The sequence below is a fragment of the Tiliqua scincoides genome, chromosome 7 (genome assembly GCF_035046505.1).
Source record: "Tiliqua scincoides isolate rTilSci1 chromosome 7, rTilSci1.hap2, whole genome shotgun sequence".
Classification (NCBI taxonomy): Eukaryota; Metazoa; Chordata; class Lepidosauria; order Squamata; family Scincidae; genus Tiliqua; species Tiliqua scincoides.
Genome location: NC_089827.1, coordinates 50385458 through 50624531, shown reverse-complemented (window position 1 = coordinate 50624531; position 239074 = coordinate 50385458). Strand labels below are relative to the sequence as shown.

General features: G+C 43.5%; 1 protein-coding gene and 1 pseudogene across 2 annotated transcripts; one reads left to right on the top strand and one right to left on the bottom strand.

Moving 5' to 3' along the window:
• Positions 1–19255: 19255 nt before the first annotated feature.
• Positions 19256–238130, bottom strand: CHST11 (carbohydrate sulfotransferase 11). Of its 2 annotated transcripts, none has more exons than XM_066634106.1 (3): positions 238013–238130; positions 129309–129394; positions 19256–20110 (listed from the first exon to the last, which is right to left on the bottom strand). In XM_066634106.1, the coding sequence occupies exons 1-3, from the start codon at positions 238128–238130 to the stop codon at positions 19256–19258; spliced, it is 1059 nt and encodes a 352-aa protein (XP_066490203.1). The 2 variants fall into 2 exon arrangements, with proteins under 2 accessions (XP_066490203.1, XP_066490204.1); XM_066634107.1 differs by having other exon boundaries at positions 238028–238130.
• On the top strand, positions 80035–80151 carry LOC136657919 (5S ribosomal RNA; annotated as a pseudogene).
• Positions 238131–239074: the final 944 nt, after the last annotated feature.

The window sequence follows — 239074 nt, the reverse complement described above, 5'->3', positions numbered from 1 at the left end:
CCATTACTTTCAATAAAATATGCACAAGATTATTCCCATGATATACATCCAAGTTGCATAAATTGACCTACCTGATTTATTTCAAATGTACATTCATGAAGTTAGGCACTTAGATTTGTGCATGGGGCCAATTTTTCACATACTAACTTTAATTGAGACAGCCAAACTAACTGAAAGAAGTACTTGTAGGCTTAGTTGCTTGCTACGAATCCTTATCTTTATAGAAGTTCAAGATACAGGCAGCTCTATAACTTCCTACTAGAAACCTTATATAAGCAACTTTCCCACACATGAAATTTGCATAAATAATTACTCCTAGCCATGTTGCTGGAATTGGAAGGATTGCAGGTATAAATAAGATTGCAGAGTTGTGAAGGAAAATTGGACTGACCCTCTAGACTTCTTTTCTCCCCTTAGTTTATAGTAACATTATTATTCCAAATGGTACTATGTAATATTGTGGATAACATTCCTATTCATTTTGTTTTAAAATGCGGTTGGTGATGTCTCAGAATATTTTTATTTCGGGATAGAGATCTAGAAGTAATTAAGTTAAAACTCTGGTTTAACTACCTTCATGTAGAATTATGGTCTGATGGAAAACATTTTAATGTTTGAATAAGCTGTTGAATTTTAAAGTCTTTGGAACCAAATGACAGAGCTTCTTAAAAGCACACACAAAATAAAAAAAATTTTTAATACAGGACCTTTCATTTGGTGTATATGTACTCTTTTAATTTGTCTTTGCCTTTTTCTAAGATGTGTTCAAAATTTTCCAGACCAGACTAACATCAGTTCATGTTCTTATTCAGAGATATTAGGAGAAAAGATCTTTTATGAATACATGTCACCAGTGTGTCTCAGGCAATATGCATGAGGTAAGTTGCAAAGCAGAACTTAAATGGAAGAAGCTTAAATGGAACTTAAAAGCAGAACTTAAATAGAAGAGGCCCATGATGGGATTGTTGTTGAACCCTTTGATACCGGGGAACTTCAAAGTCATGCGGAGACCTTTGCCAGAGGGCTGGTCCAAGACTTTCCAGATACAGCTGTAGATTAACATTAGATTTGACAGACACTGGACTGGAAACTAGTGCTTTTAGGTAGACTTGTAATGACTGAACCATTGGCCTTCAGAATGACAAGGTGTCCAGTTGATAAAGTATCTCCAAGTGCCTTCTCCCAGTTTGTGCCCTACCTATCTCTGGCTTATCTAAAGCTTGAAGAATATGAGTGAAACATATGCCAGGGCAGCTGGCACCCTCCATATTCTCCAGTAAGATAGTGAAACAGTGTAAGTTGTTAAACCTGCAGCAGCAGGCAATACCAGAGAGCAGATCAGATTTGGTGGTTTGGTATTCAAATTGTACTTTAAATATTTACATGTCTAATAAATATTTAAAAGCCTTTTCAACTAAGAGGTTATTACATTACATTAATCTTTAATAACTGTGACTCCACAATGGAAACATGCACAGTCACAATTAATATGCACTTTTGGGAAATGTTAGATCTCTTGTAATGGAAATGGAGCTGTGGTTTAGATCTCAGTCCTTGTGCCACCCTTACAGGAACATTACCTCTGCAACACAGAGAGACGTGTCCAGCAGCACCCATTTGCTTCTTGTCAATTCTTCTGTAAAATGTCAGGTAATTGGACTGCTGGAGAGATCAGTGAAGTAGTCCTGCCAGTCTTCACTAATGGACAGAGGTGGCCAGAGTCCTACTGGCTAACCTCTGATGCTACCCCTGGATCATCCTGTTTCCAACACTGACCAGACAGATGCTTCTGGGAACCTCTTAACTTAACCTTCCAAGTGTATAAAATCTATATGTTTACTTGAGTGCTTAAGAACATGATAGATGCAGTAGGGAAGACAGATTCAAAAACAACATGATCAGCTCTCTGCTTCCTGCCAGGTCTGCAGCCGCAAACATTTACACGTATGTAAGTAGTGTTAATGATCCCCATAGCTTATCAATGGCCACAGAATCTTGCTTTGAATGACTTTTCCTTTATCTCTCTTAACCATATTGACACTAACAATGTGGTTGGCAGTCATTCACTGCTTCTTCTGCCAGGCTGTCCCAGCCAAGATGAGAAAAAAGGATGACTCAGGATTGCTACAGCAGCTGTAGCAATGGAGAAATACCTGAAGGCAAGAGAGAGCGGAGAGGAAGGGAGAGGAGGTTCACGTTAGGAAAAAGTAGTCCAATGGGCAACTTAGTGGTTTTCAGATACTCAGCATGTGACTATAAAAGAGAGAGAGAACAGCTGGTTACCTGAATCCTTAAATGTCTTTAAATGAAGCAGTAGACTGAGCTTGCTGCAAGGCATTTATAACTGAGGTGGCAGGAAAGTCATGTTCCAGTCTAAAGAGCAGATCCACCTTGGTCTCTGCACTCACCAACTGGTGTGTACAGCCCTTTTACAAATGCATTTCTCCATGTCTGCCATGGGGGTCTGCCAAGAGGGGGAGAGGAGAGGTAAGTATGGAACATGCACTGCACATGAAAGCAGAAGGGAAGGAGGCAGTGGGGGGGGCTAGATCAACCCCTAGTGGTGAAAATGAATAATGGAACACATTGCTGCCAAATTGGAGAATCCATCCCAGGGGAGAGTCTGGATTGGGACCCTGGCAGGGGCTTGAAGCCACCTTCCCCACACCATGATCCCAATCTGAATAAAACTACCTCCTCCCCCTCTCCAGGGCTGCTATTAAGTAAACAAAAGTTTGTCAAGACCAATGATGTATTGTTTAACCAAATATGTAGTTTGACCTTAAGTTGTCTAGGAGAATGTCTAAGAGAAACCAAATGACAAGCTGTTGGATATTTTGTGATCTGCTTTCCAAACTATAATTTCATGTGTGCGAGTTGATTCTAACGTACAGAAAGGGTACAGGCGTTTTGTTCCTAATTCATGAGTGGGTGAGTGAGAAACAAGCTGGTGGAGAATGCACACTCTCTTCCATGAATATGCTCCTGCCTGTACAGAAATTTAATCTGAAAGTTAATCCAAAACTAGCAATTGGGGATTGGAAAGGATGGGTGGACTATAGAAGATGTGGTTTCTCTTCCCATTTTACTTTTACATTGTTAGGTTTGGGTATAAAGTTCATAGATCAGAAAATTTAACAGTTCTAAATATATAGGCAGCAATCCTATGTACACTTACCTGGGCGCAAATCCCTTTGAATTAAATGGGACTTACTTCCGAGTGTATAAGCCTAGGAGTGCTTTGTATTTCTGTAATATTCCCTTTTTCTGTTCTGTTTTAATTCCCTATGTCTGAATGTAATTTCATTTCCATCTTTTAGGCTGTTGGGCTTTTATTTTTCTTTTGGGGGGGGCAACATCTGAAGTTCTTCTCTTTTCATTTTTCCAAACTGCAAAACTAAATTTTATCTTTTAAAATTGCTTTCTGTGACATAAATTGCACATAAAAGCATATTGCATTCACTACTACAACGCTTTTATATTAGAGTAAACATGTACATTTAATACAAGATGGCCAAGCTGTTGCACGGTTTCATTTGATTGAAGACAATTGTAGCAGTAACTCAAGCATGTCCGGAACACTTATAAATTGCCATTTTCACTCCTAAAGATAAATATGAACTGGCAACTGCTATCATTTAACCTCCCAGAACATCTTGCCCTTTCCTGCATAGGTTCAGGCATGAAATAAGGAGAGCGATGGACCTTACCAGGGCAATTTAAATATCAGCTAACCTAAAAACCTGTCCCAGCCAAAGGACTTGTTCTAACCAGTAAGGCACTCACCGTTTGCATGACTAGTATCTAGAAGCTACTCCAGCTGCTCTCTAACAATTCAGCCATAGCAGGAGACCAGCAAAGAGCACTCACCTGCCATTTAACACCTTGCATCACTGCAAACAGGTACACCTGGCTGATAGGCTACAGCACATGGACCTATCAGAACGAGCATTGCACAGCACAATCATTGGGCTGATGTGACACTGCAGCAGCCCTCACAGCTGGCCACACTCTCATGCACCCTTTGCTTCATCACTGGCATCAGTCAGGGTAGTTAGGTAGGGGTTCCAGTTGGATGTTGTTGGAGACTTTCTGGGGCAGCATACCTGCAATCAGGATCCTGCAAAGAGTTAAGAAAATAGCTTGCAATACATATTGTGAGGGACAAGTTGGTTGTGCAAAGTATTCCCTTCATGCACCAAGTGCCCTATCACCGAAGTTCTCTTTTGAGAGTTTTATAGCCTCATGCTGCATGTCTGATTATCTGAGCTGTAGTCCCCCTGGCAGGGGCTTTAGTACTGAGGTTGGTGTGCTGTGATTGGCTGCTAGATGTCTTCTGTATCCTATGCTCTGTCATAGGAAAGTTTGTGGGAGTGGCTGAAGGTGCAGTTTTGCCCCCTTCCTTATGGCTAGGGTTACTCCTAACTACACCAGCTCTATCATTGGTGTAGCGGTCTTCCTAGTGTTGGGGGGGGGGTGTGTGTCTGTTTTCTGAGGGGGTCAGGATATAGTGTATGTTGACTCCTCATCCCTCACATGTCCTGTCCCAACCATCTTCCTCTCCACTAGTGGTGTTGCACTGACAGCTGAGTGACATTTGAGCTACATTGGCACAGATACTGGCCTCTATCAATGGGTGGGCTTCTATACTGGTGGGCCTGTTGGTGCACCAGCAGATGTGGAGCTACACTGACATATCACAAAGAGGATTAGGCTGTTCGTGTAGTTGTAGGAGGACTTGGATTCAGTTCCCCCATTCGAGTGTGAAGCTTGCCACTTTGGGTCGTCCCAATTTCTCAGCCTAATCTACTTTCCACAGTTGGCAGGAGGAAAAGTGTTCAGGTTTGGGGAGAGGATAGGACCCTGTATCCTGTCCTGAGCTCCTAGGAGGAAGGATCAGATTAAAATGTAATCAATAAATGAATAATCTAGTCAGTGGTAAATGCATACAGATTTATTCAGCTCTTGCATCCCACTAAATTGAGGAAAATAAAACAAAGGAAAGAGCTGGATTGTTTTTGTGATGAGGAAATTGCAGAAAAGATTGGAATACAAATGGGCCTCATCTTTTTAAATTGATCATTTATCATGGAGGGGGATGATCGCACACACACACACACACACACACACACACACACACACACAAGAGAAGGAGTCTTAAAATGTTTACAGATGGCTGAAACAGTTGCACTGAAGGAAGTAGACTATGCTTTTAAACAGGATATTGTAGGTGCCTCTCTGTTCACCATGAAGTGCAGCTCCAGGACCAGTGCGGACAGGGAGGGAGACACGGACCTGACACAATGCTCAGTGTTTGCCCACTGCCCAACCACAGGTTGTAGATTGTCCCATAGAAGGTACTAAGCACAAGAACTGCTGAGCTGCTGGCCTGCTCCTGTGTAGGCATACCCTTTGTTCCTATTGGAATGTGAGAATATGAACAAACCCAGAAACTGGTGAATACTTCTCAGGAAGGATGGCATCTGCATATAGCACCTTTGGGCAAATACAGGAGCCTAATCGGTCCACCGGCATGATGCATGATGAATGACATCCCTGGAGCCTCCAATACTTGGCCCTACTTTTTGCCGGTGTACTGGAGCTGTCATGTTGATGCTCTCACAATGTCTGAAGTGATGCTTCATTGGGGACAGCGAGAGGAATTAAAATGACAACTCCAGCCTCTGAAAGAAGGCTGCCACCTGATAAACCTGCCAGGGGCCCAGCCCCCCAGAAGGCACTTAATCCAGGAGGCCCCAAACCTGCAGTTTATGAGTAGCAAAAGGTCTATCATTATAATGGGCAGATTGTTTTATGAAGATAATTCTTAGTGTGCTATCAGCTTATAATCATGAGGACATGAGTAGAGATGGGAGAAAATGGTGATAATGAAATAAAAACACATAACATCACTTTCTGCCATTCTTATTTTTGTAAAACTAACAAAAACTAAAAAATATGTGAAAAGATAAAATGGTTTTATTTGGTTTTTCTTTATTATTTAATGGAGGTGCATGGGTAATGACTGCTGACACGGTATCACCTACCAAGTGCACTTTTAAAGCGATTATAATTTATAATGTAGATTTTGAATAATAAAATGTAACATTGCTTTCTACACTTCCAATTCTGGAAATCACTGAAATCCATGAAAAAATAAATCCGATTTCGCCCACCTCTAAATATGACCGTTCATGTTTAATGGCATGTTGAGTTTTCAAAGGTATGCCAAAGACTGTGGCAACTGTAGATGTAACAGGCTCTCTCTTAGAAATCGCCTGTAGCGACTACTGTCCCACCTTTTAAATCTTTCTGAGAAAAGTGCAACAAAGATTGGCTTCCTCTATTCAGTTTTAAAAAGCCAGAGTGGAGTGGATGGTGCAACCAGAAAGCCTTTCATCATTGATAAGCTTTTACCCCAGCTGGAACAGTCTTATTAAACTCCCTATCTCATAACACTACCACTGCTCTCCTGCAGACTACAGCCCATTTTAATGGAAGTTGGCACAGATGTGCAGACTGATAACCAGCGTGGGCTGGCATTCCAAAGACGGCTGCATGGAAGATGCACATTCACGGCTCATCCTCATCCTGGCACAATTCATTGCATGGAAATTCCTTTCCAAACTGAACCTAAAGTTGGATCAAGTCTCAGTTATATGCACAACAGGGAGCTGCAACCAATCCTGGCCTCACGACTAATGTGCCTGTGTGATGTACGTATTGGAAAACATATGATGTGTGAATGGGACCAACATATTTTCTAGGAGCACGTTCAAGGTCTATATTTATGTTCTCTTCATAGGTAAAGCAATCTTTGAAGTGAGCTCAAGATAATGTCTCAGACTTTCTTCCATCCCTTTATTCCTGTAATCTCTCTTTGAAAGCTGACTTTCTGGAAAAATTCACAGCCAAGGAAAACACCAACACATTTCATTTATTTTCTTCAATTTAATTGAAGTTACTTAGAAAAATAATCAGGCTTGAATGGCTTTTGTTGTTGTAAAGGAACAATTCATGAGCAGTTAACATTTGTGTTGGCAATGTATAATTTAGTTTCTTTTCTTTTTTAATAATTAACAATATATTCAGATATGAAGAGAAACTTTTTCTACAACAAGCCTTCTACTGCATACAAATAGGTAAAAAAAAAAAGTCAAACCCCACATAGATGTTAAATTATATATACATGTTTTGTTTTGTTCATGCATGTAAGAAAATAACACTCTCTGTAACAAGAGTAATAATAAGGACATTCCCTTTTTGTACCTGAAAATAGTGCAGCTTTCTACAGTTAACCTCAAGAGACCAAAGGGTCAGTTCGCCTGCAGAAGCTCTCAAGCTGTGCATTGCCTTACATGTCTGTTGCAGTAGATAATGTTTGATTCCAATCCTTTCAACAGGTTTTGAAGGATGCCTGGCTGCATTTATCAAAATGTTGAAAATTAAAAGAATTTAAATGTGATCACTTGATGGTGGTGGGGTGGGAGAGGAGAAAGAGATAAATATATTTTGTGGGAAAATGGGGCAAGAAAGAAAGAGCAGGCAAGGTTAGTACCATGAGACACTAATGGCGAAAACTTGCTAGGCAAGGGGGATGAGTGATTATGTCATTTCCTCCCATTGTTCCAATGCTCTGCCGTCTGGGTTCCATGATGCAGTGAGGGTTCATAGGAGAGATGGAGCTCAAATCAGGAAGAAAGATGGTGAGATGCAAGGGAGGTGGACCTAGATCAGCAGTTCTATGATGAGCATATTCACCACCCTTACAGACTGCTAGAGAAGCCATTTGTTTCATGAAGCTCATTAACACTGTTTAAGAAGAGTTCAAGATCATCAATAGTATCTGTAAAAGAGCTGCTCACAGGAATTATTCTCTGAAGTCAAGATACCAAATCTTGGTATCAGGGTTCAGTCCAAATGTACCAAATGCAGTGTTCAGTCCGATGTGCAGTAAAACTTGGGAGAAAGCCCCACTGAACTCGAAAGGGCTTAGACATGCCTAGGATTGCACTATCAGTCTTTTTGAACCTCAGGCTGAACATGCACAGAAGCGTCTTGCAAGTCAGAATCTCTCCCCAGCAATCTGTTTAGTCCATGAGGCAAAGGCTCATGACTGGGAATCATTTTGTCAGCCTAACCAGTAGGCTAATCCTATAGGCGAGACACTCCAGCCCTTGAACCTGTCTCAAGACAGGGAAATGAGACAGGTTGTGTTTCAAAACTTAAAATAACCGCTTGCTTGATTGCCTAGATCAGCAGTGCCCAGACTTGCGGCTGCTGAGTTACGGAAAAGAAGTACCCATTCAAACCGCTTCTTTCTGTTCTGCCTAGGGTATCGCGCGATGTCCTCCATGATCGGGAGACAAGGATGCTCTGGGCAGATGCGTTGTCTGCCTGGCGTCCCAGAAGGCCGCGCAACAGGGCATCTGGGCAGATGCAACTGCCCAGAGTGTCCCTGTCCCCCAATCATGGAGGACATTGTGCCACACCCTAGAAGGAATGGAAAGAAGTGGTCCAAATGGTGCAGCAGCTGGGGGAACCGAAAGATTCGCTCACAGGGCAGATGGATCAGCATGAATGCTGGATCTGGCTCCTGGACTGTGGTTCAACCAGCCCTGGTCTAGACCAAGGTAGAGATGCCTACTGGTGACCAGTCAAAGAGAGATGCTTTTGTAAATGGGAAAAAGCAAGCGCTCTCTTCCCCCATAACCATGTTGTCAATGCACCCTCACTATAAGTATGTATGGACAGGTGATTCATAGCATTTTCTTGTGGATCATTAAGTCTTGTTGACCCAGGCTTAGACTTCCCTATTTCTCAAATAGGCTCTGCCTGACAGGATTAACTGGAGAGTGCCAAAAGCTTCATTATAGAGAAAAAGCTATAATAAAATTGCTTCTCTAGAATCCTGCAGCCAATTATACCCACTGTAAACCTCCCAGGAGGCGAGGAATAAACACATGGAGTCTCTGACTGGGATTAAACAAGTTTTTTTGATACTTAAAATTGACTCATGACTCCGGATCTGTATCTTCAGATACTTCACAGAGGCCTTGGTTCCACACTTCAGAGCATGGGGTTGTTGAAGATGGGAGTTACAAACACCAGTAAGTTCTGAATAACTTGCTGTCTGTTTTTTTAATTGGATATGATCCAGCAAAAGATTAAGAAGTTATAGAAGTCCCATTGATTTCAGTGCCGTATAAATCTCTCTCCTACTAAAGTCAGTGGGATTTAGGATTTTGCTTGGAGGAAGCCTCACATTTTCAGTTCAGATTAGCTGTCTGAAGGAGGCTGCAGTACAGATCTCAGGTTTTTCATGATGGCAATAAAGAAAACAGAGATGTGGAGGTTTGGGGGGATGGGGAATTCATCTCCTGACTTGAACTGTGGAAGCAGCTTCAGTACCTATAGCTGTGTTTGTCAGGCCGGGGTATTAATTTAATGGTGCAAAGGGGAAAGAGTAGTCCTGCCCCCCCATCACCATGGTCCAAATTGCATTTGCCCCCCATCCCCAGCAGCGGTCCATGAAAATGTTGTAAAAACTCATCAGGAGATGCATCATGTTGCATTTAGTTGGGTCCTCAATTTCTCCTTAGTACATAAATGGAGCGTATTGAAAAAAACTTTGGCGCTCATAGCTCCATCCCTACAGGTGTCTCATGCTCCTCAAGAAGGGGCCCATCCCACATTGTGGGAATCTAAGGCCAACATTAAAATGAACCGTCTTTTTAGGACACAAAACTCCAAAAGCTATACAAAATTGCACGTAAGTCACAAACACTGTTAGGTATAACACTTGAGTACAGATATTTTACACAAGGGGAACAGGTCCATTACTGTAGATTTAAAAAAAAGGGGGGGAAGGAGAAAAAATAAAACAGCACAATCTGCAAGAGGCACTTACTGCAGAGCTCCATTATCACACCAAAAACAAAATAATTTTCAAGTAAAACAAAAGTAGGTAATTGGCATCAATGAGTGATTCTTCTGTTCAGCAAACAGACAACTCAGTCCCTTCTGCCTCTTTTTCTTCCCAGTAGCAATGAAAGCACAATAAAATACTGTGTCGCTTTCAGCATGAATCACACATTTACAGATTATAAATAAATAAGACTTCTGTCCATAGGGGAGATCTTAAAAACCACACAGAGCATTTAAGTAACTTCACTTTCAATGGATGCAACAGGAAGTTCACTACAGTCTCTGCAAGCTGCTGATTCTACTGTGGTTCTATTCTGCTCTTAGGGTCTACTCTGCTCTTTACTAGGCCCATCAGCTCAGTGGCGTAGCTAGTGGGGGCGGGGTGGTGGTCTGCCCCAGGTACCACCCTTGGGGGGGGGAGACACCACAAATGCCCCAACATCATGGAGGTTAGGAGTAACCACATCATGCTGTATACCTTTGGATGTGGAATTTCCAGCGGAATGCAATGCAAACTACCAGATTGAAATATCTCCTTTCCATCAAAAGTTATGGCCAATAAACCGGAGTAAAATAAAAGCATGGAACCCTATGGAAAATGAAACCAAGCCATATGGCACGTTTACTCACAAGTAGTACTCACTTGCCATAGATCGTCAGAAAGGGCAGGCTGAGAGGAATCCAATGGCACCAGAATGATTCTTATTCAATGAAAGCACCCCCCCAAAAAACACCCAAAAAAGGAAGTCCCTCCCTCCAAGCAGACGAATGTATGGAAAGCGAAAGTAAGCTATATGGTCGAATTTACTCATGAGTAAGCAGTTGTGCCTTGGCTCCTGGTCAAGTCAGGCAAAGGGGAATGCAAGGCTAGCTGCATGTTCCCAATCTGATGAAAGTGGAGCTCAACAAATGCTCCAGAAGGCAAATGCTCCAGAGCTCAACAAATGCTCCCCCCCCCTAAAAAGAATAAAACAGAGGCTTCAGCTGGTCCATTTTATTTGTTTTTAGACTTGTAAAGCCAGGTGGGTCCTGATAGGGCTATGCTTGAAATATAAGAATTTACACTGAACTGGGCACTGGGGAGGGCTGAAAATCTCACTGATAGTTTTGTGTGTGTGTGTGTGGGGGGGTGTTCTTGCAGGTAGGCTACAGAGAAAATTCACTTGGTGGAACAGGGCTGGTTTCCCCTTATTTAATTATTTGTTTTTCTTTAATTTAATTATTTATAATTATTTATTTTATTGTGCTTGATGGTGTCACTCCCAGCCATGGCATCACTTCCAGTGGGTCCTGGACAGATTGTCATTCTAAAAAGTGGGTCCCGGTGTTAAAAGTTTGAGAACCACTGCCTTAACTCAAAACCGGTCAATTAGACATTCTTTGGGGAGGGGGGGGTGACACCCTAGTGACCAAAATTCTGGAAATCATTGCTTTTAGGAATAATACCATCATGTTATATGCCATTTGATGCAGCATTTCATCCATTGCTGCATCAAATGGGAAATTGGGAAATATTCACTGCATCTATTTTCTGGCCATTATTATTATTAATTTCAAATCTTGAGCTGCTTAGAGGAAGGGTGCTATAAAAATGTGAATGAATGAATAATTAATTATTAGTTAATTAATTAATAACACAGGCCTACAAAATTGAGGGTCAGAAAAGTTTTTCCCAAACTTCATGGTGGTTTGATAAGAATTTGGGGTGCTGATTCCAAAAAATGGCATCTGTTTTGCCCTATCACGTCTAGTTTTGGAGATACAGCATAGCCTCATTAGTGAACGGTTCAAGCAGCTTCCTCATGAGGAAGCCATGATGTAGGCTTCCTCATGAGGAAGCTGCTTGAACCATTCACTAAAGAGGCTATGCCGTGTCTCCAAAACTAGACAGGATAGGGCAACACGGATGCCATTTTTGGAATCGGCACCCAATATACCCAAGAATTGGTGTAACGTTTAAGGAAGCAAAATGTGTGCTGGCCTGTGTAATTAAATAATTAATTAATTATATGGGGTGACAAAAATTTATGGGCCCTGGGTGTCAAATGACCTAGCTACACCACTGCATCAGCTAGAGTAAGGTGCAATAGGCTGGCTCAGGGGATAGCACCAATCACCTACTGCACTTCTTCGTACACGGATATGACCTACACGTGTGAGCACAGCTCTCATTATCTGTTATTACAAATGGGGAATTAACAACCTAATGGGATTTGGAGGAAGAAAGGGCCTTTTTGTTGTGGGTTTTGATAAACAACCAGGAGTCAGAAACCCTTGCTGATCTCCTGCACATTATCCAGCGATCTACCAGTATATCCCAATTTAATGTCTATTCACCCCAATTTGTAAGTGGTGTGAAGATCATATTCCAAGCATCTTTCAGATCTCAACCTATGAATTCTCACATCTTAATCAGATTTCTTCAATGTGCACCGTTTTGTGGAGTATATACACAACAGACATAGAGAAAGTGGATGGCAAGATGGCTTCCATATGATAAACATATATGGACAAACTGCTTCTGGTTTTGTTTTTTTTAACTTTCACTGATCCCTAAATCAACTGTCATTCTGAAACAGAGTAGCTGTATGGAAGCAGAACAGAAGGACCATGTTCTGGGTGTCTGAAACCCCAAATACAGGTAAGCACTAACCATTACCTAGTGAAAATTCAACCCCAGGCTATCAGGTTCTAGCCTAAGCCTTTTCTGATGCGCTAAGTCTCTGCATGCTCAGAAGATAACTCAGACTTCCAATTCCCCATGTACAGGCTGAAGAGGTGCAATTCTGATGGGACATTACCATGATTTTCCTGCTGATACTTAGGAGTGTGCGCCGTGTACTTCACTTTTAAAGTACCTTTTTATCATGTTTTTGTGCATGAGTATGTGTGTGTTTTAACTTCCTTCTGTATTTTTATGCGTTTACTATAGTATAAACTGCCTTGTGGGTAGTTTCAAAACAGCAGCTAGGATAGAAATTAAGTACATAAATACAAGTTGAGAATGTATGTGAAATTATTCTCCACTTAATGTGTGAAGAGCTTGCGTCCTGAGTACACTTCTGTACTGCAGCGAGGCATGGACTCTCCGCTCACAACAGGAGAGGAAACTGAACGCTTTCCACATGCGCTGCCTCCGGCGCATTCTCGGCATCACCTGGCAGGACAAAGTTCCTAACAACACAGTCCTGAAACGTGCTGGAATCCCTAGCATGTATGCACTGCTGAAACAGACGCCTGCGTTGGCTCGGTCATGTCGTGAGAATGGATGATGGCCGGATCCCAAAGGATCTCCTCTATGGTGAACTTATGCAAGGAAAGCGCCCTACAGGTAGACCACAGCTGTGATACAAGGACATCTGCAAGAGGGATCTGAAGGCCTTAGGGATGGACCTCAACAAGTGGGAAACCCTGGCCTCTGAGCAGCCTGCTTGGAGGCAGGCTGTGCAGCATGGCCTTTCCCAGTTTGAAGAGACACTTGGTCAACAGTCTGAGGCAAAGAGGCAAGGCCCTTAGCCAGGGAGACAGACCAGGGACAGACTGCACTTGCTCCCGGTGTGGAAGGGATTGTCATTCCCGGATTGGCCTTTTCAGCCACACTAGACGCTGTGCCAGAACCACCTTTCAGAGCGCGATACCATAGTCTTTCGAGACTGAAGGTTGCCAATATTATATATATATCCTCCCTGGAGATGCTAGGGATTGAACAGGGGATCTTCTGCATGCAAAGAAGGTGCTCTCCCACTAAGCAATGGACCCTCTCCTAATTTCTGATTGCACTTCTAGCATTGGGAAGGGTCTGTGCAGTTGGTCCTGAATGCAAGTGCTTGAGTTGCACATTCCTCCAGCAGAGCAGGATCACATACAGAAGCTGTACCAATACTGCCCTGTGTGCACATTTCTTTATGAGGAAAGGCTACGGCATTTGGGCCTCTTCAGTCTAGAAAAGAGACGCCTGAGGGGTGATATGACTGAGACATACAAAATTATGCACGGGAAGGATAAAGTGGATAGAGAGATGCTCTTTACACTCTCACATAACACCAGAACCAGGGGACATCCACTAAAATTGAATGTTGGGAGAGTTAGGACAGACAAAAGAAAATATTTCTTTACTGAGGATGTGGTTGGTCTGTGGAACTCCTTTCCACAGGATGTGGTGATGGCATCAGGCCTGGATGCCTTTAAAAGGGAAATGGACACGTTTCTGGAGGAAAAATCCATTACGTGTTACAAGCCATGATGTGTATGTGGAACCTCCTGATTTTAGAAATGGGCTATGTCAGAATGCCAGATGCAAGGGAGGGCACCAGGATGCAGGTCTCTTGTTATCTGGTGTGCTCCCTGGGGCGTTTGGTGGGCCACTATGAGATACAGGAAGCTGGACTAGATGGGCCTATGGCCTGATCCAGTGGGGCTGTTCTTATGTTCTTATTCACATGGACACACGTGGGCACATTGTGTCTAGCAGCCTACAGTGAAACTCTTTTCCGGTTGTTTTATCCATAACCTTTTAGAACTTGGATGATTTGATGGCAGGATAAAGTTATAAACAAGGCTGTTTGGGAGGTGAACCCCTCCCCACATAATAAAGCTTTGTTTAAAGGATAACAAAAGTCAACCCTTTATTTGAACTATTTCTTCCACTCTAGTGACAGACGAGAGTGCTATGCTGATGTGTGAAAAGCACTTGATCAACACCCTCTTGCTGACAAATGGAATTCTATTCCCCTTTTCACTCGCAGTAAATAAGACAGATGAGAACTTTAAAGAAAAGAATTCAATTTATTCTTCCTATGCTGTACTCTCCTCCCCACCGTGGAACAGTTTTGTCGATAAAAATCACGGCACTTGGTCATAAATAGTCCTCTGGTTGCCTTCTTGGTTGTAGATCCCGTAAACAGAAAGAAAATTAAAATTAAAAACTACCTTAAATCTGCAGTGCTGTTTAGCTTGCTAACAGTGCTCTGTCAGAATACAGGAAGGGTGCATTCATATTTCTTTACTTAGCGTGTGGTTGGCCTGTGGAACTCCTTGCCACAGGATGTGGTGACGGCATCTGGCCTGGATGCCTTTAAAAGGGGATTGGACACGTTTCTGAAGGAAAAATCCATTACGGGGTACAAGCCATGATGTGTATGCACAACCTCCTGATTTTAGAAATGGGCTATGTCAGAAGGCCAGATGCAAGGGAGGGCACCAGGATGAGGTCTCTTGTTATCTGGTGTGCTCCCTGGGGCATTTGGTGTGCCACTGTGAGATACAGGAAGCTGGACTAGATGGGCCTACGGCCTGATCCAGTGGGGCCGTTCTTATGTTCTTAAGGGTTTAAGTAGAAAGCAAAATTTCCTTGGAGAACAAGAATACATTGCCTCAAGTCTTCTAAAGATCAGCTTATGACACTCTCTTCATATTTGTCGACAGTGACTGTGATTTTAAGTGCTGGACATTCCAGTGGGACATAATTTCAGATAATGCGGACATCTGCATTGAAAATGAACTAGGCTCTGGACCGGTTCAGACAATATGTCCACTGGCCTTGCTCATAAATATAACCAAGGAGCATGGCAAGTATGTCTCCCCCCCCCAACCTTGGAGCCACCTTTAAGTAGTTTTTAATCTTTGCAATTAGATGATGGTAGGATGGTGCATCGGTGGAGGGGACATGCATGTTCATACACTTCTCTGATGTGATTAGAACTGACTAGTTGGCGTCTTGTTCAAACCAGCCCTCTGTCCCACCCAAAAAATATTCTATGTGGCTGCATTCTTGAGGGATGTTCAGAGCACCTTTGGTCTCTAATCGTTGGTAACTCCTTCATGCAATATGCAAAATCACCATGTTTTAAACTCCTTATTCAACTTATTATCCTTAAACACAACGATTCCATCCAATGATTTGGTGAAGCTGCAATATCCTGGTGAGATTGAAAGAGCTACTGTAGACATTCCCAAGGATGTGAATGTGAATTTCTGAGTCATTGCATGAGACAAAAAAATGCCCCCTGCTATACCACAAGTTGCTTTGGAGAGTCCCCTCAGGTTGAAGATGATTTCAAGTATAACTTGTGATGTGGCATTGCTGCAAAGGCTCATGGCTGGCCCAATCATGAAGTGACCTGGTGAGGTTGCATCAGCGGCAGATGGGGGGGGGGTTTGGCAGGATGTGGCAGATGTGGGGTGCTCTTTGCAGATTTGGGGACTCTGAGTCTGCCACTGCCTCTCTCCACCCCTTCATGGCCATAAGATCATCACCCTGATCTGCTTCCCACTCACTTGAGCAGGAAACAGATAATCCGCTTCCTTGTCATGCTCTGTTTTGATGGCAATGATGGCTGTGGTCCACTGGGTGGTCCATAAGACCCTTCTTCCTGGAGACAACTTAGCACTGCAAAAATCCAAGGCTAATTCATGCCATATGTACTGTACGTATTTGCCACAGATGTTATGTCTACCACCAAACCATAACCGTTTCAGATGAGGGTTGTTTGCTCTGTATGTTTCTTGAACCTGATCAGTTATGATCTTGTCTATCTGAAAACACTCTTCCATTCTGATCCTGAACATAACCCAATGAAAGACCAAACTAGGAGAGATCCATACTCCAATCTCTTTAAATGTTTGTAAGAAAGTAGCCACGGGAAGACAATTTGGATTGATTGTGGCAGTAAGCCCAATTGAATTAAATGGAACTTACTCCCAGGTAAGTGTGGCTAGGACTGCAGCCCAAAGTAGTGCCCTGTGATTTTTCTCCATATCATTATTTAAAGTTAACAATGTTTGAAATATCCGCTGCCTAATTAACTGGGGGACCCCCTTTTCATAATATGAATTAAAAATCTTTTGATCAGTCTAACCAATTAATTGACCTAAATGTTACCATTCTAAATGGTTTTACTGCTAATCATACTTATAAAGGCAGTACACACACACACATCATCATCATCATCACCACTCTTCCATCGATGTCAAATAAGGGAATGCCAAGTATGAAGACAAAAATGCTATTAACAAAAAGTCCAGCAAAGTAGAGACTTGAAGATGTTTCTCTCTACATGATACATTCACATTTCTTTCAGTCACAGACTTTAAATATTATGTGTGTGTTCACACACACATATAAATACACATATAAATCAGCTTTAGCATTGCCTTCCAAGGCTGAAAGGGTAACAGGTTTGCTCCAAGTGCAATATCCTTCCCAATCAAAGTGACTGCATTGTATGCTAGAGCCAGAGATCCAACTAAACCAGGGATCCTGCTGTCATTTACATCACACCCTTTGCAGTGAGATCCTTTCAAATATGCGGCAGCTGAGCAAAAGTTTCAGTACCTATCAGGAAAGCCACATCCATATTCCCAACTGCAAAATGACTACATTAAGTATAGGAAGCTGATTCTTTCTCCCTTTCTTCCTTTGGAGGGGTCATCTCTGAAGGGCTTGGCTGTGCCACCAGGTGACTGTAGACCAGGGATTGCCAACCTTTCAACTTTAAGCTCCTGGACCTTTAACAATTGTGAAGGTGAAGGAATTTTAGCAGGTGCAGCTTGTCATACTACACAAGGTCCAGGAGCCCTAAAGTTGAAAAGGCTGTTGACAGCACTTTCTTGGCAGCACCTGCGGAAGGTGCTTTGTATCACCTTAGCACAACTGTTGCTCAGAAACACCAGGGAACAAGGGAGGACAACATGCACGAGGGCCTGAACTCAAAGAGCTGCTTGAGTACGCCCAAGGACTTGGGCATGCCCAAGAGTACCTTTGATTTCTTCATTTTGAAGACTCTACTGGGCATGCCCAAGTCACTGGAAGAGCCAGGAAATAAGACATGAGGAAACATCAGGAGACAGACAAAGGAGATGCGAGATCCCTTTAAGGTGCAGGTGTGCTCTCAACCCCCTGCAGGAAAAAAAACACCAAATCTAAGCAATGTAGTCACTCATCAGTGCTCCTCTTCCCCCCTTGCCTGGACTTCTGCATGTTCAGAGGTATGACATTTTAACATATTGACTAGAATGAAGGTCTTAGGACCAATCCTATACTCTCCCAGTGCCAGCACTGGGTGCCATAAATATGCCGTAAAGCATGTTTACAGCACAGGGAGATCAAGGAGCGCTGAGCCCAGCACCAGGAGGCCAATGCCAGGGAGCGCCCACAGTAAGGTGTACTACCGAGTAGTAGTGCGGGGCTTCTGGGTGGGAGGGGAGGCATTTCAGGGTGAGGGAAGGGCAGGGCATGGGGAGGAACCAGGACAGGAGGGGATGAAACTGGAGGAGCCCTACTCCACTGGATCCTATGCTCCTTGTTGGGCTGAAGAGCCCAACATGGAACTCCTCCAGTCTGCACCAGCAAAATAGCTGGCACACAATGGAAGAGACCCATTGTGGCCCCTTACTTAGGGGAAGAGGACGAAAGCTCCCTTTCCCCCAGGAGGTCTCCGGCAGCACCGGTGGTGCAGCCGGATGCAGTGTAGCCATCTTGGCACTGCTGCACCCGGCAGAGCCACTGGGGATAGGATTGGGCTGTTAGTCACCTTCAATTCCAGCAGCTCTGTGTTGGGCCATTCTCAGTGTGCAATTGTTGGCATAAGAGTTTGTCTTACAAATCATAACATATAAATACAGGAAGCTGCCTTATACTGAGACTCAGACCATTGGTCCCTCCAGCTCAGCATTGTCTACAATGGTGAGAAATCTCCAGAGACTTTCCTAGCCCTACCTGGAGATGCCAGGGTTTGAACCTGGGACCTTCTACAGGTGCTCTACCATTGATCTACAGCCTCAAGATGCTTCCAAATACATTTTAGCTGATAGTTTCCTTGGGCCCTTCTAATCCAGCTCCACTCCAAGGTTCCCATTATTTTCCCATATTCACCACTAGTGAAAACATTCAGTAATGCAGAGAACATGAGGAACAGAGGCAAGTTCCACCAAGGAAATATATTCTTAGTCCACACAAAGTCGCATTTCAGCTTCTAACATGGAATCTACTGTGTTCTTAAATAAGCATAAATAATATAAAGGCTAGGATTTATGAAGAATGCAAAAGAAAAGAAGATTCAACAGGACAAAAAGAACATTTGCTCCCCCCAAACAGCATCGCAGTTACTAGTTATGTCTAGAGCTACAGTTGCCGCAATTTTCTTACCCTGCAAACAGAGCTGTCCTTTCTTACAGAAAATTTAAATAATAAATTTCAACAGTGCTGCTTGCAGCATCATTCAAAAAGAAAAAAAAATTAACTTACAAAATAATCCATTCTTCATATGTAATTGTGACAAATAAAAATCTTAAATAAAACAGGTTTTATGTTTCATGGTGGCTCACTGCCTCATTCCAGTTTCAGGTAGCTTGGCAATGAGTAATTGAACATTAAAAAATCAAGTTTGTAGACTTCATAGAGCTGTGTTTGGTGCTCCGAGCTGATGTTCTGGAAGAACTCTGTGGTCATTTCATCAGTAGTTCTAGTAGACTTTGCATAGGTGGGGAACTTGAGATAGTTGCCTACTCCTGCAAGTTGAAGGACATAGTTGGAATCTTCTTCAAGTGTCTCGTATTTCCCTATGAGATCATAATGGATGTGGCAAGGATGGCAGAGCGAGTAGACCGTTTGCCAGTGTTCATTGAATGGCTCTTCTCTTTGGGTGTGTGGGTCTATGAGATAAGCCACAAATTCCTCAAATTTCACATCATCACCTTTATGCAAAGCTTCCTGGGTTGCATTTTTCCTTTGGCGTTTCACAATTTTGGTACCATATCTCTTGTGAAAAGAAGTGTTGTACTTCTGGGTGAATTTGTTTCTGTAGGCTGACACTAGTCTCTCAAACGGCTCACGGACAAACAGGAACTTCATGTAGTTTTTCAAGCGATGGTTTATTTCTGCAATGCTGTACTGGTTGAGTGTCTTCAGATTGGATGAGACGTGTGCTTCATTTGCTGGTATCTCCATGGGATCACTGTATTTGCCCCTTCCAGTCAAGACCATCATGACTCTTTTCCAATTGGTACAGGCCACTTTGGGTACATAGCAATATATCAATTCATGATCCTCATCCACTACCAAATGTTTCAGGTCATTGGGTGTCAGCACACGACGCTTTCTGCTGGACATGCTGTTGGTTCGGCATGTGTCTGTGATTTGATCTCTTCGGATCTGATGAAGGATTGCTGTGCTGGAAAATTCCAACTGTAAAGAAAGCACAGATGTGGACAACTCAGTACAGTTTGGAAACTCTGGTGGCTGTCATATTATATGCAGAGGTTCAGTGCCTGATACTTTTCATCACCCATAAGCCTCTATTGAATTACACTACATTATGATTCCCACAGCATTTTAAAATACTATACAATTCATATGTCTCTATATGAGGCATGTTAGACTGAGAACTAGAACATAAGTGTCCCAGGTTTCATAGCCTGTACTGGTTCCCATTAGTCACATGGACCAGCAGAGTATGAGCCCCTGTTGAAACATTTCACATACTAGAACATAAGAACTACCTGCCAGGGATGAGATCCATCCAGTTCAGCATTCCAAAAATGGACAACTAGTTACCAGGAAGTTTACAAATAGGGCATGATGGAGACAGCCAACTCATATCTCCCAGCACAGTCTCCTGGTCATTAGAACTATAATAACCTCAGAACCTGGTGATCCCATTCCTAGTTTATCATAATCATGGCTAACCTAATAGGCACGAACAGGTCTGCAGAAACAGTTACAATCACCAGGGTAAATCAGTGTAAGCAGAAGCATCACATAGATTTCTGTTCTGCTGAAACATTTAAAGAACTGTACATTTATACAGTATATCGAGTGCTAAATTTATTTTCAGTATACCTGGTTGAAAATGTCTTAGCTCTCCCAGTTACATATAGAAAAGGAACTCTCCTGCCCTATAGTCAAAACTCATTTCTAAAGGAAGCGCAGAACTCAGCCTGACCTTCTCTGCTGAGACTCAGCAGGAGGGCACCAGTTCCAAAAAGCCTATGAAAATAAACACAGTATGTGATCTTGCCGCTGATGTCGGTCTCACTCTAGGATTAATAGCCTTGGCTTACTCATTGGCTATGACCTTGGCCAGTGACATAAAGTCTGCTGAAATGTCTGCTATTCTCTGAGGATTCCTTGCTGAATTTTTTTTAAACAATCAGCACTGGTCTCCATGCCAGTCAAATCAATAAGAGGTCAAAGGGGCTCAGCCCTATGCAGTTTTTGTCAGAAAATATCCAACATATCCTCTGTTAGATCTGTCTTTTCTGCTTCTCAAGGATGTAGTTGTGCAAACCCCAATGGTTTCCTGCTTCCAGAGAAACAATAAAATATGGAAGGGAAGGCTGGAAGGGTCAAGGACTTCTGGTTCAAACCAGGAATCTTGGAAGTCAAGTAACCTCTCCAGAATCACTGCTCCCCCAAGAGCTGGTAAAAGAGGAGAGGCTCTTCATAGCTGGACCTGGAGGTGCTGAGCATCAGACCATAGAAACTCAGAAGGTCTTACTGCTTGTCCTAAGGCAGGAGGATATTTTACACAGAATTGTCTGTGCCCTTACAGGCCTTCTCAAGTTCAGGAAATGATTCAGAATTTTTGTAAGTGGATGCTTGCTCTATGCACTTGAGTTAGAAGCAATGATGAGTTATATGGGGGTAGGGGGTGGGGAAGAGAGCTTATTCCTAAACCAAGGATAATAGTTGTTGGGAAAATATTATCTGTGAAAGACAAGGCTAGCTCTAAACCAGATGGTGACTCAGGCAATGAGCATCTTAGCACTTCCCTCCATTTGTTCAAATGGAATACTTCATTTTTACTGTGTTTGGAGCCCCTCTCAGGACTCTGATGCATGATTTGCATACATGATTTGTTCGTGTCACATACGATGATATAGTTACACACCAGGATTTATGAATCTATATTTATTCATGCCATTTATAAGCAAATAATTTGTTTGATCTTATAGCTATAAGATTCTGCCCCCTACACCTTGCAGTATAATTCAACCTTCTGAGGGAAGGAATCTTATAGCAGAGCCATAAATACACATATATACACACACCAGAAGGTAGCCCTATTTATTCCCCCAAGATAAATATTCAACATAACAGGTGGTACACACAGGCTGCAATCCTATACATGCTTTCCTGGGAGTAAACCTCACTAAACACAATGGGACTTATTTCTGAGTTGACATGTATAGGGCTGATAGTGAGGAAGCATAGACAGGCACAGAGCCAGGCCCGATTCAAGCAATTTCCTGGTTTAAGACTGGCCCTAACTCAGTCATTCTAAAGTGGAAATTTCTGACTAGCCCTCTGGATAGACCAAATCTTCCCTCTGGGTCATTACCTCTTCTCTGGTAACATTTAACAAGTCATCTGAAGTTGAGTTTTCTATCACAGATCTAGAGAAGGAACACCAAGTATGAAATGTGGTTCATGCTGCTGGGCAGGACATTTCAATGAAATACGCAGTAGTCAAAGGCCCTGCATCAGTCACAAAGGAGTTGGCATTGTCTGCTAATCAAAGCCTTTAGAACCCAGCCTGAATTACCTAGGCTACCATGGAAGATAACTTAGTACTGAACATTACAAAATATGGTGAGAATACTTTCCTTAAGCCATTTTTGCCCAATGTTGCATAGTCGCAACAGGGATCAAATGTGTACACCTGTGGGCTGGGCAGAAATGGGTTAAAGTTGGTTCAGATGTCATAAGATAACTGATATAAAGCATCTTTCAGGTCACAACTGGGGTCACCAGTCTGCAAATCAGAGAACATTCATGTACCTTCATATCCTCTGATGCAGTGAGAAACAAAGAGCTAAAGCTTCTCAGGCCTACTCCCATTCTGGCCCTGTCATCCATCCCTCTCCCACCAGATGAGATGCACAAAAGGAATAAAACCGACACAGTGTAATACATGCAGTCCTACACCAACTTGGTTATACATCGGTCAGAGTTATTGTCCAATTCATTAGTCATCACAAGTATCCAAATACTGATGAACCATGTGTACCAAAAAGTCAAATCAGATCATACAATACTTCTGAAACAACCTCAAGAGCTGTAAAGCAGATCAAGGAATGGATTTCTGCATGCATTTTCATAGCTGTCCTAACTGGGTAAATTTGGAAGGACTCATGATCTATATTGTACACTGTCTACAGATTTAAATTAACATCGGCTCTTGTGGAACCTGGCACTTTAGCATGTTTTCATACAGCTCTCTAGCAGGGTTCTTAACACAAGCCTGCAGCAAGATTCTTCTAGGAAAAAGGAAAAAGAGAGTGAGATGACATTTTTAGAGGTTGTATAATGCTTAAGGGGTCAGTGCATATTTAAATCTCTGTGCCTAAATACATTATCCATTTTGGACATTACAGAGAGGCACAGGGATAAAACAGTCTGATGGCTATTCTATAGAGTTGCTGATTTATGATTTAACGTCTGTGTTAACATTTGGATATTCTGAAAGCTTTGTGAATGGGAAAGGTATTATTATGGAATTACGAGGATTGCCAGAGAGATTGAGGAGCCATTGTGATTTCAGACACCTCAGTGTATTTAAAATGACTAAGGTTCAAATAACAGCAAGCTCTTCCACACTGGTGTTGACACTGACTATTGAATATTGCCACTCACATGGAAAATATGCCCTGTTATCTCTACAGTCTGTGCTGGTACTCAAAGTAAACCACATTTCCGGGACCTAAGTCAATAAACTTGTTAGCCTAGAGCTCTCATGCTTGCACTGAAGGTAAGATTTCATGCAGGAAAAGTGCAGAAGCAGTAAATAAATTTAATGTAGCTATTTTTTTTTTAGTGGTTGGCTGCATGCTGAGTGGAAATCAGGTACTTGACAAAGCACCAAAACAATCTTTTTAGAAAAATCATTGAGTTATTTCAAAAGTTCTCATCAAGTCAGAAAGAAAATAGAAAATATGACATTTTTGCTTACCCCTCTCTGAATGGTCAAATTTAGGAGCTCATTAAGGTGAATTGTTTGTTTGTTTGCTTTTACAAACCAGTCTCAGTTTGGGAGTGAGAGTACTTGCTGAAGGATTCCAAAGTCCCCATGAAAGTCAATTTGCAATGACTTCAAAATTTTTTTCAATGTTCTGAAATGCATAAGGCAGCAATCCTATGCACATTTTCCTAGGGGTAAGCCCCAGTGAAGACAACCTGACATACTTCTGAGTAAATGTGCATAGGCTAGTGTTGTATGTCACCTCTTTACAATTTGAAGTGCTCAAGAAACATGCAAAAATATAATTAAAACAAGGCAAAACAAATTAAAACAAATTAGGAAGTTGTAGGTAAAACAAATTAAGTGTGTTTGTTTTAAATTAAAACAAGATTACATTCCAAAAGAAGACTATTTAAATCCAGCAGCATGTTATACAGGAATTCTACCCATGCTTACCTAGAAGTATGTCCTGGTAAGTTCAATGGGACAGGCTGCAATCCTAACCACACTTTCCTGAGAGTAAGCCCTTTTGAACAAAATAGGACTTACTTCTGAGTAGACCTGGTTAGGATTGTGCCCTTACTCTCAAATCAGAAGTTCTTTACAGGGTTTCAATGGCAATTCTAGTTTCAGCCACTTAGTTCCTGTGTACCAGAAAGCACCATGAAAGTTAAACATTTGCACACTTGTAGATGTTGACCCAATTAAGAAGAATGTCTCTTGTTCATGAAGACTAGCTTGGCAACAACTTCTCTTGTAACTCACAAGGTCGCTATGTCTGATTAATTACCCAACTCTGCCTCATTTGCTAAGGAGATTAACAGCAACCAAGACCTTTTGCCATTTATAAGGACTCACAAGATTTGAAAAGAATATACTCTACAGCTATGTCACACAATGGTATTGGAGGACATCACAGACTTTGGATACGTTATATGACACTAGTTATATGTTGCCAGAGTTTGCCCTAAACTCTAGTAGACTGTAAAAGTAGGATGGGGGGCACTTTTGGTGGTGCTCTTGGAGATGAAGAGATGTTTGGAAAGGATGGGGGGGGGATTACTGGCGGCAGTAGTATTTGTCTTCCTGGTTAATACTAACCAGGGTTTAAAACCAAGGTTAGAATAGGTTAATGAACCCTGCTTAACAGACCGGGTTGACTTTAACCATTATGGTCAGTGCCAACATGTTGAGCCAGAAGAGAAAAATCTAAAACCAGCTTCCAATCCTAGCATGGTTGGCCATGGGGCATTTACTGGCCTCATGCAATCAAAAGGAATAGAGTGTCAAGTTATGCTCAGTGTTACACAGCCAGGGCATGAAATCTCATATCCCAAAAAGCAGCTTTCTATCCAGATAAAGTCATAAGTAGGCCAGCCTGTAAATCTTTTGTATGATGAGTCTGGAATCCACTGCAGTGAATTCTAAGAACCTATATTTGGAACAGAATTAGCATATAATTTACATATTTGGGGTTATTTGATGTGCACAATCTTTTGGATGCCCACTCCCTAAAATGGGTGTTAGTAATCGTCCAAACAAGAGGCTAATCGTCCAATCAACTTCCAATCTGTTGGAATTTAAGCAAGTGTACAGGCATAGCAGCAAGTGGAACCAACATTGGAAAGCTGATAGGCTTCTAATCAAGGCCATAATAACCATGATGTTACGTTCCACGGGATGGCCAGCACTTCTACATCAGGAAGGAGCTGTTGTGATGGCACTCTTATAAGCCTTTTAAAGTCAATACATAATTTAAATAATCTTGCTAAAAAAGCAGCAGCAAGATATTCCCAGGTTAGAGTCATTTTCTGGGCAAATCGGACAACAGATGAAGCTGCTGGAGCCTAATTCCTGTTACTATCCAGCCCACCTTTGAGCATTTGTATTTTGCTCAAACAAGGTTTTACTTAACCTTGATCTTGCAGTCCCATTTGTAACTGCCACTCACTAATGTGAACAGGAGGTAATTGACCTACGATGCCCTTTATTCACAGGCTTAATGGCAGCAAATTGGGAGTCACCAGCAGCAGCATCTTGCTATCCGTGCATCTCTACTGATGCATCTAGAGAGCTTTTCACACAGATAAAAAGCTCCCATTAAATACCAGAAGCCAAGTAAAAACTTAATTACAATATGACTTGCCAACAAACTGCATTAGACTAAAATGGTTCCGCAAAACTACCAATGCATATTGTGCTATGAATGAGGAAGCTGTAGCAGGCAGCTCAGTAAACATTTTTGGAAGCTTCAGAGACCAATATTCAGAGACTCAGAGCATCTGCAACAGCTATGGCTCACTGCCACTATTCTAGTACATTTACAGGACAATATCAACAAGCCCCCCCCCCACAAGTGGCACCAATAAAGAGACCCAGGCTGCTGATTTAAATACATACAGCTTTACCACTTCGCTTTGTAAAATGACATCCATTCTATCCTCAAAGTCATCAAAGGCTGCAGCTCTGAACTGACTTGAAAGGTCCTAAATCAATCTGATTTCTGACTTAGAAACGGAGGGGTGATTCACAAGGCTAATTTTGAGAAGTGTTATGGGATAAAGCCACAATGAGATGACTTTTTTCCCCAGCTATAAAAATCAATATTCTGACTTCATATAAGCCAGTTTAACACAATGGCCATTTGTATCACTCATTGACATTAAGTATGAAACAGATCAGAAGGAAACAAATACGCATGTGATTTTTCTCTTTTGGGAAGTTAGAAGAATGTCTGGTTTTCTTTTTTTTTTGTGCTATATATTGTGACAATTGCCTAATTACGTGGAAGGTGCAGGGCATGTGGATTTATCTAGGCTTGTTAGCATAAGAAGTTGATTTATTGTTGATCATTTTGGTGGAAATATAATCCTCTATTTTTATCAGATGAAGTTATTGACATTTGAAATGGTCTTTATATTGGTCAGCACATCACTTCTAAAGTTAGAAAATGTTAGATGAAAATATTTCATGTTTTGAAACATTTCAAAACATTTCAAAATGAAAATTGACCACTGGAGGTTTTATTTAATCAAGGTTATCCACTCCAAAATTTGAGGAGGACCAGGATGAAACAAAACCAGATTCCTTGAGGTCCAGACATGATATTGCCTACAGGAATGTTCTTCAACCTTGGGATTGGGACCTCAATGGGGTGGCAAAGCCTCAGTTGTGGGGTTGCAGCAACTTACAGGAATGAAAAAGGTTGAAGACCACTGAACTACAGCACCACCAGGTAAAAGCGTACCCCTTTAGGTACCAGGAGATTGTGTCCTAGTCCTGCTCAGGTTCTTAGCAATTGTGCTAGAATAGCTTTCACTAGTGCAGGCTTCATGGCAACTTTTTCTGCTCTCTCTAATGACTATTTTACTAAGATGAACAGTGCAGGAGGGTGAAATGGGGCAGGGAGTAGGCGGCAGTGGGGTGGGGTAAACAGATAGGGTTTTAGGAGGGGTGGGATCCATGGGGGGGTCCCCATCTCATACTTTATTTATTTACATATTGGAGTTGTGGTATGAAAAAGTTGAGGACCACCAGCCTAAAACGGCTTTGACACGAAAAGGCTTTTAGCAATCTTATGATAGGCAAAGGTGGCCAGAGAAAATGGTTCTCAAGTCTTTCCATCAACCATACTCTTCTTTTGTAGCTTTAGCTACTATGTAACCAAAAAATGAACAAGGTTTCTTTTTCAATAATGCCTACATGATTCATCCTTTTCATCCTGTTCCTCACAGCTGTTTCAGAGATCGCACTGTGCTTGGTGCCACAATCATGTGCCCAGGTAATCATCAGACGTGTACTTTTTGTTCCACTTCTGTTAGATTAACTGTCACCAAAAGCGCAGCCTTGTTGCTGATGGCTCCCCAGTTATGGAACTCCCCTCCCAAGGAAGATGTGGGGATTGAACCTTTTCCTCTTTTCCTTTTTTAAAAGGGGGAAACTGTGAGGAAAAAGTGCTTATTTTTCGTTAAGACCTGTTTAATGACATCATTTCCTGCCTAATAACATCACTTCCGACCCTCAGCAGGCATCATAAATGCTATTTGGCCCTTGGTTTGAAAGGAGCTTGACACCCCTGTTCCAAATCATTCAACAAACTGAAGTAAGAAAATGCTGGAAATGTTCATATTCAGAAAAAGCATAGAAGGCATATTGCCCCACTGTAGAGCTCCCAAGAGATGACTTTGATGCAGCCTAACGTCCTGCTTCTTCTGAAGTTCAAAGTGATGGCAGACTTTCAAAATAAGAATGAGATGGCCCAACAACCCCCTTGCTTCTTGGGAAAATTCCTTGTTGTTAATAGGGGAAAAGCATATGCCTAATTGGTTGCAAGTCATGGTGGAACCTCACCTCTTTCAAGGGCTTATTTTCTTCAGAAAGCTTCTGAGTAATTTTTCTTCTTCTTTTCTTTCTGTCTATTCATTATTCTATTTCCAGTGGCAGACAGCTGTTGTCTGCCTTCCATTACAACCCTTTCAACAATTCTGAACACTTGCCAGGTCTCAATTGTTTCACTCCGTTGATCTGCTTGAAGATGCCAGATCCTTTTCTTTCTTTCTTTTTTCTTTTTTCTTTTGCTTCTGCATCCTTGTCAGATTTCCTGTCCCACCTGAGGCATGAAGACTCCCAGCAGGAATGAAAGCAAGAGACAAAAATGGCAGCTTTCTCAAGTATCTGTTACTTCTTCTCAAGATACATCTTGAACCACTAGGACAGTCTTAGGGCGCAATCTTAACTCTGTCCAAGGATGGCACAAATCCCTTGCACCGGCTGCAAACGTGCCATAAAGTACGTTTGTACGTCCTTGGACGTCAGCTAGGCTATCCATGGATGTGTGTTGGCCCTGGAGGCCAAATCCAGCCTCTGTGCCGACAGAGACAGGCGAGTCTGTGCCAGCCAAGCTCGACTGGTGAAGGGGTCTGGGGGGGAGTGGGGAGAGCAGAAAGGAGGCGTTTTAGGGCAGAGGAGGGTGGGCGGCGGGTGGGCCCACAGGTGGGTGATGGGAGAGCAGGGGGGTGGGCCAAGAACCAGCAGTTATAATACACCTCAATACTTAAGTGTTTGTACAACAGAGTTATTTATACCAAGAATGGCCCTCTGGGACACCAAGCAGATATATGTGCTAGGTGCCCTCACTGCTAAATACACAAATGAGACTTCAAGCTCAGAACAAGTTTTATAACACATGCCAATCCATACAGATTTGTAAAGATGCTGGCGGGTGTTCAAAAATTGAGTTCAGCATTTTTGGCAATTGAGAGTATTTTGACAAGTACTGAACTGGAGTCAGGAAGGAAGGAAAGGAAACATAGCCCAGAGTGGTGGGACAGAATGCTGTAGAGGGCACAGAGGAGAAACTCGGGTGATCAGAAGCCCTCCTCTAAGGCTCCTTTGATCTGCCACTCAAATCTGCAGTAGGGCTTGCTGGCACAGTGGGCATTGATGTATTGTCAGAAGACTACTCAGCCAAGATGTCATGCTCATAGCACTTTCCCGGAGCTTATCTTGCTGTAAACCTTACCACAACCCTAGAAAGTTGGTTGGTTGTACTCTTACCATACAGTTGAGAAGAGGCGTCTAGGGCAAGGAGAAAGGAGCCTGCCTAAGTCTATTCAGTGAGTTCATGGGTGGAGCACAATTTGAACCAGGACTTCCCAACTTGAAGCTCATTCTTTTACGAATGGAGGCACCTACTCTCAGTTTTTAGCGTGGACATGTTTGGCATCACCTTGTGTTTATTAAGCAATCCATCACAGGGAGGAGGCTGGCTTCTCTGTTCCCTAGCATGAAGACAAGCACCAAGAAGAAGAACACAGCACTCTTCGCAGTTTCTTCCCAGCTTCATAACTGAACTGGCAAACAAGCTCGAGAGCACACTGTATGCTGGTTCAAGCTGCCAGTTTTGCACCTACCCAGTTTTTCACCTCTTCTTCCAATGGGGAAAAGAGAACAAAGTATTCTGCAGCTGGGCAGTCAAAACCATTCTCACATCAGTCATTTAGTTGTGGAGTACTTTGTTAAGGTGCAAGAGGCAGCCAGTGATAAGAGAAAGCCGGCTTTAACCACCATTCAATTCTTTTTCTTTGTATATTTATCTTTCCTTTTACATCATATCGGCCTTAAACTATTCAAAACCTTCTGATTTCAGAGCATCTAGTTCCAGTTTGAGTTTAAGCTTTGTTGCCATAAAGAGGACAAGAATTCTACTTTTAAAACAGAGTTTTATCCGAATTGCATTTAGATACAGTGGAATTAACCATTCCTTGTCCCTGTCAGTGCTACCCAGCTTCACTCTCTTCTCTTGGGCCTAGCTAGGAGGAAGCCTGCTTCAGGCTGGTGTTAAGAGCCCTGCCTGGGAGCAGTATACATCCATGCTAATAAATAAGTTACCAACAACTTTGTGGAGCCTGGATTTTGTATGGGGAGTTCAGTGAACACCCAAACAATCTGACAAGAGTGGGGTGGAAACAGTTGTACCTTTTCTGTCCTACAACACAAAAGGTTTGTTTTACTTCCCAATGCAGAGTCTACACTATTCTGCAGCTCCCATTCATAATTCCCTCCTGGGTAGAACAGTGTTCTGCTGAGAAACAGTAGCCTCTATAGTCCTCCTTTCTGTACAGGTGAAATTAACATCCTGTGGTTGAAACCTCTGAGCTTCTTTTCAATCACGATGACCTCTGAAAGGTACTACTTACGAGATCCTTTGGCTTGCCTGCAATTATACACATCTGGAACAGGTTTCCATTTGGCATTTTTTATTCCACTCTTTTGACATTGTTTTGTTTTTCTCAAGGGAAGGTGCTCATTTTCTCCGTTCAACTAGCCATGCTGATAATATGAAACTGAAGAGTAAAATGAAAGCCACGTGTGCATAATAGGTAATGTACGAGTCTTCAGCTATCAGGAAGCCATATTTCAACTGACATGAAAGGGCAAAATGGACAGAAGTATTCTCATCAGAGACGGCTGCTCATTTTCATGTGCAGTGGTTTCATGCCGTTTGAAAACAAGGCAAAGCTCTTGTCAGGGTTGTTTCTACATAATGAAAGTGCTTTTTTTTGTTCTCTAGGTAATTCCATATGTCAAAATGGGATTTTAAAATTTCAAATCACCACTTCTGAATTGAAATAATTTTCAGCCACGCTTTATATACCGTACTCTTTAACACTTGCTACTCCTTTGAACAGTTTATGTGAAAATGTCAGCTTGACAGAACTGCTGCTTTCTGTGGATTCACTTTCGCCTGTTGAACTCTTAGAGCAGTCTTTTGAAAATCAGAGTTTCTGAAAGATTAAATATATTTAAAGGCAAAAATTCTTCTAAATAAGTGAATTTTAAAAAGGAACAAATGAGCACAGTGGCCTACGTGGGTGATAAACTGTTGTCTATGGCTGCAGTGGTAACTGAGGGGCAAATTATAGGTTACACGCCAACAAATGGTGCCCCAAAGTGTATTTTTCAACATGGCAGAGTCACCTTGGCAGGAGGGAAATTCAGAATGCAGAAGCAGTAGGAAGAATATACTTAACGCTTTCCTTGCCAGCCATTTTCCAGCTCCAAATGCTTTTCAAGCAGCACCCCCCACCACCACAAGGGTTCTAGCTGTGCATTTGCTCTTGACAGATTATAATTGTGGGTGGAAGACTTCCAAGCAGAGTCTGGTACATGCTGAAATGGTTGCCTGGTTGCTTCGCCATGTGCTCAGCTCACACCACCACCTACGTTTATCCCAATGCCATTCAACCCATTTTCAGAAGCTGGTATGATGATGTAATTAGGCCCAGGGTCCCTTTGAAAGACTATCTCTCTCCATATGAATCTGCCCAGATCTTCTTTGCGGGCTTAGCTTAGCATCCCCACTCCCCAATGTGCAGTGGATGGCAATGAGGAGTGGGCCCTTTTCTGTTGTGCTAACTCATATCTGACATGGCCTGCCAATTTATATGCTCTCCCTTATGGTATTCAGGTGGCAGGTCAAGATGTTTTCATTTTTGCTGGCTTTTAATGATCTTCCACTTTAATGTTGTGGCCCATCAGCTGTTTTATCCATTGAATTTTATTTGCTGTAAATTTTATGATATTGTTTTGACATGTGGGGTTGACTACCTTGGGAATCTTGGATTGAAAGAAGGGACAGAAACATTTTTATCAGAACACACATGAGCTGGGTTGCAAACTGACTGGACAGGGATCACACAGCCCTATAGATTTCACCTTTAATTCACACCATCTCCAGCACAACCTGGCATCGCAAATTCCACAGGCATTGCTATCATTGTTGTTGTTTTTTTAGTATACATGCTGCTCATGGAAACATGAGCAAGAAACATCTCCACAACAACCAGCACATTTCAGATTATGCAATCCACCCTTTTTGTTTAATTTTATCTTCAGCTTTAATCTGTGATTAAAGGTGAGCACAAAGCCAGTAAACATTCAAATTTCATCTGAGATGTCAAGTCAACAAATTAAAAAAAAGGGGGGGGGAACAAACATTTGTCTACAGTAGGCCAAAAACTTAGACACAAATAACAGGAACTTGCCCCAGAGCACACATCCAAGTTGGAGGATAAAGATAATGCCACTACCGTGGTCCTGCTTTAATTAAAATCGATGCAAAACATCTGCTCCTTCTTAGGTTTTAATAATTTGTATGCTTTTGCCTGAATCTGCAGTTAGGAGGCAGAGGTTGGGGGAGGACACAAATGGATATAAATGGCAGGCTAGATTGTCCCATCGCTGGAAGTGGAGAATCTCTGCCATGCTCAGCTGAACATTTAAAAAGACAGCTAGCAGACCGCAAGTGCCAGTGAGGAAAAAGGGGATGCTCTTTTCTCACTCTGTATTAACCCTTATTAACCCTGCTGCTGCTGCTGCATCTGAACAGCTGCAATTCATTCCCCAGCCAGACTCTTTCTGGCCCCCTTAGCAAGACATCCCAAAATACTCAGAGGGAAAGGGGAAGCGAACAGCAAGAAGGATGATGGAGGAGGAAAGGCAGGAGCTGTAGCAAAAAAAGAAAAAGAAAGAAAAGCTAATCATAAATAATTTTTTTGAGATACGAAACTCAAGTAATGCCTGTTACATTCTCTTGACAGGAGTATGCAACTGAGGTTTCATTTGGCCCTCAGACAACATACATCTATATTACTACTCTCCTGTCCACATTTATGGTTTAAAAACATAATACAAGGTATGATTTAGGGAGAGGGGGATATGGCACCCATCCCTTGTGGATAAGGTACTTGGTGGGGTGCAGCTGATTATTTGTTATGGTGCCTTGAATTTGAAATGCCTCCCCCCCAGCACCAAGGAAAGACTTTTTTCTAAGGCAGTCCAGCATCTCACACACCTGCACTTAATCATTCTGGCTATATTAACTGACTGATGCTGTTGCCTTTCCACTCTATTATTTTTTTTTTTGGCACTATATTGTAGAATTTTATTCTTCTCATGCTATACCAGCCTGCAAGCTTTGCTGAAGTGCAGCTAATTAATGCACAAAACAAAGCAAACAAACATATTACTTATCAGGGATGCCTACAGTGATAACTCAAGGCCCAATCCTACCCAACTACACTGGTGTAGCCTCAATGCAGCCCCGAGGTAAGGGAACAAATGTTCTCTTACCTTGAGGAAGCCTCTTTGACTGCCTTCCCATCACAGGTTGCAATGCATCCCCCATTGGCACGGCTACAAGGGCACTGGAAAATTGAATAGGATTGGGCTCTCACTTACTGGACCTGTAACAGGTATGGCTGTTGTTCTCAACAGTTACATGGATTTACATGCTAGATTTACATGACCACAATAAAATCCCCTTTGCAGACAAATCTCCCCTTCTTCTGTTGCCTCCCTTGTGTCTCTTTCTAGACTGTGAGTACCTCGGGGCAGGGACCTGTCCTCTCATTTATTGTAAAGTGCCATGTACGTTGAGGGCACAATAAATAAAAAATGCTTGCTTACTTAAAGCTTAAGGCAAAGGGTGTACTGGAAATTAAACATAATTTTATCAAATGCAGAGTTAGTACAAGACTCCTGTGTTGTTCCTCTGGAAAAATGCAGCACAGAGAGAGACAAGGTGAGTTCAGTTTCTATTTGACAGGAGGATAATAATATGCTCAAAGGGGCTAGATAAGAGAACTAGTATAAAAAGCGAAACAATGGTGTGTTGGTGGCTGGCTGAGGAATGAAGAACTACTAAGCATTCAATTACCCTGTACATTTGACCAATGCAAATACCAGCAGCTCCTTGGTACAGATCGGAGAACAGAACTGTTGTACAGAATCAGACTATTCAACATAAGCCACTCAATATTCAACCACAAGCCATTCAACAAGCCCGTCCTATTATTAGAATATTAAGGGCAGCAAAATATTTGTGACTGTATCTGTCACATAGTCAAAAGCATCTGCAGTACTGAATGCTAAAGAAGGACCAATATTAAAGTTTCATTATCAGTTCTCTTTTATTAGGACTAGATCAGAGTTGGAAAAAGTCTCAAATTATCTAAGTCGAAGCTATTACATAGGCAGGTTTCAGTAGTAGACCTAAACTGAGTAATACTGAAAAACAACTTCTCTGCATAAATTGTTCTATTGCACATTTGATGATATGAAACCAGAGTTGTCCAAACATTTTGTCAGGAGGGCCACATCATCTCTCTGACATTGTGTCGGGGGCTGGGGAAAAAAGAATTAATTTACATTTAAAATTTGAATAAATTTACATAAATGAATTTATTAGAGATGGAACTTATATTAATGAATGAAGGTCTTGCAGTAACTCAAGGCCTATAAAAGGCCTTGCACAAAGCAGGGCCGGCGTTTCCTTTGCTGCCACTGCTGCATCACAGACGTGAAACAGCAAGCAGTGGAGGGAGCCCTTGTCCCACAGCTCACGTGAAAGGTTGAACAGTTGTCCTCATGTTGAGAGTAGTTACATCGGGCCAGCATGGGCTCCAGTAAGTCTCTGGAGGGCCAGAGGATCATTGGACACTGGGGGCTCCCTGAGGGCTGGAATGGGAGCCCCCGAGGGCTGCAAGTGGCCCCCGGGCCAGGGTTTGGGCACCCCTGTATTAAACTAAGGCTGTGACCCTATACATACTTTCCTGTGAGTAAGTCTTACTGAACACAATGGGACTTACTTCTGAGTAGACATGAATAGGCTTGTGCTGTAAAATATACCCTAAAATTTCAGCTCCTACCATTCATCCTGAAAAGAACTCAAGTATCATTTTTGGGGGCCCACTGCAAGCTTGTAACATGCACCACTCCTCACTGCATGATCCCATCCCATACATACAATCTCATGAGCTGTGAAATGGTTGGTTGGCAACCTTCAGTCTCGAAAGACTATGATATAAGCCTACAGCACCCGGTATTCCCAAGCAGTCTCCCATTCAAGTAGTAACCAGGCCTGACTTTGCTTAGCTTCCGAGATCGGGCATCATTCTAATTAATCACCATAAAGTAGGTGTTTCTATTTTAACCCTGAAACAAGATTTACATTTCTGAAATGGCACCATGTCCACCTTGAAGCTTTTTTATTATGCCCTCCCTCATTTTGCTATTGTTGTTGCTGACATCCAAGCTGAAGAAGAGCCCTACAAAGTTGCTCACTATTTTGTAATGCTTTGGTTGTTCATAAAATAGGTATTATCCTGTTGATTTTATTATTAATTATTATTGCATTATTATTACAATGGATCAAGCAAACCAGTTCAATTCAAAGTTTTATTTTTCTGGCGTCTTTCATTGCAGATTCATGAATCATCTCCGCAAAATCAATTTCTCTTGCAGGTTCACATTTGGTACCCCAAAAGCTAATGGCTGTGGCACCCCATAGCACTGTGAACTAGACATTTGAGCTGCAATCCTATACATACACATACTGGCAATAAGCTCCATTAAAATCAGTGGGCCTTACTTCTGAGTAGAGATGCATAGGCTTGCACTGTAAGCCTCATATATTTTGAACAGGGTAAATTCTGCCAACAGCACTGGCTCCCACTGTCCCTGGTATCAACGTCTCTCACTAGTATGGTGCTTCATGCCTCAGACCAGTCACACCTTCCTCCTTCTGTGCACATGGAACTCTGGGGCTGGCAGTTCTTGAGAGAGAACATCACACAGGAAAGCTCAAGTCTCTTTCTCTCAAACTATAAGTCTAGTTCAACTGCTGCAAAGGCACACTCTCTGTTCTAGAAAAAGGCCTGGATCTGCAGCTCTTGCTTCGCAATGCATCTTGTTCTGTTCCAACACTGCTCCTAACTAGTTCCAGCAAATCTCACAAGAACTAAACAGCAGACATAGGGAAATATTCTCAAGCACGTTTCTCCTTTGAGAATGCAGCTTGGGCCAGCCCACCCAAAATCTCCAAATGTAATAATAATAATAACAACTTTATTTTTATCCTGCCTTTCTCCCTGAAGGGACTCAAGGCGGCTAATGTACCATCCCCCGTTTCCGTGCTTGGGCCCTGATCTTGAAATCACCACGCTTGTACTCCTTTCCAGTTTGCCTGTGGGGCATATGCAACAACATGAAACAGCACATTGGACTGGCAAGCACAGAAACACCCTTGCCTCCCTTTTATTACAGCACATTTCTGCTAATGCGGGAAAACACACACACAGAGTATTTATTTTGGATTGTCTGAAATGATAACAGTTTTGTATATGAAACAACAGAATTTCAGGTTGCCAAGAAAATTGTTCCAAACATCACTCAAGGACTACATGATGGCAACCCTAATGTTAAGACAGCCCCACATGGCCTTCAGCTTCTTTTTTTTGACCATATGCAAATAGTAACCTGCTGAAATGCCAGATTCATCTCAACGGTGCCACAGCCTTGCCAGTTCCTCCCTGAAGTGTTTAAATAGTGCTTAACCTGAGCGCGTGAGTCTCAGCCAAGAAGCCAGAGAACTGGAAACCCTGTAGAATGGAACATCTTTTACCCTTTGCACAATAAAAAAGAAAAAAGAAATGGCCAGATGAGTGGTCATAATACTCCCATACAGATAAATAACAACAGAAACAAATGGCTTGTTGGGGAATGAGTTTTAAGGCAATTTATAAAGCATAGCATTCTCCATGGCATACCTGCATTTCAACATATGTTCTGTGTGTGTGTGTTTAAAAGAACCCACTGACGCACCACAGCTTTAAAGGCTTAGCTTTTTTTTCATAATGAAGTCCCAAGAGTGGTCTCTAAAGCAGCAAGTGAATAAAAAACCTTCAAGGGAAGGTGGATGAATGAGAAAATGAAAGGAATAGATCACTAGAAGGCAGTCAGATGATATAGAGAGGAATAGTCAAATATTGCATATGCATCCCTGAGCAGAACAGATTTCTCTTGAAAGGGTACAAGCTTCCAGTGGCTCTGAGTGACATCTGGTGTGATAAGGGAGGATGGGCACAGGGCGCTGAGAAGCCTGCGAGAGGAACAAGAGCTGCTGAGTGACAGGAAGGGATATTTGGTGGAAATTAATATTTATGACATGCAAAAGAGAACAAGCCCTGGTAAAGTAAGAGATGACACAAGTGTTTGAGTGCAGGCATTGCTTGAGCGAAGGGAGACACGGAAATCTGCCGTTCAACCATGTTCTCTCAAGCAACTAGTTCTCCTCAGAGGAGTCTTTCTTCTGAAGAACAATGTCAAAATACAACCCGGAAAAGATTTTTTAAAAACAAAACTTCTTAAGACGCCTGCTGAAATCAATGTCACAACTCCCATGGAGCTCAGTAGTTTAAGAAGCCCAAAGTGAGCTCTCTTCCTTTACACCAAAAGTCAACATGGATAGTTCCTGTGAAGCCTAAACTCATGGCTTTTCCCTCAGGAGACTATAGTCTAGTTCCCCTTTACATCAGAAGGAGTGGTAAACCTGTGTCTGTGCTTTCCCACTGGAGAGACAGCTCACATAATGACATATTCCCCCACAAAAAAATAATTCCTGCACATAGAAAACTAGCATTTCAGTAAGGCTAGAATGCTTTCTCCCTGAAATCTAGTCTTCTGAGTGCAAGCAATTTTTTTGAGATGGAGGAGCGTTCAGTCATGTGAGTCCCCACTCATAACGTGAAGCAGTACTATCCAGGCATAGGTTTACCTCATCTGCTGTTTGAGAGAAATGGGCCCTTAGATCTTATAGATGACACTGTGGCTGCAAATGCCAACTCCACCTCTAGTTTGACACCATGAAACACCATGTGACATGGTATGACAGGATATGAGCATACTGTGAACTTCTCTGTTCCTTCCCTGCCTGTCAGTGTCAACCAACAGGTGTGTGTGTGTGTGGGGGGGGGGAATCCACAGTGTGGTTATGATGTCACAATGCTGGTATTTTGGATATGTATGTACTTTGGAATTATCTGCCTGTAGCATGTAAGTTAACAGACAAAGAACAAAAATGAACTCTCAGTGTCCTCACCATTCCTAAAAGACTTATACTAAAACATTAAAAGGATAAGTATCCTCCTGACATAACCGAGGACCTTTTACTATTATCACTGTTTGAATGAATGGCTTATAGAAGCCAACTGCAAATGAACATATTTGTAGATATTTAGAAGCCACACACAAACACACACACACAGTCTATGGATTAGAGCTTATAGTGTAGACTGCTATAATTTTTTTGGACAGCCCACAGGATCTTTTAGAGTCCCTGTCCCAAAAGGGCTGCTAATCTAATAAAGGGTGGGGGAAAATGTCACAAAGTGAGTTTTACAAACATGTGGGAGTAGAAAACTAGATGAGGAGATGCTATTTTCTGCCCCAATTGCCCACCTACACACAATTTTTGATGTGGTCAAATTTCATGGTCCAATACGTTCTTATGAATGTTTGCATCTAATATGTCAGGCTGCCTGTGGATTTTCAAGCTTTCCCCTTGATGTGATCAATAGCAAAGATTGTGTATGTGTTTACCTTATGTGTATGCATACGTGTGTATCTGGTCATGCCACAGTGTGGGAGGTTCCTTCTTTGCCACCAGCAACTGGCAATCAGTGGGGTGGAGGGAGGGCAAAATGAAGCAGGAACAGGAGTGGGGGCAGGGTGGATTGAGTCTGGCAGATTCCGTGGTAGTGGCAGCCCCCAAATCTTAACCCCCTTTCCAAACCTGATCCCATTATTTAACTAGTACAAATCTGAGCAGACCTCCCTCATACTGTGGAAGCTTACCCAGATTGTTCCCTTACCCAGAGGAGACTTCTGTAATTCTGCAACTGCTCCCCACCACAGGATGGCCCCCCACCAAATGGTAGCCATTTTGGTGCCACTGCCTTGGGGAGGTGAAGGATTGGGCTCTCAAGTCTCTATGGTTTCAGTACACCCATTCCATTAGATCAGCAACTCTGTATCTAAGCGAAGCGGTACATTGCCAGTGGGGGCAATGGGGGCAAATGCCCCAGGCGCCAGGCTTGGGGTGGCACCACGACCCACTCCTCCTGCCACCAGTTTCTTTCCACAGTCCAGAACTGTGCAAACAATGGCCGCGCTCCTGCAGTGTGCAGCCCCAACAGAGACTGCACTCCTTAATGATGGCTTCAACCCCAACAGTGGTTGCACTCCTCCCCTAAAGAAAGGGGAGAAGAAGAGGGCAGTCCTTAAAATGGTCAGGTAGCCAGTCGGAAGCTTCTAGCTCCGTATCGCCAGTACCGCTTCTAGCTCTGATTGAGCCTGTAGTGCTACTGCTAAGCAGCGCAAAAGGCTCCATCAGAGCTCTATGTCACTGATTCCAGCAGTGCCCAAGAGATAAGCACCGCTTCCAGGAGGTGGGTAGCACTTGCCTCCTTTTTCAAAGGGGGAAAGGGGGAGGCAGCATGGAAGTAATTGTGGAGATGACGTCATTGCAATTACTTCCAGGTTGGGAGGGCGACAAATGGGAGGGGGCCTGGCAGGAAAAGCGCCAGGACCACCACTATCTGGGTTCTCTCTTTCTCCATTCTTTTTGGCTCCCTCTCCCAATTGGCAGGGGAACAGAACTGTTTGCTAAGCACACAGGAACACCATCTTGAAGACCGTCAATGGAGCGCCCCATGCCTGTGCAATGGGGATGGAGGACAGCGAAGTAGCCTCATGCTCAGGGGAAAGCCATATTGGCCACTGAGAGTGTTGCATGAGTAGAATTCTCAGAAGAGCACCTTGTGGTTTGTGTCAGGGCAAAACGGTGTTCTATGCGCTTTGTTGGAAAGAAAAAAGTGATTCAATGCTGCTGGAAAAGCAAAATGAGGTGCTGAGAGCATGAGAGGATGAAACTGACACATTGCATTAAAAACAGCCACAATTTTTCTCTCTCCCTCAAAAATTGACTGAATAGTTTCCAAGAGAAGGAAAAATTCGTCCTGGCAGTTAATGATAAAGTTTATAATTAGTTTTCTAGAAAGCCCACAACCTGTGCTGAGCTCCTGAAGAGGGTTATTATTATTTTTTTTTTTCCAATTTGGGAGATAAATTATTCCACACCTTAAACGGCTGCAAGTTGTGCTTTGGAAGCCAACTTTTAGAGCGGTTCCAGTTCACTGCACGTATCTATTAACTGGATCCCACTCTGCAGTCAAGTGCACCTCACCTGGCACAACTGTCCAAGAACAGCTTCACTTACAGCTGGAAATTACAGAAGGAAGGAAATTATAGCAGTGCTGTACCCATCAGAGTTGCCCCGATGTAGATTGGCCAGTTTGGTATCCACTGAGAGACATCCTTCTCAAAATCTCTCAGATGCCACATGACAAAATGGTTAGTCCTAAAGTTGAAGGTTTAGTTCATCTTGAAAAATGAGGGCTCTGCAGCAGGCATAAGGTTTCCCCAAATTTCCCAGCAGCACTTTTGCTGTTTTCCATTTAGCAGTTTTGGTGGTGGTGACAGCGCTGTCCAATGTTTCAGTGACTGCTGCCACCATTCCTCCCTCCCCAGATAGGGCAGGAAACACTGCCCTCATTATGACTGGTTTCAGACTGATATCATATGATGAAGTAGCATTGTCCTGACACCAATCAGAAAAAAGGACAACGCTTCCTGCCCTACTCTATAAATCCTGGGGGGGGGGAAATGGCAGCCACCTGCTGCTGAGACATTGGGGTGTGCGTGCCATCACTGCCAACAGGATGCTTGCCACCATCTTCACTCTCCTTTACTGTTTAGCCCCTAATAGCTGAAAAGACCCAGACAACTACAGAGCTTGCAAATGCATGGGGCAGAATTAGAGGGCGGTGTTTCAGCTTAGCTCCACTGTAGACTCTTCCTGGTCTAGCACAGTGTTCTTCAACCTTGTTCATGCCATGCCATGAAGTATGAAACTGGAGATCCACTGTCAATCCCACCCGCCACCCAGGACCTTTTCTGCCCACTCCTTATCCCATTGCCACCCACTTCCCACCTCCATTATGACCTCACAGCACTGTTCATTATAATCAGAAAAAGTTACTATGAAGCCTGGAACTAGTGAAAGCTATTTTAGCACAATTGCTAAAACCCTGAGCAAGACTGACACACAGTCTCCTGGTACGTGAAGGGGTATACCAGATGCCTCCCCCTTTACCTGGTGGTGCTCTATTCCAGTGGTCTTCAACCTATTTTGTTCCTGCAAGCTGCCGTGACTCCACAAGTGAGGCTTTGTGACCCTATTGGGGTCACAACCTTAAGGTTAAAAAACACTGGTCTAGCAGGAGGCAGAAAGTATAACCCAAATTGACTGGAGGTTGTCTCTGGAAACACAACAACCCAACCTTGCAGCCTCCCGGATGAGTTCTTTCAAAGCAGCAAACACACTGCGTTAACTTCTCATTCTAGAATAAACGTAATTTGAAAAAAAAGATGAACACTGTGAAGGGATTGCTGTAAGCACTATATATTAACTCTCCTCACTTCACAGGATCTTTGGCAAAAGACTCTTGAATGAACAGTCCCAGAGCAAAGAATAAACAAAAAAACCAACATTTCCAAGTCCAAAAGACAGGTATGCCTTTGCTCAGGAATGCCATGCTCAGGAAACATGCTCAGGAATGCCATGCTCAGGAAACACATGGGTATGGGGAAGGGATTTGAAAATGGAGATGACGAAATGCAAACTCCCTGTGTTTTTAATAGATCATTACTGCATGTTCCGAGTAAGTTCTGGCCCCCTTGAAGCAGCCAATGAAGTCTACACAAGCACAATAAAATAAGTTTTAAAACAGTAATTAAGAACCTGGGGGTAAATGGAATGACTACACACCAACTATAGAAAGCAGCCTTTCTTGGGATACATATTATAAAGATATCTGCAAATATCCCAGGTCCTTGGGAAGGATCCAACACTCAACAAGCCAAATTCAGCCAGTAACATCTGGCAGGCTATGCATATTTTCTATAACAACATGTTTCACCAGCAGTTCACAAGTTGAAAGCTTGGTAGAACAGGCGGGTTCTGAAATGAAAAAGGGTGCTTCTGAAACCCACTGAGGCAAGGAGTGCAACAGCTGGGGGGGGGGAGGCTATCATGAGAGAACCCTTCCTGGCAGGAATGCCAGTTCAGTATTGCTCATTAGTATACTTCATCATGTGGAGTGACATCCGAGACAAGCCAGAGAACAAAACTTGTTCAGGACATGGTGTTCTGTGTGTGAGCAATTGGATAACAACATAAATCGAATAAGCCAAAAAGGTACAATGAAATGCACCTATCCTAACAGCTTATAATCAATATCGTTTGCATAATATTATCTGAAGATGGCAATTTCAAATTACAGCTAACATTTTTCCCCCCTGAATGAAATGAACTTCTTGTCCTCAGATGTGGAGAAACTAGGATGGCTCTTGAGAAGTCATGATATGTGGAAGCTGAAATAACTGAGTCACCTCTGCATCTTTAATTTGCTTCCCTCATTCAGAATTCAGGTCTTTTGGCCACCGTGCACTGAATGTATCCATGTGGGATAGAAATTTAGAGCCCAATGCCTACTTAGAAGTAAGTCCCATTATAGTCAATGGGAGTTACTCACAGGTAAATGTGGAAAGGTTTGTAGCTTTACACTCTTTTAGATGGAATACGTCCTCCTTAGGATTCTAAAAGATCCTGTGGGTTGTACAAATAGGGTAACCTGCAAAAGAAGTTTCCAGAATAGCTAAAGAATGAAGCATTCCATTTGGGAGTGCACAATTTTAGTGTGTCCATGCTCTATCCTTCTCATTTTGTCTTCTAAGGGCTTTGCAGACTGGTTCACAAATACAGCTGCTCCATGTATTTTTGGTGTGGTAAAAATGGCTGCATTCATGTCATTGGATCCTCTTGGATAATGCCTCCAACATCAGCAGCAGGAAAGCGTCATCCCCCCCCCCTTCTCTCTCACCAGGACAAAACTATCCTCCAGCAGCAAAGTGAGTACCACCCCTCCTCTTTTAATTAAATATGGAGAGGGCTAGTGCTGGAGAAGTCTAGCAAAAGCTGGCAGGAGAAAGGACTTCAAGTCTCCACCCAAAACTGTATCATAAATGCCTTACTACCCCATTGCTTATGTACAAGGATGTGTAAACCTATCAGACTCCCAATGGATAGATACAGCTTGAGTTTTACAGAGGCTTTTAAAAACTTGGCCATTAAGGACAGGCTTGAGGGCTATACAAAGTGTTCCAGGCTCTGAATTAACATTACAGTACCAGTGCTATAATGAACAAAGTTGTTTGCTATGGCCTTTGAGTCAGTAATAGTATCATTCATCCACCACTCAGGCAAACATAGTGAGCTGTGGTTAGAAACCATTTTGCAACCTGATTTCGGGGGGGGGACCTTTGATGAGTTCTCTTCATTTTATAAGCTCCCCTTTTCCTTATATTTTTTAGCTTTATTTACAGGTAATAGCTGTAAATTAGCTTTATTTACAGCTATGACCAGGGTGGTCCAACTATGAGGCAACTTGAAGTGGCTTGCATCAGTGGCAAATTGCGAAGGGAGTAATGAGGCACTGAATTTGGGGTCTGCCACTGCTTCCCTCCAACCCACCATGAATGTGAGCTGCATTGATCTAATTCTCAGTTGCTTGAGCGAGAAGCAGATCACCTGTCTCCTTACCACGTGGTTTCCTCTCCGTGGAAGTGCAGGACTCCTTACCATGTGGTTTCCACTCCGTGGAAGTGCAGGACTTCTGGTTTTATTTATAAAAAGTGCACGAACAAAGGTGCTCCTTCATTTGTACAGTCTCTGTAAATAAAACCAGAAGCCCTGCACTTCTGGGTTTCAGAAAACCATGCAAGGAGTATGGTAAGGGGCTTTTTTCCAGGGATGGGCACTCAAGTCTCACAGACTCAACCGGAGTTGCAAAAACACGTTTTTCACGATTCGTGGGGACTCAACTCACAGGCATCATTGACTTGGGCACTAACTTGTGACTCAGGGTTTTTACCCGAAGAGAGTCATGGCTTGAATTTGATTCAAGTTCTGACTCTCTTTAGTGTGTGTTTGCTTGCTTGTTTGTTTATTTTTCCCCCCATTCCTTCTGCATCACCCTGAAAGACCGTTTGGGAGATCTGGAAGCTGTCTTTCAGACCAATGGTAGCAGCAGATGTGGTGGGAGGAGGGTAGGTGATTCCAGGAGGCAGGGCTGGGGGGGCGGTTGATGGGAGGAAGAAGGTTTAAAGTTTTGTTGTTGTTGTTCAAGGACTTGACTCGTTTCTCGAAATGACTCAGGACTCAAGTCAAAATGACTCGAAGTTTTTCATAAGTTGAGTCATGATGGCCTGCACTATAACTCAGCTTGAGTCGTGGGGTCACTGACTCAGGACTCAACCCAAGACTTGGCATGTCCCTGGTTTTTTCTCCTTTACAGCCTGCTGCAGCAGATTGGTGCTGCAGTTGGTGGCATCAGGTGGCATCTGAGGATGTGTTACTGTTGGCTGTGATGAAAAGCCAAATGCTTGTGAGACTCCCCATGTCATGAACCTAAGACAAGGTTAGGCTAATTATATCAAAGAAACTACTCAAGCACTTGTAATATGCATCATGCCAGCTATCCTGTTCTGAGTCTCAATAAACTACATAAGCTACAGAGTTATTCCTAGCTCTAATAATAAAATCTGAAGAATAATCTACTTACTCAAGTTCACCCTTGCATGTTTCATTTTCTGTTTTACCAGAATCCCCATGGCTCACCAAATCTTAACTTTACAAAGCAAGGGAGTATGGTCAGGATGCCCAGATAGTTAAAGCATAATTCATTTGTGTTCAGTAATCCAGAACATGCACTCTTAAATAAGAACGTCAATACCACCTTGCTGGATCAGTCCAAGGTCCAAATAGACCAGCATTCTTTGCAAGAATTCTTGCAATTAGCTGATATGAGGTCCTTCATTCAAAATTGATCAGCAGTTTGTAGGAAGAGGAAGTTTCCTGCCTCAAAAGGATAAACTCTTGGGGAGAAACTCCCGCACCTTTTGGAAGGCAAGTGCTGCTGGGCTATGTGCAGGTGCAGGCTATGTGCAGCCAAAGGATCATTTTCAGTGCCAGAGGAGGGACTACTGTGGCTTTTCACACAGATAAGTCCCTGGACTGGAGTGAGGGTGTGATTGCAAATCCCACATGGATTAACACTCATGGATATGATTCATGGATCTGATTTTCCATGGTTATACTTCAAGTGTGGTGTGGGCCTGAGACTATAATGCTGTTAGGCTATGCGGACATACGATGCTGCTTTCTATTGAACCACATAACTTGTCCATCTTAATAAATATTGTCTATCCTGACTGACAGAAGCTCTTCAAGGTTTCAGGAAGAGGCCCTCCTTAGTACTGCTATCTAGGATCTTTTATCTGAGAATGCCAACTATTGGTCTTGGGTACGCATGCACACACACACATCTCTCTCTCTCTCTCTCTCTCTCTCTCACTCCCTCTCTCCCCCCCTTTTCTAAATGATAGAGTGATCTGTTGGTTCCACTGCCACTGAACCGAACAGGTCTCACAAATAAGAACGAGGCAGATCTAACACTGTCTCAGTGATGTGCACGTTGCCATAACAATAACAACAGCGAGGACAGATTCACAGTTTTCATTCAGTTCACTGCGCACCAGCACTCACGCCACTCAGTAATGAACTGAGCCCTCCATGTAGAAAAAAAGGTTTCCATGTCGTTCTGTTTTATTTGCATTTTGAAGCACTTATCATTTAGTCTCTGAATTAATCAAATATCACTGCAGCCAAGGTCTAAAGACGCTGAATGAATATTCAGCAAACAAAATGTCTTGAATAAATGCCAGCAATAATGAAGCTCCCCAGAAAAGAAAAACCAGAGGTTAGGTCACATTACACAGGAAAGGTGGTATTATCCACAGTGCTTACATTGCAAGGGGGTAATTTATCTTGACTGAAAAGCTTCCTGTTTTACTTTTGTTAAAAACAGGAAATGTCAGTGTTTCTTTTATAACCCCTGGGAGTTAAAAAGCTTCGATGACAATATCAACTGCAGAGACAATACCAGGTACTCATGCTTTGGATTTTCAGCGCTAGCCTTTGCACAACATTCACAGATAAAGCAAAGGTAATTTGGTTGTTTTACACCAAATGGTTTTGAATTTGGTCTTCTAAAATTCAGGGACTGCTATTTAAAGAACAAAGTTATTTGTGGCCATTATCACATTCCTGAACAAAGTGTGAGGTAGCTAGAGAAATCTAATCACACACTGGGTGAAACTAACCGGCTTAGTTGAAGCTGTCCAAAAAGTTGTTTTGGCCTTTCATGCCAGAAGTCAAGTGACAATTTTTCTGCCCTTTTCTGCCCAATCCAGCAATTTTTCTGCCCTTTTTGTGAGACCAAGGAAAAATGATCTAGGCGCTTATGTCTTTTGTAACTGTTGTTGCAAAGTATAGTTCCTGGTAGTTTTTGAGTTCTACTAACTAGAAGAATCATGAGATCTAGTTCCCAATGTCAGTGGCATAGCTGGCCCCTCTGGCACCCAGGGACTGTGACTTGCAACGTCACCCTCCTGGGAAGGGCCTGACCTGGAAGTAACTGCAGTGACGTGTTGACATCACCGCCAATTACTTCTGGGTTATGGTGTGCTCTGACTGGATGCATGCTGCTTTGAATGGCAGATGGATATTTTTGGCATTTTTTGCAACCGTTTTGAGTGCCCACAATGGGTGGTGCAGGAGAAGGTATTGTGGTGATGGGGAGGTGCCAGTTTTCCTGAATGGGAGTTTTACTCCTGGGGAAAAACAGCAGCTGAAGGCCCCCCATCTGAATCCAGGTCACAGCAGTTAAAGCCATGGAAGTACTAATCATGCACTTCTTCTGCTGCATCATTTGACTCTCATGCATCTGAACCAAGTCAAGCACTTGCTTTTCAGGGTGAGCAGTCCAGAAACTGGATTTGATTTGAGGGATTTTTAATTGGGTATTACAGACATACAAAACACTAAAACTATTAATAGCACTTCAAGTTTCTGGGCTTACTGTTCCAAATGTATGAATTAAGCCCTTGCAATTAAGACGCAGCCTTAGAAAGAAGAGTGTTCCTTCTCTTTAGACAAAGCTGACTTTATTGAGGATAGCATTATCTTTAGAGGCATACCTGCATATGTTTGTTAACTGATACCTGTTTTACAGTTTCTTGCATGTAAAATGGATATGTTAGATGCAAAGAGACACAGCAAACTTCAAATCTTGTTTTGCTTTTCATCAGAGTATGCTGTACAAAGTGCTGTGCATGTGAGTTTTTTTAGCAGCTTCCCACCCCTTCCATTTATTTGTATACATTTCCTCTACACATATACCTCTACATTAATGATGCACACACATGCATTGATAAAATGCAAGCAAAAAAGCAATCTTGACCCAGCCATGCATACGATCATGTCAAAGTGCTTATTATGTGGTTTACCAATGCTCAGGAGTGCATGTGTACTTCAGTGAAACACCACACAAAATGAGTCTTGGCACCTTAGAATCACACCTGATAAAACACTACAAGAGACACTTGGTATGCACACTTTGGTAACACGGGAAGATGCCATTAATGGAAAATGCCTTATGGCAAATACCATTTGCTCCCATTCTAGAGTTAATTTTATAAATTCTCCTTGATAACGTGGAATTAAGGAATACAGATGGATCCTTGGTATTCACTGAGGTCCCTGCAGATATCAAAAACTGCGCTAAATAAAAGCAGTTAAAACAAAACACGTGTCAGGCAGTCAATTAGGGGCACAATCCTAACCCGTTATGTCAGTGCTTTCCAGCACTGCCAAAAGTGCTTTCCAGCATTGACATAAGGGCAATGAAGCTCCGAGGTAAGGGAACAAAAATTCCCTTACTTTGAGGAGGCCTCCCTGAGTGACACTCAACAGCAGGATGCAGCACATGTCCCATTGGCACTGCTGTGCCAGTGCTGGAAAGCACTGACATAAGAGGTTAGGCCCTAGAACTACTTCTTTGCAGCTCACCCTGCGAACAGTAATCCGCTCCCTTCCCCCTAGCACATGGCTATAATCACGAATAATCATGGCTAATAATCACTTCCACGTTCCATTGTTCAGCAAGCCAGGCGAGGGGAGGGGGTCATTTTTCTAGCAAGCTGCAAAATAGTAGTTCTAAAAGTCTGAATCCCTAGAAAACCATTTTTTAGAACAGGGGTTGCAAAGTGACGTTTTTCCCCTTCTCCAGGGATCAGCAAGGTCCTTCTTATCTGCAGTGGCCATCAACACCGAGTCTAATCTATGGATTAAAAAATACCTGCGTAGAAGAAGGTTGGGCTTGTACATTACAGCCTGAGATTCTGTAACAATCAAGGAATGCAACAAGAGAAATACACTTATCCTTAAGGTCTTTACAAGAGAATCCAGCAGCAGTAGATAGTTTTGTGAATTAAACAGTTAGCAAATCCAGAGAATTCTCATGCAGGTTGTATTTGCCCTCTGGCACAGATGTGACATGTACTACTGGAGTACTTGGTATTGTACTTGTTCCTCAAGTGAACAACCTGACTTTGATAGGGGAAAAAAAGAAGGTTTGGACATCTAACTGTACAGCCTAGAGCTCTACATGATATAATGATCCACACCTCTCCTCCTGACTGTGTGGCCCGTAGTCTTGTTTAACTTTAAAAGCTGTCACAAAGCCTTTTAGCTGAACTCTATCAGTCCATGACAGTGACATAATGCCTGCTCACAGAGCACACTCTGTTCAAAAATGTTCTTCTCCTTCTTCGTTTTCCCCGTTCTTCTTCGTTTTCCCCTTGTCTAAAATGCCTCATCAACCACCATGCTACTATTCCAGGAGGAACCAGAGTTTTCCACTGGAAACTTTGCTGGAATTTATGTAACTCTGAAAAGCAATTTGCCAAAGCCCGACCTGGATAATTACTGGTGGACCAACATCTAGTTCTCCACTGCATCCTATCCAGTAACAACATTAGGGTCTTGGGGGTCCTGGACCTAAATACAGGTCATGCCTCATTATCTGTTCTGTTCTGGAACCCCTAGTGGATAAAAAAAAATCAATGGTTACCAAATCAGTAGAAAAATAGCTCTACAGATGCACCTCCAGCTTTCCTGCTTCTCTGTTGCCCCAGAATACATTGGTATAGGCCAGCCATTTTCAACCACTGTGCTGTGGCACACTAGTGTGCCACGAGTGGTCCACAGGTGTGCCACAGGAATTTGGGGGAAGATCATTTATCAGTAGGGCCAATGGGGATGTGAGCCCACACTGGCAGCATGGTGTGCCTTGTCAATTGTCAAAAACCTGATGGTGTGCCTTGACAATTTTAGTGCCTCGTCAGTGTGCCACAAGATGAAAAAGGTTGAAAACCACTGGTATAGACACTATACTGCATTCAGTCACTAAATGGGGTGAATAATGGAATCTAATTCAATGAAATTCTAATTATTTAACAGTGCAAAGTCAGGAATAGAATTTTGGTGCTTTTTTCCCTTGTTACAAGGCATTTAAAGGTGAACCTCGGTATCAGTGGTGAGTCAAATCAGGAGATGCCAAATCAATGGATATCGAGGTCCCACCCGTACTGCATTGAGCCCCTCATGGTACCCCCCACCCCCAGATAGCACTTGGGGTGCTACCACTGCCAACAGTAGCAAGGGCTCAGGGTTCACCTGGTCAAATCGTCTGATGGTGTGAGCCCTTGGCCAGTGCCTATCGTGGCCAGTCCTTGATGCTATTCAAGTTTCCTAACCATCAGTGCCGGTGAAATTAATCCACGGAATTCCCTGCCGCAGGACATTATGATGGCACCTGGCCTAGAAGCTTTTAAAAAGGGACTGGATATATTTATGGATGAAAGGCCATCACAAGTTACAAGTCATGATGATTCTATGCAACCTCTGAGTTTTAGAGGTAATTTATCTCTCAATGCCAGATGCAAGAGTGGCAACAAGATACGGGTATCCTGTCATCTGGTGTGCTCACAGAGGCATATAGTAAGCCAGTGTGAGATACAGGAAGCTGGACTAGTTGGGCCTTTGGCCGGATCCAGGAAGGCTTTTTTATGTATTAGAAGATGGTCATTTTTATCTTCATGCTGTAGGCCAGTCTCTTTCAGCCTAACCTAGTTCCAAGGATGGTTGCAATAAGGATAGTGGAAGGAAAAGCCACAAACACCATCCTGTGCTCTTTGGAGGAAGGGTGGGAAATAAAGCAATAATTAAACAACAAGATTTGTGATTAGTGACCATCTTCAATCACTTGATGAAGATGAACCTTTGGCATTTGATCAAGCAAGGCAGTTCATAAGTCTTTTCAGCATGGAGCAGTCATCATCCTAACTCCTATGCCTGAACCCTCTGTGACCACAAAACCCATTTTTTGGTGATCAGTCTGTATGGAAGGCTCTGCCTTTGCACAGCATGAAAACAAAATATCTGAAAAGCCAGTTACACCAAAGGAAACACATTGCCCTATATAAAATTGAATTGGAAACACATATCCTGGACCTTCTTTTTATTGTTTTACTTACAGGTAAGGACATGAATTGCTTTTATTTCAGGAATAAAATGCAGTTCCCAAGATAGCCACAGCTTTAAAACAGGGTTAGCTTGTGGGCAGCAGGCTGTGCAGGTTTTAACTGTAACCGAGGAAGCATTGCAGAATGAGATGTTGCCACTTTAAGGAAAATTACAGTGAAGGTTTTGGAAAACAGTTGCTTCCTACACAGCCTTCCTGTGGCTTGGTATGTATCTTAGAAACTACTTTACCAGGTCATAAAGGATCCTTCTGCTGTAACTTTTTTTTTAGCACTACACTGCAGCACATATAAAAATGTTATGCCCAAACCTATGAAACTGTCCTGGCATACAAAGATGTTCTTTTTCTATAGGAACTGTATACGGGTAAAGGAGGCTCCAAACATTCATTTAAAAAGTTCTAACCACAGTAACTATTTTTGGTCCTGCCTGCTCTATGCAAGACACTATATGCTGAAGTTCATTTCAAAGGCCAGGCCTTTAAATTTTTTTACGAGAATGTCAACACCAACAAGCTCTCTCGTGTATCCCTCTCCCAAACTGCCTTCAAACAAAGGTCTGCTCAAACTGATGCTGAATGAAATTGATCATTGACGGAAGGGGCCTGCACACATTTAATGGATCACTTAGCCCTTAAGTGGGGCCAAAATGGTGCATATCCTTGACTGCTGAACCGCTGAATGACTGTAAATCTTTCGACTCAGAGTAGGAGTTAATTTGCAGAATTATTGCAGCAAAAGTGAAAAATTAAGAACATGAAGACCTGCATTGACTGGAACAGGGCTCAGATGGAAGAGCCAGCCTACCACATTCCCTGTGCTGTTCCACCAGTAGGGAACAAAGTGGCACAATGAGAGTGTGAAACAACCAAAATGGGCTATTTCCCTGAACTTCTACAGAGTACACGTTTGCCTCAAGTAGCCCAATCGTTTTGCCGGAGCCAGCACCATATACTTTGATGGCACTACATAACTACTACTACTACTACTACTACTACTACTACTACTACTACTACTCTAGTGCCATAATTCCAAAATGAAATCCATCTATGAGCATATCAATGGAGTATGATTGTACCTGGGAGCAGGTCTCCATGCTCCTCTTGCACTACATTTCCTGGTGACCGTTATTTCATTGCAATTTATTTTTAAAAGCGTCAGCGCCACCTTTCTCTTGCAGAAACTAAGGCAGTTTACCATTAAAAGGTAATGCAGACAAAAAACAATGACCATAACAATTAAAATAAGATAAAACAGCTCAGCAGCAGGCCCCAAAACTACTGACATAACTCACTTCAGAGAGCTTAACCAACGACAAACGCGACTTGAGGAAGCGGAGTGTTGACCACATGCCAGCCCTACAAATACACCCTACAGGAGCTTTCTGCAGAAAACGAGGGGAGTATAATGATGATGCAACGGAAGGCAAAGATCTGTATAATATTTCACCTTTCAGTTTGTCTTTTGCATCTCTGTTAAGCGTTCAGAATCAGAAACAATGGAATGAAGAAGACATTTCTTGGTAAATGAGCAGCATCTAGTAGAATGAGGAAAAAATGGCTGAGGGAAAGGCAGACCGGTAGTTTACAATGGCACTTTGAGAAGAACACTCCCAAGTTTGATTTGAGCCCACATGGAAGGGCTCTCCTCATCAGACCCCTTAACCTCAACATATGGACATTCCAGATGTTATTAATGGATTTTTACAAGGGCACTCCAGCAGAGTCCACGTATCTATGTAATTGGGCAGGGACATTTAGAAACAGAGGACAATGGTGGGGAAAAATTCTTCTGTCTCCTCCTAGATGTAGCTTTTCAAACAATCCCCTGTAGCTTCTCAGACCTTGAGAATGTCCTCACTGCTCTGGACACCTATGCTCTGCTCACCAGTGTCCACACTTTGCATCAACAGAGCTAGGACCCTGTTATTAAAGCAATCAAGCTAATCAGAATGCTGAATTCTAAACCAGATAATTCTATTGTGCATAGTAATCATACTTGTGCATGGTGCACATATATACCTCTAGTAATAATTCCTATGAGGTTGCCCATTAAACACAGGGCTGGGTCAACACTGTGCTAAAATAATTCTTAATCTGAGTTCAGAATCCGTTGTGCATAGTTACATAACTCAAGTTCACTGGTTCTGATTATAGTTTGAACTTTCTTTGTTCAAACCAAAGTTGCTATGACCACCTCTAGGGACAAATATAGGTACATGTAGGCCCTCATCTTACATGTGATTGACTTGTGCAAATTCAAGTATATGTGCTCAACACCAAAACGAGAAAAAACATCAGTGCAAATGGTGAAGGCATCTCCAATCGCCATGCCACTTACTCTGTTTATGCCCCAGAGAGACCCTGAAATGGGAGAACTAAGCTGCTGTTCCCTCAGTCATCTTAGTTCCTGCATGTCAATCATACTGGTTTTTGGCTTTAGGCTGCTGAGTAGATATTGGCCCTTGGAAATCCTAACATGAGGGAGGGAGCCAGACTGCTCTCCCAGGATCAGGTCTAGTCCATCCATGAGGTCAGGTAAAGTGGCTGCTTTGAACGGTGAACCAGGAAGGGGGTTATTCTGGAGAATTACTGAAAAAAGCATTGACTTGGGTGGTACAGTACACCTCCTCCTCTTGGACCACTGCAGAAGATGACAACAGTGAAACGGGAATGGGGCTGGAGAAGGGTACAGGGGTGCAGCAAAGCCCTCCTTCCTGAAAGTGATCAGGAAGAAGATTATAGCTGTACAATCCCCTCAGAGCCTCCTCAGCTTTGCCCTTGAAAAAGATGCAGCAAAAGCAATGGTGAAGCTGTATGGGGCGCGTGCCCCTGTGTGGCACTTTGCAACCCCACAGCAGTCATAGAGGCCAGGAAATGCACTAGAATGGTGGCAGATGCAGTCTGAGGTGCCTAGTGAGGATTGCATCACTGGGTGCCACAGAAGAAGGGACACTCATTGGCCTCTGTAGTTGGAAGGGGCCAGAGATTTGAAGGAATGGGGGACTTAAAGAAAGGAGGACGGATGAGCTGGAGGGAAGGACAAAGGGATAGATGGAACAAATGATAGGGGAGCAAAGAGGGAAGCAATGAGACAGGAAGCTAAGACAGTGAGGACAAGAGATGGGTAGCTATGGATGGACAGGGGACTGGAGCCACCTACCTGCTGGATCCTGGAACTGCCTGGGAGAGACAGTGGGGCTCAAGGGGTACACTTGGTGGCAAAGGCCTTCAGGGCAAAGAAACCCTGGTGATGGGGGCAGAAATGAAGGACAGTAAGGACAGTGTGAAGGGGAGGAGGTTCAGAGAAGGACCTGGGACCCTGCTCCCAAAGTGCGAGTGTAAGAGAGCAAATAAATAAGAATTGACAGCAGAATCACCATCTTCCCGTCCGTTTGTAGGGCTTGGGTGCCATCATATGACACAGCACTTCCTGCCTGAGAAGAGACACCTTGAAAAAGAGGATTGGGGCCAGAAAATGTGAGTGCTTCAGGCACTAAACAAGCTTGGGCAAGGTCTGCCTGGGCTTGAGAACCTGGCATAGCGAAGGCCCTTTCCTGCATGCTCATCAATTATGCGCTGGGGTGACAGGACACAAAGTAGGGCCTTCACTGAGTATCTTGGTGGATAAGCAGGACTGTATGGGAGAAGAGAACCTTTTGGGTATCCTGGTCCTAAGCTGTTTAGGGCTTCAAGGATGATGCAGGCATATGGCTTGCAGACTGTCATCACTGCCTCAAACGACTCCTCATATAATCAGTTGCTGTCTTGTGATGGCTGCATGTCAGAGTTCATCATTTCTTACAGCAGGGGAGCCAGGTAATTTGTGTTTAAACACAGATCCTTCTTAGATGGGGTAGGTATGTATAGAAGCTGACTTGTTGCACTTAAAATGGCTCTCACCCAAGACCAACAGGGAGTGAGCGAAAGACAAGGACTCTGTATCCAGTTATAAACTGACCTTAAGTTTGAGGATATGTTTTTTTTTCTCTCTCTCTACATTCATACTATATTGCCTAACCTCTGATTGACAGCGCTTGGGCTTTTCAAACCAACAAGATTACATTGTGCAATATGTCACTTGCAATTACTAAAACTGCTTTGGCTCATAGAAGATACTCACAGATGAGGCACTGGGAGGGGTGGACACAAAAATCAGGCTTCCATTCCCTGGAACATTCCAGCTGGATTACTGCAAGCTGCTGTGCATGGGACTGCCCTTAAAGATGGTTTGGAGACTGCAGCTTGTTCAAAAAGAGGCAGCTAGTTTACTAACCAGGGGTGGGCAGGTGGAGCACATCTGTTTAGGGCTGAAACAGCTCCACTAGGTTTTTACATTCTTTTTACATCAGTATGCTCTTTCTCAGCTCTTTCTCTCCTTTCCTCCTGATTCCAAGGGGGTCAGCTGAAGTCCCGAATCATTGTCTGGATGCAGCTGGGAGTTGGATGAGGGTGAACAAGCGGAAATTAAATCCTGATAAGATAGAGGTTCTTGTAGTCCAGAAGTCCACGACTCGACTATTGGACCATTGTCCTGCTCTAAATGAGGTTGCACTCCCTCTGAAGGAGCAAGCCCACAGCTTGGGGGTGCTCCTGGATCTGCAGCTGTTCCTGGACTCCCAGATGGTGGCTGTGGCTAGGGAAGCTTTTGCTCAGCTTCTGCTAATTTGCCAGCTGCGACCATACCTGGGTCACTTAGACCACAATGTCCCATGCCATAGTGCAGTGTTTCTCAAACTGTAGGTCGGGACCCACTAGGTGGGTCGCGAGCCAATTTCAGGTGGGTTCCCATTCATTTCAATATTTTATTTTTAATATATTAGACTTGATGCTACCATGATATGTGACTGCAGTTGGGGAAATGTTACAGACCTGTACTTTTAACAAGTTACTATGCATATTCTCTTAAATGGGACATACTCCTATAATACTCCTCGTAAATGGGATATACTCCTATAATGGAGCATATGTCCCTATAGTAAGTATGTCCCTATAGTAAAAAGGACATACTCCTGGGCAGGACTGCAGCCTAGGATTGTAAAAAAATTTTCTTGCTTGATGATGTCACTTCTGGTCATGACATCACTTCCCGTGGGCCCTGACAGATTCTCATTCCAAAAAGTGGGTCCCAGTGCTAAATGTGTGAGAACCACTGCCCTAGTGACATCTAGATTAGACTACTGTAAAATGCTCTATATGAGGCTGCCTCTGAAGACAGTTCAGAAACTGCAGTTAGTGCAGAATGCAGCCACCCATGTGGATGCTGGGGCTTGTCAGTTCGACCCAGTTGGGCCCCTACTTTGGTAGCTACAGTGGCTGCTGGTTCATTTCCAGTCTCTATTTAAAGTGCTAGTTTTGATTTTTAAAGCCCTTTACAGCTTGGGACGAGGGTATCTGAGGGACCGCCTTCTTCCTTATATTACTACCCATCCTTACAGGTCATCATAGGGGGCCCTTGAGTGTGGTAGAAGGTGGGTTATGTATGTATGAATAAATAAGTAAATAATAAAAAGATCCCAGTCAATTTCCAGGTGTAATTCAAAGTCCTGTCTATCACCTTGAGGCTGCAATTGTATCCACACTTACCTGGGAGTAAGACCTATGGACTATAATGGAACTTACTTCTGAGTAGACAGGCACAGGATTGGGCTCTATTCCATCTGAGATATGGCAGGTTCCAGGTTGGGCCTTTTCTGTGGTGGCACCACACCTACAGAATGCACACTCTAGGGTACTGAGCTGGTATACATTTGGACACTGGGGAAAACCTTTTTATTTGTGCCAGATTTTTACTTTTGTTTTTCTTATTATTTTCTTATTTTCTGTTTTCACGCTTATTATTTTTATGCTTGATTTAAAGAACTGAGTTATTGTTAATTTTGTAGGGCATCCGGGGAGGCTTACGTGCGCAACAGAAATATTATAAAGTTCAGATTCATAGCCTCAAAATTTTCAGCTTGGCTTCCACTCCCACAATTGCTACTGAAAATTAGAATCTCACCCTCACACCAAGGAACAGCACCCTTAAGGATTATTAGTTCACTCCTTGGGGACACATACAGGAGACTAAATGCATCGTTTATCCCGATATGACTGTCACAGTGTAACATCTTTTCTGTCAAGTTAAATAAGTATCAACCATCTAGCAAGCAACTGGTCTATTGCCAAAACACATAAAAGATTTTGTTGTTACATAAAAACTGAGCCTTGTCCTAATAGCATCTCAGACAGATGACTAAGGGTCGATTCACAGAGCCATTTTGCTGCTTTTCCTTCCATCAGTATCCCTACAGGAGAGGGTGATTTGATTTGTCCATTAAGTGGCAAGAGAAGAGACTGGGGAAGCTGTACGAGTCTTCAAACATTATTCTTAGATGTGACAGATGTGAGGATGTGACATGGTGTTCCACAGTTGTCAAAATGTGTGCTTGAATGAAGTATGGTGAATTAACAAAATGATGAGCACCAAGCTTTTCAAGGCTCCGAAACTGGGAAGGTTGAGAGTGGTGTGCCTTGAAGGGAAAAGATTTGTTACCACTAATAAAATTATAACTTCACAGATATCTCCAGTCTTTAGCCTTAAGTGAATACGGGGGGGGGGGGCGCTCATAAAAGCCCCCTCCATAGGAAGAGCAAACTGAAAGACCCATAGCTTTTAATTCTGAACTTTAACTTTGCGCTTCATATGCTTCAAAATACGAATGTTTTTAGTTACTTCCACTTTTCAACTTTTTGCAAGTTAGTCTGTCCCCTGGTTGGATGCATTTGTATTTTCAAAGACTCTTTGGCTTATTTCACTTGATGCAGAAGAATCTGAGGCAAGTGACAAGCTACTTTTGGAAGTATTTTTCCAACATCAAGTCTGAAAAGCAGTGGCCTGCTTATTGAATGTTCCAACTGTCTCTATTTTTGCTATCCTTTGGGGGATGTCTGGTTAAAATTTGTTAGCAGTTATTATTTGAGTGATTTATATCCCACAGTATTTCATTCCCCTCCCAGGATCTCTAGGAGATAGAACAGATCTAACTATAGTGTCACATGCCTTGGTTACATCAAGGTTGGACTATTGTAAAGTATTCTATATGAGGCTCCCTTAAAAACGTTTCAGTGTTTCAGCTTGTACGAAAGCCATTTACCCAAAACAATTATGAACGGTATGTTTTTGAACTGCTCGTGTAAATAGGGGTGTGTGTGTGGGGGGGGGTAATTTTTGGCCCAATCCTATCCCCCTTAAGGGCTGGAAGAATGCATGGTAGCAAAAGCGCTGAAAGCACTGTGTGACACTCTGCCTATTTGCAGTGCCAGCAGGAAGGCCAGAACTTTCCCTGTCAGTGCCAGCGTAAGGATTGGCATCCATCTGAGTGGGTATGTGTTGTGCTGAGCAGCTCAGGGGTGGGGAAAGGGAGACAATGGGTGGGAGGATCAGGCCTGGGAGGGGGGTGGCATTGGTGGCGTTAGCGTCCTATCCATCTTCCTGGGCCCAATCCAGCAACACTGCTCAGCGCAGACTTGCAGCAGTGATTTCACTGGCGCAGGTCAAAGTTGACCTACCTCACAGACTTGGGCTTACCCTGGGGCAAGGGACTCAATGTCCCCTTACCTCAAGGAGCCTTTCTGCCTGCTGAACTTCCCCACAGGCTGCAGCGTAGTCCATGCTCCAGGAGTATTTCCGGGAGGAGACTTTCCACCTGCTAAATTTCCTGACAGGATGCAGGGCAGTTCATGCCGGCGCCACTGCTTTGGTGCAGGGAATTTTAAGTAGGATTCGGCTATTTGTCTTTGGTTCCAGGCGGCACAATGTTTTGGGCCAGCCGTTTAGAACGTGATAATATTCTTAAATAGCCCTATCCCTTACTGTGGAACTTGGCAGGAGGATTTCTAAGTGGATTGTGCTGCATGGGCCCATTCCATTTCCCAGTCTGCCATCTGTAATAGCACCCGAAACCCACCACCTGAAGAGGCTCTCTTCCTCATTGGCCTGATGGTACAGTTGATTCTGACCTTCCTGTCTCTCTCTCTCTCTCTTCCACATTTCTGAGCACAAAGTCATTTTTAAAAAACCATCCCTCAACCTGGTGAAAAGTTCCAAACCAAAATGGAACTATTACTGTTTCAACCAATATGTTCTGCCTGATGGTTTTTTTGCCTGCAGGAAACGTCAATATGCTATCACGGTCTCAAGAGATTGGCTTTGTTATGATCTGTCAGACTTAGTGCAGTCAAAGGGCTTGCATCTCTGAAGCTTAAGCTACTCTGAGCAATTTCAAAATGCTTCTTAGAGGAGAGGAGAGTTAACTGGGGGAGGGGGGGGGCGAGAGATCTATTCACTTTAATGCCCTGCAGCTTCAGTTGTCCTCCCAATGAACAAAATGGAAAAGAATTCAGGAGACAAAAGAAGGGGAGAAAAGATAACATGATTACACAAAGCCAATACGCTGGCAATTGATTCATCCCCACAGAAGACATCAGGACAGTTCTATAAAGTGCCAAAAATCAACAAGCATCTGATTTTAATATCACCATAGCAATGGCACTGTGGTATTATTTTAAGATATCTTTACTTCCCCCAGCCAATACCTTCTGGGCTGTAATTTATTGGACGTCCTCCTCTGTTTAGGGTGCACTTTATAAGGTGACTTTTTTCCCCAGACTTCATTTTGCACTTTGTTAACTTCCATATATATATATATATATCTTCATTTCAGAAGATGGCAAGCAGCTTGCTCCAATTATTGTAATATATCTACCAGTAAAAATATATGCCGGATGGCTATAGCCACAGAGCAGTATATTCTGCTTTTCATAGGATGGTCTTAGGGGACCAGGCTGCTAGTGCTTGACTGGCTAACCAAACCACTAATGGGCTGGCCCTGGAAGTGCTCCGCCGATGCACAGAATAAACCACACCGAAATAAGACAAGCGCTTCAGGTTTTTCACACTCTGTATCCTATACCCCATTCATTTGCAACAGCTGCAGTGGGGCAACTGGAGGCTGGTGATGCAGAAAGAACTACTCAGCTTGTGCCAAAAGAAACTAGGGATGGGAGAACTCCCCTTGGCAGGCATGGACCTGGGCTCCGAAAAACCAAACTATTTCCCTCAAAGTCAGGAAATAGTTCAGTTTATTTGGGCCTAATTCCAAGGCCAATTCAGGTCCTTCTGTGCCCTCAAGAGATGCTGGTCCCTAATACATGTTTAACTGATTAAACACTGCAGTCCCCATTCCCTTCCCCAAAGCTTTTTACACTTCTTGAATATTGAATCATTATAAAGATCCTAGGGTTTCATATTAAAAGGTATCCTGTCCAAGGCCATTTTTTATTTTAAACAAATGAAGTACATAAACATCAATAATTCAGCGTCCCCTCCCCTCATCCATTCACTCTGCCTGCCTCCAGTTCTCCACACTGAAAACTTAGGTAAAGGACCAGGTTGGATGAGTCCTTGACTCAAGTCACAGGTTAAACCAGATACAGGTTGAGTCTGTTTAACTGTGAATTTTTCTTCCGCTGATCTGGCTCAACACAGATCCCCCAGGCTTGCATTGAGCCACACATGGCTCAACTTGGACCCTCTAGAGGCAAGGGGAGCTGTGCTCACCTCGCCTCAGGAAGGTGTGCTGCAGCCTCACCAACACTTGGAAGCCCTTCTAAGGTTTTTGGCCTTCTAAGGTTTCCTCCCAGAGGCCTTAGAAGGGCTTCCTAGTGTTGGGGAGGCTGTGCCCGGCCTCCCTGGCACTCAGAATACCCTTGCCTCTGGAGGGTTGTTGTGTAGCAGCACTAGGATGCTGGAGGATGAGCTATGTCTCAGTGGTGGAGCATCTGCTCTGCCCACCAAAGGTCCCAGGTTCAGTACCTGGCATCTTCAGATAGATTTGGGAAGGACTTCTGTCTGATACCCAGATATAGATAGTACTGAGCTACATGCACCAATAATAGGGGGCTCAGTAATAGGCAGTTTTCTATGTTTGCTCCACTGGATTTTTTTTTTAATTCAACAAGCTGAGGAAGGCATGCTCTATGCCCTGTTAATCCTACATAGACCGTAATCAAAAGTATCTGCCAAGGGGACCACACAGTCAACATTCTAGCATAGTTCAGCTCTCAAATCATAACATTCCTGCAGCAGAAAGTCTTGCTGAGGAACCTTAACCATGTAGTGAAAAGGTTAAGAATTAATTCCTTGACCAAGTATCATTCATTCTGAGAAGGGTTACCAGGGGCACCAATCTGTATAAATGCAGGAACAATCTCCTATTCAGGTTACTGAATAATGTTATTGTCCACAACTGCAGTCTGCTTTCAGGCCTTGAGTCACGTCCCTTGTTTTGCTTAAACCACCCTCTCTCTGCTCTCTTGCGGCTCCCTAAACTACGTAGTAAAGTTCAAACTTCTGGCAAAAGAACACAAGCCTTGTGTTGCTCATCGCAGCAACCTTCCTCTAGGCACTGATCTTTTGCTCCTTTCACTCTGAGGCTTCGATCCTATCCTGACTATAATGGGGCTTACTTCTGAGTAGTCAGGTATAGAATTGGGCTCTGTAGGGCCCAATCCTATCCAACTTTCCACAATGCAGTCCCAAGATCAAAAGATCAAATGTTCCCTTATTTTGAGGAGGCCTCTGTGATTGCTCTCCCTCCAAAGAATGCAGTACATGCCCCATTGGCAATGTGGCATCAGTGCGGGAAAACTGGATAGGATTGGGCCCTAAGGGTAAGATTCTCCATTTGCCATTTCTGAGCCTCCTCTGACCAATACTAGAAATGTATACTTCCATATGAACCTGCCCACTTTCTTAGGTCCACAGTGGAGGACTTGCTTGGTCTTGCTCTGACTTCCTCTTTTCTCCTGGACAAAGTCAGAAGCTAAAGGAAACCCAGTTCTCTTGTGTCAGGGACTTCATTTCCCGCTTGTCTCTGAAGCTCTGTACTCCTGTTTGTCAATTACTCACCTTGATCAGTTCTATTTTATTTTTGATAGTCTTGCTTTCTGTGCATTCCCTTCCCATTTCTTTTTCTTTCTTCCTTGTTTGTTCAGTCTTTCAGGAAACTCTTTTTTCTTGCTCTTTATTGCCTGCTTCGTCTCAGCTCATCAAGCTGCAGGTTCATCATGTTTTTCCAGAACATTCAGCCCTCACTATGGTATGTTTCAATTTTTGCACAAGTGAAGATCCCCTAGTTTTTGTGAACCCCTCTACAGATCAAGAAGGGAGGTTTCCAAGGTGGCCTCTTTTGGCTTGGTTTTTTCCCACCTTGGTGAGATTGACCAAAGTCTCCCAATAATTCCCCAATTCAACTAAGTGGAAGAGAGAAGGCAGCAGGAGGGGCTGTTGCTAAATGCTCAGCATGACCCCTTTTGACATCTGACTGCACTGCCTGCATGTGTCCCTCTTCCAGGGTTGGCCTTAAGAGCTGTGGGGCCTAATGCAAAACATTTTGTGGGGGCTTCCTACTCATCAGGATGAGAGGCAGTAAGGCACCCGGCGAGGCGCTCGGTAGTTGTCACAACCACCTGCTTCTGGGGGCATGATTTCAAACCAATCTGATCCAAGAACAGGGGGAGGGCTGTCCAGTGGCACTGCTCCATTCTTTGTGCTCTCCTCATGATGCCTCAGCATGGAAGATTCCATGCTGAAGGGTCAGCTACAGACTGAAATACCAGCTACGACTGTGGGCCCTCCTCCAGGCGTGGGGCCTAATTTGGTTAAATTGGTCAAATTACCCTAAGGCTGATCCTGTCCTCTTCTGTCACTCATGCATTCCAAAAACGTTTTGACTCTAAAGGTGCATACAATCTGTTTTTAACCCTTATATTCTTTCCAACAGCCTATTCCTTTCAGACATTAACAACAGCCAATCCTACCAGCAGACAATGAAATTCAACATCTACAATGTATGAATGTATAGAGTATACAGAGTGCCTAAAGCAGTGATTCCCAAACGTTAGCACCGAGATCCACTTTTTAAAACAACACTCTTTCAGGACCCACCTAGCTCTATGAGACTTCTTTTCTTTGTTTAAAAAATAAGTTTCATTTTACCAGCTGCTTGAGCCTCTGTTTTTATCCTTTTTACTGGTGGTGGGCCTCCTTCAGGAGTATCTGCCTGTGTTCATTGGACCACAACCATTTTGGTGGTATTGCATTCCCCTTTGCCTGACCTTCAATAAGAGCCAAGGCAGATTTGCCTACTCGTGAGAAAACTCACATGTGCTGCTCCACTTCTGTTTCCATTAGGCTCATACATTTTCCTTGTCAGTTTCACAACCCATCAAAAATTGGGTCACGACCCACTGGTGAGTTCCGACCCACAATTTGGGAACCACTGCTTTACAACATCAGATATATTATGCTGTAATCTACACATATACTATAATAGTATAATTCACACACAACCTGTATATGGTGAACACAGAAGCAGTTGCTTGACCCAGTCAGTTAGTTAGCTAGTTAATTAGACCAAGTGTTGGAAATGTTCCCCATTGGTATCTATACACCACTGACATCATTAACCAAGGGATCTGCAGACATCCACCAGCGTGTGTGCTGGGATCTCTTCAACTGCTTCCCTTAGAAGTTCAAGTGTTGTAGGTTTTCTACAATGAAGTACGTATGAATCAGAGCACATGAAAATGTGTGTACTTTTTTTTTTGAGACATTCTGTATATTCTCCCTGCTGTTTTGAAGACCAATTAAAGAATTGTTTGTTACGGCCTGTATAAGACCTGCATTATGAAACAAAAGAGATTTATGCCCAATTCCTAGTGGAAGCATCATATTACCCCAAAAGTCTGATCAGAAGCTGATCAAACACTCCTGTGCATTATGTCCTGTCATTGCTGATCCGTGCAGCAATATATTCTGCCTTTTATAAACTCTTTTTTTCCAATAAACAAGCTTAATCCAAGGTGCTTAAAATGAAATACTGTTTGACAGGTAGGCTTCCATCACACGTCTGTGCTATTTGTACCAATCACCTGATCAACAGAATAACTCTTTGTTTTGAACACAGCTCCCCCCTTTCTTTTCTTAATAAAAGCAATTCATTTTATTCTCCGGTTTGGTTTACTTACCACTATTTTTACTTCCTTGGTTAAAGACATACACAGTGATTAACACAACCCTTCTTGAAAACAAAACATAATTCTTTCTCTCCCCATTGCTCCATTGCTGCAAAATGGCATGGTTGGAGAATGCTGGAGCCTGCTGTGTATACATGCTTTATTCATAAAATGAGGGTTGGGGGTCGGAAAGAGAAACCACTGGAGCTACAATGTGTTGCCCAGGAGAGGCTCAGTTATGGAAGAAGGGAGATGTTGCAAGTGAAAGGCTGGAGGGGTTTCATTAGGGAGCCACAGAAGGAAATTTGCACAGCTTCCTTGCCAGTAATGCTCCTTACTTGCTCTACACACTGTCACCCAATGGATTCCATTCAAGAGTGCTACAATCTTCTCCTCAAACAAAGGTGAAGGCAGGCTAAATCCTTCCTGTTTTGACTGTGCATTTGTTTCTATGCAAAAGCTTTTTTAAGGGATATGTGGAACTTTCTTTCCATGGATGCTTGCTCTCTTCCACCCACAGAGTTTGATAGCCATGGAAACCACATAGAGGGGTTGAGATATCCACAGAATTGTTGAACAACTTATGGAGAAGCACGCATGTGCCTTTCTTCCTCTTGAAAAGTTGGATTTTCCTCTCCCTGCTTACTTCACAATGATTGGCACTTTCAGACATTGGCGCTGAGAAATGCAGCACCTTCTGGGAATGTTCATGGACAGGGCAGGCCCAGTTTCCCTTCACTCCCATTTGTCCACTTTCCTCGTCTTCCTCACTCACTGTGCTGCTCCATGGTTTGACATGGAGAGAAGAATGTGGCACAACAAGGAAGGCAGGGGGAGTACCCGATCACCTCTATTTCTCTCCATTTCCTTGTTCTGCTGTACTATTCCAGAACAAGGGAGAACAACAACAGAACAAGGGAGAAAGCAAGTAAGCTGGGGGAAGGAACCAACCCAACCACGAAGCAAATGATGGAAGCATATCAGGGTGGGAGGAGTGGTGGATTTAGGGTGCTCGTCACTATGAATCTGCTGCCACTGCCTTCCTCCAGTTTGCTGCAGACCGGAGCCACAGTGAACCACTTTTCAAGCAAGCAGTTCATTCATTTGTGCCTTGTCACATTTGGTGCACTCCCTGGCATGCTTAGGGGGAAAAAGCTGCTTGCCATGCTCCATCACATTCCAAAACCAGGTAGTGTGCACATCCCAGTCTGATGATGTAACAGAGGATGGTAAGGGCCCTCCCCCCCAGCACACCATGGTAGAGGTAACAGCAGTGGACCTAGGGTGGCTTCAGGTGGTGAGCCTGGTTGCACTGCCCCTGGGTAGGTAGGTGGGTAGCGGTGGTGGCAGTTCTGATCAGGAAGAGGGCTGCTGCTGCTGCCATACTCTCCTACCTTGCTTGCAGAGGAGAAGGGTCACTGTCACCTTCTTTGCCCTCCCTCTCTCCTCCTCTACACTTAGAGGAGGAGGTAGCTGATACGGCCTTTACCATCGCATTGCCTGTCCTCTGCTTCTAAACTGAAGCAAAGGTGTGGGATGCAAATGCAACTGCTCCTGCTTTTCTCAATTCCCCTGTCTCCTTCTTTTCCTCCAACAACTTCCTCCTCCCTTCCCCGGAGGTTCCTGTTTCAGGGGGACAAACTGCATTTTACACGCAAACCCACATAGTCATTTGTTATAAAATTCATTTTTGTTATAAAATTGGCTTAGAGAGCATACAAACAATAACAGAGAAATGGCAAATATAGGGTGCTGGACTCTTTTCCTCCCCATAGTTTCCCAATTCCAAAGTGCCCCACAAGCAGTTCCTCAGGGTTTCAGTTACATGTCTGCAATGCAGTTGGAGGGGAAGAAAGTTGGAGCAGAAAAAAATATAGAGAAAAAACAGACAGACAGGGAAGGATTTAACTGCTGGCTGCTGCTTTTCCATCAGTTGGAGCCTGATTTTAAAGCAAAAAAGGCTCATCAAGCAGAAGTTCAACATGCTGACATGTAAAACAGAGTCAAAATAGGAAATTTGCCTGATTCTAGGATTGGGGCTTTCATGCCTGATTTTTTAAACATAAATGACTGTGCAGGGCCCTAACCCTGGTTGCGACTGAATGGCCAAGGGTTCAATTCCCCTCCCCTGTGCCATAATACCAATTGGATTGGAGTTCTATGTGACTGCTACCTATAATTACAGAATTAATCACCTGTAGGCATCTTATCTAGTTTGGCTTTCAGCAGATCACCTGTGGTGGCCTTCAACCACTCTGCCTCTGAGCTCTCTGCTCCTCTACTATCATAAGAACATAAGAAGAGCCTCACTGGATCAGGCCATAGGCCCTTCAAGTCCAGCTTCCTGTATCTTACAGTGGACACCAAATGCTTCAGGGAGCACACAAGACAGCAAGATACAATCTGCGTCCTGGTGCCCTCCCCTGCATCTGGCATTCTGAGATAGTCCACCTCTGAAATCAGGAGGTTGCACATACCCATCATGGCTTGTAACCTGTTATGTAACCTGCTTGTAACCTCCAGAAATTTATCCAATCCCTCTTAAATCTTCCCTACCTTTCCCACTCAACTCTTCTTCGAAGACTGGGAGTTGTTTTTTTTTAAATCAAGTGCCTGCTGTTCACTTCAACTCACAATGGTTTTGGGACCTCACAAACATTTTAAGATTGACAGTTACCCTCAGCAATCTACAGAACATTTATGGTGTTTTATCAGCTCAACCAACAGGAGCCAGATGCTGCCAGACCCCACTACTGCCTTTGAAAATTGACAACTGCTGCTAAATCCCTTCGTGCGTGATTTCGGTAATTATAAGTCGGCTTTTGACAACTCCAGCTTCAACCGCTTTAATTTAAACAGGAATCTTGTGACAGGTTTCAGACTCCCATCTTTTCAAACCCAGGAACAGCAGGAAAACAAAGTGTAAGGGTTTGATCAAAAAGCAAGACAGCCAGAGAGATTATCGAAAACTTAAGTCCCTCTTTGCACACGGCCCAACTGCAGGCATCCCTGTTGCCAACAGTAGCCCTTAGTATGCTGCATTCATCAAATCACAGAGTGTGTGGGATAAATGTTGCAGCAAATCCTCATAGAATTTGATGTCTTTCAGGCAGCAGCAATAGCCCTAGAATGTAAATGCATGGAGAAGTAGGAGTTGTCCTTTCCATGTTCACAGCTTCTGTGCTCCAAACAGATCCCTACTGGCTTTTCTCCTAGTGTGCGTGGGGAACTGGAGGAGAAAAGTTCCAGGCAAGGAAGAGTTAAACACCTCTCCTTGCTTCTTTTCCACTCCAAACCCCTCCCCCTAAAGCTAATTTCTCAAAAAAAAAAAAGGGGGGGGGGAGCATTTGACTGTCTGTAAGGGGCAGTTAGCCCCTGAAGCAACAGAGACCAACTTTAGATGACAAAACTAACAACATAAGCTGAAGATGACAAGGCGCATGACTGAAGTGTCCATAGAAAACTGAATATTAATTAACCCATTCCTACCTGGCACGTAGGTGTACACATTTAGTCCCTGTTGCATATATGCAGTGTTGGGCATAAATGGCTTAAAACAGTATGATCTTAACATTAAATTCCTCCCCACAGTATTCATGTAAAATGGCTGTTACCAATAGATGAGGTTGTAGTAAACTCTAATCTGTAAGTAATGTCATGCCACGTTTCTCATTGGGATGACTGCCACCTTTCTGTGCTTTAATTCATGCATACAAAATTTACATTTCAGGAATTTAGCTATGGAATATTCCATTATGTAGAACCAAATAAGAGGAAATTAAAAGGGCACAAAACTATTCCAGAATTCCAGAAGAATCTATTCCCAATATCACAAGGGCCTGGTGAGACTGAGATGAAAAATAAAACAGTTTCTTTCACTTTTGCAAAGCTACTGATCTTGTGGATTTGTAGATTTGTTGAGAAATTCAATCCTGTATCATGTTTCAGCTGCTACTATTTATTTCTCTTGCACTTTGAACTATGACTGCCTCACAAATTTCACAACAGTTTGCCCTTGCAAGAATCATGGAAAGTTGCCAATATTATTTCCATTTTACAGATTGAAACTTAGGCTGGCAACTGGCCGAAGGCCACACATCAAGTCCAGGGCAGGTGGGACATGGCAGATCCAAGCCCAATTCTCCCCCTCCCCACAAAGTCCATATGATGACCAATCTCCACAAACCTTTCTGAAGCATACAAGGAGGACAGCTTAGCACATCCTGGGAAACACGACAGGAAAGGGCACTCCAGAATCTTTCTCAGATTATGCAAGAGTCTGGAGAGCACATCAAAGAAATGACAGCTTGTGATGGTTTATCATCATACTGAAATGGCTGTGTGAAAGGGTGCAACCTTTCAGCATCAGTCAACCTCCTGCTGCAAGCAAAGGGCTGTGGGAAGTGAAATCAGAAAGAGCTTACAGAAATAACACATATGGTTATATCTCTGTGGCTGCCTATCAAGGTTTGGGAGCAAATTTATGTGAGTTCTGTTTTTGACTGGGTTTCCTCTCTGAACGGGAACCTGTAGCTGTGGTTTCTCCACCTCTATTTTTGATTGGTCTTATTGTGTCACTAGGAGCTACCATAAAGGAGCACATCCTTCCTGGGAGAACACATCTTCAATTTTGCATCTGAACCATAGAAAATGGCCAGGCTGATGCACAAGGCTCAACTTTAAGCGCTTACTTCCCCTGCGTGGAAATGAGAGCTGCCCATAAAAATCAAACCAGACAAACCTAGAATTTTACCAGAGCTCCAATTTGGCACCTACATGTCACTCTAGAAACAAAAAGTAGCACCAATGACCAGTCATGCTTTCTGTAACTCAGGTCTCATTTCATGGGAATTGTTTAAAACTAAATTTTAATTTGCATTGGACTTGGCAGGGTAAGATTTTCAAATGTTTAAAAGCTCAAACACATTTTTGTTTCACAGAACACAAGACCTCAATTAGAAAGGACTCTTGTCTTTGTTATCTTATGGGGGGAGAGGGGGAGGTAACATGCTGCTACCCAGTCCCAGCTGCCTAAAATCCTGGATTTCTCCATTGACTTCTATTGGTTGTTCTCACTTCTGCCCCAGGACAGCTTAAAACTGGCTTCCTGAAATACCTTATGCAGCTCAGAAGATGAGTTTGGTATTTTCTCTGAACAATCATTCTTCCCATTACTTTTTAGAGTAGGGTGGGACAAGTTAGGGCCCAATCCTATCCAATTTTCCAGCACTGGTGCAGCCACAATGCAGCCCCAAGATAAGGGAGCAAATGTTCCCATACCTTAAGGAGGCCTCTGTAACTGCTGCCCCACCACAAGATGCCATGCATGCCGCATTGGCACAGCTGTACGGGCACTGGAAAATTGGATAAGATTGGGTCCCTATTCATGTTATAGTAACAGAAGATATACATGGAGGCTAGAAGGGAGAAGATAGGATGGTGACGAAGGTGATAGAGCTCAAGCACTTTTAGCAGTTGTGAAAAAGAGGCTATTTCAGCACATGCAACTTGGGTAGGGATACTTGATGAAAGTCTCTTTTATTATTGCATTACATGAGACATGTTCTGCTTTGCATCTCATCGCTTTGAAAGCTAGAGTGGCAGAGACATTTGCTCCCTGATGAATTTGAATACTAAGATTTATGTGGAATAAAAAGGATGGCAAACCTATGTGGACCTTTGTGTAAACTCACTCAGACTGATCCACTTAACTCGGTTTATGATCAGAACGTGGGACTACACCCGAAACATGTTGTTCTGCATAGTTCTGGAATGCAGCCATGAAAGGGAAACCCAAGAGTAAATTCAACAAATTATATACTAAGGCAACATTTCACCAAGCTTTAAGTTATGTTTTTTTTCCAAAGTTAGAAGCAACTGCAGGGTGACCTGCTTGACAGACAGAAAACTCTCCCTTTTCATAGATCTTCATTCCAGCCTCGAAGGGCTGTGAAATCTTAGACCTGTCAAAGGTCCAAGGCTAAACAAATCATGATTAAAATGACATTTCTCAGAAGAAAGTTTGCTGAGGCACAGCAGGGCAAGCAAAAGGAATACAAATCCCCAAATATGTGCTGCCAGAACTGCTAATCCATCTAATTGACCGGTGGCCAATCTGGGAACTGAAGGGAACTGCTGTGGATACAACCTGCTACTTTTACCCCCCAACACACAACCAAGCCTTTGAGAAGTTACCTTTTTTAAGAAATTGTGCTCCCACTCTGAAGATGACTTTTACTTTCCTTTTAAATGGCTGTGATTCTTATGTGGCCTCCTGTATAGCACCAGTATTACAAGACTTCCAACGTTTACCAAAAGAAAAGAAAGGACATACCATAAAAAATACTGTGCACTTTATGCAGTTTAGAAGGATTGTCTTCCTTGCCATTGCACATCTAAGATTCCACAAGAGAGGCCTCTTTAGACAGCTTTTGTGATGAACTGTTCCTAAGGGATTGGACTCCATGGTTCCAAGGTGGGTTTGACCAGCAGTCACCAGTTGCTTGTGGGTAGCAGGGTACTATAGCACACAACAATTTGCTTCACCCTTCTTCGCCTTTGAGAAAGGATGGGTGGAAGAGGAGGTGTGAAGGCCAGAAGAGAAGATCTAGTGTTTACTGAGAAACATTCTAGGCCACCTCTCCTTCCTCTTCTGCTCCATTCTCATTTTTCAAATCCAGGGAGCAGGGGATGAGGAGTAGAAGTGGCAGCAGAGGCAGGAAACAAAATGGACTGAGGCTGATGTAAATGGTGGTGCCTGTATCTTCCACCAAGCTGCTGCCTGAGATGATCACCTCAGTTTGCCTAATAGCCAGATCTGTTCTGGTTTTAAAGGGAAACACATAGACCCAATGCACAGCTGAACTCAACATTCCATGTTTCCTGCAGGGTCACCCTGAATCGGTCCTTGTCCATAAATAGTATAGATGGTAGCAACCAAACACAGTCTGCATAGTCTGATTTGAGTCCTTCAAAAAGGAAACTCCTCCTTCTCTCTCCAAATAGTCACTTTAGAACATATTGAGGGAATGGGATCCTACTGGAAAGTGCCTAGGTTAGGGAAGGCCAAATGTTGAGATACAGCTGGATTCATGCTGAAGGAACTTCAACTGCCTTCCGGCAGCGCTACCAAATTTTCATCACATCCTGGTAAGATGCTCTGCCTCAGTTTCATTCACAAGGAAAAACAAGGTTCTTGGGTTGTATAAAATCTTTTCCACACTTGCATATGAAAGAGAGATGTCATATTAACACATAGAAGTCAGTGTACACATTTATACGTAAAGGGTTGTTTCGGTACACATGCTCGAGAACTGTAAAGCCCTGGCAGAACTAACACTGGGACAGGGCAGATATCACTGGAGTTGGACAGAGCTGTCTTCAGATGAAGCCAGGGTGGCAGCACTCAATCATCAATTCAGTCACAGAATGCCAATCCCCTTCTGTAACTCATACATTTTTTAAAATGTGATTATGCACAACATTTTTCAAACACACACTGCCACTTTGAAAAAAAATAAGCCCCTTCCTTGGCACAGCAGCAATAGGAGGATCGAGAGGGCTGCCTTCCAGCATTTCATCTTTTTTCTTTTTTTTTTTAACTGTGAAGTTTCCTCTGCAGCCACTGAACAGAGCCAGCTCCAGTATAATGCTAATCTAGTGCTAGCAAATCTCATCTGGAATGATTCCACATCTTCCTCCTCCATTTTGTTTTTTTCTGGATGACTCTGTTAGGTTACGTTTCAATAAGCTATCCAAAGGCAACCTGGCAGTTTGCCAACTCCGGGGCTATATTATAAGCTTACTGTGGTACATACATGCACTCTGAAGCTTTCACCAATTCTGCGACACTTCTCCCCATCAAAAATTAAAATTGTCACTAAATCTAGACAGATGGGAAACATCTTTCCAAAAACTGGGAACAGCAGAATGTGAGGCTGCATCTTGAGAAAAAAAAAATATTCTGACTAAGAGCAGGTTGCCATGGGAAATCGTGGAAGCTTGTTTCTCTGTAGGAAAGGATTCATAAACAATGGACCAAAATGATTTAACATTCCAATATTAGTCACATTCCAGGAAGGTGAGTTCCACTGATTCTATGACACTCGCTATCATGGAATTCAGGCCTAAATTTATGGCTCATTCCTGGAACATATAAAAGAACACAAGAGAAATTTCCCTGACACACATGTAAGGTGTCTTGCTTTCCCTACCCAGTAAGCACAACCAGTCTTCACTGGGATCAGAGGGAAGGACTCTCAAGTCCAATGATGCAATTTACCCACAGGCTTCCACCATCTTTCTAAGCACCGATGCAAAGATTAGGGTGCAAGTTTTGTGCATCTTGTTCTAATGCTAGGAATATGAATTTAAGTAATTCCTGCAAGAGGCAAAAAATTGACAATCCAACGAGCTGCACAATTATATTTCTTCATTTTCCTCAACCATTTGCTAAATACCTCCATTGTTTGCTATAAGCTAAAATCTAAATTAAAACCAGCCTAACATGCATCCTGGATAACCATTTTATGCTTTTGAATATGACACTACAAACTTTGATGTGTCTCAGTTCTTATGCTTGTAATGCTAACCAAGTCAGGAACAGCCATCAGAAAATGAAGACCATCTTGCCGTCATTTTCTGAGATGCCCAATCTCGTCTGATCTCGGAAGCTAAGCAGGGTCAGGCCTGGTTAGTACTTGGATGGGAGACCTCTTGGGGATACTGGGTGCTGTAGGCTTATACCATAGTCTTGCGAGACTGAAGGTTGCCAACCAGCCTTTCTGACATGGTTAACCTTACAAACATGGACAAGGTTACCGCTTACCTTTAAATCCCTCAACAGTTACTATCAAGATACCTGAAGGATTGCCTTCCCTAATACAAAACAGCCCACACCTTGAGGTCATCTGGAGAGGCCTTCCTGCAGGTTTTGTCAACAATGAAAGCTGAATTAGTTGGGTTGGCCTGGGAGAGGGCCTTCTCTGTGGTGGCACCCTATGAATGGAACTCCTTGCCATTATAGAAATGGTTGGCTCTCTCTCTGCCTATTTTTCAATGGCAGCTGAAAACCCATTTATTTTCTTTGATTTGATATTCTGACTGCTGTTAATTTTTTTTATTTTTAGTATTATTTTATTGTGGCCTGCCCTGGGCACCTCCTGATTGAGAGGGGAAATAAAATAAATATGGAAGGCCTGAAGCTCTATATAGTAATGCCATGACTGACATAGCATAATTCTTAAAGGTACATGTTTTGACAGAACTTCAATGTTGTTCTGAAGAAGTATATGCATTTAAACAATTTATTTAACTTCTGATTTTCAACCGGTTCATCAAATAAAATATCTTTAATTAACTGACAACAGTAGTTTTCACCATCTACAAAAATAATTTTTAAAAGGGCATAGAAAGAAGGTGCTATGTTGGAACTTCCCAAGCAGAGCTTTTCTGAAGTTTTCACATCAATCATTTTTTGAGAGAAATTAACCTCCAAATGTCCTTTTCCCCCATTCAGTCACTTGAAAAAAAAGATGTGAAAAATGAATTCAAGTATGTGCAATCTTTTGCAAATAATGCTGACTATTTTAAAATTATCCACTTAATGTTCAAGGTTGCACACTCATCTTTTTTTCTGGCTTAAAAACAACTTCCTGATTATAGAGTTTTGGTACTAGTCAACCTTTTAAATTCATTTTTGAAGGAAAAGTGTGCCAGCATTATGGGATCATTTCCTACAGCTGGCCTGATACACAAAGTATACGATACAACGTGATTAACAAAACGTGTGCATTCCGCTAATCTATTTTATAGCCTAATCCTAACCTGTGCGGGGACAGGCAGGCCAAGTAGCGCAACTTGGAGGAATGGGATAAATATCCTCTTACCCTGAATAATGCCCCAGACACCCTATGGGGCTACTCAGATCTGCGCCAGCGAAATTGGGGTACCATTACCCTCATGGTAATGGCTTGTGTCCTCGTGTTCATGGCCTGCAGCCCAGAATGGGCATCTTCTGACATTATTTCCACCATGCTTGAACACTGCATACATGCACTAATGCTGCCCTGACCTGAGGAGCAAACTGTTCTCTTGGTATTGGTATAACGAGTTGCGTTTGAATTAATTTTCATTCATGCAAATAAATAGTCCTTGGGATCGGAACTGGAGCTATGTGTACAATCTAAATACATGTTCAAGACTATAGCTCGATTTTATTCCATTCTCTAGCAAAAAAAAAAATGCAACATCAGATAACGCAATAGAAACCTGAATGATGGCTACAGGAATTGAGCCTACTAAGAGCAGTTAGAGGTTTTTATTGCAACTTTTTTATTCCCATGGAACAGTTGACATTTGTGGCTGCTTTGGCTATGGCAAGCAGCAGCTGTATAATAAGCGTCACATTAAATACACTGGTGGCTCCTGTGTAGCCATCCTGGCACCATTTGTGTTTTGCACAATGCCTCCAGTTTTTCTATTTAACTCAAATCATTTATCAATCATTCTCCAACACCAATAAATCACCGCACCTGGGGACCCTTAAATATAAAAATAAGAAGCTGTTTTTAAAAAATTAGTGCAGCAATTAAAGAGGGAAGGGGTAATAAAGCCGGCGCACGGCATACATTTAGCAAACTCTCCTGAAATTAAATAAACACCGAGGAGCAAGAATGTGAAAAGAGCTTTCAGAGTCTCCAGCAGCGATTATCCTGTATAGAAATTCATTATGAGTATTTTCCGCCCCTTACATAGTTCAGAATAAATGGATACATGTGAAAATGAAGGCTGGGGAAGAGGAATAGGCAGAGGCTTACATTTAGAGTTTTGTTCCTTCGAGGAGATGACAGGGTTATTGAGTATTGCTAAACATTTGCCATTCTCTCTCCTTTTATGCTTTGCTGCCTTTTATGTACACCTGTGGGTAGGTTTTATTTTATTTTAATCTCTGTACAGCATCTAGATCTATTAATAATAATAGCATGTGAACTGCATGGTCAGTTTTAGGCTTTCTGTAGTCCAAGGCATAGTTGGGGCTTGACATGAACATTGCATGCTATCTTTCTAGAACACCTGCAGTAGGGATGCTGCCATCTTGGACAATATGGCCCCACATCACAGAAACTTTCTTGGGAAGTCTGCGCATGCTATGGATGTCCAGCACTATCAAAGCATCGTCCCATTCTGCCACCACTGGAAGACAGTAGCTCTGGTGAGGTTACCTGGAGTGTCACAGACACCTGGAGCATCACAGTGTTACACAAAGGAGAGCTCCAATTTTGCATTATCTTTGCATGCATTACCATGTAAATGGGTGGCAGCCAGCAAAGGCAGAAGCCTCCTGCACATAAAAGCAGTAGGGATCAGGTGTGTTCTATGCTTGCATCCTCTCACCCCTGAGGTCTGGTCTAAAGGCACCTTGGTGAAACTAAGCAGATCTGGATCCGTCCAATTTGGGGATGGGAGACTGCTGGAAACGTATCTGTCCTTGTAATCAGTAGATGTGCTCCTGTTGATGTCAGAGATTCCAGGACTTGAGCAGGGAACAGAATATGGGCCTAGTGAACACTTTCTGATTAAAAATACCTCCCCCCCCCAGAATGGCAATGTGCAACATCAGTCCCAGGGATTGATAAGCAGTATGAAACCTCTGGATTGTCCAGGCCTAGTATAAATACCAGGTCTACAGAGCCCTAACCTCTCTTCTGAGGCCTCTTCCTCAGAGCCCTTCAATAGAAGGCCTGTCTTCTATACAGACAGACTCTGGCTCTAACCTAAAGTTTCAGGAAGAATTGGCAGTGGCCCAGGATCAGAAAATCCATGCCCCAAGCCTAGATTTTGAGTACACCTGCCCCTGGTTCTAGCCTAATTGTTTTGTATCTTCTTCAATTTAGAATTGGCTAATTGTTTTAACACCCTTTTTTGCTTCCATTTCTTGTTAGTTAATGTCACTCCTGAGATAAAAAACATTCATCAGAGGCAATTTTATACATCGTGTTGTTATGCCTGAATTGTATTCTTTCTAATAGAAGGTTGATGAATACCAGAGGTTTGCATTTCTGAAAGGGAACTTTCTCCCGAGTCTCCTTCACACTTCCCATTCTCTTCCCTTTTTCTAGTGTTGCTATAGTTTTCTCCTTGTTTTAATTTATAGTATTCTGTGTGCTTTTTTCCACAGAGCGGGAAACAGAATTTTCCACAGAATTTTAAATGGATACTAAGGGCAGAAACAATCCAAGACCTCTTGGCATGTGAGATGGGATGCCAAGCACTTTTTTCTCTCCCTGGGTAATGTGCCACCCAATGCTCCTTTTGCCCCCTGGAAAGCAGAAGGCAGAGGGGAGAAGAACAGAGTGGTGCTCATAATCTGCTCACACTTCCTCTGTCGCTCCATACGCCTCTTCCTTTCCTGAGTGAGGAAATGGGGGAAGAGGAGCAGTGAAGGTGAGTGCTTGGATGGAGACTGGTGCACCCCCCTGAAATCTGCAGCCTGAGGTGACTGCCTAAGTTGGCTTCATGGATGAACTGGTTGTGACTAAGGGAACAACCTGGACAGATGCAAGCATGGTGCAGCTGGAGGGATATATCCCCAATGGGTAGAAGAGTCATGTTTTGCCCCCTTACTGTGGGCTTCTCAGCAGGTTTTTATGATGAATGGGAAGCCTGTACCTGAATGGAGAGGGTGCAAGGGTTTCAAGGAGGTATACACTGGCTTCCTATCCCTCATGACAACCTAATATGGTGCCTCCATGCCCAGAAGGATGGGGAGAACAGGGCTGTTTTTTGGAACGGGGTATATAAATATCTATTATCATAATCATGCACTATGCAGATTCTTCTGTGCCCTGGCATAGCACCCATGCAGGGAGGGATTGTACCAAATAAATATGGACAATACGATTGCTACCAAATATGGATATATTAATAAATATGGATAATTAGCAACAAGAGGTATGCTACTACAGCACTGAATTTTTTTTAAAGAATACTATTAAAACAACTTTCAGAGCAACTGCCGTGCTGGACTGTTGCAGCAAAAACAACAAAGGCAGTCTTGTAGCACCTTTAAAACTACAAATTTATTTCAGCACAAGCTTTCATGGACCAGAGTCCACGTCAGCAGACGTGATTATTAAATATAGAAAATGTACATTTTATATTAATAGACCGTATAATGCTGATTTTCATCACTATACAGTATATTGCATACATATTTTATAATGAATATTCATACTTGGGATGCGCCAAGGGATCTAATGGAAATTTCCTTAATATTATTTTTTTTCCCCTGCAAAATATTAGACTGCCAGTAGTACAGTCTCTTGGTACAAATATTTTTTTTTAGGTTGCACTGATGCACCTAAAATAGAAGAAATCACTGCTGTGTGCTTTCCTAGCTGCAAAGTGGCAAAGCTGGGCTATTGAAGGCATCAGGAGACTCATCATAACTGCTCATTCAGCAAAGTTCTTCACCGACGCCAAGCACAGGTGGTGCCAATTTAACCAAGAAACGGAGCCAACAAACCCAGGACACACTGCACTGTGGGTCATTACTTTTCACATCCCCATGGATGCTTACTATGTGTACATCATCTCTGAAGCCACAGCAAGGCAACAAGCCTCTACAAAGAGAATAAAGAGATGGCAGCAATTTAAGCATTGCAAACAACCTGCATACAACCACAGCTGGCAGGGCCGCAAAGATCTACCCATTAAAGTTGACCAAACCGACAGCACAATCCTATGCATGCCTACTCAGAAGTAAGCCTCCTTGAATAAAGTGGGACTTATTCCCCGGTAAGGGTACAAAATTGCTGCTAGGCAGTCCAGTCCTATGTAACTTCCCACAAAGAGATAACAGTGGCGCCAACATGGTCTCTGCTGTATCCCATGGGGGAATTTGAGCTTCTGTAGGGTAAGGGAGCTTCTTAGGGTAAGGGAACATTTGTTCAGGGTTCCCTCTGTACCTTCCTGAGTCCATCCCCCTTTTCTGTCAGATATCCAATTCTGTCTCCCACTCCCACCCCATTGCCTGGGGCTTTACCTCCCTCCTTCTACCTCATTACATTTTCCTGCCCTGTTCTCCTTCCCTTGTCCTTGCTCTGGTTTCTCCCTCTCCCTCTAATTTCTTCCCCTTTCTCTCATTTCTTCCCAGTCTCTTGGCTTTTCTTCCCTTAAATCCCCCTGCTCCTCCTCTATCCTCACCCTGCCTCAATCAGCGGGCAGCTGATAGTATCATTCCCTGAGCCAGGGCAGAGCAAAGACATCACAGCCCGGCTGGCAGCCAGGTAGTACTCTACCATGGCAGTTCTGCATGACTAGGATGCTGCCCATGACGGGCATCAGAGCCAACACCATTGACAAAAGGCCATGTTCAATGAAGACAACACACACAAGCTTCAGGTAGTCATGCTCACAGCTCTTTTGCACCATAGATGGTTTCCACAGCAAAATCACAGCACAGCAACAAGTGCGACTGACCACTCCCTAAGTTTATTTTTTTCTGTGTATTTACCTATTTATTCATACTTAAATAGGGCCTCAAACCATCCACTGCCGATTACTCAGTTATTTCTGATACTGTGGAAAACTACCCCAAGTGTCAAGGAACACTGTTGACTTTGTTCCCTCACTACCTTCCAAATCAAATGCAGTGAAACTCGAGGAGGGAGGAATGAATGTTTTTATTCTGCTCAAGGCTGACTTGGATGCAAAACCTTTTTTTCCCTTCTTCACCATAAGCCAGAGCAGTCATAGATAGCTTATTGAACCAGGTTCTTGCCCATATATTTCAAGTAGAGCTCTCCAAAACATCCACAAGGAATGAATACCTTAAAGAGGAAGAAGAAAAGACTAAAACAGCTGTTGAAATATAATCGGGTTACATTGCTCCATTACACGGAGCACAGATTAAACACTGTGTGCCTGAAATCTTATTTAGTAGTCCTCACCTTTCATAAAACTCAATAGTTTGGAGACAGTTATCCCTAATTTAACAAGTGGTGAAATTTAACATCTATTGTATTGCTTGTGCAAACCGTATCACACCCTGCTGGAGGGCCTGTTAAATGCCAGTAAGAGTTTAAGACTCTTTCATCCTTACCCCATGTAACAGTATTTTGACACAGCACCAGTTCTACAGAGTAAGGATTACATCGCTCTAACTTTGAGCAGACCCTGGATCTCTTTCATTTTTAAGTGTCTGACAAACCGAACTGTTTTGGAAGCTGGCAAATTCATGAATGATCCTCTTTGCTCTTTCTAAGAGTCCCCAATCAATCTCATCATTCACACTGGAAGAATTAGCTGAAAGGCTTGCTAACAATGCATAGCTTCCAAATCACAGCAGAATTGTCCTTCCCTTTTTCTTTCCTGAAAAAGATTTACCTATGCAAGTAAATAATTAAACGCAAGCTGGAAAATGTAAGCTGGGTGAAAGAGAAGAAGCTCTCGAGACAGTGGCAGGCTCAGTTTTCACTCTAGGGGAGGTGGATGAGTGTCTATTTCACAGGTGAAACCACAGGGTCTTATGACACCTTAAAGATGAACACACTTATTGCAGCATAAGGTTTCACGGATTAGAGCCCACTTCATCGGATGCAATCTTCACAGAGAAGTGAAGTGGCACAGTGCTGGAGAGGAAGGCTGCAGAGCTGCTCTACAGTATACTCTAAGGAAGGAGGGTCAGACATAAGGCCTGTGGGCTGGATATGGCCGACAGAAGCTCTTTATCCAGAACCACATGATTATTAGGCTCTCCTAGCGCTGCTCTTTCAGCAGCAATGCTTCTGCTGAGGCTATGAGAGGGAGAGATGGAAGGAGGTCTCAGAAGGCAAGGAATGCTACAGGGAAGGGTCAGATCAAGAGAGGGGAGAGTTGGAGACACTGCTGAAGTGTTAGGAGGGCCTAATTATTATGCGGGCTGCCTTTTCAGCAGCACTGTTTCTTCCAAGGTATCACTTCGCAGAGCACCTCTCAGCTGCTGATCTCCAAAGTGATCTTTCCAGCACTGGTGCAGCCACAATGCAGTCCCGAGGTAAGGGAACAAATGTTTCTATACCTTGAGGAGGTCTCTGTGACTGTCTCCCCATCACAGAATGCAGTGCATGTCCCACTGGCATAGTTGCACCAGCAACAGTTACCCTGCACATGCCTGATCTCGTCTGATCTCGGAAGCTAAGCAGGGTCAGGCCTGGTTAGTACTTGGATGGGAGACCACCTGGGAATACCAGGTGCTGTAAGCTTATACCATAGTCTTTCGAGACTGAAGGTTGCCAACCAACCAACCACTGGAAAATTGGATAGGATTGGGCCCTAACATTAACAAGTAGCTACGACGAGGGCTGGTTTTAGCCTGATTGGACGAATTCAGCCCACTCAGGCCCCACACCTGGGGGAGTGGCATGCTGTGGCAGACAGCAGGTTGCCTGTAGCCAGCACTTTGCATGTTTATATGTTGTTTCAAGAAATCATCATCTACATCCTCCCCTTGGCCCGGTGGTCTATAGTAGACACTCACCATAATGTTGTGTTTGTTGCTTCCCCTGTAACTTTTACCCAGATACTGTCTACAGGGCTACTTTGAGCATGATTTTTAAGGAATGTTAAATGGAAAGTTCTCAAATTTGGGAGGAGAAGTTAAAAAAGGGGATGAAGCCACCCTTCCAGCTCACCTTTGCAGAACATAACTATTTTGCCAAATACACTTAATGGACGATGTATCTATGATGTTGTCCACCATCCATACTGATTCCTGTGATGAAATACCCTCCCACTTCCTGCCAGTTGTGAATGGAATGGCATATCTCTTCAGCTTCCAGGATATTTTGTACTACAATGGTCCAGGTTACTTCTGAGGTGTCTCCAAGCCATATAAATTTTATGATTCTATTCCTTTAGTTGAGCAATGAGCAGAGTTGAGAAGCCATAATTTACTCAAGTTTTCACAGATCTCATTGGTTTGTCATTGTCAGACCTTTGGCACCCCAGGCCCTGAATTATTATAAGCCAGGATGTGGCAGGAGGGGCCTTGATGTCCAGGCTGGTGTGAAATGTAATTAAAGGAACAGCAGCAGCACTGTATATGTATACTGATGCAATCAGCTGCACCTGTTACAGGTGGGAATCACGTGACTTGAGGAGAGATGTGTGCAGTCACGTAGGCTATGAGTGAATGGTGCAGTACACCACTGGACAGCCAATCAGAGTGGGTCACAAGACTGTCTTATGACTATGAGGTCGCCCTACTCTGATTGGCTGGCACCGGTATATATGGGGCAAGCACAGACACCATGGTGTGGGTTGTTGTGGTGGAGTTTCTGTGTGCCATGCTGCTGGTTTGTGTACTGATTTTGGACTGTCTTCTCGTGACTGTGACCTGCTGTCTCCCTGACTTCTGGACTGTTTGACTGACTACTCTTCTGCCTGCTCCTTTTACCAATACATGCTTCTGCAACAATCAAGCCTGTGTCTGCTTCTTTGGCTCTGTTTGGGATCGCCTGCTTCTTGTGCTGTCTTCCTACACAACCGTGCCACTTAGCTATTGGGAAAGCAAGGGTTATCTTCCCCTGCTGACCTGACAGTCATCTTCCTGACAAATCTTGTTCCAGGAAAGCTGAAGCATTCAACAAAAATATTTTCCACCGTCCCAGGTGAGGTTAAAAATACAGGGCGCTGTTGTTTTGCAGCAAACTTATGGTGGCAGGAAAGTGATGAATTGGTGATGTTAGAAAGAACAACACAGCAGTGCAGCTTGGGTGTACATTTGTTGATTTTATTCTCTTTCTGGTAGGTTGGGAGGGGTTCCTGCTTGTGCTACTAACAAGAAATTGAATGGAGACACATTGCACGTGGAACAGAAGGGCTCTTAGCTGTAAAACACTCTAAATAAGATAAATCATCCCTTCTGCTGCTGGTAGTATTCATTTTCTATATCTAGGATAACCTATGTTTAGATTTTGCAAATAAGCTCATGGCGCAAAAAAAAATTCCCAAGATGTTAAGGTGACACAAACTTAATTGCATGTTTGGACCCTCTGTTGTATTTGCTACAACAGATTAATTTAACTATGCTTCTGGATTATGCATTTTTGAATTTATGTTTTACTTTATTGTTCTCTGTGCACTCAGTCTTTGACCGATAGACACCTAGTTGGATAGGCCAACGGTTTGATTCAGAAGATGTACACATTTTCATCGGAGATGTTTTTACATAGGGCTGTTCACACATTACCTCGTTTTCTTTGAGTGTAACCCCTAAAAACATAACATGAGAATGTAATATACTGGTATTTTGAAACAGGCACCTCACAGAAATACACATCACAGCTAGGATTGGCTGAAGCTCCTTTTTGAATAAACACACCGTAGAAACTCCAGGTTTGTTTCTCAATAATGTGGAGCAACTCTAGTCCAACACTAGTCTTTTCCACTTTCCTTTTCCACTTTTCCTTCTCAGCCACCTCAGACTATTGGTGCTGAAGGGCAGGCAGGAAGGAGAGATGGGACTCAAAATAATTTACATGCCATTCATTATTAAAATTGATTAATACAATTTCTATCAGAAATTGAGGCTTTCCACACAGTTGAACTAAACAGCGAAGCTTTAAGGTACGTGAATGGAGAGATCTATAATCATTTGATTCAATGGGCACAGTGCCATTGCAACTATGGGATGTGAACTTCACCTTAAATGGCTGGGACTGAGCAAATCAATCAACAGCAGTTTCCCCAGCCTTCAGTTGAACTTATTTCTATTAGCAGCTTTAAAAAATGTGCTCTCTGAAAGTGACAAAGCCACATGCACGCAAGTACAAGCTGCAAAATCCTATTTCACCCTTTCAAGCGCTTATGCTACATGCTAATATGAGCACTCAGCTGCAGGAAACCAAATGTCTTTTTTAAGCCGTCTATGTGGGAAAAATTTACATCAAGTCATCAAAGTCATCAAGTACAAAAATATCAAATGCACAAGGCCACTGTAGCAGAACATGCTGAGTGTATCTAACAAAGACTAGTGGCCTAGTTTAGACTTATATGATCTCTAATCAGTATGAACAATTTCCCTAACCCACCTCAATTCTTCTTGGTCATCTTTTTTCCCTAACCTGCACTCTCCCAAATCTCTCTTCCATGCTCATCCTATTCCATGGATGCTGTTGGCACAGAAAACTTACCCTACAATACTCTAGGACACAAGTGGGCTCAGGTTTGGAACTGACTGCTGGGTAGCTGTTCCATGGCTCCTGAGTCCACTAAGATGCTCATTAGGCAACTTCTAAATTTTTCTTATTTTTCTTTTAAATTTACAAAGAATATATTTTTCTGCACGTACAGAGAGCTCCTCAAGTATGCAGAAACCATTACCTTCTTTGTGGGTGGCCTGTTTTGCGGGCTTAACTGAGAAGTCCAGAACCACTCAGTTCATTATTCAAAGTCAGAAGTGTAACTTGCAACAAATGTTACCTACCCCCCTCCTCCCCGCAATTTGAATGCCTACTTTCAAGACATTAAAAGCTGTCAATCTATTTTAAGGTTCAGTCAAGTCAATTCCTGCCCCTGCCTGCCCCACTGACACCACTGTTCTGTTATTCTCCCCCCCCCCGACAATCATCTTTAACATCCCATGGCTCTTGGGGGGGCCACTGAGTATGCTCAATCCCCAGCAGATTGTTTTGTGTTGCTTATTCTTTACGTTTTCTTGCTCTTCACATTTATGAATATCTGTACATCTGCATGTTTCGCAAGGAAGTTGCCTTTATTTTGGGGTGACTGTATTCTGATTCCAATATAACAGGTGCTCAACCACCTGCATTTGCTATTAGTTTACACAAAATGTTGCATCTTATCAACCTAATCCTCAATTGGCTCCAGCAGCCCAGTTCCCTTTGCTTCCATGTTCTTCTGTTGCTTTTTTCCTTAACTGGCAATGTCAATCTTTCATTTGGGGGGGGTGGTGGCTCTGAGCATGTTGAGTCTGCATCAAGCTGCTTTGGGGGGGGGTGTTTCCCCATTTTTTTTTTAATTTTTTTTTTTAGCCTGGGAAGGCAGTTCATCTGAGAGAAGGAAAACTCTGATCCCAAACCTCCACTGCCTTGTGGCTACATCCAGTTATGGAAAAGGCTTCAGGAGTCAACCTCGAGGCAAAATCCGGAGCCGGAGTCCCTAAGGCAGTTCATGGCTGAACACAGTCACGTTCTGGCAACTCCTGCGACGCCGCTGGAACCAACCGTATTGGCCTCTGCCTTTCCATTGGACCATTTCAGCGACGTGGAGAGGGGGGATTTGCTGCATGGGTAACAGTCTATCCTCCATATCTACTTTACCCAGGCTTTGCACACTGGAGAGGACACTGTTCCAGAACCACCATTCAGAGCACGATACCATAGTCTTCCGAGACTGAAGGATGCCAACAACAACAACGTTTCCCCATTCCTTTTTCTTGAAATTTACAAACATATCTACTTCTGCATATCAAAGGAGTCTGACAATCACCATCTCACTGTGGTTGGTCCCATTTTGTCTACAAATACTCAACCAGCTGGTTCGCTATTAGTAAATAGGAATAACACAGATAAATTTGTGAGGAAGTGGGAACAGTAGCTTCCATCAGTCCCAGCTGAGAAGACATTGCTTTGCCAGAAAACCACAATTTCATTTGCACAACTGCCACCCTTAAATCAATTTTCCCTTTTTGGGTGATGGCTTTCTCTGTTTTTGCACTATGAGAATATGTTGCAGGAAAAACACCTACAAGTCTTAAAAGCCTCCTAGAATCCTTCTATCTTCAGTTAGCCTGAGAAGATCTTATCCTATTAGCAGCAGGCATCATAAATGATTACATTTTATTATAGTGACATTAACTACCTTTTTATTTGCCTTCTGGTAGGAATATCAGCACATCTTGTTCCTCGGTGGAGCTTGTGGGAATATTTAGAAGATTAAACTGTTAAAACAGACCCAGGAACCTATTATTAAAGTTATTAAGGTGTGTCGTAGAAACCTTAGTAACCTGTGATTTTTCTTGAAATGCCAAAATCCTGGAACTGTTGGTTAATGAATGCACTTTTATCAGTATTATTTTCACATGGTGTGGGGACTGAGGGGAGGGGCAAAATGTGTGCCCATCAGGAGCAGGCATACCCTTTATGGAATAGGACCAGCTCAGTCCTACAGTGCCAACCAAAAAGGCCCCTTAAAGACAACCCTGCCTTGCACTTTTTCTGCACATAATTTCTGTCAGGTCTATGTTCTGGATAAGGCAGAAACACAGCCAACAAGGTGGTTCAGGAACAGGTGCAGATTGCTGGAGTCAGCAGGATCAGCAAACACCTGTGACTGCTAAATGCTTAAGTTGCAACTCTAACAATTTCATGCCTTTTTACAGTCGCTTCCCCTGACTGATGCAATGTCATTTTTAGAAAAAAAAAAAAATTGAAAGGGCTTCTCTCTTTCTTTCACAACACGATCCCAAACAATCAGGGATCACATTGGGAACAGACTGCCCCATGGCCAATCATCTGTTAGACTGTGAAACTTCAGGACAGGTAACTGTCTGTTTTCTCACTCTGTGGAAAACGCCATGAATACAGATGCTGCTAAACAAACAGAGGGCGAGCAAAGTAAGTCAGCTTGTTCTTACTCTGAGTGGCTTGGCAAAGAAGAGAGAAGGAATCCTTGCCCTTTGCAGAGGCAAACAAGCCAGTGCTCTTTGGCTTGCTGCAGTGTGTTATAACAGTTTCACAGCTGTAGCACAGGAAAACAAGGAGCATCAGACTGGTTGTCTTGGTAACCAGCACATGCTCTCGGCCCTCTTCTTTGACACGCACCTCCATGAATACTTTGGCCCCATTTTACAAGGGCCTGCAGCAAAATGTGCTGAAAGGGAAGGGTGCTTTCACAAGTGTGCATAGCGCCTTGACGGCGGCTGTACTGCTCTCTATCTCATCATCCACCACTGAATATACCACCAAAAAGGTTACACATATACAATCTAGAATAATCACTGATAACAGTCTCGGATTTGAAAGATGTATCGAGCAGCAAATCTGCTGAACATTGAACTTTTCAACATTTCCACAATAACTTGAATGGAATGGCTGGTACAGTTATTAAATGATGGGTAATTAAAGGTTGGGTCAAAAAAGAAAATTGGAATGCTCAACACATACAATAAATAAAAGATCAACTATAGAGTTGCACATAAGAACAAGTCACGGGCAAGCTGAATGTTTGGAATTGGACTTGTTAAAAATGAACTATTCACCTCCTCCCTGACTTGGAGAGAGCTGCATCCTTCCCACAACCCTCCATACATTCCCTACATCCCTCACCAGTCCATTGCCCTGAGGCATCTGGTGGGCCACTGTGAGATACAGGAAGTTGGACTAGATGGGCTTTTGGTCTGATCCAGGAGGGCTCATCTTATGTTCTCCTCTCCCAGAGGAAACTGCATGAGGGATACCTAAGGCCACGTAGCAAGCTTGATAGATAAAAAGTGATTGAAAGCTGGGTTTCTTATAACCAAAATCAGCACTGTCAGTTTAGATGCTGGCTCAGATTAGATCCAAACAACCAATTCCTTACTGGAAATGGGATACCAGACCTAAGACTCTCTATGTACTACCACCTGCCTGGCTGTTCCCATCAAATGTTCCTATTTTTATGGCTTTTGATTATCTGCTTCAAACACCATACAGGCTGCCATTTCCATCAATAGATATGTCCAGGAAAAAAGTTTTATCTGCAATAATCTCCCTGTCCAATGCTTATAGTCAGTCAGTCAAGATATTTACAAGACAATCACCACTACCCATGAAGGAATTCATTCTTGCAAACCTTATGGGTTGTGAATTCACAGGTACAGAACCTGTGGTTCTGTACAGGGGTTCTGTACAGCGGATTTAGGGGGTTGGGAGGGTGACTACTTGCTGCCAGTATTGAAAGCACTCTGTGCTGGTTGTGGGTGCCATTATGGATGTCCCTGCTACACACAGGAACTTCCTGAATCAGACTGCATTCAGCCTCAGAGGCCTTTCCCACCCTCTTCAATGTGCTCCATGCCAGTCATAGGCGCTGTTTTGAATGTCCTGCTGAATGCAGTAGGGACGTTACAAACAGTGTCTGAGTGCTTTGAAGTGACTGGGAAAAGCACCAGAGGCTTTTCCCAGCCACTTCCAAGTGCACTGTGCCAATTGGGGATGCCATTTGCAATGTCCCTGCTGCCTCTGGAAGGTCTCTACTGGCAGCAGAGATTACAGTTAGCGAGACCCACCTCACAAATGACGAGGAGTGGTCTCAATCTTGCTCCTTGCGAATACGCAAATTTCCAGGCAGCAAATTTGTACGTGGTGAGGATTGACTGTATTAAATTTATATCTCACCTTTCTATAGAGGAGCTCCAGGCCCCATACATGAGCCTTCCAAGTGGTTTACCACTTCTGCATTGAGCAGATCCAGACTTTCTTAGCTTCGGCAAGATGGTGGCATCATGTGCCCTCAGATCATGCCATGAGAACCCACACAGCTAGGGCTGGCCCATCCATGAGGCGAAATAAAGTAGCTGCCTCCGGCAGATTGGTAGGGTCACCTCAGGCAGCAGATTCCATCTACTGTACCCTTTTCAACTTTCACTCCCTGAACTGTAAAAGGAAGAGAGGGACAGAGAACAAGAAGAAATATGGAGGGGGATGCTGAGAAAGAACATTGGAGAGCAACAACCTCATCATTGGGTAAGGGCAGGTAGCACTTGGCAAGCTGCCTTGGGTGTCAGGTGGCCTTGGGCCAGCCCTGCACACAGCTAAACCTACTTACTGCATTTGCTCATGATGTTAGACAGTGTGTGTTATACAGTGTCTCCATGTTCTTTATAATCTTGTTCATTCTTGCTAAGCTTTTTTAACAAATCTAATTTCTCCTCCTAACAAACAAGTTTTCACCTGGGTACTTTCCCAAAGAACAGTAACAATGTTTTGTTTGCTTTTTAGGTAAGATTTGGCAGTCTTCAAGGTGTGAGGCTACCACATGTTTCTAAAGATCTAATTAAACTTAATTAATTAATTTAATTTAATTTAATTAAGCTCTAATTAAAGCTCTAATTTGGTTGGATCCCAAAGGATCTCCTCTATGGAGAACTTGTCCAGGGAAAGCACCCTACGGGTAGACCACATCTGCGCTACAAGGATATCTGCAAGAGGGATCTGAAGGCCTTAGGAGTGAACCTCAACAGATGGGAAACCTTGGCCTCTGAGCGTTCTACTTGGAGGCAAGGTGTGCAGCATGGCCTTTCCCAGTTTGAAGAGACACTTTGCCAACAGGCTGAGGCAAAGAGGCAAAGAAGGAAGGCCCATAGCCAGGGAGACAGACCAGGGACAGACTGCACTTGCTCCCGGTGTGGAAGGGATTGTCACTCCCGGATTGGCCTTTTCAGCCACACTAGACGCTGTGCCAGAACCACCTTTCAGAGCGTGATACCATAGTCTTCCGAGACTTAAGGTTGCCAACAAAAATTATAGAAAGAGTTTAGGCCTGCAATTAAGAACACACTCAAAAAATGAGTTACAGGTTGAGACTAATTATTCCCATGGGTTCCATTCCAAGCACTCACATGGATAAAAAAGAAAGGCACTATAGCAAATCAATTTAAAAAACAAATTTTCTTTGCTCCAGTGATTGAAAAACAGCCTTTCTGACCTTTTGACTCTAAGATAAGAGTCATTAAGAAGACAATCCATCAGCACTTCACTCAGCCCCTCCCTTCACCAATGCAAAATGATCAGGTGCTGGGGGAATGGAGGGGTCCGAAGGAGAGAGAAGGATTGATGGATTGTTAGCCTGCTGCCCCCCCATTAAGGAGGCTGTTGTTAAAGGACTCTTGGGTTTTTAAAACTGATTTTAAAGGGATGCATTTTTCCCCTTCTCCAGGGATCAGCACATTCTTTCTCATTTGCAGGGGCCATTTGTGTCGAGTCAAATTCGTGTATAAAAATATCCGTGTATAAATAGGTTCGTTTCTGGCTAGACCAAGCCAGATCCAGACCAGGAGCAGATTCTTCCTCCAACCACTACCAGGGAACCCCAATACTTACAGACAAGCCTATTACAAATGCTAAGTGCTGAGACAGCTCAGATTAGTCCATGGGCCTGATTGTCACATTTCATGACCCTTGTTCGGCCAGCAATTCTAGATTCAGATATGACACCAGCTCACTAACAGCCCAATCCCATCTAACAGGATAGAACATTGACAAAACTCTAGAACAGTGTATTTTCAGTGGCAGCTGAGCTAGGTGCTATGGTACCCACCTGAATCTGGCTCGTGACTCACCTAGTGGTTCCTGACCCACAATTTGAGAAATGCTGCTCTAGAAGGTTCCAAGGTCAGCTCTGCACATGCACATAACTTAACTACCCATGACTGCACAGAGATCACAAAGAACATAGGGAAAAAAGCCAACATTTTATTAGAAAGAATCCTTCCTGATTATCATACTTCTAAAAAAAAATCCAGCGGAAATTCTTTTGTTTCTGTTTTCATTTTTCTCTTTCATTGCCTAAAGCCTTATCATTAATACTTGGCACTCCTGGCTACCTATGTTGATTGCTTTTTGTCTCCCTGTTATTGGGAATTTTAATTTCCAGCTTTATTTATGGTTTTAATTTAGTCCTTCATTGTCTGTTTTGTGCTTGGTGGTTCATGCATATACATGAATTTTGCTTCAGATTTTATCTACTTGCTTTCCCTACATTTTTGGAAGAATTACCCATTTTGTCCAGTTTTAGCAAATCTATTCCCCCCCCCCCTTCGTACAGTCCTTCCTTGCTCTTTGCTTCTCATTTAATTTCCATGAATAGGCTTTTCAGAATCTTTTTATGGTCATGAATATACAAATAAGCAATTATGCATATCCTTCATCAAGAATAAATTGCAAACTCTTACTGTTAACACCCTTCAGGAGGCTGTGAGGGGTTCTTAAATGAGAGGAGTTATAATGGTGGACAAGCTTCCTGGAAGGACAGCTTGTCTGCTAATACAGTGCTTTTTTTGTTTTTTAAAAAAAAAGGTGCAGGAACTCACAACTTGTTAATCTTTTATTTATTTATTTATTTATTCATTCATTTATTTATTTATTTATTTATTTTTAAACCATTTTTTATTGGAGAAATGAAATATTTTTTATGTGCTTCCTCCCTAAAGATGAACTTACTTCTGAGTAGACATGCATAGGATTGGGCTGTCAATCTCCACATCCTCTTCCCCCTAGCTACTTTTTCTACACATGGGGAAAAATACTGTACAGGTGCACTTGTAGCGTATAGTATGTAGTGTGGCACTACTTCAAGGAGAGGAAGCAGTGAATGGATTCCGAAAAATGGCTTACATGAGTTCCATGTAGTAAAATTACTCTAAGCAACTGTGGGAGTAAGAACAAAAAAGGAATTCTTACACAAGAGGGGTCCTTAGGTGCACACAGAAACAGCTACGTTTGCAAACAAGCAATTAAATATGGTTTAATTCAGGTATCAGAATACTCTGTGTCTTTGGGAAGGCGCTTGGCATGCAATTGTATGTTCTCTGCTGCCCTGAGCAGCTGCTGTGCATTGCTGGAGAGGAGCTGCAAACGCTGGCTGGCGGAGGGCATGCTTGTGGGGGAAGGATGAGGAGGATCTCTGGCAAGGCTGGACAGCATGTTGTACACACATAGAATCCCTTTTCACCTGCCCTTAGCGTGTGAAAACGGGTGCAGATATATATCTCTGCCAGGATTAAGAGCCCAATCCTAGGTATGTCTACTCTGAAGTAAGTCTCGTTCTAGTCAATGGAGCGTACTCCCAGGAAAGTGCCTAGGATTGCAGCCTACGAGCCCAATCCTATGCATGTCTACTCAGAAGTCCACTTTAGTGAATGGGGCTTACTGTGGATAGGATGGCAGCCTCAGGGCCCAATCCTGTGCCTGTCTACTCAGAAGTCAGTCCCATTAGAGTCAATGGGGCTTTCTCCCAGGAAAGTATGGAGAGGACTGCAGCCTCAGAGCCAAAGCCTATGGCTGTCTCCTCAGAAGTCAGTCCCAGTAGAGGCAGTGGGGCTTCCTACCAGGAAAGTGTGGAGAGGACTGCAGCCTCAGAGCCCTTCTTCTGCCTGTCTACTCAGGCTGCAAGGCTATGCACCCTTTTCCAAGAGCAAGCCCCACTGAGCACAATGAGACTTACTTCTGAGTAGACACGCCTAGGCTCATGCTGCAGATTGGCACAGGGGCTGCACCAGCCAGCTTCCTTCCCCTCCTCCTCCACCAAGCCAGTACCTGGGCGTTCCGTGGGTGCCGCAGCCCGTCTCCCTGGCTGGCTGTCCGTCCTCCTCCTCGGCGTTGGCGCGTGTCCCCTGCGCCCTCCATCAGCTTGGAAGCAGAGCGCGGGGGAGGGGAGGCGGTCTGGGCTCAGGCGAGAGCTTGGGGATGGGGCAGGAGGGGGTCGTTGTGCGGTCAGCAGGGGCCAGGCGCCCACCCACCCTGTACCCCCCAGCACTCACCCAGCGAATGCCTTTGTTTTGCTCCCCCCCGGAATGCCTCCGAAAGGGAGGGGCCCCATCCAAAAGGTGCCGGAACTCCATCCCCCCGCATTCCATTAGAAAAAAAGCCCTGGCTAATACTAATCTTCTCTTGACAATGTAGGGTAGGAGTGCAAGCACTAGACTTTCACTAGTCAGGAACTCACAGGGTGACTTTGGTCTGGTGATCAGCATCTCAGTCTAACTGACCTCACAAGGTTGTTATGCTGATATACAGGCATCCCCCTGTATCCATGGAACTGGTATCTGTGGTTCTCCATAGTCCCCACAGCCATTATCTTCACTTAAGTGCTTACTGCTGGTGTCAAGCAAAAATGTTTCTTGCTTTCACTGAATGCTAAAAGTGTGCAAGCTTATAGCACAGTGGTTCTCAAACTCTCCAGGAGAGGTTGAGCCACAGTAAGTCCTTGCGGGGGCTAAGGGGGCTGCAGGAACTGGCATTTACTTACCAGTCCCTGCGGTAGCCTCCCAGGGGTGCAGGGAGCCCTGCACAATTGACCACAGGGCTCCCCAGGTCTTAAAAGGTAAAAGCAGAGCAACTGCTCCCCGCCCCCACAAAACCAGAAGTGGAGCGCAATCACTCCGCTTTCACTTTTTAAAGCCCAGGGGAGCCCTACAGAAGGTCACACAGGGCTCCACACACCCCTGGGAGGCTGCTGCAAGGACTGGTAAGTAAATGCTAATCACTGCCTCCCCCTGCCCCCACCCCTTAAAGGGAAAGTGGCCAGGTCACTCTAGCAGTCTGAATGCTTGAAGAAACTGATTGAATGTTAACAGAAAGCAATTAACTTCTTGCTTATAAGCCCAGGCTATAACCAGTACAAAAAGTGTCACAAGGTGCAGTGTCCTATTCCACACAAAGGAGTTCCTTGACAGATCACTGAAGGCATAACATTTGGTTTATATACTCACTTATTACAGGGTGAAAGAAGTGAATCATTGATCAGCTTGTCAGTAGCGCTGATTAACCCACAAAGATGTGACCAATTCAGAGATGAGTTCAAAGAAGAAAAACGGAAAACATATTTGTTCTACTCTCTTTTCCCCTATTTCACAGAGGTGAAACTAACCCATTTTATTACCACAACAACCCCGTGAAGCCATTTAAATTTATTAAAGTATTTGCATTCCCACCTTTCTGCCCAAAAGGGGATTGTCAACCGTGGCGGTCCGGGGGGGGGGGGACACGGGACAGGGGTCAAACTGTCTGCTGCTGAGCAATAGTGCTTCCAAGGAAAGCCAAACAAGTTCCTGGAATATGTTTCAAGCAAAACAATTTCCTTCCAGGGAAAAACAATGGCTTGGAAGTGGGTGACCACATAGACACCCACATAGCCACTTGCCCCCGTGACTGTAATTTTAGACATTGCATCTGCCACCTCCTCCTCTTTCTCCAAAGTGCCTGCTTCTGTATTCCTGACTGGGTTATTTTTTTAATTTGTTGGAGGAGGAGCAGTAACATGGTGGCATTAGTCAAACCTGAATTTTAATTCTTCCTATTTCTAAAATGCTTCAGCCTGTATCCTAGAGAAACCTAGGTGACTCAGCTTGTCAATCATCGCTCCTGCTCAGGGGGCATTGCAGCCGACACAGTTGGTCATTTCTTGCCTGTTCCTTACGTGTAAATATGCTGATGGGACTACAAAGCCTTGGAAGGGAGCCCTGCTCAAACGTACAGGCAGCAACTGTTGTGTAATCCAAAAAAGCTACTAACCAGCAGCATATTGGATATTTGTCCTAGCATGACCCATTGTACTATATTTGTTCTTCACATCCATCTGAATAAGTGCTCTAAGTTCAACCTCAGCATTAACCATAGTAGATCCCTTTACTCATATTAACATAATACAACAGAAACCAAAACACAATTCATTATTTCAGGTCTTTTTGTATTTCTCACCAACTTCAAAAGGAATAGTCAAATCACACATCTAGAAACAGAATTGCTATGATGTTATCAAAATGGAACTGTGCACACATGCATAAAAAGAAACCTTAGAGATTATTTGTTTTCACTGAAAATGTCCAGATATTTTGTTAATAAATGGTGGCGTTTTATTGGAAACAGTTTTTGTTAACAGTAAGCGTACATAGAAATGCACTGATAAAAATAGAACCGAATGATCTGTGCTTTTTAACGCCATCGTTTCTTGCTAGGTTTAATCTCATAACCCAATGCAGCTGACAGGCACATTTAAATTGGCTAATGTTATATTATTATTGCAACTTCCTTTCATGCAGACGGCTTCTCGTCAGCACCACAAGGGCTTGGGTGTACTGCACCTGTTGCAGGAATTGGTAAAATGTACATGCTGTGTACATGTTGGGGGGCTTTAGGCCATGCTGGTCACCCATTTGGGCACTGGGGAAATGTGGGCATTTTGGTATGCAAGAGATTTCACACTGCTGGTACTGGAGTCTTCCCAAGAGACAAGGCAGCCCAAGATGTCTCCCATGGTCCCACTCTGTACACTGAATTGGGAATGGTATAGAGCCGGGGTGCCCAAACCCCGGCCTGGGGGCCACTTGCGGCCCTCGGGGACTTCCAATCCAGCCCTCAGGGAGCCCCCAGTCTCCAATGAGCATCTGGCCCTCTGGAGATTTGCTGGAGCCCATGCTGGCCTGACGCAACGGCTCTCAGCTTGAGGGCGACTGTTCAACCTCTTGTGTGAGCTGTGGGATGAGAGTTCCCTCCACTACTTGCTGTTTCACCTCTGTGATGCAGCATCGGCAGTGAAGGAAAGGCCAGCCTTGCTTTGTCCAAGACCTTGAGCTACTGCAAGACCTTCAATCATTTATATAAGTTCCATCTCTAATATATTCATTTAAGTAAATTTATTCAAATTTTAAATGTAAATTAATTCTTTTTCCCCCGGCCCCCAACACAGTGTTGGAGAGATGATGTGGCCCTCCTGCCAAAATGTTTGGACACCCCTGGTATAGAGTGTTGACATGCCCTAGAAGTCAGTAACCAAGCTGAGCATTGTTATTTATAATGTGGACTTCTGTTGTGGCAAATAGCTCAGGGCATAATCCTAAAGCGCCCTTGGGCTGGCACAATGGACATGCGCTGGCCTCCCTGCACTGATACAGGCCCCAGGCCCGGTAAGTTTGTACTGGCCTTTCCAGGCTGGCGCAGAGGTCTGGAGGGACAAGGGCAGGGCAGGGAGGAAGTGTTTTGGGGTGGGGACGGCAGGTGGCAGGTGGTCCCATGGGCAGGTGGGTGGAGGGCGGGAGGTGGGGCCTGGAGCAGGCACATACCAGATCCTAGCCCCATTCCTGGACAGTCCAGGCTGCTCAGATTTGTGCCACTGATTTAAGTGGCACAGATCCAGGTAGACCCATTGGGGCTGCTGCAGTGTGACACGGGGTAAGAGGAATTATTTCCCCTTGCCCCGGGCTGAGCCACAGCCAGCCCCAAACTTGTGCAGGATATAATGCAGGATATAAATGGCCTGCCTGTTCCAGCACAAGTTAGGATTGTGCTGCCCATTTAATAATGCACCAGTTCTCATTAAAAAACCAATCCCACTGAGACACGAATGCCAAATATACCTAGGTCTGTATAAGATATAGTGTGTTCCAGTAAGACTAGGTAGGCTTACCTTCAACTGTGTTGTGAAATCACAACTCGCATTATTCTCAATAGCAAGTTGACATGGGTGCTCTGACACTGGCATCAAGCGTTCGTGAGTGCTTGCAAAAACCCAACCCAGGCAAACACAGGGATAGGCATTTCCTCATCCTTACCTCTGAACATGGATGACATATATAGCCATCTAGGCTAATATGCATTGATTGGTGTTTTTTTTGGTAAAACAATAACTGCATTACACTACACTACAATTATTCCAATTTTTTAAATATCTAATTTAGGAAGAAGAAAAAAACTTGCAGGAAAAGTGTCAAGTACCATAGCAGGCAACAGAAATCCATGATGGGACAATGACTGATCTTTAGAGAAAGGCAGCCTAATCCTAAGTAACTCTCCATGCTGATGCAGCTGTGCCAGCAGGGTGCGTGCTGTATTACGGGGGGTTCAGGCCCTGGAGTCTCTGCTGGGTAAGAGAACATTTGCGCCTTGTCCGGGGGTAAGCCCTCACCACCCGAATGTGTCTACTTGGATCTGCACCAGCATCCGTCACTTGAATGGCTAAAAACATGCATGGGTCAAAGAATTCATCTAGATTCCAGCATCCAAATGCACAGTGGATCCATACCAGTCACACCCTGCATCCTAAATCCTTGCACAGCTACAGGAAGCTAAAACGTTTTGTGCAAATCTACTCCTTCATTTGCCCACAATCTGGACTTATTCTTCCAGCTCAAATTCAGATTTTTCAGGGCTGGATTAAACATCTCATCCATTTCAAATCCCATCAGCTGAATGTTAATGCGACACTATATATAAACATTTTATCAACTGAAATGCAGGGATTATTAAATAGCTGGAATTGTTTCAGCTGCTTCCTTTTAGCTATGGATCTCTGTGCAAAGACCAGCAGGCAGGATACAGGATTTCAGATGGTGGGTGGAAGGGCAGGAGCTACAGTGATTAATCAACAAGTCCCAGATATATTTAAACACAATCTCTCATTGTGCAGCCTGTTACCCTACACGAAGGCAACCTCACTTGTAGCGAACGACTGGTGAAATGTGAAAGATTAACAGTCACTCATGATGTGCTTGCAGGGACACAGCTCAAGGTAGTGCCCCCACCTAGTCTCTTCTAACCCTTTGGAGAGGGCAGGGCAGTCAGACAGCCTTATTTTTTATCAGTCAAGATTTAAGAGAAATGGGGACACTATAAAAGGTCATAAAGACACAGGACAATGTACAGTCCTGGGGAACAATATTAAAGTCAAAAGCAAATACTCTCAGCAAAAATGAGGTCTGAATAATAAAAGTTCAACCACACTTCAGTGTAGGCCAGTGTTTCTCAACGTTGGTCCTCCACCATACCACTTCACATTGGTCACCTTTTCAAAGTACCACCAGAAGTAACTGGCAATGACATCATTACCAGTTACTTCTGGGTTGGGAGGCCAGACGCAACATGACAAACATCAGTAACAGATTCAGCATGGATTGGAGGGCTCTTTCAAGAGCGAAAAGCATGCTTTGGAGCCTCCTACCACTGGTCTCGCTTACTTGTGGCAGGTGTCCGGGGGCCCCATGAGGGCCACCAGCCACCACTGGTCGAGAAACACTGGTGTAGACTGATCGACTGCTTACAAGCTGAAAAAAATAAGATGGCAAATTTAAATAGGTATAGAGGAAACACCAGAATTTTGCAAAGACAGCATAACACCGATTGTCCTATGCTTATGGAATAGAATACTGTGTAATATGCGCATTTTTAAAAAATTGTTCATAATGGCTCTGCAATCCATGTATAGCTGATAACATACTCAGGCGTCTCCAGGTCTTCTAATCTGCTAATATATATCCAGGCTCTTGAAAGAACAGTAATTGCTAGTTGTTTCGTAAGCAATCATCTCATCAAAAGAAGAGGTCAACACTCTTAGAAAAAAAAAATTGCCCAGGATGCTCACTGTAGAATGCATCCTGCTGGAAATCTAGTTCAATCTCTACAAAATGAAAGAACAAGACAGAAAATTACTACATTGCATGATCGAAGCTGTCTTGACATTTGGTGGAAAGACATAACCATAAAGCTTATTTATAACACCAGCTGTCACTATGAACACCTTTCTTGTACTTTCGTTTTTCTCAACAACGTTGATTATTAATCGCTCTCTAGTCTTGATCCTAACAAGCAAATAACTTATCACATGCTAGTTTGGTTAAAAATGATTTAAGAGAGGCAGTTTATTGCAGACTCCTCAAATTTAGGGGTTTAGCAGGGCAATCATTACTTAACGGAGCAGCTGCCAACAGTAGGAGTAACAAAATGGCTATTATTCTCCAGGGATGTGGAAAGCTGACAAATAACCTTTAAAAAAAGATGTTTTAAAAGGTGACTTGGTTTAACACAGGCATGCATACAGATGCTTGCACACACCCCAGCAATTCAGTGGTGTTGCAATGGCTATCCAACCATTTTCATTACAAGAATAGTTAGCAAAACTGACTTGTATGAAACTCATTACAAATACAAATAATCTCTTATATAAAACACAAACACATGCATAGGATTGGGCCCTCACTGAGATAATGGTCATGGAACACTTTGAACACTCTAAAGTGCTATATAGATATTAAAATACCCTATACTTATTTACCACACTTGTTTACTACCTTCCTCCAGGGAGATCAAAATCCTTCAAAGGTCCCCCTCCCCATTCTTTTTAATAAATCTTCAGATTCCAAATTGAGCAATATTTGCAATCTACGTATATTTTTGCATAACCTACTTTATATCTGTCCTCCAGTATATTTGAGTATTTCTTTTTCATTTTCAGTTCCTCTTCTAAAGATTTACACACTCATTCATTCATTGTATTTATATACAGCTTTGAAACAAAGGGTTCTCAAAGCAATTTACAAAAGACAGGAATGTCTGTTCATTGTCCCAAAGAGCTCAACTCTATTAAAAAAAAACAAAAAACAAAAAAAAACAGATACAAGGAAACAGAAGAAGGCAAGTAAAAGCAAGGATAAATGGGGAAGGATATACAAATTACATCCCTGCATCCTTAGTGGAGGAGACAGGGGTTGGCCCTTCATACTATCCCTTAAGTGGTGAACCGATCAATCCTACTGGGATTGATTGGTCCGCTGCTCATGTCAAGCCTGGAGGAAAATACCCCACCCACTCAAAAACCCACTCTCGCTCCAGGTGTTTCAAAAAGTCACTGAGAAACTGGGCTCCTCCCCTTATGAAAAAGTCTAGAAAAAAGGCACTTGGGGGGACATAATTAAGATGTACAAAATTTTGCAGGGAATGGATAGAGTAAACAGAGGGTTGTTCAAAGGTTATGAAGACACTATAAGTCTAAACTACTCTCTCATTCAAAAGAAGCCTGAACCCAGGTAGCACTGTATCTCTGGAACTTCTCGCCACTTGGGAAAGTGGCACATAAGCACATAACAAAGGAAATTATACTCAGCCATAAAGCGAAAGCTTGAGCCTAGAACACTGTAGGAAGACAATTTGTGTTTTTATAACAGCCTGAGGATTCCTCACACTCAAGTTTTTATGCAACAGCATGGGAAAGAGGGGAGGAAAAGAGATTTTTAAAAGTTGAAATTGAATCTAAAAGAGTTGATGCAGCTATATAATTCATGAAGTGAGCAGCAAAAGAATCTTATTAGGATTTTTTTCTACCCAGCTTAAACTTTCCATATCTCAGGTTAAGAGAAAGCCCTGCCACCATAATGTGTTACCAGTAGTTATGGATGCATCACAAGCTCCATGGGGGGGGGGGGGGAATGAAGATTAGAAATCACAGAATAAAAAAAGAGGGAGGGAAAGAGCTAATACAGTGAAAAAGTTAGAAATATTGCCTAAAAGAGACAGAAACACTAATCTTTGCTAGCTTGATAACCTGTTCTGGAATGCATATTTATTTGTTTACACATTTATATTCCGCTTTATCTCCCAAATGAGCATTCAAAGCAGCTTACAAATAAAAACATGTATTTATGCATTAAAGATATAAATCTTAACCGTTCCTTAAAAACAGTATACAATCTAAAAATCTCATTAAAAGCCAGGAGCAACAAGCAGAAACTCAGCAAACACTAGAAAGAATACAAGCTCATAAAACTAATGCGTAAAAGACTTAAATATCCATATTAAAAAGACCAAACTTCAGAAGGCGAGAATAAAAAATATCTTTAAGCCATTTCTGCCCAATGTTGCATATACGCAATAGGGATCAAATGTGTACACCTGTGGGCTAGGCAGAAATGGGTTAAGGAGGGGGCAGTTTGTAAACTGAGAGGGAGCGAATTCCATAGAGCAAATGCTGCTGTGGAGAAGGCCCTACTCCTTGCCACTGTCCCCACACCTTCCAGAGATGGTGGTACCTGTAAAGCGGCCCTCTCTGATGACTGGAGAGGCTGAGCCAGAAGAAAGCGGTCTCTCAAATATCCTGGACCCAAGCCGTTTCTTGTTTCTAGCATAAGTTTCTAGATATCTTCAAACTGTTGCCAAACTCTATTACCTTGCAGGGTAGATTAGGAATGCAATCCTAGAGACATCTAGCCAGAAATAAGTTCTATTGAGCACAATGAGGTTTATCCCCAGGTAGCAGAGTATAGGATTGTAGCCTTAGGAAACAGCATGAGCTGGTGCTTGCTTATAAAAATTAGATGGAGAGCAGGAAATATTTCTTAATACACACTCCCACTCACCTACCCAAAACCTAAGAACACCGGAGCCGGGTTATCAGCATGTGATTGCAGAGCAGCAAGCATGAATATTTATGTTTTATTCATTGTGCCAAATTGCTGTCATATTTAAATGCTACAGGGTCCTGTAAGATGATTCATATGAACAGAACCTGGGATTGTTTCAGAGCGGTGCATCTTTCAAAGACTGAAAGGAGGAAAATGTTAGCAACTGTGTTTTCACTTGCCTTCTTGATGGGTGAAGCTGCATCAGCCAGAATTCTTGCTTTTCAAAGCCAACCCCGCATCCATTAACTTAAGTATCCAGAGGTACTTTCTCTTCAAAGAGACTTGCAAATATTGCATATTTCCAAATCAAATGACCTTCATTTTAAGGTCATCCACTACCCACTATTATAGGCTAACATACTTTGATCCAACATATGGGATATTTTCGATTTCTCAATTCTCCCATTCGCAGTAGTCTAAGTCAGGGGTGGGCAAACCCTGGCCCATGGGCCATTCGCTGCCCTCAAGGATTCCTAATCTGACCCATAGGAAGCCCCCAGTCTCCAATGAACCTTTGGCCTGTCAGAAACTGTTGGAGCCTGCGCTGTTGGAGATGTGAGCTGCGGGCCGAGTTTGAGCAAGGCATTTTATAGTCTCCATGTGTTTTCTGCTTTTCCCTGGGCATTATTTGACCCCTCCCCCCAACTGCCTCTGAACAAACGTATATCTTCATGCATTTCTGGCTTGGTCTGTATGTTTTCACTATGCAAAAGGTGTGCGGCAAACAGTTCATAGTTCTCATGTGGTTCTACATGCCTGTATTATAATTCTCCTGTGTATTATAAATAAGTTTAGTAAAATTCATTCATTCATATAAGTTTTGTTTCTAATATATTCATTTATGTATATTTAGGTAAATTGATTACAATTTAAAATGTAAATAATTTTTTTCCCCCCAGCCGCTGACACAGTGTCAGAGAGATGATGTGTGCCTCCTGCCAAAATGCTTGCCCACCCCTGGTCTAAGTAGATGGGAGTGGCTGGATATTGACCTGTGTGGTAAGGCATAAATGCAGTCCTGAGACAATCAATGTCATTACGAATTAAAGAGGTCCTTTCCTTCCTTCAGCAACTTATGCATCTCTGGGAAGACATCTCTTCTGCTGCGCAACACTATTTTAGCACCAACTGTTAATATCCTTACAGGTCTCATATCTGCAGTTCAGTTACTGCTATTGAGTTCCCATTACTGTAAATGACAGTCTGCTGGCTTACAATCCTATCCACACTTATTTGGGAGTAAGGCAAATTGACTATAACAGGACGTACTTCTTAGGAGACAGGCATAGGTTTGGGCTCTGACTCCATAATTAGGTGATGAAGTTGTTTCCTTGCCATCTGAAATTCAGCCACCATCATAAACACCATCTTTTGAGTAACCAATTACATTGCTCCAAAATGGAAAAACAGGGAGGATTTAATACTTGGGTCAATCCTGGTATCTCATGACCAGAGGGCAGAGTTGCACCCTCTTAATCTGCTCTACTTACCTATGGAAAAAAAGGAGGGTCTTCATACTCTAATGCCAAAGACAAGCCACCCTACTCCCATTTATTACATCATGGTCTGATATTGCCCATGCGCGTTATCTCATGATGGACCTCCACCCATGCAGGAGTAATAACCCAAGTGGTGGGGGTGGTGATGCACCATTGCCCTGCTCCCACTGGTTTTTTGGCTTTACCTTTTGATAGAATAGAGATATTTCAATCTTGTTTGTTTCATTGTATTCTGCATGAAATTACGCATTGATTGATCTATAACGTGACGGCATTACAGTATTAAAAAATACCAAGATTTAAAGAACTTTTGGCCAGTAGTGGTGTTATCCCTTCTGTTTGCATCACCCGGCGTGGGTCGCACCTTCCATTCCCTCCAGTGATACCACTGTTATTCCCCCTTTTACAAAAGGGAGAGCTGCCATTTATACAGAGATTTCTTTTCATGTTCAAAGTGTTTAATTATCTCTGTAATCCATACAATAGTCCTGTAAAGTAGATCAGAATTATTCCCATACTGCAGATTGTGGGCTAAGCCACAGTGGTTTATCTAAGGCTACTTAGAGCCCAATCCTGAGCTTGGTGCTCTGGCTTTCCGCCAGAGTGCACTGTTGCAAACGTGCCATGGCACGTCTGCGAGTCTTGCTGCCGGGACAGCGCCCATGCTAATCCAGTGCTGGCTGGCGCTGGGCTAGTGCCAGGCGGGCACCCGTCCTCCACTGCTCGGCGGTCTCACAGACCGCTGAGCCGCAGCACGATAAGCGGGGGTGGGGAGGAGGCATTCCAGGGAGGGGAGACGTGTGGGGAGGGCAGAGAGAGGGTGGGCGGGAGGCATGACGGGGAGGCGGGAGTGGAGAGAGGGCGGGTGGGAGGCGTGACAGGGAGGGAGCAGGGAGGCAGGAGGCACCCTACATGAATGCCTTTTGGTCGACGGTAAAGTGAGTAACCCCACTGTGGGGCTGCTGGGGGGAGGGGACAAAAATCCCCTTCTACCAAAACGCCGCCCACGGCAGGCAGGATGTGGCAGCTGCTGTTCTCAGTGCCGTTGCAGCCGTGCGCCCCAAGCAGCTCAGGATTGGGCAGCCCATCAGTTCCTTGTTGCAGTGAGATATGAACTAGGGATTTTCCAGCGTACATTATTTGCCATTACACAATACCAGCTCTAACAACTTCTCAGGCTGCACAGTAGGTGCAGAACTGGGCTGAGTTCTGAACTCAAATGTAAATCTAATAAGTGACCCAGGCACAGGAGTGGTCTTGCATCACCTGATTTCTGCAGCACTACTGAGGCTATCGTGTAAAGATCGCTCCATTGGCTGGGAGGCCTCTGGGAGCCTCACATAAGAACAGGCTGTAAATATAATATATATATTTAAAGATATGATCAATGACTAGTGGTAAAAAGAGAGCTAAGTGACTCACTTAGCTTTGCTTTTTCTATAATCTGTGCCTCAGAACAAATGTGTTAGTTTTCATTGAAGATTGTGTGAATCCCCTGATATGTGCAAAGTCTGTCAACACATTAAAAGTTAATGCACAAAGAGGGAAAAAAGACCGAAAAATGATGGGGAGCTACATGGTGGGCCTGAATTAGCATATTTTTAAGTATGTCCTGTATTTTTGTGCTCTTGAGTAGCCGATTCTTAATTATATAGTAACTACTATGACAGGCAAATTGTAACTTTCCTAGAACAATATTGGTCCCTCTTTTTGTTCCCACAAGTTTTCTCAAAAGCAGATATATATAAAAAAGCACTGGCTCATAAATAGTTGCACTGTGCATATACTGTGTTTAAATCGCTGCAGTGCTCCCTCTTCTAATATGGAAATTTCCAAGGGTAGCATCATAACCAAAGCTGGGAAAGCATGGAATATAAATGGCTCAATCTCTTGATCTGAGGAAACCACACCAGGATGCCTAGAGCTGAGCAAGCTGGTCAGTTGCTAAAGACCAAAGTAATGAAAAGGGAAGCTGTCAAGCAAGAGCCACAGAACTATCTACTCCTAGACTTGGGGAAGAGGGACTGATTCACAGGCCAACACACATTTTGCTTCCTTAAATGTTACACCAATTCCTGTGTATGTTTGGGGTGCCTATTTCAACAATGGCATCCATTTTGCCCGATCACATCTAGTTTTGGAGATATAGTACAGCCTCATTAGTGAATAGTTCAAGCAGCTTCCTCATGAGGAAGCCTACACCATGCCTTCTTCATGAGGAAGCTGACTGAACCATTCACTAATGTGGCTGTACTATATCTCCAAAACTAGACGTGATAGGGCAAAATGGATGCCATTTTTGGAATTGGCATCCCAAATTCATATCAAACCATATCAAACATAAAGTTTGGGAAAAACTTTTCTGACCCTCAATTTTGTAGGCCTGTGTTATTGACTCCTAGAGGACTTAATGTGCAATGATGTTGCATAAGCAACTGCCAGGCGTAAGCCAAACCTTTCAACGTCTGGTTTCCAGGGGCCTGTTCTTGAGCATTCTGTGGTTAATCACATCTCCTTTCCTGCTGGTGTTGCTTCGCACATGGAAGTGCTTAGCAGCTATGCACAAACTGGGCCTCCTGGAAGTCACTTCAATATGAAACTTTTGTCTTCACTACTCATACAACCCAATCCTAACCAAATTTCCAGCCCCTTGACTGCCTCCCAGAATGCGTACCCCATTGGCATGGCTGCATCAGCACTGGAAAGTTGGATAGGACTGGTAGTGTGTCACAGGGGGTGAACTTGGAGGTCTGGCTCTTTGGGGTGGCAGCACCATGGCATGAGATTTAGAGGTTACCATAACACTGGCAAGTGGGAACTTACCACTTGAGCTATTTACTAGTCATGCACAAGAGCCTTGGTATCCTGCTATCTTTGTCAGATGACTGGCTGGTGTCAGAGCCCTGTAGCAGGGAATTCATGACGTAGACAGAGCAGCAGTGGAATACATACAGGGCCAATGAGTCATAAGATTTAGATCTAATGTTGAGAGGAATTGAGATGATGGGCAGCCCAGTTCTAACCTGCCCTGGAGCAGGCAGGCCAGAGGGCCTACCCCACATAAAAGGCAGGGTTGGGGCCAGTTGTGGCTCAGCCCAGGGAAAGGCTGAAGCAGCTCCAGTGGGGCTACTCGGATCTTTACCACCTAAAGAGGTGGTACAGATCCAACCAGCCCGGAGTTGCCCTGGGTTGGCCGGAAACAGGGATAGGATCCAGCATAAGTGCTGGATACTGGCCCTGCCACCCATTACCTGCCATCTGCCCACCAGCCCACCCTGATATATCTCCCTCCCGCCCTCCCCATGCCCCCCCCAACTCCTGTGCCAGCCTAGCTCAGCCAGCATGAACTTACCGTTTGTGCCAGCTGAGCGGATCCTGCATTGGCCTCCGGAGGTGCAAAAGCGCTTTAAGGAACTTTCACAACACTTGTCAATGGCACAAGGGGCTTGCGCCGGCCCATCATCAGTTCAGAATTGCACCCCAAGTCAACTAATATTCTTTCAATCCAAAACGTAGGGCGATTTCACCTTCTTAGGTGCATTGCTATGGATTCCGTCCTATGCTTCTGGCTAGAGAATTATTATTATTATTATTATATTATTAACTTTATTTTTACCCCGCCTTTCTCCCTGGAGGGACTCAAGGCGGCTTACAACAAAGGTTTAAACAAATTAAAAAACATAATTTAAAAACAGATAAAAGCATATTAATGACATATAAAAACAGTAGTCAGATAAGAAAGTAGTCAGGTAAAAGAGCATAGAACATCATCAGTTCAGAATTGCACCCCAAGTCAACTAATATTCTTTCAATCCAAAACGTAGGGCGATTTCACCTTCTTAGGTGCATTGCTATGGATTCCGTCCTATGCTTCTGGCTAGAGAATTATTATTATTATTATTATATTATTAACTTTATTTTTACCCCGCCTTTCTCCCTGGAGGGACTCAAGGCGGCTTACAACAAAGGTTTAAACAAATTAAAAAACATAATTTAAAAACAGATAAAAGCATATTAATGACATATAAAAACAGTAGTCAGATAAGAAAGTAGTCAGGTAAAAGAGCATAGAACAGCAAATTATAAAAGGATCAGGTCTGTAACCAGGTGTTAAAAAAGATATTAAAAGATGTTAAAAAGGCCAGGAACTCAGAAGGTTTGTCTAAACAGAAGGGTCTTCAGGCCTTGCCGAAAAGTTTCAAGAGAGGGAGCAGTTCTTAAGTCAAGGGGAAGGAAATTCCATAGCGTTGGTGCCACTACTGAGAAGGCCCTATTTCTTGCCGCTGCCCCATGTACCTCCTTAGGCGGCGGCACTTGTAAAAAGGCCTTCTCTGATTACCTAAGAGAACGAGCCGGATTGTACAGGAGCAGGCCATCTCTAAGATACCCTGGCCCAGAGCAGTATAGGGCTTTAAAGGTCAAAACCAGCACCTTGAATTGGGCCCAGAAACGAATGGGTAGCCAATGCAGCCGCTGGAGAAGCAGACTTACAGAGTCAAACCGCCTACCTTCAGTAACTACACGGGCTGCCGCATTCTGCACTAGTTGCAGTTTCCGAACCGTCTTCAAGGGCAGCCCCACATACAGCACGTTACAATAATCTATCCTCGATGTCACCGTGGCATGGAGCACCGTGGCCAGATCTGCACGATCCAAGTACGGTCGCAGTTGGCGCATCAGCTGAAGCTGAGCAAAGGCCCCCCTAGCCACAGCTGCCACCTGGGAATCCAGGAGCAGCTGCGAGTCCAGGTGGACCCCCAAGCTGTGGACCTGCTCCTTCAGGGGGAGTGTAACCTCATTCAGTACAAGCCGATACTCCAGCACCTGCATCAAGGATTGCATAGAGAACATCCTTTCTTTCTCCACAAACTTCAGTTGAAGTTCAGTCAACTCAAACTGATCCATTACAGTTGCCAAACTGATAGCTTCCATCTGGTGGTTTGGTCACTTGTTTTGGGGGCACACGAGGTCTTGATTGGCAATTGCCACTACTCCGGAAGACCTTTTATAAAGCACTGGCATGCACAAGACATTTTTACTTTTTGCCTAACAGCATACCAGAGCACATTAGTACAGAGTAGTCTTAACCCCTTTCAAATAGGACGGCATAAATTAATTAGGAAATTCTAGGAGAGTCCCATTACATCCACATTAATGTCATATTAGTTCATCGCGATTAACCGCCTGGCACTTGGTACCCAATGAATAAATGATTGGCCACTTCAGCTTAAGTGGAGACAGCTCCCCTCCTCTGAGAATTGAGTGCTTCTCCAGGTCAAAGCTGGATAGCTGAACTGGCCAACCAGCCCCATATAACCATGCTGATCGAATATTTAAAAATGGCAAACTTTGTTGATGTTCTGTGCTTCACAAGCAGCAACTGACTTTTATACTGAACCCTAGAAGACCTTTTTCAAACTATGAATGAGAAATGTGAACGCAAATGAGAAATTTAGGTTGCAATCTTCTATCAATACACAACCTCAGGTAAGCTCCATTGAACTCAACAGAGCTTCTGAATAGACATATATGGGATTATGCTGTTAGAGCTTCAAGAATATACTTTAAGAATGGTAGCACAAGCCTGTTTGACCCAGACTACAGTCTAACATTACATGCTTGGGATGGGGCTATTTCTAACCTTCCACCTGCACTTATTTACCAGTCAGTGTCTGATCTTCCACTGCAACTACTGGTTTCCAGGTTAGTGTGTGTGCGAAAATCGTTTCATATTCCACACATTCCAACATATTAGAGCTTATCTGCCACTAATATCTATAGTAGATGGTGCCATATTGGCTGCTACTCTACTTGCACACTGAATGTGTTACTCTGACCTTGCACTGAAACTTGCATCTCTGAGGATGAGAATGTTTTGAAAAGGTGACCCTGAACAGCTACACACACACACACACACACACACACACACACACACACACACACACACAAAGGCTTCTCTCTCTGAAGAAGAGCCTCTAACATCCCAAGGATGGTTTATCCGGCTTCATCATAGAATAGTTTTCGCTACATGGCAACCCCTGGTTCTTTAAGAGGCCCCTTGCTGGTCAGATAAATTTACTGAAGGTGAATTGACAGCTGATTTTTTTTTAATTGCTTCTATGGCTTTTAAGGTTTCTTATGGTTCTCTGTGGTTTGTTATGTTATGTGGTAGCTGCAATTCACTTTGCACTGATTTTTTTAACAGATGGTTGAGCTGCCGGTACTGCCTGAAGCGCGAAGCAGGAGAATCTGTAGTTCTGTTTTTGGATGGGAGATGGAATGTCAGGCTGTGACAAGCTGCAGTACCCGTTGCGGCAGGACGGAATTGCTGTGGAGCTGATTAGTCATGCAGCAAGAGAAGTGTGGAGTGTGTGAGAAGCCCCCCTGGCAAAGAACAGAGGATAACCTTGAGGACCTGTCCAAACTTGATTTATGACTGCCTACTGAAGCTCGATGGCACGCAGCCAGAGGAGATAAGCATACTGTGAAGGCAACACCTGGTGACTGTGGATTCTGTGATTCACAGAATATATTTGTAAAAACCCCACTGAAAAATGGTGGTTTAAACTAACCTGCACATACAAATTGCCTTGAATGCTTTTTAAACAACAGAGAAAGGCAGTATATATACACCCCTGCGAATTGGGTAAGAGGCACTTTTTCAAGTGGGTGCTCCTTTTTTTAGCAGGGGGAGAGTAACTGACCCACCTCACCCCAGCACTGTCTGTTCTAGTGGCTGTCTGCTGGTATTCATTTGCATCTTTTTAGATTGTGAGCCCTTTTGGGACAGGGAGCCATTTAGTTATTTGATTTTTCGCTTTAAACCACTTTGTGAACTTTTAGTTGAAAAGTGGTATATAAATACTGTTAATAATAATAATAATAATAATAATAATAATAATAAATACTGAAATAAACTTGATTTGCATAGACACTGTGGGTCTCTTATGGGTGATCTTTGTTTTAAAGGATTCTGACCAATGACATCAGGCAACCTCCTGATTTTAGAAATGGGTTTTGTCAGAATGCCAGATGCAAGGGAGGGCACCAAGATGAGGTCTCTTGTTATCTGGTGTGCTCCCTGGGGCATTTGGTGGGCCGCTGTGAGATACAGGAAGCTGGACTAGATGGGCCTATGGCCTGATCCAGTGGGGCTGTTCTTATGTTCTTATGACATAGGCCAACACATATTTTGCTTCCTTAAATGTTACACCAATTCCTGGGTATATTTGCGGTGCCAATTCAAAAAATGGCATCCGTTTTGCCCTATTACATCTTGTTTTGGAGTCACGGCATAGCCTCTTTAGTAAATGGTTCAAGCAGCTTCCTCATGAGGAAGCCTACACCATGGCTTCCTCATGAGGAAGCTGCTTGAACCATTCACTAATGAGGCTATACTATATCTCCAAAACTGGACGTGATAGGGCAAAACGGATGCCATTTTTGGAATCAGCACCCCAAATTCATATCAAACCACCTTAAAGTTTGGGAAAAACTTTTCTGACCCTCAGTTTTGTAGGCCTGTGTTATTTGGTTCATTTTTAGCACAGACTGGACCACCTCCCTGAGGAATGCCCAGATTATGCATGCGGGAGAATATAAACAGAAAGAGATAGAACTGGGTGGAGGTTCAACACATTTCCTGTCCCACCCATTTTCTTAGTCATGACTGTAAGAAACTTTTAAGAAACAAATCACCCCATTGACTTCTTACTTGGAATGATGCTGGTTAGTGACATATCATCATTACATACATTGTAACTTCTTCAAAGTTTGAAATAGCCAAGCAGCTATTCATAGCCCCAGTTGCTGCAATGATTAAGCAACACCCAAAAAAGTGAGAGTCCATAGCCTCCCCACTCTAAAATACTAAGACCCTTCCAAAAGTCACTGAAAGAAGCAGCAGCCAAAGAGAGCAGGAAACACAACACAAAGTAGTCTAAAGAAGGGTCATTCCAATCACAGCACTTAGCTTTTCACGTTTCTGTACTCCACCCCCACCCCCCACAGATCTTGCTTGATTTCCCCACTAGGAAACTCTGGGTTGGTCACAGTATTGGTCAGCAACATGACACACGTGCCAAGAGTACAAATTCACTCAGCCACAAGTGGCATAGCTACTGCCGTGCTGAAAACCAGCCACAGCACCTCTAGACCTCATTCAGACTACCTCTTCTCAGAGGTACTGCCTGGTTTGCTTCTTGGAACAACATCTGGAGCCACTGGGAGGGACATCCTTGGGGCAGTTACAACAGTTCTGGCAAAAGGGTGGTGGTACTGCTGTTGTGAGACAGCTAATTGAAATTAAATGATCTGTATTTTGCTTGTGGGTGATAGGTAGGGATGGGCCGCGACTCAGACTCAAGTCACCAAAACATGCGTTTTTTGCAACTTGTGACAAACCAAATCATGCATGTCAAAAACTTGGGCACTGACTCAGGACTCAGGGGTTTTACCCTAAAAATGAATAGACTTAAGTCAAGACTCACCTTTGTATGTGCTTGCCACACTGTTTTGTGTGTTTGCTTGCTTGCTTTTTTTTTTTACACTTCCACAACTCAACTTGTTTCTCGAAAAGACTTGGACCCGAGTCAAAATGACTTGAAAAATCCTTCTGGATGAGTCATGTTGGCCACCCGTGGGTGACTTGAGTCGGGGAGGGGGCGGAGATTAGGGACTCAGGGAAGTGACTCTAGCACATCCCAGGTGATTGGTGCTCCAATTCAGAAAACCAGTCCTCTACATAACACAACCAGGGACTAGATAATGGTACATCCTGTTTTCAAAACAGCTAGGAGCCAGCTTTTACATTAAGAGTGAAGTTCAGTAATGAAGGTCAATGAAACATTTTGTCCTCCACAAAAACAACTGGTTCACACATTTTTTAACACACACATATTCATGGATCATGTTTTTAATGTGAAATTAAACTTTTTAATTTAATGGGTGGTAGGGGGGTAATTACACTACAACCCCTATATCTGCAGTGCAATTGCCACTTATCACTGAAAGCAAGCAAGCAAGCAAGCAAGAAAGTAAAGACTCTGCTTCTTTTGTTGCTTTTTCAGATGGAGAAATTTTTTTATATATAATTGCAAATAATTGTCCTGGGAATCTAGACAAACCTGAATTGGGCATGATAAGAGCCCAACATGCTATTCTAAAATAAATGAGAACATTAGACATTGGTTTGATGAATGAAAATTTAAAATTGTCAATATCACCAAGAAGGATGGGGAATTCTATCATCCATTTGCCCCAACATTTAGAAACCTTATGAGGAGCTCTCTCAAATGAGGTCACAGTCATGCTGTTTCCCTACAGTTATTTATTTTAAAAAGAAAAAAAAAAAACCTCTCTCAAAATAGCAACATTGATGACTGAGGCAGAGGGCATTTTCTGGGGATTAATGACTTCCCAGGGTTAATGGCTTTGAGCAATTTATTTCTCTAAGGCAGTCATTAATCCCTTCAAAATGCCACACTCCTTCACTGGTTTTGCTTGCAGGATGGCATAAATTTGAGTACATACGTTTGCAGAGACCCAACTATACCCATTTAAAGCAACCAGAATGAATATTCACATCTATTCAAAATAAATCCAAATTCCCCATCGATCAAATTTGCTAGAGCTGGAAAACTTTTCCTTGGATTACTTCTGCAGGATAATCCTTTGCAGGTATACTCAATGGGGCTTACCCTTAGGTAAGTGTGAGTGCACACAGTATTGTTGCAGCCTTAAACTTTTCCCCCAGGACTGGGGTGATCAAAGTGGTTAGTGGGCTGAGGCACCTTCCTTATAAGGAAAGGCAACAGTGTTTGGGGAACTTCAGTCTGGAACAAAGCTGCCAGGTGAGCGGACATGATTGAGACATAAAAAATTATGCATGGAATGGATAAAGGGATGTTCTTTTTCCCTCTCGCACAACACCAAAACCAGGGGACGTCCACTAAAATTGAGTGTCCGGAGAGTCAGAACAGACAAAAGAAAATATTTCTTTACCCAGCATGTAATTAGTCTGTGGAACGCCTTGCCACATGAAGTAATGATAGCACACAGTCTAGATGCCTTTGAAAGGGGATTGGACAGATTTATAGAGCAAAGTCCATCACAGGTAACAAGCCATGATGGGTATACTCAACCTGCTTGTTTTAGAAGTAGGCCATCTCTGAATGCCAAATGCAAGTGAGTGGCAATAGGATATAGGTATCTTATTGTCTTTTGTGCTCCCCAAGACATCTAGCAGGCCACTGTAAGATACAGAAAGCTGGATGAGATGGGCCTTTGGCGTGATCCAGCAGGGCTCTTCTTATGTTAGACTCTTACTATTGCATACTAATTAACCTAGTAAACGAGCTTTTGATAATCCAAAATCACAGTCAGACTTTAAATTGCAAATGGCAGAATTTGAAAAAAAAGATTATTTTAGAAAGCTTCAGTCCAACAAAGAGATACCTCTGTACGCAGATGTAATTATTGTGATAATGACAGGAAGAGCAAGAATGAATTATTTATTGAAACAGATTAAAGGTCCTTTCTTTTGTCCATGGTATTTTCTTTCAAGATCACTTACACTGAGCAAAGCCTGCCATTTTTGAAAGCCACAATGTATGACAACTCAAAAACAGGGACAAAGGAAAGTGGAGGAGGTTCTGTGATTAAAGGAAGCCCCAAGGTATTCAATACAGGAAAAACTCGTACAGCCGGAAGCACACTAACCACCAAAAGGAAAAAAAGAGAGCAGTGCTAAGGTAAGTTTGTAGCAAGGCCTGAGGAGGGCTCATCACTTCAAAAAACAAACTTCTAACTCAATTTCTAACTTCACTGATGTTCAAATTGATGAAAACAACCTTGCGTCCTCATAGAAACAGCCCAATCCTAACCTGCATTGGAACAGACATGCCAAATGGCCTGCACTGTATCTAGCGCCAGTTAGAAGGTGGAGGGGAGAGTAAGGGGACTTATGTCCTCTTACCCCAAGTAATGCCCCAGCCACCTCGGTGGAACTACTTAGATCTCTGCCAGCTAAATTGATGGTGAAGAACCAAGCAGCCCGGTATAATGCTGGGCTGCTCGGGAAAGGGATTAGGATCTGGCCTAAGTGCCAGAGGCCAGTCCCACCCTCTCCCGGCTTGGTCCACCCGCTGGCCAATGGGCCTGCTGCCCATCTTCCTCCCACCCCAAAGTACCCTCCATCCCCCACTTGCGGCGGCCTCCCCAAGCCAGTGCAAACTTACCCCTGCCTGGCAGAGATATGACATGGAAAGGCTCGTGTGCATCCTTGCTCCCCAACTAGTCTCCCCAACTAGGCTCTCCAACTCCAGTGTAGTTTCAAATGTGCTTTATGGCAAGTTTGTGACACTCCTGGGCTGGTGCAAGAGACTTGCGCAGGCTGAGCATTTCCTTAGGATTATGCTCCCAGATTGGTAGCCTCTTAATTATTACTTTAATGTAGTATGACAATGGCAACACAACCTGTGGAAACCAACAAAAGCAGCAATTGTAAAATGAGCTAATACAACACCTCACCGTCATCATGGGGACCGTAATTCAAATTACATTTAGGAAGATTCCACACTGTGGAGATGCTCCAAAAGTTTTGGCTTCCAACGTTCCTGTTCAATGCACCATTTCTTTTTCTCCTACTGCTCTGCGGAATTTGAATATTTCACGTATCCAGATGAAATGAAAACCACCATAATGCATCTGTCCCGGCAGTCGATGCTTCCAGGGACATCAAGACTTTGCTGCCTAAATATGACTCTAAATATACTGCTACCGCAATAGAAGCCTGTCAAGAGATGCTTCGTGAGTAAAGTACATTCATGATAAAGGCTGAGGTTGACTTGAATAGAAGAGGCAGGATGGATCCTTCCTACATTGCAAGTAAATCTGCGCTTCAGCTACGACTGTCAATTCCATGGCAACTAGTACATTTTGCCCTTCATCCTCTAATTGATGCTATTTTTCATAATAATTCATAATGAGGATGTTATTCATCCTCTAATAACCACTTCCTTTTACTCATCTCCAGATGATTGTCCAAATGATGAGAGTATTTATCTTTAAAGATAGAAAACAAAGCTAATACTTAGCACTTGGTTGATGTGGGTAAAGCACTTGAAAAGGTGCTCAGTAACCCCCACAGCAACCCTGTAAAAGTAGGTCAGTCTCACCTTCATATTGGTAATGTGGAGCTAATGGAATAGGGCTTACCTAAGATTTCTTACCAAGCTCATGGCCAAGGTGACAACTCATAGGCTGAGTTCAGACATCATGACAAAACATGGTTTGTGCCAACCACAGTTAAGAACCATGGCTGGAAGTTCTAGAAATATAAGAACAACCACCAGTTACCACAAACTGTGGTTTGCAAACTGGTTTCAAACCATAATTTGATGTCCTAGTTTGGCAACCTCTCACAAGACACAGTTCGTGAGCTATTGTAAATTCAGGTACAAAATCAAATAATTTGAAACAATACAGTGGGCCCTCCTTATCTCACCCCTCACCCCTGCTAACTAGTAAGAGGCACTTTTTCAAGTGGGTGCTCCTCTTTTATTCAGCAAGGGGAGAGTAACTGGCCCTCCTCCCCCCAGCAGTGTCTTTTCTAGTGGCTGCCTGCTGGTGTTCTTTTGCAAATTTTTAGATTGTGAGCCCTTTTGGGACAGGGAGCCATTTAGTTATTTGATTTTTCTCTGTAAACCGCTTTGTGAACTTTTTGTTAAAAAGCGGTATATAAATAGTTATCATCATCATCATCATCATCTGTGGGTTCAGCACCTGCGGATCTGACTCAATGCAGATGCCAAGTAAGCATCTGGAGGTTCTCTAGAACCTTCCATTTGTGACTGGAAGTGCCTCTACGAAGTGTCCCAGAGGTCTTCTGAGATGCAGGGAGGTCACTTGTGGCCTCCCCACATCTCAGAAGGCCTCTCAGATGCTTCAGAAAAGCACTTCTTTTCTGAAGATGCTTTTCTGAAGATGCTTCAGAAAAGGTCACCAGTGTGAGCCTCCTGCGGATTTAATTATCCACAGAATTGATATCCAAATGGGGGGTCTAGGATCAGATCCTCCACAGATACTGAGGGGCAACCCACTGTACTACTTTACATTTTTGTAGCTCTTTTCAAATGTTTAAAGTGCATCATGTGTGTTATCTTGTTGCAATCTTTACAACAACCCTGTAAGATGAGTATCAGAATCCGCATGCTGCAGAGGCCAAGAGGAAGTGGCTTTCCTAAGGTTACCTAGAAAGCACATTCCAGAGGTGAAATTTGGACCAGGGGCCATGTCATTGGGAACATGAAGTATTTTACTTCATGTTCTGCAGTATACACAAGTACTTTGTGGTCTGAACATGGAGCAGATGAAATTTGAAGTGTTGAAAATGAGGAACACCCTTTGTTGAGTTTTTCCAGGCAACAGAAACACAAAATTGGCTGTAGTAGGTTGTCAAAGTGCCAACTCTGGTTTGGCGTTCTCCAAAGCACAAAGAACAGGGAGGGATTTTAAAAACCTGGGATTAATTGCGGCATCAGGACTATATCATCATGATTCTTCTGGCACAAGAGTTGTCAAAACTTTTCAGAATGAGCCTCTTGAAGGCAGCTATTATTATCCAAACAGTAGCTGGGACCTTTCATACGACCTTTGCAAACTGCTAATTTGTTTCTAAGCAGGCTGCAGTTTGCCTTGGATGTACAGAGCACTTGAGGACTGAGGGAGGGGGTGCCATTGGTTAATTCACTGTTGGAAAGACACAGTGCTCAGTTAAAAAACTTTTAGCAATTCAACCATATGCTACAAAGTGTTCCAAGCAGCTGATGCTTGCTGATGAGGGCCATAAAAACGAACACAATGTACATGTGCGAATTTCACAAAAACAGAGCTGGGAGGGACTAACAGGAAACAAGTTCAACCCCACCACAGCTCAAAGGCAAGCTTTAAAAGGATCAGTTTCTGTTATCCCAAATGCAGTGTGCACCATTAGCCAGAGTCAGTGTCTGGAGTTGGCATGGCTGGGAACTTGCTGAGGCCCATATCTTTGCAGGGGAGTCCACTATCAAGAACCCCCTGGCTACTGCTCCTCTTCTTACCATTGCCACCTGCTGATGTGCATGCACGGCTGACAAGCCTGAGATAGTTATCTCAAGTGACAGATTAGTAGGGCAGAGGCAGCAGCTGTCACCTTAGGGTCCAATCCTAATCAATTTTCTAGTGTTGATGCAGCAAGTGTTTCCTTACCTTGAGGAGGACTCTGTGACTGCCTCCCCATGGCAGGATGCAGCACAAACCCTGTTGGCACAGTTGCATCAGCACTGCAACGCTGGATAGGATTGAGCCTTCAGGCTTCCTCAGCCACCTGCCTAGCCCAGCACTCCTCCTCCGACTTCCTCTTTCCCCATTCCTTGAATGCAAAGAGAAAGAGGAAACTGGAGCAGAAGTGGAAGTGCTACAGGGAAAGAAGAATGACAGTGCTGTTGCAATCCTATTCCTAGTGATACCTTCCCCTGAAGGCATCCTCTTCCCCAAGGAAAGCCCCAGACCCCATAATGGGGTTTCTCAAGTCTGCGCTGGCAGTTTTGCCCACTCAGAATTGAGAACCTCCATGTTGAGCTTTGCAGCCCAACACGGACGATAGGATCCAGCAGAGCAGGGCTGCACTGGTCCCACCCCCCTCCAGGGCCAGTCACTCCCCCGTCCCATCCTCCCCTCACCCTGGAACGCCTCTCCCTACCCCAAAGTCCCTTACCACCGCCCAGAGCTCTTACCTTGCTCCAGGGGACATCCATCTAGTGCGGGGCTGGCGCTCCCTCCTCACAGGGTGTCATGGACGCACTTTACAGCACATTTGTGACACCCAGCATCAGCGCAGGAGGCCCTTAGGATTGACCCCCTAGTTGCTGGTTACGTGTTTATTTTAAGGTACACCCAATCTCTTCACATAGCTGAGAGCCTCTGCCTGAAAGGGAAGTATCTGATAATAAGTGACTATATAGCACTTTCTGGGTGTGTAAAGCACATCAAATGTACTGATGACAGCCCTGCAAGGCGAGTATTCTTCCCATATTGCAGAGGTGGTTGAAGGGAGAGACTTGCCTAAGGCCAACTAGTGAGAGTTCATGGTAGGGAAGTCCTGATTTACAGTTCAGTCTGTCAGCCGCTACACTTAACCCTGTGTCCAATGGCAGCTCCCACCTTTAGATTTTGTGCTCTTTTGTTTTTTCTGGAAGCAGGAGTAGTAAGACAAAGAGTATTCTTGGACTTGATCCAATGCACAATTCATACATCTGTTGCTTCAGGGAACAGCAGTGGACAAGAGCATTTAGTATAGACAAGGCAGTCAAAGGAGCAGTGGTGGCAGTGTAGCAGTACGACAGCAATGCATCACTGGGTAAGAAGAAGGGGGCAGCATTTGAGATGAGGAGAGTAAGGTAGGGTTGGTAAGGTAGGAGCAGCATTTGGTGTCCTACCTCAGGCACAGCTAAATCTTCCACTGGATCTACTTGCCTATCATTTCTCTCTGCCTTGAGTGAGTAAACCACAGCAGTGAGAAGCGGAGCCGCTGGTAGCCACAGCAGTAAGGAGGCCACCACTGTGCATGCCTTGTCAGGTGACTCTCCAAAACTTAGAACAGGTACTGCTGAAAGCACAGAGCAGGTACACAGCAAAAAAGGCACCTGGAGAGCAAATCTGGACAAAACTGAGGGTCAAGCTAGACATGTGCCTAAACATGCTTACTACCAGAAATGCTCCTCTTTCCCACCAAAAAAAGCCATAGTGTCTGGTCTTGAGGTTACTTCTTCCCCTTTCACACTATTTCTCCATTAAAAAGCACCCACAGAAACAGTTATTTGCTACAAACAGCAGCAAAGGCCTCTTACTCAGGACTGCAGTTTCACGGGACTGCTTTTCATGTACAAAAAATGGGGGCAAATGTGACACATGACAATGCCCACACCTTGTTTTGCCTTTGGTGTGACTCTCATTCAAAACTCAGAAGTCAGCATATTAATTCTGGCTGCTTTCATCTTCACCAGAAGCAGGTCCTTTGGACAGCATGTGGATCAGGACTGCCTATTGAAGACCAAGCCACCACTCTAGAGATACAAGATGGCTTACAATGTGTGTTTCCACTCTGTAATGCAAACCCTTCTTTTCAAGAATGGAGTTCAGTGGTTGAAACTCCCAAAAGTCTAAAGGACCAAAATACCCACATTTATTGAACTGTAGATTTCCAGACAAAAACTCTGCTCAGCTACCTCTATTACTGAAACGATTAGCGTTACTCTGAACAGGCATAGCTAGTCTATCAGATTTCAAAGGTTAAGTCTTAGCATTTGAAGTTGCACATTAAAGACACCAGTTCCGTTGAAAATGGAGTTGTCGCATCCATTCTGTCAAAGACTAGAAACACAGCCTTTTGAATTTTTGCTATCGAAGTTGAGTATGTGGGCTTTACCCTCTTCATGAATAGAAGTTGCAGGGGGCAATCTGTATTGAAGTATCAGTGCAGGGGAAAAGGTTAGTCTCCCATCCCACTATTGCACAATGCCCCTCCCCCACCAGTATCTGTTTACAAGAAGAGTCACTGACTTTCAACAGGATGCACATGTAAACTGAATACAGAAGAAAATAAATTAATTTAGGACTCAATCCTACCCCATCCCCTGTCAGCCCAGACCATGCAGCACCACTGACAGAGTATGTGCTGCAAGCTATGGGAGAAGCAACCAGATGGGGGTCTCCTTGGACCTATGTCAACTCTTTCACAGGTGTAAGTCCAAAGAAACTCTGGGGGATAGGGGGATAGGATTTTGGCTTGCACCACTGCTGCTGAGATCCTCCTCCTCCCACCTCTGAACTGCCCTCATCCCAGCTCCTCCCTGCCCTGATCCTACCCATGATCCTCCCCCAAACTGTCCCACTGTCAGTGATGATGAGGGTTGAAGGAGGTTCAGTGAGCTGCTGTCACCCACATGTGGCCTCTGGCTGTTTGCTCTGGGGGCCGTGGCCCAACAAATGATGGAAAAGCTTTCCCACCATAAGTCCAGGACTTATGCCGACAATATGGAACAATTTGTGCTCTCAGTGTCGAAGGGACTGTCACTCCTGAATCGGCCTTTTCAGCCACACTAGACGCTGTTCCAGACCCACCATTCAGAGCACAATAACATAGTCTTCGGGGACTGAAGGATGCCAAAAACAATATGCCGACAGATCATGAGATCTATCAGCATATGCCCAGGATAATAGTGAATTGTTAAAGAGATGATGTCCGGTATGGGGACAAAAATATATAACATAGGATTATATATTTGATACAGGGCTGTAGCTCAGTGACAGACATGAGAGGATCCGGGGGGGGGGCATGGGTGTGTGGCCTCCCCCAAATGCCAGCAGGGAAGGGTGCCTGCTGGGCTGGGGAGCAAAATCAGGTGCCAGGGAACACCCACTGGGTAGGCACTGGCGAGATTGGCTGTAATAGAAGCTCAGGTCTACTGGGCTGGTAGACCTGGGCACCAAGGCCAGGCAAGAGCCAGGTCTATCCACCCAACAAACCTTGGCCATGGAGGCATCAAGTTCAACCTGGAGCCCAGGTCTACCTGCCTGGTTGACCTTGGGTCTGGAGTTGGTAGTGTTCACGGCCCCTTCCCAACACAAACACTGGATCCATCCCTGGTGGCAGGTGAATGTGCTTTGCATGCAGAAGGCCCCAAGTTCAATGCTGGCACATCAGTTATGAGAGCCTTGAAACCCAGGAGAACCTCTACCTGTTAGTGCAGATGGTACTAAGCTAGATGGTCTGACCTGGCACAAGGCCATTTCCTACATATGCTTATGACTGAAGAACACAAAAAAGCTGTGGTAAGTCTCTCAAAAGAGGGAGAACGTTCCCTAGTTGCTAACCACTAACTGAGAACCACTTATATGGCAGTGTGTTTGTTGTAGTCAAGCACCACAAGGAAGTACAACAAATTGTGAAAAGTAGACTGGCATTTCTGAACACTCAGGGGCTAGAGCAACCCCCCTTCCTTTTGGCAGAGGTTCCTAAAGTGTGTGTTAGGGTACCCTGCAACACCATAGGATGTCTTTGGTAGCCCCTCCTTCCGGGTCTCCTAAGATTGCGCAATCCAAGACAGCAGTACCAGTCTGAACCAAGAAGAAGAGGCTGCAGGGGGCACTGCAACACCAGTAAGTTTCAGAACCAATGACTTAGGGATTTATGCCCAACTTTCACACACTTCCTGTGCTTGAAGCCCTGCAAAGCCACATCTGCGCAAGCAATACTAGCTGAGATGGACCAACGATCCGATTCAGAATAAGGCAGCTTCATGGGCTCAAGAAACCCTTTCAGGCAGTAGTACCCAAACTTGTTCAACTGGTGGCTCCCTTGACCTTCTAGGCCATTGGCAGTGGCTCTCAATTAGGGATACAGTCCTAAACATTGTGTAGGGCAGTGGGTTTTTCACAAGGATTCCATGGCTCCCCTGGCCAGTTTCTACGGCTCCCTGGGGATCCATGGCTCACATTTTGGAAACCACTAACTTTCAGGGGTCTCTGGTTGGAGATAAACATTTAGAGGTAGGTAGGGAACAAAGAGGACTTCAATTCAATCTAAATATGAATGCTGTTCTGAGCTTGACCATCAGCAACTGATTTTCCTGATCCCTTTGTGGGTACGCACATGTGGTCACAGTACTGAATATGTATGCGAGATACATAGCCCCTTGAGTAACTGGCTTCTGAATGGTGACAGTAACAAAATAAACACACTTGACTAATTTGCCTTGGCTTATCCATAGCATAGCTATATGATATATGAGCCGCAGCTGAAGGAAAATGGTTAATTTCCCTGATGTCTAAAATGGCCCATTAAATTTATAAATAGTAATTAATGATACTGTACTGTGACTAAGGCAATATTTTATCATAGGCCAGTGGCTCTTTCCCCTTATTTGCATGCATTATAGTCAATAATGTTGCATTGAAGCATCTCCTTAGGGCTTTTTTCATGGCAGGAAAAATGGATTTTTAAGCACCTGTCATGTTCGTGCCCTGATGTGTCCCAAGGTCAGGGGGAGAGGAGTGCATCTCAAGAGAATCGCTGGAAAATGGCAAGCTCCCTTCTCTGGTCAACCCTCCTCTAGCATAAACAGTCACACTTGATGATGCTTTTGAGTGGTTTATTCAAGTAAGGGCACAATCTTAACCGACTTTTCAACACTGACATAGCTCTGCCGATGTGACATGCATTGCATCCTGAAGTGGGGAGGCAGTCAAGGGGGCCTCCTCAAGTTAAGGGCAAGTTTGTTACTTTACCCTGAGGCTGCATTGCATCTAGGTCAGTTCTGGAAAGTTGGTTAGGATTATGCCCGAAGTGATTAAGGCTGCAATCCTAACCACACTTTCCTGAGAGTAAGCCCCACTGAACAAAAGAGGACTTACTTCTGAGTAGACCTGGTTAGGATTGTGCCCTTACACTCATAAACAGTCCCAGGTTTCTGGTCACTGGGCTGGGGTCATGGGTTCTAACATGGGTTCCTTCTCATTGCCTGTATTGCTGATGGGCAAAATTATACTCACCTCACGTACAGCATTGTAGTACAGAATAGTTGTGCCTCATTATCCACTGGAGTTCCATTCTGGAAGCCTCAATGAATTAAAAAAAAAACAACCAGTGGATACCAAATCAGTGGAAAAATAGCTCCTTTTTTGTCACCTCCCCCCCCCCAAATGTATTGGTATAAAGGCTATACTGCATTCAGCCACTATGGGGTGAGTAATGGAATGAAATTTTGGCTGAATGCACTACAGTGTCTACTGATGCATCCTGGGGTGACAACGGAGGAGCAAGAAACCCAGAAGTGGGTCTTTAAAGTTATCCTTAACGTTGAGAAGCTTGCAGCCAGTGCAGTTTAACAGCATGAAGATAGGAAATGAGATTCTGACACTTTTTTCCCCTTGCTACAAGACAATTAAAGGTGGATCTCGGTATCAGTGGTTAATCAAATCAGTGGATGCCAAATCAGTGAATGAGGTACGACATGTATAAGGTAATATATGCAAAGTGCTCTAAGCACTCAAAAGGACTGTACAAACGTTCATTATTACTACCGCTACTGCTGGTGGTGGTGGGCTTGCTGGAGCCAACTGGTTGGCCACTGTGGGAAGGTTGATCCTGGGCTAGATGGACTGACTGACTCAGCCTGACTCAGCAAGGCTTTTCTTAAGTGACACCAGTGCATTCCACCATGCAATCCAAAATGCAGCAGATTTGCTCACTGACGAGTGGGGTTCGATTTCATCCTCCCAGCCATAAAACAGTGCTGATTTGAGCAATGATGAAGCACAATTTCTCTGTAGCAGTCATGCTAGATTAGGAGAGACATCTGGATTCCCCTGCACAACTGAACAACTGTGCATTTATTGCACAATAAAAACATCGTCTGGAAAATCCCTTAGAGTAATATCAATTAATTCCTCTCCTGTTGGACTCCTGCTGCTCTGACAGGCAGTAATTAGACATACTGCTATAATTTTGCAGGTTGCTTCTGGAAGCAGGATGAAATAACTAGGGGCTGACATTGTACATCAGACTGTTTTCTATTAACTCTCTGTTCTGCTGCTTTATGCTTGATGAGCTTTTACACATGAGCAATCAATGCCTTCAAACATACTGATTAAGATTATGAGCTGTCATGTGTTTACTGTTGGTGGATTCATCAGCCTCCAGAGACAGGAGCCAAGGTAGAGCCTCTATTTATTTATCTTTTACTTGCATATAGTCACACATCTGTTTTCCCCATTCTCCCATCTGAAGGGGAAAAAAGTGAAAAGAAATATTTAAACCCCAATCCGATCAGGTGCAGTGCCAGAGCTCCAGCCCCACTGCTGGTACAGGATGTTGCAAAAGTGCCATAAGGCACACCCCCTTGGTGGGAGAGACTCAGCACTGGAAAGCAGGCCAGTGGCAATCCGCACTGGGCCTCAGCACTAGAAGGACAAGTTGGTGGAGTAAGGGATGGTGAATATCCCTGCCAAACAAAAGGGAGGCTTTTGAGGTGGGGGGAGGGCGGGGGAAGGTGGGGAGGGGACTGAACTGGGCCTAGAGAAGGCAGAATGGGGGAGTTTCATGCCCAGGATGGGGGGGCAGGGACAGCTGCAGAGGCTGCTGTGAATCCTATACTCCCCTCCTGAGTTGTGGAGCCCTACACAGAACTCCTTGGTTCTGCACCAGCTCAAGGGCAGCCTGGGCTTGACACAGCGTAAGTGAACCAAAGTTCTGGCAGCTTCCCTGGCCCTACAGGGTACAGCAGTGGTCATTTCTGCACGTTTGTACCACTGGGCACTGGGAAAGGATAGGATTGGACTGCTATAGCCATATAGAGTACTTACATATCTATATTTGAACACTGCTCAGTAGTAGCTATGTAACTGTTAACTAAAATATAGAGATGACCAAGTATTATGATCAATTATTAAACAGTAATGGGAATTAAAATTACCATAGAACATGGCAAAACAATTCCAGTGCCAACAGAGCTATAAATGGTGGTAAGCAAAGGCCTGGGTTTAGCGGCAGGTGACAACTACCTGAGATATTGGGCATTTCAGCTATTCTTAACACCAAATTCTTCTATATGGTTAGAAGAAGCAAAATTTGTCTTTATTTGCTTGTGTATGGCATGAAAATATATCGATTTATAGATCCATGCAAGCTGATTTACCATCTTACATGACAGAGATAAATCACACCTGCAGATCATGCATCAAAATCATGAACAGAGAGAGCTACACAATGATGAAAATGGAAGAGTCAAACTCTTCACTTGGGTCTAGAGCAATGTTTCTCAACTAGTGGTACAGGTACCACCAGTGGCACTTAAGGTGGTGTCTGGTGGTACTCATGAATCCCTAGACACCTGCTGCCCATCAGCGAGACCAGGAACATGACACAACAAAAAACAACAGGAGGCTTGGCTCAGTGGGCAGAGGTCCAAAGCATGCTTTTCCATTCTCAAAAAATAATAACTTATTTATATACAGCCTTTCTGGTCATTGGTTTTCAAAAGCCCTCCATCCACTGAGTCTCTTACTAGTGTTTGTTGTGTTGCATCTGACCTCCCAACTCAGATGTAACTGGCAATGATGTCATCATCAGTTACTTCTGGTGGTACTTCCAATGGGTAGACCATGTAAAATGATACAGCAGAGGACAAACATTGAGAAACACTGGTCTAGAGCTGTCTCTAGGTAAGAGAATGGGATTAAATTTGAAAGCTATCACCACTGCTCACCACTCCTTTCCTTTCTGGTTTTCAATTTTGTTAAAGGTGTGTCTGTGGTCAGTGTTTCGTTTTCACTATTGGTTCTCTTAAATGGCATATTAGACTCTGGACTACAACGACAACCTCAAGCATTGGGACTCAGTGCTATTCTTTTCTTCAACATATATTCTTGGATTTAATCCAATGCACAATTAATGTGCCGGTGCTTCTGCACCATAAGTCCAGCAAGTAATTTCCATAACTTCCTCTAGTATTAAAAGGCACAGAGGCCTTTCCTTTGCCCTACATCCACGGAGGGCATACAGAAGTAGCAACAAATACTGGCTCCTGTTATTTTGGTGGAGCTCATCAATCTCCAGCAACCTTCAGTACTCAAATATTACTGTCATGGTGAAGTTCACAGCTGAAACTTCCAATCACCCTGCAGGTTAGTTTGACATTGCGAGACTTTGGTGTTGATGAACCATCAAGTGTAAAAAGCTGTTAACACTTGAAGGTAAACCCTAGGTGGAGACCAAGAGGAATGCAGCCATGAACTGAACAGGCCTCAAGACAATCACAATGAAAATATCTATGGAGTGGCGATTTTTAGATTAGTATGCAAAGGAAGCAGCCTTAGGACTTGATTAGGATTCTTCCTGCATAGGAGGGACAGAATCAAGACCCTTTGTAGAGAAGGGTAGTAATTTCTCTCCTTCCCTCTGCCAGAACATGTCACTAATTGCTTATGATTTGGTTCTCTTTCCAACTGAACTGAAGGGATCAGCGACACCCACAGATGTGCTCAAGCCTCAAATATGTTGCTGGCAATTTTTGAACCAGGGTTGACTTAAGCTCTGTGGGCTGGTTGGTAATTAACTTATTTTTAGACCAGCATGTCCGTACAAGGCTGCACAAATTACAAGACACTGCAGTATGCTGCTTTTCTAAGAATACACTTTGCAAATACATGTCTGCCCATTAAAAAAAAAAATCTGAGGTCTGAAAATACAAAGAACAAGAAACTAGGAGAAGCTTGGTCTCTTTCATCTAGTTGGGCTCCTATGCATCCACTCTACTGCTGCACTCATGAATATTCATCGACCCTCCTCTCTTCCCTGCCATGGCTGGAAAGGGGATGGTATGAAGTGGCTGTTCCCATCAAGAGTGCTTACAAAAAAAAAAAAAGCAATTCAGATTTCTTCATAAGCAGTGGGAATGTGCTCAGCCTCTATAAGAGAGTCTAGCTGGATGTGTGCTTAATCACACATCTAGCCCCAATTGACGCTTTGATGTACTTAGAAACAGGAAGTAAATAGGATTTATTCAAAAAGAGGGGCCATGAAATGACATGCAACTGCATTGAGGGGCTTTAGTAATTTGCCCCTGCCATGGTTTTCATCACAATTGTGCCCTCATGTGCCATTTTTAAAAGAACTTTTTCCCCAACTTTCTAATTCAGTATTAAATATTCTTTATAAATGGCATGGGCAGCCCAACTGGAATGAAAACCACGGTGGGGGCAAAGTCCCCCTACTCAGTTATAGTTCTGCCTCATTTTGAGCCTCCCTAATTATAAATAAATCTTAAGTACTGATTGTGGCAAGTACATCAGGCAGCCCAATCCTATTGGGTTGCTCTGCTAGTGGATCAAGGTAGTGACAGAGGCAGGCCAGAATAGGGAGTCAACAGGGGCAGAGGGAAGGTGGATCAAATCCATGTTGACATGCAATAATGAATTCATTAGCACAGGTCCAAGTAGACCCATCCATGTGGTGGAGGCTTTTCCCCAGGTAAGGGAATAAACAATCCCTTACTCAAAAGACACCTATGCAACTGCAGACACACACACACACACACACACACACACACACACACACACAGGATGCATAGGCAGGTGGAGGATAGGATTGGGCTGTAACATGCCCTAAGAGAAAAAAAATCCTTATTGTAAATAAGACTTCCTAGACCAGGGGTGCTCAATAGGTGGATCGCGACCTACCGGTAGATCGCGAGGCAAAATGAGTAGATCGCAGAGCCCTGTCTCTCCAAACTGTTAATATGTCAGTTTCGTCTAGTGACTAGACGAAACATTTAGCTGACACTAAACTGACACTGAAACTGACACTTTAGCTGCTCTTCAGGCATGCAGCAAAAAAACTGACGAAACTGACTAGACTCCAGCAGGGGCTCCATACATTAAAGGGGGTGTCTGTCAGACGCTTCCTTCCCCCCTGGTAGATCTCCGGGCCTTGCTGGGTTTCAAAGTAGCTCTCGAGCCAAAAAAGTGTGAGCACCCCTGTCCTAGACAAATTATGACTGCCCAAAAGACATCCATTTAGTTTCATGACTGAATGGGGGATCTGAACCTGGGCCTTCTTGGTCCTAATTTGACACTAACTCCCACACCACAATGATTCTCAACAAATACAATTAAAGATTATAGTAACCAATGCTAAAAGGAATCAAATAAAAGGAGGCAAGTATCAAAGTGAAAGTTGGAAGCAGCATCCAAGTCATATTTTGCTCTAATACAGCTTTGCAAATTTACAGTGGCTTCCTTCTTCTTGATGACATGCCCAACATTTGAGTCAATTGAATTATATATCTGAAGTATGTTTACAGACATTTCTTCTTGTTTGATATGTTCTCAGTATTTCTGCTATAGTAATAGCCCATTGACAGTAATATGCAATCTAATTTTCATTGACTAGCTGGGTTAGTAGCCTTGTCCTTTGGCCTCTCCTGTAAACCTCATGTCACTTAATGACAAGACACTTACAAGCTGATGGCAATAAGACTGAGTTGCAAATCGAGACTTGCTGGATTCAACTCTTGCCTCTGTCTCGATGACATGAGGTGGTCTTCGGCAAGCCATGCCCTGTCAGCCTTCCCGTCTCCAACACAAGGATGATAATACTCACTTGTCTTAGAGGGCTGTTGTTAGGCATTAGGACAAGCTAATCCAAGCAAAGCACTATGAACACTCAAAAGCATGATACAAATGAGTTATTCACATTTTCCTGCCTCTCTATGGATAGCTGTCCTCAACCACCCATTAAGGCAAAAACAGGAGCATTCAAGAAGACAAGCTATGATCACCTCACTTCACCTCTGTCTTCCACCCAGTGTCTCTTGCTATTTTCACTCCTCTGAAATGAACTGTGAATGTCAACAGGACAGTGTCTGCCAGAATACAGCTATGCCATGCTGTTCGGTACATACACAAGCGCTGTTCAAAAAGGCAGCTGAATGTTCAGCCGAGTCTGTCAATCTCTTCCCCTTCCTCCACCCTCCACCTCTCGCCCTTCCTTTAATGCATTATGAACAGAAGATGCCAGTGTACTGATGGAAATTCTTTATGTGCGAAAAACGTCATCTGCTTAGTTCAACAGCGACTGTGAGAAATTCTGGTCTTATTCAAACATTGACTCTACTTGGCTCCCTCAAAGTGGCAGATGCCGAATGAATTCTAATGCAGGAGGACTTGGTCAAGGCATACCTAGAAAGGAAGAAAGAAGGGAACTCCGCAACAAATGAACTGAGCTCACTTGTCACATGAAGGTCAAGAAACCTTTGTGTTCACTGGGCTTGCAAAGACTCTGAAGTTGAGGCTGCTGTAGTGCTTCTGTTATGTTCTTATCTTACTTCGTTACCTTTGGCAACAGGAACAGGAAGGTAGTCAAACACATTGAATGCTTCCCAGCAAACCCCAGCAGCGATAAGTCAACAATATTAGAGTTTACTTCCCTCACTGGTTGTTCCCTAAAAGGTTTTATTACTTCCCCATTTGGGAGGCTGACTTTCTTCCTGTTGAAAGTTTTGTGTACACTTCCCTGTTAGCAAGACGGAACCCATTTCCTTCGTGTCAAAATGTTGGTTTTCAAGAATGTTGCTCCAATTTCCTTAGAATCAAGCAAACCTTGGCTCATTTACACATCCCCTGTATGTATACTCGGAAGGAAGACCCACTGCGGACAATGATGCTTATTCTTAGGTAAGAGTGCACAAGAATCCAGCCTTAATGAGTTAATATGAGTGGCAGAATGCATTACATCTATCCGTAATACACCTTGAGTTTTGACAGCCCCACATATTGGCCAACACAAATCTGTCACCTGTCACTGGTCCTCTGTAAATTCCTTTTTAATTAGTGGGAAGCCATTTTGCCAGCCATGCAGTGATTCTTTCCACAATCAAGTAGCATTTGAAACATTTAGTGCCTTGTTAAATCTAATAAGTGAGATTTATTATGAGTCACTTCCCTTAATAGCTGACTGAGTTTCAAAAATGTTATTCATTAAGGTGTAAATATAAAATAGGCAGCTGTTAAACTTTAATAAATATGTTTTATAGGTGGCTAGTATTTTTTTCCCCTCAATGGCAGTACTTCCATTTCCATTGCTAACAGGAAATGCTACTCCAGAGTTCACCATTTGAGGGCTCCATGCCCGCAAATGGAGGGTTGACATGTCTGTGTTTGGAATGTACAGGAAGAGATTCAAACTGGAAGCACACTTCTAGATGTACTGAAAACATATTATTCCTTGACTTAACTTAAGGAATAATGCATTTTCAGTGTGCTTCCAGTTTTAACGTAAAACTAGATTTCATTTTTCTGGACATTCCAAGAAAATATTCCCAGAAATATTAACCATCTGAGATTAATATTTATGTGCTAGCTTCAGCTATCAGTTCAGCATTACATTAACTATACTCCATTATCACTCAATAGGTTATCAAAGAGTTATGGCTGCATATAAATTTCATCAATTGCTAATGATGGAAGCACATAGGATGCATAGGTTCCATGGTTAGTACCTGTCCCATGGCTACTGTCACTTAAACCACATACGCAAGTTCATAACAAGCAGCTTGAGAACACCACCAAACAAAGTCAAACAGGCCAATAAGATTAATCACATTTGCACACTGCCATTTGAAGGCCTATGTTCTTTTTCACCTCTTCTTCTCAGGCCAGCCCCTCCTTACTAGAGCACTCATCAATCCAAAGGCATTATTCATGATGTTTAACCTGAACAATATTCTCTGGCACAAAATGACTTTAATGGTTGAACTAACTCAACGCATTTAGTACTGGTGGGCGACAAATTTAGCTCCACATGTTTAAGAAAATACAGGATTCCCACAGCAGGAGGCTCATGCATTTTCTCTAACACTTGAATGAATGCACACATGGACACACATCTTTTCTTCAAATACAACATAAAAAAGACATGGCTGAAGTACTGATGAAACAAAGAGTCTCTCTTCTGTAATTTGTAAAGTGGCCCAAATACTTGTGTGAACAAGGGTGGCAATAATTCAGTTGGCGCTGTTATGATTTACTTGTGCTTCACAAGTGTACAATTTTGGCTAAAGGAATTCTTTCCACACAATGACCTTAAAGAAGAAGAAGATTATAAATCAGGAGAGAGAGGGAGAGAGATTCTTCCATTTCCCTATCCAGAGAAAGCTCTCACAAAAGCAAAATACATCTCAAAGGCAAACACATAGCTTTTGCCACTTAATATATTGCAGTAAAAGGCTGCAATCCTAAACTCATTTACTAAAGAGTAAGCCTTATGGAACACAATGGAACTTACTTCTAAATAAGCATGCATAGGGTTGTACTGCAAGAGTAGCGTGTGTGGGATGCATGTGTAGAGAAGTCACTGTAGCTCACCCAAAATGCTCACCTGGGTTGGATTGTAGAGCTCTTGCAAAGGACTTCTTGACCCCTTCCGACAGCAGATGTCCATTCCAAATGGATTCCTACGTATTACTGATAAAGAATAAATGGAAAATTAGTGAAAGTGATAAAAAATACTGAATTATTGTCACAACTCAATTAAAGCAATTATATATATCAGAAATAACAGTGGATATTTATTTCAACTGATGCAGGAAAGATTTAACCAAAAGAATGGATCTGGAATTTTTTGAGGTTTGGCTAACCAAAACTTAGTCACATTTAATGCTTACAATCAAACTGCTATGAAACCTGCAAAAAAACCAAAATTAACTCTACTGAAGTGAAACAGAATGCATGGTTTTTTACCTTAAAAAAACAACACCACATTTTCCTGTCCTAATCTAAAAGTAAAACATAAACTAGATTATCTACCAAAGGAATATACTGCTTTTTCCTTTGAGTTGACAAAGACATTACAGATCAGTGGCATCTTGAATGGCTCTACTAAACAAGCATACCAAATGTTTTGATTTTCCTATGCAATTTAACTATTAGGCATTGCTATGGGCAGTAATTTTAATTAACTTCTGACAATTTTTTAGTCAGACAACTCAGAGAAACAATTGCTTAAAGTCTGAATGATAAACACAAGCAGGATAGCAGTCATTACAGTTTAGCATGTACCCCAAACACTTTGAATGAAAAATGTTTTCCACTGAAGATCCACATTACAGGTTCAACCTATTTATCCACAGATTTTTTATCTGAGGATCTGTCTCAATGCAAATCGGATGGGGGGAACTGAAAGTCACACACTCCTTTGCCCTTTGATGGCCTCTGCTCTGTTTCCAGGCAGCCCAAAACACTGCAAAAAGGCTCAGCCTCGACCAGGCAGGGAAATAGCCCTGGAGCCCTGGAAGAGGTTCCCCTTGCAAAGGAACAGTAACACTCTTGGAGCCCCTGAGCCAGAAAAGAGGGGAAGGGGGGTGAAAAATTTCTGCAGCCAGAGCACATGCAGCAAGGTGGAGCTCACTCTCACTCTCACACAGGGAAGGTGCGGTAGCAACAGAGGGGATTGCTTTAAAAAACCCAGGGAGTGTTTGCTCAATCCCCCCCCCCAGATGGTGCAGGCTCTCCAGCCTATAGAAACAAAACAGTCCAGCAAGCAAGCCTTCCCAGCAAGCAAAGCAGGACATTTAGGCTACAATCCTCTCCACACTTTCCTGGGAGTAAGCCCCATTGACTAGAATGGGGCTTACTTCTGAGTAGAAATGCATGGGATTGGACTCTTAAAAGCTCAGCATCCCACCTGTGAAAGGGGGAGGCAAAGGAGCAAAGGGGAGGGGATTGATAACAGCTGCCTTAGTTTTCTTTCAGCCCCAAGTGTCAGGCTGCAGCATATTTGCATAACTCTATGGAATTTAGCACAACACATTTTTTGTTAATTGCACTGAGTCACGGAATGGAATAGGCTCCACCTGTACATCATCAGTCTGTACCACGGATATCAACACATTTGCTTGACTGGATCTGCTGATAAACTGGGAATTTAGAAATTTTTCTTCATGTAAGTCTTCCGTATCAGGAATTGCCTGGAAAACTTCAAAGTGAATTGGGCTACACATAGAAACCCTTCGTAAGGCAGTAAATTCAGAACAAGATAAGAAGAAGCTTTGAGATCAAGAGGAAGAATATTTTGATAGGGTTGGTTCAAATACACAGGGTTTGACATCATGTGAATAAGCAGTGAGTGGCACAGAGCTTGTGTGCATGCTCTCTCCCTGTTCTCACATGCAGCAATTCACTTCTTCCAATCCTAGTTTGAGGCAAACCAGTTTGGATGAAACAACAAGCTATGGTTGCAATTGCTCTGCAAACCAGGATAGAATTCTGAATTGGTCTCCAGGGCAAACATAAGCCATAGTTTACCACATCACTCAGTGCCACAAGGTTCTAATTAATACCTACTGTATTTATAAACATTTTGTTCTATACTAGATGCACTGAGCAAAAATATGATCATGGTTACTCTGTAGTTTGTTACTCGCTGGTCCCAGTTCCATGATCAATTGCCACGTTTGCCTCTTTCCATTGCTTGTTCATGGTAAAAAGAGGCAGGAAAACTTTCCACAATTAGCAAACACAGTTACTACAGTGTTATTCGCACATCCAACGAGTGCTTAGACACCAAGAAATTTGCTCCTTAGCAACAGAAACGTGTACAAAGGACATTCTACCCTAATTTGATTCCACATTTTATATAGTACTGTATTGCTTAAATTCTGCTTCTGCAACAATGGCACCAAAGCTTTCTAGAGAGCCTCTTGCCCCTTTTTTCTGCTGCAAGATAAGTTCATGTGATGATGTTACGGCGTAATGCATGTTTACTCTCTCATTGGTAGAACTTCTACTATTATGATTAGTTACATTTCTATTCTTCTTTCTTTCAAGGATCTCAAGATGCTTGCAATATTCTACTCCCATTTTATCCTCACAACAGCCTTGTGAGGTAGGGAAGGCTAAGAGATAAATCAATCACGCCAGTGAGCTTCAAAGCCAAGTTGGTACTGGAATATGGGACTCCTCCACTCTAGCTTGCCACTCCAACCACTACATCATGCTATCTATTACAAAGACTGATCCACTCTAATAACACTTAGCAGTTACTACAGACAGATTAGACAAGTTGGCTTTTGTTTATATATTTCCATCAAGAGCTTTTCAAGAACTGAACTGCAGGTTCAATGCAGAGCGCCTTGAAGACTAACCTCCACTTGCAATTGGGTTTTTAACCTTAAAACTTACAGGTCTGCAGTGGGAGGCCGTGGATCCTTGTGTTCAGCCTGGTGCTAACCCTGTACCAAGGTTGTATTATAATTAGCAGGGTCTAGATGCCCCCCCCTTTTTAGGCAACTGAACAATTGCCTCATTCAGAACATTTGAAAACTGTTCATTCACCACCTCAGGTTGTTCAGGTTGTTGTCCCAGGTTGTCCTGGCCTTGTCCATTTTATCAGCCAGGACAGGCAAGGATCAAACACACAAGTTTTTGTTACAGTTCCAAGAATTCTGTCCACAGAAATAAGATGAAAAGTAGCCACTGGAACCTGAGAGGATCGTGCCCAAGGAGCCTTCACCACAATCACTGGATAACTGAAGTCAATGTTGTGACAAATGCGATTGACTATATTGCAAATCTGTCACAACAGGCTGTCAAGGTATAAAGGGAGAGAGAAGGAGGAATACAAGTGAGGAAAGACGGTAAAAGCTGTAACAGGAACAAGCTACAAAAGGAGTACTAAAGTAGGCCAAAAGTTGCACAAAAGAGACTCACGGTCAATTTGAACACGGACAGTTGCTTGGTGCAAACTGAGAGCACACTAGGAGTCGTCTCCTTCTGCACCACATCCACCTCTCATCTTCTACATCTATTAGGAGGGACAGTTCTAGATTTCAGCCTGCCCTCCATAAGCCCCCTCCTTCCTGACAAAGATAGTCACCACTATCATCACACAAAGGTTGTTTCAGGAATCAGAGGTTGTTCCAGGAATCAGAACTGGGCCCTTCTGAGAGCTTTGGGCCTCAGCAACTGGCCAGCAACGCTAACCTCTGATGCCAGCCCTATCCATCAGCCTGCTCCACCACCTCACTCCTTGCCTCACTTCCATTTCATGTACAGGAGGAATGAGAAACCACTAAATGAGAAAGAACTATCTCTAAATTGTCAAAGGTCATTTTTAAAAAGAAGGGGATGGAACACACAAACACAAAAAGAACATAATGAACACAAAAAAAGACACAATGGCAGCTTTCCACATAGAGAAATGTCAGAGGGATTGTTAAGGATGAGCCATGGGTTGGTCGAAGTCTTTGAGAGATGAGACAATAGGTGGATACTATGAAGAGATCCCTGAAAGACAATAGAATTGTGGTTTCTAACAGCATAAGCATAGAAACAATAGTCGGGTTTTGGAATGCCAGGCTCTTACATTCCTTTTATGTCAGTTGAAAGAACTAGACAGTACAGTCAAGTTTCCCAGATTACTGTGTACATAGCTGAACCGCTAACAACCAGTTTTTTTACTCTCCTGGATATTTTATTCACATTGTTTATACTATCCCAATTACTCCCTATTTGTTCCAAAAATGTAAACAAGTGTAGGAAATTTGCTTAAAATTAACTCATCTTACTTTTCTAAGGAGATGTTAGCATTTAATTTTTTATTAAGGTGTTGCAAAGCACAGCAACAAAAATAACTTCATACGTTAGTGCTTAAAACAGATGTACATAATTCATTGGCTTAATACGTTTGGTGAAGAAGCAATTTACATACTGGTTTGGAAAGAACATAAATTCTACCAATGTTAAGAACTTGGGGGAAAAAATGTGTCTAACCACAACTGATAAAGAAATAGCCTACAACAATAAAAGGCAAAATCCATTTAAGTCAATGGTGCTCTTAGCATTGATTTCAGTGTCAGTAATTCCCAGTAGGTATTGGATCAAAAGACTGGTATGACTAGAGAAAGTCAATAGCTTTCAAGAGAACTGGAAATGGTTTAAGAGGCCTCACTTCACATGGTGTACACCTTCTATTTCTTTTGTGCCACTGTTGTTTTTGTCAAACAGGTTGTGGATTTTTGAAACAAAACAAAAACCTGGAAAATCTTATCTCAAAAAGTAAAACTGGGATGACTACACACTACAAACAGTGAGTCCTCTTTCAAACCACCTTAAGCTCTCTGGAAAAACTACAATCTGTCTCCATCCTAGGGGCCGTTAAAAAAAACAACCCAAAAACAGTAACTGTTTTATTAAGAAAACTATGCCCATACCATTTTTATAAGCAAAGGAACATAACAAAATTAGCAAAGGTAGAAATTAGCAAAATGAGACTATTCTGAGTTAAAATGCGTTAATTAATTAGAAGTGAAACAGGACTTCACTTCTAATTGATCTATGAACAGCCTGCATCAGAGAGCTACAGCACAGGACATAACATACAGTGACTGAATCTGCAGAAAGCAATCCATTTAAGCTCATGTTCACATACCCACACAACAATGTTCAACATTTCCTGAAGCATTTATATCCCAAGAGCATGCTATATTGCTATTGCACGTAAATCTAATCATGCAGCAAGGCGTGGGCAGGGGGGATCTTGAACTGTAGCCATTGGGCCCATGCTTTCTGCACTACCATGGTATCTTGCTCTGCTATACTACAGTGTCACAACATCAGATGGCCAGATGATGGTACTGCAGCCACCATCTCAGCATGGATCTGATGACAGAAGAGGTCAACAGGGTTCCATTAATGCCGCTGATTCTTGCCCAACTCCTCAGTCTGAGCAACTCATCTCTCAAAACACAGGCTGAATTCTCTTCAACTGCCTCTCCCCGCTCAGCCATCTGCCTCCAGACCACTAGCTCTGACATGAACCTTTCATCAACAGCCACAATTCTGCCTTCCCACATGATTCACTTAGTGCCGTGGTGTTTTGTGGCTGGCCAGGCTCTGAGGTCTGTTCCATTCAGTCTACTTTGGTCTCTCTATTTATCTTCTGTCTGGAAACTACACATATTGGAATTTATTATTAAATATCTGTCTAGCTGTTTGCATTTTGTTTTCATTTAACTGGCCCAGCAGTTGCTTTTGAAGGATTAGAACTTTATTTGGAGAAGAATAAAAACAGCAATATGCTGCTTTGCTACAGATAATCTCTTTCACTGGGCTTGCATCTATGGTTTTAGATTAGAGCACACAATCCTTTAAAGCTGCACATTAAAGCACCTGTGCGTCCATGTAATTCAAACATATGCACACTTTTGACTCCATTGCACTAAAACTGACACTGGAATTAAATGATTTGATCTTCTGTGTCCCAGCAAGCTAGATTGGGAATGTTGGAACAGAAGTTGGTTTATAGGCCAAAATGGATGGCCAACTTTAGGCCTGTAGTTCATAGCAAACCACAGCCAAGGTACCTGGCATTCATCCCCAATTTCCCGATACATACACCCAAACATCCACAAAGGAGGACTAGATTATAACTTTTTACTGTCCAGAAGATAAAATGGGAAATTTAAACATGGTTTGACATACTGGTTTAGTTAAAATGTAATGTCAAACCATGGTTGGGGCCAGGAAGCTCCAGGGCTGCCCAAGGAAGCTCAATAGTGCTGCCTCCCCCAAACCCACCCTCCCCTTAGCAGGTTCTTTAATCAAAGCAAGACATGATGGGTATACAGTGAAGCATTCTGGGAGTGATCCCATTTCCTCCCTCATTTACAGAGCCCACACAGGGGAAGGTCTGAGATTGCTTCATTCCAATCCTCAGAGCAATCTGTTTCTTTCACCTTGCTCCTTCTTCCACCAAGCCCAGCAAGGGGGTAGAAATGTGGTTGGTGGCAGAGGGCCAGGTCACTGTGCTGTGAGGACTGGAATGCAGCAGTTCCTCCTGCTTATGTGGCTTCCCCCTCCCCAACTCTTTTATCAAAAACAGGAAATGTGGAGTATGCTGTGATCCCAAGTGCACTCCACATTTTCTGTCTTTTAAAAAATCCAGTGGAGAAAGGTGCTCCTTCTTCTGCACAGGCTCTTTAAACACAGCGGGGAATGCAGAGCATACTGAGTTATTAAATGAAAGCAAACAAGATACAGCAAAATGTTATACAATTAGTGGGTCTCACTTTGAAAGAAGCATGTTCTGGATGACACTATTAAGGTGCAGAGGTATGTGGGATGCATAGAACAGCATACCTTACCTTTCCCTAACCCTTTCCAGGTTGTCCTCTAATGCATGCTTGCTCCCTTGCTCCCTCTGTCCTTATTTTTTTAACAGAACTAAAGTTCTTTTCCTTCTGTTCAACCCACCTCAGCAAGTGGCATACTTGTCTTGTACAACCTCTCTTTAACTCTAAGGTATCCCAGAAGGCAAAGCACTTTGGGGTTGTTTTTGCCCCATTTGGTTTTAAGTTCCATGGAAGTGCAACTCTAGAATCCAGTGGGTTCCCAGAAACCTCAGTCTCCTTTGCAGCCATTTTGGCTGTACTCCTCTTGGCATGAGAGCAAGGACTTCAGAAACCGATGGAGAGATTCTCCTCCACCTAAACTGTGTGAAGAGCCACAAAAATAGCACTTTCAAAAAATAAAGAATGTGTGCACCACAGATTGTCCATAGATATGAAGCAAGAGTTATGCAAAAAGGCTTCCTTAAGCCATTAAGGAATTTATAGTCATCAGGCACATAGTCAAGTTCAGATGTGCCTCAAACTGGGCACTGGCAGGTGTTCACACAAGTGCCCCTTGAGGTGAGTCATCTGAAACTGAAGGGTTGGAGAGGGAAGTGTCCAGTCTAATAACGGTGAAGCCCATGAGCAGCAGAAGGTCCAGTAAATTATATGGGGGAACCAGCAGCAATGAGGCAAACAAACTGTAGACCACAATCAAGATGACAGAGGGTGAGGAGCACTGGAAGGTGCACTGAATAGAACTACCAGAATGCACAGTACTTTAAAGTTCAGGGTCTGGACCCTGGAGAAAAAAAATGGTGTCATCTCAGGCTTTCAGGACCCTGGACAGGTCAGTGGGAGCTGAGAACTTATTTGGAAAAAAAAAACCTCTTCAGACATCTGGGGACAGTCAACACGTGGAGGCAAGTTTTTGACACAGCTGCAGTGTAGGGAGGGAGGATAAGACTAGGTTTTGGGAAACTGCTGACGATGGCTGCTGGCTTGATTCATTTGCTCCAAGTGACTCCACCTATGTGTTCTTTTTCAGTCCCTCCCTCCTCCCTGCCCTCTCAGTTTCTAGCTGATCTGCCTTTCTGCCTGCTTCATCCTCCCTCCAGTTCCTCTTCACACATATTTCTCAACTCAGTCCCCATCCTGCATTGGCCTTTGATCCTCTTGTAGATATGTCCCAACCCTTTATTCAGTTCTGGTCCCAAGGACGCACGCTTCAGCTCCTTGTATGCTCAGCTGTCCGCAGCCCTGCACTGTCACATATACAGCACAAACTAAACTATATTATTTAAATCACACATACACAAAAATCCCATTAGAAATAAAACTGGTGTGTTGCCCACTGGTATCTTCACTCACTCACTGCAGGTAGCTAGATATTGCTTCTTACTCATACCACACTGTTTCTAAGATTTGTGTGGTTCCCTCTGGCTAAGAAAGGATAACAATCGTAACTATGAAGATGACTTTTTTACTAGATTATTCAGTGGGCGCTTTAGGAATCAGAAGTAGCAGGGAAGTTTGCAAGAAGACTTTTTATTTTTTACACACACACACACACACACACACATACACACACACACAAGTAGTCCTAAGCAAATCACTACTTCTCAGAATTGGTCTCCAAGGAGTGGTGAGAATTTCTGAAATGAGGAAAGGCTTAAATACTGGAAGTGCTAAGAGAACAATATACTCAAACTGCACACACAAGCGTTATCTTTGCTGTATGTGCTCCAGGGAGAGAATTTTTCATACTGTACCATCTACATGAAGCACATTTTGTGGCTTCTACATATTAGGGTCAATGAGTGAGCCCAGGCTTGCTTAAGTTGTGACCTGCAGGTTCCTGGCCCTGCAAAAATTTTGAGTATGTGGTGGGTCATAATACATGCAGTGGGTTATGTTCAGCTTCGTGGGTCAGAAATTATCATCATCATCATTATTATTAATGAACAATGAAAATGTTTGTCTTGCCTTTCCATTTGAAAAACCACAAGTTAGCTAACAATGACTAAAAACAAATACAAAACATATGTTTACAAAGCCCAGCAATTATCTAAACACCACAATACTGATTAATAGGAAGGTCTTAGAGCATCAAAACTGTCAACCACAGAAGGAAATACAGGACAACAAGCAGGCCAATTGCTGAACTAGAAAAGCCTGAATGTTTGAAGCTGTTTTCTATAGAGTCAAATGATTGCCCCAGCCTGTTGGCTTAACCTACATGGGACAATGATTGGCAGCAGCTCTCCAGCATTTCAGACAGGAGTCTTATCTTGTCCTATACAGAGATGCCAGGGATTGAACTTCAGACCTTCTGCACACAAAGCACTGAGCTATAGACTCTTGCCAGACTGAACACCACAGTCTTTATCAACTGCCAAAAAGACAACAGAGAAAGAATATGCAGACCTGAGTGACTCCAACAGGGTCTGCACCTGTTTTCAAAAACACAGAGAGGAGTTTAATATCAGACTCAGACCTCAGATACTATCTGGTCTTTGAGGATTTTATTGTGCTGTTCTAAATTTGGTTGGCAATTAGGCTATCAAATACTGTGACCTGCTTGAACAGTTATTTAAATATGATGTATGGCTCTCATTCAGGAAAAGGAGTATTGTTGCTCTGGCAAGCTGCAATTTTTAAAGCATCGATCTTGAAATGCGGTTAGAATATGAAAGGTCGTCTCTGCAGCTGCCTCCTAACTGAGATGCAGGGCTTCACTCTTTCAACAGATGTGCATCCAATATGAAACAGCAAGTCACATTTGACGGGTTTTGCCTTCAAACCCATCCCTCCCCCAACCGAGAAGCAGCAGTCTAAAGACTTCTCATGAATCAAAATGGGAAAAAGGACCACTGTGGTAATTTTAACTCTGTACTCCATGGGGGGAGAAGATCTGGATTGTTCTGTATGAGTAAACTGTTTCTGCTATGGCAAAGATCAACACTGGAGAAATTACAGGGATCTAAACAGTTGTAAACCAAATTGGGAGAGATGGCAGAGTTGAGGGGAGAGATGAGAACATTTGTTTGTTTGTTTATTTACAAAATTTAAAGCCCACTTTCTCTCCCTGCTGGCCACTCAAAGCAGCTTCCAAAAATATATAAAATAATCTATAAACATTAAAATACAATAAAAGAATAAAAAACATAAAAAACTCATAAAAGCCAGAGTAAGATTAAAACTGGCAGCAAACGATAAAATGATAAAAAGCAGCCCACTAAACAGCATAAAACCCTCATATTAAAAACCCAGAATGTTATTGTTATTAATGAATGTTATTGTCATTAATTATTATTAATGAAAATAAATATTGTTAATGATTCTTCAATATGAATCAATAATGGCAAATGTTCCTGAAAAATAGTCTGTCCCACCCTTACCCATCATTACCCTACAATATGCAAGTAGGGGATGTGTTGAGTGAGTTCTACGGAACACTCACTCTCAGATCACTATCTGGGTGAGACCCAAAAAGGTATACACTTGTCAGGCCCTGAGTGTATGTTCTAGTCTAGAATACTCTCCAGAAACTTCAAAAATTAATGTGGTTCCAACTCAGAAGCTCAGAGTTCCTCAGCATACCAATGAATGCAAGAAGATTCCCCTAAAGGTAGATCTCTTGGTGAAATATGGGTGACGGGCATCAGGGTGACAGAAACCTCTGTCTTCCTTGAAAGCTGCTCCCTTCTCTGATTTATTTTCTCTGTCTAATAAAACTCATGTTGAATACTTCAAAATGCAGGGTTTTCACACCAGCCCTGAAAAAGTGCTTAGTGGCCATTTCTCTCTGCAGAAGAATATGAATGCCGGAGGTCTGGCTCAGTTGGTAGAGCTGCCGCCTTGTATGCCTGAAGATCTGAGGCTGCCAGTTCGAAACAACCAGAAGTACCCGAGAACTGACGACACGCTGATATACTGATGAGCTGACCCTCGGTGGCAGAGAGGAGTTGCTGTCAAGTGGAGCGTGGGAGGCGAAGGGCCAGAGAGAGGCCAGACTGGAAAGAAATCCAGCTGGAACGAGGAGTTCTATGGAAGACTAGAACTATTCAATTGTAAAAAAATCCCTACGGGGGTTTAGAACAGCCTGCCTATGTAAACCTCCTTGGATTAAAGTCTGAGGAAAAATCTGACGACCAAAGAAAGGCGGCATATAAATAAATAAATATGGAGGGGTCTGCTTTCCTTATACTTTTCAATTAGGATAAGAATAGGGTCTGAGGTCGGGTTGGTCGGGCTAGGGAGCAAAGTGGAGCTGGACACTAATTTATTTTTAACTTCAGAATGCCAGATGCAAGGGAGGGACCAGGATGCAGGTCTCTTGTTGCCTTGTGTGCTCCCTGAGGCATTTGGTGGGCTACTGTGAGATACAGGAAACTGGACTAGATGGGCCCTTGGCTTGATCCAGCAGGGCTCTTCTTATGTTCTTAATTGGAACAGAAAAAATCCAGGCAGATTCAAAACAGGCAGCGGCCACATGAAGACCCATCAAAATGGAGCCATGTGGCAATAGCTCCATGAGGCCGTGAGGAGAGGAAGACAAGTGATAATTATCTAAAGTTGAATAAATGCAACTTGAGATTGTTCTTGAGCCATAGATCAGATTTTAGTCACTAGCGTGCAGAGTGAACACACTTCAATTTCCTTCCAACAACAGCTACAGCATCTGCTCTTTCCACTACATGGAATCAACAACAGGTAGACGAGACTCCCTGCTAACAGTAGCTATTTTGCTGGCCAACTGCCTTATTTAGAAACAATTGCTCTCAACTTTACTAATCTGCAGTGGGTTTTAAAATTCTGAAGGGGGAACAAAAAGGTTGGTTTGGGAGATACAATTTAAACAACAATGAAATTGCACAGACCTTTGACATCTAATCATAAAACAGTGATTTGAGGGTTGTGGGAAAATGAATATTTTGAAGTTTAATAATTCAAGAGTTCTTTGGCCGGGAACGCCACTGGAATGCATAGCAGCAACTCCATGTCACACAGGTGTCTGTGGCTCATTTTCAGTGACACGGGTACACTGCAAATGGAACACTCTTTCTTTATGTCAAGATTCAATCTGCTCATAGGTGCTTTTGAGGATGCAGAAATGGTGCTGCAGTTCAATGTGCTTTATATTTTCCTGTGTTTCACTTTTTTCCCTATCACTGCATTTTACAGCATGACTTGAGCCAGTTCTTTGCAGGGAAAAGGGAGGCCAGGCATTTTATAAGATAAATAAGATTATAGGAGGCAAATTGAGACAGGTAAGCACACAACTGCTGGAGGAAAAAAAGAGGATAGGTAAAGACACTTAAAATTGACAGATAATTCATTTTATTTTAAATGCTGTACAGGCCTTTCTATAGCTAATATTTAAGAAAGACTAATACTACTCAAATTCCCTCCACAATGGAAGCATTAGCTGGGACTGCACAGTCACCACAGATAAGCACTGTAGGGAGAAGAGCTCCTTAGCTTATTATTTATTATTGAGACGACTGCTTGGCTTAGATTACTGAAATTTTGGTTTAGGACTTTATTTAACCCTACCCCCTCTGGTCTAATGCTCCAATTATTGTCGGATTCAGTCCTGCCATTAGAGATCACTGATCTTCTAACCAAGCTCAAGTCAATAGGGCTGGACACTGCAGAGCTAGGCATGATTGGGTGTGATGCTGCTTACAGAATCGTCAAAGAAAGAATTCTTGACATCGAACAACAAGAGCTGTTTAGTGCCGCCAGAACCACATGCTCTCCACTCTATCTCCATGTTCCAATCAGTTTTGGGAAACTGGCCTCCTTCTTTTATCACCTGGAGTGCCCACAGGCTCGGAGAGCATTCACACTTGCAAGATGTAATGCTCTTCCATCAGCCGTGTTATCGGGCAGGTTCAGTGGTATTCCCTACTCGGAGAGGAAATGCAAGTGTGGTAGGGATTGTATTGAGACCATAACACATACCCTTTTCTACTGCCCACTTCATGATGTCTCACGCAAGAAATATCTAGGCCCTTTGCTAACTAGGATGCAGGGCTGGGAGGACTCAATCATGCTTCAGTCTCTCCTTTCCACATCTGACTCTGAGACCCTTGATAGGGTCGCTGCCTTTTTATCTGGGGTAATTGCCAGGCAGAGCTCTGGAACTCTGGGCAGTATGTGAGGAAAAGACTGATGTCTATGTTGTGGTGTCTTTGTATATTTTTGTTTTGTTTTGTTCTTTCTCTGTATTTTATGCCAATAAAGGTCTACTGAACCTGAACCTGAACCTATTTATTATTGGTTTAAAAAAATTCAGCTCTTGTATTTCAGTGTGAACACACTTGGTTGTTCGAAGCCAAACGAACACAGCAACTTCAGCTTTAAAAAAAAAACTCATCAAATAGGGAAATAAAATATTAAGCCAAGTATCATTTCTAGAGCAACTATTCATTACGTCAAAGAGGATTACGAATTCATCATGGTGGGATAAGCAGCAGGAGGGGATGATAAATGAAAGGAGCTGCTTTGTTAGGACCCAAGAATTACTAAAGTATAATAGGAAACACAACAGAGCAAGCAAGATAAAACAGTTGTTTCCCCCAGAGAGTAGGCAGAGAGACCTCAAGCATACAGCAGAGAGTATTCTTAAATAGAGGTGGGGACATAACAATTCAGTCCTCCTTTTTCTAGCATCTGTTAGACATACAGTAAATGAAACTGAAAAAGGAAACTTTCAGTGTAATTGTGATGGTGGTATGCCTCTGTAACGTCTAGGCATCTCATTAACATTTTTTCAGTGCTGATTTCTGTTGTAGGATGGAAAAATGCTGCTGTTTCTATTTCGCAGATATGGAACTGCAGTTCACAGAGATATAACAGCCAAACTCTACATCATGCTGCATTGAAGCAATGAGGCACAAAAGCTGAAGCGAGATTTCCAGTGTAAGTAACTGGTCCCGTTGCTTTGGTGCTGGGAACTGGCCGCCTCCTACCAGGATGGGCATCAGTTTACTGAGGTCCATGGGGCAAAGGCTGGGTAGGCCCTACCTGGCCTCTGATGTGATGGCGCATTGGGCTCTAACACTGGTAAGTGAAAGTTCAGCAGTCAGTCAGGTCAGGCAGGTCCCTTGATGAACTTGCACTCTCAGCTAGTGCCTCACCTGGCAAACCCATGACTCCACCTCTGCTCCCCACCTACATAGGTGTGGCAATACGGTGGGTATACTGCAGTATGGTGGCAGTATGGTAGGTATGGTGGTGATGTCATGAATATCTTTTCTAAGGCACTGCATGGTATGGTTCTGCCATGCAAAAACAGAGGAAGATTTGTTGTCTGTCATTGGAATGATAGCCCCAATAGCCATATTGGAATAATAGTCCCAAAGGCCAGAATTGCCTCCTTGGTGTTAGTACAAATACTGAACACAGAAAGGATAATAATGAACAAACAGGGGGTTTGGGGAGGAGGGGAAGCAACCAATAGGTGGGGAAGAGCAACATAAAGTCCACCCACATAAACCTGCAAGTTTGTTGCAATCCACAGAGGTTCTTCTTTGGGTTCCCCAGCCATCAAACCCAACAGTGAGGGGAAAGGGCCTTTTCTGTTGAGCTGAGTTTTAGTCATGGCTATTACTTCTTATGAAAACACAAAGGCCACCAACACAATCTTTTTGCACAAATCAATTGGATTTTCATCTTCAAATAGGCCTCCGTTGTGGTAAGTTCATACTTCACCACAAGAAGGGCCATTCAAAGAGAAGATTTACCATATTTTAAAAAATTGCACCTAATAGTCAACCTTTACCACATTAGAAGAGAGTGTAAATCAAGAGATGTGCCTGTTGTTAAATTGAGAGAAAAGTGATATTTAGCCTAAGTTCCCCTAATATTACTGTATATATTCACATACAAGTTGAGGACAAGATTTGAGCCCCGAATCAAACAATTTGCTATGACCTGTAGATAAGACAATTGTAAAACTTAAGGATTCATGAAATCCTCTTAATTAGATGTTTGCCCTTGGCTGTACCACTTCACACGGCCCACCTATCTGAAGTACCACTGGAAGTAATTGGCAATGACATCCTTGCAAGTTACTCCTGGATTGGGAGGCCAGATGCGATGCGACAAACACCAGTAAGAGGCTCAGAGTGGACGGGAGGGCTTTTTTGAATGCAGAAACGCATGCTTTGGAGCTTCCTATTTTTATTATGAGGGTCACCTCTTTTTATTTAGAGAGTTACCCTCTGATTTCCCTCTCTTTTGGTAGATATATCATTACCCTAACAATGCCAGTCATGGCAGCACACAGATAATCAGCATAATACGATACTTAGCATTTCTATCGTCCATGTGAGTATGGGTGAAAAGTGCTTCACATGCATTATTTTGTTGCAATCCTATTTTGCAGATGTGGGGGACAGAGGCTGAGAGGGAGTTGCTTGCCAAAAGCTATCGAGTGAAATCCTGGCAGAGGCAAGGTTTAAACAAGGCAAGTCCAGGTTTGTGGATCAGTCTTTTAGGCCCAATCCTATCCAATTTTCCAATGCCGGTGGAGTTGTGTCAGTGGGGTGTACACTGCATCCTGTGGTGGGGAGGCAGTCACAAAGGCCTCCTCAATGTATGAGAACATTTGTTCCCTTATCTCGGGGCTGCATTGCGGCTGCACCAGTGCTGCAAAGTTGGATAGGATTGGGCCCTTAGCCACTCTGCTTTTAAACAAACAATAGCCACGCTTTTCCAGTGCCATTTATTATATACCTCTATCCACCAACCAGAGGTCTACTGGACTAACCTACCAATCAAATCAATTAGAACTTACAGCCCGCTGGCTCACACAGGGTGTAACTGTTAAGCAATTCAATATTAAAAGTGGTCTGTTTTGTATATGAGATTAGTTGGCTTTAAAAAAAAAATGAAGGAAAACAATGCACTTAATTTCACCATCCTCCAAGATTTTAAAGACGAATAATTATACAATTACAGTGAAGGCAGCGAGTACTAAAGCGTAATAAAGAAGCTTATATAAATCTTAGATTTGCAGCAAGGCTTTAATAGGAATCTTAGTGAAAGGAAGTCATGAAAAGACTGATGGTGAGTTCAACAAAATCTAAATGGATTTAAAAATGAAGCTCTGCTAACAAAGGCTGCTCATTATCCTTAATTTGATACATTAGGTTGTGCTGAATGAAACTGAAAAACACTGAAGCTGAATTGTGGGAGGGATACATATGGAAGACCACAGAGTGGTACTGCTAATCCCACACATACACCATTCTCATCAACTTTAAGGAAATTACAGACGAAAGTAGCAATTTTACAGTACAGCTTTTATGGCTGTTTCTATGTATTTGTTAAACAAATTTGAGTGTTATATATAGATAACACTGAAACCAATATGGGCTTCTGTTGCATTCATAAAGCCATCTGCATGCAACAAACAGCACTAGTAGCAAAACTCCGGTTTTAAAGTTCTGGCAAGCAGGAACATTTCAAAACAAAAGTAGTTACCGTGGTGTCACTGGTGTGGTGTGAGTGGTGCAACCCGCACCAGATGACATGCCGGGAGGGGGTGACGTGCCGCCCACCCGCTGCATGCTTGTGTGCGGAGGGACTGTGGTTGGCTGCAGGGTGATGGGCTCCAGAGTCGCTTGGGCCAGCTGGTTGCCTCCTCCTGGGCGTGCCGCTCCTTCACGTGGGTTCACATACACCCCCATCCCTGCCGCTCCCCCTTCTTACTCAGTCAGAAGGAAGAAAGAGGGCGTCCAGTGTCCAGGGTGTTGCTCCAACCCCTGCATGGGAGGAGGTCCATTATGAGGGTGACACACTGGCCTCCCACACCAGGTCTTGCAAACCCTAGTGACACCACTGGTAGTACAGTACAGTACAGTAACTTTCCTTTCTAGAACAGCAAACAAGGGCCCAATCCTATCCAATTTTGTAGCGCTGATGCAGCCATACCAATGGGCATGCGCTACATTCTGAGGTGAGGGGGGCAGTCATAGAGGCCTCCTCAAGGTAAGGGAATAAACACTCCCTAACCTCAGAGCTGTATTGCAGCTGCATTGATGCTGGAGAATTGGATAGGATTGGCCCCATGTCAACCAGCAGCTCCACTCTGACGTTTATTTGCAATGTTTTTCTCTGTTGTAGGTAGGTAGATGGGTTCCTTCCTTCCTTCCCAAATGCTTTGAAATGATATTTCTTTTCTCCCCTTATGGAAATCTTCTGAACAGATATCTCCCAATGGGTTTATTGTGTAAACCACTTATGGTCACAGGTCATGCATCCAGCACTAAGGGAGAAACAGTTTAAGAAAGAAAGATAAAGAAAGTATTAAAGTAATCAGCATGGCTGCTCAACACCCAGACTGGAGGTCTTTGATCCCAAGACTTAAGGACACAAATTATGAACTCTGGAGCTTCAGGATAAAATCCTGATGATGGAGGACAGATTGAGTAAAGGTGAAAAAAAGGAGATTTCTTCTTTTAGAATGCCACAGCAGAGGCAGGAGCAAAGGAGCCTGGATGGTGTTGTGGGGCAGCTTCCCCAGTCCTGGCATCCCTGTCCACTTTCATAACACTGGTATCTACATAGGCTCTGTGCACACACAACGAGCGGATCCACAGCATGATTCACCTGGGGAATTGCCAACAGACCCATCTTGTTCCTGCTTCCACAGACTCATTTTACACAGTTAGGACAACTGAAAAAATTGAAAAATGAAAACTCAAATCCATGTCCCTGGAACACCAACTGTCTAGTCACACGACTATTTTACCAGCCTCTGGGTTGTTCAAAAATAGCCATGCCATACGTAACACCACAACACAAACAAACAGGGAAATATTTCTATCCTGCAAACTGGGAAGAACCCATACATGCCACCAGACTGGCGGCCCATTCCCATGAGCAGGATGTGATGACAGATCTTATGATCTGTCATCACATCTTGTGGGCAGCTGGTGTGGCAGCAGCTCCGGAGAGCTAGAACCAGCACAAATACCCAGAGTGTGCATGTGCACGCCAGCAAACTCTGGGTCATCCACAGTGCCAGTAAGACTGCATAAGACTACCACCTAAGACATTTGTGGAGCCTATAGCAAAACTACCCATGCTAGTTGATTTGCCAGTGTAGCAGCTATTTTAGCTTTGGTAAATTTGAGTTTGGGTAAATATTCGCTCCCTAGCAGACAGAAGTACTTGCTAAGGAAATACAAACTGGCTGATTCTGTGAAAGCAGCATAGTCCTTGCCGACAGATGGCTCACAGGTATCCCAAGGGCCCTTAGCTCTATTCTAAAAAAAACAAACAGGCAGTTTGCAACAGATTTGTTGGCTCAGTCTCAGGCAGGGAACACAGTTCCTTGTCTTGGGCAAGGTTAGATGCATAAAGGATCAGAAAAACTGCCCCTCCAGCTTGCTTGGGCAGTCACCCAAGGTTACATTTTTTTGCAGAGTTAGGCCAGAGGAGAGCCAAAAACCTTCATGCAATTGCTTCCACCATTATCTTTGGAGCACAGAGAAGATCACTAGACAGACACCTTGCCAGAACAATGCTGAGATCAGCAGCTTGGAAGACTGAATGATATATATTAGCTGCTAGAAAATTATCTGATGCGGAAGATGGAAAGTCTCCTCTGAAGGCCAGAAAGATCTGGAGACAGGGATGGAGTCAGGCAAGAAGAAGAAGCGTGGCCATATCTGCAGGGATTTGTGGCCAAGCAAAGTAACATTTAAATCTGACCTTCGGGAATGGGATATGTCCTGTTGACCAGTTGCCATGATGCAACAAGTGCCTTATTTTTAAAAAGACACATGGCAAAGTTAACCCAACAGGTCAGATAATCAACCTGAATCAGTCTATTTCCTAAGAACACCAGAAACCCCAAGTGTGACACCACATTGCTTTCTGAACCACTGACTCCCTTATCAGTCTCCCCCTGCCCCATCCATGCAGTCGGTAAGTTCTGGCCTATTGGTAGCTCATTGCCTAGACATGACTGTGTCTCAAGTCAAATGGGAACCACCTTAAAAGTTTATTTTCTCATATTTACTTAAGAATATAAGAAAAACCCTGCTGAATCAGGCTGAAGACCCAACTAGCCCCACACCCTGCTTCCAATATGGCTTGTCAGCTATTTCCAATATAGTTTGCCAGGCCTACAAGCAGGAAAGAAGGGCAACTTTCTTCCCTGCCATCCAGTGCATAGCCAGCATGATCAGAAGATAGGGATAGCCCTCCCCCCAATTGGCCAATCTCCTTTTAAATACATCCAAGTTAGTGGTCATCACCACACTTTGCACCAACAAATTGCACAGTCTAATTATGTGCTTTGTGAAGAAGGATCTCCTTTTGAACATCCTAAGGAAGGTGCTCCAGGCCTCTGAACATTATGGTTGCCTTCCTTCGCAGTTTTTCCAACTCTTCAATACTCTCTACAATGACAGCTAGAACGGTAAATAGCATTTCAAACGGCACAGGGGCAATATAATAGAAATAGTCTTATTATACCTGATCCCTTTTCTAATCATCCCTAGCATGGAATTTTCCTTTTTCACAGCTGTCACACACTGCATTAATAATTTTACTAACAGTGGCAGGCCGGCCTGTGCTGTATCCAGCACAAGTTTGGGACTGGCTGAGGCTCAGACTGAGGCAAGGGGAAATTTTTTCCCTTAGCATGGGGAGAGTCGCAGAGGGCCCCAATAGGTTTACTCAGATCTGTGCCACCTGACAAGGTGGCACACCCGAGCAGAACAGAGCAGCCAGGAGCCACTCTGCGCTGCCCAGCAACAAGGCCTGGTTAGCCTCCCATTCCCCACTCACCCACGGGCCCGCACGCTGCCTGCCATTCCCCTGCCCCAAAACACCACCTCCCCGCCCTCTACCTGCCTTCCCCAGACCCCTGCACCGGCCAAGCTCAGTTGGAGCGAACTCACCTGCTGCCACTGCCGCAGGAGCTGAATCTGGCCTCCGTGGGCCAGCACACCTCTGTGCACCAGCATGGCTTACTTGGAGAGAGGCGCAAACATGCTTTACAGTACATCTGTGACCCTCCCATGCCAACGCAAGGGACTTGCGCCGACCCAGGACGCACTTAGGATTGCACCCTGAGCTACCCACCACAACTCCAAGATCTCTTTTCTGAGGTCTCTGGTTCCATCAGTGTGTACGTGAAGTTAGGATTGCTGTGCCAGCATGCATCACTTTATACTTCTTGACACTGAACTGCATTTGACATTTGGTTGCCTAACTTGCGCAGGTCCTTTTGGAGCACTTCACAAACCATTTTGGTTATTACCAACCTGAATAGTTCGGTATCATCAGCAAACCTGGTCACCTTGCTATTTGTTCCTTACTCCAGATCAACCCCAGCCTTCAACAGAAGTCTTCCAAATACAACCAATCAGCATTCTGAACAGCATGATCACTGTCCCCTTATCCACCTTATAATACATGAAATAGAATCTCATTAGCAAAACATCAGTCAGTTTGCAAACAGCATTAGCAGTCCTGTCAACTCATCTAACACCTTCCTTTAAGAATTTCAAGGCACTCTGATGACAAGTAATTAAGTTACAGCTACCCCCACTTAAAAAGAGAGCTCTAATTTTACTGGCTTATATTATCACTGTGATTAAGAAAAATCAGAGTGCCATATGTCTTTGCAATGCTTTCAGGCTACCTGAAAAGCTTTGAAGTTGCAGCCACCACTATCTCAATTGGTCCTAGGATATATATTAATTGCACGCTGGCATATGTTTCCTACACTTCTAATAGGCTTTGGTCACAGTAACATGCAGTTTTGGAAATACAGGTCCAACCTCGTTATACACAGATTTTTTACACACGGATTTGACTCACACAAATGGCCCCTGCAAATGAGAAGGAATGTGCTGATCCCTGGAGAAGGGTAAAAATGCATCCTTTTAAAATCACAGATTAAAAATACTGCTTTTCTTACTGTTGTACAGTCATGCAAGCGATTACAAGTATAACTTAATTATCCATGGATTTTTCACCCATGGAAAAATCCATGGATTTTTCTATCTCAACATGATGAGAAGGGCCCTTTAATTTAAAGGAAAACAGTCGTTTAACAATAACGTTGTTAATGTGAGAGAGAGAGAGCAGCCAGCTAAAAATCCATCAATCATTATCTCTCCAGGTACTTATAACAGCTTCACTCTGAGTCCGCAACCCCTCCCTTCCCCCTGAGCACATGAAACAAAGATAATCACTTTGCTCTGGGTGAAGGGAGGGGTTGCCTGCTCGGAATGAAGCCTTTCTAAGCACCTGGAGAGAGACTGATTGATGGATTGTCTGCCTAATGACTCTGAAAAACCTCCTGTTTTCAAAGATCCTAAATGATACAGAATCTGGACAAATTCCTGTTCCTAAATCATACTCCTGGATGTATTTAGAAAAATGAGCATTCAGACACAAATTGTTTGAGTGTTCTGCCACTGTGCTGAAGGCTTCAATCCTTATAAGTATATTACATTGGTCAGTGGGAAATTGCACAGTATTAGGATGGAGCCAATAGGCAACATCATTAGCTATGATGGAAACCTGGATGTTTCCCTCCAGGTTTTTCACTTATCTTCTCATCTTTTAACAGTGTCAAGACTTCATTTTTTATTCTGTAGCTGCTTTTAGTGCATCTACTCCAGGTACTGGAACGTGCTGGAATCCCTAGCATGTATGCACTACTGAAACAGAGACGCCTGCGTTGGCTCGGTCATGTCGTGAGAATGGATGATGGCCGGATCCCAAAGGATCTCCTCTATGGAGAACTCGTGCAAGGAAAGCGCCCTACAGGTAGACCACAGCTGCGATACAAGGACATTTGCAAGAGGGATCTGAAGGCCTTAGGAGTGGACCTCAACAAGTGGGAAACCCTGGCCTCTGAGCGGCCCGCTTGGAGGCAGGCTGTGCAGCATGGCCTTTCCCAGTTTGAAGAGACGCTTGGCCAACAGTCTGAGGCTAAGAGGCAAAGAAGGAAGGCCCATAGCCAGGGAGACAGACCAGGGACAGACTGCACTTGCTCCCGGTGTGGAAGGGATTGTCACTCCCGAATCGGCCTTTTCAGCCACACTAGACGCTGTTCCAGAACCACCTTTCAGAGCGCGATACCATAGTCTTTCGAGACTGAAGGTTGCCAACTACTACTCCAGGTTCAGCTTTCAGAATCTTCTATTTTCTCTACCACTTCTCCTTTTCAGAAACTGTTTGAATCGGATTTTAATGCTGGTTTCCAGATAACACCTCGATTAGCAAGGATGGAAGAAAAGCACTATAAACATTATTAGATCTTATTAAATACACATAGAAAAGAATTTGCTTTTAATTGTACATTACATGGGGTTTGGCATTACAGGAATAAGCCTTGCATTCATAAGCCCCTCCCCCATCAGCTTCAATTAGTGGGTTTCAGACTGGATCAAATCAAGCACATCCAAACTGGCAAAGTGTGGCTTGATCACAATAGGAAGCAACTAACTGAAATGGAGAAGAGAATATAAAGGGAGAAGGAGTATGAGGGCTATTCAATCAGTGCTAAATCATAGTTTGATGTTGAAACCAAATTCAAACTCGCTATAGACACCAAGAATATAGATGCTATAGATTCACTAAGGGTGCTATGGATATTTCTAAAAAGTTTTAAAACACAATAGAATACACACACAGATCAACACAATTCCTCAAGAGAAATGTTAAAAGTCAAAAAATCTTCACACAAGACAGACTGGCTAAGACATGGGCAGGAGGTCTGGTCTAGAGGGTAGAGCCTCCATTAGCCTGAAGATAACATCCAAAGGTGGCCAGTTTGAGGCCACGAGCAGCTAAGTGAACAGAGAGACCTTGAAGCCACTGAAAAGCCGAGCTGAGTTATTCCACCTGCTCTTTGGTGTGAGTGAAGAAGCGTCTTGGCCGCCCTTCAAGTGAGAGGTGAAGGAGCTGCTTGTCAGCCTGCGTGGGAGGCAACTGGAGGCCAAAAGTGATACCAGACCAGAAAAGATCCATCTGAAATGTGCGGTTCTTGAAAGACAGAACCTTTCTTTGATTGTAAAAATCCCTACAGGGGTTTAGAACAGCCTGCCTATGTAAACCGCCTTGAATTAAAGTCCAAGGAGAAAACTGACGACCAAGAAAGACGGTATATAAATACTTGTACTATTATTATTATTATTATTATTATTATTATTATTATTATTATTATTATTATTATTTCAATACCTAACAAACCAGCTGGAGTGGAATAGAAGGAGAGAAAAAAGAAGGTGATGAGATTACACCTACAGGTGGAAATGATGAAAGAAATGATGAAAGAAAGGAAATTTATCTTAAGAGAACACAATCAGTTGATATTATATATAATTAGAGCTGGCCCTAGTGAACACCAGGTTATTTGTCCCAGCTTTGGAACAAAATACTTTAAAACTGCTACACTTTGATCTTATGTGTTGATTTATGGTAACCAATACTTTTCCAGTCTCCATCACCTCCTAAGAAAATATGTAATGGGATTTCATCAGGGAGGTTCTAAAAATATATTTTCACTCTATAACTGACTATCACAAATATAGATTGCTCACAAAGGGAAACCAGTGACAGAGCATAATTTCAAGGCTGACTCATGTTTCGAGTGGTTTCAAAATTAGAGGGAAATGCACAAAATATGTAGGTGAAGATAAACGAAAACCTGAAATAACTTGTTGCGCATTGAGCCAAAGACCATTATAAAGACAAGAACAATGGAGATAAACACAGTGGCTTTATTTAGATCCTTCTGCAGGCATGAGGTCAGTTCTTCAGACATACTTTTTGTACTGTGTTCATAGCACAAGAAAAGCAACATGCACTGTGATTTCTTTATATCCAGCTCAGAGTCTGACAATGGTTACCCCTAACCATCCCCCCCCCAAAAAACTTTCGACTATTTCAATCTTACATAAGTAGCACATCCTTAAACGAATGAACATTCCTGTCACATAAAGTACTTAAGTATTCTAAGGTCAGGGATACTCCTCTGGCTAGGGTCATCATAGGCTCCTGGCCCAGCTTTCATGGAGCCTACCTCTGCTGAAGTACGTAGACCTGTTCCTTGGGGTGAAAGTTCAGATGGAGTCTAGGTCAGGGGGGGTGAGTGTGTCACCCTAAAGACCCATAGGAGGTGCTGAGGTTCCCAGTTCTCCCTCTTCTGCTTTCTTCTTTAATTCTGCAACCTTCCCCTCCAGCCTTCACCTGTCTTATCTTCTTCCTCCCCTTTTCCTTCTAACATTTTCTTTCATCTCTCTTCTCAGTCTCTCCCCTAGCTGTACCTTTAAGCAGCCCAAGTTTCTGGTCCTTTTAAAGACTCTCCTATTTCTTTCTGGCTCTCAACCCTGCCTCATCTGCCTTCTCCATCTCCACTGCCTCCCCACCAGAGCCTTCTGAACCTCCCACACCTGTTTGAACCTCCCCACTCCATGCCTATCCCTACCCCCCATTAGCAAAACCACAGCCAGCTATGCTGCTGGCCAGGTCCTGCAAGGCCAGTCCTCCTCACCCAGTGAGGACATCATCACTGGACAAGGAATGTGGAAACCCCATCTGGCAACAGCTCCCACCCATGCTGCAGCTCCCACCCCATGCTAGTCCAAAGAAATAAAAACAAGGACCAGACTCACATGTGCTTCCTTGCCGTTTTGCCCTATGAGAAAGGGTAGGAGAAGTGACTTTACTTAAGGGGGCACTGCATGGTTAATTCACCGTGTCTGAATACAACACAACTCCTGTACCAGCGAGGCTAGCGTTTTGTAAAACATCCAGGTGTTTACCTAGCTCAACAGCAGACCTCCAAATGCCAAGAAACAGAATATGCATTGCATAATTCTAACAAATAAGGTCTAATGTCAATGGAACTAGTCAAGTAAGCAAATTTTCAGATTCAACTGTTTACAGGCCCCACAGTCCATCAATTCCTCTCATATCGGTTCAGAATAAAAATGAACATGCTTTTATAGTCCACGAAAGGGGATGAAGACTTTTCAGGATTTGTGGGAATAAGAATATAACAGCAGCATTAAACACTCCCACTGCTTGAGACCATAGTCAAACAAATTAATGTACTTCCCCTTGACTTCTTTAATAAAAAGGAAGGGCAGTTCAGATGTGCTTCTTAGCAAAAGTGAATGACCAAGGAACAAGGCAGTGATCCCCAACAGCATACAGTGTTTCCAACTGTGAAAGCAAATAACATGGAAATATCTCAGCATCAGATACTCAGGCTCTGGATTCTCATTCCTTAAGCACCCTTGAGCTCTGTTAGCCAATTTTAAAATTGACTTTCCTCTCTAGAGTTTTCTCAACATACAAGAAGAAAAACCAGAGAGTTACAAAATCATTTGAACTGCCAGTCAATATGAAGAGATGCTGAGTTCCCACCCTGTATCTTCAAATCTATTTTTGTACGTCAATCACTCCATGCTTTATTTTTCTTCCTCCAAATGAATTAGAACTGACAGAGTGGTAGGAGCTGTACAGAGATTACAGTCCCTCTTCAGATGGTTTAAAAGCTATACATTACATCACCTTGTCAAAAGATAAGTGAAAGTAGCAAGGATGTCAAGGAACCAGCTGTGAGTTTGTACTAGCAATGAGATCTGTAACTCTGAGTGTGCCAGACTGGCAATTGGGATGGGGCCAGTATTCAGTGGTACACCACATATTTTGCATGCACAAGCTTCCACATTCAATCCTTACTATTTCCACTAAAAGGATCTCCGGTAGCAGGACTGGTCACTATAATGTCGCTATGCAATGAAGCACTAATGATAAACTTCTATTAAAACTTCTGTTACCTGAGATGCGAGAGGACATTATCTCAAGGCACACACTGAAGCCATGTTGTTGATAGGGTAGCTTAGATAGGAATTTTGGGTAGTTCCAACAAGGATAGGTGGAAGACAAATGCTTTCTTGTGCCATTATGGAAGAATAGTCTGTTTTACGCCCAAAAGGAACAAAAGTAGTCCTTGAAACCAGCCCCTCGTTTCCCAATCAAACAACTGAAGTGCTGGTTAGCAACTGGAAAAGACTGTTTTAAGAAACAGTGACAAAAGTGAGCTACCTAATGTTACACGTTCTTTAACAAAGATTCCCTTCCTACAAATCTTGGTGTTGTTTCTTCATAAAACCTATTTAAGAACTACAACTGCGGCTGCTTGTTTGGACAACTTTAAGATGTATGGGGAAGAGAAAGGTGCTGCACTTCTTCAGTTATTCTCCCACAGGTGTCCCTCCCCTATCCTCTTCCCTTGTCTGCTATATAAAATAGCACTTTTGTTAGATGGAGCTGCAGCACAGGAAAGGAAATTGGAAAGTGAACCAATAGGGACACAGGGTGAGCGATGTAGAAGCTGCATTTTCCATAGGTGTTAAGGGGGTAGACCAGCATTCACCAAACTAAGGCCCACAGGCAGCATCCAGTTCAAGACTAAAACTCTCCCCACTGTGAGTGGTGCTTACTGTTCCGATGCAATGCTCACAAGAAGCCCACCTGATTGCTGCAATGTGATCTTCTGCGCAGTCGTGTCTGCTTGGAAATGCGGGCACAAAGCCAACTGGGCAGTGGGCTACAGATGCAACTGCCTAGAGTGTTGCCCTGCAGCATTTTGGTAGGCTTTTTGTGAGCATCAGGCTGGAATGGTAAGCGCTGGTCCAAACTCATGACCGCTTTAGATAAAAGCAGCAATCTTTTTTATCAGAACATTTTCTTCTTCCACGGTTGCCATGCTAAAAAGCTCTAATCAATTTCCCACCCACTCCCTCCCCCATCCTAGGAGTATACAAACAGTCTCCTTGGAAACAAGTAATTACATATGCAATAAGCTAGGTGGTTCAATTACCCTGTATATGACCCCCACCAACTTGCTTCAGAATGAATAACATCACAGAAAAGTGGAGGGACGACAGAAACAAGGGTGTGCACCTGTGTTTAGAAAGCAGCACCGACACACTCAAGGAAGATGCCCAACTGCAAAATATGATAGTTTTATGAAGAAAGAAGGAATTCCCCTTCACCTATTTCACCTGTTTTTTGTTTTTTTTAAATGCTGCTTCAGCCTGGATGGAAATAAATTTTTAATACCTGAACTCCTGTAACCTGGCAAAGCATTTGTTAAATGCACTGTGCACAGTCAGCCTTATTTTGCTCTCTCCTGAGTGAGGGTATGAGAAAATGGATGTGTACCAGCTAGGATAAGACAAGCCATCTGACTCCAGTCAAAGGACTTTGGTGAGCTACCTGTCAAGCAGTAAATCATATGCTCGTGGAGGGAGGGGCACATACACTCCTTTGCTTGAAGGTGACTCTTGGGAACCGCAGCCAGCTATGAATCAAATCCCCATTACATCACCAACTTCTGTATTTTAGGGATTTTCTTCCTCTCATGTGGATGCATCTGTCTGTGTAGCAGTTTTTCATGGTGAAGCAATTACTAGTTTGCTGGATAGATTCCAGCATTCAAACAGACATTTCCCCAAAGATACACGCTGTCTCCATCCTAATGATTCACTCCCTTGCCGCCTACATGGCATTAGTAGTTATTGCCATACAGCTCTCTGCACAATAGATGAAAAGGTCACATGGTCTGCCCATAAAGGAAAGGGACGAGGTGAAGCCTTCTCCACTATCCTAGGCAACTTTGATTCACAGCATTCACCACTGGGGGCTAGTACGTGAACTTCATCACAGATCTGTGATCACATCTTGGATTCTCAATTTATCAATCTGCAAAAAACTAAGGGTCTGCCTGCTTAGTGAAAAATGGTCCAATATGAGGTTAGCTTTCTTGCACCTGTGGCTGGTGTGAGAGCACTCCAATTCTGAAAGATTGCATTCAGTGCCCACTGCAATCTTTCATTTCTATCTGCTTGTTCTGTATCTCTTAAATGACACAGAACCCCCCAAAAAGCACTTCAAGAAGCACTTCAATTAAATCTTTTAGCAAAAAGACTAGTATATGCAAGACATTGGAAAGCACTGACAATGCCTACAAAGAATGAACAGTTAAAAAAAAAAAAAAGAACTTGAATGAGCTAGCCTGCATAATTAATAGCCCAATCCTGCACTGGCCTCTGCCAGCAGGATGGGTAGGTGCACTATCACAAATGGGTCGAAATGTGTGCAGATGAACCAGCACCAGTTGGTGGCCAGTATCCACCAAAGCAGGTAGGTGCTCTGCTGGCCAACTGGAGGTGGGGAGGCATTATGAAGGTGGCAGTGGTGTCGCTAGGGGGGGTGCAGGCTGCAATGGATGACCCGCACGGAGGAGGGTGACACCACTACTAGCCAAAATTGTGAAAACTTGATATTTTCAAATAATACCATCATGTTATATACATCATACAATGTGTGATTTCATGCAGAACGCAATGTGACAAACTGCGTTGAAATATCTCCGTTCTATAAAAAATTATAGCCAAAAAAACCAGAAAAGGAAAACACAACTGCTTTACAGAACAAAAAGTGGATTTTTAAAATTCAAAACTACTGACCAATGAGACTGACTGTTTTGAGAGCCAATGAGGTGCTATCATGACACAGCAGGCAATGAATAATGTGTTACTATGAGTCAGCTCTTATTTCCATGTATCAAAGCTAATACCAGAACTCTTATTCAGTCATGTGAGTGTAACCAAGTTGGCCATTGGTTTTTTGTTGGTTACTGATGTGCTGGGTGACCTGCACTATTGCATATTAAAATAAATACATAAATAAAGTTGCAGGGGGTTACACCAACCCTAGTGATGCCACTGCATTTAGGTTGTGTGTATGATATTGTAATGAATTCTGTATGGTATGAGAGGAAGTCCATCATGGGGTGATGCAATGAACTCTTGTACTGGGTGACCAAACCCTAGTGACACCTCTGGAGCTGTTCACCAAGCGTTGCACTGTTTGTGTACTTGTTCATTTTTACAGAAATACATAAGTACATACATTTAGGCTGTGTGTATGATATTATAATTTAAAGGTGCAATCATAATGATGCGAGGGTGGGGCAAAGATGTGGGTGTGGAGTGATGATGTGTCACTATGCCCACCACCCAGGGGTGCTGTCCCACCCACTGCATGGAAGGAGGTCCATCATGGGGGTGACCCACTGGTCTCCGGCAACAAGTGACACAAACCCTAGTGACTCCAATGGGAGCAGGGAGAGTAGGGAGGGGCTGGATCAGGCCCAGGAAGGGGTCAAGTCCTCTGCATGCCTTACAGCACATCTGTGACAGTGCACATGCCCATTCTGCTGGCGGAGGCCAGCATAAGATCCGGCTGTTAATTATGCCATCCATTTAACAAGCTTATTCAGATCCTATATCAGTGGGGTTGCATCTGTATCAGACTGGAGGGAGCATCAGTGGCAGACTTGGGGTGAAGGGCTCCGCCAAACCTCTATCCTCTCACTCCCCCCCCCCCCCCCCCGCAATTGTTGCTGATGCAAGCAGTATCACCTTGCCTAACGGCTGGACTGCTCCGACAGACAATTATTCCATCCCTGCTAAATATAAGAGACCTTTAAAAAATGTTCCTCAACCAGTTAGCAGAAGAAATTACTTTAGCTGTCATCGTTTACCATGGAGAACTCCGGAAACTGTGATTTTCTGGGAAACCAAAGTAATAATTAGAGAGAAAGCCAAGTGGGGGGGACTCCAGTTGCCAAAGTGCAACAAAATGATAGGAGATTTGCTGTTGAAAAGTGGCAGTTGAGAGCAGGTACATAATCCTTCTTCTCTTCAGGGGCATGGGGGGAAATATATTGGGGGGAGGAAATATAGTCTACCACTTCTCTGCTGAAAAGTTCTCCACTGGCCAGAACTTTATAGCAGTTCAGAGGCAACCTGATTCCTCAATCTGCTACTGCATCTCTGCTTCAGTCCTAAAGATGTGAACATTTTTTATTAGCAATTTCTTGCCCTTTCATAGAATAACCATTTCCAGAAGTGTTTTATTGGTTGAGTCCCATGGCAGTTAAATCTGTTTAAAAACTGAATTAAAAACTAAAAGGTTAGAGATAAAAGGGCAAATAATTTATTATCAGGGTCATGTAAAGATAGAGATGTGATAGGAATTCTGTAGATTTTATGCATACTGAATGGTTTTGCTTTAGGTTATGGAGGGCAGGGGGGAGGGATAATTCATCTGCTTAAAAAAATTATGGGCTTTCATATATCTAATGATCAGTCTTTTATGTGATCTGATTTGAAGTGGGGAGGCAGAGAACCTATTTGGAATTTGTCATGAATGATCAATGTGTACAATATAATGAGACTGCATTTGAAATAACTTCTGTTGAACCAGGGCATAGTCTCTTTCAACAGTCCAGCAGCCTGCAACATGGGCACAGTAGACAAAACAATCATTACTAATGCCTTTCACACTGCCAGCAAATACCTTAACTATCTTTTCTCACAACTAGATTTCCTTGGAACAGTCTTAACACAAGAAGTGAAAGAGAAAGGGGATGAAAAAACCTATTACTTAATCATAGAGCTAAGGGCTGTTTTCCCTATTACTGAGTTGGCGGTTCGGCAGAATTCCCAAAAAAGAGCCTAAGATAGGCATACAGCAAAGGTAAAAAAGAGACTGAAAGGACTGGAAGTTATTTTTTCAGAATGGAAGAGCAAAGTGAGCAATCAATTTGTACGCATGGCAACCGTTCCTATGGATCCAGAACAATCTTTATTCCCTGCCCCTTGTAAATCGCAGCTACTGTTTTGGTCTTACGAGAGATGCAGTGTTAGCATTTTGTCAGTAGGGGAAATTGGAGGCTGCAGGGCACTCAGTTAGATCAAGCCCCAACACTGGAGACCACTGAAGCAAGAGGAATTCCCTTCCGCCCCTGTCCCCGCCCTGCCCACAGGGAGAAGGCAACCCGAACCCAATCATAATTGGGGTTTCTGATGCTACACTTCCATCTTGTGCCAGTGGCCAGATGCCACACCGACAGCATGAGCTACATGCAGATGGTAAAGGTCCAGCGTTAAGGACACACTTATCACTGTCCTTAGAGCTGAACATGCACCAGATGAAACCACCTTCTAGGATTCATACTATGCAAGCCAGAGTATTAGAAGGCTGCTAAGTCTAAAGGTATCTCTACATCTTACTGTACCTAGAGGGGTATCTACTATTTTCCACTTTTGAAAGACCTCTTCTATTACTCTGGGAAAGAAGCAAGATATGAACTATCTTCTTTATCATTCCCAATTCCTTCTAATTTTCAGCAAGCTCTCATTACTTCTCACTCTTTTTCTGGCCTTCACATTCATTTAAGCAATAAGTACAACATGGAGCATCTGTGAGATTCTTGAGAACATTTTATTATCTCTTGCTCATATTATCTCTTTCTAATTTGTCTTCTATTTCTTCTGCTAAAAAACATCAAGCCAAATCCCTGCTTCTGATGGACATTTTAGGATTTGATAAAATTTGTAAACTTTTAACAATGGTCTGACTGATCTGACTAAATTAATCTCTGATTCCTGAATAGTAAATTAACTAAAGACAGAATGACTGTTTGAATGGAAGCCATAGATACACAGGAACAGATAACAGGACAAGCACGTGCACTGTCACGAACATGCTGTAAGGCAAGCTGCAGCAGCGACAGCTATCCTATCCTATCCTATCCTGCTGACAGAAAGACCTGCGCCAACATCCCAACACCAGTCAGAGGCCAGCTCCTGCCAAAGGTGATTGGTGGTCCACTTGGGAATGGGGGGAGGGCAGAACAGGGTTGGGGAGGGGAGGGGAGGGAGTAGGGCAGATCAGGCCCAGGAGGGGACAGAGACAGTGGAGGAGGCCTCTGCCATATTCTATCCCCTCTCTCAAGCCTGAAAGCCTGACACAGGGTGGCCCGGATTTGCACCAGCTATATAGCTGACATGGATCTGAGTAGCCCCATAGAGGTTGCTGGGGCTTTACACAAACAAGGTTACTCCTCCTTATCTTGAGGAGATGTCCAGCAGCCACAATTCCCACGCTGAATGAGGCGGAGGCTGCACAAGCCCTGCTGCACCACAGCGCAGGAACTTGATTAGGATTGGGCTTTAAATTAGTATGGGCACAAGGAGAGAGAAGCAAAAGAGGAAAGTTTGAAAAGAGGTACTGTACTGGTGACAATATTTAAGAAATCAAAGGAAAGGCTTTTATAAAATGCTAAATGAGGAAGAAAAAAGTGGTTAGAGGATCAAGAGGGGGGGAAGCGGTAAAATGAAAGGAAGAAAGAGAAAAGAAACAAGAAGCACTTCCATGAATTATATAAGGACCCAGACTTTTTCCCTAGTGAGACTCTGTGATCTGGAGGAGACTGCTCCTTTGCCTCCAGTCACCGTATCAGAGATACATAGTTTGGTCGCTCAGTTGAAGGATGGAAAGGCTCCCGGAGAAGACCTTATTCCCCCGGAGTTAATTAAAAACAATCTAGATTGGTGGGCACCAGTACTGGCTTCGCTATTTTCTTATACTGATAAAACCAGTCACTTACCAACAGACTGGGGGATGGCAATTATTGTCCCTGTTTTCAAAAAGGGGAAAGAAAAATGACCCCTCCAATTTTAGGCCTATAAGTTTACTCAATATTATCAGCAAATTGTATGCGAAGCATTTGCAGGAGAAGTTCAAGGATTGGTTAAATCAAGAGAACATAATAGCAGAGGAGCAGGCAGGTTTCTGGGAGGGTCGATCCACAATCGACCAGTGCATGGTACTTCAGCATTTAGTAGAGAAATATATGTCCTCTAGAACGATCTCCCTCTATGCGGCCTTTATAGATTTAAAGGCCGCTTTCAACTCCATCTCAAGAACTAAACTATGGGAGAAGTTGAAGGCTACTAACATTGATCGGAGCCTGCTTTTTCTTATACAGTCCTTGCATAGAGATACTGCAGTAAAAGTGAAATGCAGTTTGCAAGGTCACCTCACTAAAGTGGTACCAACTCAAAAGGGGGTGAAGCAGGGCTGTATTCTGGCCCCGCTTCTTTTTAATTTCTATATCAATTTGATGGTTGACCATCTACAAAATCCCAACTTCCACCCCCCTAAATTAGCTGGGAGGCCTATTGCCACCTTACTTTATGCAGACGATGCAGTTATTCTTTCTAGAACACCTATTGGCCTTAAAAGAGCTCTGAACTCTCTGAATGTGTATTGCAAGGAAAATCAACTGGTGATAAATTATAGTAAAACTAAGATCTTGGCCTTCTCCAGGAAACCAAAAATTTGGTGCTGGAAGATCGATGGCCATAAAATAGAGCAGGTGTCCCATTCCATACAAATGGTTCTAGGAAAGCGCATGGAGAATATGTAGCGTTAAGCGGTCAGCAAACCTCTTCTGCTGTTCCCCAATTTATGCAAAGTAAAGGAGCCCAGAGTCTGCCAGCAGCCCTTAAACTGTTTGAGGCAAAGGTGATAGCCCAATTATTGTATGGAGCGCAGTTGGGACCTTTTCCCAACATCACAATAATGAAGCGTGTCCAGTATAATTTTAAAACTGAACTGAACTACTCACAAAGCAACTGCTGGTGTCGCAGAGGTGCAGGGAGCCCTGAGGATACCTCCGCAGGGCTCCCAAGCCTGTAAACAGTGAAAAAGTGCAACTGCAAACCGCTTCCAGGTTCACAATCACAAAGCACAAGTGGTTTGCAATTGCACTTTTTCAGTTTACGTGCTTGGAGAGCCCTGTGGAGGCGTTTGCGGGGCGCCCTGCCCTCTCTGGAACACCAGTGCTCGCTACTGTGAGAAAAACAAACCCCCTCTGGCCCTGGCAGCAATGTGATCCTCGGGACTGCGTGTTGCCATTCCCTCACCCCTGCAAAGACTTACTGCGGTCCCAAAGTCAGAGTAGGACTTTGAGAACCACTGACCTAATAGCATATTTGGGATAGGCATTGAAAAAATATTGAAGACTGAAAGCAGAAGAAAGAGACAGTTACAAGGACTGATAAAAGGCTAAAGAAGCCTTGGGACATTCTTGTGGCAAGTCTGAACATTCTCCAGTTTGGCAAGGGGGAAAAAATTGGTATTAGAGAGGCAGGAGATACTAGTATTAAAAGATCTATATCCTGATACCCTCTCATGAAGGAGAGAATTTAATTCTCTTACTCAAAAGCTGAGACAAGAAAAGATTCACCAATATCTGGGGAATTCCATTTAAATTCGACATCTATATTAAATCTGAATGGATACTTATGAAAACTCTACAGTAAGCAAAACAACTGTATGCTGTGTTACAGGAAGCGGCTGGTAGGCACTAGAAATTAGAAAAATTGGTAGGGGGGTTATTAAATATGTGACCCTTGATATAAGAGACTAAACTTAGCCATAAAAAAACCCAAGAAATATTAACAAATATTGTGAAAGGAGAAAATATTTTAAACCAAGAAATGCATATTCAGCAGGCTGAACAGAGGTTATTGGAATGAACAAAAGAAGTATATAGTTTTCAGGATTGCAACCTGTATACTTCTTTATTTCCTTCCAATAACCTCTCTTTACCCTGCCAAATATGTGTTTCTAGAGGGACAGCAATCTATGTGGCCTCAGTTATAGTGAAGTGGAAACACGATAATGAATAGAGTGAACGCAATGAAAATTAAATGTTTTCATATGGTAAAAAACAAGAAATTTGTAATGACAGACAGAAATCCAGAATTATTGTCAGCATAATGTAACTCAAGACATGCACTGGGCAATTGTGTGGTTTGCCGTTAAAGCCTATGTAAGCCAAACTCGTATAAAGAAAACCTTGGAACGAAAAATAAAAAGGACAAGGGACAAGCAATAATTAATTACACTTATTAAGCAACTAGAAGCAGAGCGGAAAGGGGGGTAGCAAGTAATTCAAGACAGATTAGTGGCACTTCAACAGCAACTAGAGAGGAAAAAGAACCACAATGTTAGAGAATTCTTGCACCTTTGGGCGACAGAATTACTTTGAGAATAATACAAACTAGGGAAAGTGCTGCCCTGGTTGATAATAGCTGAGCGTAAAATGAAGCTGATAACAGCATTCAAATCTGGATATATGAAGATGGTTACCACAACTGAGATTAAGAACCAACTAGTGACATATTACAAGAAAAAAAAATACTGTTCGCAGGATCCCCCAGAGAATACATCAGCTTTTCTTGAATTAGAATTCCTAAAATAACTCAGGGAGATATATGTATGTAACTGTGCCTGTCTCTGAAGTACAAATTTAAAATGTTATACTCAGTCTTACGAACAAGCCTCCTGGCTCAGATGCCCTCCCCAACAGAATTTTATAAAAAAATAGGGAAGACTGATAAAGCCATTATGTCAGGCTATAAATGAGTGTATGTTTCAAGGAGCGATGCCAAAATCCTAGCAAGGCTGAAAAGTCACATTAATTTTTAAGCCACTGAAAGATCCAGAACCACCAAAGTCATACAGGCCCATCTGCCTGATAATTCAGGATTTTTAAGATTTGGGCTACAATATTAATGAGAAACCTGGGTAAAATCATCCCAAATATATTCAAGATGTCAAAATGCGATTCAAACTGTGACACAAATCAAAACGCGATTCAAACTATGACACAAATTACCTACAAGTGTTAAGAGATTAGTTGACTTACAGCTCAATCCTATCCTTTCCCCCACCATAGCATGCAGCCGCACCAAAACAGGCTGTGTTGCATGCTACAGGGTGGGGGGGGAAGAGGCAGATCTGGAGGCTTGGGAAACATTTTCGCTTACCTCCCCATAAGCCTCCTGGGTCTCCTTGGACCTGCACCAGCTCTTTAGCTGGCACAAGAGCAAGGAGAGAAATGGGGCAGGTCGAGCCCAGCCACGGACTCACCATTCTCAGCAGGCATTCCTTTGTTGGCCAGTGCAAGCTGGGCCTCTGTGGTCTCTCCAGTGGCTGTCTGAAAGCGCATAGCTCTGCACGCATTCCAGAGTGCCTTTTGCAATGCCGGAAGGCACGTTCCACATTCAGAAAGCCAGTTCCTGCAGTAAAGCCCAGAGATAGGATCATGTCGATAATCTTCAAATAGATACAGTCTGATTTACTGGGAGCCATTATTGTTTTGGATGTCCAAAATGTCTTTGATAGGGTTGGCCATCCTGCCCACTAATTTGCATGGACAGCATTCTAGATAAAAGACAGCACAAATCGAAAAAATTTATCTGAGTTAAAAAAAAAAAGTGAGCAATATATGATTTTTAAAAACATGGCAAAGAGTAGAATAGAATTGACATATTATCATCAGGTGTGGAAATTGGCTTCTATCTCCTGATGGTGAGGGACAGATAAACTGAAATTAGCAGAGCAAGAAGAGATGAAGGAACAGTTTAATAACTTATTGTGACTTTCTAATACCAGGAAAAGAGAAACATTTTCTATTTCGTCAGTACAAAGCTCTTTGAAAGTATGGTATCTATGGAAAAAGAAAGATCAGTCTAGGCTTTTTGCCATTAAATTTCTATATTTTATAATGAACAAGTTACATCTCCCAAGAGATCTAGTTCTGCAGTATTTTGGGTCAATATGTACTGTATGTACTATATAGGATGGGACAATTTTATCCTTGGGCAAGTTGTAGAAAAATTGGATGCAAGACATCCATTGCAATACTTCCAGATAAGACATATGATTAGAACTTTTATAAGAAAACATGACCTATGCATGGTAACAGATGCTAAATGTCCAAACTCAAAACCCGGGGGGGGGGCGTAGGTATCATCAGTAAGTGGTATTTACTTTTACAAACATTTGGCCATAAAGATCCTGGATATATCTAAAAATGGATCCAAATGGAGTCATGTTTACATCTGAGGAATGGGAATGGCTCTGGAAAGATGCTGATAAACGCCTGGTAAATACATCATTCCATAACTGTTTTTATAGAATGTCATTGGTATTTGACTCCCACCCATATAAAACATATAGAACTTTCAGAATATATGCTGGAGATACCAGATGCTCAGAGCAGATACCTTACACATCTTCTAGGAATGTGTGGCAATAGTAGATTTTTGGAAAGAGATCATAGCTAAGGGCCAAATCCTACACTTCTTCACTGCCGGTCTTGTATGCCCTGCCAGGAAATGGCCATTGTGAAACTGCTGTAAAGTACTTCATGGTGGCCAGAAGGAGGGAGGTGCCAGTGCAGAGGCCAGCATGGACAAGCCCTAGGCCTCTGTGCTGGTCAGATAGGCCCTGGGAGCAGTCAGTGGTGAGTCTGCTGCCAAGCAGTATGGAGGTGTTCTGGGGTGGAGGAAGGTGAAGAAGGGGTGAACTGCATGGGACAGGGCGGTGAGAAGGGTGGTTCAGGCCCAGGAGACAGGTAGGGATGGCAGCAGAGGCTGCCACTAGATCCTATCCCCCATGCCAGGTCTGAAAGTCTTACACAGGGTTCTGTGTAAGCAAGCCTTACTTGGTTCTGGCCCAACAACTGAACTGGTGTGGATCTAAGTAGATCCATAGCTGCTGCTGGGGCTTGAAATGGGGTAAGTGAACAAATATTCCAGCCACCTCTCTACCCACATAGGATGCAGCATCAGCTGTTTCAGTGACTCTGTACTGCAGCACAGGCAGACCTGGTAGGATTGAGTGTTAAATAAAAAAATTATAGGATATTCTCTCCCAAAAATGTCCTGCTTGTGTTGACCATGGACCTAGTCCTAGCAGATGATACAGAATAGGGGTGCTCACACTTCTTTGCCTCGAGAGCTACTTTGAAACCCAGCAAGGCCCGGAGATCTACCAGGGGGGAAGGAAGCGTCTGACAGACACCCCCTTTAATGTATGGAGCCCCTGCTGGAGTCTAGTCAGTTTCGTCAGTTTTGTTGCTGCATGCCTGAAGAGCAGCTAAAGTGTCAGTTTCAGTGTCAGTTTAGCATCAGTTTAGTGTCAGCTAAATATGTCAGTTTCGTCTAGTCACTAGTCACTAGACGAAACTGACATATTAACAGTTTGGAGAGACAGGGCTCCACGATCTACCCATTTTGCCTCGCGATCTACCGGTAGATCGCGATTCACCTATTGAGCACCCCTGATATAGAAATAGTACTTTGCTTGATGACTACAGTGTGGTTACTATCAAACTCCTCCAAAAACTGCTTGCTCTTTGTGGAACACAGTTACAAAGTCAAGCATCACATAAACTCTATCCTTACACTACTGAGAATGTTCTTTCTATTAGAGACATGGTAGGAAATAGAAAGGAATGGTGGGGAGCTTGCCGCAATTTCAGCCTGCTCATCCAGTGTTCCCCTTCCCCATGTACAGCATGGCAGCCACGAATTGCTGTTCAAATTTATGCTACCAAGCTCTTGGATCTCAAAGTTAATGCTGACAGTGGCTTCTCCTCGCCCAACCTCTTAATATGACAGATGAAAGGAAAACCTACAGCAATTACATACTGTAAAAAGAACTTTCTTTCCTTCAACCACTTCTCTGAAAAGGGAAGGGAAGCCCTTCCCTCCGCTGCCCTTGTCATGGGGTTCTGTTTATTATCCTGAAATGAACCACCATTCCACCACCACCCCCATTTTTATCAGCAAAGAAGCCTGTGCTCAGCTGTTTCCTTTTTTGCTCTGGTTCTGATTCACTCCATTTAAAGTATACATTCTGCTAAAGTATACAGCTGCTAAATTACACCAGTGAAACTGCTAACTAGCTATTGCCATAGATAGCAATGGCTGCTGCCTGTGCTGTACATTTCTCTTCTACGCTGCAGAATGAGTTTGTACAAACGCGAAGGGATTCCTGTGCTAAGCAGTGCGCTACATACCAGTCATTTCCTGAAGGTGTTCAGCTCTAGGCTGAAGTCCCTGAAGATTGAGCCTCCAAACTCCAAACTCTATTTTCCAAAAGTGAATAGATATACTTCTCTTTGCATCCCTATTTTAACACAAAAACTGAGACTTCCAATATTAAGCTTTAGGTCTGTACAGGAATACTGTACTTTTAGGCATGTTCTCTCTCTCTCTCAAAAAGAGAATTTGTTGGACACATGGCAATGAGAAGAGCAGGTAAACAATCCAAAATTAAAAAAAGGAAACAGCAAACCCTTACTTAGAGACAGATTCTCATTTAATCTTCTGGATACATCTTGTATTGCAGGCAGTGTGATGCTACGGGGGTGCAGGCCACACCAGGTGACATGCACTGGGAGGTGACACCACTACTGGCCAAAAAATTTTAAATCTTAGTATTTTCAAATAATATCATCATGGTATATATTAGTTCATGTGTAATTTCATGTGAAATGCAATGAAACAAACCATGTCAAAATATCTCTAGTCAACAAAAGTTATAGCCAAAAAAACCAGTGGGCGTGGGGCAATGGTGCAACACCACGCCCACTGCTCGGGGCACTGTCCTGCCCACTGCATGGGAGGAGGTTCACGGGGGCAGGGTGAGGAGCTGGCCTCCTGTACTGGGTAACACAAGCCCTAGTGACACCATTGACTGCAGTACTACTGCCTATATGCCACATTTCAGACATCTGCCCAGAACAGGCATGTTTTATGTCCTGATAGGCACAGTGAATTAACTGTGCTCTGTCCTCTTAAGACTAGGCCAGCTTCCAGACTTTCCCATTCCCCAGCGTAGAAGAAACCCTGCATTAACAGCCATGCCATGCCAGGGAACTGTCTCTAGAAAAACCAGGTAAATCACCAATACCTGTTTGTGGCCTGGATTCAGTGAAAGATGGTCCAAGAGACAATACAGCCTACAATACACTTCGATGAGAATGACTAGGAAGGGCAGGACCATTCAAGATGCTTCACAACCTGCATACTCTTGGGAAGGGGCCACGTCCAACACCCATGAATCAAAGGGAGATGTTACCTGCACTATATTCCATGATACGTTGCTTTTCAAACTCCTATTTTGATTTTTTTTTTTACACAGAAGTTTGTACTTTGTGAAGAAATAGAAGGATTTGCATGAGTGGTCTAAAGGGGCTGCTATCAGAGGTTAGTCAGGTCAGACAAGGGTCATGGATCCATGACCACCAAAGGGCCCATCTGATCAGCCAAACTCTGAAGACTCAACACCAGAAGTAGCACCCAATGTGCCATTGAGAAGGTGAGGTGGTGCCATGGGGGGGCCAGTATAGGGTTCCGCCCCAGGGCCCCCACAACCTAACACCACCACTGTTGGGGTGTGTGCAGTCCCATTGGAATGTGTTTGATATATGTAGGTAGGGAAAACTAGGAGAAACTAAATTCAGCATTTATTGAGCCATATCCACAACCTTACAGAGACAGTTATGAAACAAAAGATTTAGCAAAAGGATACTTATGAAGAATAGTTATGAAGCAAAAGGTGAATTATCTTTTGCTATGATATGAATTATCTAGAAGTTTGCTATTCTGTTTTTACTGTTATAGATAATTCATAACAACGATTCATTTGGATAACTAATTAAGCCCCAGAACAAGCAAATGCTTTGTATGTCAACAGGAAAAAGGTTGACTGGTTTTTTTCCAGAACCCCATCTGCTATCTAGCTTTTCCAGATAACTTTCTTTACAATGGATAACCACAAGAGAATTAAGCGGCACAGACCATGTCCTCCAACTGATAGCGGGCTTGCAAGATACTGAGAAAAGCAAAGGCCGTCCACAGAGCTGTAACTGATGCCGCGCTTAAATATGCTCTTAAATATGTGGTACAAGGGCACACAGGCTACATAAATCATGACTTCTATTGGAAAGAGTCAAACAGCTTGTACAAAGCAGGAATCTAAAATAGTGAAAACAAATTTCACTCTTGGGTTATATGCAGAGCCATCCATTAAGCCTCCAAGGTTGCATACACAGAGAGTGACACAGAACACCACATTGTGCAATACTTACACATACTACATCACAGCACACTAAAAACCGTTTCTTCTCTGGAAAACAAAAGAGCTTCTATCATAGTTCACTTGCTGCAGCATGACATTAAAAGGAATGGAGCTTAATATGAGTCACAACAGTGATGCACTGGACCAACTGTGGCCAGGGAGATCCCTGTCTGAAATCCACTCAGCCATAAAGCTCAGAAGCTGACCTTGGACCAGTCACTACAACAGGTCACCAATACAAAATACAGAAACTTCAACAGGAAAGTTGAAAGGGAAATTCAGTCACTGAGGGTGTTAACTTACCGGTACACAAAATAGTCTCCCTATTTTCATCTATGAAGAGTTGGAGTATGCATTCTGTACTGCAGAGAAAAATACAAACTGCAATTTAAGATCAGACAGGTGGTCCATAGGCAGAATCATGGCCCGATCCAGTGGACTGGATTCCACTGGATTGAGTTCCTCCAGTGAATACTGCCTTACAGCAGTCGTTAAAGTCCCTTTGGCAGCACATGAAGCCGCACACTGTCGGAGCACTGTCAAAGAGGCTGGAGCAGTTCCACACAAAGTGAGTGATCACTGCAGCCCCGCTGACCCAGGTAAGCCAGTGGGGAAGGCTGAACGGGGCAGTGACAGGGCAGGGAGGAGTGTGGATTGGGTCCGGGAAAGGGACAGCTGCATTGGCGGGGGGGGGGGGGAGGAAGGGATAAGATTGGGCCATCAGATATGCTCCTTACTACTGCCAATAAGAGACTATTAATGGTGCCAGACTATAGTTGCCAACTTTTCATTTTGGAGGAGTTTCTACATCTTTAACAGCTGTGTACAGGGGCAGCACAACCCATAAAGTCACTTGATGCTGCCTTGGATCCATTGCTGCTGCTTCTCTACTACACACACACACAAAACATCTTTCTGTGCTCCTTCTGCAATTTCTTCACGTGTGTTAGTAGGAGGATTCCAATTTTATTTCAAGGGACTGTGTGAATGAAGAAGGTCCTTCCTTCACACCATCCCTGTAAATAAAAGCAGAAGTCCCGTGTTTGAAGAAACGGTGCAAGGAGCTTGGTAAAGAGTTGGATGATCCACTTCCCACTCACTTTTAACAGACAGAAAGAAGATCAAGGCAGCTCACATCTGTGGTGGGCTGGAAGGCGGTAGTGGCATTCTCGGGATGAAGGTAATCTCAAATCCACCAGCCTCTGATGACACACATCACTTTTTAAAATTTCCCCTGCTATGAAAGATACAAGCATGATAAAATGAAGATGACTGGAAAATGACATGAAAATGAGTTCTCGCACATACCTAGCCCAAGTTACAACAGCCCTCTTAGCAAAAAAAAAACACCCTCCAATTACATCCATTTAGAAAGTACAGAGAAAATCCACCACAATGGCACAACAAGAAACCAAGAGTACAGAGGGTGAAGAGATAAAAGTTAAGGAGACTAATTGTATAAAATGCACTCGGGTCTATAAAACTTAAACAGGCATTTTCCAGGTAAGTGAAAAAAGTTAAGCAGCCGAGAGCAAAACTATCAGCTCCAATTGTATTTTAAAAGTGTGAGCTGCAGTCAGCAAACAGAGATTAAAGAAAGGCCAAATGCTCTCAAAGTTCCCGAATCATAAATGGAACAAGGCTTATAATTTACAGAAGGATGGAGACCAGGGGAACAGGGCTGCTTTCATTATTTTGGAATTTCACAACATTGTGGCATAGCGGAGTGAAGGCAGCCAAAAACCAGCAGATTGATGAAAAGGAGACCAGCAGCAGAGAGGTGCAAAGAAAAGGAGGGGGAAGTACAAAGTCCACAAGGTCCAGAGAAGCTGACATTATGGCTCAAAAGAAGCTTAGCATCTGTGATGAAAAGCAGAGCATCAGGAGTTCATGAGAATGGATGATTTCAGAGGAACAAGCCAAGCCCACAACAGATTCAGTCAGAAAAGATCAGACACGGCCGCATTCATTGTGCATTAGAAATTATCAGCCATCCTATGCCCAAAAAGCTCATGGTCCCAGCAACTTATCATGAGTGAGCCAGTGTGCGTGAAAAAGAATTTGAGATGCAAAGCAAATATGTTTTAAAGTTATAATTAAATATGCCAATATCTAAGCCAGTATCTAATGAATGGACCCACGGTTACTTTAAAAATGCATTTTGTCCAGTTTAGAATAGAGTGCACAACTTTGATCAATTTCTTAAGCTCTGGGGAAAGGGAACATAAGAAGGGCTCTTCCAGTTGGCGCTGCCCCTTATCAAGATCGTGAGGCGCTGATTTGTCCTCCCTGTGTTCAGTGTTTTCCTCTGCAGACAAGTGCTGAAACACAGGGAGAGATCAGAGCAGGGGTAGTCGTTGCACAGCATGGAGTCAGCCAGAGGAGCCCTTCACATATTCCCTCTTCAAAGACAGGAACTACCTGTATAGAGCTTCACTGCTCTGCAGTTCCCAAACATTTTGGACTGGTGGCTCCCTTGACCTACTGGACCATTGGCTGTGGCTCCCCATTAAGGCTGCAATCAACCTACCCTACATTGTATAGGGTAGTGGGGTTTTTTTTTTGTGAAAATTCCACAGCTCCCCTAGCTGGTTTCCACAGCTCCCCGGGAAGCCATGGCTCACAGATTGGGAACCACAGTTTTAAACTATTCCTAGACTGACAGGATCTGGGGTTATTTTAACATTCTCCTAACCACCTTTGGGTGTGTGGCTCCCACACAGCTGATGCAACACTGAAAATAAGAGTAATAAATCATGTAGGTAGGAGCTGACTGTGCAAGTCCCAACCACTGAATTAGCACCCTCCTTTTGGGGGAGGGTTACCAGTTCCATGGGAAAGTGCCATATGCTCAATCTCTACCCATAGTTCCTATTCAAAACCAGTATCCAGACTACATAGGAGCCATACCTGTAGATAAGTGACCCCTCACTCAGCTAAGACAACATTTAAGTGACCGCTATGAAGACTTCCACTTTGAAGCCACTAACACCTTCATGGTAAACATATGTTCAATATGTTTATAAATCTTTGGCATAAATGAGGCAGAAATGTTTTGCAATGCTTCAGCATCTTGAGAACATAGGGGTCACATCGTATTATCAAGATGCTTGATAATGCCTCTTGCTCTCTAATCCATTACCAGGGCTGTGAAGAATTTTTAAAAAATTGTTTTCATCTGAGAAAGAGAACATATGAGTTTGTCTCATTAAATGTTTTCAGAAAATACTCAAGCTCTTTCTGCTTGGAAAGGGGACCAACATAGCAAAGTGGGATTTAATTTCTCAAAGAGATTTTCTTCCAGCTTTGTGAATGCTTCAGCAAATCAATTCGGACCATCTGGCTCAAGCAGATGTCAATGCCTTTGCATTTATGGGTGGGAGGAATAAAAATGTATGGAGAGCCGTGGATATGAAGTTCCATAGCTACTACATCATCATCATCATCTCCTACAGATAATGACATGTTCACACTTAATTAAGAGTGGGGACAACCTTTAAAAACAGGAAGCTCCAATGCATGCAAAATCTGAAATATTTCAGTCAGGCAAAGTTTGTAAATTATAACACACATGCCACCACCATCACCCCCACAGCTGTGATGAAATATCTCCTTGCATCTATTGGGAGTCTATATCTAGCTAAAATGGCTAGGTGGGCCAGAAACAACAGGGAGAGAAAGTGGGGGGGGGGGGAAACAGGGGACACACAAACAATGAGTTCTGGTAGTAGATGTTAGCTCTGTGTTCTGTGAGAGCCAGAAACACAGCTAATGAATTGGTTCAGGGACAGGTGCAGGCTGCTGAGTCAGCTGAATCAACCAGCACCTGTGAATGCCACACCCTGGGTGTAACCAAGACTACACTGATTGGCTGTCCAAACTACTTAAGGGTTAGTATGCTGAACCTCCAGTGCAGCGGTAGGAGTGTAGTTGGAGACAACTGTGGAACTGCTGCCAGGGTAGGTAGGTAGGTAGGTAGGTAGGTAGGTAGGTAGGTAGGTAGGTAGGTAGGTAGGTAGGTAGGTAGGTAGGTAGGTAGGTAGGTAGGTATCACTGGACTGCTTGCTCATCATGCTGACTTGGATTGTTTACTGACTACTCTACTTGTGATATCCCTTGCTTTAAAATACAACTGCTGCATTTAAAGTACTCTGCTGTGTATGCTGTTTTGTGCACTCTGCTCACACTGGGAAGAAACCAAGGTTCCACTACCACCACTATATCCTCCTTAACCTTAACAGTAGGTTAAGAGAAAAGGAGAGTGTCAGCTTCAAAGACTAAATTTCTGAAGTAGGTTAGGCTGAAAGAGTAACTGACCTGAGTTCGCCCAGTGCTTAGGAATGAAAAATTAAAGTACAGCAATAAAAGACTACTGTGTCAGAGCTCTTGGTCACATGAACAGTTTATCCCCTTTGCAGCAGCAGCCTTTGAAATCATCCAAATCCTTCAGGGTACCCCCTGGATGTGTCACCAAACCAACTGGCATGGTGCCACTTACTTTGCTAGTGGAATGATACTAAACTAAACCAAGCTTCTGCCCTTCTCCTGAATGATCCTACCACAGCACTTAAAGATATTCAGACTTGAAACCACTCTATATGAGGGCTGAACTACTCCTTATGGTAGGTTAGTACAAGCTTTCAAAGCATTTCAGTGATAACAAAGAGCTCAGAGTAATGAATCCAAAGGCCTCATCACTTGTTCAGTCAGTTCAGAAAATGAACAGGCTGCTTTAGAAGGACTTTAAATATTTTAAATAAGATCCCGAAATCCTAAGCGTGTCTATCAAGGATGACACTTAGTGCCACCCTGAGGTCAATTTCCACTGTCATTTATGAAAAAGCAGCTCCTCTTCCGAACAGCTGAAGGGGAGGCTCCATCAGAAGACTCTGGCTTTTTCCTAAGCCCTTTGCACACAGCAGAAGAAGAGAAAAAGAATGGACTGGTGGCAACCACACATAATAGTGGCTAGTATGCCAGGTCACCATTGGTGGATTCTTGTGCTCAAGACACATTCTAATGTATCCCTGCTTCAAAGTTAGAAAGATCTGGGTGAACCTTATGTGAAATTCTCAGGCCAACCTCTGCCTCCATCCAGAAAGGCTAAAGAATGCTTTGTCATTGCTTTGCTCTCCCCAGAGCTGGTAGTAACAGCATCACAAGGGAGAGATTGTATCTGCAACAGTTCAGTTTATCTTTTTCAGGTGCATCACACTAAAGTCCTGTATTTAATTCACAAATGCCTTAAGTCACACTTGCTATCATTTGGGGCTAGAACAATGTCTTATTCCTTGGCCGAAGTATACCCCAGTAACAAGATAAAGAAATAAATGGAAATCTCCACCCCCCTAACTTCATGATTTTGTCACCGACACCATGTGGTTGGCATCCTTCAGTCTTGGAAGACTATGTTATCGTGCTCTGAATGGTGGTGCTGGAACAGAGTGTCCTCTCCAGTGCGCGAAGCCTGGGTAAAGTAGGTATGGAGGATAGGCTGTTACCCATGCAGCAAATCCCCCTCTCCACGTTGCTGAAATGGTCCAATGGAAAGGCAGAGGCCAATACGGTTGGTTCCAGCGGCGTCGCAGGAGTTGCCAGAATGTGACTGTGTTCAGCCATGAACTGCCTCGGGGACTCAGCTCTGGATTTTGCCTCGAGGTTGACTCCTGAAGCCTTTTCCATAACTGGATGTAGCCACAAGGCAGTGGAGGTTTGGGATCAGAGTTTTCCTTCTCTCAGATGAGCTGCCTTCCCAGGCTAACGAGTCCCATCTACCCGGTGGCTGTTTAGTCCCCTCTTACGACAAGTACAGCCAATCTGAGGGCCTATTCTTATCCCCAGCCCCCAGGGGAGTCACTGACAGATGCTTTACATATTGTGCTTTTAGCATATTCTCGTATCTTGCATAGAACATTTAGTATCTGGACACACGCTTTGTTGGCAAAACAACATGTTTCATGCCTGTGCACTGCAGGGCACTCCCACACGGCTGAGACACATAGCTCACAGCCCAATCCTATCCAGTGGGGGGGGGGAGGGATAGGGGCTTCAGAGGAGAGAGGAGAAACTAAAAATTCTGTTTAGTTATGTATCTTTAAATTTGGCAAACTCAATAAACCGTATGTTTAAAAAACGTGCTCTTCCATGACCACTAGAGCCTTTCTGCATGCAGAAGGGCACCTCTGGATACAACTCAGAGTGTACTTTCTGTCTATAGAAGTTTTACTGATGGGCAGCCCAATCCTGAGCTGCCCAGGGCGCGTAGCTGCAGCGGCACCAAGAACAGCTCCTGCCGCATCCTGTGTGCCTCAGCCTGCCGCGGGCGGCACCTCGGGAGAAGGGGACTTTCGTCCCCTTCTCCCGAGTAAGGGAAGCAGCCCTGCGATGGGGCTACTCACTTTACCACAGACCAAAAGGTTGGTGGTAAGGTAAAGACATTCGTGTAGGGCGCCAAGCCCCACATGAACGCCGTGGATCAGGTGGAGTGGAACTCCACGGGACCCACCTCCCTTCCTCCCCCTGGCACACCTCCGCCCACCCTTTCTCTGCCTCCCACCTCCCCGTCACGCTTCCTCCCTGCCCTCTCTCCACCCACCACCTGCCTCCCCCCTCTATGGAATGCCCCATCCCCACCTCCATTTACTGTGCTGCGGCTTGGCATTCCGTGAGACCGCCGAGCAGCAGAGGACGGGTGCCCGCCTGGCACTAGCCCAGCACTGGGCTAGCACAGGCGCTAACCTGGCGGTAAGCCTTGCAGACGTGCCTTACGGCACGTTTGTTACAGTGTGCTCCAGTGGAAAGCCGGCGCACTGAGCTCAGGATTGGGCTCTTAATACACATCTCCGTCTGCCTTTTTCATGTTTACGATGATGTTTTTCTTGTACCTGTGGAAAGGCAGGATATAAACTTCCTGAGGGAAACAAGACTTTCATCTTGTAATATATGGAACAGCCTCTATATACGAAGCACACCTGAACTATACTATTTTGATTGGGAGCATATCAGCTGTTCATTGCTGAACTGGATCTAACGTTTTAGCTCAGTAGTTCCCAAAGTTTTTCAACTGGTGGCTCCCTTGACCTACTGGGCCACTGGCTGTGGCTCCCCATTACGGCTACAATCCTATACATTATATTGGGCAACAGGTTTTTCACGAGGATTCCACAGCTCCCCTGGCTGGTTTCCATGGCTCCCCGGGAAGCTATAATTCACAGTTAGGGAACCACTGCTTTAGCCAGTATAAACAGAGGGCTGGATCCAGAGTGGAGGGAAAAGAACTGGTAGTGCTGTTTCACAAAAGCTTGCAGAGGAGTTCACAAAATGCTCTAACAGGTAGGTTCTACATGCTTCTACTTGTGCAAAGGTAAACTCTTGCGCAAAAGTGGCAGAGACTTTGGATTTAGTTTTACTTTTCTTAGGCGATGTTCTAACACAAGATTCAGAACAGCCCATCTGTGACCAGAAGGGCACATTTGGATCTAACCCAGAGTTCTGAAATGCTAGTAATGGGAAAATAATTCGTGGTACTTTTAGAAATAAATGGGTTTCTAGAGGTAGAGAAATGCACAATTTGAAGATAAGATTTCCAGACTTCTTTTTTACTGAACTTCTTGTGGAAGATAATTGCTCGATATACAGTTCTGAGGAGCTACCCTCTCATTTCGCAGGTGATTGAGGTGCCTGTTTTCATCCGAACAGCACTGGATGTTACAGCTCTTCAGAATCTAAGCCTTAGAAGAAATAGCACACCTTTAGAAAAGGTCTTCCTTGTCAGCATGCATAATCAGCCATTCAGCATACTCTAAAAATACTGTAGAAGAAATCACCGTTTCTACAGCTGCTAGGGAAAATGAAGGGGAAGAGTTAGAGTAAGGGCATATCTCTTACATTGTTAAAGTTTTTGCAGATGTGATATAGGACACAATTTTGATATGATGCATATGTGGGAGGGTCCATAGCTCAGTAGTTGAGTGCATGTCTTACAGACAGAAGAGTCCAGGTTCAGTCTCTAGCATCTCCAGGCTGGACCGAGAAAGACCCCATTGGTGAACTCTAGAGTGCTACTGCCTCTCAAAGTATAGCAGACAGTACAGACTTAGATGGCCCAATAGTCTAATTCCATATAAGGCAATTTTATATGTCCATGTTCATGATGTGAGTATTCTGTGGGCAATATTACATTGACACTTCAACCAGCAGTAGATAATAAAAAATGTATGGAAATGCTCTGATAGTATTTTCACTCTTTCTCTATTTGAAGTAATTTAGCTTTCTTATTGAGGAAAAGAGGGGAAGGGAAAGGGTAGGACTACACCCTCTTGAAGTCTGATGCGAAATGCCAAATACAGCCTCCTCCTACCCATTCCCTGCTCCTCCCATTCTCCAGTCTTCTAGTTCAGCACTCTCTCCCCTCCACGGCTCATCTTCCTCTATCCCCTTTTTCCTTTTCCAATCCAGGGAGTTTGCAGACAAAGATGGGTGGCTGCCATCAACAATCTGCTGCCTGAGGAGTCCAATTGGCTAAATGACTAGGCCACCCCTGAGAGGGGTAGAAGGGTAGAGGGGGTCTTCCTCTACTTGGCTTCTTTGATTAAAGCTGTCTCTTGTATCCTTTGCTTGGGGGATTCTTCTCCTACACTGCTAATATGAACAGATTTGTATGAGAGAGTCTGAACACTCTTTCACCAATTAAAAAGCTACATTTTCTAATAGGCTCTAAGCTACAAACCACCAATTAGTTAATTTGCTGATAAATGCTTTCAAGATTAGTGGTTTCATTAATACTACAGCAGCACTGACATATGTCAAGTTTTAAATTCACTAGGTTGGAATTAGATAATACAGTAATCACAAAATGTCTGGGATAAGACCTGATTGTAAACTTTAGTACTTGGAAGTATGCCCCATTGGTTTCAAATGCTACAAATTCTGCATTTCAGAGAAAATTCAAAATATCCCGAGTAAATAGCATGCACTACTTCCTTAACTAATGTATGTGTTTCTTGGGTCTGAAGAGGCACCAAGCAAGTACCTAGGACAACCCTACCTGGTACACTGGTATCATGGTACACTAAGTTGGATAACCAATATTGAAAATGCAAGACCCAGGCTCTCATGGGATGGTTCTTCAGTGGCAGAAGCTAAAGGAACCTGCACATTTCCTCACACTAACCAACATCTGACACACACACAAGGGAAGGACCATAGTTTACTAGAAGATACATTTACTTGCATTCAGAAGGTCCCATGTTCCATTCCTAGAAATGTCAGGAAATTGATCTCAAGTTAGCAAGACTGGGAAAAGTCTCTGGGGCCACAGAGGACCTTGCTAATCAGATACTATTGTGATAGGTCCCTGAAGATCCCTGCTGCCAAATCAAGGATAGATACTATTGTGATGGATGGACAGATGGTCTGACTCTGCATAAGGTTCATAGGTTCTGTAACAATGAACTTTTTAGTGAAATTATTTCATTTGTTTCAGTGGAATAATACAAGGAAGACAAGAAGCACAATCCTATATACATCAACTCACTATGTTTAGTGAGGCTTACTCACAGGTAGGTGCGTATAGGACTGCAACCAAAGTGGCAAAACTTTGGCATAAACGCTGGAGAAAGGTGTCAACTCCAACCACTAGATCAGGGGTCTCCAAACTTTTTGACCAGAGGGCTGCATCAAATATCTGGCGTGATGTGGAGGGCCAGAAAAATTTTTTAGAAAAATTTAAATAAATAAACTAGAAATAGAACTTAGATGAGTGAATAAATGAATTAATTGGCTCATTCATTCAACCTCTCTGGCCCTCAGAACACCCTCCAGACACAATCAGAGCACAGTTCTGGTCTCGTTCAGTTGAGTGGGCCAGAGGCTTTCAGGGGACAAGAGGTTGACCGCGGGCCAGAAAGAGGCTTGCTGCGGGCTGCATCTGGCCCCCAGGCCGGGGTTCGGAGACTCCTGCACTAGATCACAAAAACAATGCCCCTCTAAAATGGAAGAACATGCCTGTTGACCAAAAGCTGCGCCCCGAAATGCAGTGCACCTTAGCCACTGAAAGCCCTTCTGAATTGGAAGAATGAAATATTCATAGTAAGAGAGACATTTTGACAGCAATTATTTTAACCAATGCAGTCAGTTATGGATGGCAACCATTTTAAAGGAAGTGCAGGCCTTCACAACAACTGATGACCCTCCAAATTGAACACAGATCACCACCACCACCACTACAGTGGTCTGTCAGATGCTGGGCAACCTCCACCCCACCCCCACAGATTTTGCAGACCCAGGCAGGAAGGAACTCACAGGATACTTTTCAAGCACCATATGTGAGCCTCAGTAGCAGACTACAGCCCAGTCATAGGATCTACTTCTCACCTGCTATTTATGAGAAACAGATCTCTCTATCATGATTGTTCCTCAGAAACAATCTTGCCTCCCTCATAATCACCTTCAGACTCTTTACTTCTCTGGGAAAAAAAACATTTGTACCTCACAATCACCAAACCAGGTTTTTCCCCTAATCTTCCGTTTCCATAGCATGTTGTTCAATTTCCACAGGTAATATCTTGGGCAGAAAGAAGGAAAGATGGTGAGTTCTGTTTGTTTTCAAAATATCCTTTTCCCATAGGAGGTTAGTGGCATATTCCAGCTATAGTACCTATATTCAATCAGACAAGGACAATTAATTTTTCACTCAGGAGAAAATTTATGAAGCATTATGAGGAGGCATGAAACATTTCTCTTTTCCCACAGTGACGGTTACTCAATTCATTACCTCAGGACACAGACTCATTATCTCAGGATGGAAGTCTAGCTATCTTTATTTATATGGCACCATAAAGTGGCATATTGCTTTACAATAAAGACAATGCCCATGTTTTGAAAACAGGCCTGATTTTACAGCATTCCCTCATAGTAAATACTTACCGTATTTTTCGCTCTATAAGACGCACTTTTTCCCCCCAAAAAAGTGGGGGGAAAAGTGTGTGCGTCTTATGGAGCGAATACTGCAAAAAAAAAAAAAAAAAAAAAAAAAAACCAACTCCGCCCCTGGCCCCGTCCCCTGCCCGCTCTGCTCGGCTTCCCAGGAAAGTGTGGGTGGGATGGCAGGCTCGCTGCGAAAGCCCATGTGTCTACTCAGAAGTAAGTCTCAGAGTCACTGGGGCTCACTCCCAGGAAAGCATGGGTGGGATGGCAGTCTTGCAGAGCAAGTCCCTAGAGCAGGGGTGCTCATTATGTCGATCCTCGAGCTACCAGTCCATCTCCAGGCGAAATGAGTCAATCGCGGGCTTCTCTCCTGTCCACGCATCCCTAGGAGTGAGCCCCTGGCAGGCTTGTGAGCCCAGGGAGCAAGCCTAGGGAGTGAGTCCAGGGAGCCCAGGGACTGAGACGGGCTCCTCCCTGGGAGAGGAGGCGCTGGCAGGCTTTTCTCCCGTCCACTCATCCCTGGGAGTGAGCCCCATTGGCTCTACTGGAGCTGACTTACCTTTCCCCTGCTTTTGCACTGGTATGTATGGAGATCTGCACCCCCCCCCACTTCCATCTGTTGGTTCTGTGTGCAAGGGGTTTTGCAATGGTCTTGCTGTGATGCCTATACAGAGATCTTACCTGCCCCACACTTTTCCCCTGCTTTTGCACTGCTATGTATGGAGATCTGCGCCCCCCCCCCACTTCCATCTGTTGGTTCTGTGTGCAAGGGGTTTTGCAACGGTCTTGCTGTGATGCCTATACAGAGATCTTACCTCCCCCACACTTTTCCCCTGCTTTTGCACTGGTATGTATGGAGATCTGCACCCCCCCCCCACTTCCATCTGTTGGTTCTGTGTGCAAGGGGTTTTGCACTGGTCTTGCTGTGATGCCTATACAAAGATCTTACCTCCCCCACACCTTTCCCCTGTTTTTGCACTGGTCTGTATAGAGATCTGCTCCCCCCCCCCTTGTATTGGAATCCAGGAAGATCTGGTGAGGAGGTAGATGTGGTGTCAGCAGTGGCCCCTTTAAGGGTAAGGCCTGGGCATCCAGCAGAGAGTGCTGCACAGCTGCAGCCACTGGAAGGCAATAGGGCCCTCAGGGATATAAGGAGTACCAGAGGCAGAAAGGGTTTGTGGGTTTTGAAGGAGTGCAGGTTGGAGGTAGGGGAGGAGACTGATTGGGTTTATTGAATTTGGAATCTGACTGGACTTGGATACCCTGATGGATTTAACTGACCTACATGGAACCTGACCTTGGACTGTAATTTGGCTTATCGGCTCTGGACTCTGATCTGGTAACTCTGATTGATGGGACTGATTTACTTGGCATCTGTGGACTGGAACTGGACTCACTTTTGCTTGCTGCACTGGTGAGTTGCACAAGGGGGACTGATCAGCCTTAAGCGGGCACGAGGCCCAGTGGATTGGAATTTGGCAGAACATCATTGTAGCAGAAAGATAATGTGATCCCCTATTTGTGTGCACCTGCTTTTGTGACCTTCATAAATTCTGACTCTAGCGATGATGAGTTCTTGGTGTTTCCAGAAAACTAGAGTGCTCAAACTTTTAAGTCTCTCCATTTGTTAATGACAGTGATAATGGTTCTTAATGCCACTGTTGACTGCTGTTCACTTTACATGGTTCAAATGTTATTCTGTTATAGTTTATTAAATATTTTATTACACTATTTGGTTCAGAATATTTTTTTTCTTGTTTTTCTCCTCTAAAAACTAGGTGAGTCTTATGGTTAGGTGCGTCTTATGGAGCGAAAAATACGGTAAGTAGCACTTCCTTGCATAATTATCTCCTCTAAAACTGAGAGAGCTCCTCTCATGAGGTTAGCTCAATGTGAGGAAACACTGTAGAACTGAAAAACTAATGCCAACTTCATACAATCTCTGTTATGCCACCAAAACACAGTACCCCAATAGTCTCCTACAAATATACGTTCTCATAAAAGCCATGTTAATGCAACTCCATTGCATAAATTAACTGGAAACTATAAGCCTTGTCCAACATTTAATGCACCTAGAATTCTAACCCTAAAAGATGTTTGAATTTTGTGGTCCATCTCTGAAAACCCCATTTCCGTAGCTGACATTTTCTAAGTTGGACATACCCATATAAAATCATTTTGTTGAATTCATTTCAGGTACACAGTAGAGTTGGGCTTGGGAAGGAGAAAATGAGTTTACAGAGGTTGGAATTTTGCTGCAATATTTATCTTCCCAAAAGATGGGAAAGTAACCTGAGAGCCAGGATACTCCCAGTAGATAGTGGACCTAGGGCTCAAGTCCATACAGTGTATTTTGTGACCATAGACAGAGGGAGAGGAGGGGCTATAGTCAGTGGCCAAGTACATTTTAAACACCAAAAGTCTCAAACTTAGCTCCTGCGATCTCCTGTTAGAGCGAAATTGTTCCCCTGGTAGAGACCTGCCTGTCAAAGTAGACAATACTGGCTGAAAGGGACCAGTGAGTGGCTCAACTCAGACGTCACATACAGGCAAACATACAGTTTAGAACTTCTTGTTTGAACTTTTCATCTCCTTAGCACGCCAGTCTCTTGGTCAGGTGGCATCCAAAGGCAAAGCAATGCTCTATTCCTCAAACCCCTCACTCCAGAGAAAATTTTCTAAAAACCTGAGTTCTTTCTTGTCGAAAGTCAAACTTGCACCAACTACTCCTGCCATCAGGGGCTCATACACATATTTTCGGACAGCGCCAATTCTGAGCTCCATGAAGAGGATTAGGTCCTTGGCTACCTCTGAGACAAATACCAGGTTTTTTTTTTTAAAAATGTATCTTTCAGGTATAGAAGCCAGAGGTAGGAATCAGGCCCACACTGGAAACAGTGGCAGGGGTGAGTATGCCCCATCTACGTACTTCTCTCCCCACCTGTATTATACCTCTGATCAGGACTTTAAAAATCCACCACAGTCAGTCTTGAGAAGTATGCTGAAGTCTCCTATTCCACATCCTTTGAATAAGGAATGATTCTTGTCCTATTCACAGTAAATAGTGAATACATGAGCAAAATAACTGGTAGTTCTCCCAGGGAAAGCTACATTTCTCCCTGCAAAATTAACCAATCCCCTTCCTGTCTGGAGGCTGTGATGTAGTCCTAACATATATTTGGTTTAACCTATGTAACATATGCCCATGCCCTCATCCTGCTTAAACAGTCCAAACAAAGAACAAGAAAATATATATATTTTTCCGGCCTCATAAATAAATGTTTAATAGTTGGAGTGCACAGATAAAGGAGTGTGCTGCAAGCATTGTGTGCTTAAATCTCAGGAGCATTTACAAAGAGAAAGAGAAAGTGGTTGAGAAAACCACTCCTGAATGCCCCAAAAGGAAATAAAAGAAAATGGAAGAAACTGATTGGGGAAGGAATAGAGAAAAAGAACACAGAGCCAAAGCCATGTGAAATTTTTCATTTATGAAGTCTCAAGGCAGGGGGAATTAGATGTACTAAGAACAGAGAGGCATCAAACTGTTTCCATTCTGCATGGAGGCTGCAGCTTTAGTGATGTATTCCTGGGGTGTTCTAGGAATATTTGATTGACACCCTCTGTTCTGCCGAAGACAAGGCATCAGAGAAGAATCAGATCAAAGAGAGCATCATTTTTCTCCTCTTCTTCCCAGCCTCACCATAAATCAGACAGCATGAGTAATATTGACTCTAACTAGTATGCAGACAGACCGAAAATATATTGTGCAGGTTTTAACTTTATTCCTTCCTTACATTCTCTGGGATGACTCTCTATTAATCTATTAACTCCTCTTGCCCCAACAGCCCCATTATATAGATTCCAGATTAGGCTTCTTCTCCAGCAACCTTTGAAGATGAAAAGTCTGCACAAGGCTTTAATGGTTATTTGAGCCAGTACAATGAGAATTACTTTATTAGCCATTTTTAGAGTTCAACAACAACAAAAGAACAAAATGCAATTATGCATTTTTGTTGCCATTTTATAGGTCTTGCCTTGCTGAATCAAAAGATTCTACTGGTGAAACATCGTCTGTACAACACAATACTGCACAGAACGCATGACTGTGGTCAAGTAAATGTCCTTAGGGAAACTCAAAAGCAGGGCATGAACGTGATGGTCATGTCCTTTTGTTGTCCCAGCATCTGGTCATCAATAGAATACTGAAAGACAGAAAACTGCCTTATCAGATCATTGGTTCATTTAGTATTGTCTTTACTCTGATTTTCTGCAACTCTTCAGGTTTTAAGAGAAGGGTCTTTCCTAGTCCTACTTAGAAACATCAGAGACTGAACCTGGCAACTTCTGTATGCACGCCAACTCTTCTGCCATTGAACTATGGTCTCTGCTTTATTTCCTTTGGGCATGAAAGTTTCATTTCTCTTCTATAATGGATAGTGCTCATTAACAGCAAATAATCTACACCTATAGTAGAGAATGGTTTAGAAGGGGAAAAAACTCTTAAGATCAGTCCAGGGCATCAGACAGAAAACCCTCCGAATCCTGAATAGGCTTGGCTACTATTTCAGATCTGCGCAGGTCAGCAAGGATAGTACAGTACTTTATATTGCAGAGCAAAAGCAGACAGACAAAGTCATTATTGTAATTTATTATGCATATAAAAGTATACTTATATATTATTGTACTTATATTTCTAGCGCACTTTCCAAAAGGGATTGTCAAAGCAATCTATAAAAAAAAAAATGACCACACGCCAATAAAACTGGCAAATATATAATACTTTTTTGAATCAAGCGGGCACTTGAATCATAGAGGCAATAGCAGATTCCAGCTGCTATTTGTGAACCTAGAAGCAGTGCTAGGTCTGGATTTATTCCCAAACCCGTGGCAGACCTCCTATTCATTTCATGGGGCAAACGTCCCAGGCACAGAGCCTCACACGCTTTTAAGACTCTGCGAAAGCCTTTCTGAGGCTCCTGACAGGGTTGGAAACTGTGCTTCCAGTTTTCTGGAATACTGATACCCCCACCCTAGATTTGTCTTGTCTAGTTTGATCTTAAGAGTATTGAAATTATTATGAGTCTACAAAGAATCCTTAAAGGGGCAGGAACAAATGCTTTCCTGACTGATGGGTCATGACTCAACAGCTTGCAAATCACTGGTATAAGGCAATATCTAAAATGGGTGTTCATGGTTAAGAGTTATGTATTGTTTCAGGAAAATGCTGAAATCCAGCTGTAGTTGCTCTCTAAAACTGACGAGACTTTTTATAGCCTTCACGTTAAATACATGACATTCTGATGCATTTTAAAGAGGAGCAGGGGGATGACAGCAACAATTTTTAGAAACACAGTCCACATGTTTAAATATCTAAATGCGGAATCAGAAATGTAACATCTTTCATTCTGTTTTTTTAAAAAATGTCTATTTTTAACTTCTTGTTTTGTCGCCAGTGGTCAAGAGTCACTAGAAGCAAACAATGACAAACTAACTGCTCAGCCATGACTGCTCTCCCTCCTAATTCTCACACCACACCAACCACAGTCAAGTAGGTTGCTTGACTGTGGTTTAAGTAACGTCTGGTGTGACACATGAATTCATTCTGATCAGCTAGCAAACTAAGAAACCATGGTTACAAATCATGGTCTGTACTAACTATAGTTTAGCATTTAGTCTACATGTATGAGCAACAGCTACATTAGTTGCTCTGTCTCTAGAGTCCATTCCAACTAGAGATGTGAACACTGAGAAAGCAGAAAAGGAATGCAGGAAAGCTAACTAACTCTAATTGCCTGTAATTTAAGCATGCCTTGCAAAAATTGTGACTGGCATGATGAACTACACAGAGGGAGAAAAACAAAACACCTACATAAATCAAACATTACCAAAATGACACATTACAGGATCCAAAACAGAAACTTTACATGTGGCTAAATAAAGAGATATGAAAATGCTGTGGCTTTTACTTTGACATGGTGTTCCACCGATATCACAGGTTCCTCCTATGTCATAGGTACAGTACTGCTGGGCTTGTCATCACCCCATGCAACAGCAGTGCTTTGCAACAGCATCTCAATCAAATGTTTGATGTCCGTATAATCATTTCTATTTATAGAATGCTTCATCTTTTGCAGACCAGCTGTGCAGGAAGCAGAGAATCCAGAGGTGGATTTTGATGGTGAAGAGCCACACAGAGAACCTACTTAATTGCCCATAACCATGTTGGGAGATAGCTGCATGGGATTAGAAGGGCTGGTAGTAATTGTTTTAAAGAAATACACAGCAAAAACTAATGGGGCAAAATGCCAAAATCTGCAATTTCCCTATCCTGCCATCAAAACATATACAAATGATTTATCTGCACACATTTCATTTTACCAACATTTTCACTTTTCTATTATATCTATTTATGAGATATCTAGCCTCTTTTCGGTTACTGCTCCCGAAATGGTCTACAATGCAGGTAGATAAAACATTTAGTCATGGATTAAAATAAATATGAAAACTAAAACAGGAAAAAGACTAGGCAGAACAAAGGAAGATTGCTTTTACCTGCCTGCCTCCAGAATTTTTGTTTCAAGTTTTTAAAAAAATATGTGGCTCTCCTTAGCAGCTACTGAGATAATAAAGCAGAAAGACACACATGGGACACCAAAGATCACAACATATATAGGAACGGCAATAAAATCTGGGAATCAAGTGGCAGGCAGGAAGAACACAAATAATCTAAAGCCTCCTCCATGTACTAGAAATGAATTTACAGAACCTCTTTAATGCCCAAGAAAGTAGTTTTACACAACGATTTTTTAATATGATGAAGACCAAAGGACTTCATTTTGTGGCATAGTGATCAATCTTATAAATGCTTGCAGATATGATGAGATCCTAGTGCATCAACTCATGAATCAAGAAGTTAAAAAGCTTTCCAAGAGAAGGGTCTGTCTTTAAAACTGGCATTATGAAATGTGTGGTCAATTCCTTAGAACAAAGAAGGTGGGCAGTAGAGTAATTATTTACAGGCTGTATCCAGCCTGACAAAACTTTCCGCTTGCACTAAAGGCTTCCCAATCTCACCAGGCGGACAGTAAGCTTTCAGGCTTTTCATTCTGATAGACAAAAGGTCAGAAGTTTTTTGTTTTTTTTCCTATCACAAGGAAATGTAGCTCGCCTTAAATGTATGCATTTATGTAGCACACCTTAAAATAATGGGCTAAACCTGGCCATTGCATACTGTCAAGTAATTTGGCAGCCATTCCATCATCCTTCTAATCTCCCCCCTCCCAAGACCTTCTTTCTAAAAAATTTTGGGGAGAAAAGTCTAGACATGTCCCCCATACCATCAACACCAGGTTTCAAACATGATTACCCAGTTCTGGAAGGAGAAACCATCCACTGTGTGATGTATTCCCATATCTAGGAGTACATGGGATACAATTTGAGCCATTGCCAGTATTTAATCCTCTTCAGTCCTTTTCATTTTCCTACTGCCACCCAGATTTTAAAAGTTAAGTCAAAGCATCAAACAGTACAGCTGGTGTAGATAACGTATTGGCTATAAGAAGACCTACTGTATGGGTCACATTTCTGTCCACATCATGGAGTAGCGTTCATCAGTTGACTACATAGTGCCCATACATCACTCAGTGTCAGGGTTAATTTCAAGTGCAAGCCTTTCCAGAGCCTTAATTAACAGCCCAATCCTACCAAACTCCCTGAGTGGTAAAGCAGCAGCACCAGTACAGCATCTGTTGCATCCTATGGGGGAGCTTCTACCTCAAAAGGCTGCCTCAAGATAAGGGAACATTTATGCCCAGTCACTGGGTCTCCTTGGAGCTGCTCCAGTGATATAGCTGGCACAAGTCCAAGTAGACCAGTGAAGGGGGTAAGGATTTGGCATGCACCACTGCTGCTGAACCTGTCCCCTCCCCAAGCATGAACCACTCTCCTCCCCAACCCCATTACCTCCCTGTTCCACCCTCCCCCACCTCCCGCTCAGTCTTACCTGAGGAGGTGGGTGTCCCTGGTCTACTGCCATGCAGACCGAGTGCCAAATCCTATCCAATTTTCCAGTGCAGCTATGCCAAAGGGGCATGCACTGAATCCTGCGGTGGGAAGGCAGTCACAGAGGCCTCCTCAAGGTATGGGAACATTACCCTTACTTCAGAGTGGCATTACAGCTGTACTGGGGATGGAAATTTGGATAGGATTGGGCCCCTACCCAGGCCACACCCTCCAGTGTTGTCATATTTGCAACAGCTGAAAAGTCAATAGGATTGAACTGTAAGGCTGTTTACTGCTAAAGGTAATGTTAATGCTGACTAAAGCCACATAAGCACAAAACCTCTGGGCAGATTTCATCCCTTGCAGGGCACTGTTAATGCCCACAACAGCAATGTATACCGGGAGGCCCGTATCTGCAGATCCCATATCCACGGTTTCAGACATCTGCAAATACAGATACCCCCTGCGCCTCCACCCTTTGGAGGGGCTACTGAGCCCTCAGAGGCCGCAGACATCCACCTGTGGCCTCGTTGGGCCTCTGAATGGCAGTTTTCAGCCTGAAGAGCTTCCCTGTTTTATGGGCATAAAAATGTCATTTCTGGTTTTTGGCTTAAAACTGCCATTCTGTGGCCCACCAAGTGCAGGCAGATTTCCGTGGCCTCCGGAGGATCCAGGACATGGGGGATGGGCATTTGTCTATATCTGTGTTTTCAGCTAACGGGGGGGGGGGGGTTCCAGAACAGAACTGCTGCGGACAAGGGGATACTACAGTATACAGTATACTACACTTATATAGCTAACAAAGGTAAGAGTTGAAATGGCTTTAAAACTAAGGGCAGGTTCTGCCAGCACAGCTGTTCATAAATATTAAAGGTTCCAAAGTAAAACTTAATCTTCCGTGGGGAATCATAATCACCCCTAACCACAGGATGTTTTGCTATGTCCCTTCAATTTCTTCCACAATTACCTTTTCATGGGGTAATGAAAGAAAATTAACACACACAGCTTATTTGAAAATGACAGGAAAAACGAAGGCATTGAACATCACAGCAGGCCTGAACAATGGCTCTTCCAGCCTACCGTCTTGCCTTTGCACAATCCCAGTAACTTACGGGGAGGCATTCAAAGAGGCATTTATGAATTATCCATTCTCTAGTCTAATGCAGTTTAGGCTGCCTACAAAGGGCACATTACTTTCGCTCTAAGCCCACTCGGAAATAGCACTTTGCAGTATGTACATGTGTACACTCTTCTCTTCGGGATCAACACTGGAGACAGTTCTTCTGTTTGCAGAAGATGCCAGCCATGGATGTCAGGGGCTGGATGACCCCCCCTAAAATGTCAATGATCATTTCCCCTCCCTATTTTTGGAAATGTTTTTTCCACAATTAAAGAGTGGGTTGTGTTTTATTCCTGTTGCCTAAGTGAATGAATTTTTTTTTTTAAAGGAAAAAGGCAGATAGACAAACCGGAAAGCAGGAGGAGAAAGACAATTTATTGAATCATTGCTTGATTTGCTGTCCCGTGCATCTGTACAATGGGTTGCTGAGCTGGGGGAGGTCAGATTCAAGAAGGAAAAAAAGAGCAGCAAACTCTGATTTTAAGGTACATCTTCACAGATCATCTTATAGATGCAAACAGGTATCCATAACACGATAGGAAGTTTATGAAGTGCAAGCAACCTAGCACTTATTTGCAATGTCAGAAGTTAACTTAAGCCTTCTCCCCTCCTCCATGCAAGCCAATAGTCAGATACACAGAAGCACAGAAAATAGGAAACATGAGTCACTTGCGCATTCTGTTCCTTCATGTGCTTTAGCCTCTAATGAAACTCTGAGAATATTTAAATTTTTAGATATGCAGCACAGTTCTCTGCATGCTTATTCAGAAGCAGGGCCTACTGTGCTCATCGGCATGTATTCCCAGTTACATGCACAATACATTACTCCCTAGTTCAAATGACACAGATGACACATACAAGAATGTGTACACAGAAGACAAATACAAAAAGTTCAGAGCAGATACACAGGTTAAATCAAAGTCAGGCCTCAAAGTTACTATGTTCAGTTCAGTAAGACCTTTATTGGCATAAAATACAGAGAAAGAACAAAACAAAACAAAAATATACAAAGACAACACAACATAGACATCAGTCTTTTCCTCACATACTGCCCAGAGTTCCAGAGCTCTGCCTGGTAATTACCCCAGATAAAAAGGAAGCGACCCTATCAAGGGTCTCAGAGTCAGGTGTGGAAAGGAGAGACTGAAGCAAGATTGAGTCCTCCCAGCCCTGCATCCTAGTTAGCAAAGGGCCTAGATATTTCTTGCGTAAAACGTCATGAAGTGGGCAGTAGAAAAGGGTATGTGTTATGGTCTCAATACAATCCCTACCACACTTGCATTTCCTCTCCGAGTAGGGAATACCACTGAACCTGCCCGATAACATGGCTGATGGAAGAGCATTACATCTTGCAAGTGTGAATGCTCTCCAAGCCTGTGGGCACTCCAGGTGAAAGTTACTATGTTTAATTGTGGGATAAGCAGCAGCAACAGATAGGCTAGTGTGGGAAATAGGATCCTGAAATAGTTGAGTTCTTTGGCCTGAGCCAGCAGGGCTCTTATGATATTCTAATAACAAGTTGAACTATGATGAATAAGTCTTACTCTCTGGTAAATGCATATAAGATTGCATCCCAAAGTAATGAGTAGGATTGGTGTGTTTTTTTTAGTTTTTTTAAAAACACATGGCATGTTTGAGTTGGTTTGATTTTGTCTTCTTTCATGAGATGGCATAAATGCTACACAAAAGTAATAACAACAACAACAACTAAGTATTTATATACTGCCTTTCTGATCATCGGATTACTCTTCTGACTTTATTCAAGGCGGGTTACACAGGCAGGCGTTTCTAAATCCCTCAAGGGGATTTTTACAATCATAGAGGTGCTGTCTTTCAAGAACCAACAACATTTCAGAATGGATCTTCCTGGTTTGGTCTCACTTCTGGCCTCCAGTTCTCCCACACAGGCTGACAAGCAGCTCCATTTCTCACATGGAGGGCAGCCAAGACGCTTCTTGCTCACACCAAGAGCAGGTGGAATCACTCAGCTTGGCTTATCAGCTGCTTCAAGATCTCACCATTCTCAGCCTTTGAGGGAGCTGCCGGTGTCCTTGAACTGGCGACCTTCTGATGTTATCTTCTGGCTAACAGAGGCTCTACCCTCTAGACCAGAGGTGCCCAAACCCTGGCCCTGGGGCCACTTGCGGCCCTTGAGGACTCTCAATGCGGCCCTCAGGGAGCCCCCAGTCTTCAATGAGCCTCGGGCCCTCCAGAGATTTGTTGGAGCCCACACTGGCCCGACGCAACTGCTCTCAGCTTGAGGGAGACAGTTTGACCTCTTGCATAAGCTCAGAAGGAGGCTGGAGGCCTGGAAGCTCAGAAAGCCCTCCGGAGGTGACCGGAATGCAGCTCAGGTCACTTTCAGGAGGTGTAAAGGGGCCAAAACCATGGCTTTCCTTATTTGTGGTTTTCTGTGCCTGTGAGGGATCTGAGAATGCATCCCTTGCCGACATCGAGGCCCCATCTGTACATGCTAACTCAACTAACCTGGTTGTGCTAACAGGTAGTTTCACATGTTTATTGAAAAAAAAGAAAACATAAAATATCCTTGTAAAAAATAGCAAAGCCAGGATCCAGGAGTAAATCAAAACAGAAACAAACTGTGTCAACACAACACCTAAGAGTCATCAGTGAGGACACCTCATGGATCTGTCTGGGTATGACATTTCAAAGACCTTCCTGTTCAGGTATGCATGTCAAATGAGGCAAAACTGTGAGACTGAAAAGGGTAACCATTTGATCAGCATTGATCATTTTGCTCTAAATACAGAAAATATAAAAAGTAACCATAAAACAAATGCCATTTAATCTTGATCAAAGAGCTGAGTATGAATTTATTATTATTATTATTATTATTGCTAAAGCGTTTCTGTCTCCTGTTCTCCAACAAAATCTGAGAAAGGATTCCTAAGAACACCTGCAGTCACAAAACATAGTCCAAAAAGAGAAACTGCGTTCTATTTAACAGTGTATTAACATTATATTGTGTGCTTCATCAATCAGAGGATGCATTCTTGCCTCAAGAGGGCTACATCACCTGAAAGGGCAAGCCAATCACACAAACAAAGATCAAGGCCCCATCTATACCAGGGATGTCAAGCATAAGGCCTGGGGGCCAGATGTGACCCGTGGAAACTTTTTATCCAGCCCTCAGGCTCTCTGCTGCTGAGCAGTTGCTGGAGGAGTTACTGTTGAATTGGGCCCCCCATATCTCAAAATATTTGCATATTTTCTCTCTGCCATTTGCAGCTAATGAATTCCTAAGTGAGAAAAAGTTCTTATTTTTGTTTATGACATGTTTAATGACATCACTGCCTGCCTAACGACATCACTTCCGGCCCTCAGAAGGCATCATGAATGCTATTCAGCCCTCTGTATGAAACAAGTTTGACACCCCTGATCTATACAAGTTCACATATCACATCAAAAACACTGGTTAGAATCCAGAGAACTGCAGGTGGTGCTTCATTCATAGAATATGGCTTTCTTGTCCCTTCCTCCCACCCTTCAATTCCTGGTGCTTCCTGAAAAGCTGTTTCTGAGGGTCAGAATTCTCTCAGGAACATCTTGATACAGGATGCAAGAGATGGCCAAGGAAGGGAGGACTCCATAGAATTACAGGAGTCATTCCACTCCCATAAATCCTTCTGGGGGGATCCAATGTGGGATCTATAAAAAAAATCATCAGAAATGCCACATAATGTTAAGAACCACAGTTCAGCAGCAAGAGCATTCAAGCCATAGGTCCTACCAAGAAGACTGGGTAGGATTTTTTGCCAAGTTATTTTTTGGATCATTGGTAGGTTGCTTTTAATACTAGGATGCACATGAAAAGAGCTTATTCTGGAAAATAAAATCACAGCATGGAAAGTCTGCTCCTGCTCTATAGGCCTGCCCTGAGCGACAGGCACGGAATCTGCAGGCATCCAACAAGCCTGTCAAACAACATTAGTCAGTATTCAGTTCCTGTATCAAAATGCAACATTTCAAGTCTAGGATGTTTCCTTATTTTTAGAGGTGTGGGGAGGGATGCAAACTTTCAGATCATGTTCCAGGCAAATTTACCAGAGTTAAAATGAGAGGATTGGTCTAAAGTACGTAATTATGTTGTATAGTAACTAGAACCATACAAGGAACACATGCACATACATGTTATCAAGCAAATTAAGGCATATAACATATAATAAGGTTCAATATAGTTGTGGTTTTAAGGAATCCTGGTATACTCTCTGAACTCAGTGCATGTATGCTGTGGAGTGTAAGGCAGCACCTTAGCCATCTGTGTCAGCCCTCTGAGCCATTGTTTTTAGACGTTGGGGGGCACAATCTGGCTAAAGTGGGGCAAATCAGGGAGCAGGGCTTGTGAATTTCATTGTTAAAGCCTCCTATCTTTCTACCTCAAGCACCACACAGGTCCATTTGCACCACAATCCAAGCACCACACAGGTCCATTTGCTGCTGATTACTATCTCTCTCTCCCTCTGCCCCAAAACTAATAATAACGGGTATTTATATACCACCTTTCTGACCAGTGGATTGCTCCTTTGGCTTTATTCAAGGTGGTTTACATGGGCAGGCATGGGAAGAAGTTTTTACAATAAAGAGAGAAGTTCTATCTCTCATGAACTGACTACATTCCAGGTGGATCTTCTCACAGTCTGATCACATTCTGGCTGCCGTCTCCTCCAACACAGACAAAGAGCTTCAGAGCTGGATTCTTTGGCTCTCACCTAAAGAGCTCTGCTCAGCTTGTCAAGGTCTTGCTACTCCTGCGGCTTCTGGTGATCTTGAACTGGCAACCGTCATATGATACCATTGGGCATAAAGGCAGCTCTACGCTCTAGGCCAGACCTCCTGCCCAAAAGTGTTAGTTCATCACTTCCAAGTATTAGTTCATCAGGGAGCCATAACAAAAGAGGACCTCTGTGCTCTTCCCCAGAACACAGGAAGTGTGCACTCTCCTCCTTTTCAAAGGCATCCTGTGACAAACCTACAAAGCAGACCATTGCTTCATTGCATGCTACCATAAAAGCATTAATACAACCAAAAATGCATAATATACTCAGCTCCTTGTTCCTCAGACTGCAGCTCAAACATCTATTCAGGCAACCTTGAAAGCACTGAAGGAAACCATGAATGAAAAAGCAGTTCTCTCTTATCCCTGCCCCCCTGAAAGAATGAGCAATGTTCTCATCACCGCTACTACCTGCTGGGGATAAAAACAAGCATCTCTCACACAAGGGCATAGCCACTTTCCCACCATCACTTTCCTACCAATAAGAGAAGGAGAATACTGAATCCTGATGACAACAGCAACTCAGGGCTGTAGCACTGCTTTTTGCAGCAAGTCATCCGGTGGCTCATTCTGGACAAAATCCCAAGCTAGTTTCCAAGATGATCACGCTGACAGTTAATGTACTGTATATGAGATGATACCAACAGCACCTCTTGCACTTCTTGTTCCACACCATTGGGCATCCTGCTGCTTTCTGCCTTTTTCATTATTTTTAAATCACGAAATCCACCAAAAAAATAAAATCATTTTCAAACACTTCAACCCAGAAATGCTGGCCTGGTCCTAGAAACACTCACTGTGTCACCATCTTCTGTTACTGGATCTGCTGCTTTACCTGTGTACCAGGCTGTTGTTAAATTGAGCAGGTAAAAGTTTTTCCTGCTATTGAGACAAAGTGTTTTCTGACCATTTATTTATCATGTTTGTGTGTGTTGGTGCTGCTGCTAAATGCACAAGAGCAGAGCTACTAGAAAGGCATGGCAAGCCTCAACCCCCTATCACCTCACCCTACCCAATCTCCACATTTTCAGCTGTTATAGTTATTGCAGGCCATCCGACTATGCTGAACACATCCTTGGCACTGAATAAGAAAGAACTAGAGCACACTCCAGAAGCTAATCCTCATGAGGTCAACAAGTGCTGGGGCTGTTGGGAAAGGGTTAAGAGAGTTCTGTTGATTCACTGCCACACTTACTAATGCAAACTATAATGAGGGAGGAAGGCGCTCTCTGGGGAAAACAGATCTTCATCCAAGAAGAGTAGCCCTGTGCAAACATCCACGACTGTGGAGGAAGCTCAGAGAGAGATTCTATTAATTTATATGTTAATTAAGCTGCTCTTTAGGCCTTATAGAGTATATGTATGTGTGAGGGGGTGAATAGGAGGAGAATGGAACAACACAGACTTGCACATGCATCCATTTTCATATACCAAGAATAAAGGAAAATGTGAAGGAAAGAAAGCACCATACGTTATTCCTATATATTGGTGGCTGTGGAGGGCCGCCAAACAGCCGTCCAATCGCTCAGTCCCTGTAAGGCACTTAGAGAACATATGCCACAAATGCCCTTTGTCCAATGTGACAAAGGGTGCAATCCTAACCACATTTTCCTTAGAGTAAGCCCCACTGAACAAAGTAGGACTTACTTCTGAGTAGAGCTGGTTAGGATTGTGCCAAAGTCTGGGAAGTTTATTCCAAACCTTCCCCCTTGCACTTGGATAATGGCGGACAGCTCCCATTCAGTCAAGAACTGGTGGGGCACCAAGTATTGCAAATCTCTATTTGCAATATAAGGATGTGAGGTGTCATGTTTTACATGCAATACTGAAGGGCACTGAAAAAGAGGCATGTGGGTGGCAGGTGCATGCTGGGAAAAATCACTGCCATGCAAAATTATGCTACACCATGTTCACACGCAACATAACACCAATGCTTCTCTGCAAAGTTGAAAGACAAATTTGAAGCAGAGAAGTGGCGTGGTGGGAGAGGTGCTTAGCTTCCCACTGCTTCTTCCCTAAGATCCCACCCCCAGCAAGCTGTTTTTACCTCCAATGGGTTCCAGCCTTCTATTAAAAAATAACTGTGATTTGCAGTCAGTTCAGGAAATGCTGAAATCAGTTTGCTAGTTCAGATATGATGGCAAACTTGACAAAACAAGAAATAAGTCAGATATGGAAAGGGAGGGAAGGAAGTCTTTGGACACCCAGTAAATGCCCAGTCCATTGTTTGCTCGGACATGTGATATCTGGAGTGAGCCAAGGAGTCATAGGTGCAGCTTCACTGAAGAAAGATGGTTCCGCCTATTCAAACAAGTCAGTCCACAAATACACACAGCTGAACTTTAACTAGTCTTGCTGCCAGATCCTGGAAATCAGAAGCCAACCCTGGGATCTGCCAAACCACCAGCAGTTCCAGGCATCTGGCAGGACCTGCCATTGGAATGCTTGATACACACCTGCACAAGCAGACTCATGTCAGACCTCTTGCATCACACTGCTGTCACTTGCCAGGACGAGATCTTGCTTGAGTCAAGGCTGTCGTCTATCCACATCTGTATGTTTTACTCAGCCCAAGCCTAGCAAAGTGCAGCCAGAGATCTAGGATGAATACACAGGAAGGGGCGGCTCTGGGGTGAAAAAAAAATTCACCCTCGATTAACAACCCACAAACACACGTCTGTCAGAGACTAGTCTATCCAGGGATTGCAACTGGAAAGGCAAGTGATGTTCAAGAGCAGGGGTGCCCAAACCCCGGCCCTGGGGCCACTTGCGGCCCTTGAGGACTCCCAATGTGGCCCTCAGGGAGTCCTCAGTCTCCAATGAGCCTCTGGCCCTCCAGAGACTTGCTGGAGCCCACACTAGCCCAACACAACTGCTCTCAGAATGAAGGCAACTGTTTGACCTCTCACGTGAGCTGTGGGATGAGGGCTCCCTCCACTGCTTGCTGTTTCATGTCTGTGATGCAGTAGTGGCAGCAAAGGAAAGGCCAACCTTGCTTTATGCAAGGCCTTCTATAGGCCTTGAGCTATTGCAAGACCTTCATTCATTCATATAAGTTCATCTTTAATGTATTCATTTATGTAAACTTATGTAAATTTACTCAGATTTTAAATGTAAATTGATTCTTTTTTTCCCCCCAGCCCCTGACACAGTGTCAGAGAGATGTGGCCCTCCTGCCAAAAATTTTGGACACCCCTGTTCAAGAGGAAAGTATAACAGACTGTGGCCCAAATCCTAACCAACTCTCCAGCACTGGCATGGCTATGCCAATGGAATGTGTGCTGCATCCTGCAGTTGGGTGGCACTCATGGACCCCTGCTCAAAGTAAGGGAATGTTTGCTCCCTTACCTAGGAGCTGCATTGCCCTTATGTTGGTGCTGGAAAGTGAGTTCGGATTGTGCCCTGTTTGTTACTTGATGAATAGAAGGAAACTGAACATTAAAACCTGCATGTTCAAGCCTATTCTGCATCTGAGGTCTCATTTATAAGGGTCTCTGACCACAGCATCCAAGTCGGTCATCTAGTAAACACAAACCAATTAATTTCCAGCAGATTTGCCCAGTTCAGATTACAACATCTGTAACCCCACCACCTGTGCATGCATGTGTACACAATCCACACACATACACACACACACACCAAGAAAGAGAGAGATTCTGTTGGGAAAGAAAATATACTCCAAACACAGACAACAGTCTATTTTTTTTTTTTTTGAAATTCCCTTTGCCCCCAGAGTAAACCATGTCTAATGAAAAAGATACGAGGAGTCAGTGCCTCGTGCCTCCTTGCTGTCTTCCATTACAAAACGATCTTTCATGCCTCCAGCACTGCAAGTCAAGATGCTACATGGCAGCCATGCACTCCGTCCTCCCGCTGGGCAAAGAAGCAATTTAAAAGGGATGAATGTGAGAAGGGCAGATTTACCACTCCATACAATTTCCATCCCCTGCTTTAATTCTTGAAACATGACTCCGAAATAATTGCTGTAAGGTGCTTCTCTTTCCCTCTTCTGCCATCACCCCTCCCTGCCCCATTCAGAATGCACACTGCGTCTCTAAAAGCATCCACCATGTTTAAAACAAGGAGCAACAAGACAGGCAGCTTGTCACATTGAACATGACAGCCAGTTGAAAATCCATCCGTCTAATCTAATCCATGAGGCTGTTAAGATGGAGTGCCTGGATTTAAATAGATTTTGTTTAGTGGAGATATAAATCAACCTTATGGGCTGTACAGTTTTGCAAAAGCTTCGGTGGCCCAAATCAATATGCTTGAGGTCCTGTACATACATGTACGTTACTCAGTGGATGACTGTTTTGATATGCCCTCTTTGGAAAACAAACCTCTGCCACTCCATCAACACTCAGACAACACTTTTTCTGTTACTCTTCTGTCAATACAGTACAGGAGCTCAAAACCATGAGGGACAAAGTAGGTTTGCTAAAGTGAAGCAACAGAATACTGGTTGTGTCTCCTTATCTGCTGGGGTTCTATTCCAGAACCTCTAGTGGATTAAAAAAAAAAAATCGGTGGATTAAAAAAAAGTGGAAAAATAGATTTAAAGACCCTCTTCCAGGTTTCTTGCCCTTCCATTGCTCCTAATAAGGTTGTGTCTTGACATTCATAGGGGTTTCATTCTGGGACTCCCTGCTGATACCATAAAATGTGTTAAATAAAAGCAATAATAAAAAAATTAAAAAGTGTTTCCCTTTACAATTGTGGCTTTAAAAAAGCTTTTCTTACTGTTGTAGAGAGGCAGTCAGCAAACAGAAATGCAAAGGACCCCTTGCCTTTGCCTGACTCAGCTAAAGCATGGAATGATCACTTCCATGACCGTCTCTCTACAACAGTAAGAAAAGTAGTTTTTCAAACTGTGATTTTAAAGAAATGCATTTTCCCCTTCTCCAGGGATCAGCACATTCCTTTTCATTTGCAGTGGCCATTCGTGTTGAGACAAATCCATGTATAAAAAATCCATGTATAACAAGGTTGGACCTGTAGTCCAATGATTTTCAACCTTTTTTTTTTGTCTCACAGCACACTGACAAGGTACTAAAATGGTCAAGGCACACCATCCGTTTTTTGATAATTGACAAAGCATACCATGCTGTTTGTGGGGAACTCACATATCCCAATGGCCCTACAAATAAATGACCCTCCCCCAAACTCCTGAGGGCACACCTGCAGACCATTCATGACACACCAGTTTTCCATGGTACAATGGTTGAAAATGGCTGGAATAGCCAAGCTCCTGAAAAAGAAAGGATCCACACAGAAGTTGACAGAAACTGCAACAGCGAGCACAATACACAGCTATGCCCTCATTACATGTGCTGAGAGGCATCTTTTAAATGGTGGGTCCCTTATATTTAAATGGACCCACCATCTTTTAAATGGTTGGTGACCAGCAGTAACCTGCTGGTGGTCTGATCCATCTGAAATGGCCTGATCCAGCAGGGCTGTTCTTATGTGTTTCATTTTAGACTCTGAGCCTTTTGGGTTGTGGAACCATCTGTTTTGCTATGTAAACTGTTTAGTGAACTTTTTATTTAAAAGCAGTATTTAAATATTTTCAATACAATAAAAAATGAATAAATTTCCAGTTTGTGGGTGCAAACACGAGAGCTCCCTTCCTTGAATTCTATTATGAGCTGAGCTTACAACTTCCTGGAAGTTTTGGCCCAGTTCATAAGAGATTCACTGCCATCCAGCCCACCCCAGCAGTTCCCTCTTCCTTGCCTAAGCAAATTTACCCTTGCATGGAGGGGGCAGTATCAGGGACAGTTCAACCGGAGACATTTCATTGAGCCAGGAGGTACTGAAAATAATTCCCATGCATCCCCACACCAATAGACACTCCTGAGCATACTCCTGAGCACCGGGCCATTTGGAGGAAGCGACCATGCCACCAAAGTCACTATCTAGCTCTAGCACTATCTAGCTATCTAAGAGTGGCCACCCATTCTCCAGAAGGTTAAGTCTGACTGTGAAACTGAGAGCTGGTGGCAACAGTTGCCAGGAAACTCCCCTAGATCCTACAATGCTCTAAGCTTTCTTTGAAAACACAGTTACTTCCTCAAATTTTACACAAAAGCTTGGAAAAACTAAAAGCCCAATCCTATGATCGGACAGCACTGGTGCCGAGTGTCATAAAAGCATCGTAAATCAGTTTTTGACACCCAGTGAATAAGCAGTGCTGCAGGCATTGCATGCCAACAGCTGCAGGGGCAGGTAAGTGTTGTGCCAAGCAGTGGAGGGGTGGAAGAGGGTGGCAGGAGGGTGGAACAGAGGCAGGGAGGGGATGTTCTGGGGATGAAGAGTGACAGTTCAGGCCTGAGAGGGTGTGGGGACTGAAGAACAGGTCTCCACCACATTCTGATCCCCATCCTGGGCCTGAAAGCCCTACAAGGGGCTACATGGTTCTGCGCCAGTTAAATAGCTGGCACAGATCCAAGTAGCATCATTGAGCAGGTTGAGGCACTACAAGGGGTAAGGGAACAAATGATCCCAAGACCTCTCAACTGCTCACATCTAACGTTTGATACAGCATGCTTCACTGTTGGATAGGACTGGGCTATGAGCAAATTACAAGATGAAGCAAATCAGGAGACACTCATTCATCACTGCTATGTGTCCACAATCATTCCTGCATGAACCATTAGTTGAATTTTACAGAATACTGGTGTCTTGACTATGGTAATGATCATTTTTTGAAAGGGCAAGAAGTGCCACTTGTTACATTCAACCCATAATAGACATAATAAGCATTTTGATACAGAAATGAGTGCATTGGTGCTATTTTGGTTTGATTTGACTGACTGGCCTTAGACATCAAGTTTTTTTTTAAATGCCAACTTTATGATCAAAATTATATAGTATATTAAAAAAATGATGCCAGTGTATGTGGCATGCATTTATTTTGCTTCTCCAAGTATAGTATTTAAATGCTTCAGGGTGGGAAGATAGACCAGAACACTGAAGAGGGGAAAGACCCAGCACTGAATATGTAAATAGCTCAGCAACCAGGTCATGCTAGGATTTTCAGGACTCAGCAAGAAGTCCCTGGCATGTGAAAATGAACCCAGATGAATTGCAGAAATAATAACACTTAGTATTTATGCAGTTTGTTAGAACATTTTCCAGTTGAAATCCTTGCAACCACCCAGTAAGATAAGGCAGTATTGCTCCTGTATTACTTACCAAAGGCTGAGACTGATGAAGCCGGACTAGCCTCCAGCCACACAGTGACTTCATGTCAGGAACACTGCCTGAACCATAGAATTTGACCCCAAGAGATGAGCCATAGCTCAGTGGCGGAGCACTTGCCCTGCACGCAGAAGGTGCCTGGTTTAATTCCTGGCATCTCCAGGTAAGCCTGGAAAAGATCCTTGCCTGAAACCCTAGAGAGCTGCGGCCAGTCTAGATAGATCATTCTGAGTTACATAGACTAATGGTCTAATTTCATATAAAGCTGCTTCACAGACTTCTCAGTTTGCAGCGCATGCTGTTAGCCATTGCTACGCCAAAGAGGAACTGTTGAAACTGAAAATGCTTGTATATCAGACTATTCTCTAGAGGGCCTTACCGTACTACTCCTAGGTACTAGCACATCATGTCAGGGAGTCTTAATTGGCTGTCATCACATGCAGTGAGTGTACCAGAGTAACATTATTGCAACATCACGCAGTGTGACATTTTCCATTCTCAGCTGTTGAGATATACTATTCTTAAAAATTTAAGTCTTATCACAGCAAGTCTTTATAGGAGATTACAAATAAAGCCAAAATATTTTGAAAGGTTTTAACTATTCAGGAGTGTCTTATGAACTGCCAGGGTTCTGCAAGAATCAGGGTCCAGGAGGTCACGGCCTGGAACCAGCATGGAAGGAGCAGAGAGAGATGACAGGCAGTTGTCAAACCAACTAGTCTAGAAGATGATGTGTAGTCAAGAATCGGACAGTGACTGGAGAAAGAACAGAAAATTAAGCAGTGCCCTTGCAGCAGAAATGGATTGCTTAGATCAGTGTTTCTCAAATTGTGGGTCGGGACCCACTAGGTGGGTTGTGAGTCAATTTCAGGTGGGTCCCCATTCATTTCAATATTTTAATAGATTAGACTTGATGCTCCCATGGGATGTGATTGCATTTGGGGAAATGTTACAGACCTGTACTTTTAACAAGCTACTCTGTATGTTCTCTAAACAATGATAGTAAATGGGAGTTACTCCTGGGTAAGTGTGTGTAGGATTGCACCCTAGGATTGTGAAAAATTTTCCTGCTTGATGATGTCACTTCCAGTCATGATATCACTTTGGGTGGGTCCGGACGGATTCTCATGCTAAAAAGTGGGTCCCGGTGCTAAATGTGTGAGCAGTGTTCCCAAACTTTTTAGAGTTTATTTATTTACCTGATTTATAAATGTCAAGAGGTTATAGTGTTGATTGGGCAGCAGTGCTCCCTCGTCCAAGTAGCAGCTTGTTTAATCCTTGATGCGCATAGCCTAATCTGCCCTGTCAGTCTCACGAACCACCAAAATTTGGGTCACCATCCACTGGTGAGTCTCAGAACCGCACTTCGGAAACTGCTGGCTTAGACTGAAAAACAAGGCTTCATAAGGCCTGGTGGAACAGGTCTATCCCTTGGGGACAGCTGCCTGGCTGCTCAGGCAGGTAGACTCTGTGGCTTAGAAGATGGTGCCCTTGAAGCCCAGAGCAATACCTGCCAGATGTGAAGGAAACAGCTGGCAGTGCAGAAGGCAAGGTGCCAGAGCCTAGTTGTTGGTTGCCCCAATTTACACATACACACATGTGGCAGTGTGTGTGTGTGCACATTCACACGCAGGATCAAGTCTAGGTGACCTACAGAAAAATCAATTTATCTTTTGGGCTACAGGTGTCCTACAGGTACAGGTGGGCAGGTTAGATAAACCAGCCATTTTCAACCACTGTGCCACGGCACACCGGTGTGCCGCGAATGGTCCACAGGTGTGCCACAGGAATTTGGGGGAAGATTATTAATTAGTAGGGCCAATGGGATTGTGAGCCTCCCACTTGCAGCACGGTATGCCTTGTCAATTGGCAAAAACCTGATGGTGTGCCTTGACAATTTTAGTGCTTTGTCAGTGTGCCATGAGATAAAGGTTGAAAATTGCTGAGATAAACCCTTGATGAGCATGTCAACTGTTGTGCAAGAAAGGACAGAAATTCCTACCCCAAGGCTAGTTTCTTCATTGTTTCATCTTGAAACATCGTAAACAATGCAGAAAAACATTCAGAGAGGCAAAGTTTCACTGTGGAACATCTTGTAAATGTACAGGGTAACAAATTAAACTGTCTCAGGAATTTTGGTGCCTTTACTGACAAAAGTCAAAAGGGAAAAAAGAGCTCAGTTGAGCCCTGTCTTTTTCTGAAGTAAGAGCCTTAACAGTATTTTTTAAAAAAATTGTTTACAGTTATTGGGTATGATCAACCAGGGATATGCAGTCATTAGAGGCAGGGGAGGCAGAGCCTCACCTGACCCTGGCCACCTCCCTCCCCTCCAAATGAACCTGATAAGCAAAAGAAAATGTTGTGTCCATAGGCCTTCTGCGGGCCAGAGAGACCATGTTTAGGAGGCCTTCTGAAGCCTTTGAAAGGTCTTTAAAGATACTTCCAGTTCTTCCCGCCCAAAAAAAAACAAAACTGGAAGTACCTTTAAAAGGCCTTTCAGACACCTTAGAAAGCCCTCAGAATACCTCCAGATGCAACTGGAGGGGCTGTGTCTGGTGGTAGCCCAGAAGAGATGTCACTTCTGGATCACAGGGCACCGAGACGTTTGTGCCTCACCGGCACAAGACATGGCACATCCCTGGGGTTAATTAGCATCTAGAATTCAAAATGTTAAGAAGAATGAATGTAAAGATATGTACACAAACTCACCAGATGTGTAATAAGCAGGGAGTAGTACAACTACCAAGAAGTCAGTGCTGCAGGGCAAGCCTTTCATGAATCAGGTAATGATTATAAACAAAATACTGTCTGGATGAAGTAGACAAGAAAATGATTGCAAGGATGGACTATCTGTATTTATTCACAGAAAGATATCCCTTTTGAAGGAGAGGCTGCTCTGTTAGAAGAAAAGAAGTTAATGGCCTAGAAAATGGGCCAAGGTGCTTGGTTCAGAAGTTCAGAGCACTGTGGGGTGGGAGGAATTGAATTTAACATAGCAAAAAAAAAATAAAAATCATTTTTACTGCAATAAGAAACAGGCATGGTTCAGGGCTCATTTTTCCTTGGTATTTTACAAGAATATATATAAAAGTCCTCTTTACAAGAAGGATCAAACTCTCATCTACTCCGTTTCACAGCCGCAACTAATGAAGAAAAATGGTTTCGCATTCACAGCCACGGAAAAATATCAGACCAATGAATACAGGTTTTAATGTCAAATTCAGATTTTTAAGCTCTCTCAAGAAAACTCACAAGTTCTAGAAGGCAGGAGTTTCAGAGTGCTCGCCATAATTTTCACAATCTTCTTGAAAGTGGAAAGGAAGTACCCTAAAAACTGAATAATTTTGTTTAAAAAACTTTAACAAAGTTCAGATTTGTGAACATTTAATTCATTGGTCCTGATAGACTTGGGTCTTCACAGATCAGGAATTCCTAAAGAAGATTTTGCTTGATGCCTGAGAATCCACAGTTACCTATGCTGTCAATGGATTGGTCAAATCAAAACACAGAGAGACCTTGCAGACTCCAGCAAAATCACAGTCTGAGATCCTGACTTATTTTGGTTAACTGACCAGTCACAACAACAAACAGGTTACCCAGTGGCATTTTAAGTGTAAACAGAAAGACACAAAGGCTTGTAACAATTCCACTGTTAGTGGCACTGTGAAAACTTCAAAATAAACCACATTGAAAAAAAAGTCTCATAAAGTAGTTCATATATTTAAAAAAAAAAGAAAAAGGTTTTATTCCAACAGGATTATATTGATTTTTTTTTTAATGAGCTATCACGTGCATCATTATTACAGGATCTCAGCTGCCAGAGATGTAAAGCACAACAGTTAACATTTTGTATTTGGAATTTTCTGCTCAGGGAGATGAGTCTCCAAACCTGCAGAACAGCAGCTGATGCCAGATATAAGCAATAAAGTTTTTTTCAAAAAGGAGTAAAATTAGATACCTGAAGGCACAAGTTTGAAATAGACTGAGAAAGCAGTTAAAAATGGCAGCAAAAAGCATGTTGTTCAGAGTTGTTCCAGAGAAATTAAGAATGTAATACATGCAGGCAGGCAGATAAAGTGATGCAACATAATGATAAAATTCTTTCTTGACTTCTAAAGGTTTTGCACAAGGACCTGAAAGCTTTTGCCTTCCCTGCCTGGTGTGTGACTTGGTTTGGCTAGCGGAATTGCCAACCCTCCTGGATTGTCCTGGAGTCTCCAGGTGACTACTGAAAGCCGTCCTGGATATTCTAACAGGGTCTTTAAAAATCTCCACCATTACATCATATGGGGAAAAGAATCTCTAGAACTAGCTTCAGTCAAATGGGACAGCTGGACCCAGAGCTATTTGTCCTGAAGGCTCTTCGCCTGCGGCCTGCTTCCGATGTGGTCTGAAATGCATAAGTTGATCCATGCAAGACCAAGGGGTTAGGACGGTGAAAGAGTTGAACTGGGAGGACTTTCTGTTCTCTTTCCACTCCACCATTCCAAGTACTGCACAGAAACATCTTTCATATTCTCAACCAAAGGTCCCAAAGCTTTCCATTTTATTTTAACATACATAATAAAAACAATAAAAAGCAATGTTTTCGTGCAACCAACTCCAGAAACTGCCAAAGTATTTATCCTTTAATGGGCAAAAGCCCACTTGAAAAGAATCACTTTTCCAAAACTTCCTAAAAACCAATAGTAACTAAATAAATAAATGTAACTGAGATAGCCCAACAGGCTTCCTTGGGAAGGAAGAATGGACATCACCACTGAAACGGCTGCAAACTCAGTAGCCACCCACTAATCACAAGGCAGCAGGGGAACCTGCAAACTGAACCTCCCAAGAAAATCTTTAAAAATAAGGAGGAAATGCTCTTTCAGATGTACATTCTGCACTTGCATGTTCTATTAGGCTGTGGTTTGTTGCTGAACCAGCATGATTCATGCCGGGGCACCCCGGGGCACGGTAAAAGAAAAGTGTGGAAAGTAGCCACGAATGTCAGGTGCAAGGGAGTGGCACCAGGATCAGGTCTCTTGTGTGCTCCGTGAGGCATCTGGTGGGCCACCAGACACAGGATGTTGGACTAGACAGAACTTTGGCCTTATCCAGTGGGGCTCTTCTTATGTCCATGTGGTTGGTTTCTCCCATGTGAACTCTTCACAATCTAATGCCACCAAAGAGGCAGGTATAAAGTTATAGGGGAGAACCAAGCACCTTCCTCTTCTGTTAAATTAAGATGCAGCTCTTAGAAAAGCTGCTGAAGTGTCCCAATTGCAGCAGGTTTTTAAGCCAACAGAGGCAGTTTTGCTGACATTCTTATCTTTGGCTCAGGGACACAAATCTAAAAGAAAAGTCAGCGAAACGAGACTTGGAGAATCTCTTATGAAGCCTGAGGTCCTGGCCTCTGGAAGGGTCAATACATCTCACCGATGTTCTCAGCAGCCTGCTAACACAACTGAGGCCTAAAAACAACAAATAAGCATTAAAGAGGCAGGCTTTCATATCATCCCACAAGTGAGACAGTTTCATGTAACCAATGCTATATACTGGGGGACTTCAAACCATGGCCCATGGGCCAGTTGTGGCCCTCATCCGACCATTGGGGACCCCTTGATCTCCAACGGGGCTGTGGCCTGGTGGAGACCTCTACCCACGCTTGCTGGCCTGACACAGCTACTGTCTGTGCAAGGTTCGAGTGAGGGGATCCTCGTAAGAGTCGTGGGTCAAGCATCGGGCCTCTTATGAGACCTGCAGAGGAAGCAAAAGCACAAGGGCTATAAAAGGCAGGTCTTTCATATGCAGCCACTGGCAGCACACTCCTTACCACACAAAGGTATTTGGTTTTTTCCGCTGTGTGTGATCTTTCGCTCCCTCTTTCAGGGTTCGTCTTTCCTGTTGTGAAATGAGATTTCTGGATGCTGCAAGTGCTTCTTTGCCTCTGTGCGGTATAACTCTCCATGTGTTGTGTATTTCTCCCTGGGCAAAATGTGTGCGCTTTGGATTCCCTTCCCCACCCCATTCTGATTGGGGTCTTCCCTGTTCTGTCTCTTACGTATCCATTTATGTAAATTTATTCAAATTTGAACATAAATTGATTCTTTTTTTTTGGCCCCTGACACAGTGTCAGAGATACTATGTGGCCCTTCTGCCAAAGAGTTTGGAGATCCCTGCTCTATACACTTGCAAGGCTCAACAACAGCTCAGTTTTCAAGTTCACTACTAGAATTATTCTTAAGAGAGAGAGAGAGTCTGCACTACAAGCAAGTCTGTAGACAAATCTGGGTAATACTTAAACCATTTCCTGGGCAATTTCATGTGCCAAGAAAACATGATTCACGCACAGCTGCGCCTTTCCCTTGAAATTTGTCAACAAATCTTAGTTGCTCAGTAATTAGACAACATGCGTAGTTGTATTTCCTTAGCAACTTTTTTTTCGTGCAGAACTTCAAAGAGGCTAGAAGTTTGGAGGACTTTCACATGGCCTTGAATAGCACAGTGCAATATTGGCTTGGCCTTTTTATGCTTGAGGAAGACTTTGATACCAAGTATGGCATAGTCACCAGACACAGAGCAACAATATATCCTAATAGAAACTAGTGAATGGATGGGTGTCTGGGAAATACCTGCTGGAATAAATGGTGGGACCATAGGGCAACACTGGCCCACCAGAACTTCAGAAGAGCTGTGCTGGATTAGGTCAAGGGCCCATCTAGGCCTGCTTCCCGTATCTCACAGTGGCCCACCAGATGCTTCTGAGTGAACTCAAGACAAGACACTTGCACCTGTTGCCACTTCCTTCCACCTGGTGGACAAAGACAGGATCAAAGTAATCTTTATTAATAGAACTCAAGGTGGCAATTGCAGGATTTCCAAGTGGTCTCCTAGTCAGGCTCTGAATAAGCTGAGACCTCTATCATGAGCCTTCATATACCTGGGACAGAAGAATCTGTGAAAATCAACAGCCAGCTTGATATAGGTTTGCCTTCTAGTTAGTCAGCATGCTTGACATCAAAACTAGACTTTGTGCAGGCTCCTGTCAGGTTGACTTGAGGTTTAAAATGTTCCATTAAGTTCTCCAAGGAGAATCTGAGTGGAGAAAGGAAAACCTTCAGCCAAAATTTGGGGTTGTTTTGACAATGGAGGGAGCAGAACAACTTTTACCTTTCTTTGCTGCCCAAGACTTGCAGAGCAGCTTCAGCTACAGAGTGCTACATTTTTGATCAGATGCTATATCATAGTATCAGGTAGAAGAGGTTATAGGAAAACATGGTAACTGCCACTGGGGAGGGTCATTATTTTTCTCAGAAGTCATAGTTCAGAGGGAGTTAGGAAAAGAAGTGGCAGCTGTGACCCCGAATTCAAACACCACAAAAGAAAAACAATGGGTGAGATCAGCATATAAGGCTGTTGAAAGGGTGTCAGCTTGTCATAATATGGTGCAGGCTCTCCAACTCACTTGGTCTGTGACGAATTTATATGACTCACAAAAGTAATTCCAAAGCCTTAAGAATGGCACATCTCTCTCTTCCCCAATATACTTGGCTGTGAATTGGTATATGCATTGAAGAGGCACTGCTTGCCAGTAATTTGTCCAACCAATAACTAGTTTTTGGTCATCAACTCATCTATGAAACAGTGATTGAAAACCAGCACAGTAAAAAAGCTGAAACATAATATGGAAAATTATCAATCACCCAGAATTTCTCAGCACACTTCTGGTGCAAAACAGTGCAAAGGCAGAGTTTTCTGTTCTTCAAACAGATGAAAAGAGAAAGTATGTGATGAATACATCAAGTCTGGGTTTTCATAGAGAGGAGATGAGGGCTTGTATTATTACAAACATTTTGCTAATATGAAGGGTACAATTTATGGAAATGTGCTGCCAAGGGATATGCAAGTGAAAAAGGTCAGGAACCACTGCAGGAGAACCATGAATCAAATCCACCTTTAAGGTGTCTGGTGTGTTAAACCAGAAGCTCTACATACAACATACAACCCATAACACATAACTGAGAGTGTGCAATTCAATTCACAGCAGAGAGATGCGGGTGCATATATTTGCAACCCTTTTTACTCAGAAGTAGACCCACTGCTTTCCATGGGAGTTATTCTTAAATAATGGGGCACTGAATTGTAGCCTGGGACTTTGCTTCAAATGGAAAGGAGGATCCCATCCTGGTGTTGAAAAAAAAGACTTCTGCCAAATGCATTTGCAAAAAGGAAACAGGTTACAGCAGGATTTGCAAAAGGGAAAGGAGGAGAATAAAGGTTAACTTTGGCTGGAATTTCCCAGGAAAGTTACTATAGAAACAAATGATCTCTGCATTGCTTCTAATGAGCCTGCTTGAGCAAGAAAGGAAATTTTCAGAGTTGAAAGGCTCTGCCCTCTGATTGACCTGGAGATAAGGCGAAGTAATAATTGAAGCTTGATTACTTGGCAAAAATTTTAGGCACTATAGGTGAGTATCTAGGGTAAACTAATCTGATCTGTACTAGGAATGGCTATAGTACTCACTCCAGAAAGTCATTTAGGATGCAATCCCATAGAGTACACACTTACTTGGGAGTAAACCCAATTGAACTAAATGGAGCTTACTTCTAAATAGCCATGCAGCACTTCTAAATAGCCAGGCAGGATTGTGCTGCAAGACCAGGGTTCACAAAAGCAAGATGCTGCTGCTGTGCACATGCCTCCCATTCTCTTCTCCACAGACTAAACAAAAATGGTTGAGAACAGTGATGAAAAGTTATCTGACACCCATAGCCAATTTCTCTTTTAAATCCTAACCAAGCATAAGCAATGCTAAGTGCACCCTCAAGTAGTAACCATTTTATGCTTACGCATCCAAAGCAAGTACAATTATTTGCTGTCATGTTTAATATTTTAAAGAGTTTCTTCTTCACTGCTAGAAAAAAAATGTCTCTTCTCCTACTTTCCAACATGGACGTTTTGTTACAGATTATTAGAGGGAAGTATATTCATTTCAGATTGCTGTGAACTGTGCACAGAGCAGACAATTCTACTTAGGGAGTCTGGCTGGTGGCATAACTTATGTCACTTTAAAGCTGGGCTCAGACACCATGCTCAAAAACCAATCAGCATTACTATCATAAGTCTCAACACACATGGAGGGGTAAGTTTACAACATCCATCCCTACTTTAAAACAAACTAGGAATGTGCCATTGTGTTAAAACCTGGCAAGTCTCGGTTTGTTCTAACCACAGTTTGTGAACAAGACAGAGACCATATTCTTGCTCAAAAATTGTGTTTCTTAAAACATGCTGAGATTTGCCAGGTTCAGATGAAAGAGAAAATTAAAGTTGGTTCTAAACCAGAACACAAGTGACACATATTTTTCCTTCTGAATGCAAAAGGAAAGAAAAACGTGTGCGCCTGAAGCTCACAATGGTAACATTAAGGCTTAAAGCAACATCACAACTTTAGACACAGTTGTTTCTCAAACTGTGGGTCAGTACCCACAGTCAATTGGGTCAGTACCTGCGAGTCAATTTTCAGTGGGCCCCCATTCATTTCAATATTTTATTTTTAATATATTAAGACTTGATGCTACCATGGTATGTGACTGCATTTGGGGAAATGTTACAGATCTTTTCTTTTAACAGGCTACAACGTATATTCTTTTAACAATGATAGTCAATGGGACTTACTCCTGTGTAAGTGTGAGTAGGATTGCAGCCTAGGATTGTTAAAACTTTTCCTGCTTGATGATGTCACTTCCGGTCATGACATCACTTCTGGTGGGTCCCGACAGATTCTCATTCTAAAAAGTGGGTCCCAGTGCTAAATGTGAGAGTGAAAACCACTGCACTAGGACTGAGAATTTTAGATTGACAAAACCATTTTAAATACAACATAAGAATCTATGATGTTTGCTGTATATGCACTATGACCACTAGGTGGCACTATGCAAGGAGAGCAATTACCAGAGAGGAATTAGATGGCTAAACAAAAGGAGTGACTTTCAATACCCAGCAGTTTGCTGGGTAAACTGCTTTGGAAACTGTAGATGAAAGCAATACAGAAATATTCTTAATAATAATATAAGACTTAATCTTCTGGGATGTGACAAGATATGGCACGTTCTCCAAGAACAATCTCCATTGTACTAGTACCCTTAGCCTATGCATCATGAGCATTCATTCCTATACAGCAACAATATGCCCAAATTGGGGGTGGGGAGAAGAGAGAGATCGTTGCTGGCAATGACATGGGCTTACAAGCATTTCAGTGACTTTCCAATGGGAAAAACATTTCATTTATAAACTGACCACAAACCCCTCCTTGCTCTATTGCAGTGGACTTAAAACTTTTTCATGCTATGACCCCAATATATAAACAGATATGAGAATGGGGAATTACTGTCAATGCAGCCCCCTCCCCACTCCTGTTACAGCATTGTTCGCTGTAGCCAAATATTCTTATTAGAGAGAGTAGAAAAGGTTACCATGAAACATGGCACTAGCAAAAACTACTTTAGCACAATCGCTAAGAACCTAGGTAGGATTGGGTACCTGAAGGGGTACATCAGATGCTTCCTCCTTTACCTGGTGGTGCTCTGCTCCAGTAGTCTTCAACCTTTTTCATTCCCACAAGTTGCTGCAACCTCACAACTGAGGCTTCGCTACTCCACTAGGGTCCTGACCCCAAGGTTGAAGAACACTGCTCCCAGATTCTGTACCAAAAGAATGTACTTAAGAGGAGCTTTTGGAGAAAGTATGTGAATTCAGCTCCTGCATTCCTGTCAGTTACAGATGAACACCTGCAACTTGACCAAGAAGCAGATGAGACCATATACACCAGGGGCGCTAAATAGGTGGATCGCGATCTACCGGTAGATCGTGAGGCAACATGAGTAGATTGCGGAGCCCTGTCTCTCCAAACTGTTAATATGTCAGTTTCGTCTAGTGACTAGATGAAACTGACATATTTAGCTGACACTGAACTGAAACTGACACTTTAGCTGCTCTTCAGGCATGCAGCAACAAAACTGACCAAACTGACTAGACTCCAGCAGGGGCTCCATACATTAAAGGGGGTGTCTGTCAGACGCTTCCTTCCCCCCTGGTAGATCTCCGGGCCTTGCTGGGTTTCAAAGTAGCTCTCGAGCCAAAAAAGTGTGAGCACTCCTGATATACACCATCTCATATGCCACTGCAAAGAGAGTGAGAAGCCAAAGTCAAATTGGATGCACAATTGTTTCTATACTGGGCTATTCAATTTCGCATATTGGGTCACTGCCCTTGGCAAATGGTTTTCACCTGGCAGAGCTGCTGATGGGATGGAAGTTACACTCTACAGTCCCAATTTTTCTGTTAGAGTAAAAGCACATTGGCCTGACTTCCATAGCCGGCAGTAACAGGATTTCCAATATAAATTTTGCCAAAAGAACATCTTTGTTAAGTAGAATAAAGTCCTTAAGGGCATTGAAACCAAGGGACTTTGTCTGGGAGATAGACACCTGTGAACAAGGTATGATGCAAGGACATGCAAAGTCCCCTCTGCCCCTTTTGACTACAGCAACAGCAAGAACTATCCCTTGAGACTGAGCATATCCTGGAGAGGCAAGGGAATCTGCACTGCCTTCAGAAGCATACACAGCAAGACAGTCTACCCCAGCGATTTTAAACCTTTTTCATCTTACAACACTGGCAAGGCACTAAAATTGTTAAGGAACACAATCAGTATTTTTGTTTTGTTTTACAATTGACAAGGCATACCACACCGTTGGCAGGGGGCTTACAACCCCCAATGACCCTACTAATACATGACCCTCCCCAAACCCCCAAGGCACACATGCAGACTATCTGTGGCATACCAATGTGCCACAGGACAGTGGTTGAAAATCACTGATCTACCTGTACAATCCATGAGATGTTTCAACCCATGCTTCAGCTCCTTCTCCCATGAGGAGGTATCCAGGTTGAACTTCTGATATGACAAGGGAAGCATCAAGGGGCAGATAGACAATGTCACAAGTCTTCAAAAGGGAAAAGCAACTTAGTAGGGCTGTAACATTTAAATCAATTAAAAGCCACCTAGTCACTATTAATCAGGGCCACAGATTATGTTAACAGACGTTATTGGAAGTACAACTTCCACCCTTCCTGTTTGCATTGAAAGGTAGCTGGGACGAGTCCCTGACCTGGGAAGAAGAGGTGTCTGATCCTGGCACTGCCTTACTCTTTCTGGAGTAAAGAGAGGGGCTTCAGGGTCCAATTCTATCCAACTTTCCAGCACTGGTGCAGCCACAATGCAGCTCTGAGGTAAGGGAACACATGTTATCATATCTTGAACTGGCCTCAGTGACTGCCCCTCCACCACAGGATGCAGTACATGCCCCATTGGCACAGCTACACCAGCACTGGAAAACTGGATAGGATTGGGCCTTTATTCAGCCAGCAGTGGTGGAAGTTCAAGGGACCCCCCCCCCCCCAATCCTCACACATTCAGGAGAACACATCAGTTCAGTTGAATGAGCAATCACTAATATCAGTGGATGATCCAAGAGACACATTGCTTGCATAGTCCAAGCAGCCAAGTTTTGAGAGCAAGTAAAAGAAAATGTAATGTCTATTTTCTCAGCACTGTTTTTTTAAGCAGGCTGGGGTTGTTTTATTTCCCATCATACACTGATTTCCCATCATACACATATCTGCATTCTTACTATTTTTTGTTAATTGCCTCAAGCAAAACTGGTGTAGCAGCACTGTTTAAAAAAAATCCACAGAATTGGTGCCTTTGTATTCAGTGAAGAAATTACTCATTTTTGTAATGTCTCACACTGTTTACAAATGACAGCAATGATGTGGGACGCCTTGTTTTGGCTGCTAGCAAGAGAGACGCTGTTTGCACAGCAAGTCAGAGGGAGTACAAATGTAATCCGACTGAAGAATTGAATCTTGGATGCATTTGTTCATTAAGCCTCGACACTCAAGTGCCAAGACAAACAGGGAAGCAAATATCACAAACACATAAACAAACTAACCAAATAAAGAGTGCAGCAAGAGGGGCAGTGACCAGCAAGCCAACATTTGCAAACGTTTAAGAAAGCACCTTTCAAGCTTTTACAGGCTGAAAGCCACAAATGATATCCTGATTGAGCATGGCGCAACCCCTGATCTTGTCTGATCTTGGAAGCTAAGCAGGGTCAGGCCTGGTTAGTACTTGGATGGGAGACTGCCTGGGAATACTGGGTGCTGTAGGCTTATACCATAGTCTTTCGAGACTGAAGGTTGCCAACCAACCAACGGGCTGACCTAAGCCATTTGGAAAACATGTCACAGGAGAGCCACACAATTCTGCTGGCCAAGCCAGGTTACAGATGCGCTTTTGCCTAGAGAGGAAATGGTCTCTGTATCAGCTGTCAAACCACAACGACCAATTCACACAACTGTCAATAACGTGTTGGCTTATTTAATATGGTTATACACAGTTTGGCTTCAGGACAACATTATGAGCTGTGCTCGTAGATTGGAAAAAGAGGGAAAGGGACACGTGGGAGGCTGGGCTGTACCTGAGGGGACAACACACAGTGAACCTCAATGTGATAGAGCACCACAAGCCTTAGCCCTCTCCCAACCAAAGCTACAAAATTCAGCATTTCTCCAGCACCTCAGTCAAAAAATTCCACTACACTTTTCTGGAGTTGGCCAAAGTTCAAGGGTGTTATTTTTTTACCAGGTTTCTGGTCATGGGCATTTATTTAATGGTGCCATGACTTCATCCCTAACTCATGCTGCTGAAGGATCAGAGTGTTTCGGGCTTCCCATTTTGATGGCAGATGTCCAGTGTTGACATTTTACCTGGAGACTTGATGAAAAATGCATTTCCTGAGGCTCTGAATTTCCTGCGATATGGAAAATCCAGTAAGTAGCAGGTCTAAATTTTAAAAGACACATTAGTCATTACTCCACACACATATCAGATTGGAGTGTTGCAACACAATCTTTTACGTATTTCTCCAAAGGAAGTCCAATTTTATTCAATGGGCTACACTTTTGGTTAAGTATGCATAAGAGTTACCTTAAGGATCTTAAGGTGATCATTCAGTAGATACCTAAGGTACCTTAAGGAGATATCTACAGGAAACTTACAGTGCAGTCCTATCTTGCGCTGGAACAGGCAAGCCAGGAGGCTTGCACTGTATCCAGCATAAGACAGGGCTGCAAAGTGGCTCAGCCAAAGGTAAGGGGAGTAAGCTACTGCAGCCTCTATGGGTCTCCTTGTACTTGTGCCACTTCCTGAGGTGGCACAAGTCTGAGGAGAGTAGAGCGGCCTGAATCCACTCCGCACTGCTCAGGTATGGGGGCTAGGATCCTGAATAACAGCCAGATTCCAGCCCCACCTCCTGCTCCCTCCCCCACCCCAGAATTCCACCCTCCCACCTCCTCCCCAGAACCTTGTGTCAGCCAAGCTCATTCTGTGGACCAGAGCACTTCCCCACACTGGCCCAGCCAACTCTCAAGGAGGCACAAGCGTGCCAGGATTGCAGGTCAGGATTGCGCCCTTAGAGTGTAATCCTAACCCCTGGGCTAGGCTGGCACAAGTCACTTGCGCCAACCCAGGGGTGTCGCAAACGTGTAATACGGCACGTTCGCGCCAACTCAGGAGTTGGGAATGTCAGTGCAAGAAGTTGCACCAGCCAGCCCATGCTGGATCCAGGCCCAGCGGGGGTCAAGAAGGCGTGGGAAGGGTAGGGAGGAAGCAGAGAGAAGGCATTTCAGGGCAGGGAGGGCAGGCAACAGGGGTTCCCAGGGACAGGTGGGTGGGGAGCGGGAAGTAGGGTCAGGATCTGGTAGTTATGCTGAATCCTGACCCTGTTCCCGGCGTTGTGAAACGGCCCTGGCTGCTCTGTTCTGCTCAGATCTGCGCCACCTGAGGTGGCGCAGATTCAAGTAGACCCATTTGGGCCAGTGCAGTGCATCAAAGGGGAAAGTTTTCCCCTTGCTTCAGGTTGCACCGCCTTTAGCCCCAAACTTGCACTGGGTGCTGCACAGGCCCACTGGCCTGCCGAATCCAGCACAAGTTAGAATTGCTCTGTTAAGAAGATACCTAAAAAAAAAAAATCACCCTGAGCTCCTCTTGCAGCTGTTTTGCATTACTTGCCCACCACATAGATACAAGTTACCTCCCAGGTGACAAATTCTACATACAGTTTAGCCTCCAATGGCTTGAGCAAGGAAACAGTGAATACATTATAATGACATTCACACAAGGACAAATACAAACCAGCCTCACAGGCAGAGCTAGCTCCAGAATAGAGCATCTCTGTGAATAAACTCAAAATGCTGCAGAGAAGATGGGGTGGGAAAGAGGAGGGAACATTACAGGGAAGCAATTTCTTCCACTCCTCTGAGCGGCTTCGAACATAATCGTAACACACAAAGAGATAAACCATTCGGTGTCACCCCCTAACCTAGAGAAGGGAAAACAATTTAGGCATTCAGAAAATATGTTTGCCCTAAAGAGACAAGAAATTGTTGATGCACCAGTTACACTTGAGCGAGGCCAATTTTTAAAAAAGGAATACATGGTTTAACTTATTCCTGCGAAGAAAAAGGAAAAGAAAAAAAGTTTGAGGCTATAGGAAATTCTATGTCTTGGAAAAAGTGAGGCTTGAGCCAAATCCCAACAACTTTAGGTTTGTAATGTATGGTGTTAATATTACGAAATGCCAGTACACACTTCCTTGCTATTTATAAGGTGTTTAGCAAATATCTGTACTAATGAGAACTAACATTTTTACACCAATTTTTAAAAACCCTGCACATTTTGCAGTATGGAAATTGCAATTATGGAGCAATAACTGTTCCAACCCTTTGAAATTAGTGGAAAGCTGCCATGGGTGGTACTAACATTTCCAGAAATGTCAGAGGGATTTTTTTCACCAATGAATGAAATAGCAGCAAGTAAATGTTGCAAAGGGGGGGGGGGAAGGAGAGAGAACCAGTTATATATTACTGCAGTGGTTCTCAAACTGGTGGGTCATGACCCACCAGTTCATGTAAAACTTCCCCTGCCCCTTTAAGGGGCAGGGGGCAGGGAAACAATCCCCAGGATCACGTCCCTAAGGGGGCGCGCATGCACTTACATTTAAGTAGTTAAGGCAGCTGGAGGCTACAGGAGGTGTGGGGAGCCCTGTGCAGCCCTCCACAGGGCTCCCCAATGCTTGGAGCGTTCAAATGGAGACATCTCAAACACCTCTTTTGCGATCATGCCGTGTGCTTTGCGATCACGTCGTTTGAACATTCCAAGCCTCGGGGAGCCCTGCAGAGTGCTGCACAGGGCTCCACACACCTCCTGAAGCCTCCAACAGCCCTAACTACTTACATGTAAGTGCAAGCACCCACCTTCGCCCCCCTGAGCGACACAATCCTGGGGATAATGTACCTGCCTATGCCCCTCCCCCACAAAGACTTACTGAGGGAACCACTGTATACTGAACAGTTTGAGAACCACTGTATAATGAACAGAAGCACACTTCTGTCCAGAGGTGGGAAGCATATTATAAAAATGCAATTTGATAACATTCCAGTCTGAAGTTTTTCTCTTCTTGCTTTGAAAGATACAAATCCAGCCATGAGCCAGTGTGGTATAGTCGGGTCAGACTGCCAGTCTAGGACTGGAGAGACTCAGATTCAAAGCCCCATTCAGATATGACCCTCATTGGGTAACCCTGGGCCAATCACCGTCTTTCAGCCGGTACCCACCTCATAGGACAAAGTGGTCAGAAAGATGTGGAACCCATGTGTGTTGCCTTAAGTCCTTTGGAGGAAGGGGGAATAGAAAAGTAATTATTAATGAATTTGTTGCGGTAATGCAGTCCCTCTCAGAATTATGGCAGAGGTGGCATGCTCTTTTTCCAAAACAAAATTGAAGACACCCTTCCCTCTTACTGCTGAAGAAAAGATACATATATATATATACAGCACGCAGAACCAGGAGTTGCCTCCCTGCAAGAGAAGCCCAATCTCTTGTATTTCTGCATAAGCCAATGTACTGGGTGTGCCAGTCAACTCAACAGACAATAATAATAATAAATAATAATAACTTTATTTTTACCCCGCCTTTCTCCCCGAAGGGACTCAAGGCGGCTTACAACAGATTAAAATCATAATTTAAAAACAAATAAAAACATATTAACACATCATAAAAAACAGCAGTCAGAATAAAAAATAGGTAAAAAGAGCATAGAGCAGCAGCAAGTCATAAAAGAATTAGGCCTGTAAAAAATATTAAAAGATGTTAAAAAGGCCGAGAACTCAGAAGGCTAGTTTAAACAGAAGGGTCTTCAGGCCTTGCCGAAAGGTCTCAAGAGAGGGAGCCATTCTTAAGTCAAGGGGAAGGGAGTTCCATAGCGTTGGTGCCACTACTGAGAAGGCCCTATTTCTTGCCGCCGCCCCACGTACCTCCCTAGGCGGCGGCACTTGTAAAAAGTCCTTCTCTGATGACCTAAGAGGATGAGCCGGATTGTACGGGAGTAGGCGATTTCTAAGATACCCTGGCCCAAAGCAGTATAGGGCTTTAAAGGTCAATACCAGCACCTTGAATTGGGCCCGGAAACGAATGGGCAGCCAATGCAGCCACTGGAGAAGCGGACTGACAGAGTCGAACCGCCTACCTCCAGTAACCACACGGGCCGCCGCATTCTGCACTAGTTGCAGTTTCCGAACCGTCTTCAAGGGCAGCCCCACATAGAGCGCGTTACAGTAATCTAATCTCGATGTCACCGAGGCACGGATCACCGTGGCCAGGTCTGCACGATCCAAGTACGGCCGCAGCTGGCACACCAGCCGAGGCTGAGCGAAGGCCCCCCTAGCCACAGCCGCCACCTGGGAATCCAGGAGCAGCTGTGAGTCCAGGTGGACCCCCAAGCTGCAGACCTGCTCCTTCAGAGGGAGTGCAATCCCATTCAGCGCAAGCCGATAGTCCAGCACCTGCATCGAGGATTTCCGAACCAGGAGAGCCTCTGTCTTATCCGGATTTAATTTCAGTTTGTTAGCCCCCATCCAGATCCTCACTGCCTCCAGACAGCGTTCCAGGCCCTCAACCGCCACCCTGGAGCCTGGAGAAAAGGAGAGATAGAGCTGGGTGTCATCGGCATATTGATGGCACCCCACTCCAAAGCCCCGGATGACCTCTCCCAGCGGTTTCATGTAGATGTTAAATAGCATGGGGGACAGAACTGAGCCCTGTGGCACCCCGCATCTCAAGGGCCAGGGTGTCGAACAGGCATCCCCCAGCACCACCATCTGTTTCGGGGAGAAACAGAAAGATCAGAATAGAGAAACTCCTACAGAAAGATCATGATGCCCCCTTTAATTGTCTGGACATCCCTGGCTTCAAAACCAATGCTAAGATTTAAACCAAGACGGGAGAATAAGATTCTGCATCTACACTTAAAGAATGACAGACTAAAGCAGGGGTCTCCAAACTTTTTAGCCAGAGGGCCACATGAAATATCTGGCACAGTGCTGACGGCCAAAAACAAATTTAAATATAAAATTTAAATAAATAAGAGATAAAACTTAGATGAATGAATAAATGAATTAGTGGGCTCATTCATTCAGCCTCTCTGGCCCTCAGAACACCCTCCAGATGCAATCGGAGCACAGCTCTGGTCATGTTCAGTTGAGTGGGCCAGAGGCTTTTAGGGGACAAGAGGCTGGCCGCGGGCCAGATAGAGGCTCACTGTGGGCTGCATCTGGCCCCTGGGCCGGGGTTTCAAGACCCCTGGACTAAAGAGTGGAAGGTGGCAGAGATGATTAACGGCCAAATCCTATCCAACTTTCCAGCACTGGTGCAGCTATGGGCTGCATCCTGTGGTAGGGGGACAGCCACAGAGGCCTCCTCCAGGTAAGGAAATGTTTGTTCCCTTTCCTCAGGGCTGCATTGTGGCTGCACCAGCACTGAAAAGTTGGATAGGATTGGGCCCTATGTTAATGGACTAGGTGCACTGGAGAGATGGCAAAGACAGAATGCATCTCTTTAAGAATTGCCCCTTTGTAAGTTTTATGAAAATCAAAGTAATCTCGACATTGCTAAATAACTGCTTCTCTCTGACATTATTTTGTTGTTGTTTCAGGGAATTTAAACCATATCTTACTATGCTTTTTGAGTATTGTGACACTATTTGTTATATTTACAGTATATGGATTTATGTGGATTTAAGTTGTTACACTGGTTCTAGACTCTAATTATTGAAATACGCTTTGATAGCAGTACACATGTTTAAACATCGGAACAAGACAGCATGTATCAATATGCTCAGTGATGGGGGGAAGGTTTTAAAAGCAGACAGGCGCACATAATCCCCACTGTAGCATCCCAGCAACACATGGTTCACCACCATGAGCTTACATACCCCCAGAACTCCTTTCATCTATTCCGATCATTGCATATCCTTAAAATAATCTTGCTGCCCAATTTTCAGTATGGAATTTATATTGGAAGGCATTTTGGAGAGCTTTCACTATGGCTTTTCAAAGTGGATTTAGGTGTAATTTGTTCTGAGGCAAGCTTCAAGTAGGCTGAAATAATTACAATATACTGTACTCTTTTACATTTATATAGAAACCTTGAAAGATCTCAAGGCATTTCACAAGAGCAGAACGATCAAACAGTTATCCTGCCTCACATATGTAAATCCTACTGGATTCAGTTGAAGGATATCCTGCATGTGGCAGTAGGCATATATGCACGATTCATTTTTTCCAGGCCTGGCTAGCACATAAGCTTCATTTCAACAACATGCAATAGGACTGATGGGCAAAAAGAGAGCCAGCAGTTTGGCATAGCAGGGAAGAAAAATTTGGAAATCATTCAAGCATCATACACTTAACAGTGGTAGATGCTAGTAGCCTTAGAACCGCTGGAGAGAAAGGCAGACTCTCATAAATGGAACATTCCCTGTCATCTATAGGAAATTCCACCGGGTTCTCCTCAGTTTCCATCAGGAAGCCTGAACCCCACCAAGGGGGCAATGAATCGACTCCTTAAGGACTCGCATTCCAGCCCATCTCCAGCAGCCAGGCCAAAATGCTGCTTTCCAAGCCTGCCTCAATTTTCCACCCTCTTTTGAAGTCAGCCCTTCTCCACTCACTGGCACTCCTTACCCTCTGCCTAGAAGCCATCAGAGGCCAGTGACAGTGGTGTCAGAAGGGCTCACACCCAGCTCAGTAAATCAACACAGCGGATTCGCCACTAAATGCTAGGGAAGGATAAAAATAACAGTTCAACATGGAACCAGAGGGACCGGCTGTCCTCACACATACAGATGTCTCCCAAGTCACCAATGCAACATTTCTTTCTTGAGCAGAGACACGTATTCTTAGGTAACAATCTGTTCCTTGACCTTTTTTAAGGTCACAGTCTAAAGATCAATGGAATTCTTGGCAGAGAAAGAGCCGAGCCGTTTCTTCTCATGTTTGGATTTGTGGTCCCAGGGATCAAACTTATTGAAGCCCTGAGAGCCTCCTGACAGTAAGCTACTCAGGTAAAAGCAGTGATGACAAGATAGTTGCGCAAAACTGCCCACTGCTTCTACATTGTGGGGCTGGCCCTGGCCCAAGTTGGAGGGGGGGGGCTGCCTTTGTCATACTCACAGTACTACCTGGCTAGGTCTCATTGATCCATCCTCTCCATCCACCTAGGAAGGCTGTGGCTTGGCCCAGAGAGCTTTCCCTGCTGCCTCAATTTGGTTTGGAGAGGGGAGGTGGGTTATACAGCACCCACTTTGTCCTCTCCCCAGGATGGCCTCCTTATGCTACTGTCTCCTTCCATGGCTGTGGAGACAGAATCCTCAGCCTTGCCCTTTTCTGCTACTGTCTCATCACTGGCACTGACGAAACCTTTTTTGCTGGGGTCTGCCTTATGTGCGTGTACAGACCCGTCCCCTTTCCAATCCAGAACCCACCTCCCTTGTGTCCTTGTGTGGAGAGGCATAAGTTACTGCAGGACCTGCATGGGGTCCACCTACTGGTTGCAGTGCTAGCGGAGGGGGTTGGTGTAACAACTGGTTGGGTTGTAGCACACTCCTTGATTGTCCAGGTCAGTGGTTCCCAACCTGGGGTAAGTGCATCCCCAGAGGTACTTTCCAGGACTTTTAGGGGTACTTGAAAAAGAATGGAATAACAGCAGAAAAAGGCAGGTCTGTATTACATAGAATGTCTTGCAGGGCTGGCAAGGCAGGAAGAAAAGCAGATAGTTGGCTGTGAAAGCCCCAACAACTGCTAGTTTTTGGTCATCATGTACTGTCATATATGGATCAGTAGTTAAAAACTGGCACAGAAGAAAAAGCTGAAACATAATGTGGAAAGTGATCAATCAATAAGAATTTCTCAGCACACATCTTAGTGTGAAACGGTTAAAAGGCCCTGTCTTCAGTTCTTCAAACAAGTAAAAAGAGAAAATACTGTGATAAATACACGAAGTGTGGATTTTCATATATAGGAGATGAGGACTGTCCTAAGCCCCAGTGTGAAGTGTGTGCGATAGCATGAAACCTTCTTTATTCTTGAGGCATTTACAAACAAAACATGCCAGCTAAAAAACAAGGATATGGAGCTGGTGAAGAAGGCTCTCTCCTCTTACGCCTTCATTAAAACCACCAAAGTAAGCTGAATGCAAGATTTAACATCAGTTGAATGTGATTTTAAAAAACCAGTGTGCCTCAAAACAATCTCAAGGATCACACTAAACATTTGTTGTCCATAAAATATTTGTGTTTTCTAAAAATTATTCCATTGCTTTTAAATCCAATTATTGGACCATTTACTTACAGTTACAACATGTAAATTTTGTAATAACGGGAACTACATTTATTACAGACATTTTGCCGATATGAATTAGCACTATGCTAAAGTAAAATCAAAAACCTTTACTGGCATAATAAATATGCTAACATAAATTCCATACAATTTATGGAAATGGGCTGCCAAGGAGTACATAAGTGAAAAAAGGTTGGGAACCACTGGTCTAGGTGACCCTGGCACAAGACTCAGTGGCTGTACATAGGGGGTGGAAACCTCTCGGGGTGGGAGCTTGGTGAGTGCAAGGATGGGGCAGCAACGCCATTCCCAGAGAGTAGTGGCTTGAATTTTCATTCCTATTGGTATCCCAGCATAGCTCATGTCTTTATATACACATGCGGAGGTAGCTGTTGCCAAGAGTGAGGACAGGGTCAATAGATAGACTAGAGATCATAATTTTCCCCACACCTGATCTAGACTACAGGTAGCCTGCATTATCCATGGATTCAGAACCTGTGGTATGATCTGTGGATCTGATCAGCTCGTACTCTTAGCTCCCGTTGCCTCTGGAAAACCTCCCGAGTCTTTTTCAGATGCCACAGTTTTTGGCCTCCTAGAGGCCACAAGGCTTTCCGTGGCCTCTGGAAGGCATCCCTGGTCCTCAGAAGGTCCTCCAGACATGATCAGAGCACAGCTCCAGTTGTATTCAGAGCATTTCAGGTGCCCAATGTGCAGTTTTGAACATCCACGGATTTCTGTATCCGTGGGGGTACTGGTAACAGAACCCCACAGATATTGAGGGCCAACCTGTATATTGTACAGTGCACTAAATCACAGTTCAAGCAGCTACCTTTAAGCTTCAAGTTACGCACAAAACTCTCTTCTGTCAGTAGATAGAGTCACCAGTTCCTAACTTCTTAGAAGAGGATAGGCACCCTCTTGTCTTTATATGTGGGAAAAAAGAATGCAAATTCAACTTCACCCAGGCAAAAAGCCAGGGCCACATAGTGCAGTTCAGGGAGCTAGAGTCATGGCTCAGCTATGGCAGAACACATCCTTTTCATGCAAGACATCCCATGTTCAATCCCTGGCACCTCCAGGTTGGGAAAGTCTCCCCTTAGAAACTTGGAAGAGCTACAGACAAGCCTAACCTCGGGGGACTCAACAGAAGGCAACTTTCCATGAATGTTCAATGAGCATGTAGAAAACACAGACCCCTGAAAACTCATGTGTAACAAGGAGGCAGAGACTGCAAGAGTCCACGCACTGGTGGGGCCTTTTCTGGGGAGAGGGAGCCAATACTAAATTAAAAGCAGTGATAAAGCATCTTAAAACAACTTCTCACAACTGCAGCTAAAGAAGGGAATGATTTCAGACAAAAGTCTAGTTAGCTGAAGTGTATCACTTATACAGCTCTTTCAACATATGATATCCCCATCTCACTTTCCCGTCCAGCAACTCTGCAAGATGTTAGGGTTAGACTGAGACCTTTGTTCAAAATCCAGCTCAGTCATTCTGAGGGCTATTTATAGCAACCAATGTATCCTCCTTACTTATCACTTTCCAGACCAAAGTACCCCCCATTTGTTGTAAATTCTTAAGATACCACAGAGACCAAGTTAAGACTCATAAAATCACTAATGTGATTACTTTTGCACAGAAAAGGTGGTGATTCAACTGGTTACTCTGTTCCTGTTTACACACAAACACAAAGAGAGAGCTGTGCTCAAAGGGAAATGAATCATCTTGACCAGCTTCACTCATGGCAGACTCATTTCTACAGGAGTTGCTTTGCAACTCATTTGCAAGATCCATGGTGGTGCAACCTGCTCTTTACAAGCATGGTTGGGCCTGAGCAAAAGAGAAATGAAATGGCCAATAATGAGTAGAGTGATTTCGGGAATCCACTCTAACAGTTATACTGTGACATAAGCAAATTCTGTACACAACAGTCTGTTCCTCCCAATGCATTTAATGAAATAGGCTGTTGCCTGCAAATGTTGATATTACTACATACCAGTTTAGAGTGTAGACCAGCAGTCAAACTGTGAGTTGCAACCTGATTTTTTGGTGAATCACAGAACTGACAAGCTGATAGCTGACAAGGAAAATGCATTGAGCCCTATGGAAATTGAAACAGAATAGTCCACTAATGAGTAGGCAAACATGCCTCAATCAAAAGGCAGGCCTGGATGAGTAAAGAATTGCGGGAATTTTTTATTATATGTGGTGGATAGGCGAAAAAGTAAAGAAATTTTGGAAAATGATACATAACATGTTATAAGAGATATTGAACTGTGTATTACCATTTTATCTGGAGGCATTCCTCTTAAATGTGATATTAGAAACTAAGAATCAGATAAGAAAAATTTTATTTTAAGTATTAGCTTAGTGGCAAGAAGAGTGTATAAGTAAAAATTTGAAGCCTTTTTATGATTGGATAGATAATTTTAGAGAAAAAATATTGATTGTTTAGTTAAACTATCAATCAGTAGATTAATAAATATGATAATTTTTGTATTGATGAATAATCTCGTGGGGCAATGTATTTTGCAATCAATGGCCAATATCCTCATGTGTAACATGTGTGTCCCAGCCCTAAGTTTATCCAATGTTCCTTACCTGTATCTGTAATAAATAAAGTATTGCAAAAAAAAAAAGCAGGCCAAAGGGAACACAATGCCACCAGAGGGTTCTGATCCTATGAGCACAGACCTCAACAAACTCTTGAGAAGGAAGTCCTCCCCTCCAAGCTGACAAGGAAAATGTATTGAGCCATATGAAAAGTGAAACTGAGCCACACATGTGTGTTTACTTGCAAGTAGGCAACCATGCCTCAACTCTGATCAAAATTCTGGCAAAAGGGCCACCAAAATGGTCTTGATTCAATGAATGCTTCAGAAGACGATGCCCCCCACCATAATTTTAAAAGGATATAAACAGAGGCTTGAGTGGCTGGTAAAGTGAAACTTTTTTCAGTCATGTAAAACTATGTGGGTCCCAATAGAGTGTCATTTAAAAACGTGGGTCCCAGTGCTACAATGTTTTGGAACCATTGGTCTAACCGTTAGAAAAGCATAGCCTGTCTCATGAAATCTCTCTATTATTTTTCCTCATGTTAAAATTGACCAGCCTGTTCTGGAGTAAATATCGTCATTAGGACACATTCACAGTAACAGAATTTAGAGTCAGTGCAGAATAGTGGCTAACAGCACAAAAGAATCAGACAACAAGATCCATAGTAAGGAATATGCGCATGCCAATGTTCAAGAGGACAAGGAGGTTAAAAGGGAGATGCAAAAGATTGTGTCCCATCCAGACAATGCACTCCCCAGAAAAGCTTGCCTGGGTCCACTCTTGTGTCTATCAGACCAGGCCAAGGAATATTTTATTTTCCCAGTTTGCTTCCTGATGATAAAATTGTTCCAATGCTGCTATTTGTATACTGCTAGAGCTGTGATTTTAATTACTGCCGATTTGTATTTTTACTGTGTGGATTTTTAAAAAATCATTACATTAAAAGGTGGGATATAAATGTGTAAAACAAATAAAAATATAGCTCAAAAACTGAGGATATGTTTATACTCTTACTACTGGGAATTCACTTAATTAGAATTCTAACTCTGCTGTCTGCGGTATGACAAAGCCTTGTTTCTCTCTGAGATCGCTGCAATTAATCACTCCAGGGACTTGACTGTGCAAAATGGCCATCATAACTCAGCTATCAGACACAGAGACTTCTTATCGCATCGAAACACAACTGCTCAACGGGATGCAAGCTAAGAGAACTTAAGCTTCATTGCCCGATAACTATCACTTCTCCTGGTTATGCAATTTTGGCTTTTAATGACAATGATGTCCATTACTACATGCACATGCAGACTGCAGCCACATCACTGTGAGACTGAAGCCAAGCAGTATCATAACTCCTTCCAAAATTAAGTCAATTCCTTTTGTTTAAGGGGGGGGGGGGGGAGGAGCACAACATTGACTGCATCAGCATTGGCCTAAACAACTCCACCCTGGTACAGTGATCAGATTATGACAAGAGGTAAATTAATGAGAATTAGTACAAAACCAAGTCAAATTCCTTTTTGCTATACAGCAGTGGTTCTCAAACCTTTTAGCACCGGGATCCACTTTTAGAAAGACAATCTGTTAGGACCCACTGGAAGTGATGTCATCAACCTGGAAGTGATGTCATGGCTGGAAGTGACGTCATCAAGTGGGAAACTTTTCCACACCCCCATATGACAAAATGAAATCAAATTAATTAAGGGCACAATCCTAACCAACTTTCCAGCACTGGCATAGCTGTGCCAGTGGGGCATGTGCTGCATCCTGCCGTTGGGGGGCAGTCATGGAGGCCTCCTCAAGGTAAGGCAATTTTGTTCCCTTACCACGGAGTTGTGTTGCCCTTATGTCAATGCTGGAAAGTTGGTTAGGACTGTGGCCTAAGTAAATTAAAAGTTTACAATAGTTTACAGATCTGTGCCATTTCCCCAAATGCAGTCACATACCATCGTAGCTTCAAGTCTAATATATTAAATATAACAAACACATTTAAATGAATGGGGGTCCATTCATTATTGGTTCGTGACCCACCTAGTGGATCCCGACTCACAGTTTGAAAAACACTGCACAGTTTAGTAGATTCATTAGAGCTGAATTATGACCAATGTGTAGAAACAAATGTATGTTTTCAGAAACGCATTCATTCCAAATACATTTTTCTTCCTGTGTCCATTGTATTTGCTTTGATGCACATAGTTCAGTCTTCAAGAAAGAGGCAAAGCCTCTCATTGGCTTTTAAATACACATGCTTTAAGAGAGCAAGTGTAGCCCTGTCCTGCACTGAACTTGCGATAGAACTAGATTCAAAACTCGGTTTCACCCATGGATTCACTGGATGGTTTGACATCTCCCAGGAGAAGGACTGGGAAAACCACATAAGAGGTTCTAGATTATTCCCATCTGGCTTTCCCATGCCCACCTCCACAGAGAGGATTTAAAATTGCACTGGGCAAAAAAAAAAAAATCTGGATTCAGAATCTGAGAAATGAATATGCTGGCAAAAAAGTAGACAACCCATGTTCTCAAATGAGAGGATCTCCACCCCACTGGAGGACCTCCAAGACTGAAATGAAGCAGGGGAGTATGGAGAGACAACGCAAGGGGAGTCAAAGTATGGGTCCCGCACCTGTTAGCCAAGGGCCTTAATTCCCCCTAGATCTGAATAAGATCTCTGCTGGATCTGACTAAAAATCCCATCTAGTCCATCCTGTTTCCCACAGAGATCACCCTGTTGCCTCTGAGAAGCCCAGAAGTGGACCATGGAGGCAACAAACTCTCTCTTGCTGTTGCATTCTAGCATCTGACTTTCCGAGGTAGACTGTCTCTGACTGGGGTGGGGGGTAACTCATAGCCATATTGATTGCCAGTTTAAAGGGAAATTTGAGGAGGGCAACCCTATCTCGCCATCCCTACCCTGAGGAGGAATTTGATAAATGAGCAATGCATCATGTGAAGAATAACTTCTTCTTTTTTACAATTCTGAATCTTTTGCCCATCGGTTTCATTTTGTGACTGTGGCTCTAGTGTTATAGAAGTAGAAGATAAACTAGCTGCCAACTCCTACCCTACAGTACTGCTCCGAAGAATTAACAAAAAAAAATCACTCAAACCTCAAACACTGTTCAGGGCTTAATCCTTTAGCACAGGGGTCTCCAAACTTTTTGGCGAGAGGGCTGAACCAAGTATCTGGCACAGTGTCAAGGACCGGAAAATAAATTGTAAATACAAAATTTAAATGAATACATCAGGATTTCTCTGAGCACCAACACACACCACAGAAATAAAGCACACACTCAAATGGACCCCATTCCCCCACCTCTCCAGCCCTGAGAACACACTCTGGACACAACCAGAGCACAGCTCTGGTTGTATTTGGTTGAGTCGGCCAGAGGCTCTCAGTGGACCAGAGGCTGGCCACAGGCCGGGTCGGGTAGAGGCTTGCCATGGGCTGCATCTGGCCCCCAAGTCGGGGTTTGGAGACCCCTGCCTTCACAGGTGGCTAACCAGAATTGGTGGTGCTATGCTGTGTGACACCTGACAACTCTGAAACGCAAGCAAGCTCAGAAAAAGTGGTACAACGATTCCAGCAAGTGATGCCAGCCCCACAAAATGGGATCGACATTTAGAAGGTACATCAGCAAGATGTGACACCATCACATAGCAAAGCCGGATCAGATGACTTAACACAATGCAATGAGCGCACAGTGCATATGCTCACTGAATTACAGCCCAATCCTATGTGCCAGAAACACCTTTCAGAGCACGATACCTTAGTCTTTCGAGACTGAAGGTTGCCAATACAATACAATACTACTCAGAAGTAAATCCTTTTATAGTCATTAGGGCTTACTATGAGGTAAGTATAGATAGGATGACATTCTAGTTTATTCCCATGGAAAAAGCAAAGCAGCCTGATAACTGAGAGAAAGGGCTGTAAGTATGTTATAGGGAACATGTTTCAGATGCCAAAAGGTCTCCAATCCTGGGCATCTCTATGTAGGGCTGGGAAAGACCCCTTGTCTGAAATCCTAGACAGACATTGCCAATCAGTGTAGATCAATCTTTCCCAAACTGTGGGTTGGTTCCCAACTGTGGGTCAGGTCCTGATTGTTGTTGGGTCGTGAAACTGACAAGCTGATAGCTGCCAAAATGCAGGGAGCCTTATGGAAAGTGAAACTGAGCCACACTTAGAGTTTACTCATGAGCAGGCAAATGTGCCCTAGTCCATTTCGAAGGGCAGGCCAAGAGGAACACAGTACCAACAGAATGGTCCCGATCCGATGAACATGGGGCCCAAAAAACACTTGAGAAGGACGTCCTCCTTTTCCAAGCTGACTCAGGAATGCCAATGCCACTAGTATTGATAATACTAAGCTACGTGGACTAATTGTTTAATTCAGTACAGAACCAATTGTGTTCAAAAGTAGAAGCGCAGATCGAATCTGAATAGCAGTCATTGGAATCACCTCCTACAACAGACTTTTTCACTGGATTTAAACAGTAGCTCTTATAATTAAGCTTACCTATAATAATGGATGAGTGAAAAGAAGAACAAATTCACTGCAGAACTGATTTCGTCCATTATTGAAATTACAGTTTTCACCATATTGATTGCTCCTATTAAGACCTTTAAGTATGTGCGGATTGGTGATTGTTTTGTATTTTATTTATTTTTATTAACACCATACAATTTTTTTTAACAAAGCAGAGCTAGTGTTCAGCCATGAAATACAGGCATTATACTCTGTTTATAGCCAACTTCTTGTCCTGCCCAGATCCAACCATGCTTATGGCAAACAGATAACCTGAAGTTATTGCCAGGAGCTAGTGCCAGCCACAAACTGAACAGTCTTGTAAATCAATCCCACATTTTTTGGCCCTTACAGTAAAAGACCAATGAGAGTGTAATTTTATTCAGTTCATTTCAAGTGTAATCCACTTCTTTTATGTTTTAACTGCATTAACTCACCAGCCACAGAGCTGGTCCAGACAAAATACTTACAGTTGCTTTACAATTCAAATATCAAAAAGCCAAAATCAGAAAACCGCCTCTGCATCTGAAAATTCATTTTGTCTTTTCTATAACAATGGACTAGAATCTTTTACAATAAGAGCTGAAATTCTAGCATGCACCTATGGATAGCTACTAAAACATACAGCAAGATCCTTCACTTTGCAAATTCAACAGTCTTCTGAACTCAATAGACTTCTGTTCAGAACCACAATCCGTTTAAGGAGATCAACTTACATGTAACTTTTAATGCTGGACACCAAGATGGTCCCCATAGCGGTATCCATACAAATTCACATTTGTTCCATTTCAACACGAAGGTTCCTCAGAAACATGACAACCCTCGATTTCCTTTCCACTGCTTTTGCTCCAGTGCTGGGGATGGTAACCCAGAGCCTTTTGCTGCCAAGTTGCTTTCTCCAAGGTCAAGCAGTTCTCAACAAACATGTATACTATCCAGGGCAAAGGCTCTCACGACTAATTTCATTCTATTTAAGGGTCAGTGGACTGGTGTCCCCTAGAAGACCACCTGGGCTCCCTATGGATCAGGATAGTCACTTTTTAGTAGATGTTCCAACACAATCTGAGAACTATTACCTTGTGCTCTGATGCTACTTTATAAACAGAATTAGAAACTACCGCAGACACTCACCTATAAGTCAACCCACAGATAAGTCGAGGGCAGGTTTTGAGACAACAATCATGGAATTTTCTAAGACCCTCAGGGGTTAAACTTAGGGGGTTGTCTGACTATAGTTTTGTCTGATTTTACCCAAGGCCAGATCCTGAAAAATAACCTACCATTAATTGTTCCCTAAGAACTGTAGTCTCTATTAAAAATATAGTGAAAGATCATAAGATACCTCTTTTTCTTTTTTAAATTCTGGTCTTCACCACCTTTTTGTAAACACTATCAGAGTAAGTGCACTGTAAACAACATACCAGTAAAACAGTGGCTCCCAACCTGGCATTCATGTACGCCCAGGGACACTTAACAGGACCTTTAGGGGTAATTGAAAAAGAATGAAATAATGGCAGAAAAAGGCAGGCCATGCTCCAGAATGCCTTGCAAGGACTAGTAAGGCAGGAAGGGAGGTAGCTAGTTGGCTGTGAAAGCCCCACCAATAGCTAGTTTTTGGTCACCAATTCATCTATGAACCAGTGATTGAAAACCAGCACAGTAAAAAAGCTGAAACATAATATGGAAAGTGATCAATCACCCAGAATTTCTCAGCACACTTCTGGTGCAAAACAGTGCAAAGGCAGAGTTTTCTGTTCTTCAAACAGATGAAAAGATAAAATATGCGATGAATACATGAAGTCTGGGCTTTCATACGGAGGAGATGAAGGCTTGTATTATTAATTACAAACATTTTGCTAATGTGAAGGGTACAATTTATGGAAATGGGCTGCCAAGGGATATGCAAATGAAGAAGGTTGGGAACCACTGCAGGAGATCCATGAATCAAATCCACCTTTAAGGTGGACATGAGGAGAACCATGAATCAAAGACACCTTTAAGGTGTCTGGTGTGTTAAGCCAGAAGCTCCACATACAACATACAACCCATAACACATAACTGAGAGTGTGCAATTCAATTCACAGCAGAGAGATGAGATATTTGCAACCCTTTTTACTCAGAAGTAGACCCACTGCTTTCCATGGGTGTTATTCTGAAGTAATGGTGCACTGAATTGTAGCCTGGGAAGGAGGATCCCATCCTGGTGTTTCAAAAAACAGACCTGCTTTGCAAGCATTTGCCAAGCAGAACCAGGCTGCAGCAGAAGGAAGGAGAATAAAAGGTCAACTTTGGCTGGAATGTCCCTGGAAAGTAACTATAGCAACAAAGGAGGTGCCTGCCTGAGCTGAGCAACAGCTCAAAACTGTTCAGAGTTGAAAGGCTCTTGCCCTCTGATTGACTCAGAGATAAGGCGAAGTGATAACTGGAGCTTGATTACTTGGCAAAATTTTCACCTACTATACAGTACTCCTATGATAATTCAAAAATAGCAGGTATTGTCTGGATTCTACACTTCTCAACTGATGCCCAATCAGTTTCCTGGCCACAAATCTAAGACTCCAGGGTAGACTTCTGAGGCCCACAGAAGGACCCTATATTATTTAGAGCCCAATTCAATACATGTCTACTCAGAAGTCCCATCATAGTCAATGGTGCTTACTACCAAGTAAGTGTGGATAGGGCTGTAACCTCATTTTCTTCACTTGTTTTCCATCTTTCTGCCACAGAACACAAGGCAGTGTGCAAAGGGTTCCCATCCAGACACTACCCAATATCAACAAAGTGGTCACACCATGAGTCTTCAGAGTGCCACCTTGGTCATAGGCAAACCACACCTTCCTAGTACTGTAAACTGAAAGAGAGCCAGTGTGGTTAGATTAGGGCAGGGGTGTCAACGTTTTTGGCAGGAGGGGCACATCATCTCTCTGACACTGTGTCGTGGATCAGGGAAAAAAGGAATTAATTTACATTTAAAATTTGAATAAATTTACATAAGTTTACATGAATGAGTATATTAAAGATGAACTTATATGAACGAATGAAGGTCTTGCAATAACTCAAGGCCTCTAAAAGGCCTTGCACAAAGCAAGACGGGCCTTTCCTTTGCTGCCGCTACTGCATCACAGATGTGAAACAAGAAGCAGTGGAGGGAGCCCTCATCCCACAGCTCATGCGAGAGGTCAAACAGTCGCCCTCATGCTGAGAGCAGCTGTGTCGGGCCAGTGCGGGCTCCAACAAATCTCCAGAGGGCCAGAGGCTCATTGGAGACTGGTGGTTCCCTGAGGGCCGCATTGAGAGGCCTTGAGGGCTGCATGTGGCCCCAGGGCCGGGGTTTGGGCACCCCTGGATTAGGGTCAAGAAGACTCTGGTTCAAATCCCTGCTTGGCCATGAATTTCCTGGTGACCTTGGCCTAGTCACAATCTCTCAGCCTAACTTTCCTCACAGGGTTATTGCAAGGATAAAGCACCATAGAAAAAATCTATAATTCATTGGAGGAAAGGTGATATATTAAGGTAATAAAGATAATGACCTTGAATTATAGACTTTAAGAACTGCACCAGTGCCAAAGGGTTCAAATTAGGCACAACCCAGCCCAAGTTAACATCTTTAATTCCTACCAACTTCAATGGGAGACATGTAAGCACACGTCTCTTCTAATGAAGTCAATGGGAGTTAAAAGTGCTTTGACTGGACTATGCCTTATTACTGATATATTACTGATAGATTTATGGCCCAATCCTAATGAGGGCCTGCATTGACAGAACACACATTCCATAGGGGTGCACTGATACAGAAGCACAGTGAAATGATTTGCAACAGTAGAAGGGCCAGGCGCACCAACAGGAACCCAGAGCCTTCCCATTGGTGCTGGTAGAGCAACAGAGCAGAAATCCATTGGTGCTGGAGCAGAAATCCAACACGGATTTCACAGAGGCAACACTCTGGGAATCCAGTGCAGTTGCTCTGTTTGAGAAACAGCTGTAGGTGAGTCCACCCACACAAACACTTCAAGCAAGACTTACTCTGTAAGATTTTATTGACCGAGAACACAACGTACACTCCACTGATGGCAAAACTGGATTTAAACACTCATAACCATATACTGTTGCAGCCTGAAGTGTTTCAGACACATTAGAACACAGAGGGCACAATCCTAACCCACTTTCCAACAGCAACATAAGGGCAATGCAACTCCGAGATAAAGGAACAAGCTTTTCCTGACTTTGAGGAAACTTCCATGACTGCCACCCAACTGCAAGATGAGCTCAACTTCCATTGGCATCGCTATGCCAGTGCTGGAAAATTGGTTAGGATCTGGGCTGCAGAGTATTAACCTATGCAACCCTTAGTAGCCTAGGCACAGGGATGTTCCACTGCAGCTTGTTCCAGTTGGAAAAATATTAGCAACAGATCTATTTCCAGAGCTTTCTAATAATGCAATGCGGTAAATATTCAGCAAAGTATGGCTATCAGGTCCATATCCAGAGCAAGGAACCAGAATCTCTTGCTGATCCCATAACTCTAGTGCAAAAGAGCGAGGAGAGTATCTTTTAACATAATGACATGATAGTTGGCTAGTGGCACAAATGGCTTAATTCCTCTACAAGGCATGCCATGTTGATAGTTATGGGGGGGTGGAGGGGGCGAAAGACTGCAAGCAGTATGAAAAAGAGGGAAGTATCTCTTTTTTTTATACACCACAGCTTTTTCTTATTGCCAACAGAAAAAATCCACCACAGGTTCAACAGCTGATGGAACAGCATGTGGCAAACACATGAGAAATGTCTCTCTGGAGTAGGTTTGTCCTCTTGGAGGCAAGCAAGCTATTTTTTCTTTCAGCCTTTTCATTTTTCTGATAGCATGTCTGTCGAAGCTGTCCTCAATGTTTCAGAAAAAAGACAGCACTCCTTTAACATACAAAGCACGCACAAACAGAATCAACAAGACTTAGAGTCAAGACAAAGTGGAGCATTTTACAGCAGAGTCCTGTGTATGTTTTCTTGGAAGCAAGTCTCAGTGAGTTCCATGGGCTTGGTGCCAGCAGGTGTGCATAAGGTTGCAACTTTAGAGTCCATTATTTTCAGTGTGAGGTAAGTACATATTCACCCTATCACATTCAAAGCAAGAGGTGTTAAACGTGCTCAACTCTAGTCTCAAAAGGCAGTTTAGCTTAGGAACAGTTTGAGGCTGCAATCCAATGCACACTTACCTAGGAGTAAGCCCAATTGACTATAATGAGACTTACTTCTGAGTAGACATGCATAGGATTGGGCTCTATGTCTTCCAATGCCTGATTTAAAAGGGATGATTACAGCATTTCTCTGCTTTTTGTTAAGTCGTTCTGCTGAAAGCCATTACTTGCAATGCCAATGCTAGTCCTCAATACCTTACCAGCTCTTGGCCCCAAGCCAGCTCCCCTTTGCCACAAGTTCAGATCCACATAAGTTTTACTGCTCTACCTGTATTCCAGAGACCTAAAGAAGTGACAAGAGACCTGGCTGGTTCTAGCTAGGAGGTTGTTTCCCTCTTAACCCAATTTTGCCAGGCCCATCGGTGTACACATTTGTTGCGTATACGCAACGTTGGGCAAAAATGGTTTAAAGAGCATCTGAAGCACTTCAGGGAGAGGGACAGGGAGAGAGAGCACCTTGCCATAGGATGACTCCCCAAGTCCAGGCACTTGCATCCATGAACTGCTTTTCCAGCCTGGCCATGGGGCAACCATGGACCATGCGGGGTCCTCCCAGATAGCCACAGGAGCCAGAGTACCAAGGCCATCAGCCATGCACATCCAGACAAATCCTATGTGATCGCCAGCTGTCTTTGCTCCTTTCCACCTGCTCTCTCCAGCCAGGGAAATTAACACATCTGATCCCTGTTGCGTATCCGCAACGTTGGGCAAAACTGGTTTTAAGAAGGCACCCTGGATTCAGCCAAGCCTGGAGGAGACTGAAGAGGGCAAGACGGCCAGCTCCAACAGCCTGGAAACTCATTTTAATCCCATCTCAGGGAGGCAGAAACCCCTCTTTGGAAACAAATCCACATGGAGGGAAGGCAGGGTAGAAAAGCATTCACCCCCTCCTTAACACGCTTTCTTCCATCTGTGCACTTGCAGTCCGGATAGCTAAGGAACAGTGACTAAGGGAGAGGTGGTCCTACCTTCTCTTCCTCCCCCCTCCCCGGGAGTGGCGATCCTACTGCGCTTTGCTTTGCATCACATACACGCTCACCCCGCTAATCCGGAGTAACTACCACGAAACACCGGCAAGGTAGTGGGAGACACGCTGCCCCGTTGTGCCAGCTTTCCCGGAGCGGAGGGGCGCGGGGAAGTGAGAGGGCGGGAGCCTTCAGTAAGGACGCCCAGTAACTTATGCCTCGCCCCGCATCTCGCACAGAGTTAAGCCCAATCCTGTGCATGTCTACTTAGCGGTAAGCCCCTTTATAGTCAATGGGGCTTACTCCCAGGTAAGTGTGGAGAGAATTGCAGACTGGGAACCCCGCGCAAGAAGGGGCCAGAGCAGACGCGCTCGATCTCAGTTGGGATCTCATCTCCTCCAGCCTCTGCTCGCACATGGCCAGCAGGGCACCCCCGGCGAGAGGCAGCGGAGACTCGGGCAGCAGCCTTCTCTTCCGCCACCGGCAAGGGAACCGCAGCTGATGCTGCCTCTCACCATCCAGCCCTTCCCCACCTCGGCACCCGATGGTGCCGCCGGGCTCACCCCGAAGGACCTCTCCCTCTCCGGCCTCCTCACTCTGCCCAGGACCTGCTGCGATTCCTCTCTCCCTCCCTCCGCCTCCTCCCCTTCCCCGCAGGGTCTGCCACCTCCCCCGGCTGAGTCGCGCTCAGTCAGCCCCGCCGTGAAGTTCACCTTCCTTTCCCCCCCCCCACCAACGCCGCACCGTCCACCTGGCTTACCCATCATCAAGACTCCAGAATGCAACCTAGGCACGTCTACTCAGAAGTAAGTCCCATCATAGTCAATGGGGCTTGCTCCCAGGTAAGTGTGGACAGGAGTGCAGCCTCAGTGTGACAACCTATGCACGTCTACTCAGAAGTAAGTCCCATTAGAGGTCATGGTGCTTGCTCCCAGGTAAGTGTGGACAGGATTGTGGCCTCCATGAGCCCCTGGGGAAAGCCATCCAGGCGCTCCACCACCCCCCCCCCAGACGGAAGCAAGAGAAGCCGCCCTACCTGGATGCAACATACTTTGGAAATAGAAGATGACCAGAGCGAAGGATCCCAGGCAAGTGACCAGAACCATCCGGCAAATCCTGTTCATCCTCATCACTTCCAGCAGCGCCTGCTTCATGGCTTTGTCCCGGGGCCAGGAGGTGGGAGACGGAGGGAGCCTGCCTGCCTGCCTGCCAGCCAGGGGAGGCGCACACCAAGCCGCCCCCGGAGCTCTTCTCCAAGGAGCAGCGATCCCGCTCAGCAGCAGCAGCAGCGACGTAGGAGCCGGCTGGCTCGCTGGGCAGCAAGTGCCTCTCCTCCCTTCGCCGCCGCTCCGGAGGATACCTTGGCTAGCAGCTCGCCAGCGCTACTTCATTTGACTGGGAGAGAGTCCCGGGCTGGGAGCGACCATCGCAGTCAGGATGGGGGGAGGCAGGAGAGGAGGGCTGGGGCACAAAGCGGAGGCAGAGCAGAGAACACCGTCCGCATCACCCTGCCTGGGAACATGGTCGCGTCCAGCTCCATCCCTGGGCGTCCCCGCTGGTTTCCTCGCAGTCCTAAAGTCGCCCATTTTCTCTCCGAGAGATGCTCTTGAGTTTGCTGCGGTGGCAGCTGCATCCAGCGCGCAGGCAGGCCGAGATGGGGCGAGGGTTGAGGGTAGCTGTCCACCAAGGGACAGAGATTGCCACAGAGCCGCTTCCCAGATTTCTGGCTGTGGAAAGGTGCCTTTTTTCCTGAATTAAAATCGAAGATACAGGCAGAAAAATATGTACTTGGAGGGTATGCACCCTCAGAGGAGTGCGCTCAGTGCGCCTCTGCGTCAAATGCCCACCCTCGGAGTGTGCTCAGTGGGTCTCTGCAGCAGTGCCTTTTTAGCCTGGTCCTCTTGTCTTGGAAGGAAGTCAACTGTGATGGGACTGGACCAATGCAGGCTTAGCTTTGTGCCTCAGTCCTTAGGAAGCAAAGGGCACTGAGCTCAACAAGGGACTGGGCTGTGACTCATGCAGAGATGCAACATATGAAGCTACCTTTTATTGAGTCATGTCATGGCAAGGGGTGTCAAACTCACGGCGGGTATGCATA

What these genes read in the sequence shown, in the direction of transcription:
- CHST11 (XM_066634106.1), bottom strand. Translation starts at nt 238,130, where the DNA reads ATGAAGCAGGCGCTGCTGGAAGTGATGAGGATGAACAGGATTTGCCGG. An exon ending in CCAAAGTATGTTGCATCCAG is followed by an intron (nt 129,395 to 238,012) that starts GTAGGGCGGCTT and finishes ATTCTTTATCAG; the next exon opens with TAATACGTAGGAATCCATTT. An exon ending in AGCTCTACAATCCAACCCAG is followed by an intron (nt 20,111 to 129,308) that starts GTGAGCATTTTG and finishes CTTTCTTTACAG; the next exon opens with TTGGAATTTTCCAGCACAGC.